Source organism: Thamnophis elegans, chromosome Z (assembly GCF_009769535.1).
Source record: "Thamnophis elegans isolate rThaEle1 chromosome Z, rThaEle1.pri, whole genome shotgun sequence".
Lineage (NCBI taxonomy): Eukaryota > Metazoa > Chordata > Lepidosauria > Squamata > Colubridae > Thamnophis > Thamnophis elegans.
This window is the reverse complement of record NC_045558.1, coordinates 51,110,206-51,398,563: the sequence shown is the minus strand read 5'-3', so window position 1 is coordinate 51,398,563 and position 288,358 is coordinate 51,110,206. Positions and strand designations below refer to the sequence as shown.

At 39.9% G+C, this 288,358-nt stretch overlaps 1 protein-coding gene across 2 annotated transcripts; it reads left to right on the top strand.

Moving 5' to 3' along the window:
- The first annotated feature begins 94,417 nt into the window (after positions 1–94,417).
- GADL1 (glutamate decarboxylase like 1) lies at positions 94,418–272,935 on the top strand. Of its 2 annotated transcripts, XM_032238101.1 has the most exons (15): positions 94,418–94,583; positions 130,884–131,056; positions 131,691–131,817; positions 135,185–135,275; positions 138,545–138,651; positions 140,150–140,265; positions 148,506–148,585; positions 148,696–148,750; positions 153,576–153,692; positions 164,770–164,834; positions 165,818–165,899; positions 189,763–189,962; positions 209,472–209,523; positions 222,066–222,155; positions 271,733–272,935. In XM_032238101.1, exons 1-15 carry the CDS (start codon positions 94,565–94,567, stop codon positions 271,904–271,906), a joined length of 1,548 nt encoding a protein of 515 aa, XP_032093992.1. In that variant the 5' UTR covers positions 94,418–94,564; the 3' UTR covers positions 271,907–272,935. The 2 variants fall into 2 exon arrangements, with proteins under 2 accessions (XP_032093992.1, XP_032093993.1); XM_032238102.1 differs by lacking the exon at positions 153,576–153,692.
- The last annotated feature ends 15,423 nt before the right edge of the window (positions 272,936–288,358 follow it).

The following is a 288,358-nucleotide window of genomic DNA, read 5'->3' as shown; positions in this document are numbered from 1 at the left end:
TTGCCGCTTTATGACTTCGTAAATTCTACTTTGTGGTAGTTGCTCTCTCACAGTCTGATAAACTGCAAGGCCAAAAACCTGAACAGTTTGATGCTTTGCGTGTCAGCTTAATCTCCACTGAAATAAACTGAATTGAATAAAACTGCATATCTTCAGGGATTTCTTTTATACAAAAACATGTTCCATATCAATTGCCCTCCTTCTGCATTAATTTTTAAGATCAAACCCATTTAAATATCCCTCCCTTACTGATGCTGTGCTCCTGGCAAACAGCTTTCTTTGCATAAAATCTTATAACCATTTTTTTTAAATCTGGCGCAAGTCTTTAATCCATCCCTCTCTTTGGCTCTTTAAGCCTTTTATTAGTCAATACAGTACACTGGATGATTTTCCTACTCTGAAAACTGCCAGCTTCTATTGATTGATCTGTCAATAACAGGCATTCTGAATTCCTTAAATTCTCAACTCCCCCAAACTGCCTCCTTCTCTTAACAACTGTACTGAGTGGAATTCCAGCTGGAGAATGTGCTGCAGGAAGCAACGCCTCCTTCTTTATCTTTTTTAACTTCTTGCTTACTACTTTGACTTAACCTTTTTATCTTAATCCCTCCATAGCTTGTGTCTTTCAAACCTAATCTTTCCTTTTTTTTTCCAGTCATACTTTCAGTCTAAACTTCTGCTCCTCTCTTTAATGATATGTGTGCTATTACTTTGGGGCTTACAGTTTCACAGCTTTTTAACCTTTTCCAGATGTCTGAACAGGCAGAGGAGGACACAGACAATTGGAAAGGAGGACAAATGGGAGGAAAAGGAAAACACTCTTTCTTGGCATCCATGACAACTATTACAGTGAAAAATGGCCAAAAAAACCCCAATACCAAACAAAAATGTTAGGCTACATGTATGAAATTATTTTTTCCAGCATCAGAAAGACTGGTTTATCCATTTCAGGGATGCGCCAGAGCTGAGAGATAAAGGCCTTCATCAGGTAACTGATTAAGCTTTGGCAATTTGGGCAGTAGATACTGTATTAATTAATTGTAGTAATCATCTAATTAAAGTCATAGACCAGAACTTGCTAACTTGGAAAAGCTGCTGGGGAAGAGATACCTTGTTAAATTCTCAAAAAGTTGGGCAGTATTTGATTAAGGTGACCAGATTTTCAGATTGGTAAATAGGGACACCTTTGACCGGGGGGGGGGGGGAGGCTTGATTAAAAATTTTATACAGAGCAACAAAATTTTTCATACAACGCAAAAATAATATTGTAATATTTTTTTTTCAACATAACTACAATTTACAAATATAAATTGTAAGTGTTGCCAAACATCAAAATTTCAATCACATGACCATGAGGATGTTGCAACGGTCGCTAAGTGTGAAAATGGTCGCTAAGTGTGAAAAATGGTCATCAGTCACTTTTTTCAATGCCATTGTAACTTTGGTCACTATACCACCTTTCTTGCCACAGTTCTTAAGTGAATAACTGCAGCTGGTATTTTGTATCTTGGATAGAATCTTTTTTTTTAAATAGTCTAAGACAATTTAAAAAAAGAATCCACACAGAATAAATTGAAGTAAAACATTTCAAACTATTCCACACAGAATAAATTGAAGTAAAACTATTTTTAAAAATTCTATGCACAATATATTTCAAAGTATTGTGCATAGAATTTTTAAAAAATGGTTTCACTTCAATTTATTTTGGATAGAATCTTTTTTTAAATAGTCTAAGACAATTTAAAAAAGGAATCCACACAGAATAAAACTATTTTAAAAAATCCTATGCACAATAAATAAAATATTATTTTAAAATACATTAAAAAAATAAAAGAAAAAAACCCAGTTCACTTACCAGCAGGCAGCCACTCCAAGTCAATCCAGAATGATGTAGATGTTAATACAAAGAACGGAGCAAATTAAAATGGTGAAATTAGTCCCACCATTTTTCCCACACGAGCTGACCTCCAACCTCCATGCCCCTCCCCTCCGGGAAATCCAGGAAGGAACACTCGCTACTTCTCTAGCCAAACTATTTCCTGGAGCTCTATGGTACTGGGTCATCTTTTACTTACTTAAAAGTAAGTAAAATGGGAGGGTCGTTTTCTTGCTTTAACGTTTTATCTTCAATGAAACTACTGAGACATAGAGAGAGGTTAGACAGAGTGTCTTTTGTCTTGCCCCGGTTAGGATTTCTTAAGCAAATCCACTGGGCTTTCAACATGAAGCCAGAAAATCAGGGCTTTTTAAAAACGCTCCGGGACACGGGACAAATTGTTATAAATTGTGACTGTCCCACCAAAATCGGGATGTCTGGTCACCTTATATTTGATTTTAAAGCTATGCCTGCTAAGCAGAGATTGTGCGGTTTTCTTTTGCCAGAAAATTGGTAACTCCATCTTTCCAAGACTCATCTGGATCCACACACACCCTCGCTTATTTTTTGGAACTGATTCCCTTCTAGAATGTCTAGCTTAGCAGGTCAGAGGATCCTACTGTTTGCATCCGGCAATTTTAGATATTTAACTTAATACCTTTAATCTTTTTTGGCTTATACCAACTACAGGGCAACTGCTGGGTTACAGAAAAAGAATGTTCAATTTATCTTCAACTTGAGAATCATGCAAGTGGGAAATGTGGCTACTATATTGTTCACCAGTTCATCTAAACATTATTATTACATTTGATTACTTCTTCTTTTCTCCTTTGGATGGTGAAAAAACTTCTTGGAAAAAGGTCTGTAATCTCTACCCATAGAGATACTGGCCCACTCCATTGTTGATGTAGATCAAAGCTGACTGATTGCATATGTAGCTTAAGGACTACATAACCAAACTTTAAAAAAGTCTTCCCCAGGCCAGAGTTCTCTGAGTTAATTCTTATCTTGGAATTTGAAACTGTGATCTGAGTTTATTTGGAAGCATACATTGTAGAAGGATATGTTAATATGAAGGTAATATATAGTATAGTATTTAATATGCTTTGGTATTCAACAAATTTTAATTTTTGCAATAAACTGTGATTTAGCAAAATATGGCTTAGATTATGCGTAAATCAGTCAATTAATAGCTAGTTATGCAGTGAAGACAGTAGTGACTTGAGGAAAGTTATTTTGGGATAAAAGCTATTTGCCAAATTGTGGAAGAAGAATTTGATGCCTTACCATATTTTCCATCACACTATTCATAATAGTGTTCATAATCTAGTTCCATTTTAGTGGACTGCAGTAGATATACTACTCATATATATCAGGGATCCCCAACTCCCAGTCCGCAGCACAGTGGGCTGGGGCCATTGGGAATCGGACTGCGCAAGTAGTGCAGGAGCACACACAACTACATTTTCACAAGTGAGGTATATGCATGTGAAACCATCCCCTCTTCCCCCTGCCACTGCTGCCAGTCTGTAAAAGCAGAATCGTTTGGGACTGCTGTTATAAAGTCTCCTAGATGGGAGGCCACCCTTCAGGCCCCTTTTAGTCTACACCTTAATTTCAAGGTTCATAAACTTAAGTAAACAAACTGCTTGTTTATCAATATATGACAAAACAAATCAGTAATTAGTGTCATATAAGTACCTCTTGAGTACAATAATTTCCTTGAGTTCTCATATTAGTCACAGTTTGGCCTTCTCAATTTTATTTGTTTGAAAGAATAATAAATCCAATTCTCTTATTAAACTTCCCATACTACTACTTCATTGCTTTAAAAACATCAACAACCCAGACATGCCCCCGTCCTCCCTATTTTTCTGCCTATAACTTGAAATCAGCTTCCCATCAATATTTGCTCTTGCAGTTGTTTATGAAACCAGCCTCTGTTTGGGAGAGAACTTGACAAGACAAACCAGACAGACCATCCCAATGGAGAAAAGCATCATTTGGATCAAATAATGCATTTTTTTAAAAAGGCAATAAACTGTTGGCACTGGAGGAAAGAAAAATAATCTCATTCTTTAAAGACTGGGTAGAAATGAAATTTTTCAAATTACTTATTGCCAAAGATCTGCCTAGCTATAACAAACTGAATGAATTACTCTCATTAGTAGACATTTCTTGGTTTCATTACGTCATTTAAAAATAATAATAACAGTACAGTTCTGCTTGCAAAGATAAGCATGGTGCTCATAAGGGCAGGGCTCAACATATGATTACAAACAGCCAGGCTAAATGAATGTGCATATTTCGATGGTTGGTCCTCTTCAAGTTGCTCACAGCACCTCTTTTGACCTTCTGCCCTGGAAAGCAAGGCCTCCTTTCTACACTGCTATGGCTATCTGATATTTTATTATACTGCCAAAATAGATTGATTAACAGTAGTAAATCAGGGGTCCCCAGCCCCCAGCCCCCAGTCCATGGACCAGCACCAGACCAGGGCATGCCAGAAACTAGGCCATGCAAACAAGCAAAGCCCCATCCGTGGGATGCAGGTAGCATAAGGTGACCAGACGTCCCGCTTTTGGCGGGACACACCCGCTTTCCAATGCATTTTCCCGCGTCCCGCCCGCCTTTTTAAAAGGCACGCTTTTTTTGGCGCTCGCAGCTCCCGCCCATCAGCTGCTAGCTTGCTGGGCTGGCTCATCGTTCTGTTCTCTATCCTACCAGATGAGCCAGCCCAGCAAGCTAGCAGCTGATGGGCGGGAGCGGCGAGCGCCAAAAAAGCGTGCTTTTAGCCTTTTACCTCCTACAAATTTAAGCCAGCCCAGCCTGCCGCTCACTGATTGGATTGGCCTGGACTCCAGCCAATCAGTGAGCTGGCTGGGATGGGAAATTTTCAGCACGCCTGCGCGAGTCTCCATTTCCTTTCGCCAAAAGACGAAAGAGGTTGCAGCTGCGCTGACTGGTGAGTAATCTAATTCTAATCGAATTTTCCGCTCGCCGCGGCAGGAGGAGAGGTTGGGGCGCTGCCAGCCGCCCGCAGACAATTTCCTCTCGCTTCCGGGGGTCCCGCCGCCCGGCAGAAGCCCCTGCCTGAACCGCATGGAAGTTATCTGCGGGCGGCGTCCGTTCGTGATTGGAATCGATCGCCGGGGCTTCTGCCGGGCGGCGGGATCGCAGCCTCTCACTTCCGGGGCTCCCGCCGCCCGGCAGAAGCCCCTGCCTGAACCGCATGGAAGTTATCTGCGGGCGGCGTCCGTTCGTGATTGGGATCGATCGCCGGGGCTTCTGCCGGGCGGCGGGATCGCAGCCTCTCACTTCCGGGGGTCCCGCCGCCCGGCAGAAGCCCCTGCCTGAACCGCATGGAAGTTATCTGCGGGCGGCGTCCGTTCGTGATTGGGATCGATCGCCGGGGCTTCTGCCGGGCGGCGGGATCGCAGCCTCTCACTTCCGGGGGTCCAGCCGCCCGGCAGAAGCCCCTGCCTGAACCGCATGGAAGTTATCTGCGGGCGGCGTCCGTTCGTGATTGGGATCGATCGCCGGGGCTTCTGCCGGGTGGCGGGATCGCAGCCTCTCACTTCCGGGGGTCCAGCCGCCCAGCAGAAGCCCCTGCCTGAACCGCATGGAAGTTATCTGCGGGCGGCGTCCGTTCGTGATTGGGATCGATCGCCGGGGCTTCTGCCGGGCGGCGGGATCGCAGCCTCTCACTTCCGGGGGTCCAGCCGCCCAGCAGAAGCCCCTGCCTGAACCGCATGGAAGTTATCTGCGGGCGGCGTCCGTTCGTGATTGGGATCGATCGCCGGGGCTTCTGCCAGGCGGCGGGATCGCAGCCTCTCACTTCCGGGGGTCCAGCCGCCCGGCAGAAGCCCCTGCCTGAACCGCATGGAAGTTATCTGCGGGCGGCGTCCGTTCGTGATTGGGATCGATCGCCGGGGCTTCTGCCGGGCGGCGGGATCACAGCCTCTCACTTCCGGGGGTCCAGCCGCCCGGCAGAAGCCCCTGCCTGAACCGCATGGAAGTTATCTGCGGGCGGCGTCCGTTCGTGATTGGGATCGATCGCCGGGGCTTCTGCCGGGCGGCGGGATCGCAGCCTCTCACTTCCGGGGGTCCCGCCGCCCGGCAGAAGCCCCTGCCTGAACCGCATGGAAGTTATCTGCGGGCGGCGTCCGTTCGTGATTGGGATCGATCGCCGGGGCTTCTGCCGGGCGGCGGGATCGCAGCCTCTCACTTCCGGGGGTCCAGCCGCCCGGCAGAAGCCCCTGCCTGAACCGCATGGAAGTTATCTGCGGGCGGCGTCCGTTCGTGATTGGGATCGATCGCCGGGGCTTCTGCCGGGCGGCGGGATCGCAGCCTCTCACTTCCGGGGGTCCAGCCGCCCGGCAGAAGCCCCTGCCTGAACGTGGAAGTTATCTGCGTGGAAGTTATCTGCGGGCGGCGTCCGTTCGTGATTGGGATCGCTCGCCGCCTCCGAGAGGGTATACAGAACACTATTTACCTAAATGTGCATATATACAGTTTAGTATTTTAGCATTTATTTTTGAAAAAAATCAAACTCCTAAATCATGGTGTATAGCTTATTGCTCCTATCTTGGACATATTTTTTCTGATCAAACATTTGTGTTTACTGGGGTGGTGCATAAAGCTGAAAAGAGTTATTGTTTGTAATTTTTCTACATTATTTTGCTGTGAAAGAAGAGTTTTCTTCTTGGGGATAGATATTGATGGAGATTTCTTGTGCCATTAGGAATTGTTGCAAAGAAAAGATAAAGAATCTTATGGTGTGATATTGGTGAATTTTTTTAAAAAAATAGTCTGTGTTGTCTTTCTGTCCCAAATAGTTAAATATAATTTCATTATGAACATCTGCAGGGCTTATGGGATTCCCATAATATGGGAGAGTCATGCCTTTCTAGATCATATTTGCCCATTTGTGGTTTTCTGTCTCATCTGTGAAATTCACAACCTTTTATTTGTTATGTTCTGAATTTTTCTCTTTTTAGAAAGTGATAAGAAATCTACCTGCAATTTAATCTTGACCAGGCATCCTGACTTTTAAGAAGTCACTGACATGCCAGTTTTAAAATTGTTTTTTTTCTTGATAGTTAAGGTCAAAAATTTAAACTTGCTGTCACAACTTTGAGCAGGGTGTGAGATTGTTGATGTCCATTTTACTGTCTTTCAATAACTTCTGTATAATGTTCCAATCAAGCCTCAAATTAAGATGTTACCAACTAGAAAGCCCTACCTTTGTCATGAATGGGATTACTAGCAGGGCCTCCCCAGAAGATATTTAAAGCTCTGGTAAGATAGCTTTGAGGGGGGTGGTCTTTAAATATTTGGACTTTAAGCTGATTTTGGAAAATCTGTAAATTTGAAAGCACAAAAAATGCTATTGGCTTGTTTCCAGATGAGTCATTTACTGTAAGGAGTATAGGCTCAATGTATTTTAAAATAATATTTTATTTATTGTGCATATGATTTTTTAAAATAGTGGTATTCTGTGTTGATTCTTTTTTTAAATTGTCTTAGACTATTTAAAAAAAGATTCTATCCAAAATAAATTGAAACAAGCCATTTTAAAAATTTCTATGCACAATACTTTGAAATGGACTCAGGAGTCATGATTGACACTGAGTGAATTTGCACTTTTAATAATCAGGAAGATACAATGGCATTGAAAAAAGTGACTGATGACCATTTTTCACACTTAGCGACCATTTTCACACTTAGCGACCGTTGTGGCATCCTCATGGTTACGCGATCAAAATGTTGATGTTTGGCAACAGATTCGTATTTCTGATGATAGTTTGAAATGGTGACAGTATAAATTATTGCTGGTGTAATACTTAACAATGGTTTTTAAGGATTTCTTTTATTTATAGAATACCTTTTTTATTATTTTGGGGGGATTTTTACTTTTAAATTGTTTATAAAATGTATTTACTACAAGAAATGTTCCTTTTTGCAAATGTGATCTTTGCAAATCTTTGTGATGCAATATGTTCAGACCAGGTTTATGTGTCTCAAAGTGGCTGCTATTCTATGGGCAGGCCAGGTTGGTGCAAGGCAGCTTTGCCAGATTTGGTGTGTTTCACCCTCATTGAATTTTATATTGTATAAAGAATGGAAGGAGGAAGGAAGAGAAAAAAGGAGGAAGGGAGTGAGTGAGGAAAGAAGAGGATGGAAGGAGGGAGGAAGGAAGGAAGAGAGGGAAAGAGCAGAAGACAGATAAGGTGAAGGTAGATCAGCAAGAGGAATGAAGGAAGAAGTGAGGAGTCTCGAGGAGGGGGAAAACATTTAGTGACCAAAGTTACAATGGCATTGAAAAAAGTGACTGATGACCATTTTTCACACTTAGCAACCGTTGCGACCATTTTTCACACTTAGCGACCGTTGCGACCATTTTTCACACTTAGCGACCGTTGCAGCATCCTCATGGTCACGTGATCAAAATTTTGTTTGGCAACAGATTCGTATTTATGCTGGTTTCAGTGTCCTGGGGTGACCTTTTGACAAAAAAAATTTTTTTAATCAAGCCCCCCCCCCCCCCCCCCCCCGGTCAAGGGTGTCCCTCTTTTCCAATCTGAAAATCTGGTCACCTTAAGGTAGCATGTGAAATCACACCCACTCTGGTATGTGGTAAACTCTCTCATTGATAAAACCAAAATTCATTTAATTTACAAAGATAAAACCATTAAATGAAATAACAACTAATAAAACAATAATAACATAAATAGTGTAAATCCAACTGCAATCTACATAGCACCAATAATTATACCTAAGAAACCCTTTGAAAATGTTCCATTTTCATGGACTTCAGAAATGATGCCAAGGGAATACCAAGTTGGTATTGTGAAAAGTCTGTTTCACAAGCAATGGCCACCAAATAAAAGCATTGCTAACTGCTCCCTTCTCTCACTTCATGCTCATGAGAATATCCCACTTGGGATTGATGAAAGAAATGTCCTTCTGGGTTTGGCTCCAAGTGGGGAAAAAGACACTGGAGACATGGAGGCTGCTTGGAAAGATGGTTTATTGTGGACAGGGCCACATGGCTTGAATCCTGAACAGAAAAGATGATCACATGCTTCAATGTTGGTGGAGAAGAAGAAAGGGGCTGAGAGAGGGGCTTGCTAGGCTATTTATAACCGGTTCAGTCCCACCTCTCTGTTTCCTGTTCATGTGTAAGAAATGTATTCTGATTGGTTGTCAGACTCCCATAGGGCCATGCAGGGGCAACTCTCTAGGCTGCATTTTGAATCCAGGTATGGATGAGTTCTCAGAAGCCATGTGGTCAGTTGAATAAAGGGCCAATATTATCATGCTTTAATCCCATCCCCCCATAGTTGAAGTGGAGAAGTCTTTATTATGTAAAGGGATTAGCTTGGCCTTCTTAATGGCCCATTGACAAAGTGGGGATGGGCAGGAAGCTACAGGCAGCTATTCTGTCTTTTAAAACATGTTTCTTCCTTTTCACATCCAGAGAAATAATATTTTCAATATTTCCTAGGATATTTCATTTTTCTGGGAGAGAGCTGGGTGATAACTTCCTACAGGATGAACATGCAGAATGGGCTGGGTCCATATGGAAGATGTACTTTGATAATAACTATAAATTATGGATGATGGATAAATACTAGAGAAGGTTATACTGTTGTGCTCACAACACAAGTTTGTAACTTGATGCATCATGCAAACTTACGAACTTAGAATAAGATGATAAACCATTGTTTGTGGAGGTAATGACATAGTTTCATTTAGCTATTCTTTAGTCTTATATTGGTTGTTCTACTCTCACAAATAATATGAGACTCATTAATGGCTGATATTGTGTCTGGTGAATAATGGTTTGATAGGCTGTGTAGCATCTTCATTTATACTTTTGATAGGCATCACACTTGGAAATGCTGCAAAAGCATAGGAACATATCTATAGTAATATGGGCCAGGCCCAGAATGCTTAGTCTACTAGAGTAAGCACAAGAAGTCAGCAATTCACTCTATGGTTATGCCTCACAGATGTTTAGCATCTGTGTATTTAAAGAGATTATAATTAAGGAGGCTGTTAAAACCTTAATGGTTCTCCTTTTTTGGTGGCTTGTTTGAGAGTGAACTAGATTCATAATGCTGGCCCAGAAGTAAAAGCTGTCTCAGTAATATTTCACACATGTACATGTACACACACACACAAAACACATATGTTGGGGTCAAAAGATTTTGCTATCTAAACTATGTCAATGATTTCTACAGAAATGCATGAACTATTCCACCCATATAGGGAGACAGGAGGGTGGGATAGAGGCAGAGGTGATGGTGGTGGTTGAAGGAAAAGATTGAATGGCAATAATCCAAATAGGATTTCTCTAGAAGGCACTCCTTGTTATCTTGATCTAACCTATTGATAGAAATAGAGAGATTCTGCTGGTGAGGGCCAAAGATAGAATTTGCAGTTATCATGAGCAAACAATACAAATCCATGAATCTATTAAAATAATATTTTGTCTTAATATCACCACTTTACATATTCTTATCCAGAGGTCTCCTGCCATCTAATGGAGATTGGTTTGGGTAAGTTTATGTGACACAATAAACTTATATTAATTTGTACTAATGTCAGCAATGGAATCCTGGAATTCAGTTCAGATTATGTATCAAACTTCATGTAGCTAAAATAATATACAAAAGAGAAGTGTCTAAGATTGAGATCACAATGTTGGAATTATCATCATCATCTGGATGAGGAAAGTACATCAAAGAGACAGTATTTCCTGACTGACAGTTAGGTTGAACAATGGGTTAGAGCAGGAGTGTCAAACTCGATTTCATTGAGGGCTGCATTAGGGTTGTGTTTGACCTTGGGGCTGGGGTGAGCGGGGCCAGGGTGGGCACGGCCATCTCAATTTCAATCCTGTTGAGGGCGCCTGTGGTGGCCTGAGCGCTCTGCCAGTGAAAACAGGCTCCCAAGCTCCATTTTCAGCTGCCACTGTCTCCTGCAACCCTTTGCCAGTGGAAACAGAGCTCAGGAGCCCATTTTCGCTGGCAGAAGCACCCTGGGGCGGTCCTTTGCTATTTTCAGGTGGCCCTATGGGCGAGATCTAAGTACCCCATAGCCCAATCTGTCCCCAGGGCCTTGAGTTTGACATCCCTGGGTTAGAGTGTATTGAAAGAGGGAACAAGGAAATATCAGAGATCTGCACTACAATAGCTGTAGATCATCTTCATGTTTGTTCATGATCCCTTGCTGAAAAGCATCAATGACATAATTTCAAGGCCTGCTTGTGGCTTTCTAAACAGTATCTGGTTGGTCTCTGTGAAAAAGAATGCCAGGTAAGAGAGATCTTTAGCCTGATACTTTTCTGGATCGGGAGGCCCTTCAGACAGTCACTCACGCCCTTGTGACCTCAAGACTGGATTACTGTAACACGCTCTACATGGGGCTGCCCTTGAAGAGTGTTCGAAGACTTCAGCTAGTCCAGAACGCAGCCGCGCGAGCGATCATGGGTGCACCCAGGTACACCCACGTTACACCTATCCTCCGTGAGCTGCACTGGCTACCCATTAGTGTCCGGACTCGCTTCAAGGTGCTAGTCGTTACTTATAAAGCCCTATATTGCATCGGACCTGGGTACCTGAGAGACCGTCTCCTGCCAATTACCTCCCATAGACCGATCAGATCGCACAGACTAGGCCTCCTCCGGATCCCATCTGCCAGCCAATGTGGGCTGGCGACCCCCCGGGGAGAGCCTTCTCTGTTGCAGCTCCAGCCCTCTGGAACGAGCTCCCCATGGAGATCCGGATCCTTACTACTCTCCTGGCCTTCCACAAAGCCACTAAGATCTGGCTGCTCCGGCAGGCTGGGGAGCTGTTGAAATAGCCAGCCCCACAGGAACTATGAACGTTGTGTATTTTAAATTGTTGTTTGTCTATTTGTCTATTTATCCCCTTCCTTTGTTTATTGTAAGCCGCCTGGAGTCCTTCGGGAGTGGGCGGCATACAAGACCAATAAAATACAAATAATACAAATCTTATTCTTACAATGGAATTGGCTCATCAAGTGGCTATAAACAGATGATGCTATCTCATTTTATATGATTTGCTCCTTCCCTTAATATAGCCATTCTTGTACATAGATTCAAAATCCACGGGGATATGTTTGTTTAGGTTTTTTTGTGTAGTGGGGCTTGTAACAGAAAATAATAATAGTGGTCCTTGTTTGAAATCAGAAACAATTTTTCCCTCCAACATTGAGAAAATATCTTTTTTCTCCTTCAAATTCTTGTCTTGATTTATATTCATTTCTGCACAAGGCATAATTTCTCAGAGGAAAATGCTGTACTACAAGTTCACCTTTAACATGTTAAATTTCTACCCTCATTCTGGGCTCAATGCCACACTGAACATTTTTATATTAAAAAAACTGCAAGTCCATTTATTTTACTGAGCATGTAGGGCATTCATTTAATCTACACATCTTGAAGCTGCCTATGGCCTCACAAGATTAGAGAGCTCTCATATATTACATGATTATGACATTTTGAAGCATTAAATAGATGTCTTAAAGATACCAATGTATGAATAATACATTGGATGTCATTCTTTAAATAGTAAACCAAACAGATCAAAGATGACCATTAGAGGGCATTTCATGCTAATTGGAGTCCCTCATTCATTCATCTCCCTCCATCTCCCAGCAAAGAGTAAATGCCTCCTCTTTAAGAATTCATGAAAACTTTGGAATAAATTATCCCAGATTTGATAGTTGGTATATTACAGTGTCCTTCTTTGCCACAAACTTTTTACTACAGCTTTCTAATATTGTTTTTGATTGATCAGAAAAGAAAAGTTGGTGAAAGTGAGCTGTAGAATAGGTCAACAGGGCTCTTGGATTGCAGGGTCACAAGGGCAACTGGGCCTGGGTAGCTGCAGCTCCTGGAGCAATAATGGGGCATGGCAAGGAACTCGAAAGCTGTTTGGTTTGGGGGCTGCTTACTGCATGCAAGACAGGATGCCGGGTAGCCAAAAAGGCAGGAATGGTGGATGGGGGGTGGGTGGAACTGGAGCTAGTCCATGAAGTTACTGAAGCTTATGGCTGGAGGGACCAAGCTGGAAATAGCTTGGATTGATGCAGGTTCTGAACCGTATCAGTAAAATTTGCTTAACAACAGCAAAGGGATTGCTAGGATTCCAGTTGCTAAATGATGTCATTTGCATTTCACCTGCATCACTTAGCAACTGAAATTCCAATCAAATTGTGGTCCTAAGTCTAGGACAACTTGTACTGCCAAAAACATTGCCCACGGAACAACTTGAGATTGTTGTTCACATGGAAAAATCTCCTGGGCTTGAGACACTGTTCTCCTTGTATAGAAATTCTCACTGAATGCTAGATGGTGGCAGCATTTTACTATCAGGAATTATTTCCAACTACTATAATCAATGTTGTAGGCTCTGTACATGTATGGGAGTGAGGAGTGGAGAGACTATTCACTTGATCCCAGAGCATCAATGACAAAATGTACATCATAATAATCATACGCTATGACATTTTTCTGCAAATACAGAAGAGCTGGAGATTGCATTGAAACATCACAATGCAAGTTTTATCATTTTGGTATCACTGTGGCTAGTGGCAGATGCTTTTGACCAAAAAGCTGGGTTTCAAGGTGAGATTTGAAGGGGTATAGATTCTTGTTTTCAATGTCAGCATTGTGAAATTGACTAAAAACTCTCCAGAAGGATTAAAATAAGATTTGTTGATAAGACTGCATATGAAACTTACAAGACACCCCCAAGCCCAGGATGTAGGAATAGGATTAAGCAAGAATCCCTGTAAATGAGAAAGTATCAAAGCTTCATCACAGACAACCAAGTCAACATTCTGTAATTTCAGCTGCAACTGAACCACAAATAATTGGTTTGCCTAAAGAGGATTGATATCACAGAAACACAGTGGTAGATTTGCATCAAATCTAAAGTTGCTTTGTGCCAGAGTGTGGTAGGACTTGAGATCCTACTTCTTATTTGCTTACATATTATTGTCATATGTTTTTTGTTGGAACTGTGGAAAGCATCCCACCCCTGGAAGAATGGAATATTAAAAAGGCAGAATATTATATTTCTCCACAGGGAGAAATATAACAAGCTTATTGAAAGAGAAAGACAAGAATCTAGATAGCTCTATTCATGAGCAAAGCAAATACTGCAGCAGAAATCCATTCAAAACAGGATATTTTGAAACTCTCTGCAGCAAATCTGAACAAAGGCAGATTGGTAGGATCACCCAAGATCCAAGACAGAATGAAAGCCATTAAGACACAATTGCCCAACATCCTTTCAGTACACAAGCCCCTTTAGACCCCTGCAGTCTAAACTTCAAAGTCATAGAAACCTGGGAGCTCAGATAAACAATAAGTCAGAGGTTGACCAGATTAGCTCAGACAAGCACTTAGGATTTGCATTTCCTCTTTTGCTTTTAGAACCATTTATGACCCCTACATAACTAAGGTGACCAGATTTTCAGATTGGTAAAGAGGGACACCATGGACCGGGGGGGGGGGGCTTGATTAAAAATTTTATATTTTGTCAAAAGGTCACACAAGGCGATTATATGACCCCAGGACACTGAAAGCATCATAAATATGAATCTGTTGCCAAACATCAAAATTTTGATCACGTGACCATGAGGATGCTTCAACGGTCGCTAAGTGTGAAAAATGGTCACTAAGTGTGAAAAATGGTCATCGTTGTAACTTTGGTCACTAAATGAACTGTTTGAAAGCTAAAGCTACCTTGCATTATGCTAGCTTACATTTTCAAGAGAGAGAAGCTAAACTCCTTATTAGAATTGAAATAGAAATGAGTAGAGTAGAGTAGAGTAGAGTACAATAGTTTATTACCCAAGTGTGATTGGACACACAAGGAATTTGTCTTCGGTGTACATAAATAAAATAAAATACAATACATTCATCAAGAATCGTAAGCTACAACACAGTGATAGTCTCTCTCTCTCTCTCTCTCTCTCTCTCTCTCTCTCACACACACACACACACACACACACACACAAATACACACACACTCCTCCTCTGGATTCAATGGGGTTTAGGAAATCCCCCCACCTCACAGACTCCCTCTTTCTTTCTCTCTTCCCTCCTCTGGATTCAATGGGGTTTAGGAAATCCCCACTCCTGTGCACACACTCCCTCTTTCTTTCTCTCTTCCCTCCTCTGGATTCAATGGGATTTTTAGAAAATCCCCACTCCTGTGCACACACTCCCCCTTTCTTTCTCTTTCCCCTCCTCTGGATTCAATGGGATTTTTAGAAAATCCCCACTCCTGTGCACACACTCCCTCTTAATGCACATTAAATGCGCATGTGCGAAGAATTGGAATGTCGGCCAGGGCTCCTTCGTCATAGACGATCTGATGAAAAAAGCGCTGTGAGCCCTTGGAACCAGCTTCTTACCGCCTTTGCCGGGGTCCTCCGGGATAACAGAGATTCGGGGGACGTGTGCGGGCCAGAAGTTGAGGGAGGCCGATGCCTTTTGTCGATCTGGGGCCTCGGATTCTCCGACGTGGCTGGGCGTTCTCGGCGGCGGGAGCAGCGGCTCTATAGTGGCGGTGGAAGCGGAGGCGATTGAGGGCGTTTTGCGGCGGCTTCAGCAGCGGTGGGGTTTTTCAACCCCTTCTTTACAAGTACTGAAGCTTGGTGAGCAGCTCGGTGAGCCTGGGGAGCTTATAGTGACTGTGTCTGTGTTAACTGGCTATTGCTATCTTTTGGAACCGGGAAATTCGAACGGGGGTTCTACTCGGACTAGGCGAAGCGGGCGGCTGACTGTGTGTGCCGTGGCTGGAGCCTTTTCCGGATGCCCCCCCCTCCATATGTAGCTCAGCTTTCTCAGCGATGCTACTGCCCTCAACAGCGCTGCTCCTTTCACCAATGCTGTCTCCTCTACCAACGCTGCCACTGGTATCACCTTTGCTCTTCTCAGCACATAGCCCCCTGCACCAGCACTGTTTCCTTCACCAACGCTGCCTTTCTCTCCAACGCTGCCTTTTCTACCAATGCTACCTTTTCTACCAACATTGGTTTCCTGCCACTCTGGACTTTGACTGCCTGACTTCCCTCACCCATATATTTAGGGCCTGTGATCCTGTTTTTCTTAGCCCTGACTGTTACCATCATTATTATCTCCTACGGCCCGTGGACTGCCAATATTGCCATCGTCATTGCTCTCCACTACGCCCCTTGGACTGCTATCTGTCCCTGGCATTCCAGGGACACCAGGGACATTATTCAATCTGCTCCCTACTTTCACAACCGTCATCTATTCCACCGGATTGGACTTTTTTGTACATTTACTTTTTTGTACGCCCGCCTACGAACTTCGCATGGTTGCGCAATTTTTAAATGGTATGATGAGTGTATGGGACTGCATGTGATTGAGTGAATGATCCCACTTTTATCATTCTATGATTGTTGTATTCTTATGTGTTTTTAACTATCACGTGGGGATTGCTTGAGTGAATAAATGAGTGTGCTTGATTCGGAGGGCCTGTCGGGGAATGCGGGAACTGTGGGGGTGGTTGAGGGGACCACGGCCACGGGAGCGGGTCGGAGCATTACGGTCGTAACAGGGAGGGGCAGATATGGCGGGGACTTTAGGGCTGGCCATTACCGGGGAAGGAGGGTTCGCTACGTTACAGAGATCCCTCCTTCCGGCCCTATGAGTCCCACTCCGAGGCCAGATGGCGCGAGTAATCAGGACCCTGGTCTCAGGCTGTTGTCGCTAAATGCCAGGTCTGTAGTTCACAAGGCTCCCCTCGTCCGGGACTTAATTTTAGACGAGAGGGCAGACCTGGCATGTATTACTGAAACCTGGCTGGGCCTGGAGGGAGGAGTTCCCCTTGTAGAGATGTGCCCAGAAGGATTTCAGGTGCTGCATCAGCCGAGAGCCCAGGGAAGGGGTGGGGGTGTGGCTATTGTTATCCGGGAGTCTCTAGTACCTCATAGGATCCCTACTCCGGAGCTTGTCGGGTGTGAGTCCCTGCTGGTAAAGTTGGACCTCAAGGGTCAAGTGGGTTTGCTGTTAACGTACCTGCCTCCCAACAGCGTTCCAGCAGCCCTCCCCTCGCTCCTCGAGTCGGTAGCCGAGCTAGCAATTGAGTTCCCCAGGCTTATGGTCTTGGGGGACTTCAATCTGCCTTCGCTCGGTGAACACTCTGATGGGGCGCAGGAGTTCATGGCTTCCATGACGGCCATGGGCTTGACCCAGGTAATCCGGGGTCCAACCCACTCAGCGGGTCACACGCTCAACCTCGTATTCCTCTCGGAGCAGTGGACTTGTGATCTTGGTTTGAGGGGTAATGAGATCATACCCCTGTCGTGGTCAGACCACTGCCTACTGAGGCTCGACTTTCGGAGACCAAACCCCCACTGTAGGGAGGAGGAACCGACCAAGTGGTTCCGCCCCAGGCGACTTATGGAACCTGTGAGGTTCCAGACGGAGCTTGGGGTTATTCCTGATACTCTCGCCCACAGTCCGGTGGAGACTCTGGTTGCTGCCTGGCACTCGGCAGCATCGGAGACCCTTGACTGGATTGCGCCACTACGGCCCCTCCGAGGCGGCGGATCCCAGAGGCCTCCTTGGTTCACCGAGGAGCTCTGGGAGAAGAAGCGCTGGAGGAGATGCCTAGAGCACCTATGGAGGTCCGATAAATCCGAATCGAACCGAGCACTCCTAACAACCAGCACCAAGGAGTACATCAGGGCACTTAGGGCAGCAAAAAGATCTCATATTGCCACCTTGGTTGCGTCCGCTGAGTCCCGCCCAGCCGCCCTGTTTAGGATAACCCACTCCCTCCTAAATAGGAGGGATACGGGGGAACCCTTGCAGGATAAGGCTGAGGATTTTGCCCAATTCTTAGCGGACAAAATTGCTCGGTTTCGGTCGGATTTGGACTCCATCCCTGCAGTTCCAGCCAAGGCACAAGAGGATGAATTGGTAGACCACCTCTGGGTTGAGTTTCAGGATGTTGCCCCTGGGGATGTGGACAAGGCCATGAGAGCTGTGAGTGCCTCCACCTGTGTACTGGACCCGTGCCCCTCATGGCTGGTTGCCAACAGCAGTGAGGTGACACGAGGCTGGATCCAGGCGGTTGTTACCGCCTCTCTTCGGGAGGGGCACTTCCCCGCCGCACTTAAAGCAGTGGTGGTGAGACCCCTCCTGAAGAAGCCATCTCTGGATCCAGCTGTCCTCAACAATTACCGTCCAGTCTCCAACCTCCCCTTTGTGGGGAAGGTTGTCGAGAAGGTGGTGGCCTTCCAGCTTCAACGGTCCTTGGAGGAAGCCAGTTATCTCGACCCCTTCCAGTCGGGCTTCAGACCCGGTTACAGCACAGAAACCGCTTTGGTCGCATTGACCGATGATCTCTGGAGAGCCAGAGACGGAGGCCATGCCTCCATCCTGGTTCTCCTTGACCTCTCGGCGGCTTTCAATACCATCGACCATGGTATCCTTCTGCGACGACTGCGGGAGGTGGGGGTGGGAGGCACTGTTTTGCAGTGGTTCTCCTCCTACCTCTCGGACAGGTCGCAGCCGGTGTTAGTGGGGGGGCAGAGATCGACCCCTAGGCCCCTAATATATGGGGTGCCGCAGGGTTCGGTCTTATCCCCCCTACTATTTAACATCTACATAAAACCGCTGGGTGAGATCATTCGGAGGCACGGGATAAGATACCATCAATACGCGGACGATACTCAGTTGTATCTGTCCGCCCCGTGCCAACTCAATGAAGCGGTGGACGTGATGAACCGGGGTCTTGAGGCCGTTAGGGACTGGATGAGGGCTAACAAACTTGTACTCAACCCGGAGAAGACCGAGTGGCTGTTGTGTTTTCCTCCCAATAATTCGATCAGTGTTCCATCGCTCAGGCTGGGGGGTCAAATTTTATACCCCTCAGAGAGGGTTCGCAACTTGGGAGTCCTCCTGGATCCACAGCTGACTTTCGACCACCATCTGACGGCTGTGACCAGGGGGGCATTTGCCCAGGTTCGCCTGGTACGCCAGTTGCGACCCTACCTGAACCGGGAGGCCCTCACAACAGTCACTCGGGCCCTTGTGACCTCTAGGCTGGAATACTGCAATGTGCTCTACATGGGGCTGCCCTTAAAGAGCATCCGGCGACTTCAGCTAGTCCAGAACATGGCCGCGCGAGTGATTGTGGGTGCACCTCGGTTCGCCCACATAACACCTATCCTCCGCGAGCTGCGCTGGCTACCTGTTGATCTCCGGGTGCGCTTCAAGGTGCTACTTGTCACTCATAAAGCCCTTCATGGTAGTGGATCTGCGTACTTGAGAGACCGCCTCCTGCCAATTACCTCCTTGCGACCAATTAGATCGCATAGATTAGGCCTCCTCCGAGTTCCATCTGCCAGTCAGTGTCGACTGGCAACCACACGGAGGAGAGCCTTTTCAGTAGTAGCTCCGACCCTTTGGAACGATCTCCCCGTGGAGATTCGTACCCTCACCACCGTCCAGACCTTCCGCACAGCCCTTAAGACCTGGCTAGCCCGTCAGGCCTGGGGATAAAGATAATCTGTCCTCACCCGAATGATGAATGAATGTTGTGTACTATTTTACTCTTATGTATTGTTTTGCGTTTATTGTCTTGTACCCTCCCTTCCCTATTTTATGTAAGCCGCCCTGAGTCCCCTCAGGGAAAAGGGCGGCCTATAAATATTAATAAAATCTCTAAAAATCTCTAAAAAAATCTCTCTTTCTTTCTCTCTTCCCTCCACTGGATTCAATGGGGTTTAGGAAATCTCCCACCCTCATACACTCCCTCTTTCTCTCTTCCCTCCCCTGGATTCAATGGGGTTTAGGAAATCCCCCCACCTCACACACTCCCTCTTTCTTTCTCTCTTCCCTCCTCTGGATTCAATGGGATTTTTAGAAAATCCCCACTCCTGTGCACACACTCCCTCTTTCTTTCTCTCTTCCCTCCCCTGGATTCAATGGGATTTTTAGAAAATCCCCACTCCTGTGCACACACTCCCTCTTTCTTTCTCTCTCCCCTCCTCTGGATTCAATGGGATTTTTAGAAAATCCCCACTCCTGTGCACACACTCCCTCTTTCTTTCTCTCTTCCCTCCTCTGGATTCAATGGGATTTTTAGAAAATCCCCACTCCTGTGCACACACTCCCTCTTTCTTTCTCTCTTCCCTCCACTGGATTCAATGGGGTTTAGGAAATCTCCCACCCTCATACACTCCCTCTTTCTTTCTCTCTTCCCTCCTCTGGATTCAATGGGGTTTAGGAAATCCCCCCACCTCACACACTCCCTCTTTCTTTCTCTCTTCCCTCCTCTGGATTCAATGGGATTTTTAGAAAATCCCCACTCCTGTGCACACACTCCCTCTTTCTTTCTCTCTTCCCTCCTCTGGATTCAATGGGGTTTAGGAAATCTCCCACCCTCATACACTCCCTCTTTCTTTCTCCCTTCTCTCTCCTCTTTGTCTCTTTCTGTCTCTCATCCTCTTTCTCTTTGTCTCTCTTCTCTTTCTCTCTCCTTCTTTTCCATTCTTCTGTCACTTTCTCTCTCCTTCTCCCTTCTCCCTTCTCTCTCCTCTTTGTCTCTTTCTCTCAGTCTCTCTTATCTTTCTCCTCCTTTTCCATTCTTCTATCACTTTTTCTCTCCTTCTCCCTTTTCTCTCCTCTTTGTCTCTTTCTCTCTCTCTCTTACCCTTTCTTTCTTTCTCTCTCCTTCTTTCCCACTCTTCTGTCACATTCTCTCTCCTTCTCTGTCTCTTTCTGTCTCTCTCCCCTAGCAGCATACAAGAAACCCCGCGATCTCCGGTCTCTCTTAACTTAGATACGGAAATGGCCAATAGGAACAGCTCGTGGTCACAGATCAAAAAAGGAGATCGCGACGGAGAAAGAACATCCATTAGCGCTGCCCTCCCTCCCTTCCCTACTTCTGCGCATCTCGAAACCACCGTGTAAACAGAATTTGCCCTGACGTTTTTCCCACGGACAATGAGCTCTCCCTCAGACCTTTTACGATACAGCCACGCGCTGCCAGACTCCAAATAAGTTCTAACTAGGTTACCCAGCCCAACGACCTAACAGCTGATGGGCAGGGGAACAAATGGGCGGCTCACTCGTTCCCCACTCATCCGCCCACTCACACGCTACAGTAGCCAGCCCAGTGAGCTAGCACACACACTTTGCATTGTTTGCATTTTTAAAACATAAAGACACATAGCTGTATATCTAGGATACAGTACTGTTTTCTCTCATCCCTGCACAAGTTTTCTATCCAGTTGCAGTATTCAGCTTGGATTTATCTCACTGCAGCCTATTTACTTATACCAGTATAGGCTTTTGCTTAATTGGGAAAACATTGTGCAGAACAGATATGCTCTATTGTAACTTGCACTTTCTTTAGCTTCTCACTTTTTTTTCCAGGACCCAAGAATCCTCATCAAATTGAATAGCTTTTGGGATTTCGTTTATTCAAAAGTTTTCTGCAAAAAGCTTAAAAGTATATAAAGAAATGAAGCTGAACAAAGTCATTCCATTTATTCCCTCTGGTTATGCCATGGAATGAAAGCTGAAAAAGTGATTCTCACCAGTGTGTATTTCTGGAAAAGTTTCCCCTTCCATTTTAAAATGTACATTCACTGAAGTTTAATTTAGAAATACAATGAAACATTCTTTTATACTTAGCAACTTCAAGTTTAAATTGAATCCTCCAAGTTTTGCAAAATTAAATTACAGTTATTATACTGGCGCAGTGGTTAAATGCAGCACTGCAGGCTACTGCTAGATCAGCAGTTCAGCGGTTCAAATCTCACCGGTTCAGGGTTGACTCAGCCTTCCATCCTTCCGAGGTGGGTAAAATGAGGACCCAGATTGTTGGGGGCAATATGCTGACTCTCTGTAAACCGCTTAGAGAGGGCTGAAAGCCCTATGAAGCGGTATATAAGTCTACGGCTATTGCTATACAGATAAATAACTTCAGGATGGTCAATCGGTTGTCGTTTCTGCCATATGAAGGGATGGCTAATCCTCCCTTTGAAGGACCTCCTGACGTGGTACCATTGCCCCCCCCCTGTGGGATCTATCCTTTTGGTGTCCCTGTTTGGGAGTAAATTGGCATTGGAAACAAGGAAAGATGCTCCCCTCTGCCCCATGAAAGGGTGACTTCCTATAGGAGGGAGGGGGACGGGCATCAGGCTTCTTGAACTGAGATGGTAGGACCTTCTTTTTCCCCTTGAATTCCACTAAGAATGACCCGGCCCCAGAAGAGAGCCCAAAGAAGGGGTAACCTCAATTGCATGACATGGGCTACCCCAAGGGGAATCAAGAGTCACCTCCCCCTCCTCCTGTTCTGAGAGGGATCCCTCATCTCCACTATCTGGGGACAGATCCTGGGACAACTGAAGGGTAGGGGCCAAGGACACCTCCTCAGGGGGCTGAGGATGGACCAGGGCTTGTACAGTTAATTCCAAGGCCCACTTGTTCACCTTCTTCTGTGCTCTGGCAAATTCACGGTCCAGGGCCCTCTGCCTCTGGGCTTCAGCCTTCTGGGCCATCTTGGAGGCCTTCCTGGAGTGCCCTGCAGCCCTAGATGGAGTGGCTGTCCATTTTCTGGTGGTTTACACCCCCAATAGCTCCGCAACAGACTCTTCTTAAGAAGGTGAGTGATAAATTGCCTCCCCCAATGACCCCACCAAATCTGCTATACTTATCTGCAGAATGTGAAGCAGCCCACCACTGGCTCTCCTGAGCTCAGGTGGTGGTGGCAAGTGGAAGCAGCTCCGCAGCAAGGTGAACCAGCTTATGCTAAACCTGTGTCTGCTGTGGTCGAGTCGCCCACTATGGATGCTGAGGGCTCACCTGGGCTGCACACATCAGCTGGGCGGAAAGGCACTGTGCGGTCAGGGATCACCTGGACCCTACTGCCACAGTAGGATCCGCTACAGCCTATAATGAGCCATTCTCTGTTCATGCCAAAACAAAATGGCGGTCGCACTTTGAGCATGATCAAAATGGTCATGCAGCTCCACCGTCAGTCAAAAAGGACGAACCACTAGGAGCAGAGAATGCTACGGTTGCCACCCAAATGGCGTTGGAGCTCTCCTGGACGATCCGATGCCGGTAACTTTCCCCCCTTTACGATGACTAAGGGGGGTGGGGAGAAGGCAGAGGTTTGCCTGGCTGATGGACCCAATTGGCTAATGCGGCGCCTAGACACCGCAGCTTCCTCTGCTGCTCCACCAAGAGACAAAGGAGCAAAAATTTATGGAAAAGCTTCAGTTATGAAAAAATATTTTTTAAGCTAGAATTAACACTGAGAGAAAAATAGCATGTCTTATCCCTAAGGAGACTGAGTCTTAAAGCTGGGAGAAGCTAGTAGAGGAGGCAGGATATTGAAATCTACAGACTCAGTCCCATTGGATGATGATGGAGTTAACCCATTCCTGGCTGCTGTCTCCACCAGCAATGGAGAATAACAGACTAATGGAGTTAGAAGGGACCTTGAAAGTCTTCTAATCCAACCTCCTACTCAAACAGGATATTCTATACTATTTCACATAAATGGTGTCCAATTTGTTCTTTAAAAATCTCCAGTTTTTAAATCCAATTTTTTCTTTAAAAATCTTGGAACACCCACAACTTCTGGAGACAAGCCTTCCACTGATTAATTGGTCAGGAAATTTTCCTTAGCTCTAGTTTTGTTCTCTCCGGTGGTGGGATTCAGCTGGTTTGCACCAATGCGGCAGAATTGATACCTATTTTTTTGTTCAGTTCGGTGAACCAGGTCTGAAATGGCTAGACTAGCATGCATTCCTCCAATCCCTTGCTTGTTGCAATCTGGCTTTGCAGATCTGGTTTCGGGATGGTTCACCCAAACTGGTAGTGAAAATGCTACCAGTTCGTCTGAACCGGTAGTAAAAAAAATGCTTTAAAAAAGTTTTTTAAAAGTTCCGACAATCACCTGTGCCGCATGATTGGAACTATTTTGATCCCCTCCTTATTTATTCCCATGCACTCAACCTTTTTTGCTAAGAAGGAATACCTCTTCCTCTAAGGTGCAGTGTAGTTGCAGTTTAGTTTACACGTTTTACATGCAATGCCTCTCTTCTTTGGCTTAATCTCTCCAGATTTCATTCCAAATCCCTCACTGCAATGTCTAAGTACAAGTACCAGAAACTGTCATTCATAATTTTTTAAAAATTTCATTTAGACTCAAAATAGTATAAACTAATTCAGGAGCAGGGGGAAAAAGTCCAGTTTTTTTAGATGCCAGTCTAGCGTGCATTCATGTGCCTCTAACCCTCTTGCCTGCTGCAAAGCCACATTGCAGAAAGCAGGGGATTGGAGGCACATGAATGCACACTAGTCTGCCCATTTTGGAATCGGTTCACCAACTCAATAAAAAATTATGTATCGATTCTGCTGAACCGGTTGTTAAATTATTTAAAACTCACTACTAGTTCTCTCTTTGATTAGTTTCCATCCATTACTTCTTGTCCTGTCTTCAGTACTTTAGGGAAAAGGTTGACTCTCCTCTTCTAAGCCCTTTAGATATTGGAACACTGCTATCCTGCCATTCCCTATTGTTTCTTTTCTTTAGACTAGACATATTCAGTTCCTGCAACCATTCTTCATATATTTTAGCCTCCAGCTCCCTAATCATCTTTATTGATCTTCTTTCACAGAACATAAATTATTATAAATTGAAGCTAAAAATTATCTTCAATCAATATTTCCACTTTTGTTTCTTGGAAATATGTATTTTTTTCTAGACATTTTCTCTTATTGTCTGAGTTCAGATATTTATTAGTTTAAATCTCTGAAGCATTTGCTGTAAGTTACTCATATTTAACTGACAAGCCTCATGATTGGAAGGGCTATCTAAATTTTGTTGTTGGTTCTAAAAAAGTTTTGTATTCAAGTACTGTATCAAGGTACTTGGAAATGCTTTGGAGTACTGCCTTGGAAAGCGCTAACTGTAAAACTAACCACAAGACCAGGTTTATCTAAGGTTTCCACTTTTTGAAATATAAGAGGAAATGAATTTTTCCTATCAACGTGCTTTTCCTATCAACATGTTTCTCCACAAGTTGTTTTGTGAGTGAAATGGCAGTCTCCAAATTTTATAATAAATAAAAAATCACATGCTTTGATTAAACAAACAGTGGATTAACATGAGTCAGAGTTCCATCAAATTCCTTCCTTCTTGCTGACAATTTTATTTGTCTTAATTTGGAAGAATGAACAAAAGTGTCTGCTGCCTTGAATTTAATCCTTTATCCAACAGGTAGGAATTGGTTGAAGCAGTGAAGGCGTTTGGAAACCCTGGAAACTCAAATCTCCAAGAACTGATGACATTACATTTTAGGATATTGAAGAAGCTGGTGAGGATGATTAGGGAAATGCCAACTTCTTGCAACCTTCAAGAATGATTGAAGAATGGGCAAGAGCACATATTATACCCATCTTTAAAAATGAATAAAGGCCTAAAAACCAGACCAGGAAACTAATTCTGCAAGTGAAACTTTCTTTTTTGACTATAATAACTAATAAGTCTGGTTATAAAACATCATCTCTTCGTCTACGTGTTATACTGCTCATCAGTGAATATGCCTGATACATTTCCGAATTGGTTATTTCTAAGGACTCAAAAATGTTTCAGTCCCTTATGTCTAGATAATTTTCTTGCATATGTCTGTCAAAATGATTTTTCCTGCTCTCTATGCATGTGTTGCCTTTACTATATCTTATTTTATTTGTCTGTCTTAGCCAAGGAATCTTGAATAATATCAGATTAGAACATGTAAGAATCTTTTGCCAGTCCTGGAATCAAGCCATATTTTCATCTGCAGCACGCTAGTGTTCTAGATTACATTCACAGAGACTTTTTCTTTTTTGAAAACAAAAATAATATCACAAAGGGAGTAGAATATTCCATTTCCACAACTGCTTTTGCATTGTGAGAAAGATGTTGTATAGCAATGCATACATCATTATTATAGACATTTGAGTGACTTAATGAAGACGGCTACAATGCAATCATTTCCTTGTTTTCTTTCAAATAAATCTTCTACCTTTAAGCTTGCCATTAGCAAAGAAAAGAAAAACCCATCATGCCCATTTCTGTATAGAATAATATACAATGTGGCAGCAACTTTTATGCAGTTTATTGATTTAATATTCCTCCTGAGTCTACACGGCCCATGGACAGCCTCATGGTTCATAAAGTTATTTTGGGAAGTTGGATTGGCAATCAACCACCATGTTCTTATTACATTGTTTTAATATAAATACAATTGTATTCTCCCCATCCATTCAATAAAGGTGTAGGATTTGACCATCTTTGGTATGCAGCATCCCCATGTTTATTGCAGCAATCCATTTCACTGTAAACTGAATTGAAAATCCACCTTAGTGGACTGTTGTCGTTTCTCATTTCAAAACAATACAGAAAAAAGAGAATAGGCTGCAGAATGAGGCAAAATGAATGGATCTTCAAGAGCTGCATAAATGTTAATCTTCCCAGATGGCCAGGGTTGAAAAAGTGGTAAGTAATTAATTAAGATTTACTTAAGATTCATTTAAAATTTCAAATAGACTGCTAAGGGACTGCTTTGGAGTGGTTAAGTGGGTCAGCTGCTTATCAACACCACATAAAATCTCACATAATTCAAAATGATTGTGGCAAATGCTTCCTGATTTCTTCCTACCCAAAACACAATTGAACAGCTTCATTTCCTGCTATGTCTCTTCATAGCAACTTTTTCATAGTACATCATACATACGCTAAATAATAAATTAATTACTAATTTATTAAATTTATCTGGGGTCTGACTCTTAGTGACCCTATATGGTTTAAAAATTGTTAAAAATACTTAAAAGAAGAAAACAGCTTTAAAATATGAAAACACAAAACAGGAACAAAGATGGCTGCGAAAAAACCCAGATGGAACAAAGAAAAAGAAAAGAAAAGATATGTTGATCATCCTTGTAAAAGACCTGGGTAAAGAGTCATATTCTGGTCCTTGAAATACTAGAAGCCTGGGATAGGTTCAGATTTGGTGCAAACCCAGTGGTGAGATTCAGATGATTCGTAGGTTCAGTAGAATCGATAGCTAACAGTTCAGTTCAGAGAATCAGCTGAAGCCTCGCCCTTTCTCTTTCCACCACTCCTTCCCTTGCCCGGCTTCCCCTTACCCAGCCTCCCCTCACTGGGCTGCTTGACTCATTCTTTGGGCAAGAGTAAAGGACTATTGACAGCCTGCTTTTCCTTCCCTTCTTATACTGCACCCAAGAGAGTCGCCTTCTCACACTTTTCCATCTGGCCAGACTGAAGCCATTTCAGCATCTCAGTGCTCTTCTAACCATCACCACCACTCTTCTGTCCCCCTCCAAGCAAGTGACTTCCGTGCAGGCAAAACCCCAAGGCAGCTCTAATGTGCTCGAGGGGAAGAAGTGTGTGGAAAGAGCATCTTGGCAATTGGACTGAGGGGAGCTCAGGACCTGGTCCTGAGAAGTTCTATGCTCCTGGGAAGACAGGGAAGAAGCTCTCTGGTTTACTGACCTCCCACTCTCACAGCAACATCAGGGGAGGAAGTATGTGGAGATAGTACCTTGACAACTAGACTGTTGCTTTCTGACCCGCTTTCCTGTTTTGTCTGCTGGATTGATGCAAGTGGAGGTCAACCCTAGAAAAAGGTTAAGGAAACAATTGGTCCATTGCTGGGAGAAAGTGGCAAGAAGGTGACAAGCAACAGGAAGAAAGCAAAACAATTTAACTCATTTTTTGCATCTGTCTTTACACAAAGGGATAAAACAGTCCAATCTATCAAAAACAGCACCACAAAAATCAGATTAGGAACACAAGTTGAAATAGGGAAGAAAATGGTAAGTGAGCACCCGTCTACCCTAGACGAATTCAAATCACCAGGACCAGATGGATTACACCCCAGGGTTCTGAAGGAACTGGCAGACGAGATCTCAGAACCACTGAACTATATCTGTCAGAGATCCTGGAGCACCAGGGAACTACCAGAGGACTGGACAAGAGCTGATGTGGTTCCCATCTTCAAAAAAGGAAAAAAATAGATCCAGGAAACTATAGATTTATCAGCCTGACCTCAATACCAGAAAGATTCTGGAAAAAATAATCAAGCAATGAATTAGCGAATACCTAGAAGTAAACGAAGTAATAGCCAAAAGCCAACATGGGTTTGTCAAAAACAGATCATGCCAGACTATTGAATTCTTTGACAAAGTGACAAAATTAGTGGAGCAGAGGAATGCCATCGATATAATTTACTTGGACTTCAGTAAGGCATTTGATAAAGTAGACCATAACCTCCTAGTAGATAAAGTAGAAAAATGTTGGTTAGATAGCATCACCAGCAGATGGATTCGTAAGTGGCTGACCAACCGCATTCAATATGTAGTCCTCAATGGAACTGCATCTATATGGAGGGAAGTATGCAGTGGAGTACCCCAAGGCTCTGTTTTAGGCCCTGTACTCTTCAAGATCTTCATCAATGATTTGGATGAGGGAATAAATGGGGAACTCATCAAATTTGCAGATGACACCAAGCTGGCAGGAATAGCCAACACTCCAGAAGATAGGCTTAAGATACAGAAGGATCTTGACAAACTTGAACATTGGGCACTATCTAATAAAATAAAATTAAATTGTGAAAAGAACAAGGTTCTACATTTAGGCAAGAAAAATGAAATGCACAGGTACAGTATAGGTGATACCTTGCTCAATAGTAGTAACTAGTAGTAAGGCATCTTGGAATCATAATGGACAACCATTTAAATATGAGCCAGCAGTGTGCAGCAGCTGCCAAAAAAGCCATCACAGTTCAAGGCTTCATAAACAGAGGGATAGAATCAAGATCACGTGAAGTGTTAATACCACTTTATAATGCCTTGGTAAGGCTACACTTGGAATACTGCATTCAGTTTTTGTCACCACGATGTAAAAGAGATGTGGAGACTCTAGAAAGAGTTCATAGAAGAGCAACAAAGATGATTAGGGTACTGGAGACTAAAACATAGGAAGAACGGTTGCAGGAACTGGGTATGTCTAGTTTAATAGAAAGAAGGACAAGGGGAGAGATGATAGCAGTGTTCCAATATCTCAGGGAGTCACAAAGAAGAGGGAGTCAAACTATTCTCCAAGGCACCTGAGGGTAGAACAAGAAGCAATGGGTGGAAACTAATCAAGGAGAGAAGCAACGTAGAACTGAGGAGAAGTTTCCTGACAGTTAGAACAATTAATCAGTGGAACAGTTTTGCCTCCAGAAGCTGTGAATGCCCCAATACTGGAAGTCTTCAAGAAGATGTTGGATAGCCATTTGTCTGAAACGGTATAGGGTTTCCTGCCTAGACATGGGGTTGGACTAGAAGACCTCCAAGGTCCCTTTTAACTCTGCTATTGTACTGTATTGTATTGTATTGTAAATAAAAGGGAACAAGATTGTTGTGATGTAGTGTACTTTATTACCCCAACTGTACAGAAACCACCACCCCTTCTTTCTTCTTTCTCCTTTTCATCTGGTCCTTTAGATGGCAGTTTACTTTCTGTTATGGCTAATGCATATGAGGGATTGAATGATAAATCATTCATGATATTAAGAGAGAGTTACAAAGTTCAGAGCAAGAAAAAACTTACTCTTGTATATGTATTTATTTATTTATCATTACATTAGCCAAGCTTCTCAGTAGGCTCCTTAAACTAAGGTACATTGTTTAGCCATGTGATAGTTTTATACAATAATATCAGAATGGAAGCAAAAAGAAAATATTGCTTGAAACAAACAAGAAGATTATTAACGTACATCAAATTCCAGTTCAATTGTGTGGAATTCACCAAACAAAACTGAGACATAGATTCAGACTGATCTTCCTGAGCACAAAAATAAATAGATATGAGAGGACATTACTGAAAAGACTCTTGTGTATTACACAATCTACCATCTCTAGAAAGCACAACAAAAATTAAAAAGCAACCATATTATAGTGTGCTATCCCACGCGCTCTCTCTCTCACAGACATGTAATGGTGGTTTAGTGGATTTATTAATATAAACAAAAATATCAACAAAAAATCAGAATTGTCCCAATTAACTCCAGCCAAAAGCAAACCAATGCTAGTCCACAGAGCAATGGCCAATGAGTCCATAAGGCACTTGAAAGTTTATCAAATGAGACAAGTACACCAGGCAAAATTAAATCCACAATACAAGAGGATTCACGAGGCAAGAAAAGTTCAGAGTTCACATGACATAATCCAAGTCAATGAATGGTGTCAAACTAAAGCACGGCTAAAATAAAAATGATAGGAAAACAAACAACTAGAACATCAACTTGTTCCCAGCATCTCCTCCATCTGTCTGCTGTGCTAAATAGCCAACTTCTGGTGCATCCCATCAAGAAGGACGAGGCTTTCTACTCACAAGTAATTGGGCTGGCGTTTGCTGCTCCTGCCTTTTCTCTGCCCTACATGTTCTTGGATCAAGCACAGAAGACAGTTCCTCTGCCTCATCACTGAAAGGTTGCAGATATATGCTTTCCCTACTTGAATCCTCATGGCTGTCCTGCTGCAACTGTGCTTCAGCCAAATCCCTCTCAGACAGCTGCTTGGAGCCATTGACCAACTTACCTCTACAATTGCCTGGAACTAGCTCATCTTCCTCCGAGCTGACATCTGGAGAGGTATCTGGAAAAGCTTCTGCGGAGTCATCACATGTAAAATAGAAAACCATAGAAAGTTTATTGATGGTCATTTGAGCATCAAAAATATAAAACTGATACTAAAATATAAATAGATGCAAAGAAAACTATATGGCATTTTCATAGTAAGTTGTCATCCCTACAATCAACCCCAATCTGATTTAAATATTCTGTCCTCTTCAAAATGGCCTCTGAAATAAAGAGTGCAGCCTTATCAGTGAACAAAGTAAGACAGTTGCTCTAGGTACCCCAATAGTTTTTAGTTTTTCGATAGGAATCTAAGTCAGCAACTCTTTCTGTACAGTACCGTTTGCAGTCAATAAGAATGTGTTCATTGTTTTCATTGTCTTCAAAGGCTGGTGAATCTTCATGAAACTTCCCATGTCTTACCATGGAGTCCAGCTGCTCAAAGCTAACCATAGAAAAAGCTCTTCTGAGATGCAAGTTGTTAAATATTTCTATTTGGGAGACTGATTTGAGCTACGCACGTCAAATACTTGATATATTTAAGTACAGTAATATCATATTGGGCAACCACATAAATAATTTTTTGTTTGAAAGCTTCCTTGGCCTTTATATCTTTTAGACTGGGAATCGGAAGGAAAATTTATTGTCTTCTCAGCAGCCTGATAAGGATCATGTGAAGGGATCTCAGAGAAGTAAAGCTCTATCGAGAGGGATACATAATAGCTAAACTGTAATTTATTGTACTAATGTGACCTCAGTGACTTCAGCCAATAAGATGATCAGGCGTATAGTTTGTTCCAAGAAAAATTTCATGTGCATTAAAATTCTGAGGTTTCATGTATGTACCATAAATGTTTTGTACCAGAATTTAGTGTTCCCTTTTAAAGATAAAATCAATTCTGAGGTGCACTGTATCCTCCCCCACAGGAATTCCTGGTGATAACAAAATGAGCAAGTAAGACAGAAATGCTTTATTCTTTACACTGACTCAAAAATGAGGAAAAAAAATAGATTGAGATATTTTGCAAATTTTCCTCAAACATTCAAAGGATAACACGCACATGAAATAATAAATACTTTCTAAAAATCAGAAGCCATGGCACGGTAGGAGGAATGTTCAAAGAAGACAATATGACAGAATTGGTAAAAGAGAGATACAGCTTCAGTCATGGCTGTTACCTTGACTTTTTCAGTCTAAAATGGCTTATATCAATCCCTGATCTAATTTGAAAATATATTTATAAAGGTATTTATTAAAGCCAACAGGATCAACCTGAAAAATAGATACATTTTCTTGGTAATTATAGCATCAATGGTGCAAGTTGACATAATATAAGACCAAATATTGATAAATCATGAAATCATATAAAGCATGAGGCATAATCCCTCTTTCCTTGTAGGAATTGTTTGCTTTGCAATTGAAGCAATCTGATTGAATTAAAAAGAGGAAGACTGGGAAATTGAAGGAAAAGGAATTCATCAAAACAAGGAGAATGCTAGGAGTACTTTATGATACATACAACACAATGTAGGTCACCACCTCTGAATACATAGTATTTCCCTTTTAAGCACTGTCCCTGCCTAATATATACTGGTTTTTCATCTTACTTTTTCTTAACTGTGAGTTATGCTATGTTCATGAGAGTGTGTTCTTCTGTTTTATCAATTCCTAGAGTGATTCATCTAATTTACAGTTTAAAAAGGATAGAGAAGTTTGTTAATTATTTAATTGCTAATTAATCTCATCTAATCCTGCTCAGATTTTTACTTTCAACTGTTTGCAAGAATGAAAGACACATTCTGTTCCTGTAATATGTAAAATCAAAGTGTCTGCCTGTTAGTCTTCTGTCCAAGAAATAATTGGGATAAGTTTTAAATTTGTTTATACCATAAATATTCACTCTCAGTAAAACATTTGATCTTCAGTAGCTGGAAATTATTTTTAAAATGTGCTGTTTTACATGAACATTTATTAATTGGCAATTACATTCATAATGCATGTTTGCTTTTGAGCCACAGCCAAAGGAACAATGTATATTAATTGCCGTATGAATTTAATTTATCTAGGTTGCTCCACAACAGAAGCAGTGTACCTGGACAGTGTGATCTAATTCTAGATTAAGTGTGTAGTTCTGTCATTAAATTAGTTCTCCTCTTTGGGTATGACCTTTTTATCTGCTCACCACACTGCAGAATTAACATAAATTTCATTAATAATATTAATAGGCTTTCTTGCTACTATCTTCCATCATCAGTCATTTCTTAACAGGAAAAGCTGGATTTTTAGAAATCCCATATTACTGACCCTTGTAATACTTACTCTCTGTAAGTCAGCAACAAAATGGCAGACTAAATTTAAAGTAATTTAAAATATATGAAAATTTATGGAGGCAAACATATATAGAAATGATCTCTCTCTCTCTCTCTCTCTCTCTCTCTCTCTCTCTATCTATCTATCTATCTCTATCTATCTCTATCTATCTATCTATCTATCTATCTATCTATCTATCTATCTATCTATATATATATATATATATATATATATATATATATATATATATATATATATTAGATTTTTACAACCCCTGGTAAGCCCCAATTATGGGAGGAAGCTAACTGCTTCCATCATCTGTCAATCGGCTCGTCACAAGAGTCCATCATGACAGAAACCCAATGTTTTTTACTGTTGCCTTTGTTATTTATCAGCACAAATAAACACACACACATACACACATATATATAAAATCACTGATGCAATTATAGACAGTGACTATAAACAGTGAGGAGTTTCTGAAGACTGGAGAGAGAACTGTTGAACTATGATCTTATGGATAATAAAGCTTGACTGACAGGTAATTCATAGCAGACTATAATAATTCTCCTTGCAGCACATAATTATTTTAAATATTTGGTACCATGAAAATGATTGCCACATAGATAGCTTTAAAAGAGATTTGATCATTTTTTAGAGAATCACAAAACTATCTGATCTCTTTAGCTACAATTTAAAGCTGGCTAGAATTTACCATATCAACTCCTTAGATGATTGAGATGAACCACACTGCTAGTGTTCTGCATTCTCTAGAGAGTTGTCAGTTGTCATCAAATAAAATTTTAGCATAAGGATCACATTGGTGGTGGGATTGAAAATAGGCTATTTTAGGGATGAAAATGATGCTGGCTTTAGACTTGTTTGTAAAAATTGCTTGGTAGTTTGATTTTGACAAGTAGAAACTTCTACTTAATTAAAATTATTGATTTAATTTTAATAGAGAAAATTTCTTACTTTGATCCTCTGCTACTCCAGTGACATCTCAAAGAATAACAAGTCTTTAGTCAGTCTTTTTCAGGCTTCTCCAGATAAGTTAGCAGTACAACTCCTAGCATTTGGTCAACTCAATGACTATGGGCAACACAAATAGACTGCCCACATTCTGGGTAGAACTGTCAGAGAAGAACAAGCAGAGTGGGCTGGGGTGGGCTGGGTGGGGGAGAGTTAAACAAGTCAGCATCCCAAAGTCTTTATGTTCCCACAATCTAAGTTTAACCACTCTTGAATTCCATTGACCCTTATTTGTGGTCAACTTAGCATTTAACTTTAGTCAATTAGATTCTTATATATAGGCTCTAGCAATAAATCTTCTGAACTGCAATTTAACATATAGTTTTGCCTGATATGAACCTAATCAATTTAGGTAGTTTTCAAAAAGTTAAGCACAGCTGAAATTAGTTGGTGCTTAGATGAGGAGAGTGATATTATAGCCCTATTATATTATAGACTGCTGGGATGGAATTTTGAAAACTTTATTTGCAAAAACAGTGACAAACACTAAACAAAAAGCCAGGTGGACCCATCTAGAAAGTTGAAATGAATTGATAATGAAAACCAATGAAGCCTTGATTTAATTTATGGACCAATTAAATTGGTACCCCTTGTTGATCACTAATCTTTCTAAATCTCAGTAAGCAAAAATAAAGATGGAATTAATGATTATCATGACTCAGGACCATGAAACTGAGCAGACTTAATTATCACCCTAAATGAAACAGCCTAGGGTTTCTGAATTGGTTCCCCCTCCCTCCTTTTTTTTTGTCTTTTGTGGATCCATGATTTAAGCACCAATATTTACAGAGCCTGCTTTTCTTTGATTTTTTAAAATATACCACAAGAAGAGGAAGAGGAGGAGGAGGAAGAAGAGGAAGAAGAGGAGGAGGAGAAGGAGAAGGAGAGGGAGAGGGAGAAGAAGAGGGAGGAGGAGGAGGAGGAGGAGGAGGAGGAGGAGGAGGAGGAGAAGGAGAAGGAGAGAAGCAGGAAAGTAGGACAGATAGCTCTGCATTGCTGTGGTAACTGGTGGGCATACTTTTCAGTGGCCATGTTTGCAAAGATGGAGTATGACCTGAAATTGAGTCTCAGAGAAATTTGTAATTGCTCCGATTTCAACAAGTGATGCTTGCTCTATAAAGCTACCGAACAAGTAATTACTGATGCTTTTTTCTCTACAGTGACGAAATCACATACTGCTTTCAAAAATATGACAACCACCAATAAGCACACTATCCGGGCAGATCATTGTACTACAATCACTGAAAGGGTTTAGGAATTACAGTTAAAAGAGAATGTTTGCAAAGGAAGGCATGTTAAGTTACATAGATAGTCCTTGACTTACAACAGTTCATTTAGTGACTGTTCAAAGTTACAATGGCACTGAAAAAGTAACTTTTGACCATTTTTCACACTTACAACTTTTGCAGTATCCCCATGGTTATTAAATTTGGACATTTGGCAACTGACTCATATGTATGATAGTTGCAGTGTCCCAAGGTCTTGTGATAACCTTTTGCAGCCATTTTACAAGCAATGGAAAACCAGATTTACTTAATAACCATTTTACTAATTTAACAATTGCAATGATTCATTTGACAGCTCTGACAAAAAAAGTGGTAAAATGGGGCAAAACTCACTTAACAAATGTTTCACTTAACAACAGAAATTTTGGACTCAATTGGGGCCTTAAATCAAGGACAATCTGTAATTAAGATTAGAGGACAAATTATAGCCTTATATCAGTGGTGGGTTAGCAACATGGCTGGGTGTCCACCACATTCATGAGCACAGCATGCGCACAGCACACGCATGCGAACTTACCACCGGCGATGCTCCAGCTGCTCGGTGGAGTGTTGCGCAGACGCTGTACGTTCTGTGCACGTAAGCCCTGATCAACTCAAATACAGGTAAGGAGGGCAGGCGGGCCCAGCAGACACTGGTACGCCCGTACCGGGGCATACCTGTCATATCCCACCATTGCCTATTATTCCCAAAATTTGGAATTCTGCAGCAGTATAGAAATAGATAGCAACAGTTTTGAAGTAAACGTAGTCAAACTGAACTAGATATGAATAACTTGAAAATAACATTTTGTTCTGCAATACATCTAGTACTTGTATCTAGGAATATTAACTTTTCCAATAATGTTTAAATATCTGCTTACTCTGTTTACCTAGTAGGAAAAAGTGCCCCCCCCCCCCTCAAAACCATTATTTATGAATGGGAGGAGAGAGTTGGGCTAGATTGCCTGAATAGAATCGGAGAAACTGTTGAAAACATATTACCTGGAGGTGCCAATGGCTGCATTTGTCCTGCTGCAAAGCATTGGTGCCTAAGTCTGAAGATTCATTATGCTTGGAGTGACTGCATATCTGGTCATTCACTCTTTGTAACATCTAAACAAAGCTTCTTTCTCTTTACTTTACTTTCCTGACCAGTTATCTCTTTCTAAGAATATCAGAACTGGGCTTCCAAAATCTAGAGATCAGCAGATGCAGAAAACTGTTCCCTTTGCACCAGTATGTGAATCTTCATATTTGCAGCTCTCTTCCAATAGGACAACTACTTCTTATAGATTCCATTCAGTTTTGTTCCCATATTCTCTTTGTTCTCTTTCTTTCCCCTCCCAATGGAGTCATTCATTCTATTCTACTTTTCTTCTATTTGGCTGTTTCTTTACAAATGTATGTATATTATATTGATTGAAATTTGACAGGATTAGGAATCTAGTTATAAATACTACCAGAGGTAAAAATTTTACTTACTGCATCAACATTAAATATTTCAATATTCCATGCAAAATATTTCCGCATATATGTGGAATCATAAGGGTTAATTTATACAAAACATTCTTTCTTGTTATGATATCAGGGGTTAGGAAAACTGCCTCAGTTATCATAGGCTCTCTGAATGTTGCTAAAGTGATTTCTAAAAACTAAATACTATTTTTCGATATGACTGAAGCAGGAAACATGCAAAAAAATGCTGATATAACTCTTTAAATAAAAAGATGAATCTGTATTATTTAAAGTACTGTGGCACTTAGCAGCCCCTCATCCTGACCAAATACAAAGTAATTCCAAATAATATTTGAGTGTGTGTGTGTGTGTGGGAGAGAGAGAGAGAGAGAGAGGGAGGGAGGGAGGGAGAGACCTTAAACCAAATATTGTCTCCCTCAGTGATTGATCAAAACAACGGCAGAATAAAAATTCACTCACTATAAATGTAAACATTCTCAAGGATATCCCACCCCTCAAAAATAACCATTTCTTCCCTCCTCAAAAGTTAAAGGTTTCCCATGTTTTTATTGGTTAATATATTTATATATAACAGCCACATGCAGTAGCTAAGAAATCAAGATTAGGATACTGTTTTATGCTATTGTGCCATGGATATCCTAATCTTTAGTTGGTGGAGGAATTTAGCATGGGCAGGATCACTTTATTTTATTTTCAGTGTGTGTAAAATATTGAACCAGAAACTAACAAAGGAACTGGGTTCAGTTATTAAACATTAATGTAGAAAAAATATAACGCATTAATATTAATCAATTTAGCATGTTGCATGAATGTAACTGCTAGATCATTAATTCGATTAATTGGATTGTGTTAAAACAGTGGTGTGTGTACAATATATTTGGTCCTGTAGCCAGTTAAGCAAAAATGAGTATTATATGAATGGAGCTTCTATTCAGATATGATAGTTTTAATAGTATACTGTGACTGTCATATCCAATTGAAGGGAAGAGCAAGCAGCATCTAGGTCCCCCTGCCCCGATAGTATATTCTCTTATGGATGCATTTCAACAGTAATCCGTTTAAATGCTTTAAAAATCAGAAATAGGGTCAGTAGACATAAAAATTGCAGTGATCATACATTTTGTCAAAAATATGACCATTTTAAAATTCATGATCTGTATTTCTCTTTATATCTGAATATTCAAATCTTGCCCTTGCAAAATTTTAAGTATTCAAGAATTGGGGATATTCCTGCCTGCCTCCTAAGAGAGACTTTGAATTTGAATGTGATCTGAATGTCTGAGTGTAACTGTGAGTGACTCAATGAATGTCAGCTTTTCCTTCACGTTGAACCACCATTTGAAGAATATTAGTTTAACCCATTGTTTCATGAACAAGCAATGCTTTTTCAATCTTGTTTCAACTATCTAGAATATTGTACATTCTCATCCTGGGAACAAATAGCACAGCTCTTTCTTGGCCAAATGAGATTCACCAGAGTGTGTGTGCATATGTGTGTACATGTCAAGGACAGCTCTCTATATTCCCCTGAAATCCACTGCTCACCAGCAACAACAGTAGAATAGAATAGCAAAATTGGAAGGGACCTTGGAGATCTTTTAGTCCAACCCCCTGCTCAGGCAGGAAATCCTATACCATATCAGACAAATGGTTGTCCATTTTCTTCTTAAAAACTTCCAGTGTTGGAGCATTTACAGCTTCTGGAGGCAAATTGTTCCACTGATTAATTGTTCTACCTAATTAGTTCTAGATTGCTTCTCTCATTGATTAGTTCCCATTCATTGCTTCTTGTCTTGCCTTCAGGTGCTTTGAAGAATATTTTGACTCCCTCTTCTTTGTGGCAACCCTTGAGATATTGAAAGTGTTTCTTTCCATGTCTGCTTCTCCTATAGTAAGTGAGAAGAGTTTGTGTGTATATGCGTAAAAAAGAATGGGTTTGGTTTTTCTTTTTCACTTACTTATTTATAATTCTTTTTAAGCCTGAGAATTAACCTAGGTATGGAAGATCAAGCTCATTCTAAGCAGATATGCTTAAGTATCTGTAAGATGGGCAGCCAATAAGTTTTATAAGTGAATAAATAAATTACCAATATTTGAATGAAGACAAGTAATGATATTAAGGTGTAGTTTAATTTCATTTCACCCCAGCTTTTTAAAAATTTAATTTGGCCCCATGCAGCCTCCTGCCCATACCCTTTTTGCCATTGCAAATGGTGTCACTCTTGCAAAAAAAAAATTGCACATTTCCACCCAAAAATCAGTTCAGGTTGATAGCACTGTGTAGTTTGTTTCATTATTTTAATTTAATTCGAGATCCAATGTCCTCTATTCACCCATTATTCCAGGCAGCTTACAATGAAAACAACTTATATCAAGAAAAGAATGCACTAACTAGATGACTAACTCCATAACACAAATAAAACCAAACCCCCAAAGGCTTGAATTAAAAAAGAGATTACCAGCCACAGCTTATCCTGAGAAAGAAACCACAAAACTATACCAATGCTTTTGACTCATCCCTCATGCTGTTTGGATTTCAGGTACTTATCAGGAGCTGCTAAGCTGATTTGTATCAAAAGAATTAAAGGCCTTCATAGTAGCAGAACAAGGGAAAAATGGTAGTTTTATCTATTGTTGGAGAATGCTTGGCTGTTTTGAGGGACTATTTGTAAGCTATAATTTTCTCAAATGACTACATACAAAACAATGCAGCAAGGTTAATAAAAGGCACAGAATCCCATGTGTGGAAAATGCAAGGATAAAGTCAACAAAAGGCAAGAAACTAACATATTCTCCAGTGGGATATTTGGGAGTAGCATTGTGTACATTGTAATATCTCCTGTGGTTCTTGTAAGGTTTCCTGCAACTCCTTATTTTTCTTTTATTAGTTTAAAAACAAATCTCATGGTTGTTGCACCAGAAATTAAAGCATGGGCCTCTACCACTAACTTTGTCTCAGTTCCTATGTTATGCAGTGCAACAAGATGATTAACAATTTATTACTTAGCATAGTTTTTGCAATTTCAGACCCTTTTGGGTGTTTTTCTGAAGATTCTCTGAAGAAAAATGCATAACCATTTTTGAACGTTCTAAAGGAGGAGGGTGCTCAGATTGAGGAAGGCTGGTTTAGTAATGTTTGTTTGATAAAAAATAAAGCAAACAAGTGATAAGGTAGTATGAACTCAGTGACGTGCGATGAGGTTTATGGCTGGTGAGGAAAGCGGGCAAAAGCCGCCCTGCTGCCCCGGCGCCATGTCTGACATAGAGGCGTCCCGCCTCTATGTTGGCCATAGCGCCGGGGCGGCAGGGCGGCTTTTGCCAGCTTTCAAGAGGCAAAAGCCATCCTGCCGCTAACTTTACTCCAGTCATGTAATGCGTTGATTGTGGTAAAACATTCAATTGCTGTTATTTTACAGTGGGTTAATGTTAACAGAAGTATCATCAGCTAAATAAGAAATGTGAGCTATATGTAGAAGAATCTATTGTAAAACACTTGAAGGAAGTGTTGAAGGAACTTCAACTGTTTGCTTAAACAAATTAACAAAAAACCATGTCTTCTTTGTGGGATATTGGAAAGATTCCTGACAGCAAGTTAATGTGTCTTAAAACTTCATGGCGACTTCCTCTTTTCCATATATCAAGTAGTGAAATAATCTTCCATTTGCCTAGGGCTGAATAAGATGTATGAACATGTACTAAGGCAAAGGGGTTTCATTTTGTTATAAAGTATAAATCAAGGGACATATTGGTTTGGCTCAATCAACTAATCTATGATTTGTTTTTGGCTTAACCTATTGTATGAACACAGCAATTGTGATCTATAAATCCATAGTTTAGAACTGATCACGATGTGTAAACAAGATGTGTTACATTAGTATATTAGGCTAAGTAACTTCACATATTTTTTCCATTTTTTTTATTCAAGGGATAAAATACAAACTCACAGAAAATAACCAAGAACAGAACAAAACTAAACAGGACAAAATTGTTTGGGAGAGGGGGCATGATTTTGTTCCTTGATTTGGCAGATATGCCATCTTAGCAAAACGTTTCAGAATCCAATCCTTAAACCTAAATCATAGTTTGCTGGTTGCCTGAAGAAATATCATCTGTTACTGAGATGGATTAGAACTAGTTAAACGCCAAGCCTTCCTTGAAAGGTAAGAAAACCAAGTTCCTTAAGTGTTTTGAAGCAAATATCATTTAAAGGTCTTACTTAACTCCAAGTGATCTTTTGCATATTGGGGAGGTAAGTAGGCTAAAAACAATTCAGCCTTTTATTTCCTATCAATTCTGGCGCAAGGCGATGGTTTAACCCCCCCCCCCCATACACACACATCAATAGTGCGGAGGCTGAAGAAAATGAGAGCGGAGAATAGAGCTGCTAATTTTTCTGCAACCTGGTGAGGCAGAGGAAATAAGGTGAGGCGGCCTCAGGTGACAGCCCTTAGGAGGCATCGTTTCTTGGGCCGAGCCCAGGTGCGTATGTAACAAAGCCCGTGGTAACATGGCCACCGCAGCACCGGCTGCCTGGTAACCGGGTCCTGCCCCTTTAAGCCGCCGGAGGGTGGGATGGAGATGAAGAAATCCTTTCCACCCCAACCTCCAGCCGGTTCCTCCGGCGCTCCCGTGGGTCACTGGGTCCTGGAGCCGTCACCCTTTCCTTTTCCTCCTTTCGTGTGCTCACTCCCCATCCCATGCAGGCGGCGGAGGGGAAGAAGTCTCTGGTGGCTGCAGCAGTAGCAGCAGCAGCAGCAGAAGCAGTGATGGTGGCTGGAGTGCAAATCCAGGCAGCCGGCTCTGTCTCTCCCTTCCCCGAGCATGTCCTATTGCTGCTGGTGCCGCTTTTGGTGAATCCGGCTGGGCGAAGTGGCTCTTACCATCACTGCTGCTGCTGCTGCTGCCACCACTGCTGACACTACTACCTCCAGAGAGCTCGCCGTTCAGAGCCGCACTCATGAGTATGGCCGGGCTCGGGGTGGCGGCATGTACTTTAAAGTGCGAGTGTGCCTCCTGGTCATAAACCAGGACATGTTTCGCTTTATGGCAGGCTGTTTATTTAAAAAATAAAAAATAAAAAATAAAAAAGTTCCAGCCCGCGCGCCAGCAGAAACGGGTAAAACACACACACACACAAACACACACAAAAATTACTTATAATAAAACAAATTACAATTACTAACAAATAATTTTGAATTCCTTAGATGGCATTCTGAAAGGCTATTAAGACCTGGCTATTCCGGCAGGCCCCAGGCTGTTGAACTCATGATTGAGTTCCAGCCCCAATTAGACTGGGTGTATTTTGTTGTCTTTTTTTAATCTATGTTTCTGTATTTTTAACTTTTTTTTATTTTTTAAATGCATTGTTGTAAGCCGCCCGGAGTCCTTCAGGATTGGGCGGCCTATAAATTTATTAAACATCAACATCAATTATTAATGTAAGGTAAGGTAAAGTTAAGGCTTACAATTGGCTATGTTAAAGAAGATGACAACTGAGAATGTAAGTGAAGCCAAAGCAATGGGATCTTAATGCCCTGCACAGCTGGTCTGATAATTTAATGAAAGGATCAAACTTTTGGCCAAGCACTGAAGTCAGTACCAAACAACCCATTATATTTCTATTTCCTCTTCAGCTTTCTCCATACTTAGAATTGAAATTGCAACATTGCATATAATCTGAAACAAAATCAGAGTGTGCAGAAAAAGCCTTCAATTCTGCAAAGCATTTTGAATTGCAATAAAGCCCTTTGAAGCCATTGGATTCAATTTGCCTCAATGGGATGGCTCAATCAAATAGAGGTATTACTTTATAGTTTTGCACAGCTGTTCATATGTTAGAATCTGGATGTTTTTCTTGTCTCCGGGCAGAATGCCAAGTTCAAATGAATGTTTGACCTTTAAAACTGTGTCTTCTTCCCAGAGATTTCCCTGGACCTCAGCTGCCAAGCAAATTTGTTTCCTCTTGTGTTCTTTTTTATTCCTGATGCTCTATCTTCATTCCCTCCAGCAGGGTTCAGCCATGGAGACTTTCATAAATCTTTGTCCTTTCTGGATTTGCCCTTGTTAGTCATCTTTCTTTTTTTTTCTTTTTGCATTTTTCAACTAGAAGCTCCCTATGTCTTTTATTAAGCTTGACATTTCTGGGAATTTACTCCTGTCGAGAAATTCACAAGTTCTTGATGATTTAATAAGCTTAGGGGTCTTCAAGCAGTTGCAATTTTATTTCTTTTCAAACAGAATGATGAATGTACAGTTAAAAAGATGTAGCTGCAATGTTGACAATGAGAAAAAAATGTAAAATCCATAGAGATTTTGACAAACTGAAGTTTTACAAAATTGTTATTCACTTTCAGGATTCAGTCATTAGGCAAGTTGAATAGGGGGGAAAATGGGAAAGTGAGGAACAACTGTGGTTGATTTTGGAGCCATAACTGTATATTTATTAGATGGGGTGTACAGAGCTCTTAAGCATATATAGTCTGGTTGTTATAAGGTTTCTCTTAAAACTATTTAGAAACTAGAAATGTTTCTAGCTTCTAACATAAACAAGCAAATGTTTATGGATTCCTGTTCTGACCTCCCACCCTGGCCTGTGAATAAACCAGAACACAGGCTTGGCTATTTGCCACTATTTAATTACTAAGATCCTTTGGCTGAGGGCCCAGACAACTCACATTCAATAGAATCGTTTGGCAGCAACCCAGATAGTTCAAAAGAAGCAACGCAGATACTCCCAACAAACAGACACGGCTAGAATACAGACAGATTTTCTTCACTACTAGTTCGAACAGTTGTTTCCTGCAAATGTCCCCTCCCAACGCCTCACTTATAAACTCTCTTGGGAGGGGCCAATCCACAACCACCTGTGCTTAATTATCTTCTATGAGACTGCCTACGGAGTTGCTTCTTCCGTTTCTCAGCCCGTCTCAATCGAGCATCAGGGACAAACTGCTTTTGATCATCCCTACTGCTCCATGCCTCAGGCACCTCCTGGTGGCCAACCAGCCTCTCTGGTCCCTGCTCTGAGTCTGAACTCTGCACAGGATCCTCCACATCGTCCATGGCAGACTCATATGGTTCCTCGCTATCCAAGTCCATCAGCAGCTCAACTTGATCCTGCTGGGCCACTACACTATCCCTCACTGCAGGGCCCTTCTCCTGGGTCCGACACTCAGGGTGCGGCCTCAAGGGATATTGTGCATGGTAGGCTCGCACTAAAGTGGGGGCGTGCATGTCCATCGCATCGGCCCAAGTCCTCCCATCCGGCCCATCGTCCGTCAGTCCACCAAGTACTGGAATCGTCCCTTTAGCCATCTCGAGCCCCGGATCCGGGCTACTTCATGCATAAGCTGCTTCTCTGCCTCACATGGTGATGGCTGGGGTGAAGAAGGTGGGTGGAGATGACAAGCCGACTGCTCAGGGACCAGGAGCGAGTGATGGAACACTGGGTGCACTTGCATTGAGCATAGCAGGGTCAGGCGATAGGTGACCGAGTTGATGATGGCCTCCACCGAGAACGACCCAAGGTACCGATGGTCCAACTTCTTAGCCGGCCGGTGGGAGAGAAGGTGCCGCGTGGACAGCCACACGCGATCTCCCACAGCCAACTCCAGCACTGCATGCAGAGACCTATCTGCCACTCTCTTGTAGACCTCTTTAGCTTGATTCAGATAGGGGCACACCAGCGGATTGCCTGGAGCTCCAAGAGGAAGTCCTGCACTGCGAAGACCGGGGAATTGACTGGCGTAAGAGGAAAGAAGCAAGGGTGATACCCCACGTTAGCCAGGAAGGGTGTCATCCGTGTGGAAGTGTACTGCGAGTTGTTAAATGCAAACTCTGCCATGGCCAGGTAGTCCGCCCAGTTGTTCTGCTGCTGATTCACGAAGCAGCGCAGCTACTGCTCCAAGATCCTGATCACCTTCTCCATTCCCCCGTCAGTTTCAGGATGGTGCGCCAAGAACAACAAATCTGGACGTCCAGAGTCTCCATCAGCCCTTTCCAGAATTGGGCCGTGAACTGCGTCCCACGGTCCGACACGACCCAATCAGGTAGGCCGTGCAGCTGGAAGACATGCTGGATGAACAAGCGGGCAGTGGCATGGGCTGTCGACAATCTCCGACATGGAATGAAATGCACCATGTCCATCACCATGAGGACCATGGTAAAACCCGAAGACGGAGGTAATTCTGTCAGAAAGTCCATGGACATGGCTCCCCAGGGTCTGTCCAGGGTCAGCAATGGCTGAAGCAGACCTGGAGGAACTTCCGTCACTGACTTGGCCTGCCAATCCAGTACACAAGAGATGATGTACGTCTGTATGTCGTGTCGTAAGTGGGCCACCAAAAGGTATGGGAAACCATGTTCAAAGTCTTGAAAAGGCCAAAATGTCCCGCCGCCGGATTGTCATGGCATTGGGAAAGAATAAGTCCCCGGAGGGGCCCCGCAGGCACATAGAGCCTGTCCCGATACCTCAAGAGGTCATCGTCGAAGGTCCACGGGGGGGCCAGCCCTACCACTGCCCTCCATTGCTCCACCCACTTGTCGTCCCGCTGCACGTCCCGTATCCGAGGCTGTAAGTCCACGGGCTCGTGAACTGCAGCGAAGGATTTGACGGGCAAAACTGTCCAGGGTGGAAACGGGTCTGCAGTGCAAGAGTACTCAGGTGCGGAAGGTCTGGAGGGTGGTGAGGGTACGAATCTCCACGGGGAGATCGTTCCATAGGGTCGGAGCTGCCACCGAGAAGGCTCTCCTCCGCGTGGTTGCCAGTCGACATTGACCGGCAGATGGGACTCGGAGGAGGCCTAATCTATGGGATCTAATAGGTCGAGTGGAGGTGATTGGCAGTAGGATATTTAATATCCTATGGAGGTGATTGGCAGTAGGATATTTAATAACAAACTTTTCTAATCCTCCTTTCCAAATCACTGTTTGCAATTTTCATCCAGTTTCCTTATGTTGTAACCATACATATATATAGGTTGTCATCATTATCCCTCCTTTATTTGACTATATCCTATATCATAACATTTCCCCCTATAATCAAAACTTAATTGTATATAACTTAGTTCTTTTTTATTAACCTTTGTATATAATCCAAGAGGATTTCTAATCTTCCTTTCATGGGTACCATTCAATATTCATATCCAATTATTACTTATCATAACACTACATATTGTATACATTATCATTATCAATCATTTATTTAACTCTGTCTATTATCACTAAATTTCACTAAGTTTAACTAGTTTTAAGTTATATTCTTTCATCTATCAACCTGTATCTTTCCAATAACAAAACAATCTCATATCTTCTGCCATTTGTGGTACCAATCCTCTAATCATGTTCTTGATCAGCTTTGTATGGACTTCTCTTAGCAACTCCTTGCTTATAAAATCTCTCATATAATCTTGATGCCCTCTTTCTGTTTCCTTATTCAGTTTGTCTTTGATTATCAGCAGTGTTATCAATGCTTTTGCTAATAGAATTTCTTTAAGTCCATAGATTCTTTAATTTTATCTGCTTCTATATCCTGACCTTTGGAATAGATTTCCTCTCCATTTAATTCCTCTTTCTGTATTCCATTCTTTCCATTTTCAGGAACAAACCAATTACCATAGATATCAGCAGGTTTAGTCTCTTTATATTCATTTTCCACTTCGGTTTTTTGAATTTCAAACACCCCGTTTTGCATTTGATGAACATTTTCAATTTTTTCATCATATTTTCTTGTTATGTGCTCTAGGTATTCCAGTTTTTTTCTACTATATTTGATAATTTCTGTAGTTCTGAAAATATATGTTGCAAAGTTAAGACCTCTATTTTCTCTTGAGGTTGTGTCATTCTAACAAACACAGCTGCTCTAGCTTGGAAGGTTAATAAAATTAAAGCATAGATTCACAAATAATGTTATTTTCACTTTTCTCTGGTTGAAAATATACTTCAAAGGGACATCTATGTGCTCTTATAACTCTGTAGCCAAACAGTAAAACTTTGTGGTGCCAAGTCAAAGCAATCCGTGAAAGAAAAAAAAAAGTTCCGTTTTGAATACACAAAGCTCCGATCAACAAAACCTGCTAGCCTCTGAGCGGAAACACTGTTAAAGAGTTTCTTTTTGTATCTTTTTTGTATTTAAAATTAGAAAAAGAGGTCCAATCTTTAAATGAATTAGAAAAAATACCTATAGCAATAAAATAGGAAAACTTTAGTCTATAAATTACAGAGTCACAAAGAGAAGGCAGAAGAAGAAAACTTAATCCATCCGTTTCAAAAGGTTTACATAGATTCGATCCATGAAAATAACATTTAAAAAGTAAGATAACCACTGTCCAAAACCATTCCAAATTTAATTCCGCTGCTTGATTCTTCTATTCTTCAATTTAAATTGATTTTTGAGTTTTTATAGGCAGTCTCTTTTTTAAAACAATAAAAATTCCTCACCAGCTAGAAATAGCAATAGCAATAGCAGTTAGACTTATATACCGCTTCATAGGGCTTTCAGCCTTCTCTAAGCAGTTTACAGAGTCAGCATATTGCCCCCAACAACAATCCGGGTTCTCATTTTACCCACCTCGGAAGGATGGAAGGCTGAGTCAACCCTGAGCCTGTGAGATTTGAACAGCTGAACTGCAGAATAGCAGTCAGCTGAAGTAGCCTGCAGTGCTGCATTTAACCACTGCACTACACTTTCTCTTTCTGTATCTTTCCATTTTGGAGCCGCCCCAACTTTGTCAGCTGGCTGGATTATTTGTCGCCGGCTTGAAGAACTTCTCTTGCTTCTTTCAGGGATTTTGCGATATCCCCGAGATCAGCAAGACGTATTCTTCCTGTTCACCGTCTCTTAAGGATGTTTTAGGTCCATTTGGACCACCCAGCGGCAAAAATGTTGGCTGTGGTCTCAGAGCATTGAGACCACACAACCATATCGTCATGACATTGGCTCCTCCTTTTCAATATAAGCACTTCTAATGCAACAAATACATATAACTGAGCATTATATGTCATTTTGATTTCTGAACTGCTCTAGAACATCAAATGTCATCTATTTCATACATTTTTGTAGCACTTAATAACTCTTTGTTTTCTGAAAACCTAGTAATCTATTAGTCCTGATTTATGGATTATGATTCATGTTTCCCACCATTTGAAACAATATCCCTTCAAGCCTCTTGTGAAAATATGTTTCCTCTTTCTGTTCTTATTTTTAAACCTCCTCTTGGTACTACTTATGTAAATTCTAGCCAATAGTTGTTTTATATATGTTAGCATATCTTAATTCTTTTCCTAATGAACACAGAATAACTGGTGACAGCAATGGCTCAAAATTTTTACTTGTGCTTTGACTGAAATCAAGTCCTATCTGATGCCCTCTGGATAAATTGGAATTTCATTGCCTTTCATTCAGTGGTGGGTTCCGGATCCTGTTGCAACTGGTACGCTGCAATGGGGCCCGGCATCCACCACGTGAACATGCGTAGCATGTGCATGCATACTTACTGCCTGTGATACTCCAGCTGCTCGGCAGAGCATTGTGCAGGCGCCGTGCACTCCGTACACATAAGCCCTGATCGGCTCAAATAGTGGTAAGGAGAGTGGGCAGGCAGGTGGAGCACCGTACTGGAACGGTACCTGGTACTCCCAACAGGCACCGGTACACCCATACCAGGGCATACCGGACGTATCCCACCACTGCTTTCATCCCAAGAAGCAATTCTGACGCTGACTATTCCCTCATTACCAATAAACCCAAACCACGTGGATTTAAGTATGAACTGCCAAGTGTTAACTATTGTAAGAAGCTAAAAGAAGGGGTTGCTATTTTCAGTGACTACTAAGCAGGAAACACCCAAAGTACGTGACCCGACAAATGCGCGCATGACAAAAGCACGCCGACAAAACCACGGTGCTAAAACCACGACATCATCAACGTGCCGACAACAGCGCGCTAACAACAGCGCACCAACAGAAGCGTGATTTAAGTTAAGGTAAGGGTTAGGGTCAGGGTCAGGGTCAGGGTTAGGGTTAGGTTTAGAGTTAGGTTTAGAGCGCTCTTCTGTTGGTGCGTGGTCGGTGCGCTTCAGCGCTCATTCGTTGGCGTGGTTTAGAACTTGCGGTTTTGTCACCGCGGTTTCGTCAGGCGTGCTTTTGTCAGTCGCCATTTTGTCGGTGAACCCCCAAAGTAAACCTGCAAGGAAGTAATGAAATACTGAAGAAATATATGGTGCATTAAAACAACATTGAGACAATGGCCATAATCTTTGTCAAGAAATAGATCTTCTGGAAGAGTTCATTGAAGTAAAGAACCAAATTAAATCACAATCATAATCCAATATCAAAAGTATTTGGGGAATCTAATTTACCCATGGCCATAGTACAATGCAGAAAGCAGCTGTATATTCCACCTGGATCAGTGTAAAGATACATGGGTACCTTTTGATGAGTGTAATAAAGCCCTTACATTTTTTCTTGATGTCACTAAAGTGATTCCCTAGAGGCTCTTGAGAGCAAAGAACAAGCATATCATGCTTGGTAGCTTATTAGTTTGAACAGTATTCAAATGGAACAGATGTTCCCTAGAAAGCATATGATGCTGGAACATATGATGAAATGAATTTAACATGAGGCCAACATTTCAAATGCTAAGCCTAACTGTATACTTCTTGGTGAGAAGGTGCCTAAAATAGATGGCATTTCTGTTCAAAACTTTAAATCTGAAATAATTAGCCCATACGCAGATCTGAATACTTGATACAAATGGAAGTGAATGGAAAATAACAGAAAGTAGTTTAAATGAGAGAAATGCAACATTCTCCAATTAAAAACAGAAATCAAATGCATGGATATACAATAGCAAATACTTAGAATGCCAGTGAAAAAGACAGCCAGTATTGGAATGGGACCTTCAGGATCCTACTCTTGGCCGTGTCTGCCTGTGTGACATCGAATGGGCAGTTGGTGTCAAGCAGTGGCAGGGAAATGGGGAAAAACTGTTTTAAAGTATGGGGCAGAGGACAGGAGGCCCATTGGTCAGGAAAAATGGCTGGGGAGGGGCAGCGGAGAAGGAAAGCTGACTGTAAATGGGTGGAGGCTGGAGAAGGAGGCACAGCCAAGAGTAGGAGGCTGAAGGTCCTAGACCCACGACTATTGCTTGATTACAATTTAAATTTCAGGGAAATATTACTGAAAGAAAAGGGTAAATGGAATTTTTAGAATATTAAAAATCTATAGTATCCAAATCTTGGGAAGACATACTTCCCATACTGTTCTCATCTGTGTTTCTAGTTGAGCAGCATATTTAGAAAAGAATTTAGGCAAATGAAGTTCAGCTGAATACATTTTCTATCACAATGAAGCCTAAGTGACTACAACACACTTGACTATATGATTGCAGTCAGCTCCTGGCAATTCCAGTTTTCTTGGCAAGATGTTTAGAAGTAGTTTGCTTCCTAGGGCTAAGAGACAATGACTAGCCCAAAGTGATCCAGCTTGTTTTATGCCTTAAGGCACAACTAAAACTCACAGTGTCCTGGTTTCTAGCCTTAAACCTCCACATCAATTTGGTGCTCAAGGCAGACTTTGATTATATCAAAATGATGATACCTGTCTAGGAATATGATACAAATCCTGCCTCATATTAAAATATGAATTATACTCCAATTTCTTTTTGCTTTATCACATGCCCACCATAGATAATATAAAGTCCCTTATTTACTTTTACACTTCCAATATTCATTTGACATACCTTTATACATCTTAGATAACATATCTGGTGTTAAATACCAACAATGCATCATTTTATAGAAATTTTCTTTTAAATTATAATTTAATGTAAACTTTAAACCCTTCATCCACATATTTGCCCATTGTTCAAACATCACATTATATCCAAACTTCCTTGCCCACTGAATCATGCAATGTTTTACATGTTCATTTTCCAAATTCAATTTCAATAACATTTTATAGATCTTAGCGATATGTTCATTGTTTCCACATAATAAAACTTTCAATCCATTTTTAACAAAGTCAAATCCATAGCACTTTTTATTCAGTTTAAATCTTTCTTTCAGTTGTTGATAAGTAAACCAACAGCAAAGATAATCTTCTGACTCAAGTTCTTTTCTTGGCTTTAATGTTGGGTCACCAGAGTTGAAAGATAAAATTTTACCATATGCCAATCAGTTTGGCTTTGCCACCATTTCTTTTCTAAAGAAAACTTCCTGGGGTGACAGCCAAAGCAGCAACTTCGTAGAGAGCCCTGTTTTATCTTTATTCCAAACTCTAAGTATGGCACATCTAACAAAACGATTATTAAATTCAATATTTACTTTACTCATACCATAATTAGCTATGCCATCCAAACTGTCAGCGGATCTCCAGCACAGGTTCTCCTTTTGATGCTTGCTTGCTACCAGCTGCAGTGGTGGAATTCTGCCGGTTTGGGCTTGTTTGCCCAAACCGGTAGCGGAAATCGCGAGTGGCCCTGCCCACCCACCCCAGCTCCTTGGCATCCCATTTAGGACCTTTTTTAGCCAAAACCACATGTGCAGAAGGCTGAGTGCATGTGCGGAGGTGGCATTGTGCTTACACTTGTGAACCGGTAGGGAAGGTAAATGAAAACCACCCCTGATCAGCTGCCATAGTAATGGGGAGGGGCATGGCATTGGGATTTGGAAAGTGTGCTGGTGTGATGAAGACCCTTGTGAACTAAAAGGGAGATTTGCTTTCAAGAATTACTGCACTGCTGAACGGAGTTGTTTACACCTAGCCAACCGTCCTAGAACGCCAGATGGATGAAAACACCTGAAAATATGCCACTCATGACACTACGTGGGATGTGGATTGGACATTCAACCTGGGTCCCTGGGAGGAGGGACTTGGGGAAACTTTCAGTATTTAACTTTTGTGCCTTTTGGCTCAGATCTTGCTTTTTTCCCGCAGCTATCATTTCAAACTCAGCAAAAGTACTTCTTCTCTACTTCAATGGAGTTGGAGGTTTTCTTTCTTGGGTTTTGAACGGAGGCAGGCCTGATACAAACCTTAATTCATGGCTCTCAAATTCAAGAAATCTCTTATTCTGGAGGCTCACCCATTTTTTTATCCAGATCAGACAGCATGCATCAAAATAGTTTCATATCTGATGGACCCAACCACCCCCCTCTTTCCTTACATCTTGGAGTAGCATATATCTAATTCTTGTTTTTTTCCCTTGCTATATGAACTTAGAAATATCCTTCTGCTATTGTTTAAATGGACTATCAGTATTCAGTAATGTCTGAAATAAAAAAAGCATCTTTGGTAAAATATTCATCTTGAATGTAGAGATTCTACCCAATAATGATAAGTGCAGTTTATTCCATCTTTTAAAGTCCTGTTTAATATCCCTCCAAAGAGAGATATAGTTGCTTTGAAACCATTTTACATTTGTATTTGTCAAAATAACCTTTAAATATTTCATCTTTTCTCAATACTTTTTGTTCAATATATCACTATCCTGAGAAGACATATTCTTGATCAGCATTGTTGTTTTCTGTTTATTTACTTTGAATCCTGCCAAAGCTTCAAACTTAATTTCCTCATCAAAGATTATCAGCAAATGCTCTCAATTTATAAACTTTTCTTAATATTTATACCCCTTATTTTACCATCTTACCAGCCTTATTCTAATTATATAAGCAGCGTGATGGCCTAGTCGTGAAGACTCTCGCCTCCCACTTGGAAGATTTAGAGTTTAATCATAGGCAGTGGCAGCTGCTTCCCTATCAGGGCACAAAGAGAAAACATCTGTTGCAAATTCCACATCACCCTCAGGAAGGGCATCCTGCCAGTAAATGTCAGCTCCATTCACTGGCCCCAACTCACTCTAAATGAAGGGATTAAAGAGTTGTAAAAAGAAGAAAAAATCACTACTAATTATAAAGTTTAAGTTTGGCTTTGCAGTTTATATCTCATTGGTGCCATTTGACTGGAAATTAAAGTCATCAGTATTGTTGAAATGGGATCAAAATAACTTCCTTTTCATTTGAGGCTCCTTTTAGAGATAGCCTTGTGAACTTGGATATGAATGTAAGATATGAAACACATGGAAGAACTATGTCCAGAATATCTGAAAACTGCATAAATCTGTTCTAGGCATACACAATATGCAAAAGTGTCAGCAGAGTCTTTGCTGTTAATGGCTGAAAATGCTGGCAAGTATTACAAACAACTAAAAGCACAGATGATGAGCTGGTGTATCACATATACTGCAATGATGAGAAATGGCTCCAATAATTCCAGAACAAATATGGCTGTTAGATGTTAAGGACTGGCAATGTTTCTAATGAAATTAGCCTTTTCTAACAAAATGAAATTTAATTCAAATGAATCAAAGTTATCTAAAGAGATATAAAATCCATAGTCTTATAGATATCTACAGTACAGGAAGGAAGACAATGAAGAATAGTTTGAGTACCATTGCAATAAACAATGAAGTATGACAAAGCACTGGCTTGACTGGTAATTTCTAATTACATCAAAGATATGAAGCTAAAATCTAGTTATTCATTTAAATTTCCCCCCAAAATTTTGAGTATGAGGTGCTAAGTTTGACATCTATAAGACTTTATGTGAGTTAACTACCCAACACACATTTTTACACAACACCTCCCCCCAGCTGCACATGTCGTATGGTATTATTTCCAATTACCTGTATTTATTAATAGATGCTTTCCCTTCTTCACCCAGGACTAATCATTTGAGTCTGGGCCAATGCAATTGAGCATAATGTATTTAATTGCACCAATCAAATGTATTTATACAAACTACAAAAGTGAAATAAAAAAAATGCTTTAATTAAGATATAAATGAAACCATTTGTTGTACTAAAAAAGACATTTTCACTTTGCTTTGGGCATAGAAATGTCTTTTAGAGCCCATATTGGTAGCATACATGACTCCTGCCTTTCAGTTATAAATGCCTTGAGTGACCAAGCAAGCAATAATTCCAGCTGCTTCCGACAAAAGATGACACTCCCAATACTGTGTTCTATTGCTCTGATGGATGCGTTTTTCAAATACACTACGCACCCTGCATATCAGTGGCTTCTGCAACAGAAAGGATTTTGAAATTAGGTCAGGTATATTGATGGACTGGCACATAAGATGGATGGAGTGGATTAAGAAATATGTAAATATGCATCAGAATATATAGGCTGTCACAGAAATGCGTATCTGACCACTTCAGAGCTGCAGCCATGTGGAACTGCTGCAGAAAACCCTCAAGTGCTATAAGTTTATATTTCTATGTTTAAAAAGACTTTATAAGTGATATTGGAACGTGAACTACCATACTTGAACTGGTGGTTATGAAAATGTCCAATGCATTCAAATGTGCAATGGCTTTTTATAAGTTTTATTTGTTTTTGTGTTTATTACAATTTTGAGAAACATTATACTGATAATACTGTTTTAGGCATTATTTTCTTTCACTCACTATTGTCATATATTACAGTAAAAAAAAATCCTTAAAGACGTGAATACCTACACAGTATACACACACCAAAACCCTTATGCCGAACAGAACAAAAAAATTCAAAACAGTTATTGCTTCTTTGTCGAATACTGGTAAGAATTTCAGCAACTCACTGTTTTAGCAAAATCAAATTAACAACCTTTTCTCAAAGTAGTCTATGCCTTTTCTTCTGATGTCATGCATTTTTATCAAGATGTACAACAGCAAGTATTCACTACTTGTTGTTGTACATCTTGGTCCAGTGGTGGGTTTCAATTTATTTTACTACCAGTTCGCTCATGCGTGCTCATGTACTTGCGTGGCACTTCTGCCTCCTGCCGCCGCCACTACTAGTTCACCTGATCCCGGACAAACCGGCAGAAGCCCACCTCTGCTGTGGTCACTCTTAAGGAAACCATTGGATTTCTAATTTTATATCTATATACATACATGCATATATGCACATATACACATATAAACACACACATTTTAATTAATTGTTGTATGCTGCCCAAAGTCACTGTGATAGTTCCCTTAGGCACCGTCTTTGACAGTGAGGAAGAGCAGGCGCCCGGAGTCCTCCGGGATTTGGCAGCCTATAAATTTAATAAATAGTAATAGTAATAGGCTCTGGGGACATTTGACAGGGACTCTGGGGAACACCAGGGAGACATGGAAGGCTTTGCGACAGGTTTGAATGTTCTAGATGGAGCTATGTTAGGAATGTCAGGAGAATCCCTGTGAGCGTCCAGATAAAGAGCCAGCTGCACAGGCAGGAGAGGCAATTAATGGAAATGATCATTGGCCATATGGACTAGAGAAGAGGCACAACTGCAGATGACCAATGGAGAAGAACAGAAGTTGCCATCCTTGTAAGGTCTTGCAGAGCTGAGTGGAGGGAGATACAACAGAGGTCAGTGATGCTACTTATGAGGAGGCAGTATTGCCCCTCCTAATGAGGCACGCTGGTTGGCACCTATTTACTTCGGTGTTTAGAGGCTGGAAGTTGTCAGAGACAACCATTCACAATCTATCCATCTGTGAACTCTCTTTATTTGCTGCCTTGAATCGATTGAGACATGTTGCCATAGTTGTGCCTTCGACCCACTGATACTAAGCTACCTTCATTAGGCCTTGAATGTGCAGAGTATCGTTTCTTGAATCTATTGAAGTCAAGTTGCCTTTCTTGTGCCTTGAATTCATTGAGACTGTGTTGCTTTCTTGTGCCTTGAACCAATTGACCCACACTGCCTTAATCATGCCTGGAGCCTGCTGGAGCCATGTGATTTTCAGTGAAAATTTACTTTGAACCGATAGAAACTGAATAGCACATACGCTGCAGAAAGTGAGATAGGGGAATGGAACTGCTCTTTTTTCTGCTTCTCAGCCCAAAACAAGACAAGGAAATAGTCTCTGGTGGCTGCAGCAGCAGCAGTAACAGTGGTGGCAGTTGAAGCACAATCCTGGGCAGTCAGTTCCAGCTCTCCCTTCCCCAAGCATGTCCCGTTACTACTGGCGCCACTTTTGGTGAATCCAGCTTGGCGGCAGAGCTCTTGCCAGAGACTCCTTCCTTGCCACCGCTTTGTTTCATGCCAAGAAGCAATGCTTCTGAGGGGCTGTTCCCAAATGGTACCTGAGACCACTTTGCCTCTTTCTCCCCTGTGGAAAAAAGAGCAGCTCCACTCTCACGCTCTTTCCGCTGACGCTGCTTGGCCTGAAACATGAGGATCGTGGAGGAAAGTGTTTTCAGGCCAATCAGCAGCAGCAGAGAGAGTGCAGACCCACTACTAGCCTGGGCGTGGTCATGTGATACATCCAGCCCATGGGCCAGGAGTTTAACAGCACTTATCTATGACATTCAGCCCCGGTAATGTTATCTGGTCCAACTCATGGGCTTTTAATGTGGTTGAATATAATTTATTACATAAAACAATTATTCAGTGTCAAGAAGATCTTAATACCATCTCATCAGCAATATGTAAAGTAAGAATTGGAGTGTAATATTACAAAAACAGGTGGTACAAGGCATCCAAATGAGGTCTTTTTTCATGTTTTTTAGATGTTTCTTTAAAAACTATTTCAGTTTCTCATTGTCATGACAACTGGAACATTACATTAAAATTCCTTAGAGTATTAGAATCATAAGTAATATTCTTAAATTGCATTGCATCAAGATGCCTAGAAAGAAATACATATTTTTACCACTAAACATTTTTTGTTTTACTATATTTTATTTTGAGAAACATACTGCTTGGTAAAATGTTTCAATTCTTATTGATTGAGATTTATTATTTAAAGTAGGCAGCCTTGATTCAATCTTGATTGAATCCATTAAATGGATGTACTCCTGATGAGTACATCCATATAATGCTTCCTCAGTAATGTTGTGGAAGTTATGTCCCATTGCCTTTTTCCAGGATATTTTTCTATTTCTTGGATTACTCAATAGCCCTGAAATCCCCAAATAGCCCCATTTGTCACCATAGCTCTAAAAGATTCCATTTTTCTCTACACTTTGTTCTACATCTATCTTGATGAATGATCAGCTGACTTTGCAGCTATTAATTTGTAACTTGTTTGATCCTAATTCAGAATATTAGTGCCATTCAAGCTGTTTTGTACCTTGTATATTCTTCCCATGTTTTGTTACATTGCAAAGGGCTGGTTCCCAAATTAAGGGCAGAGGCCATAGTCCTCTGCTTACAACCCCCACTCTTACATATCTGTCATTATTTCTTTCTACATTCTAAATCTGTCTTTCCTTACGATGTCTAGGCAGGGAGGATGTTCTTTCTATTCTTCAGGATCATTCTATCCCATATTAAAAAAAAAATATTTACAGGGAAGGAAAAGAATATTCCTAATTAACAATATTCTACAAGAATTAATTACTTATTTAATTAGATAAATATGGCCACTTATCTGTAATATAATGTTACAGCAGTGGTGGGATTCAATTTTTTTTTTGCTACTGGTTTTTGTGAGTGCTTTGGTGTACATGATGTGGATTGGGGATACGGATTGGTGGGTGGGCAGGGGAAGGATACTGTAAAATCTCTATTCCCACCTCACACCAGGGAAAGGATACTATAAAATCTCCATTCCCACCTTACTCCAGGGGAAGGATACTGCAATCCAATTAGCTGGAACTTGGGAGGCAGAGAATAGATGGGGGTATTTACCAGTTCTCCGAACTACTCAAAGTTTCTGCTACCGGTTCTCCAGAACTGGTCAGAACCTGCTAAATATCATCTCTGAGCTATAAGGGCTTACAATATTAAAATGTAAATAAACATTAAAAATACTCATAGCAGCTAGTAAATTAACATTTGACATAACCAGAAGAAGGGTTCCATCACACATTAGGGGCCCAGGCTGAAGCACAGAGCCAAATCTTTTCAAAGGGAACAGAGGGGGTGGGATTAGGTGCACAGGGAAAGGGTTAAAAATTTCCTCTTATTTTGCACCAATAATCTCCACAAAATCCTACTACTTATAAAGAAGAAGAAAATAGAATTATTTTACTATTTATAGGGATTCCATTTTCTTCCTCTTTCACTTAAGTTTACTTTTTGTAATAAAAAAAAAGATAGTAACAGCAAGATGGATTATTCCAATGACAACAAGTTATTTCAAACAATCAACATATCAATTAAAATTTGCTGTGTTGAAGACAAAGCAGTTATAATGTATTTGCTTTTTCAGGTTCACCATACAATTACCTTATTAAAAATATTAAAGTTCATTCTGCCAATGTTTATAATATTCTTGAATATCCTGAATTATCTTTAATTTCTGAATCATTGAAACATCACATACCCAAATAGACTGATGAGAATATTGTAGAACTGAAGCGACTTTTAATCAGCAGAAGAATTTCAATTTTTTTCTCTGGCACATTTTTTTAAAATTCTGAATAATTCATGTGAAACAATGGTGCCATTTCAAATCTAAATTATTAGCATGAAACTGTCTAATTTGCAGCTGAAAATAGTTCCTACTTGTTGTTTTATAGTAAAAGAAAGAAGCTAATTCTCAGAACTGACTATAAATGGAGCAAAATAAAAGCAGTGGAAAAGATTTTCATTAGTGGATATGCTTGGTCTAAGTAGAATAGTTATCTGGATCTTCAGGAAGTTGCTTTGTTTTGACAAAAGCTTGAGTGAAGTAGCACCTCCAAGCTGTTTTTCAAAATAGTGCAATTGTCATGAACTGCTGAAATAATTTTTATAAGAATAAAAGCAGGCCCTTTGTGAGGCATTTGGTAAATATTAGAATCCTTCATTTCTTCTCCATATTTGTTTAATGTAATCAATATCATGTTTATAGTTATCATTTCAAAGTAATAACCCGTTCTCCTTTCTCTGGGAGTATTCTTTTTTCTCATACTTCATAGCTTTTGTCAAACTCAGGTACCAGCTCCTCTATTGGCTCCATCCAATGTTGGTTCTTTGTAGCTTTCCATAGATTAGATTTACTTTATTGTCATTGTATGTATATATACAGTATACCCAGGGTGGGTTTCAACCGGTACGGACCGGTATGGCCGTACTGGATGGTGAAATTTAGCGTGCTTTCCCATACCCATTGGTCAGGAGGCCCTGTACCAGAATTCTTCCTCCCCTCTTTCGTTCTTTCACTCACCCCCTCCATCTGCACCATGCTGCCAAAAAGTCGTCGTCAGAAGTACCAGAAGAAAAAAGAACTGATGAGTGGCTGGGGGGGGGGGAGGATGTTGGGGAAGAGGGAAAAGGCAGAGGGGCTGCTGGAAGAGTGTGTGTGTGTGCACAGGCTGTGGGTTTTAAAAAAATGTTTGAGTGAATCCAGGAAGAGGGAGGAGGCAGAGGGGCTGGAAGATACTATAGGAACACACACTTCCAGCCCCTTTGCATTTTCCCTCTTCCTGGATTCACTCAGACGTTTTGAAAACTCACAGCCTGTGCACACACAAGATGTCTTAAAAACTCATAACCTGTGCACATGCACACACTCTTCTACTCTTTTAAAAATGTCTGAGTGAATCCAGGAAGAGGAAAGAGGCAGAGGGGCTGTAAGAGTGTATGCGTGTGCACAGGCTGTGAGTTTTAAAAATGAGTGAATCCAGGAAGAGGAAAGAGGCAGAGGGGCTGTAAGAGTGTATGCGTGTGCACAGGCTGTGAGTTTTTAAAACTTCAGTGAATCCAGGAAGAGGCAGAGGGACTGGAAGTGTGTGTGTAAGATGGTCAATAATGTTGAAGACCGGCAAGGACAGCCATATTTCCTCTGTAAGTAGCTGTTTAATTGTTTTGTGTACTTATTTTATTCTTATTTAAGTAGTAAGTGCACAAAATAATAATTTTCCTTTTTTTATATCTTCTTTGGGGCAAAGAATTCAGTGACATCAACTTGGCCACTCCCACCCAGTCATATGACTGCCAAGCTACTCCCACCCGGTCACATAACTGCCAAGCCACTCCCACTCAGTTACCTGACTGCCAAGCTACTCCCACCTGGTCACATGACCACCGAGCGACTCCCACAAAACAGGCCACACCTACAGAATAGGTTCTAAAAAAAATTGAAACCCAACACTGCAGTATACCTACACAACAAAATTATCATAACACCCAGAGACCAGATCCAACACACATGACAATCCCCCACTCCACTCTACTTCTATATTTTTCAGTCTTCTGAATTACTATTAACTTATTAAATGATTATAAGATGTTTCAAGAGGAAAAATAAATATTGTTTATAAAGAAATATTATTGATGTTTCAATGCATTCAGGAAGATATGACAAGGAATCATAGGGAGATGATGGAATTGATGCAGGATAAAGATGTAAGACTAGAAAACCCCCAGCAAATTATTATAAAAGATGTACAAAAAATTCAGAAAATAGAGGAAAAACCAGAAGGAGCTGAGGAAAGAACAGAGGAGATTAATTCAAAAATGGCACAAGTGGATAACGATATAGAAGAGACAATAATAATTCTTAAAATGGAACAGACAGATTATCTTCTAAGAATTCAAAATATAAAAGAGAATAAAGAGAAACTTCTCATTAAAACGATGAAAGAATACTCAACAAAAAGGTGTTGTGGCAGATGAAATACTTACATGTGATATAAGGAGCTACAAGATCTCAAGGGAGAAACATGAAAGATTTACCAAAAAGTCAATAAGAATTGAAATTCTAAAAAAGGCAAGAAAAGATGATAGATATAGAATACTTCTTAATAGGGTTGCTATTTTATTAAGAGTTACAAAAAAGAACTAGAAGTTAGAAATTGGGAAAATAGTATTATGTATAATGATATAGAATAGAATACATTATAACTACTATATATAACATATGTTAGAAGTAAAAGATTATGATTATGTATTAAACAATATTACTATTATTATTACTGTCTATAAAATATATTGATCCAGAGAACTTTGTCTACCAAGCACCTATGGATGTTAAAAAATCTGACTTCTGAAGGAGTAGTTCTAATATATTCCAAGAAAAAGCTGCCATAGGAGACTTGATTTATTAATTAGTTGCATCAATTACTTGAAATGTTTTAAATGTAGATTCCAATGTATTAATCTCCTTTTTTATATAAATTCAAAAAGACCTTTAAAGTGTATTTAATATAATATATAAATTAGTATAATATAAATTTAAGTATTAATTTCAGAAACATAAATAATTGTCATATTTCTTTCCTTATACAATCAAATAAGGATAAACATTTTCCCATCTTGTTGAATTTTATTATAGTGGCAGTTCCAGCCTCATTTGATTGACAGACCTGGACTCCAATTGCGCAGAGCCAGCCGAGGTCCCAGGGGAGGGACTTGAGCGACATCTCTGGATTGATTTTCAACTTGTTACTCCTGATGAAGTGGACAAGGCCATGGGAGTGGTGAGTGCCTCCACATGTGCACCCATGCCCCTCCTGGCTGGTTGCGAACAGCAAGGAGGTGACGCGGGGCTGGATCCAGGCGATAGTGAACGCCTCCCTTCGGGAGGGCTTCTTTCCCCTGCCACTGAAGGCAGCGGTGGTGAGACCCCCTCCTGAAGAAGCCATCTTTAGATCCAGCCATTTTGAATAACTATCATCTAGTCTCCAACCTTCCCTTCGTTGGGAAGGTTGTTGAGAAAGTGGTGGCCTTTCAGCTCTGACGGTCCTTGGATGAAGCCCATTATCTGGATCCCTTTCATCTGGATTCAGGCCTGGCTACAGCACGGAAACTGCTTTGGTCGTACTGACCAATGATCTCTGGAGAGCCAGGGATGGCCTCCGTCCTAGTGCTTCTTGACCTCTCAGCGGCCTTCGATACCATCGACCATGGTATCCTTCTGCGGCAGTTACGGGAGGTGGGGGTGGGAGGCACCGTCCTTCGGTGGTTCTCCTCCTACCTCTCGGACAGGTCGCAGTCGGTGTTGGTCGGGGAGCAGAGGTCGACCCCTAGGTCCCTGAAATATGGGGTTCCGCAGGGTTTGGTCCTGTTCCCCCTCCTGTTTAACATCTACCTGAAACCGTTGGGCGAGATCATTCGGCGGCACGGGATAAAATACCACCAGTATGCGGACGATACCCAGTTGTATCTGTCCACCCTGTGCCAACTCAGTGAAGCAGTTGACGTGATGTGCCAGTGCCTGGAGGCTGTCAGGACCTGGATGGGGGTAAACAAGCTTGCGCTCAATCCAGACAAGACCGAGTGGCTGCTGTGTTTCCCTCCCAAAAATTGGCTAAGCATTCCATCACTCAGGCTGGGGGGTGAAATTCTACGCCCCTCAGACAGGGTTCGCAATTTGGGAGTCCTCCTGGACCCACAGCTGACCTTAGAACATCATTTGTCAGCTGTGACCAGGGGGGCATTTGCCCAGGTTCGCCTGGTGCACCAATTGCGTCCCTACCTGAACCGGGAGGCACTCACAACAGTCTCTCATGCCCTCGTGACCTCAAGACTGGACTACTGCAATGCGCTCTACATGGGGCAGCCCTTGAAGAGCATTCGGAGACTTCAGCTCGTCCAGAATGCAGCCACGCGAGTGATTGTGGGTGCACCTTGGTACACCCACGTTACACCTATCCTCCGCGAGCTGCACTGGTTACCGATTGGTCTCCGGATACGCTTCAAGGTGCTAGTCGTCACTTATAAAGCTCTTCATGGTATTGGACCTGGGTACTTGAGAGACCGCCTGCTGCCAATTACCTCCCAAAGGCCCATTAGATCCCACAGATTAGGCCTCCTCCGGGTTCCATCTACTGGCCAATGTCATCTGGCTACTACCCGGGGGAGGGCCTTCTCTGTGGCTGCTCCAGCCCTTTGGAACGAACTCCCCGCAGAGATTTGGACCCTCACCTCTCCCCAGGCTTTCCGTAAAGCTGTTAAAACCTGGCTGTGTCGGCAGGCCTGGGGTTGATGAGTTCCCTTCCCCTCTCGAATCGTGTGACTGTTGATTGTCTTTTAAATTCCCCTGTATCTTTTTTGTTGTAGTTTCTTCGTGTCAACCCCCCCCCCCCTTGGGTTTGTGAGCTGTCCTGAGTCCCTCAGGGAATAGGGCGGCATATAAATAAAATAAACCTTCAAACCTTCAAAATGGAAGCATTGTCAGATTTTATTTTCTTGGACTCCAAGATCACTTTAGATGGTGACTCTAACCATGAAGGTCTTTCTCCTTCAGAGGAAAGCAGTGGCAAACCTAGAAAGCATATTAAAAAGCAGAAACATCACTTTGCCGAGAAAAAATGATGTTTTTAAATTGCGGTACTGGAGAAGACTCTTGAAAATCCCTTAGATGGAAGGAGATCAAATCAGTCAATGCTAAAGGAAATCAATCCTGACTATTCTTTGGAAGGACAGATATTGAAGCTGAAGCTCAAATACTTTGGCCCCTAATGAGGAGAGAGAACTCATTGGAAAGGACCCTGGTGTTGGGAAAGATACAAAGCAAAAGGAGAAGCAGAGTGCAGAGGTTGAGATGGTTAAACAGTGTCATCAATGAAAATGAATTTGGGAAAACCCCAGGAAACAGTGGAGGACAGGGGACCTGTATGCTATAGTCCATGGGGTGTGAAGAATCAGATATGCGAGGCTTCCGGGGCGGAACTTTGCCGTTGGCGGCGGCTTAATTGAGCTGCTCCCAGATTTCTGGCTCGTTATCTACTTAAACACCCAGTAGATATCTGATTCTTTAGGCAAGAAGATTGCAGAGAGAGGCCCAGCTGGTAAGAGCTTTCTTTGAAGTTTGCAGCTTTTTTTTTTTTGCTGCGAACAGAAGGGGGGAGACAACCAAAGCTGAGTCATACCTCCGGCCAAAAATCTCTGCTGTCTTCACAGCACAAGGCAAAGAAACCCCTCTTAGGACAATTTCTGAAACTATTTTATCTGAAACTAATACAAGCAGAGCCCGTACCTGAGAACTTTATTTGCTTTTTCTAGGAAAAATCCTAGCTTCAGTGTTATAAAACTTCCTTTGTGTAACTGTTTCCAAGATGGCGATTCTCTAGCCTTTGCATTTGCAATAATGGTATATCCCTAATTCCTTGGCAAAGAATCAAACGAATAGCCTCTCACGAACTAAGCTCCACTTCTTTGAAGATTCTTTCTTATCAAACTCTAAAAGTTTTCAAAGACTCTTTGCTAATATAGACATTCCAAACAGATTTTTTTTTTTTTTTGCTGAACTGTTTTGGTGTAATGCCAGTCTTTTGAAACTTTCCGTAAACTCTCTGCAAAAAGGGAGGAATTTTTCTTTCTTTTTTGCAAGTTGCACAGCGGGCTAGCAAAATTTGATTAAGTGCTTAAAGCAAAGACATAATGGCATCAAAATTAAATCCTGCGAAATTACCTCCTAGAGCCACGTCCCCCATACCTGCCACAAAGTTGCAGCCCCCACCCTCTATGCCCCCTAGTGGAGACGTACCAACGAAAGAATTCTTTTTGGAAATGTTCAGAGAATCTAGAGAACAGAATTTAGAAACTTTCAGAGAATTCAGAGATGAAATAAGGAATGAGATAAAAGTTTTATATGATAAGTTTGATACTAAGATCACCAAAATGAATGATGACATGATGGAAATTGTAAACGTACTGACAGAATATGTTTCTGGAATGGAAGATAACTTAAAGGTTCTTAATGAAGCTAAAACTAACTTGACATCTAAAACTGAAGTGGTGGAACAAAAAGTTGAAAATGCTGAAAAACAAATTATTATGATACAGTATAAACAGATGGAGCTTGCATTAAGAGTCAGGGGGCTGCGCGAAGAGAAACAGGAGAACTTAAAGCAGATGTTTTCAGAGGCGTTTGACTGTCTGATGGGAAGACCGGGATCCAATTTTGATTGGCAGATCGACAAACTTTATCGCGTTAATTCTTGGGCGGCAAAACAGAAGCAACTCCCCCGAGATGTGGTAATATACTTTGTTACAAGAGAGTTCAGAAACATGATACTACAAGAGTCCTATAATACCAGGCTTCAAATTGGCGGACAGGATTTGATTGTCTTGAGAGAAATACCACCTCAAATGCTAAGAGCCAGAAGAGATTATGCTTTTTTGGTGGAAGAGCTCAGAAAGCGTCAGATACAGTATAGATGGGATGTCCCATTCGGTATCATAGTTACATTTGACAAGCAAAGATATCGTCTCAACTCTGTATGGAAAGCTCGAGATTTCTATCATAAGATTCTGAAGGTGGGACACCCTGAATCATCGGGTTATGGAGAAAGACCATGAGAAGGACAAGATAAACAGCAAACCACACAACTACCAGACAAAACGTACCATCTCCCTCTCCCGGAAGGGCAAGGGGTCAGGGAACAAAGACCTAACCGTACAACTACCAGACAAATGGAAAAACAAGCTACAACGCAACAATCTCAACAATCACTGGCCATTGATCAAGGAGTCATAGCAACAAGCTCAGAAGCCATGGGAGGAGCCAGACCAAAGGTTAGACAGGCCATGCGGGAGGCTCTAAAAAAGCTTCAGGCAACCAAAAATGACAACTAAGATTTTGACATGGAATGTTAACGGACTGAACTCTCCACAGAAGAGAAAGAAAATATTTCATTATCTCAAACAGTTTAAGAATGATATAATTTGTTTGCAAGAAACTCATATCAAATCAACGGATCAAAAATATTTGTTTAACCCCAAACTTGGTCAACATTTTGTGACCTCTGCTACTGTTGAGATCCATTACCACTTCTGTGTATAGGACGGCTAAGGCTGTCTGGAAAACACAGGCCCAGAGATGGATGCTAACAAAAACATTCTTGTTAGCAATACGTAAGTCTTCCTATTAATTAGCGCGCCTTTCTGTACCAGCTTCTATCTAGCAGTTAGCATTTCAAAGGCAGGAATGCGAGCTGCTCACTTTCCTCCACTCCCCCCTCCCTATTCCTTATCTCTCTTCTCCTGCCCAGGGAAGAAGCAGCCCGCCTTTTCACTCATCTCTTCTTTTGCCCAGAGATGAAGCTTTTTGCCACGCAGCATTATTATTATTGGATCATTTAGTCATGTGCCTGTTGATGTAATTTTGTATACACCTTTCCTTTGTTTGGGACTAATAAAAAAGCCTCCCGGGCATTGCTCGGGGCCAAAGCTTATCACAAGAAGGATTTGTCCAGTGTTTTTCTTCTCATTCGGCTACAAGCATGAGCGGCCCATCAGAAGCGTGTAAAAGCCGCAACTGGTGACCCCGACGTGATTGCTGATCAAGCACGTCGCTGCATCCGTCCCAATTTGGAGTCCTCTTGCTCATCGGCGAAGGAACGCCTCTTGCATACCAGGACCGGCCGTCGCAGACGGAGCATCCTCCCAGACTCGTGAGTAATGGGGGCAGGATTCTCTAAGCCTCAGGTTGCACACCTTTTCGAACTTAGAGAATTGTCCAAATCCTCAATATTAATCTTAAAAAACAATGGGAACTCTCTCCCCATCCCTTCAAAAAAAGACCTTACTGACCTTCTCAAATACATCTATAAACATTGTCCCTCATACCCTGAAAAAGGCTCAATTCGAACAGCCATTTGGGAAAAATTAGGGAAGTATTTTCACCAGCCTCCAAGGGCACCAGCGAAAATACTCTCCACTTGGCAGATCGTCATGGAATGCTTAAAAGTTCATGAAAAGTCCATGATGGGGGGACCGGACGCCCCCCCGCCATATTTGGAAACCTCTTCACTAAATTCACACTCTGAATCCAAGGCCTCTTCCTCCCTTGTGTGCAAATCTCTGTCCCCCTCTGCCCCTGAAGCTCCTCAGCATTCAGGAATGCCACTGGTTTCTTCTGTGACACCCTTTTGTGAGGGTGGCATAGCTGCAGCTGTAAAGGAAGGTTTTCAAAAAGGGGAAGTCCCTTTAGAGGACGTTTCTGCCTGTTTTCCAATTGAAATGATCCCGGACCCAAACAATCCGGGCCAAATTATTCCAAATTATGTCCCCATCCCTTACAAGGTTCTCAGAGACCTTAAGTCTGCTGTCTCCTTGTATGGGATCACCTCTCCTTATGCACAAGGGATGTTTGAAACCACAGCTAATACTTACACTATGACTTTAGTAGACTGGAAACTGTTGTGTGGTATGTTGATGACCCCTTCCCAATTTTCTATTTGGTCATCTCAATATGCTTGTGAAATTCAAAAAGCCATTCACAGGGGTTTACCTGCTCTTGTGACCGATGCCCATTTGTATGGCACAGGTGCCTTTCTCACGGCTCAACAGCAGGCTACTTCTCCAGCAGCTGCTTTTACCATAATTTCTCAAGCAGCTCTGGCAGCCCTGAAAAAGGTGGATGATGTCACCTCCACCCCCCTTAAATCTTTTTCAAAAATTATGCAGGGCTCAAATCAGGCATATTCTGACTTTGTCGATGACCTGCAAAAGGCATTGGCACGTCAAATTGAAAATGTTGATGCTCAAAATGAATTGCTCATGAAATTGGCTTATGAACATGCTAATCCGGATTGTCAAAAAGTTTTGCACCCTCTCGTGAGTAAACCTGATGCCACCATTGCCGACTACCTGCAGGCTTGTCGGGTGGTTGGCACTAACGCCTATAACATGGAAACTTTGGCCATGGCCATCCAGGGAATTTCCCGCAATAATCCTAAATCAGACAATTGTTTTAATTGTGGGAAGCCTGGCCATTTTCGCTCTCAGTGCCGTGCACCAGGGGGTGGGGCTGCTGCTGCAAGCTCTCGCCCACCGAAGCCAAAAACAGTCTGTCCTCGTTGCAAAAGGGGATTTCACTGGGCAAATCAATGTCGCACAAACCCCATGCCCAAACCTGACCCCCCGTCGGGAAACTAATCTTGGGGCATTCAGCTAGCCCCACACAAAAGGCTGAGGCTGCTATGCATGTCTCCCATCTCCCTTCTTATTTCAATCTCTTGGCAAGTGAACCTATAGATGCTCCAATGCCTGGTTCTTCCTATTTCCTTCCAGTGATCCCGGCTACTTCTATTCCATTACCCCCTACAATGCCTCTTTTGGTCTTTCCTCATCGTGATTTCATGTCTCAGGGAGTCCTTGCCACTCCCTTTCTTACTGACTCTTCTGATTTCTTTTCTGTTGCTTTGATTTTTATTCCTAATGTCCCAATGCATGTTCCCGAGGGATCCCTGGTAGCCACAGCCATTCCGGTCCCCCTCGAGACAGACCCAAATGATTACAGCCATGAAGCCATGGCTATAGAAAAACCATGAAACATGCCCGTCCCTCAGCTAAATTTCAAATTAAGGGCCACTCCTTTCTTGGTATTTTAGATACCGGAGCGGACGTTTCGGTCATTCGTGAGGAGGAGTGGCCACCTGATTGGCCTACTGAAGCGTCTCCCGCAGTCCGCGGCGTAGGCGGCATCCAAACGGCAAAAATCAGTAAGCATTGGCTACCAGTTATTTCTACTGATTCTCTTGCTGTAGCTCACATCAAACCTGTCATTTTGCCCCTCCATATTAATTTGTGGGGCCGTGATCTTATGCACCAATTTAATGCCAAACTAATCTTGCAGTAACTGCTTTCTATTTTGCTTGTCATGTCTTCTTCTGCCTTGCTTTCTGATCCTTTGCGATTAACTTTAAAAACTGAAACCCCTGTCTGGGTTGATCAGTGGCCATTAACTCAGGAAAAGCTCAAGGCTTTAACAGAACTAGTGAAGGAACAATTACAAAAAGGACATATTGAACCCTCCCTGAGCCCCTATAACACTCCTGTGTTTGTCATAAAAAAGAAATCTGGTAAATGGCGTTTTTTGCATGATTTGCGGGCTGTTAATAAAATTCTCCAGCCCATGGGAGCGTTACAATGCGGTCTCCCCAATCCAAATTTGATTCCCCAAGGGTGGGATCTCATGATCATTGATTTAAAAGATGCCTTTTTTTCTATACCACTCCATGAAAAAGATCGCAAACTGTTTGCTTTTACTGTCCCAGAATTTAACAACTCCAAACCTGCTTCTCGCTTTCAATGGACAGTCCTGCCTCAGGGAATGCTCAACAGCCCCACCATGTGTCAATATTTTGTAGATAAAACTTTGCAGCCGTATCGGACGGCACATCCTCACTTTTTAATTTACCACTATATGGATGACATCTTGGTAGCAGCATGTGGGCCCCCAGGCACGGTTTTAGCAACATTACCTTTTTTGACTAATCTTCTCCATAAAAATGGCCTGCATATAGCTCCAGAAAAGGTTCAAACAGCACAACCTTTTTTGTATCTGGGTCATAAGCTTTTGGCCTCTCATGCTGCACCTGCAATGCCAAAATTGGACTTGCCACACACTCCCACATTAGTACAGTTACAGCAATATTTGGGCTCCATTAATTGGGCACGCCCATATATGGGGCTCACAACCCCTCAATTGGCTCCGTTGTTTTCTGCATTAACAATGGGCAAAAACCCTGCAGATGTTATTAAATTAGATGAAACACATCAGCAAGTTTTAAAAGAGGTAAATGAGGCCCTTTCACAAATTTGGGTGGATCGTTTTCAGGACGACACTCCCTTAGCTTTCATTATATGTAACACTCTTGGGCTCCCAACAGGAGCCGTGGTGCAAAAAACTTCAAAATTATTAATTATTGAATGGGTACATTTGACACACACCCCAAAATCCACAATTTCTCAGAAACCTGCACTTTTTGCAGCTCTAATTACAAAAGCCCGTGTCAGAACAAAGTTGTTGGCAGGAATTGAACCTTCCACGATTTTTGTCCCTTGTTCTTTATCAACTTGGGAGACCTTATTTGCTAATTCGGAAAACCTTCAATTTGCACTCGCTGACTGGCCAGGTGAGATTTCTTGCCATGCACCCCCTGACCCAAGATTGGCTCTTTTGAAAACTGTTCCCTTGCAATGGCACACTCCATATTCCCCCCTCCCGCTTCCTCAGGCCATGACTATTTTTGCTGATGGAAGCAAAACCTATGGTGCTTGTGCCTGGCAGGAGAATGGTCAGTGGTGCACAAAAATCACACACCCCCGCAGACTTCCGCTCAGCGTGCGGAGCTTGCTGCCTCTATTTTGGCTTTTTCAACTTTTCCAAATACACCCTTTAACTTGATTTTGGATAGCCTCTATGTAACTCAGATTGTGAAATCAATTTATGAGGCCTATCTTTCTCCCTCATTGGAACCACAATTACTCTCGCTCTTTTTATCTTTGCAGAAATTAATTTCTGCCCGCACCCACTTTTTTCATGTTTCCCACATTCGAAGCCATCAGCCCTTCCCTGGGCCTCTCCAGGAAGGCAATGATGTGGCCGACACTGCAGCAGCGGCTGCTGCCAACTCTTCTTCTCTTTTAACTTTGACAGCTCCCACGCCATGGGAGAGTCATTCTTACTTTCATCAGAACAAGAAAGCGCTCATGAAACAATTTGGCATTACTGCAAATGAGGCTTCTGCTATTATTCAGCAGTGCCCTTCTTGTAGCCAGCATGCAAACTCTCTCCCTATAGGGGTAAACCCCAGGGGGACAGAGTGTTGCCAGATTTGGCAAATGGATGTTACCCAATATCCTCCATTTGCCCCTTGGAAATATTTACATGTTTCCATTGACACGTATTCAGGCTACATTATGGCATCCCCCCAAAGGGGCGAAGCCACCAAACATGTTATTAATCATTGTATTCGGACCTTTGCATTGCTGGGACGCCCAAAAGAATTAAAAACAGACAATGGCCCTTCTTACACAAGTGCAGCCTTCGCTGCCTTTTGTAACCAATGGGGCATTGTACATAAATTTGGCATTCCTTATAACAGCCAGGGTCAGGCGTTGGCTGAGCGCGCCAACCAGACATTAAAACATGCCCTGGACAGATATATTGGCAATAGGGGAAAAATGCCCCCTGGCCTCCCAGCAGTGCAAGACACGCTTAACCTCTGCCTTTATACCATGAATTTCTTAAATCTTACCGGCAGCCCAGCATCCTCAGCAGCGACTCGTCATTTTGCAGCTCCACCTACTGCAGACACCCCCCGTCCACCTGTCTACTATCGCTGCCTGCCTGACCTGACGTGGCGAGGACCTGCTGACCTGATCACTTGGGGACGGGGCTACGCTGCCATTCAACTAAAAGACAAGGTGCTCTGGGTGCCAGGAAGACAAGTAAGACCTTTTCTTCCTAAATCACCACCACACACTTCCAGGGATGGCGATCGTCCGTCAGTCCCCAAATGAGGTACAGCTTGTGGAGGTTGCCTCCTGGCCTGACCTGGAAAACAGGCCTGGACACCCTCCACCATATGAGACCATAGAGGCTGTTTCCTGCCCCGACCAGGAAAACGGGGAAGGACACCCTCCACCGTATTCGCCACCAGAAGGATGTCCCTTATTTCGAAGAAGACCTCCAGGTTATCCCCTGTCGCGGTGGCAGGAGAGTATGAAACCCTTCAGTTTTAGAACTTTCTCATATCATTATGTTATTTTTTCACTGTGTGGCATAGTTTTAGTATTGCTTGCATTTTTAATACGCTGTGAAATTTCCCATCGTGCCTCTTACAAGTTACAGGAACCATTACATGTGCCTACTAGATCTCTCACACACAGGGTGAAAAGGTCAGCTGCTTCTCACGGTCTGCACACTCGAATGACATACAACCTGTGGATGCGTTTGGCAGAACAGGCAAACGTATCCAATTTTTGCCTAAGCGAAGCTGTGGACCTGAACATGTTATTAGGGAATTGTTTAATACCAGTTTGCACGCCTGTTTCTGTTATTTTAAAAGACACCCAGCTAGCAATGTTTAAAAAAAGAGAGGAAGTTAATTACGGTGACTCTATGGTATGGGGCCTTGTCACAAGACAGCTCCCAGCTGATGCCATGTCTCTCACCACACCCTTTGTAGCTAGTGGACCCAACGTTACATGTGCACGCATTCAAAATTGTACTGCTTCTCTCACACAATCCTGTATGCCCACGGGAATCTTTCCTGCCAACTGTTCCACCTACGAGAACATTTCCTACAATTGGGCTCACGTTCTGCTTCCTGCTGGTTGGTTTTTCACATGTGGTCAAAAAACTTTTAATTACATACCTGCTAATCTATCAGATACACGTTGCTGTCTGAGTCGCCTTACTGCGGTTCTACCAACCAAACAGGACCTCACTCCACGACCACAGAGGTCGGTAGTCCTTGATGAAACATGTGACAGCTCAATTAATCTTTTTAACGAGGCTGAATATCTTTCCCTTGCTATCTCTATAGTTGGTGTTCCGGCATTAGCAATGCATAACCACAGGACAGCCCATCGCATTGCCTGTTCCCTTGCAAAAACTATAAACATCACATCTGCAGCCATAGCTGCCTTGAATATGGAACAGGCAGAGATCAGACATGCTGTCTTAGACAACCGTGCTGCCATTGATTTTCTGTTACTGGTACATCATCTAGGCTGTGAATCTGTCAAAAACATGTGTTGTTTTAACCTGTCAGACACCTCTCAATTGGTTAAGCATCAGATCAGTTCCTTAAAGGAGTTGGCTTCCCAGATTCGAGAAGACGTCCTGCCAGCCTGGTGGGATGGTCTATGGTCCTGGCTACCGGATGGCTCCTGGTTAAGAAGCATGTTTTCCTCCATTATATGTATTATAGTAGTGCTTGTGTCACTTTGCTGCTGCATTCAATGCCTACCCTCCCTTTTTCAGCTATTCAAAGGCCTTTTTTCCTCAGCTAGGAAGAACGTGCTTATCCACGAAACTAAGTCCCTTCTGGACGCTGAGAACGACCATGAGTTGGACAACAATTTGTTTGTAAAGGTGTTTGCTATAACCAGTGATGATGAAGAATCTGCATTTTGATATGTTTGCTTTCCTCCTTCTCATTTTAAAACAAAAATGAGGAGATGTTGAGATCCATTACCACTTCTGTGTATAGGACGGCTAAGGCTGTCTGGAAAACACAGGCCCAGAGATGGATGCTAACAAAAACATTCTTGTTAGCAATACGTAAGTCTTCCTATTAATTAGCGCGCCTTTCTGTACCAGCTTCTATCTAGCAGTTAGCATTTCAAAGGCAGGAATGCGAGCTGCTCACTTTCCTCCACTCCCCCCTCCCTATTCCTTATCTCTCTTCTCCTGCCCAGGGAAGAAGCAGCCCCCCTTTTCACTCATCTCTTCTTTTGCCCAGAGATGAAGCTTTTTGCCACGCAGCATTATTATTATTGGATCATTTAGTCATGTGCCTGTTGATGTAATTTTGTATACACCTTTCCTTTGTTTGGGACTAATAAAAAAGCCTCCCGGGCATTGCTCGGGGCCAAAGCTTATCACAAGAAGGATTTGTCCGGTGTTTTTCTTCTCATTCGGCTACAAGCATGAGCGGCCCATCAGAAGCGTGTAAAAGCCGCATGCTACGGAAAAGAAAAATGGCATAGTTGTATACTTAAGAAAAGACATTAAAGCCGAGCTAATTGAAGCAGATCCCTTTGGAAGATATATCGCACTAGACTTAATCTTAGAAGGGAAAAAGATATTACTTTTGGGATTTTATGCTCCTAATCAACAACAAGATGGATTTTATAGAAATCTCCATGCTAAATTAGTACAGTGGGACTTTAAGTCTTGTATACTATTGGGTGACTGGAATGGCGTGACTGACACTAAAAGAGATAAGAAGACATCTCGCCCGAACACTAAATTCCGAGCTAAGTTACCCAAATCTTTTTTTGACATGATGGACGATTTCGAATTGCGAGATGTTTGGCACGAAAGGAATGCAGAGGAATATGACTTCACCTTTTTTTCTGATAGACATCAATCTCTTTCAAGGATTGATTTTATACTAATTACTAATGATTTACTTTCTAGGGTGAAGAAGACAAAGATTGCGGCGAGAGTTCTTTCGGATCATAACCCAGTTTGGATGGAACTGGGAAGGGTAGTGCAGGCAAGAAGGTCTTGGAGGTTGAATGAAAATTTATTTAGATATGAAAAGTACATTAATGATTGTAAAAAATTGTTATCTGAATACTTTGTTCTCAACATGAATAAGGGTACATCTATGGAATATGTATGGGATGCAAGCAAAGCGTATATGAGAGGAGTACTGATGAATATAAACAAAATACATAGACACAAACAAGGGCAAAAACGAAAAGAATTGGAAGAGGAAATTAAAGGGAAAGAGTTGGAATTAACACTGAATCCAGGCGATATAAAAGCTAAGGAAGCAATCTCCATATTAAAATCCCAATTTGATATGCTGATCTCTGACCAGGTAGCCACCAGTTTATTATATGCAAAACACAATACTTTCTGCAACGCAAACAAACCCAGCAGATGGTTGGCTTACCAAATTAGGAAAAAAAGAAAAACTCAAAATGTATCCAAATTACGCTATAGAGGGAAGGAGGTGTTTCAACAGGAAGAGATCCAAAAGGCATTTCGGGAATTTTTTACAGAACTGTACAAAGGGGACAAAATTAGGGGTTTAGACATAGATAAATACTTAGATAAAGAGAGAATCCCCCTAGTTAGAGAAGAATACAGGCAAAAGTTGAACCAACCAATAACCTCTGGGGAAATCCTGCAGGTAATCAAACAATTAAAGTTAGGGAAAGCACCAAGTACAGATGGCCTAACAGCGGTTTATTATAAAAACTTACAGTTAGAAATGGTAGAACCTCTTAGAGAATTATTTAATAAAATTCAATCGGAAGGTAAGACAGCGTTTATATTGTTGATACCCAAAGAAGATCAAGATATTACTCAGCCAAAAAATTATAGACCTATTTCATTACTTAATGTAGATTATAAAATTTTTACTAAAATATTAGCAAATAGGTTAATGGTGGTTATTCAACAATTGATACATACCGACCAAACAGGTTTTATACAGGGGAGACAGATGAAGAGCAATGTTAGATTAATCATTAATGCTTTAGAATATTTGGGAAAGAACAATCAAATCCCTGCCGCATTTATATTTCTGGATGCTGAGAAGGCCTTTGATCGAGTTAATTGGCAATTCCTGTTGAAGATATTGCAAAAAATGCAGATAGGAGATGGCTTTTTACGGTCAATTGGTGCAATATATCAGCAGCAAACAGCCCAAATCATAGTCAATGGAAGTTTAACAGACTCTTTTCAAATCGAAAAAGGTACAAGACAGGGCTGTCCTTTGTCCCCACTATTGTTCATTATAACTTTGGAAGTATTGTTGAATAAGATACGGGGCTTGGATGGTCTAAAAGGGATCAAGATTAGACAGCAAGAATATAGAGTCCGCGCCTTTGCGGATGATTTGGTCATAATATTGGAACAAACGCAGGAATCCAGTACGGTCTTAATGAATATGATTAATCAATATGGTCAAGTCTCTGGCTTTAAAATAAATTTAGGAAAAACTAAAATATTAGCTATAAATATGAATACTAAACAAAAGGAAGAATTAGGAGTGATGTTAGGATGTGAGGTAGTTAAAAAAGTCAAATATCTTGGAGTTAATATTTTAACTTCAAATGGGAAATTATATAAGCATAATTATGAACCACTTTGGCATAGTATACAGACGGAGATGAAAAGGTGGGAGAAACTGCATTTATCTTTGCTGGGTAGGATAGCGGCAGTGAAAATGAACATCTTACCAAAAATTTTATTTCTTTTTCAAATGTTACCAATACTTAAAAGAGATGCGAATCTTTTAGAATGGCAGAAGGGTATCAACAAATTTGTATGGGCAGGAAAGAAGCCGAGGGTAAAGATGAAAATAATGCAAGATGTACGTGAAAGAGGAGGATTGAAATTACCTAACTTAAAATTATATTATGATGCAGTGGCATTATCTGCAATTAGTGACTGGACCCATTTAACCAATGATAGAATATTGAATATCGAGGGACATGATTTGGTATATGGTTGGCATGCTTATTTGTTATTTAACAAAAAATTGGATAAGAATTTTAAAAATCATATTTTAAGAAATGCTTTATTGCGGGTCTGGAAAAAATATCAATACAAACTAAACGATAAGTTGCCCATGTGGGCAATTCCTAGACATGCAATTCAAAATATGAATATAGAACAAAAACACGATAGAACCACTTACAGACAACTTCTTACTTCAGAAAGGGGGGTGCTACAATTAAAATCTTTAGAGGTACTTAAAGAGGAGAAGGTAGTTCAAACGTGGTTTCAGTATGGCCAATTGCAGGCTAGGTGGAAAATAGATAAAAAAACTGGCTTTGTAAAAGCTGAGGATAATTTGTTTAAACAAATAAGAGATCAAAGCTTAATGCATATAAAGAGGATATATAATGTACTAATACAGATGGATTCCGAAACGGAACTGATTAAAGACTGTATGATAAAGTGGGCTCAGAATATTGAGGAACCAATAATGCTGGACACATGGGAAAGAATATGGGTAAGAAATGTGAAATTTACACAAGCACAAAACCTGAGAGAAAATTTTTATAAGATGTTTTATAGATGGCATTTAGATCCCAAAAAGCTTGCTTCTATGTATCCGAATGTACAGCCTAAATGTTGGAGATGTGGTTCTCTTGACGCTACATATTTTCATATATGGTGAACATGTCGTAAGGTTAAGGCATTTTGGATAAAAATATGGTGGATCCTGCAAAATATCTTCAAAAGAAGGATAAAATTCACCCCTCAGTTGTTTTTACTAGGTATATGTACTGACTTTACAGCGGTAGAGATTAACTTGGTTCTGTACTTAATAACGGCAGCAAGACTGTTGGTGGCGCAATACTGGAAGAAGAAAGACGTCCCTACAACTCAAGAATGGACTTTGAAAGTTATAAACTTAGCCGAAATGGCAAAAATTTCAGCATATCTTAAAGAACATTCAAACGAGAGATATAAACGAGACTGGAAAAAATGGATTGATTATACACAAAGCAAATATGGGACTAAGAAACTCCAGATAGCCTATGCTTAAGATTAGCAATAACTTAAACTGTTTAAAGTTTGAGTAACAGTAAGAAGCTGAGTTCAACGTAGAGATAATACCTTTTTTTTTTCTGCTTTGTTTTAAGACATTTTAGACTGTGTTTGCTAAAAAGTTATACTGTGTACGGGCTCTGGGAAGTCGGGGGAGGGAAGGGAGGTGGGGTTCTAGGGGGAGGGGGGGAGGGGGGAAATATAATATGTGTTAGATTTTAAAGCACATGATTGCACTTGTATACTGTGGCTTTTTAATGTTAGTGTAAAAATAGGACAAGCTGAACATATTGGTAGACAATAGAGGTACACCGAAGGGAGGAGTAGAGCGAAAGAAGAAGGAGGGGTGGAGAGGGTGTGAGAGAGGATTGGAGGCAGGAGGAGAAGGAAGGGAGGGGATGTATTGGGAGAGAGGAGTGATAGAGGGGGAGGGGAAGTAGGAAGTAGAGGGGTATGTTGCAAGGAAGAATGAAAGTTGGAGGGGGGTGAAAGAGGGTGTATGGTGGGTCAAGGTGGTATATTGGGTTTGTATTTTTGGGGGTATTGTCTATAAAAGCGAGGGCTGTGTTTATTATTCAATGTTATATGCCCCGGTTATGCACAGTATACATGTGATTGTATGGAATGAAATGGAAATGGAAATAAACGTATTTTCAAACAAAGAATCAGATATGCCTTAGATGCTGAACAAGATCCAATTTAAAAAGTGACTAACAGTAAGTAACTTTAACCACTGAATACCTGGCACATTGCCAATCTAGTTAATCTAGTCATTATTAATTTCTCAATAAAACAAATTCAACATCACTTATAATGAGCATTTATTTTCTCATGAATACACATTAAAAAAAATATGAATGGCTAAGATACCAACCTGATTTCAAAAATGTTACATGATGTAAACTAAGTTTTCCATAATATAAAGAACAGTAACCATAATTTAGCTCAGCAGCATAATTTGTTTTCTGGCAGTACAGAATTACTTGTCAGAGTAATACCCTGTTAAGTCTCTGTTCCATAGCTGATCTCATTATAGAGTATCATAGTTTCACTAACAGTAACTCAATATATTAATGAACAAGTTAAGGAAACTGAACATAAATATTTTAAATAGGTGCTTATTTACTAGTGTAATATTGCACTGTAGAATTAAAGTATCAGTTTCTTTCTTAAGATTCTTGGAGACTGTAGTTCTACTCTTTAAAGCTCATTTGTTCAATCTATTATCATTTGCAGCAATAAGACTTCTTTAAACATTTCTGATCAAAATGAAATTTAACCACCTTGTTCCTTTTTTAAAAGAAAAAAATACTGTGATTTTTTTTGTCATTGTTTTTTGGTTGTTTTTATATCCTACTTGATCTTTTATATTATTTTTAAAACATAGCCAGGTGGCACAATTTAAAATAAATCACTCAGTGAAACACAAATATGCAAAATTTCTTTTATAAGACATTTGTATATGTTATTTCATTATTTCTCCGAAAACTTCTAGGCGATCCCTGCCCCGTCCCCCCTTCACATTATTATTTCTAGTTTCCATGTGGAAAACTAGTATCAGTGTGATGTTATTGCCCAAGAGCATTTAGTAAATTCATGGCTGAATTCCAAGACAAAAGTATGTGATAGCATAATGGGGTTACTTCTAGTTGCCACTGTTATACTCAAATAAAGCTACATATAGTTTACACAAAGACTTTCAACCACTATTTAATGAGAACAGCGGGCAATAACAATGCAGATTTTTATACAGTTCATTGTAACATCTGCCTGTATCAGAAATTTGCAACAGCTATCCCCTGGGGGAAAGTTATCCTTGGATCTGAATAAGCCTAAGTTTTCTGAGATACTTAAAATCAGATGTGGGCAATCTGTGGCACTGCAGATCTTGTTGAATAATAATTCTAAACATTTATCATAATTACTTTCTAGGGATATGCTGAGCAAACTTTAAATGCCTATTTCTTGTTAAATACATTTGTTTGCTATGATTGGTGACTTTAATCAAGGAACTTGTACAGTATTGTAGGCAGTGTTATTTAAAAGAATTATGCATAAAGTAGGCTGAATCATATTAGATATAAATATTAGTCTTTTTCTTATTACTATTCCATGCTGAAGGAGTCATCTGTTTATAATTTTATCAGAAAGACAGCAATTGCTTAGAACAGTGGCACCTGCAGCCATCCACAATTACATTAAAATGACAATATGCTCAGGATGCAAATCTGTCTTATGTTATTAGCTGTCTTATGCACTTTGCGGTTTCCTTTTAAGAACAAAACTTAGTTCTTTCAATAGCCTTGGGAATCCCAGGGAAATAGGAAGTCTGCAATGTGGGATATTGATCTATTCCCCTATGATATGTATGTTTACATATTTTACTTTTTAAAAAAAATAATAGTTGAATTATGCTGTTGTTTTCTAATTGTTTACTTGTTTTATTGTATGCCATTTCAGTTATGCATATGAGATTATTATTATTATTAGATTTTTATTCTGCCCTCATTAATTATTATTTATTCTGCCCTTATTAAGAGCCGAGGTGGTACAGTGGTTAAATGCAGCACTACAGGCTACTTCAGCTGACTGCAGTTCTGCAGTTCGGCTGTTCAAATCTCACCGGCTCAGGGTTGACTCAGCCTTCCATCCTTCCGAGGTGGGTAAAATGAGGACCCGGATTTTTGTTGGGGGCAATATGCTGAGTCTGTAAACCACTTAGAGAGGGCTGAAAGCCCTATGAAACGGTATATAAGTCTAACTGCTATTGCTAATGTATAGATAACTCAAGGGCATCTATATAAATTTAATAAATAAATACATAAGACCCCAAGTTCCCTGTAGTTTTCTCATTAGTAAGAATATTACAACAATATCATTACATGATTTCCATTACCTGTGGCAGACAGTTCAGAAAAAGGGTTTCAGAAATGGTTAAGATGTCCCTAGTATAAACCCTCAATATTTATAATGTTGCATATACAGTATTTGTAAAATGTAAAATGTTTAATTATCTTCTGAAATAAATGATTCAATGTTTAGCAGAGATTTGGTATTTAGAGGATATGCTTAGAATGCTGTCTCTTAGAATATATTAAAACAGCTTTAAAATGATTTGACACTGGAATAAAAGCAATTAAACATAAAAACATCTACCGTATTTTCACCCATATAACCCGCGGGTTATATGCGGTTTTTACATGCACAGCGCCCCCCTGCGGGTTATATGCGTGGGCGGGGTATACAGAAAATATTTTACACGATCGGAGGCTTACACGATCGGAGGCTTGCTTCTTTCTCCGTTTCTTCCCCCACCCCGATCTCAGCTGTTTCCTTCTCCTCCGTTCCTTTCCTCTTCCCCAGCGTGCGCAGGGTTCTTTCTCCGTTTCTTCCCCCACCCCGATCTCAGCTGTTTCCTTCTCCTTCGTTCCTTTCCTCTTCCCCAGCGTGCGCAGGCTTCTTTCTCCGTTTCTTCCCCCACCCCGATCTCAGCTGTTTCCTTCTCCTTCGTTCCTTTCCTCTTCCCCAGCGTGCGCAGGCTTCTTTCTTTCTCCGTTTCTTCCCCCCCCATCTCAGCTGTTTCCCTTCTCTTTTACTCGCCGCGGGTTATATGCGTGTGCGGGTTATCTGCGTGTGCGGGTTATCTGCGTGTGCGGGTTATCTGCGTGGGCGGGGTATACGGGAAACATTTTACACGATCCAGAAAACCCGCGGGTTATATGCGTGTGCGGGTTATCTGCGTGGGCGGGTTATATGGGTGAAAATACGGTATATACATAGTAAAATGCTTCTATTGTTACATACCATTCTTGTATTTTTAGGATTTAAATAAATGATGCATGTTGATTAAGATTCTAGCAACAAAAATATTAAAATAAAAACTTGCAATACTAGCCTTGTATATCAGATACTTTACAGAACAAATGTCTCTGACTTTCTGAGCTAAGGTTACTTGATATCTGAACCGGCAAAGGATGACTGGGATTATTGAAAAGGAGGACAAATAGGAAAAATGAGGTTATACTGTTTAACTTTCTTGACACCTGTAACAAAAAATACAGTGAAAAACTGCAAAATACAAAATGTATATGAAGAATCTTTTTTCCCGACATCAGAAAAAACAGATATTTCAATATTTTTCAAGAAATCATTTTTGAAAGGGTATGTTACTGATAGCAAAACATAAATTATAATGTGCTTTTCAAATTTCACATAGAAACAGGATGAATCATATGTTCTATACTACAGTGAGCATATAGGTTTGTAGGGTCTGGATTGAATCAAGAAATAAATAACATAAATCTAGGCTGCCAAGTCTGCCTATGGACCTATCAACTCTGAGGCGAAGCTGGCTGAAGTCATCTTTTGCTGCTTCATAGTTGCCATGAACCCTGAGGCAGGAAGGGGGGAGGGCAGTAGGTAGACTGGCTAACAGTCAAAACAATGTTTTCCTATGTGAACCAAGATCATATTAACAGGTTGCTATAAAAAGAGGAGAGGAGTGACCAAGCAGCCTGCCAGCTACTTTCATTGGACAATGTGACCGGTGACATCTTGGAGGGGGAACGTTTGCTCTTTTAATTAGGTGAAAACCGTTAGAGTTGGTTTTCACTGGCTGTGCCAATATGATGTATCCAATAAACATGTTGAGGGATCTACCTGTCTTGTAGTTCTGCTTTCAATGGGTGCTTGGAATGCTGACAGGACCAGAGAAACAAAACAAAAAAAATCAATCTATACAGGGCCATGAAACTTTCAATAACTAATGTGAAAACAGTCCCCTCTCCCCAATATTCCGTGTAAAACAAAAAAGCACAATAATATTTAATTTCAAGGCTATGCCTGCTAGTGGAAAACATGAGGACACATCCTTCTTTTGCTGGACATCTGATAAACCTAAATTAGGTACATTTTATTTTCATGCTAAAATAGATCTGCAGGTCTCTCCTTTTTCAATTTGTAGCTTGCAAGAGAATGCAGTTTTGTTTTCTTTTGATCCAGATATAGGAATATAAAATTTCTATAAGCACCATGGCTTGTTGTACAATTAAGATTGTTTGCATAAAACATAATTTCTCATGTTTTATGGTATCTCATGTTATAATTTTATGAAGAACCTTTCAATGAAATTTCTGATCTTCCTTTGTTTCTATGCCTAAAACTTATAATAGCAAACCACAGCTTATTGTTGCATATTGAAACTCTAACAAACAAGAATCTACATATCACTATTAAAATAACACAATTTCACTTGAGTGAAGAGTCAACTGGAAAGTAGATAAATTAAGAAATAAATTGTTAAAAAAAGCTTATTAATGAATCAGTATGGCAACACTAATAAGAAACTATTAGCAAGGGGTACGGCATTATAGATCAGTTTGATTTTTTTCCCCTAGTGCTGGAAACCTTCAACTTCCTTCTCTGCTAAAAAGAGCAATATCCATAACCTAGAATCTTGTTTGGGGAGACAAACAGCAAATCAGTTATGCTGAAGAATGGTACACTTTCCTGAGGCAATTACAAGCTAACTCATTTGGCATCATCAGAGGATTTTTTTGATTTTGGCCTTAATGGCATTTGTGCGGATAGCTTGTTCTTGCGCAGCCAGGATTAGTGACTCTGTTTCTTTCTTTAATGTACCTGTTGTTAACCATAACCAACTTTGTTCACTGTCCACTTTATCTTTATTTTTTCCAGAAATTGGCCATGCAGCGCTTTGTTCTGCCAACTCTCCATTCTTGATTTTATCACATCTTTTCTGTATTCTTGTTTCGTCTGTTGGGCCTTCAGTAGTTTTTTGTTCTTTACTTCAATTAATAGATGTTCTTGACTTTCTTTTAAATAATCAGCCAGTGCATGTTTTTCTTCTTCAACTGTTTGCTTCACTTGTAATAATCCTCTGCCACCTGATTTTTGGGGCAGGTATAGTCTATCCAACTGCAGAATGCCTAAGTATTTGTAGGCTTCATTTTCTTTGCATTTAATTAGTTGGCCATTGGGTATTTCAATTCCCTCACATGCAGTGATTTTGCCTCTTTTTATGGATACAGTGGCACATTTTTCCATGCCAAACTGCATTGAATATCGGTGCTGAATACTCGGACTGTACTTGCCAATGATTGGATTTCTATTTCTGACTTTCCATAGAGTTTCAAATCATCCATATATAATAAATGCAAATTTTTTTCAGCTTCTTTGGCTGTTTGGTAGCCTAATTTCATTTTTTTAAGATTACTGATAGTGGGATCATTGCGATGATGAGGAGAAGAGGTGAAAGTGAATCACCCTGGAAAATTCCTCGCTTGATATTAACCATTCCGTAGATCTCATTCTCTACTGCCAACTCAGTTCTCCATTGTTTCATCAACTTTTCAGTAAAGGATGTAATATTTTTGCTAATGCCAGTTGTTTCTAAGCATTTTATGATCCAACTATGTGGCAGTGAGTCAAATGCCTTTTTGTAATCAATCCAGACCATATTCAAGTTCGTTTTTCTGTTCTTATAATTTTCTAATATCATTTTATCAATTAGGAGCTGATCTTTTGTGCCCCTGCTCCTTCTTTTGTTGCCTTTTTGCTCTACTGGCAAGATGTTGTTTGTTTCCAAATAATCCATCATGTTATCTGCAATAATGCCTGTGAGTAATTTGAAGGTTGTTGGCAAGCATGTTATTGGTCTGTAGTTTTCAGGTGTTGTTCCTTTAGTTGCATCTTTCTGAATCAAGTATGTTTTTCCAGTTGTCAACCATTCATCAATTTGGCCCTTTTGTAAAATTTCATTCAGTTGCCTGGCCAACATTGCATGTAAACTGGTCAGATATTTGAGCCAGAAACCATGTAATTGGTCCTTTCCAGGTGATGTCCAATTCTTTACCTTTTTTACTCGATTTTTGACCATCTCAGTTGTTATTTCTAATACTTGCATTTGTTTGTTGCCAATGGTTTTCTCAGTCATGTATCGACTTTGCTTCCTTATTGTAGTCCTTTGCATTTTCCCACAATTTTTTCCAGAATTCAACTGTGGCCTGCTTTTCTGGTTTTTCACTTTTGGTGTCACCATTCACATTAAGACTTTGATAAAAATGCCGTTGGTCTGATTGAAATTGCTGATTTTGTTTATATTGGATGATTCGTGCCTCGTATCTTTCAATTTTTCTAGCTGTTGCTGTTATCCGCTGTTTTACAATCTCTACAGCTTCATTGATGTTTCTTGTATCCAATCTATGTCTTCTGATTAGCCGATCTATGGTTTTGTTGTTTTTAAGCCGTTGCTCATGCATGTTCTTTAAGTTACTAGCATCTGCCCTTAATTTTTTGACTTTTTGTTCTAATCGGATTTTCCATTTTGGCTTTGATGCTTTTTCTGTTGTGTGACTAGGTACTTTGATTTTAATGCCTAGTTCATTAGTGACTATTACAGCTGTGCTGTACATTAACTGGTTCGTTTCCAAGATGGATCCCGATTCAATTGTTGAAAACACTGCATTAACCATTTTCATGATAGGGGCCAACATTTTCTTAGGCACAGTTTTTAGTGATGGTAAATGTTGCCTTTCCTCATTAAGCAGAAAATGCTTCATGATTTTATCCTTCAATTCTTTTTGTTTTTGAGTTAGTTCATCAGTTGGTTCAGTGATAACTGGTTCTAATGGTGGTGGTGTTATTTCCTCCCCGAGAGCTTCTTCTGGGAGTTCTACTATAATGTCTTTAGTTGTGTCTTGAATATCAGTTATTTTCGCTTGTGATATTGTTTTTTTGGTTTTGCAATTTGCCTGAATTTCCTCAAGTTCAACTTCACTAAACACTTTATTCCGTATAATAAATCGCCTTTGATCTGCTAGTCGTTGTTCACTAACATTTCAATCTGGGTATTGTTCTTTCCATAATTCATACATTTGCTTTAAATAACCTCTTTTTTCTGGCTCTGAGTTGTAGTAACAGGACATTATGGCACGGTTTTCATCTGCACTATATTTTTGTCGTTTTGTTGGCTGGTCCACTTGTAGCCCACTTGTCGACGGATGTCCAGGGACCCCAACATCCACCGTGGCCCTTGATAACCCGCGCGACGACCGATGCGGTATAAAATTTTTATTCGTTTCTTTCACCATATTGTATGGGTTGGCAAGGTTTTTTTATGGGGCCAGTTGCCAACCTGACCCCAACCCTCCTCCTTTCTCATCCGGGCTTGGGACCGGCAACGGCGGAGTTGTTGTTGTTGTTGTTATTATTATTATTATTTACACAATATGAAATCACAGCTGCCAGTTCTATAGCTGGTGTTGACTTTCATACATATCCACTTATTTCCAAGAATTTAGCATGTCATAATGTATCACCATAGTATATGTGTGGATCCAAGCAGTGCAATCTTTCATCTCTGACAGATGAAAATTTTGTCAATGCCCAAATTTTATAATTATTGTTGGAAATTTGTTAGTATGGCACTAATGTGGCAATAACTACTGTGATCACCCCAGCTGGTTTATGCCCTAATATTTCAGTTTCAATTTTCACATCTTAATACTTTGTGATCTTCTGTAATTCTTTATGTTCTGTTTTACTATCCCCTGGTATTGTCACATCAATTCATACTTTCTTCTTTTCAATCAGTTAATTCTGTTATAAGCCAGGATTTAATCATTTTGCATTTGAAAACTCGACGGTAGTTTTGGCCAATATTTCAACTGTATGTTCACACAACTGAAACATAATTTTTCAGATGTTTCAGTGAATCATTTTTCTGAATATATTATGTTGTTGTTTATAATGTTTCTTCTTGCATCGGCTGAGCTATGATCTACTGTCTGCACTTTGAGTCATTTGACAATTTTTCAAATCAGAGCTTTGAATCATTTGATGATTTTTCACTTCTGGCCTTGACTGTTTTAGTTTGAATAGCTTGCTCTTTAGCAACCAAAATTAAGTCGACAGTTTTTTAAAAATGGTCCTGTTGCTATGTTTTAACTTTACCCACTTTCCCCTTGATCTTTTGTAGAAATTGGCCATGTAGTGTTTTACCTTGTCAACATTCTGTTCATTCAGTAAGTTTCAATTTTTAATTTGTATCAATCCTGGCTCTCTTGGCTCTCTTCTACATAATCAGCCTATGCACGTTTTTAATTCTTCACCAATGTTATAGCTTTGCCAGATTACTGTTTGGAGGAAAGAGTTGGAACTGGGACTATCTTGATGGTGAAGCCCCCCCCCCCCCCGAACGAGCACAGAGTCCTAGGGTCTGAGGAGGAGGCAGTCCCATGGCTGTCTGGTGGAGGGGGGGGAGCTGACCAGATGGAGAGTAGCCTGCAGGTGTAATCAGCTGGTTAGCAGAGATGGCAGGTTCAAAACACCTCTGAGGAGGAACAACTGCCTGCCCAATCTGCAGACATGGAGAGTTGAATGGAGGGAGGTACAGAGGAGCTGAATGAGGTTGCTCGTGAGGAAGCAACCCTGTGTCTCTTTTAAAAACTAGAGTCTGAGATAAAATTAACTGAACTTTATTGTAGCAACTAACAGTCAACAGCAAAACACAAACAGAGCACGGAGCCCGCCTGACAGCTATTTATACTTGATAGCTGTCAGGCGGGTAGCCAATCAGCGGCGTATATTTCTCCAGCTGGTCGGCTGGCGCGCCAGAGCCAATCAGAAGCCTGAGGCTCTGGCCGCGGCTGCCAGCTGCATCGGAGGGATGCAACAGTCTCCTCAAAAGGAACAACTGGGGATAGGTGATTTAACTGGATGCTGGGGGAAGGTGTGTTTGTCAGATTTGCTTTGGGAGACACCTACTCAGCTTTCGTTGATTCTATTTCTTGAGCCTTGGACTGTATTTTTGGACTTTGAACCAAGGATTTTACTTGTGGACTTTAGACTTATCCTATTGTTTTTGAAATTTTGGACTGTGCTTTGGTTTTTGGAACCCTGGGCTTTAATTTGCAGATTTTATGAGTAGTTGTCCTGTCTTTGTGCTTCATGGGATGGCTTGACCCTAGTTTGTGGAACCAGGTATTCTGGACAAGGAAAGTGTAACAGCCCCATTGGTGAATTGTTGTACACTGAATGAGTAATAAACTGACTTTAACTAACATCTACCTCACTATATGACTTGAGTCAGCAAGTTAGTTAGTTTGGCTTGAAATAACTTGACAAGTATAATTTCTTAATATTACTACAGTAATATAATGCATAGTAAATAGTGACTAACTTTCTTGTTTTCATTCCATATTGTCCAGTTCAGCTGGTGTCCACTTAATAATTCCAGCAGTATATTGTATTACCTTTTGTTTGTTTGCTTTTGTTGGAGAGAATTAAAATGATTATTCCTAATCTGCAACTCACAGTGGCAGGAACCTTTTGAAAAAAATAATTAATAATAAATCTAAAGGGAGAACTGTAGAGGTATTAGACTGTTCTCTTGCAGGTCAGGTCAATGAATGTTCAAAATGAGACAAGATCCTCCCCTTGCATACTCTCTTGTGTTCCGAGATATAATGAATAAAAAAATGAATCAAAGGTTTAAATTGCTTCTTGTTAAAAAGAGATAGCATGCCAGATACATTCCCCAAGAGCCGTAACCATGGTTGCACTTTGCTGCAATAGTTAGAGTGGAGGAAGGGAGGAGTTTCTGACTACTATGCCTGTAGTTGGACACCAGGAACAGAATGATAAAGATAGCCTGAGGGTTGGAAAAAGAGAAAGAGACAGACAGACAGACAGACAGACAGAAGACAGACAGATATTGTTCTGGAGCAATAATATTATCTCACTAACAGCTATATACAAAAAAATAATAATCCCTGGGACAATTTCAGAAAGGCCTGGAGATTTTCATGGAAACTAAACTGCTTTTGAAAAGAAAGGGAAATAATCAAAATTCAATTTTATATTCCCTCTGACAAATTTGTATACAAAAATGTCAAAGTGATTGCTTTCAAAGCAACCCCATTACTTCTATCTGCATTTGAAAATGCAATATTGAAGCTGGTGTGTTTATCTTATCAGATCTAACAATCTGAATTAGTCCCTCTATACATCATCCTTAGTGAAACATGCAAATCAGCATCTGCATTTCCTGCATCAGATGAAAAAAGCACACCTTTCTCCTTCTGTCCTGGCTACTTTTTACAGAAGCATGATTGGGACCATTTTTACAAACTGCATCACTATTTGATTTGGTGGTAGCAATGCCTCAAATAGAAGGTGCATACAGAGAGTGGTAAAGATAGCTAAGGAAATTATAGGAAGCTCGCTTCCCATTATTCAGGATACTGCTTATAAGCTCTATGTGCTTAGTGTTCAAAGCATTGTTAGAGACCCCCACCCACCCACTTTATGGTCTGTTTCTGTTGCTCCCCTCCAGGAATAGCTTCAAAGCAGGACTAGCAGATTCTGTAACAGCTTTGTTCCCTATGCCATCGTCTGGTAAACTTGCAAGATTAATTTTTCTTTCCATGTACATGTTTACATCCATATTAGACTGTGTGGGTATATGCACATACACATATTTATTTATTTATCATGTTTATGTATATATATGGTGGTGACCCTTTGAGAGCTGTATGCAATAAAATTTCATGCTAATGTATGCCAATTAGTGTACATTTAAAGTGACAATAAAGTTATTCTAAGTCTAAGTCTATCTTGTCATGAGGGGGAAAATCTAGCTTATATGGGAAATTTGTTGAACTGTCAAGTCAACTCTGGCCTTTAAAGACCTAAAAGATAGGATGATGGATGAATCCCATGAAAAAATAGATGACCCACAGCTTTTATAGAGCCTCACCTATACAGTCTTGAAGGCTTGTTTCCCCCCTTAATTGAAAATAAAGCTTCCAACAGAAATGATGGTATTAGCCAGCACGCTGGACCAAGATTCAAACTGGAACAGAATCTTCTAAGTATGAATCCACTGGGTAGTTTGGTCATGAGAAACAGTGATGTTTGAGATCTAATTAACAAGTTACAAATCAGCATGTTATCAAATCTGAGCAGCTATACTGTATATCAATAGATCAGATTAGAAACTGCTGATCTTCTAACAAAAACAGGTTGTCTGTCCCTTAAATTTGGAACCCTCTTTTCTCTGAGATCTGAGATTATACTGCTAGACCCTAAAAAGCCCTGGAAATCTGATTGTAGCCACAAGTACTAGGGTAGAGCATAGCTGGATCCCAGTAAAGCCCCGGGCAGTTATTTGTGGAAATGAAGGACATGTGGACATGTTGCTTAGGAGTTGGGAATTTTTGTGTTACTTTTTATATATATATTTTACTGTTTTGATAATTTTCAAGTGTTCAGAATCATGCTCCATATGATGGGTGGCAATAAGAAATCTTTTGACTAAAATAAATAAATAAATAGATATCCATGTTATATATAGTAAACAAACTCCTTTTATTCTCCATCTTTCTCTTTTAAAAGTAAGGAAAACTGGTAAATCAATCCCGTAGATGTAACATTTCAACTGCAGTTGTGGAAAGCATTAAAGTATTATCAAATGTAGAAAAGCAATTGTCTTTATCAGAGACAACCAACCACTGGAAATTGCTTTCATTTTTGCCAAATATTCTCTTCTAGTCAAGCTGGGAAACTTCAGTCAGGTTGCCTTTTAAATGAAGCATAATAGCTACTTGTAGCTGCCCCAGAGGGAAATCTTACCAACTCTATGTTCAAACAAATACGTATATGAGCTGTAACTCTTTAAAGCAGCTGGATCTTTTAAGAAGCTATACACAATCCTAATAATATCCTCATGGGTTACAGTCCTAATTTAGATATTGGTTATGAACAAGGGAGTTTTCCATTGAATAGATATTGAGTTGCAGCATATTGCATACTATTTTATAATATTTCATTAACTCTGCCTTGAATTTTAAAAGTGAGATAAAATATATAATACTAAGAGTATTGTACTGTGGTAAATGAAGTGATCATAGCCACACATTTTTAAAAATACTTTCACTGACATCAATTAAAGTAACATTTCTTGTACCGGGTCATAGAGTGAACTAAATTTTCAAAAAAGAAATTGTGGACTGAAATGATGTAGAAAATAGTATATTTATCTTTGCATTGCCCATGTTGTACCTTCAACAACATTTGCTATATGGCAAAATATACTGTGGACAGATGAAATCAAAATTGAGTTGTTTGGGAAAAACACACAACACTATGTGTGGAGAAAAAAAGGCACAGCACACCAACATCAAAACCTCATCCCCACTGTAAAACATGGCGGAGGGAGCATCATGGTTTGGGGCTGCTTTGCTGCCTCAGGGCCTGGACGGATTGTTGTCATTGATGGGACAATGAATTCCAGGGTTTATCACGACATTTTGCAGGTAAATGTATGACCATCTGTCCGCCAACTGAAGCTCCACAGAGGATGGATGATGCAACAGGACAATGACTCAAAGCATACAAGTAATTCAACAAAAAATGGCTTCAACAGCACAGAATACGCCTTCTGGAGTGGCCCAGTGAGAGTCCTGACCTCAATCTGATTGAAATGCTATGGCATGACCTTAAGAGAGCGATTCACACCAGACATCCCAAGAATATTGCTACACTGAAAGAGTTTTGTGAAGAGGAGTGGTCCAAAAGTATTCCAGATCATTGTGCAGGTCTGATCTGCAACTACAGGAAATGTTTGGTTGAAGTTATTACTGCCAAAGGAGGGTCAACCAGTTATTAAGTCCAACGGTTCACATATTTTTTCCTCCCTGCACTGTGAATGTTTCCATGTTATGTTCCATGGAAACCATGGCAACATCTAATGTTTGTGTAGTATTATATTCAGCAGACTGTGTTTTTCTATTGTTGTGACTTAGATGAAGTTCAGAGTACATTTTATGACCAATTCGTGCAAAACTCCAAGTAATCCCAAGAGGTTCACATACTTTTTCTTGCAACTATAGATGGCCAGGTCTTGATATTTCAGGAATTTTTCTAGTTCTTTTTCTTCAACTCTGGCATCTCCAGGAATGGCAGTATCAATTAACTGTACACTTCAGCTCTCTACAACTGTGATATCTGGCATGTTGTGCTCCAAATGACGATCCGTTTGTATTCGAAAGTCACACAAGATCTTCACCTTCTCATTTTCGATAACTTTTTCCACTTTATGTTCCCATGACTTTCTGGATACAGGTAAATCATATTTTTACATAATGTCCAGTGGATTAATTTAGCAACTCAGTCATGTCTAGCTTTGTAATCAGTTTGTGCGATTTTGCTGCATTCACATATTAAATGTAAAACAGTTTTGACTTTGTTATTGCAAAGTCAGCAGTTTGGGTTGGATTTTTATATCTTCGCTTTCATGGCATTAGTTTGTAGTGCTTGTTCTTGTAGTGCAGCCAGTATTAAACCTTCCATTTCTTTCTTGATAGTTCCCATCTTAAGCCATGTCCATGTCGTCATCACATTTTCCTTCTATGTTTTTCAAGTGCTGTCCTTACAAAGCTTTGATTTTCCATCTATTTAATCTGTCATCCAGCTGTTTTTCCTTATATTCTGCCTTCGTTTCTGTTGTTTTTATGCTGTTCTCCATTTTCATAGCCTGCAGCAATTTTTCTGTACTTTGATTCACATAATCATTCAAGCTTTGTTTTTCTTCTTCTATAGTTTGATGGATTTGTAATAGCCCGCTGCCCCCTATTTTTCTTGGCAGGTATAACCTATCGATGTCACTTTGTGGATGTAAAGTGGTACATATTCAAAAGTTTGCGTGTTTTCCGGTCCAAGTTTTTCAGTTCAGCCAGAGTCCAGTTGATGATTCCAGCTGAGTAGCGTATCACTGGAACTGCCCATGTATTAATGGCTTTAATTATGTTTCCAGCATTCAGCTTTGATTTTAATATTTTGTGGACCCTCGTAATGTATTACTTTTGCATTGACTCTTTGACTTTTCCATTCAAGATGTTATCTGCTTCCAATATGCCTAGGTACTTGTAACTATCATCCTCTGCTAATGCTTTCACTATATTTCCATTTCCCAGTTCTATTCCTTCTGTTTTTTTCCATTTTTCCTCGCCATATGGATAATATAGCATATTTTTCAAGTCCAAAGTTCATTTTGATGTCACTGCTGAACAGTTGAACTGTGTTGAGTATTGATTTAAGTTCAGTGGGCTTTTCTCATACATTTTAAAGTCATCCATGTATAGTAGATGGCTTATCTTGCCATGTTGGCTTGAGATTTGGTATCCCAGCTTTGTGTTTTGTAGGATCATTGTTAATGGATGATGATGATGATGATGATGATTGTTATTATTCAAACCTGTTAGTGATCTCAACCAGAATCCATGCAGATCATCTAAATAGGAGTACTCCAGTTATTCATCATCATGTCAAGAACTGGAGTGCCCTTGTTTAAATGAACTGCATGGATTAGCAAACCAGATAAATCAGGTTTTGGAAACACCAGAAACTGGAACAACTTTTTTGATTCAGAAGAATGCAGAAAAGGGAAATAAGCCTGAAAATTCCTGAAGACTTCCATGAAACTATGGCAAACTAAGTTAATGGCCTATGGAGAAGAACTTGATGAAGTTGAAATCAAACGAAGAATATTCCAAGGCAATTTAAATAACCTCAGTTATTTGTTCTTTCAATGGCACCACTAAAAGCATTTTGAACAAAATAAACTGTGGCTATAAATTGACAAAAAAGGGTTGAAAATTTCTCATTTACTCTACTTGGATAATTTAAAACTATTTGGAAAAACAAAATCTGAATTGAGGTCACTGCTAAAAATCCCTGAGGAGTTTAGCAGAGACTTTGAAATGCAATTTGACATTGACAAATCAGTGGTGGGTTCCGGATCTCATTGCAAATGGTAAGGTGCAACAGGGCTAGGCATCCACCACATGAACATGCGCAGCGTGCACATGCATACTTCTTGCCCACGACAGTGCCCAATACCGCTGCGATGCTCCAGCTGCTTGGTGGAGCGTTGCACAGGTGCCGTACGCTCTGTGCGCATAAGCCCCGAACAGCTCAAATACAGGTAAGGAGCGCAGGAGGGCAGACCCTCTGGAGCACCATACCTGAACAGTACCTGGTGCTCCCAGCAGGCACCGGTATACCCATACCGGGATGTACCGGTCATATCCCACCACTGTGACAAATGTAAAATTGCTGTTAAGACAGGAAAAAATGTTGAAGATGATGGATTTGCACTTGACAATGAAGAGTTAAAAAAGCAATAATTCCAAAAGAAGAAGAATACAAGTATTTGGAAGGCTCTGACCTGTTGCACTAATCAAGTCAAGGAAGCTACTACAATAAAATACATAAAGCGGATCTGGAAAATTTTGAGATCAAAACTAAGTAGAGGGAATATCATAAAGACAATTAACACCTGAGCAGTGCCTGTAATATAATACTCAGCTGAAATAATTGATTGTACTCAGCTAGAACTTGATAACTTGGATCTAAAGACAAGAAAACTAATTATAATGCACCATTCTCTGCACCCAAAGAGTGATATTGATAAAATGTACTTGCCTAGATTTCAAGGTGGCAGAGGCCTCTTACAGGTGAAACAAACTGTGGAAGAGGAAAAACATGAATTAAATGACTGCATTACATATGTATGTATATATTTTTTGAGGGGCGTGATGGCTCAGGGTTAAAAATGCTGAGCTTGTCAGCTAGAACTGACCGCATGGGTTTGAGATCTGAATGGCGCCAGAGAGAGTGAGTGTGTATTCCGTGCCCCAGCTGCTGCCCACCTAGCAGATCAAAAACATTGAAATGTGAGTAGATTAATAGGTATGACTTTGGTGGGAAGATAATGACATTTCACACATACAGTAGTAGCCAAAATTGTGGTACCTTTTGGGAAAAGTGTATTTTTGAGGTTTGATGGCTAACACCGCTTTATTTTGGAGTTTTGAGATAATCATATTCCTCTGCTGGAATGGGCTGGGAATAGCCCAGACCTTAACCCAATTAAAAATCTATGGAGATGACTAAAGAAACTTATTAGTCAGAAGTGACCCAGCAAAAAAACCCAGTCAATAAAAGCAATCATTCAATCCTGGTTTCACATTATAACCGCTGCAAAACTAAAATACTTGGTTCACTCCATGGGACGATGTTGTAAAGCCATAATTCATGCTAAAGGTTACCCAACTAAGTATTAAATCATGTGATATTTTTTGTAGATCTCATTTTTTCTACGTGTTTTACTTTACTTCTTTATATTCTAATAGCAAATCCTTCATAAAAGTTATTGCATTAAGTTCTTGATCAAATTATCTTTCAATTGATATATAATTTATGGTACTACTTTAGAAAAAAGTAGTGTTATTAGCTAGCTTTAGAAAATACACTTTTTCCCAAAGGTTTCCACAAGTTTGGCCACTACTGTATTTCTGTCCATGGAAAATGTCTTCAATCTTGTTCCTTTGGCCAAGAAACAATAGAGATGAGCACTATGCCATAGAGTCGGACACAACTGGATAGGGAAACTTCTTCTTCTTCTTCTTTCTCCCTCTCTCTCTCTCTCTCTCTCTCCCTCCCTCTCTATAAATGTTTGCATAAGATATAGAGATGTACTTGTCCCACCACATTGAACATACGCCCTCTATCCTAACTTCAGTGTAATCAAGCACTGAAACTCAACACCATCACTAATTCTACGCGCAGCAACACCCGTTCCTCAGGGCCTCATTCCGGGCCCTCTGCATGACCCCTTATGTCAGCATCGTCTTTCAGATATTTCTAATCTGCTTTCCCCAGAAGATGCAACAGCAGCGGGGGGGCTCGCCAGCTTTCGCGTGCCACAAACTGAGTGGGCGGGGCTTACGATGAGCTTGTCTTTTGCATGGTTTTGCTCCCTAGAGCTCTCATCCTACCTGCGGCCATTTGTCGGAGAGAGTCAGCGCGGAGCTCCTGCACCAGCCATCAGCGTGGCGCGTCGTTTAGAAGCGTGGGAGACGCTCCCGTTGAATTGCAGCGCCAGCGGCGAAGGCGGGATGGAGGAGGAGGAGGAGGGTAAAAGCAAAGGCTCGGCGGCTTTTGTCGCTTAATCTTTTCTTACAGGATGCTTGAGTTTGGTTCTCGGAGAAGCTTCCCAGCCCTCCGCCCTCTTTTCGTGAATAGGGATAGCACATTTCTGATCTCCAACGAAGGAATCAGTGTCATGCCTAGGAATAAGCTTACGCAGGGTGTCTTTCTTTCTCAATGGCTTTGGTGGATTGCAACCCTGTCCCATCCCGCTTTTGAGGATTTGAGGAAAAAAAATTTCAGGGGTGGGGAAGGGTGTTTTCCTTGTCATGTTAATTCGTAGGTTCTTAAGCGTCTCTCTATCCGGCTCCCGCCGTCCTTCTGCAACCTAGTTCTGTGACGCGGATCCTCATTAAATTATTTTGAATTTGGATTCGGGGATCGCCTAGCTCTTCACCAACTTTCAAAGGAATAAAAGAAGTTTAAATAACTTATATTATCGCCGTGCATGGAGCACCTATGTTTTAAAGAAATCAACATCACACAATCCGCCCATTTACTATTACAAAACCTTAAGTCTTAAAAAACAAAATTAAAAATCATTAACTAACCCTCAGTTTACATTATCTACCATATTAGTCTGTGTGGATATAATAGAAAAGTAGCATGTGTAAGCACTATAAAAGGAAGGCAGGTTGTTTTTTATTATGAATATGGAATTTCTAATGCCATACAGAAATATGAATGTTTCAAAGGGAAAAAAAAGTTGCCTATCTAATACAAACAAAGGCACAAAGTATTTTTACTTTGGAAACATCTAAGAGTAAAACCAATGAAGATTCTAAATTAAAGATAAAATAGATAATAAAAAAGTGAAAAATAAAGAAAAAAAGAAAAGAAAAAAAGATAAGTGCCTTTTAATCCTAACAGTTGTAAGTAATTTATATTTTATTCTCTAAGATTACATTAAAATTTCCATATTACTATATTCTATCCTTTCTAATAAATCTATAAATCAACAGTCCCCCCCCCGTTTATTTTCAGAAAAAAGTCCATAAGTGATATTGTTTCTGTATCTTTTATAAAAAATATCTTCCCAGTTTTCTAGTCAGGTTATATCCAGAAGACAATATGGGCCGGAACTATCCAAGTTTTAAATTCCCTCAAACACAGCTCCATCCTTTCAGGTTAATGGCCTGGTAGTGGCTGGGTCTGGTCTTAAAGTATTGGAATTACACTCCAGTCTCCTTGTCAGCTTCTGCTTTGCTGTTGCTTCAGCTGCCATGAAACGGGAAGGGGGGGGGCGTGTATGTGGGAGGGATTTAATTGACGTGCTGGAGGAAGGTTCTAGGATGTACCAGTCGTTGGGAGTACGCATGCGTACGTGTTTCCCGCCTGCATCAACGGCCTACACATTCCATCTTCGGCCTGTCTGTTTGAAGTTATCTCACACCTGACATTTGAAGGACTTATGATTGGACTGGAGCTTTGATCCTAGGGGGGGGAACGGGTTTCCCTATATATCAATTGCTTTCGCGCCATATTATTCAGATCTTGCTTCACTACTGCTCGCTTACCATTTATAATTAGTAAAAGTACTTTGGATTTCCAACCCATGGAGTCTCTTAGTCTTCTTTCCTAATTATGGAGTGGAGTGGGCCCTGACAAGAAGCAAGATCTGAATAATATCCCTTTCCAGGAGATTTACGTCTACCGAGAAGGGAAAGAATGTCTTCTCCGACCAGAGAGGAGGAGGGCGTAACTGGAGGGGATTCCAGTGAACTAGGACCTCCCGACCTTTCTTTACACCAGCCCAGCCCGTCTGACCGACCTTTGCACGAAGATTTATTTCAACTGCAAATTTCCAGTCAGCCTGAACCTTCCCCCCCACCCCGTTGGTCAATTTCCGCGGGGCAAAGAGAGATAGAGACAAGCTGGAATGCTGGGCTCACCCAAAGACCACCTCCACAAACTTCGCTGGAGCCAGGTGCTGTGAGAAAACCTCAGGCGAGTGAAGTCCCTGACTATTGGAGCCAAAGGTACTGTGGGGAAAGCAGAGGGGGCGATGAAGGAGAATGGAGAGGCTATCAGCACCGGGGCCCGATGAGAAAACCCCAGCGGAGTGAATTACCTGATTATTGGGGTCAAACATTTTTGGAAGAGAGAAGGGGGGAGGAGGAAAGAGACTGGAGAAACTGGCAACGTTACCCACGCCAGGATTCTCCCCCCCCCCTCGGCCCGTGTCTCCCCCTGCGGCTAGAGGTTTCGCTGATCAAAGAGGACCTCCCCCCCAGCCTCCCCCCCGAAGACATCGAATGGCTAAAATCCCTCCCCTGCCTGTACGTTTTAAGGGGGATTCTACTAGCCTTCCCTCCTTTCTTATGCAAGTGTTTAACTACATGGAAATTTATGGCCGGGACTTTGAATCTGACACTTTAAGGGTCAGAATGATTCTTTTATCTTTGGATGGTGAAGCGGCTACATGGTCGACTGCTTTGCACATGTCTGGGTCTCCCCTCTTGGGGAATTTCAACCGTTTTATGGAGGCTTTCCGTCAACGTTTTGATGACCCATTAACTGAGAAGCGGAACAAATTGAAGTTTTTAACCTTCGACCAAGACGATAGACCTGTCGCCCAATACATCCAGGAATTTCAGTGTCTCTCACAATACATGAGAGGATGGGGGGAGGACGCCCTTCTGGACAGATTTGCCGAAGGGTTGAACGCAGACATTTATCAACAATGTGTCAATCGTAACCTGCCAAGACGCTTAATCACGTGGTTTGAGCATGCTGCAGACGCCGAGCTTGACTTAATCCGTCTGCGTTATGCCACTGAAGAAAGAAGGAAGCGGAAGGAGAGGGCTGCCAGGTCCCTCCCCCCTCCTACTACGCAATCGTTCTCCAAACGACGAGGCGACGCAAGAGGGCCCCCTTCTGGCTCCTCCAGACCGTTAACATGCTTTCGTTGTGGCAAGCTTGGGCACACCGCCCCCGAATGTCGGGCTAAACTGCCTCTCTCTGCCCAACCCCCTCCCAGACGTGATGACAAGCCTGCCAGAGGCTCTGACAAGAAGAAGAAGGAGACAGCGTTCGCTGGGGAAACCAACCCCCCTCCTTTTGCCCAGCCATTAAAGGGTGACGCAGATGCTAACTCCTCTTCTTCTGAGGACTCTGATGACGACACATTGCCTCGCTGGGTGAGTTCAAACAAGGGGCCCCTTCTCATCCCTATTGAATTAAAAGTTCCTCCTGAGGGGACCCCTGCCACCCTCCTAGCTTTACTTGATTCTGGCTGTTCCCGATCCATGATCAATCCCGCCATGGTTGAAAAATTGGGCATCAAATTGCGCACTTTGAAAACCCCGATTGTGTTTTGCCAAATAGATGGCTCGATTGCGGGGGGGGGGGCGCCCATTTTTTTTACTGAGCCTTTGGAAATGAAAATGGGTACCCATACTGAATTAATCTCTTTTGTGGTCGCGCCTGGCATGGACAGACCACTCATTTTGGGCATCCCATGGCTCCGGAAGTGGAACCCTCACATAAATTGGCGGACAGGCCGCTTGCGTGTTCGCTCGAAGGTGCCTCCAGTGGGGGAGGGCTCTCCGGACCAACCTGAAGTCACTGACGTTCCTGAAGTAGCCGCTAGAGGGCAGGAGAGGATTGCAGGAGAGGAAAAAATCCCGAAAGAATATTTGGATCTTAGGGACGTCTTCAGCGAGCAATCTTCGGACATTCTACCCCCCCACAGGCCTACTGATTGCTCCATTGACATTTTACCCGGGGTCAAACTCCCAAAACCCCGCATTTACTCCATGTCACCCAGGGAAATGGAGGAGATGCGTTCTTTCATTGACAAAAATTTGAAACGTGGGTTCATTGAACCGGCTCGACCCAAAGTGGCTGCCCCTGTCCTATTTCGTGAAAAGAAAGATGGGTCTCTTCGTTTGTGCTGTGACTTTCGCAACCTTAACGCAATCTGTACTCAAAACCTCTACCCACTACCATTGATGAAGGACTTGTTAGCGCAACTGGGGAAGGGCCGCATCTTCACAAAGTTGGACCTGCGGGAAGCTTACTATAGAGTACGCATTAAGGAAGGGGACGAATGGAAGACCGCATTCAACTGCCCTCTTGGTTGTTTCCAGTTCCGAGTTATGCCTTTTGGCCTACAGGGGGCTCCTGCTGTGTTCATGCAATTCATTAATGAGATCCTCCACGATCATCTCTATAAGGGCGTTATCGTCTATCTGGACGATATCCTCATTTATACTCGCTCTTACGACCACCACGTCAATCTGGTGCGCACTGTCTTGAAAAAACTCCGTGCTGCCAACCTATATGCCAAATTGTCTAAGTGCGAGTTTCACCAAACGACTATTGACTATCTGGGCTACCGTATCTCCTCGGATGGCGTTGAAATGGACCCTGAAAAAGTGAAGGCGGTTACTGAGTGGGACGCTCCCAAAACTCGTAAACAGTTGCAAAAATTTTTGGGTTTCGCTAATTTCTACCGTCAATTTATTCCCTCTTTTGCCAACATTGCTCTCCCTATCACTAATTTACTCAAGACTAAAGGCGACCCGAAGCCTAAACCCAATAAGCCTTTGGACTGGACCATGGAATGCCAGGCGGCATTCAAAAAACTTAAACGCCTTTTTGCCGCTGAACCAGTTCTTAAACATCCTGATCTCAACCAGCCTTTCGTCGTCCAGGCGGATGCCAGTGATGTCGCTGTTGGGGCCGTTCTGCTACAAGCCAATGACCAAGGTAACTTACAGCCTTGCGCGTACACCTCACGTAAACTCACTGACACAGAGCGGCGCTGGGCGGTTTGGGAGAAGGAGGCTTTTGCGGTCCGTTGGGCCCTCGCTACTTGGCGCCATTTCCTCGAAGGCTCTAAACACCCATTTGAAGTGTGGACTGACCACAAGAACTTGGAAGCGTTACGCACACCTCGTCGTCTCTCCCCCAAACAGATGCGGTGGGCCCAATATTTTAACCGTTTCAATTTCACTCTCAAGTATATCCCGGGCGGAAAGAACTTCATGGCCGATGCTTTGTCCCGATTACCTCAGTATAATTGTTCCAAACTGAGTATCGTCCAACCGCTCTTGGCAGCTCCGGTACTCACACGTCAACAGACCAAAGCTCGGGAGGTAGTGCCTCACGATCTACTTTCTGACCTCAAAGCAGCTCTTCATCAAGACGACTGGTTCCTGACCCATCGGGACGAGTGCACCATGAGGGACGATCTACCGTGGATTGGTGCTAAATTATACGTCCCCGCTTCCCTACGACTTGTCGTCCTTCGTCGCGCTCATGACTCCAGGATGGCGGGTCATTTTGGGTTCGTCAAGACTTTGCACCTCGTGAAGAGACAATTCTGGTGGCCTTCTTTAAAAAAGGACATTGAACTTTATGTGGCCAGTTGCCCAGTTTGCGCGGCCGCCAAAAAGCCGCCGGGGAAACCGCAGGGACTTTTGCAGTCTGTTGCCCGCCCAGTTGCACCTTGGAAGGAGATTTCTATGGACTTTATTGTTGAGCTCCCCGAGAGCCAGGGCCACACCGTCGTCTGGGTAGTCACTGATTTGTTTTCCAAGCAAGTTCATTTCGTCCCTTGCCACAAAATTCCTTCCGCCAAGGCGTTGGCTAAATTGTTTCTTTCCCACATCTACCGGTTGCATGGGGTTCCCGACCGTATTATCTCCGATCGTGGAGTCCAATTCACATCTAAATTTTGGAAGGAGTTCCTTGCACGCATTGGTTCCACCCAAGGCCTTAGCTCCGCCTACCATCCTCAGACTAATGGCGGCTGTGAACGTACTAATTCCGTCCTTGAACAGTATTTACGTTGTTTCATCAATTATCAACAGGACGATTGGGTTGACTTGTTACCACATGCTGAAGTGGCCTATAACAATTCGGTTCACTCCAGTACGGGCTTCACCCCTTTCCGGGTCGTTTACGGCCAGGATTTTGTTCCTATTCCCGAACTGCCTACGGCCCAACCTCAGGTTCCTTCCGTTGCAGACTGGAGCGAACGTCTCAGTCGCATTTGGCCCCTGACTCTTTCCACCTTGGACGCTGCCCATAAGGCTCATAAGCAGCAGGCTGATAAGAAACGCTCTCAGCCCTATGATTACCACGTTGGAGATTTAGTGTATTTGTCCACGAAATTCTTGCATACTACACAAAAATCGAAGAAATTGGGTCCCAAGTATGTTGGCCCTTTCCCAATTGTTAAAGTTATCAATCCTGTTTCGGTTCGTTTGCAATTGCCCAAGCATCTGAACCGTATCCACCCGGTGTTCCACATTAACCTCATCAAACCAGTTCGGGTATCCAACCTCAGGCACACGGAATGGGTTGATAAGTCCCACGTTCGTGCGCCCCGCTTACTCCAGAGATTTTATGCTTCTTATCCCGACAAGCCTTGACTTCCCTCCCCTCCCTTTTTCATTTGTTTTCTTATTTGTCTGTTTCGTTTGTTTTTTCTTCCAGGCCTGACAGCCTTTTTCCGGGGGACGGCCGGATGTCAGCTTCTGCTTTGCTGTTGCTTCAGCTGCCATGAAACGGGAAGGGGGGGGCGTGTATGTGGGAGGGATTTAATTGACGTGCTGGAGGAAGGTTCTAGGATGTACCAGTCGTTGGGAGTACGCATGCGTACGTGTTTCCCGCCTGCATCAACGGCCTACACATTCCATCTTCGGCCTGTCTGTTTGAAGTTATCTCACACCTGACATTTGAAGGACTTATGATTGGACTGGAGCTTTGATCCTAGGGGGGGGAACGGGTTTCCCTATATATCAATTGCTTTCGCGCCATATTATTCAGATCTTGCTTCACTACTGCTCGCTTACCATTTATAATTAGTAAAAGTACTTTGGATTTCCAACCCATGGAGTCTCTTAGTCTTCTTTCCTAATTATGGAGTGGAGTGGGCCCTGACACTCCTACAGAATTGGAACTGCCATTGGCTTGAGCCAGTTGGTTTGTACATACGTAATATAATTTAAAGTTATGCTCTACATATACTAAGATCAATAAATTAAGTTAGCAAGGAAAAGTACCACAATACACTTCATTGAATACAAATGCTCTTATTTTACTACTTATCTGTAGACATAAATTTTCAATATTAGAAAATATTAACATAGCAAGATGATATATATTACATTGTCCTTCCCTTTTTTTAACCATACTTCTGAAGACTTTCTTAAGTAGACTGCACTGCCTTGGGGAAGTGATAAATCCCAGCTGACCCCATGAACTCTGAGAGATCTCTCTGAAGCTTTTCTCCATGTATCTATAACCTTCACAGTAAGATAGTGTATTTTATTTCAGTGCTGTCACAGGGAATGTTTGGGCGCAGAGACTACCAATTTTAAAGCATTACATGAATAAAGAAGCTAGATAAATTTCCTTAGACAGTTGACAGAGCTACAGTCTGGGAAACTGCTCTTGTGTTAAGCGTGCACAGTGGTGAATCTATCCAAAGTTAAGGGCAATCCTAGAAGACAAATTGATCCTGGAATCTTCTGCTTACAAAGCTAGTATTTGGTCATTGATTTGTGATTCATTACTGATACGTTTCTTACAAACATCAAGGACTCTTGCTCAATAAATTTTACTATGACATTTTTACCAATTTGCTACATTTTCCCCATTTATTATAGCAAACTTTATAGTACATTTTGTGCATTGAGCATAATATATACTTTTCCTAAATCCTTTGATGTTTTTGCTCATACAAGGTAATGCTGCCAACTTTCCAGCAAGGTTTGTTCGTGTACATGTTGTTTATATGAAGAATGTATTTTGTTTACCATATTGTTACTTTATGCTGTATGAAAAAATAATTGTTCTGCATTATTTTTCTTTCATATGCTACTAACAAGGACATCTTGGTGAATCTGCAGTTTTGCAAGTTCATTTCTTAGTATCACATAGTTCTCAATAGAGCTGTAGATAGCATCCACTTACGGGTTAATCCTGTACGTTCTCCGATTGGACTGAGTTTGATTAATAATTAATTAGCCACCTATGTAACTCATCTCTGTGAGTGACTCCACCCAGCTTTTTGATTCAGTCCACTCTGGCCAGTCGTGTTATGAATCCTTCTTTAGTGAACTTGTTTAAAAGTGAGTAATCATGGGACGAAGAGTGGGCTGGAGATCAGTGACCAAGAGAGCCTTAGGCTATTGGAGAGAGGCTCATTGAGGTTTTCTACCAGCCTTGAGCCGCAGGTGCAAGGGGGGGGGGGAACTGATTGCACATGGAAAATCCAGCCTCTTCACTGCATGTTGCGATTCCTGAGACAGCAGCCCCCCTGCTGTGAGCAGCCGATTCTGCAGTGTACCTGTGTGGCTGCAGGGCTCCTTGCCGGCGTTTGCCTGACCTCTCCAGGCTAGGGAGGGCGGAACAGCCGCGCCTTCATAAAATGACATGCCGATGCCACAGGGAGTCAAACGGCCCTCATAAACTGCCTTCGTGCCCTGTGAGGCCCACAGACGGTGATTCAGGACGTGAGTGTCTGCACTGGCCTGAGGGAGCCATCAGAAGCCCAGAGAGAGCGCTGGCGGCCGTCTGGAGGAGGAGAAATTTGGCGCAAGCGCCATTTGAATAAGGAATTTAGCACGGCCGCCATTTTGAATACCAACAGTCCCTCTGATGGCAGACAGCACAGCGTCAGGCCAACCTGACATGGAAGGAAGCAGTCAGGGAGGTTTTCTGTCAGTGGCTGGAGGCCCCGATCTCCAAGCCTTCCCTGCCTCATCCCAAAGCGGCAGTGCAAATAAGCCACATGATAAGGGCTCTAAGGACTCTAAATCCTCCAGCAAGGTCTCCAAGTCTAAGAAGGCTTCCAAATCGGCAGACAAGGAGGCCAACCCCCAGACCAAGGTTGGGCCTCATTCCTATTCCCCCCCTACCATCTCAGGCCACAGCCCTCCCTCGAAGTTGGATTCTGGGCCTGGTCCATTTAGTCCAATGCTGTCTATTAATACCTTAGGGATCTGGGGGCAATCTGTGCTGCCCCCCCCCTATGGAATCTCGCCTACCTAGCAGGCATGTGGAAGCCACATTTACACCCACGGCTGTGGGCCTCCGTCACAAGTATCCGGTCCTGGCCATGCCTCTAGACTACCAGTCCTTCATTGCAGAGGCCATTAAACAGGGGATTGCAGCTGGGTTGCAGCAATGTGAACCAGCACCACCTCTACCAGCTACCCAGGTTCGTGCACACAATGACCTCGAGCCCAACATGGGAGCGGACCAATCACCTCAGGACCCAGAGTGCAGTCATTCTCCAGCCTCGAAGAGGGGGAGATCAGGGAGGATGGCTTATCTGAGGAAAACTACGTCTGGCGTGGAATACCCAGGCCTCCCTGGAGGAGATTTGCGACCCCCTTGCCCTTTGTTCAGAGTTATAAGCTGGACAAATTCGCTTCAGCAGACGCTGCCTTTGGCTGCAGGGTTCTGCAAGCAGTCCATACCGACAGGTAGCCTAACAGTCTCTTCCCTCCCTATGGGGACTAGCTTAGGTATGTCCCATAAGTGGATGCTATCTCCAGCTCTATTGAGAAAGGGTGTTGGTACTTACCTAATACGCCTCTTCTAATAGAGTGGAGATAGCATCCAGCCCCGCCCTGTATGGAGACTGTTTTTCCATGCTTACCTGGGAATAGGGTTGATGATGTTGTTGTTTGTTACCTTATTTGTGCTTGTGGACTTTCTTGTTGGTTTTGCACTACATTATTTACTAAAATTGAATGTTGGATAACACGTGGAGTCTGTGTCTTTGTTCTTCGTCGCAAAGCTGGGTAGAGTCACTCACAGAGATGGGTTATATAGGTGGCTAATTAATTATTAATCAGACTCAATCGGAGAACGGAGAGGGTTAACCCATAAGTGGATGCTATCTCCACTCTATTAGAAGAGGCTTATCAGGTAGGTACCAACACCCTTTTTCTAATACCTTATCTTGCCTTATTTTGAATGCAATATTTAATTAAGAGAATAAAAACATGATAAATCAAAACATTTAAGCCATGATCTAATAACTCCTTAGATTTCTTGAGTCTATACATCTAAGGCTAGTGGAATATCAGGAGTCCTTGAATTATAAATGTAATGGAGCTTCCCACCATGATGGTAATTATAAATGTAGGCCAGTTGCCAAGTACCCAATGTGCAGTCAAATGATAGGGGCTGACCTTTAGATCTTTAAATCCAAATCGTAAGTCTCCCCAGAGGTTTGTATGGTTGTAAATTGAGGACCTGTATAGGTAATAGTAGATTGGCTCTCACAGTACTCTCTAAATTAGAAACTAAGTTTACATAGAATAGCAAAATGAAATAAGTGCATAACACAACACTGGGCTTATGCTTGTGACATACCCAAATGTGCCAAAACTGACCAATGCAGTCTTTACCATTAGCATGTTGGGGCATGTATACAACTAAAGCTAGTAGTCTTGACTACAAGTCTCTATTTTATCTTTCTAAAAAGCATTGAAAGTCATAGTCAGGGGGGATTAGCATTTATAAAGCCATCTAGTGATGACCATATAGAATACTAAATCTTAGAATGTAAGAATACAAATGAAATGAAAGAAAGAAAATAGATATATGGTATAACTGTGAAATTAAAAGAAAGACAATATTAATGAAGGTGATTGATCTTGTGGAGTGAGTTGAGGGGATTACATATAGAAAAGAGATAATGATGGTTTAATTGTGAATGAAAGGCCTCCAATAGATGGATGTATAAATTGGTGTTGTTTAACTTGTGATGGACGTGTTTGAAAATAGCTTTTGAACACTCAGGAGGAAAACCATCCAGGACAGGAGATAGCATCAAGAACATATCTTTGAAAAAAAAAAGACATGTAAGAAAAAAAAGTAAGTTAAAAAAAAACCTCTAGAATGACTATAGAACATGCAAATCCTATATGAAAAAGGATAAAAAATAGATTTGGGTGCTTTGTGAGTTGACACTTTGGTAGAATGAAGGGGACATGGGCATAAGGAAAAGTATATGGAAGCTGCTTTGAATAGTATAAAAATATATCACAGTATGCCATTTCATGACTAAGATAAGGTGACCAGACATCCCGCTTTTGGTGGGACACACCCGCTTTCCAATGCATTTTCCCGCGTCCCGCCCGCTTTTTTAAAAAGCACGCTTTTTTTGGCGCTCGCAGCTCCCGCCCATCAGCTGCTAGCTTGCTGGGCTGGCTCATCGTTCTGTTCTCTATCCTACCTCCTACCTACAAATTTAAGCCAGCCCAGCCTGCCGCTCACAGATTGGATTGGCCTGGACTCCAGCCAATCAGTGAGCTGGCTGGGATGGAAAACGCGGCGTGCTTAAAGTTTTCCATCCCAGCCAGCTCACTGATTGGCTGGAGTCCGCTTAGCATGCCGCATGAGTCCCCCGCCCATCCGTTGCCGCTCGCATGGGCGGGGTAGCGTAGTGAGTGAGCGGGGAGCGAGCTCGCCTTTCCAGCTCCACTTCCGGACAAGCTGTGGAAAAACCTCTGCGAAAAGTGCCACCTGGGGCCGCCGCTTCTTCTCCGAACTCAGAGTAAGTGACGGGCGGGGTGAGTGAGGGGGGGGTGGCGGGATCGCCACCCGCTGCACTGCAGCTGACTCACCCCGGGCCGGGCGGGCTGGGAGGCTCTGGGCGTCCGGGCGGGAAGAGCACAGAGAAAGGCAGAGCGGCGCTCGATGCGACTCTGCTATTTCTGCTGGAGGAGTCCCTAGATAGGGAAGGCGGGTGGCGAGGCAGAGCAAGGGAGCGCAAATGGCGGATCCAGGGCTCATATGCAGAGGGAGCTCTCCAGGCACAGGAGCGCTGGAAAAGTGCTCCGCTCATGCACCCACCGGGACGGAGCACGGTCGCTCCAGCCCTGCCTGCTGGCACGACTTTGAAGTGTTGGCTTGCCGCTTGCCTTCCACTTCGGCCCGCGCGGAAGGCAATCCAGCCCTTTCAAAGTCATGCCGGCAGTTTAGAACTCGACCGCCATTCAGCGAAAGATGTTTCGCTGAATGGCGGCTGAGGGGCACGCTAAAGTGCCAGCATGAGTTTGAAGGGCTGGCTTGCCGCTTGCCTTCCACTTCGGCCCGCGCGGAAGGCAATCCAGCCCTTTCAAAGTCATGCCGGCAGTTTAGAACTTGCCCGTCATTCAGCGAAACATACTTCGCTGAATGGCGGCCAAGGGGCACGCTAAAGTGCCGGCATAGGTTTGAAGGGCTGGCTTGCCGCTTGCCTTCCACGTCGGCCCGCGCGGAAGGCAATCCAGCCCTTTCAAAGTCATGCCGGCAGTTTAGAACTTGCCCGTCATTCAGCGAAACATACTTCGCTGAATGGCGGCCAAGGGGCACGCTAAAGTGCCGGCATAAGTTTGAAGGGCTGGCTTGCCGCTTGCCTTCCACGTCGGCCCGCGCGGAAGGCAATCCAGCCCTTTCAAAGTCATGCCGGCAGTTTAGAACTTGCCCGTCATTCAGCGAAACATACTTCGCTGAATGGCGGCCAAGGGGCACGCTAAAGTGCCGGCATAAGTTTGAAGGGCTGGCTTGCCGCTTGCCTTCCACGTCGGCCCGCGCGGAAGGCAATCCAGCCCTTTCAAAGTCATGCCGGCAGTTTAGAACTTGCCCGTCATTCAGCGAGACATACTTCGCTGAATGGCGGCCAAGGGGCACTCTAAAGTGCCGGCATAGGTTTGAAGGGCTGGCTTGCCGCTTGCCTTCCACGTCGGCCCGCGCGGAAGGCAATCCAGCCCTTTCAAAGTCATGCCAGCAGTTTAGAACTTGCCCGTCATTCAGCGAAACATACTTCGCTGAATGGCGGCCAAGGGGCACGCTAAAGTGCCGGCATAAGTTTGAAGGGCTGGCTTTCCGCTTGCCTTCCACGTCGGCCCGCGCGGAAGGCAATCCAGCCCTTTCAAAGTCATGCCGGCAGTTTAGAACTTGCCCGTCATTCAGCGAAACATACTTCGCTGAATGGCGGCCAAGGGGCACGCTAAAGTGCCGGCATAGGTTTGAAGGGCTGGCTTGCCGCTTGCCTTCCACGTCGGCCCGCGCGGAAGGCAATCCAGCCCTTTCAAAGTCATGCCGGCAGTTTAGAACTTGCCCGTCATTCAGCGAAACATAACTTTGAAGTGCTGGCTTGCTTGCCGCGTTTCCCCGGAGCGCTCGGGCTCCTTCTCTGGGCAGAGTTGGAGCCTATCCTCCACCTCCTCCCAACGGAGGGGCGCCCTAAAAAAAAAAAAAAAGGAGCCAAGCCGTTCCAAAGATGTGAAGGGAAGCAACCAGATCGCAGCGAGGAGAAGGAGGAGGAAGTAAATACAAGTATAATAAATACAAGTATTTATTATACTTGTATTTATTATACTGTGGATTTGGTCTGCATCAACCTGCCGCCTCCCCTCACCAGGCAAATCGCGGTGAAAACTCTGGGTGAGTCTCCGCAGAGAGCTTGGCGGGCAGCTGGCTGGACTTCTAAGAGGTGGGGGGGAGGAGCGGCAGCTCCTTGAAATGGAAAAAGGCTTGCTTCCCCCTCCCCAATGAGACGCCTTCCACGATAATAGGAGAGGAGAGCTAAGAGAACAGGGCGGGGGTTGGGAGAAGGCATGGGACCGGGCTCGGATTTGCCATTTGAGAGAGAGAGAGAGAGGAAGGGGGAGAACACGAGTGTGTGTATCCCTCCTTCCTTCAGCCCAACACTCTAGCCCGGCTTGGCTCCCGCTTCGTCTCTCCTGCCTCTTCGCTTCTCTGTTCGATTGTTGAAAGTGGGAGCCAAACCGGGTCATTCCTTCCAAGAGGCAAGTTTCCGTTCTCTTAGCTACGTTCTGCCTTGTGATTGCTGTCTCCAGGCTCTCCTCTCCTATTATCATGGAAGGTGTCTCATTTGGGGGAGGGGGGGCAGGCCTTTCTCCATTCAACAGATCCAATATACAGAGTTTTATTTTTTGGCCCTAAAAATATTGTCACTGAGGATGACAGAAATTTCTTCATCATTGCTATTGGCCTCAAGTAGCAAATAATTAAACATGGTTTTTAGTGTACTTAGTTAGCTATCTGCTTTTTAACATTACATGGTATCAGTTTCAAGAATGCATGCAATCCTGAAAATTTGTAACAAACTTGTTGAAGGGCCTATGAAATATTTTCTAGTTTAGTGTAGAATAAGTATTCTTAATAAAAGAAAAAGTCATTTTTATTTAATCAATTGCATTCCTGTTTATAATGGCATTAATTAACTAAACTGGAAATAAATCTATGTTTTGCTAGAGTTTTAAAATTAAAAAACCTTACATTTTGTTGCTATTATTTTAATCAGAGTTTTGCCAAGTGAAATTATATAATGGTTCCTCATGTCTCTGTAATTTTCTAAATCTCATCCAGAAGTACCACAGAATCTGGCATTTTCAGCAGAATGATGCTGATGCTAATAAAACATCCTGATTTTTGGTGAAAGGATGGAAAGAGGAAGGAAGGAGGAAGAGAGATCTAAAGAGCAGAAAGACAGAAGGCAGATAGGCAAGAGGAAGGAAGGAAGGAGAAAGAATGGAAAGGAAGGAAGGCTAGAAGGAAGAAAGAGGGAGGGAGGGAGGGAGGGAGGGAGGGGGGGAAGGAAGGTGAAAGGAGGAAGGAAGGAAGGGTACTTCCACTTGTAGGCCTGGGACTGAATGCAGGAGGAGTCTCTCCATAGGATCAGCTGCTCCTCTGATCATGGTCTATGAAAATGTTACTGCCTGCCTGATGCAAATTTAGACAGATGGTGCTTTGGGCTGCCCCACAAATCCCCCCTTTACTCCTCCCCCTGTAGAATTCATCCCCCTGAGTTTTGCCTTTGAGGGGCATGTGTGGTTATGGCGGATGGCAGTCAGCTGGAGGTTGAGAGGGGATTGGGGCTTTTGTCTGCCTGTGGAGTTCTCCCCACGGACAGGATGGGATGTTGGCATGAAAGGGATCCGGGCACAATCTCACCTGTTCCAAGTAAAGTTGCCTTTTGCAATTGGCTACCGGTAATCCTCGACTTACGACCAGATTGATCCCCCAATTTCTGTTGCTAAGGGAGACGTTTGTTAAATGATTTTTGCCTCATTTTGCGACCTTTTATTGCCACGTTAAGTGAATCATGGTGGTTGTTAAGTCAGGAACATGGCTGTTTAGTGACCAAAATTACAATGGCATAGAAAAAAGTGACTGATGACCATTTTTCACACTTAGCGACCATTTTCACACTTAGCGACCGTTGTGGCATCCTCATGGTTACGCGATCAAAATGTTGATGTTTGGCAACAGATTCGTATTTCTGATGATAGTTTGAAATGGTGACAGTATAAATTATTGCTGGTGTAATACTTAACAATGGTTTTTAAGGATTTCTTTTATTTATAGAATACCTTTTTTTATTTTGGGGGGATTTTTACTTTTAAATTGTTTATAAAATGTATTTACTACAAGAAATGTTCCTTTTTGCAAATGTGATCTTTGCAAATCTTTGTGATGCAATATGTTCAGACCAGGTTTATGTGTCTCAAAGTGGCTGCTATTCTATGGGCAGGCCAGGTTGGTGCAAGGCAGCTTTGCCAGATTTGGTGTGTTTCACCCTCATTGAATTTTATATCGTATAAAGAATGGAAGGAGGAAGGAAGAGAAAAAAGGAGGAAGGGAGTGAGTGAGGAAAGAAGAGGATGGAAGGAGGGAGGAAGGAAGGAAGAGAGGGAAAGAGCAGAAGACAGATAAGGTGAAGGTAGATCAGCAAGAGGAATGAAGGAAGAAGTGAGGAGTCTCGAGGAGGGGGAAAACATTTAGTGACCAAAGTTACAATGGCATTGAAAAAAGTGACTGATGACCATTTTTCACACTTAGCAACCATTGCGACCATTTTTCACACTTAGCGACCGTTGCGACCATTTTTCACACTTAGCGACCATTGCAGCATCCTCATGGTCACGTGATCAAAATTTTGTTTGGCAACAGATTCGTATTTATGCTGGTTTCAGTGTCCTGGGGTGACCTTTTGACAAAAAAAATTTTTTTAATCAAGCCCCCCCCCGCCCCCCCCCGTCAAGGATGTCCCTCTTTTCCAATCTGAAAATCTGGTCACCTTAGACTAAGATTACACATTAATGGGAAAAATGAAAAAAATGCTTAATGGAATTAGGCAATAAGAGTGTGGATAAAAAAATACAAGTAAAAGAATATAGTTAAAAGTTAAGAGAAAGATATTGTATATTAGATATAGATTTTTTTTGCAAAGAATTAATCAAAATGGTCAAGGCATGATTCCTATTAAAAGAAAGAAAATAGTGATTTTGTTGGGAATTTTTAAAAATGTTGTGAATGTTGAAAATGGATGAAGCGGACTAAATAAGAGCCTGCAGCAGAGTGAATAGAATTAGAAATAAATACAGTGATATAATTTGCTATGAAACTGAAGTGAGAGAATGCTGGAATTAATATTTTTGAGAATGGTATGCATGGCAACGACAGCAACACATCAAAGTAGAATCAGAACAAATGTTATAAATGTTACCCTCCCAAGGAAAAAAGATGACAAGGAAGTCATAAATACTACCAGAATAATGAAAGATGGTACCCTGCAAGTATAGGTGGTACAGCAGGAGGAATGTTAAAATATAGTGTTGATTTACTTAGGGAATAGATATTTGTTTTATGTATACCAAGGCCTGATAATTAGAAAAATGTTGTCATTATTCTTTTGCAGAAAAAAAAATAAAAAAAATGAATGTACTGTACTGTACAGTATATTCTATAGGGAGATTAAGTGGAAAAACATTTGGTGGAGTTCTTATTGGATTAAATATTTGTTACTTAAAACAACATTAAAATGAGGTGCAAGAACCAAAACAAAAACAAAAAACAAACAAAACCAAAAAAAACAGTGTGTGGATAAACTAAAAGCAAGGGTACTTTAAACAATATAACATAATGGAGAGACATTATTATTTAGCTATACTTTATTTTATTCCATTTTATTAACTAATGTCTTTCTTTGAATAACTATTTCTTATACCCTATCTGTACTTTGCAAAACATTGCTTAAGGAAATGTGATGGGTATGCATGTGGGTGGGTATGTTTGTGTGTATGCACACATGCATATATATTTGAACTTCTACAGAGGGCTGAATTAAATTTGAGATTTGTGTATATCTTTATTACATAATTTCTAAGAAAGCTAAGGAAAAACAATAAAAATACATTTTAATACATTGTTAAAATAAAAGCTAAATATGTTGGAGATATATTTTGAGAGAAATGCTTGACTAAAATTAGTACCTACCATGGCTTGACAAACCTTACAAGAAAAGTAAATTCAAATCAAGTTTGTATTTGAATGAGAGACAGTCAAGAAACATGTTAGATTGTGGAGAAAAATTGTTAAGAAAAATGGTCAGCTGTGCCCATAATATCATGAGGGCACTTTACTTTGAATGAAATAAATGTATTAATGCTATATTATCTTCTTAAAAGGAATGTATAATCTTAAATAAAAAAATTGAAATTGAGCGCTATTAAAATGACTAAAATGTGTACTTTTACTAATATTTTTCAAAATAACATTAAACCTAATTGGCAGCCTCCCAACAGTATTTTTAAATAGCAGTGTGCTATAATTTGTAATAAATTGCCATGGAAACCAAGTTTACAGCTATCTTAGCATACAAATTAAACTAATTTTATGAATCTATGAATTTGATCCTTAATATTTTCATTTTAGTTTGCAAGTGGGTAATAAAAAAAATACCAAGATGAAAAATGATTGTTGTCCTTTTAAATCAATTTGTAGAACAGAATTGCATGAAATAATTTTAGCCATCATAGTCTGCTCTTCTTTAAAAAGTAAATACTATAAATATTATATATAATCAATACGATATATTTGTCTGAAGTGGTATAGGATTTCCTGCCTAAGTAGGGAGTTGGACTAGAAGACCTCCAAGGTCCCTTCCAATTCTGTTATTTTTTTTATTCTTTTTCTTTTATTCTGATAGAAGTCATAAGTCTTAATATATATAAAAATGAGTAGTAAAACATTTCCCTCTTTTATTTTTAATTTAGGGGAAGAATATTTACTAATCAAACAATAGTAATGCACAATTTAACATATGTAAACTAAAATGTAATTATCAGCTTGTAGTGGTACATCAGATCATGAAAGATTTAAAAATAGGACTTGGAATTTTATTTGTCACAGATTTGGAACTCCCTTTCAATACTACTATAAGGGAATAGATAATAACTTGGCTGTTTACTTAGATACATAAAGTCTGGTCCAAACTACAATTGTAAGTCCAGGACAACCTGTAGTTAAAAACTATTTATCTAAGCCTGTTGGTTTATTGTGCAGATGGGTTGTTTTTTGGTCTTGCCAAAAATGTTTTATAAACTAGCTCTTTAATTCCACCTTGAGTTCCATGTAAAACAAAATAGTGTAATTGCTGCATCATCTACTGAGAATTGCAATTGCTCAAGCGCCAGTAAAATTAATGAGATGCTTACAAAATCTTTTTATGAAAGTGTTTCTAAAAGTCTGAAGGATGTTTTATTTTAAATTTAGTGATTTGAACTAGGTATGCTAACACTTAATAGAGAATCAGGGTTTTTTTGTTTTCAAAGCTCAATTATATATTCCAAAAATGCCTAAAATTATTTTTACTATGACAGATTTAATCCAGGCCAGAGATCTTTTAGCAGATGGATTTAAAAAAAAGTTCATAATTTTCCTTACTATGAATGCAACTGTAGATTAGGTTATTAATTTGATTTTTCTTAGCAAGGCTACATTAAATTGACCAAATAATGCACATCATACAATAGTTCTCAATATTTGTGTATGTTGCCTAGAGTAGTCCCAGGGTAAGATAGGCTGCAAATAAATTTAGCAAACAAACAAAAATTTATTAGATGTTTTTTAAACCCATCTCTATTTTCATCCTATAAAAAGCTCAATCTTTTAAAGTGTACTTGTACATGTATTTCTGGGCCAACAGTTCAGAAATGATTTGCCATTTCTTCTTCTGAAATGTTTTTTAATTTATCTATGTTAGTATGGGATTTTCTGGTCTCATAAAATTCCAACTAATGAACCATATAATCCATAAGAAAGTTGATATTAAATCTACATAGTAAACAGAAGCAACACTGAAACATAAAGATGATAAATAATAAAATAAAAATGAAATATGTTTTTATTAATATAACTTGATATGAAGACATATCATGATATCACAATATCATGAAGATATCAAGGATCTTTTTCAAGATAAAAGTAATATATCCTTTGATTTCCCCAAGGATATAGTATTGATTAACAAAATGGGGTTAATATGGACAAATTAATACCCTATGTATCATTAAACAATTGTGTCAATTTAACTTCTAAAATTGCCATTAGATTAATGTATTGGTCAAAGTAATTTTAGGGTGGGGACTCTTCCAATAGCAATAGCAATATGAATAGCACTTAGACTTATATACTGCTTTACAGTGCTTTATAGCAGTGTTTTTCAACCACTGTGCCGCGGCACACTAGTGTGCCGTGACATAGTGTAAGGTGTGCCGTGGGAAAAACACCCGCCGGGTGTTTTTGCCTCGGGACATCTCTGTGTCCCGAAACTTGCTTTCGGGACACAGGGATGCCTCTATTAAGTCCCTGCGGCCCCGCGTTTACTTTAAAAACGCAGGGACCGCCGGGAGGTAGCGCACGCAGGGACGTCACTGACGTCCCATGCGTGCGCCCATAGCAACAATCGCGGAGGATTCAAGAGAATTACTTTATATATAGTCAATATGGGCACAGAGTTAAATTTTTTTAACATCATCTAATGGTGGTGTGCCTCGTGATTTTTTTCATGAAAAAAGTGTGCCTTTGCACAAAAAAGGTTGAAAAACACTGCTTTATAGCACTGTCTAAGCAGTTTACAGAGTCAGCATATTGCCCCCTACAATCTGGGTCCTTATTTTACCAACCTTGGAAAGCTGAACCAACTTTGAACTGGTGAGGATCCTGGCAGCAAGCTGAATCTAATCACAGCGTCACCACAGCTTCAAATTACTTCAGAATTAAATTAGAAGGGATGCAACCCGTTATTTAATTTTAAGAGATCATTTGCATATCAAGACCAGTTCCCAGATTAAAATGTCTTCAAATGTCATCATCAAATTAAAATGTATTTATTGTCTTAAGAGCAAACACAAGGAGACCAACCAAAAACTAAAAAGTAATTTAAAGAATTATTTAAAAATATTTAAAATAATTAATATCTAACAATTAATAACATGGAGAATAATCTTGAGGGCTTCTAAATGGTATAGTGTTAATAGAAAAATTAGGCTCATTTCTGAGTCTGGTTTGAAAGAGCACAGGGCACAGGCAATTGCTGGAAACAAGTTTATTTTTGAAAACAGAAAAAGCAAGTGTCAGATTATTTGCTTGGAAGTGGTGATGAGTCCAGTTTTTCTTTGTAGTATCTTTTATACTAAAGGTCTATCTTCCTTGGAAAGTGTGGAAAGAGCACCTACCCTCTAAGAATTTTTAAAAAGTTTAATTTACTAGAATTACAAAAGAGGGTGCTAAATTACTGAGCTGTATTTTTCCACTTATTTAGCATGATAGCCAGGCTAGCCAGGTATAGGGGTGGCAGTGCTGTGGAGCAAAGCTGCTGTTGTTCCTCCTCCTCCTCCTCCTCCTCCTCCTCCTCCTCCTCCTCCTCCTCCTTCTTCTTCCCTCCTCTCCCTTCTCTCCTTCTGCTTCCCCTTCTCCCCCCCCTCTTCTTTTTCTTCCTCCTCTTCTTCCCCTCCCCCCTCCTCTGTGGTATTTTGTTATTTGTCCTACGTGTTTCTCTTCAATTCGTGCATCACCTGGTATTGCAATATCAATGAACCAGACTTTTTTTCTTTTCCACAATAGTGATGTTAGGCGTGTTATGGGCCAGATGTTTGTTTGTTTAGATTTGAAAATCCCATAAGATCTTGTTCATTTTCAACAACTTTGTCAATTTAGTTCTCCCAGTAATTTTTCCTGCATTCGAACCCAAACTTCTGGCAAAGTTTCCAGTAAATCCTTTTGGTAACTCAATCATGACATTGTAGATACTCAGTTTATGAGATTTTGCTGCAGCCACTGATAAGATGTTCCACTGTTTCATCTTTCTCATTGCATAAGTGGCATTTGCTGTTGTTACTAACATGTTGAATTTTCATGGAATTGGTCTGCAGGATTTGTTCTTGGGCAGCCAAAATGAAGCCTTCAGTTTCTTTCTTCAACACCCTTGATCTCAACCATCTCCATGTTAGCTTCAATGTCTTTCAGGTATTGACCTTGCATAGGCTTCTTTTTCAGATAGAAATTTGATGCTCAGTTGTTTCTTTTTTATATTCAGCTTTCAATCTAGCTGTCTTCAAGAGATTCACTTCTTTCGGCAGAAGCTCTTACACTTTTTTATGTAGTCATTTAAGCTATGTTTTTCTTGTTTCACAGTTTGTTTCACTTGTAAGAGGTCTCTGCTACTCTGAGATCTAGACAAGTACAATCGATCAATATTACTTTCTGGGTGCAAAGCATGGTTCATTGTCATTAGTTTTCTTGTCTTTCGAACCAAGTTGTCAAGTTCTAGCTGAGTGCAATCAATTATTCCAAATGAGTTTCCTATTACAGTCACTGCCCAGGTGTTAATTGCCTTTATGATATTTCCTCCACTTAGCTTTGATCTCAAAGTTTTCCATACTCGCTTTATGTATATTGTTGAAGTAGCTTTCTTGATTTAATTAGTGCAACAGGTCAGAGGCTTCCAAGATTCCTAAGTACTTGTATCCTCCTTCTGGTATTATTGCTTTTATCAACTCTTCATTGTTAAGTTATAATCTATCATCTTCAACATTTTTTCCTGCCTTAACAGCGATGGTACATTTGTCAATGCCAAATGCCATCTCAATGTCTCTGTTAACTTCCTTGTTTTGAATTGGGCCTTCAGATCTGCCATAATTAAAAGTTGGAAACTTGGTGGGGAAATTGTATGGAGCCTGGTGGATGTATAGCCATAACCACATTCCTTTCCCAGAGAATCAAGGACAACTTGTCCCTGCACCTGCATGGGAGTGACTGGAAGACATCTCCCATTGGGACAGTACCTAATTAGACACTGAGTTATGGACATGTGGGTGTGGGGCAGGTCTTGAGCTTTCAACTGGGTGGGGAAAACCTGGAAGCTCGGATTTTCCAGATGTGCCAATATGACATCTCTAATAAAATATACTATATTTGTCTTACACTCTAAGACGCACCGGAGTATAAGACTCATCAAGATTTTGAAGAGGCAAATAAAAAAAGTTTTGGGACTTTGCAGGCCTCCCAAAAATGTCCCATTTTTCATGAAAATGCACCCGTTTTTTTTTCTTCAAAAAAGGGCATGAATAACCTTTTGGTGGCTTATAGAGTGCTCCTGGGAGCCAGGGGGGCAAAATTTAGCAAAAACAGGCCCATTTTTCACTCATTTCTGCCCTCCCCAGCCCCCAGGAGCACTCTGAAAGCCTCCTAAAGGATATGCCTGGTCATTTTGGTGAAGGGTGTGTGGTTAGGAAAGCAAAAAATGCTGTATTCAGTGTGCAAGACGCATCCAGATTTTCAGCCTCTTTTTTGAGGGAAAAAGATGCATCTTATATTCTGAAAAAAAGGGTAGCTTTGAGGAAACTCAAGTCTCGGAGTTGTTTTCGTTAGGGGTGTTACTCGGAATACTGACACACCTCAGTACTTTTTAGTAGTGAGCTCAAATCAGATTTTCTTTTTCCAAACAGTTTTAAATAATCCATGTAGACCAAATGGGAGAATTTCAACTCTTGTTTAGTCAATTTATAGGAACAGTTTATGTTGTTCAAAATGCTTGTTAATGGTGCCATTGAAAGTAAAAATAACAGAGGTGATAATGAGTCTCCTTGGAAGATTCCTTGTTTGATTTCAACTTCACCAAGTTCTTCTCCATAGGCCATTAACTTAGTTTGCCATAGCTTCATGGAAGTCTTCAGGAATTTCTGGATGTTGCTGCTAATTCCAAAAGTGTCTAATTATTTCTCAATCCAGCTGTGTGGAATAGAATCAGATAATAATTATAATTAATTCAATCCATAATGAAATTTGGACAAGAGTGGCAAATTGGGTCCTCCAAGCAGTGGCATTATCTTAATACAGAAGTGTGACAAAAGATTGCAATAAAACAAAAGAGGAATAGAAAGCCAAGTTTTGTTTTTATTAGATAGAAAATAAATAGCAAAAAAGATGTCTATTCAATAATTTAAATGTTTATTATTATTATTTTTAAAAAGCTTGGTTTGGCTCTGCTGCCTTTATTTGCCATTTTCAAATTGTTTGGCTTCTAGTTGTACTCAGCACTAAAAGTAATTATGCAGAGGCAGAGGCAAAGTACTTTACAATGTAATCCTTTACATATCTTTTCCCCACAGTGCTCAAGACACATTACACTCAAAGTGTAGATAAGATAATCACTGGCATTCATATAAAATTTAAAAATAGGTACTGAAAAGGCTAAATTCTAGGACTCCTGCATAGCGCAATTAAAACTCTACGAAGACAAATAATATTGAATAAATTTGGAATTAAGACTTCCTTTGCTCAGGTAGCCTCTCTCTCTTCCTCCCCCCCCCCCCCACTTCTGCCTTTTCCCTAACCATGGCACATACTTTCATTTGTCTGGAGTGATTTAAGTTTTTTTGATGGTACTAAAGCAACGTGTCTCATCCCCCCCCCCCCGCCAGCAATAGCCAAGAATAATTCCAACAATATGTTAAATCTGTTACGCTTTGTCATCTGTTGCACAGGAGAAAAATCAGTTGTCTACTTATGGCTTAGAACTGTAGAGAATATTAACTGTCAGTGGGGACAGTAAATTTTATGCTAGTATAGTTTTCTACCAATTCAATAATGGGTAGATATCATTTAAATCTAGTAGTAAAGAAAAGTCCTCTCCTGCAGTACATTGTAAAGCAACTCCTTTTAGTCTCAGAGCCTAATGGGACAATAAATGGCAGAGGGAACCAGATATTTGATGCCTTCTGTGTGTTTTGAACTTCTAATCCCATCATCTGAGGCTCACATGGACTATGTTAGGGATTGTGAAGCTGTCTCTTATGGTGGGTGGTAGATGGTAGGTAGGTTCCCATTCCTATTAGAGAACCTTCTATGTCTCCTTTGGTCCTGAACACATTCATGCAATAACAGATAATGATTTCCTATTTTAATGGGGTTGAAGTCTAAATCATTGTTTTTTTCTGATTAATTAAGTTTCTTGTGCTTATCAGAAAGAAAAGGGGGCACGGCTGCAAGGAAAAGCTGTTGGTTTGGCCAAAGAAATTGTGATTAACAGTGGGTAATGAATAAAATGAAAGTGGAGTAGTTTCAGCTCTGGTTTAATAAAAGAGTATTGTAGTAGGAAATAATCTGCTTGAACGGTTTATCTTCAAAGTATGGTATGTTATTTTTGTTTTATAAATAGCATACATTCTAATTCCCCTTTTCTCCTTAATATTATTTATTGGAGAAAATTCTTTATTTGAAAAGAAATAAAATAATTATGAGCTTTGAATTAAACTAGACACTAAGGTACCAAAAACTGCAATTCAAAATATATCATTCTTGTTCCAAAAACAGGAAGGGTAGAAAGAGATAACTAAGAAAATAAAATGCATCTGAAGGCCAGATATATGAGTGAGATTTTATGGATCCTTAGTAGGGAATTGCTGTTTTGGGGAGAATTATACTGCATACAAATGTAGCTATTCCTTTCATTTTTATTACATTCTTTAATTCCATAATTCGCATTTTAATAATAAAAAGATAAATGGCCTTGAGTCTTTAATTACTGAGTCTTTTTCAGTTCAGGCTATTATTCAAAATCTGCTTTTTAAGATACAATAAACTCAGACACTGCTTATTTTTAATATAAAATTAAACCATTGTTTAATATACTGTGAATGTGCATTGTCTTAAGACGATCTGGAACAGTTATTTCTGAAAGTACAGTAACAGTTTTTTTTATAACTGAAAGCATACTGTAAATAATTTAAAAATTATAATTTGATTAAGTAATCAGCAAGTTTTGTTAAACGTATTTAGCCACATTTTATCCTCACCCTATCCCACAATATTTAGACATATTAACAAACAGTAGATTAAAAAAAAGGCTTCTAAGTTTTTTCACGGTTGGCAAAACAAGTAAAGGAGATAAGCTTTGCTTTTGTTGATTTTATTCTTACATTTGGGATTGAACATATTTTGGAAGCAAGATTCCAAAAGATATGAGTAGTCTGTTTATTCTACAATCAGCAGCTCCCTTTATTCTGCATGAGTAAATACTATGACTTACTTTCGATACTGGCCATACTTTTTCAACGGAGTGATTTACTGGCTATACGACTTTGGCAGCATTTCCATACTGATATTTAAACCAGATTTGTTTCTAGAAAGTTGACAACCATTACATCTCTGCTACCTCAGGTTTTTTTTAAGTGGGCTGACTACTGTTCTTGATGCTGTCATAAAAAAGGAATATAACCTTGCATACAAATTCATAAACTGCATTGTTATTCAGATTTTTTTCAGCTGATACCCTTGTTTTCATGCCTCCCAGAATTCTCATCAACCAAAGCTGCCACAGATGTCAATAGTATAGTTTTCTGACATTTTCTGATGGCAACCTATGAAAATTGTAATTTTCTCCTTTAAATAAGCAAACCACAATTTTTTAAAAAAAATATATTTTCTTTTTACTAAAAAGAGAAAAATCTTGTTCTCCATGGTGGTGGAGGCAGGATCCAGGCTGGGTTAACCTTCATCCACTCATTGCGAGGACTGAGTCCGGTAAAGTTGTTAAGCCTCGCCTCTGTTGCTAGGCAACCCAGCTTTTTGACTCAGTCCCTCGATGAGGACAGCTACATCATCGTCTTTCTCCTGTCTTAAAATCGTTGGATTGTTAATTTAATAAGTTTGTCAAGTTGCCAAGAATTGTGCAAGACAGTGACCCCATTATTAGAAGTCCCTCGCAGGGACAGTGATTTGGGAAGGAGTCTGAGCCTCTAAGCCCTGTCAGGGCGCATAGGCTGTCGCTAGGGCTGGAGTGACTGTAACAGCTGCAAACGGCTTCCCTCGCCTCAAAATCAACACCGCTTGCTTTGGCTTCAAGTTTCTAACTGCCCTTTCATCCCATCAGAGGTGTTAATTACTCCCTCGGCTCTCTGCCGGTAACACGCTCTGCTGCTCCTGTCAGACAGTTGAGTGACGAACCACAGCAGCTCCGTGACTATTACAATCAAAATACACGCTGCCGCAGAGCGACCCAGAGGGAAAGTTAAAGGGAAGAAAATCACAAAAATTCCAATCGGAGCGCCGCTAAAGTGACTGTGAAAAACGTTAATATCGTTAATATCAATCTTATTGTTTTTAGCGCGGGTTCAGCGGCGGTTTAAAAAGGGCGTGAATTGCCATTTTGAGAGGTTCCTGTCAGTGGCGAGCATGGCGGCCGCTCTTAATGCTGAAACTTCCATGATGGCGCCAGAGTTTCCTGGGGAGGCACAACTAATTCAGTCACCTGAAGTGGCCTCGGTGCCTCATTCCTCCCCCAGCCCTCCACAGCTGACGGCAGGGAATCGGGCAAGACTAGCAAGAAAACTGTGCGAACCGCAGTTAAAGCAAAAAAATAAAAAAGTCATCTATGCCCAGTTTGTGCTATGAAAAGCAAAAGGAGAGAGAGCTAGAATGAATTTATAAGAGAGCGGCCAGTAAAAAGGCTTCTTCCACCTAGCTATCTGATCAGCCACCTCCAGCTCAAGGCCAATTATCATTGCTGCTTTCCCCAGGAGGCAGGCAGAATAGGGAGGCTCCTCTTAATCCCATCTTTCCTATTGATGTCTCAAATATCTGGGGGCCTGCTCAAGAGCCTCATGCCCCTCTGCCTGTCAGGGATGACATGCTTCCCCCAACTGTCCAGAGAATGGATGCGCTCCCATCCACCTCCAGCACAGCAATTCTGGGCTAGGCACATGCTATGTATTTGCCTAACTTCCAAGATATTATTGCCAGTGCCACATCACAGGGCATCACAGCAGGGTTGCAACAATGGGATGCCCTGGCACAATGACAGGCTACTGCCCCTGTAGCAACACCACCGGCTCCTCCAGTGGTGCCCCCTGCAGGGCAGGTGGTATCTGATCAGGATGATTCCTCTGAATCAGAGGAGGGTGAGCTCAAGGAAGCTGAGCTATCCGAGGATGAGGGCAGGGAGACGGAGCAAAAAGCCTTCTCAGACCTCTTCCCTCCGGCTCTTTTCCAATCCTTGCTATACAAAGCCAAAGTAGCCTCAAAAATTGGGTCCCAATCAGCGGCTTCCATCCCTCAACCAGCAACTGTTTGCACTGAATCCTTGTATTCTGAGCAGCATCTCCCAGCTGAAACAGTGCCAATGTCAAAGATATTTGTGGATTTAATTCAGCATCAATGGGCAGCTCCCACATCTGGGCCAAACCCCTCCACCTTAGATTAAAAGTTTTCAACGTTGCTAATGAATTGGTGCAGTTTCTGTCTATTCCTACTATAGATGCTCCAGTAATCGCTCTTTATATGCCAGCCCATATGCCAAGGGCTCCAGAGGACGTCCTGAAGCCAGAAGAAAAGAAGGTGGACCTCACACTGCAAAGAGATACCAGGCAGCTGCTTGGGCGGTCCTGGCCTCTACCACAACCTTTTTCACCCGACCCTGTCTTCTTTGGCTTCAGGATCTGCAACAGCGTATCCCCATCGTGGATATATGTGCACACCAGGACACCGCAAAGCTAGTGGCAGCTGTGCAATTTGCTTCAGATGCCACCCTGTCATCTGCCAGATTTGCAGCTAGGGCCATGGCTTCCTCGGTGGCGTCTCGCAAGCTCTTGTGGCTTCGGCAGTGGCAGGCTGATGTGTGCTACAAGTGGCGATTGGCTTCTGCTCCATTCAAAGGCAATTCTCTCTTTGGGGATGCCTGGGATCCCTGTCTGGTGGAGAATAAGGAGAAGAGGAAGGTCCTCCCTACTGCACCCAAGAAGGGCTTCAATCGTCAGGCTCCTTATTTTGAGGGCAAGACTTTGGTTCATCCTTTTGGAACCAGGACCATGGTTCTTCCTTTTGGGGGCGGACTATGGGAACCAGGGATATAGGCAGCAGGGAGGTTACTCTTCCAGGCAGAGAGCCCAACCTGTCCGCTATCAGCGGGGAAAGTCCTCCAGGCATCTCTTTCGGGAGGAGGGGGACGTTATTACCACTGAACCTAGCCCCTTGGGGGCCAGTTATCCCATCGGGGGTAAGTTAGCTTTCTTTGCTGATGTGTGGGATACAATCACCTCCAACTTTTGGGTTAGATCAACTGTTAGAGAAGGGCTTGCCCTTGAGTTCATCTCCAACCCCCCTAGACTCTTCAGGACCTGCCCAGTCTCATCCAACCCAGCTCGCAGATGTCTCATGCAGGAGGCGGTCCAACATCTCGACATATGGGCAATACAGCTGGTACCGGCGGACGTATGCAGGCTTGGGTTTTATTGAATCTTCTTTGTCATTCCTAAGGTCTCGGGGGTGTGTGTGTGAGTGGAGAGCCATCCTTGATCTTAAAAAAATTAAACAAGTTCATTTGTTATAAACATTTCAAGATGCATTCTTTGCATACCATTTTGGGTTCCATCAGATATGGTGATTTTTTAACTTCAATTGACTTAACGGAGGCCTACCTCCATATTCCGGTTTTGCCCCTCCATAGACAGTTTCTCTGTTTTTCTTATCTGGGGCAGCATTTCCACTATACTGCCCTTCCCTTTGGACTGTCCTCGGCACCTCGGGTATTTTCAAAGGTGCTAGCGGCACTATGGGAGGTGCCTATTAGAATACAGGCCTACCTTGATGACATTCTTATTCACATTCTTATTCAGTTGTCATCACCTAGGCAGGCAACCACCATTCAGGCCTTTCAGGATCATGGGTTCTCGATCAATGTACCCAAGAGCTACTTCCATCCATCCACCAGGTTGGTGCATTTGGGGGCGTTGATCGACACAGCCGAATGCAGGGTTTTCTTGTCCCACGATCGACAGGACTCTCTCAGAGCCTTGGCAGTTCAGACGTCCAGGGCACGCAGGTGTTCCTTGGCTTCCCTCTCTAAATTGCTAGGGACCATGGTGTTGGCCATTGGGATTGTTCTGTCGGCGCGTTTGCATTCAAGAGACCTCCAATGGTTCCTCTTGCCTTTTCAGAGGAGACTCTTAAGCTGTTCCTTGGCCAAGGTGGGCATCCTGGCAGAAGTCTCCTGTTCCCTCAGGTGGTGGACATCTCAGGCCATCATCAAGGGCTGACTTTTCAAAGACCAGGACTCTTTGACTGTCATGACAGATGCCAGCCTTTTCGGCTGGGGGGCTCACCTTCAGGCCCAGGTAACACAAGGCCAGTGGGACCAGGTGGACTGCACCTACCATATCAACTGGCTGGAGTTGAGGGCAGTTCACCTGGCTCTCCGCCATTTCCTTCCATCGGTGGCGGGCAAATATGTGCTTGTGTTAACGGACAATGTGTCTGCCAAGGTACACATAAACCACCAGGGGGGTACCAAATCATGCTCCCTCATGAACAAAGCCATGAAATTGGGACTTTGGGCCGAGAGGAACTTGCTCTCTCTCACCTCGGAGTATATTTCAGGAGTGGCGAATGTGCAGGCAGATTGGCTCAGTCGTGAAGTTCTGGACAATGCCAAATGGCACCTGCACCCCTCGATTTTCCAGGATATTGTGAACAGATTCGGCATGCCAGTGATAGATCTATTCGCCACTCCTAACAACACCCAGCTCCCGCGGTTCTTCGCTCGGTTCCAGCACAACGATCGGAGGGGGTGGACGCCTTGTGATGCAGCTGGCCGCACGGCCTTCTATACATACGCCTTTCCCCCATTGCCTCTTCTTCCCAGAGTAATCCAGAAGATCATTGCGGAGAAGGCTGAGGTCGTGTTGGTCACCCCCCACTGGCCACACAGGACTTGGTTTGCTGACCTGTGAACACTCTTGGACAGACCCTTGAGGATCCCTCGGGATAGGATCTCCCTCAGCCAGGGGTCACTGGAACACCTGGACCCTCAATGGTTTCAGTTGACTGCCTGGCGCTTGAGCAGAGCGTTCTAAGGGGGGACAATTTCTCCTCCAGGGTCATACCATCCACCAACAGAATATACAATGCCACCTGGAGATTTTTCTGATCCTGGTGTTTCGGTAAGACATTAGAACCTACTAAGGCCACAATCCCTCACATCCTTGAGTTTCTGCAGGATGGCTTGGATAAAGGGTTAGCCCCCAACACCATCCGGAGACAGATGGTGGCTATCTCATCTGTTTTGACATGTGGTGGTTCTCCTTCATTGTCTCAACTGCCTATGGTGCGCCGTTTCCTTAAGGGGGCATCCAATCTCAAGCCTCCTGCAGTGCACAGATATCCCTCCTGGGATTTACCTAAGGTCCTCGAAGCTTTGACTAGGGCTCCATTTGAATGTCTGAGGGATGTTCCTCTCTGGTTCCTGACCTTAAAGGTCTCTTTCCTGGTGGCCATTACCTCCGCTTGGAGGATTTCAGAATTGCAGGCACTTTCAGCCAGGGAGGACTTATGCGTTTTCCATCAAGACCGTGTGGTCTTACGACTGGACCCTTCCTTCGTTCCCAAGGTGTGTTCCTGTTTCCATCGAGCTCAGGAGCTCATTTTGCCAAATTTCTGCCCCCATCCGGTTCACCCATTGGAACACAAGTGGCACACTTTGGACGTAAGGAGGGCTCTCAAGATTTATTTGAAACGCATGTCTGAATTTCAAAAATCTGAAGGCAGCATCCAGTCCCTCCCTGCACATAACTGGTTCAAAAAGGGGCCGTTTTTGTCCTTAATTGATTATGCTGTTCATGTGATTGACTTATGTGACTGACCTCTACATTAGAAACCTCAGCAGGAATATTCATGTTGATGGCCGGATTATATGTACATAAGCATCTTAGGTAAGAACCAACGCCCTTTTCAGATTTCAAATGTGATGTAACTTTGCCCTCTTGACATCATTCTTCCTGCCTTAAAAATGCTAAGGCAGCCCCCGCTTTTGCCATTAATGTTCATCCCATTGGCATCATTGGAATATTCTAGATTATTCCCTCTGAAGCACATCAAACTCGTTTACTATGAATAAAATGTGCTTGTAGGTAACGTGTTTGCAAGTTATTAAACCACATTTGTTCATAGGAGAAAAATGGATTATAGTTATTGGACCTATATTTGTTACAAGTCTAAATTTATAAAGTACCAAGGAAATTATGAACAAAAAAAAAAGATAAAATAAGTTCATTAAATTACGTTTGTAAAAAAATGTTTACGTTTTAGTACTAAACACTAAAAAGAAAAGTTTATTATTTAAAAGAGATAAGATGCTAACCATAGTATATTAACAAAATGTGCTGGGCAGTGGACCCTCAAAGGCCCTGGCCTTTGGCTACTGCTGCTGAACACCAGGTCAGTCAAGAACATTTTCCTTCCTTATTTATGGAGGCAACCTGGTATGCATTAGCGAGACCTGACTGACCCAAGAGAGGTGAGTTCCTCTTGGACATATGTTCAGCCAGCTTTAGAGTCTGGCATCAGCCAAGGCCTAAGGCAGGGGCGCCAGCATAGTGGTTTGTCATCTGCAATCTTTTTGACCTTCAAGAACCATTCTCAAATTTCCAGGTGTAACACCTCATTCCTAAAAATTTGCTGGGAGTATGTAAAATATTAATAACCAGGTTGCTTTAAAACTCTTGGTAACTTTTTCAGAATTTTTCTAAAAGTCATTGAAAAGTCACAGCTTTCCCAAGGCTGGATTAGGTGAACGTCTATAATATTTTATACTGCTTTGTATGGCTTTTCTCTTTGTGGATCATCTGTTAATAAAAGGACATCATCTGTTACTTTATTTTCTGCCTTTTGTAATGTAATGTGCTCAGAGGCATAGAGAGACATTCTTTAAATCCATGGAAATAAATAAATGTGAGTGAAATATGCAAAAAGACTATCACTTCAGATACTAGTGAGAAATATTTTTGAAAACTACTGAACCTACAGATACTACTGCCTCTGCTGTGCTAGGATAATTTCAAATATTGCACTGCAATCACAAAAGTTTTCTTTAGTGGATTGGCAAGTACAGTAAAATACTTTGATCTCTAGAGTGACCATTGTTTCAGTTGTGTGCATGTAAAGAATCATGATGGCATAAAATCAGTATAAGTGATTTTCATATGAAAATCTGCAGAGATGAACTAAGGCAGAATGCTTTACTGATTAATAGAATGCACTATATAATGGCAAGATTTTATGTCATTAAAATAATGTTTGTATTTTATATTTATTGTCTATTTCTTTTGGTTGTTAGAAAAAATAATGAAGGACAAAGATTTTTAAATGTATTGATGTTCTACTTATGTATAAGATGAATGTCATTCTGGTTACAAGCCTGCTAACATTTTCTGATGTTTTTTAATGAGATTGCATTTATATCCTAATTTGGATAACTGTGTGGAATTAAAATAATAGGTTTTCCTTTATGGTTTTCACTTTAAATAGCAGATTCATATTTTGTTCCAAAACAAAAAAATGAAAAGAAAAACAAATCTGGTTTGCCTTTGTGCTTTCTTCCCAATTTATTTATTAGTGTTATTATTTTGTGCTATTATATTGTTTAATAATATAATCAGTAAAAGTTTAAAGTGCATTTTGTCTCTGTAATATGGCTAAAGGTAGTTTATTTTCTATGCAGTAGAACTGATTTAGAGTCCATTTATTTTCTATGCAGTAGAACTGATTTAGAATACTGTTGAATTTGCATACATACATTGTTAATTTTCAGTGTGGGAGAATTTTGTGATTGCTAGAAGATCAACTGACTCATACGTTATTTCTACCCTCTCTGCTATCATATTATGATGAGTCTCAGCAAATAATTCCACTAGAGATATGTGCTTTGTTTTTCAATAGAATCCTGAACAATGCTAATCAAGCAGTTTGACAAACAGAATAACAAATTCTTGGCTTTACCATCATAATTAGTATTCTACCTTTTCCTGGAAATACTTGATATAATTTGCTTCTGCTGAAAGAAAAATCAGGTCTAGTTCCAAGCTGGAAATAAAATGGAAGCTGAAAGTCTGTAGAGATTCTCATACATGCAAGTCATGGTTGTCCCAAAAGTGCTTTTTCAGGAGGCAACTGGACTTTCTTGTTTTTTTCTTTAAAGACGTTTCGCTTCTCATCCAAAAAGCTTCTTCAGCTCTGACAGGATAGTGGTGTGGTAGTAGGAATGGATTTCCAGAGAAAAAAATTGCAGACTACAGGTGACCTGATAAACCACCAAGTGCTTCAACAACCCTCTAAAAGGATGCAAATGACCAGCTGTCTGCAAAGAGTATAAATCCTTTCATTCCCCACTATTCTGTCAGAGCTGAAGAAGCTTCTTGATGAGAAGTGAAACGTCTTCAAAGAAAAAAACCAGTCCAATTGCCTCCTGAAAAAAAATCACCTTTGGGACAAAATGGAAGCAGCATAAGAAAGAAAGTTTATTGATGAGTAAAATCAATAACAGCATACAGTACTGGGACAGCTGACAAACTAGCTTGATGAGTGCAAAGATTTTTTATACAGTTTACAGTATTTTGTAATTTTGATATTTGCTTTGTGTGCTTTTTTTACTTGACTGGTTTAAATTCTTTGGCAAAGGGTCTTGATGGGTCTTAATTATCGACTCCCTTGGTCCTAATCCTTTCAGGCATATGTAATTGATTTTGTCCTGTTACTGTATGTATTGCCTCTAGCCTGTCAACAGGTATTGTTTTCCACTTTTCTCAATGAATGAGGTTCCTTAAGTTACCGATTGCAACATTGTTTGTCTTTCTAATTTCCAATTTTCATATAGGTTTTCCCCTTCTAGCTGTTCAGAGAAAGTTTAAAAATGTAATTTAAAATAAAAAATAGTTGGTAGTTGTTTACTCCAAAATTTGGAAATATAGAGCCTGAATCTTAATGTGTTACCATCATATTTTAACTATACCCAAGTATAGGAACATGTTTTCTACAACACATTTTGATGTTCTGCCATCTCATTTCCTAGATGGGAGATTTAATAATAATCCTTTTAATAGTACCCCCTTTTTTTCTTGTGTTTCTAGAATTGTTGAACTAGTTACCTCTCATTATCAAATCTTAGAGTTTCAGGTAATGACTTAATTTCATCTTTTTTATTTCTTTTTGTGATGTCAAATAATTTTTATGTTGCTTTTCTTTTATTAGATGAAAAGCTTACTCTACTTCTAAGGGGAAGTAATTAAACTCGGTGATCTAATAAATGAAGGTCACCAAAAAGTGGTAGTGGAGTCTAGTAATTTGGAAATAGATGATCTATTCTATGCTTCCAGTTTATGTACATATAAATTTACACAGTGTTCGGAGGGTGGGGACCAGGTTTTAAACGGTTGTGTAGGTTGTCATGTTATAGTGCAAAAACTGTGAATTATACTTATATTCTCTGAGAGCCAAAGTTATTTATTTCCAGTTCAGCTGCGAAATAAATGAAATCATTACAAGTTATTTTTTTTCCTATGGTAAGACTCCAATTTGTTATTGGAGAGAGTTTTGCATCACTTTTCTTTTGAACTCCTTTAGGTCCTTCAACTCTTCTCTAGATCTGCATGTATTCATAATTATATCAAGTTACTTTTTAAAATTTTATATATATATTGCTATGGTTGGTCATATAGCCAGATGTTTGGACTGGATTTAGCATTTTTGTCTACCTTGAGCCCTTTCTAAAAACCTAGGACAGGCAGATGTGTGAAATCACAGAATGTAAGTTGTTTCAAGTAAAGCTGCCTTTGCAATTGACTGGTGGCGATTTTGTCAATGTCGATAATATTCAAATGTTGTTCCATCAAATGTTTTGGAATTGCACCCAAGGAGCCTCTTACTATCAGTACTATCTTTGCTTTCTTTCAAGAATGAAGGCGAATATATATGTCCCAGGATAACGTTGCAGGATCCAATCTGGGCCGGTTATTGGAACCAGAGTCTTTTGAACTTTTGGATTCTTTATTGAGCCCATCTTCAGGGAACATCTCTCTTTGCTTTCCTTTGTCATAGTTGTCCAATTTCTATTTTCAGGTCTTCTGTATTTTGTGATTTTCTCCAGTTTTCTATTCCGTGGTGTCCACTATCTAGACTTTTTTGTCTTTCTTGTCAACAGAAAGTTAAGTCTGAAGTATTATGTGGCAGGTACTTGTCTGTTTAAATTCTAAAGTTCTAGAGCACTTTAGCTTTTTCATAGCAGACCACTCCAAAACATTCTGGGTACTTAACAGCATACAATATGTACAGCTAAAACAGTCAAAAACATATCAAAATATAACATAATAGCCCAGACAAGAAAACAGTCATAACAGTCAAAAGAACATTATAGCAGCTCTATAGAGATACTATTCTCTGACCTCACGAAAAGGTCAGGAAGATAAGGAATATCTGTATCTCTTGGAGGGAAGCTCTTCTACAGGTAGTCCTTCACTTATGAAACAATTGAGCCCAAAATTTCTGTTGCTAAATAAGTTGTTGAGTGAATTTTCTCCATTTTACGATCTTCCTTGCTACAGTTGTTAAGTGAACCATTGCAGTTGTTAAATTCATAATATATTTGTTAAGTGAATTTGGCTTTCCTGTTGATTTAGCTTGTCAGAAGGTTACAAAAGTGATAATGTGGCTCTGGGATGCTGCAATCATCATAAATATGGATCAGTTGCCAAGCATCTGAATTTTGATTATTTGACCAGGGGATGCCGTAACAGTCACAAATGTGAAAATCAGTCATGTCACTTTTTTCAGTGTCGTTGTATTTTATTCCAATTCCATTTTAAATTGTATTTTATCAAATTCCATTTTATATTGCTTTTATCAAATGTTAGTTATGATATGCTTCTGGAACTTTGCACTTTGATATGGCTCAAGGGCTAATTAATGAAGACTCAATGCCAGTGTTGTTGTAACTTTGAATAGTCACTAAATGAACAGTTGTAAGTTGAGGATTACTTTATAGTAGAGGAAGCATTTTCCTCAGTCCCACAAGATTACCATGTTCAGTTGAGGGTACCTAGAGCATATATATTTTACATGAACATATTGCTTGGAAAAAAACAATTGGAAACAGGCAGGATACATAATTATGTGTTCCTTTTGTTTTATCTTCATCAGCTGAAATGAATAACCAGCAGGAAGAATCACAGAGGAAAAATGCAATCTTAATTGATGGGGTTGTTTTAAATGGCCCAGCAGCAGACTCAAAATCAGGCGAGAAATTTGTGGAAGAGGTCAGTAAGATAATAATGGAAGAAGTGGTAAAGAAAGCATCTGATGCAACTGAAAAGGTAAAAATTGATGAAATTGGAGCAATGTCCTCTAAGTACATGATATAATTGAGATTAATTATCTAAATCATGTTTCTCACCCTGAGCAACTTTAAGAGATCTGGACTTCAAGTCCCAGAATTCGCCAGCCAGAGTTGAAGTCCAAACTTTTTAAAGTTGCTCAGGATGAGAAAAACTGGTCTAAATTTAAAAAAGCAAATTATTAACTCAGTAATCATATTAATACATTTGTTTTTATGTCAAAGTACATTGCTACTGATAAATGTAGAAACATTTTGATATAATACTCATAATTAAATGTACTGAATTTTTAATAACTAGAAATGTTTTCCATATCATGTCTTTACCTCTTAATTTCTTGGATTTAGTAGTAGAGGAACTTAAAATTCAAATATTGTTGTTTGTAATCTATGTTTGTGCTTAAATTATTTGTAAATCTAAAACATTTTGTAAAAACTATAAAAAAAAGTTTCTCAGATATATTGAAATTCTAGATTACTTAAACAACTAAACCAGATTTTTTTTTTAAAAAAAATTGAATTTACCAGAAGATTTTACAAATTATTTAGGACACAGCCTGATTAACTTTTAAATTCTCTCATCATCAACATTTCTTTCCAATGACTTTATGCAGGTCTGTGAATGGCAATCTCCTGAGAAACTGAGAACTCTTCTTGACCTGGAATTGAAAGACACAGGAGAGAATCATCCCAAACTCTTGCAGTTATGCCAGGATGTTATACAATTCAGCGTCAAAACCTGTATGAATCTCATATTTACAATTGTTTTTTGTCCTTCTAATTGCAATGCAAGACTGCTCTTGCTTTTATTTATTTAGAAAAATGTAGCAATTTGGCTTTTCTACTCAAATGCAGATGTTGGAATGAAAAGAAATGGTACGTCTACATAAAAGGCTACTTCAGATGTATTTTCATCATTTAATTTATATGATGTGGACCTTTATTAATATCTACCATTCCTTTTCTTACAATTCTGATTTAACATCCTGAAGACTGTTAAATCAGAATTTTATTTCAGATGTAACAATACTTGCTTTAAATGAAATAAAATCTTCATGTTGAAGTTTTTGTGCTGAGAGAGAAAGAAGGATAAAATAAAATCTAAATACTCTTTCCTATTTCCATAAATACTTATGAAACTTGGAGTTTACATCTGAAATGGACCACTGATCTGGTCTAAAATTATTCTACCTTCATGGTAATTGCTGATGGATTTTCAATCTCTGCACCTATTACAATAATATAAAGAATTATTCATTGCATGAATGGAAGGCCTACTGTGATGAGTTCCTCTGAAAAAATTAGTGGTTGGTGATCATCAGAAAGAGCCGAAGTGACGCAGTGGTTAGAGTGCAGTACTGCAGGCTACTACAGCTGACTGCTAGTTCGGCAGTTCGGCTGTTCAAATCTCACTGGCTCAAGGTTGACTCAGCCTTCCATCCTTCTGAGGTAGGTGAAATGAGGACCCAGACTGTGGGGGAGATATGCTAACTCTGTAAACCACTTAGAGAGGGCTGAAAGCCCTATGAAGCAGTATATAAGTCTAACTGCTATTGCTATCATGGTGACCCAAAACATGTTGAAAATTAATAAAAATAAAATAAATTCGTAAATGAATAGCAAAGTTAATAAATAAAATTAGATTATTAAAAGTGAACTTTTAAAACATAGTGTGAAATTCAGGGCATGATTGTGACAAAGTGTGAATGTCTCCCTGGGAGAGGAATGAATTGTCTATGGTAATTGAAAAAGATAATTTGGAACATACAGTGGCATTTGCAACTAAACATTTTACTGTTTATCTTCAAGCTCTGTTGAATAGCTATATGAGTGCATTTTTATTAGTTTCTTAAATTGAGTTTAGTGTCTACCTATGATTTGTTTTATTTGAAATTGTTTTCAACCTGTTCATTTTACACAATTCTAGACAGTTTATAGGAACAACAAATATATCCCAGATCATCTAAATATATGTGCTCAAAAATGTAATGATGTTAGAATGTTAGAAATTCTAAGTATGGAATTTAGGAAGCAAGAAGAAAAAGGGCCTCGAACCTAGTTGCAGACAGGTTAGCAGAGACAGATCAAAGATGTAATGTGATAGAAAGATGTTGAGAACATTGGATAACAAGTAATACTTTTTAGTATTCCTGCTAATTTTAACTATACTAGATTATCTCCTTTTTATGCTTTATATGTATACAGTAAACATGGATATAATTTAAAATGTGTTGGGGATCTACACAATATAAAATGTTTACAGAAGCCAATTATCCCCTTAAGATTTCTGATTGCAGTTATTAATCAGCCCATACAGACAATATTCAACATTTTTTCCATGTTTGTTTGACTTTGGCTTACTATCTTAGGGGGAACTCAAGTCACTGTGACTTGTAATCCACAAGCCTATGGTTTAGTGCAGTATGTGACTATCAGACATTGGTACCATATTCAATAATCTATGTTTGAATCATGGTTGAGTATAATGCTGATATCCTGCTATTATATAAATTGTAAATTGGGTTTCACTAATACATGTCGCTTTAATTGTCAGAACCTGTAAACATCTTAAAAGTTATAGTCTGTGGCCAGGAGATTTTAATACCTATGATTAGCACCTCATTAAACAAGAATCAAAGTACTATCTTCAAAACAATGTTTATTTTAGTAAATAATGGGAGTGATCAAAAGGTTAATTACCTTTTTGGAAAATATGGCTAGCTAATGAGAATTCACAGCAATTTTCTGAAGATAATAAGACTACTAAAGAAAGTTATTAGTCAATATTCATATAAAAGGAGCACTTAATTATATAGCTGTTTAGACCACTTTTATAAGAACATTGACTAATAATTATCACTTAGCTTAACATGTCTATAAATAAACTTTAAACAAGTTTTCTTTTTTATTGAAAAAAGATATCCAGCTAGAGCACCCATTAATATTACGCTATTTATTAATTTGTGAAAGATTCAGAGGTAACATTTCTAAATCTATATAGTATTTTTGTTGAGATGACCCCAAATAGGTAGTCTGTGATCTGTTTTATCTGAACAATTACATAAAGATTTTTGATGCTATTTTATTTATTGTGTAACGCCTTTAAGCCATCTCTGTGTAAAATAACCTATTTTAATTGCTTATTCTCTAAATGTTTTGAAAAAGACATAAAATAGAAATTATAGGAAAGTCAAATTCAAATCTTTTGTGATATTATTTATTAAATTATGGACCATTTATACATCTCTTAATATATTTCTGGAAGAGCTGACACTATTAATATTTTTTTATAATTTAACAAAGTTGGAAGGGACTTGGAAGCCTTCTAGTCCAACCACCTGCTTAGACAGGAAACCTATACTACTTCGACAAATAGTTATCCAACATCTTCTTTAAAATTTCCAGTGTTGGAGCATTCACAACTTCTGGAGGCAAGTTGTTCCCACTGATAAATTGTTCTGTCGGAAAATTTCTCCTCAGTTCCAAGTTCTCTCTTTGATTAGTTTCCATCCATTGCTTCTTGTCCTGCCCTCGGGTGCTTTGGAGAATTACTTGACTCCCTCTTCTTTGTGGCAACCCCTGAGATATTAGAGCAGTGCTATCATGTCACACCTAGTCCTTATATTCAATTAAATAAAATGAATTAAAACTGAAAGTTTTAAATAGGTAATTTGAGCACCATTCTTCTTGTACCAAATACATCTGGCTAAATTAAAATCTTACCAAGGAGTCATATACTTTATTGCATTATCAAATATAAAGTTGAAAAGAATAAAATCAGAAAATAAATACCTTAGGACACTTTCTTCCTTTAACAAGAGGAAGCTCAAATTGTAGTAGATACAGGAGGAATCAATCTCAAGTTCGAGTTTCTCTGTGCCTTTCACTCATTTCCTTTCCTTCTTTTGCTAACAAGAAAGTTTAGATTAGATAAAAAAATCTGACTGCAAATACCTATATTGGAGGCTGGGTTCATGCATCACATCTAAATTACTACATTTTTTATTGATTGCTATGCTATAACAGTATGTGTGACTCGGACTACTTTATCTTTTTCAATGACCACTAATGCTAATCAGATATATGTCTTTGTCATCATTATTTACAGATCACCCAAGATTTTTTAATCAGCTCTATGCTGGTATTGATTATTACTCTTTAGCAGCACGTTTCATTACAGAGGCATTAAACCCAAGTGTGTAAGTGTATTTTGTTTTAAATCATGGTGCTGAATTTGCAGTGCTGTTTAATGGTGGCAGATCCTATTTCTATTAATAACATTGATGGGGTACATATTGCAGATATTCGGTGAATTGGTCTTTCAACTTCCTAAAGAGCCTAAATTTAATTTATAGAAGATTCTATGAATCTGATTAATTAGTGGAGTTCTGATTAATTGGTTTATTTTTAGTTTTTAGTTTTCTTCCTTCCTTTATAAGATAAAATGTTCCTTTAAATACTTTTTCTCTCATCTTTCCTGAGTTTATCTTTTCATAACTGTATCAGGCACTCTATTTAACCAGAAATCATTTGTCAACGGGACATTTAAATACAAGTGACCTTTTAGTGGCCATAGTTTAGTGACCAGCAGTGTCATTAAACAAATTGGTAGCTAAGTGAAACTATGACTATGCTTATGATTTTACTTTAGCTTTTATTATTTTATAGACCAGTGTAAGGCTTGGTCACAAAGTTATTTTTCATCACTGTTGTAATAGCAAGTGGTTGCAAAATGAGTAAGTTGCTACATGAGGATTACCTGTACAACATATGTATGCAAGTCTAGACATTGTGTTCACGTTTCTTCCATATGGCATATATTGAGTATAAAATTTGACCCTATGCCTGCAGGCTTATTGAACTGTTAGATTTATTCAGACTTTCAGGCCAGTTGTTCCCTCCTACACACAGAGTGAGGATTCATTCTTTTATATGTATACCCATATAAAAAGATTGAAGAAAAAAATACTGCCCTATAGTTACCATTGTGTTTGGAAATTCAATTGAAAAGTGAAACCTTGACCTTCAGCTTTTAGTCCAGATCTCTGGATTCTCCAAAGAAAATACAAGAGAAACTCTCTTCCTGTGTAAATATATTATACTTGCTTATTTGTTTGTATCAGATACTTCATGAATATTTGTTTAAAGGCCTTTATTTCTCCTTTTGATTGGATTTTGATTCTTCAAATGAAAAAGTCCTTTGTCTCTTTATAATAATTAGAAGAAAATACAGTTTTTTTCAACTGAGATAGGACAAGGTCAATCTGGGAACATGTATCTCAACAGCTCTTAGAGCAATGTTTCTCAGCTATTGCAGTGTTAACATACCATGTATTTCAACTGCTGAGGTTCTCTAGCCAGCAAGTAGAAGTCAACACATTTAAATTGCCAAAATTGAGAAATAGTATCTTAGACAAAATGAACTTCTTTCCTAGGAAACTCTCCTTTATTCAAAACCACAGTTCTCACAACTTATCACAATTTATTTTTGTCCATGTGTCCTCTCACTTGAATACTATGATAAGCTTGAGATCAGAGATGTCAAACTCAATTTCATTGAGGGTCACATCACCATTATGGTTGCCCTCAAAGGGCCATTTATATGTAAGACTATAATGACTCACAGAGGCCAGGTGGGTGTGGCTGGGTAGGCATGTCTGGCTGGTCACAGCCAGGTCACCACAACAAGGTAGCTATGGCTAGGTGTGTGTGGATGGACACAACTGACTCATGAGAGTAGGGTCAGGATGGAACAAGTCTCACCGGCTAATTCGACATTGTGGACAATTCAGTGGTCCACAATCTACTTGCTTCCCCAAAGTGCTGGCAGAAACACACACACATACATGCACCGACAGCATTCTAAGTTTGGGAAGTTTTATCCACAAAGAAAGGAAAGAGTCTTCTCCCCAAACCCAGCCATTACTGGCAGTTTGCAAGCTCAGATGTGAATAAAAGTCTGCAAGCTTGGAATGGTGTGTGCACAGCATATCAAAGGAGAAGGTTATTCTCCCTATCTCAGACATTGTTGGTGTTTCCTTGTCCAGTGCCCCCTCACAGCAAAGTAGGAGGGGGAGGATAATGTTGCAGCATGTGGAAGCATAGAAGATAAAGTTTGTAGGAAACAGTTTCCTCCGAGTCTAACCTCTGCCCTGACAGAGCTCTGGAGAGCAAGAGGAGGCGGCAGGGGAGCAGCATTCCCTGGTCCTGCATAAGGGAGGCTAGCCCTTCTTGAAAGGGAATCCCCATTTCTAATCATGTGTGGTAAGGATGCTTGTTGGGGCAGCTTTCCCTCACGCAGCTCCCTCACCACCCCCTTCTCCTCTCCAGAGATCTGTCAAGGCAGAAGTTGGATTCGGACAAATCTGCTTCCTGCAAACTTTCTCCTCCAGGCTTCCACACATAGCAGTGTTGTCCTCTGCCTCCTGTGGGGTGGTGGGGGCATGCAAGGCCTTGAGAGAGGATCTGGAGTCTCCAGTAGAGGAAGGCAAGACCAGATTGAGCACCAAAGCCTCAGTCACCAGACCCTCACTGCTACCCCCAAGCCACACGGACAACCTCGGATGGTGGCACGGGATGCCCATACCTTGCTCTGTGGAGGGCAAGTGCCCAGCCTAGCCCTCAAGCTCCTGGGGCACTGGGACTCTGCAGCCAAACCCAGCTCTGCTTCCCTGAAGGGGCATCTGGCCACGCTTACCTCCTCAAGGCTGCTGTTGCTGCTGCTGTGCTCCTTGGCCAGGTTGCTCATGGTGGGTGTGGGAGGGCAAAGTGCATGGTTCAGAGGGAGGCTCACACCCCCTCCATGCAAAGAAACCCGCCTTTGTAAGCAAAGTATCCTCAGCAATAGTCTGTGAAGCCACCAGGGGAGGCTAGGAGGAGGGGCCAAGGGGATGGTGAAAGGGCAGCAGGGCTGCTGACTTCCCTCAGACCCCCCTCCCTCTCATTCCAATCTTCTTTTCTCCCTCCCTCTCTTCTTCCTTCCTCCCTTCCTTTCTTCATCTCTCCCTCCTTTTCTCCCTCCCACCCTCCCTCTCTCTGAGCCCAAGAAAGGATGAGGAGACAGGGAGAGGGTGGTAGTGCTGCTGGTGGTGGGTATTCTGTGGAGCATAAAAAATCAACAGGAATTAGATTCCAGATTCTAAAGGAATTGAAATAAAGGGCATACTTGATTAGAATGGGTGGAGAATCAGTTAATTACACCCAGCTTCTATTATGAATTTGGAAAATGAAGTGATAGGACTTGGTATTTAAAATTATCAAGATAGACTGGAGTGGTTTATATCTCAAGTTAAAATTTTATATCATCAATGTCTTTCAAATCTATTATAAAAATCTGGACTGCACTACAGAGTAGGAAAAAATCAATTATATACTCATTAATGCTATCTTCTAATTTTCATTTTCATTTCATACATTTAATAAAACAAAATTAAGTAAACAGTTTCATGTCACATTTTCCTTCGTTCAGATATACCTACGAAATTTCTCCAGTATTTTTACTAGTGGAAGAAGCAGTCCTAAAGAAAATGATTGAATATATTGGATGGGAAGGAGGAGATGGTATATTTAATCCAGGTATGATGTTCGTTAATGTAAGAAATATGGCATTATTTACATAACAACCATATAATTTATACAAGTATAGAAGCGTCGTGTATTGTTGCTTCTGGACCACCCTGTTGCTTATAGTTGGTGGCTTGTAGTTCACAAGTTAGGATCAGGTTACAATGGCAATTGGAACCAGAACTGCCATTGGTAAGCAGTGCAGTTGTAAAATGCAACATCACTTGCATTTAGTGATAGTAATCCCAGTTGTTTCAGTTGCCATTGTAATAGGTCATTAAGCAGGAAGGGATATAAATGCCAGGTAAAGAATATGGAGGTACCCAAGGGTGTAGGGATGGGAATGGGGATGGAAGGTTCCATCGGTGGTGATTGACCAGGGAAACTTCTGGGACAGTGATGGCAAACCTTTTTTGGCTCGCGTGGCATAAGCGGGGGGAGCACAGGGGGGCGTGTGTGGGCATGCCGGACCCATAATGCAATGTGCGACACACCCCCAACGCCCATGTGCACATGACAGGTACAACACCCTTTTTTTGCATGCGCAACAGTTTCCCCCGGAAGCCTTCCGGAGGCTTCAGGAGCTTCCCTCAAGCCTCCAGAGCACAAAAAACCAGCCCTAAGGGCAAACCAGAAGTTCAGGAACGGGCTTCCAGTTTGCTCGTAGGGCTGGTTTAAGCTCTCCAGAGCCTTCAGGGATCTTCAGGAGGCTTCCCTGAAGGTCTGAGAACTAAAAACAGCCCTACGAGCAAACTGGAAGTCCTGTTTGTCCGTTGGGTCATTTTTCATCCTTTGGAAGCCTCCGGAGGGCCTCCAGGGGTGGGGGGAGGATGTTTTCGCCCTCCCCAGCTCCTATAAAGCCTCTGGCGCCTGGGGTGGGCGAAAATGGCTTTAAAAAAGGCTGAACTCAGCTGGCCAGCACGCTGGCCAGTTGACAGGGCAACGCCTCGTGTGCCCTGACAAATGGCTCCCATGCAATAGGTTCTCCATCCTGGTTCTAGGAGGCCTGGCAGACTGCATGGGCAGTGAAGTGATGTGGTGGGAGCTACTTACTGGAGTGAATTTTGACTTTCCTGCTGACTTTCCTCCATTGACTTTGCTTGTGGGGAGCCAACAGGGAAAATCACAAATAGATCATGTGACCATGGCTCCTTGCAAAGTCATAATCATGAGCTGGCATCCAAGCACCTAGTGAGCATATAACCACGGGGTGCTAACACGGCTAGAACTACAGGAGCTAGTCATACATCCATTTTTTTCAGTACCAATATACAGTAACTTTGAACAGTTGCTGAATGAATGAATGTAAGTCAAGGAATTCCTCTATTACAAAGTCGATTCTATTCTTTGAGTATTATGCTGTCTGAGACATAAATATTATGTTTGTATTCAAATGTGTTTCTCAGTATGTAAGAAGCACTTACAGTTATACAGCATTTACAGCCGGATACTTGTAAATATACAATTTAGAATCTGAAATATTTATTAATATATGTAATGATTTTTTAAGGTGGCTCTGTTTCCAATATGTATGCAATGAACTTGGCAAGATATAAATATTTTCCTGATATAAAAGAAAAAGGCCTTTCAGGGATACCTCAGTTGGTTCTGTTTACATCAGAAGAGGTAATTAATTTTTCTTACAACTTTTCTAGTATAGCACTTTTGAAAAGAAAAATATGCGTAGAAGGTTGCAAAAAGAACCAGGATACATGTATGCAGACATAAAATCAAAACTAGGATATTAAAAATGTTATGGCACGCAATATATAGTCTGACATTATGAAGTACTGATAAGATTTGAAAAGTCTTAAAAAGCTTTATTGCAAATATTTGGGCTTACTGAACCTTAGTTTCCTGAAGATCTAAACCAAGCTTTCTCCTGTGCACTGCTTGGAGAATCCAAGCATGGGCTCAACTTCAGTTTGTCTGCCCGGTGACTGAGTTAATTTTAGAGTCTTTAGCAGTGGTGGGATATGACTGGTACACCCCGGTATGGGCGTACCAGTGCCTGCTGGAAGCACCAGGTACTGTCCCAGTACAGTGCTCTGGAGGGCCAACCTGCCCGCCGTCCTTACCTGTATTTGAGCCGATCGGGGCTTCCGTGTATGCGCACGGAACATACAGCACCTGTGATGCTTCCCCGAGCAGCTAGAGCATCGCAGAGCTGACATGGAGCATTGCAGGTGGTAAGTATGCATGCACGCATTGCGCATATGCTGCATGCATGTATGTGGTGAACGCCTGGCCCCGTTGCACCGTACTGGTTGCACCAGGATCCAGAATCCACCACTGGTCTTTAGCCATGCTTGATTGCCTCAGTTTTTCTCAACTCAGTCAAGCCCATAGTAGTGACTTAGACTCTCTCCTCAGTCAATGAGCAGAGAAATTAAAGTTATTACCTTGGATTCTTCAACCATTTCTTCATTACAGCAGAAGATTTGCTCTATAGCAGCAGAAGATTTAAAAAATTGAATTGGCAACTCTTTGACAGCTGTCAAAGGCCCTTCGGCTTGGGCAGCACCTCAGGCTCCCAGAAGCCTCATACGAGGCTCGGAGCCGACAGCACAGAGTTACCAAAGCTCCGTTTGAAGTTTAAAACCACTCCAGAGCAGCGCAATGGCACTGCAGCTAGCAAATGGATCGGGTGAGCATCGGCTCTGGGCAGCAAGGGAATGAGAATCCAACACTACAGAGAGCGCAGCCGCCATTTTGGACATTGTTTTGAATAGCAATTTTGAATAGCAAATTTGGCGCGCTCGCCATTTTGGCTGTCAGAGATTGCCTTGGCCTGTCATTTCAGTGGCGATTTTCATCTTGTCAGGGAGCGTGCCTCAGGGAAGGCACAGAGAGAACCGTGCCTGGACTTTGCTTCTCCCTATCCGGCAGCTTGATCTGGTTTCCTAGAAGCTGCATATAAGAGACTTTTGCAGCCTGAAGGCCCCAGTCTACCACAGCTCCAAAGACTTCAAGTCAGTTGCAACCCAAGAATCAGTGCCAGCGCCAGAGGCCTAGAACGAGACTGCTCGATCGCTCCAATCAACCCAACCCTGGGCTATTCCCTGTCCGAGTACTCAGTCAAAGGTCTGGTGAGGTTGTGGCAGAATTTCATATCTGGAGTTGATCGATCTGACCTGGTCCTGAGGTGGTAAGTGGGGTGTGGGCGGTTGCCATCCTAGCTAACCATAGGAATGGCTGACTCGTGTCACGGGAGGAAGAACCCTACCAGGCCCATCCTCCATCCTATAGCCAGCCCCAAGGAGAAAGGTGGCTAATCCAAGTCCTCCAGCAAGTCAGACAGGTTCAAAACTTCCTCTCATAAGTCTTCTACAACAGATAGAGATGCCAGCAGGTGCTTGAAGGCCTTTGAAAAACAATTTGCTAATGCGCAAAAGGCGCTGATGGTTAATCCATCTCCCCCAAGGCAGGCTGAATCCACTTAGGCCAGGGATGAGGTATAAGATGCCCTTCCAGATGATATTTCAATCTCACAAGATTTCCAGGCAGCTTGTTTCGAGGAGAATTTTGCTCCATTTGAATGTTTTCCTGAGATACCTGAGGACTCTCCTAACGACCCCAGGCAAGAGGGGGCCACAGCCAACTCTAGGCCTACCTCAGCATGTTTCTCTGTAGAACAGCAGGAATTTATTTCCCAGGCCATAGTGCAAGCCATGGACTTTGCCTTTCAGCATGGGGTCACCTCCAGTAAACAGACAATTCAGGCTCCAGTCCAGCAGGGTCAGAGTAAGGACAATCCTGTTCCCATTCAGGACCTTCCCTCACATAAACCTTCAGTGCGCAGTGAGGATTCACTAGCAGCAGGGGAGGTGACCACTGAGAAGATCCTCTCGGATGATGAGGATATGACCACTGACAAGCCGGCCTTTACTGGCTTCTTCAAGCCTGCACTCTTCAAATCACTTCTTCACAAGGCCAAGGTGATCCCTAGTTCAGACATGGCCAGTATCTTGGATGAGGCTACTAAGGAACAACCAGCCAAGAAGGCTAAGAGAAGCACCTTCTTTTCTGAAACACCTGCAGAACTCAAGGAGGTTCTCACCTCTCAGCTCTTGCCCCAATTTTCCAATTGGTGGCCGTCTACAAGCCCTCCTACCCCAGTGGAAGGAGATGACCACCGATGCCTGAGTTATCCAGATGGTGAGGCTGGGCCTCACCATAGAATTCCTTTCCCCTCCACCCCGCCACTTTCTGAGTTTCCCCACTCCCAGGAATCCTTTCAAGAGGGAATCAATGGAAACAGAGATTCGCTATCTCCTAGGCATCAAGGCGATAGAACCGGTTCAATTGGGTCAGGAAGGTCTAGGCTTCTATTCTATACTCTTCCTTATGCCCAAAAGCTCAGGGGTGGGGGTGGTTATGCAGAGCCATATTAGATCTCAAGAGGCTCAACTCCCATGTAGTGTACAAACGCTTCAAAATGCAGTCCCTAAATTCCATCTTGGGCAGCATTTGAGAGGGGGATTTACTTATGTCCATAGATTTCAGGGAGGCTTACCTACATGCACCCATCAGACCAGTATATCAAATTTCTTGCGGTTCCACTATGTGGGGCAGCACTTCCAGTATCATGCCATGCCATTCAGCCTGTCATCAGCCCCCAGGACTTTTACAAAACTGTTGGCAGTTGATCATGACCGGTGTGCATACACTATTATCTGGATGACATCCTCATTCAATCGTCGTCCATCAGACAGGCGCACCAGGATGTGTGTACCACGATGCTCGTCCTATGGAAACATGGGTTCTCCGTGAACATCAACAGACTATTACATTTAGGGGCTGTGATTGACACTTCCACCTGTGAGGTTTTCCTGCCTCCAGACCACCAAGCCAGCCTACGTCAGATGGTCTCGTCCATTTTAGCACAGCACCAGGTGCCACTGATACAGCTTTCCTACTTACTAGGGAAAATGATCTTGTGCTTGTCAGTTGTGCCCTGGGCAAGGTTGCATGCGTGACCATTGCAGTGGCTCCTACTTCTACATCAGTGAGCCAAAAGGAGCAACTCCAACATCAAGGTGCGCATCCCTCCATGAATCCGCAGTTTGCTCCGTTGGTGGGTCTCTCCAGCGATCAGGAAATGATCCCTCTTCAAGGAACCACATCGAGTGACATCAGATGCCAGCCTATTCGGATGGGGGTGCATCTCCAGTCACAACTGTCCCAGGGGTGCTACTCAGAGGAAAAGCTGGAAAATAGCATCAACTGGCTGGAGCTGAGGACCGTACTCCTAGACTTGCAACACTTTGAACATTGAGTGCAGACCAACATGTACTCCTGCTTACGGACAATGTGGCCACCAAGGCCGACACTCATTCCAAGACCCTGATGCAGGAGGCGGAGAAATTGTGTCTGTGGGCAGAGACCCACTTGTTATCACTCCGAGCCGAGCACATCTCAGAAATATCCAACACTCAGGCGGAGTGGCTCAGCAGGTCCACCATCGACCACACATAGTGGAGAGTCATCCTCAACTCTTTCTACAACTCTCAGACATCTTTGGTTGTCCACAGGTGGACCTGTTCACCCGACCGAAGAATGCCCACCTGCCGAGGTTTTTCTCCAGGTTTCCGACGAGAGGTGCAGAAGGAACAGATGCCATGAACAGCCCTTGGCCACCGGGCCTCATGTATGCCTTACCCCTGCTCGCTTTCATTCTGCCAGATTATATGACAATGACCAAATTGAAAAAGGCAGCTGGTTGTCATAGTCTTCGTATGGTTCACGTTTTCGTTAAGCAATCAAGCCAGGAACCATGGCTAAAGACTCTAAAATTAACTCAGTCACCTGGCAGACAAACTAAGTTGAACCCATGCTTGGATTCTCCCACAGCTCACAGAGAACTACCATTCAGGTAAGACAACGGTCCTTCTGATACTTATCAACTTTAAAATGTCTTCTACTTCAATTCCCAGAAATCCCTTGAAATATTCTGGGTAAGTAGTCCATGTTGCTGAGTTCTTCAAGTTGCTCTCTTACAATACAGTTTTAATGAAGAAACCAATTCATTTTTTTTACAGAATACCAAGTTGTTACCTTAAGTGAAGGCCAGCTAATTTCAACTCCTGTTACAAATTAAAAATAAAATAAAAGAAATAAATAGAGACCTAGGTTTTGCACAGCACTTTAACTCCCCTTTATATTCCTTTTATGATCTTGGCTGACTTTATTCAGGATCAGACATAATGATAAATAGTGTTGTGGGCTTACAAATGCCAGCATAAGACAGGATTAACTGTCCTCTCTTTTCTTCCCTCTCTCTCTTTCTCTCTTTTTTTTTTGCTTGCCTGTCTCATGCATATGCGATTAGAAGTGCCCATTTTCATTTTTCCCTAATTACATTTTCCCATTATATTTGGAGTAAGTGGTGCCTTTTTAAAGAAAAAAAAAGAATAAATTAGGTATTGAATCCTGAAAAGTTCAGTTCTCTTCCAAGCTTTATGATTCTGACTTTATGTCACTGTAGTTTTTGCTGATCTCTTATTATCTGAGTCTGAAGAAGTTTGGCATTTTACAGGAATAACTTCTTTCAGCTGAGCTTAATAGGTGAATGTTAGAGAACTAATAAAAAGCTATTTTGTAAAAATCACTTGCAATTCAAATGAAACTCTGATGCCAGAATCCAAATCACTGCTGAGTACACTTGGCCCTCTGCAGGCTTATTTCATTATTGATGTAATTCAGTAACAGAAGATTAATTATCTATCTATGTATGTTATTCACAAAACAGCACCAGTTAATGAATTCCACAGGCTTTCTGTCAAATTAGAAATGATTGGATGATGGTAGCTGATGGTATATTTATGCACTTCATTAAAAATAAGGGGGAAAAACTTCCTTGTCCAAAATGGAGGACCCACCATGAGTTGATTCATCTCATTAAAAAATGAGGCACTCTGAATAACTTTAATATATTCATAGGCACATATTGAAGTGCTGCAGATTTTTCATAATTACGTTCATTCGTAACTACATTTGTGTGAATTCTCTAGAAGAAAACTAAGTTAATTAACCACCTGGTTTCACTTACTGTATGCAAAGAAACAATTTAAGACTTTGTTCACCATTGTTGGCAAATATATTAACCCTTAAATAATACTAAATATTTGCTCTATTTTCTCCGCTTTTAAAGTGGCATATTTATTGTTCTATTGAAAGGACCTCAAGTCTCATAGACTTTGGGGATCATTTGAGTACTCTGTGAACCTCTGCAGACTTTTTGTGATTCATCACTGAGACAAAAATAACTATAAACATGCAACTTTTGTGCTCTCCTTTATTAATGTGAAAGTTGTAAATCCAGGGCATTTCAGATTATCTATTTTTCTAGTTGTTTTAAAATAGAACCCAGTTTCTCCAAGAAATGCAATATAGATTAACCTATTTTTTATATTTATATGCATTAAATATGAAAGCCAATGTAAAACATAGAATCATTTTGTTTGATAGTCATGATTGATGAAGCACATATTATGATTTAGTGATAGAGCATGAAGGCACAGAGATCAACAATATGATTAAGCTTCCGGACCATTTGGATGTTGCTGTTCCTTGCTTTTATTCTGAATGCCTTTGATGAAAAAAGTCCACTGATTTTGAATATTTCTACCTTTGAAATACTGTGCAAGTGGTAAATTACATATGCTCTTTGTTATTTACATGCTATTCTTTTTTCATATAAAATATGTCGGCATGTTTTCAGGACAAAAGGCAAATTTTATATCCCACTGATTGAAAAATGAAGAAAAAAAACATACAGTTTTTGGACAATATGTTCTTGTGGTCACATTTCAGAATCAGGAGCATCACCTTGAAATGATAAGAAAGGCTTTTGGGTCTGATAGAAGCTAAGCAGGAAGAAATAAAGATTATTTTGTTTTAAAGATTTGATTTGAAAAACATTCTAATATTTCATGATAAGCCTTTCAATGACTATTTAAAATAGTCTTAGCTTTCTCATGAGACTTACTACATCATGTTTTTTTTTTCATATGTCTGTGAACAGCATCCTTTGTCAGTTTTTTTATTGATTTGTAGAAAACCTACACATTCCTGGCTTTTTTCTTTTTTGAGGCATAGCTGGTTAATGTTTTTGTTCCCTCAGTTTCAGATATGGAGTACATATACTCCTTCATCAGAAAACATTTTCTCCAGAAAGAATACCATATTTTTCAGATTATAAGACGGATCGGAGTATAAGATGCACCAAGATTTTGAAGGGGCAAATTAAAAAAAAATGTTTTTGTACTCTGCAGACCTCCCAAAAATGGCCTGTTTTTTTGCCAAAAAAAAAGAACATTCATGGCCTTTAGGAGGCTTATAGAGTGCTCCTAGGGCCTTGAGGGGGGGGGAGGAAAATTTGGCCTGTTTTTCGCTCATTTTTCCCCTCCCCAGCCCCCAGGAGCTCTCTGGAAGCCTCCTAAAGGCTATGCACAGCCATTTTGGTGAAGGGGTGGGGTTTCAGGAGGCCAAAATTGCTGTATTCAGTGTAAAAGACGCGCCCAGAGTTTCAGCCTCTTTTTTGAGGTAAAAAGGTGTGTCTTACATTCTGAAAAATACGGTAATGTGCTGGCTGAAAAAAAAGGAAGAAATGATCAAGAGAGAGATTAAGTTATTTAAACCAAGTCCACACCAGAGGCACTATTCCAATGCTAGTGCAGAATTAGATCTGCTTAATATTGATTTTATTAATGACCAAAACATGGAATTCATTTCTTGTGTTTTCTAAAATTATTGACTTCAATATTTTAACTATTTCAGTCAACTTAGTATTAACTCAGCTGCTGCAGACTAGTTTGTCTTTTCAAATTATTTTGATTTTGATCGTTCTTTTTGAATAAGACTAAATAACTTCAAATAAAATCCAATGTGATATTTCTAATTGAAGATATTTCTACAAACATATTTAGAAAGTTTGTCATGAACCCAGAATATCAATGACAATGATATAATACTGTGTTATCCCGAAATTTGGCCTTGGGCTTATTATAGGGGGAGGGCTTATTGTTTTGGGGTTTCTGGGTGGCTGCTCCCTTGCGAGTGGGCTCCCGAAGAGCTGGGCACAGCCTCAGAGGCGAAGCAGCCATGAGGTGACCATGCTCATGAGCAGTCGCCCAGCAAACCCCCTCTCCAGCCGGGCAGAGTGCCATTCACTGATCTAGGGGGTATCCCTAGGCGCCAAGCCACATGGTGCTCTGCTCGCCCAGCAGCTCTCATGGCTTGGCACATTAGGATACCCCCTAGGTCAGTGCATGGAGCTCTGCCTGGCTGGAGAGGGGGGTTGTGCGAGTGCCTGTTCTGCCCCAAGCAAGCATACCTCCCAGCCTCACCATGCCCTGGCCCAGCTCTCCCTGCAGGGTCAGGGCGCTGTCGCCGCGCTCTGAGCATAACTTCTTCTCTGGCTTCCAAACTCCAAAACTCGGCTGCCGAGTCTTCCAGCAGCGGCCACTCTAGGAGTCTGCTCTATGATGGTGGACTGGCTGCTGGAAGATTTTCTGTCCAGAAGACTCTCTGTCCAGCCAGGCAGAACGCCATTCCCCATCTTAGCGATATCCCAAAGGCGGCAAGCAAGGGGGCTTATTTTCGGGGGTGGGCTTATATTTTTGCCCACACGAAAAATGTGGCAAGGCATTAGTTTCAGGACAGGTCATATTTTCGGGAGAAAATGATATATGTAGTCATTAGAAGACTTGACAAAGTCAGCAATGGTCTGCTTTAATATTTGTCACCTAATCAGATTAAATGTTAAGAAAGAGAAATAGAAGAAAACCATTAAAAGGTAATAATAATAAAGAGAATGTTCATTCAACATGACTATTTTTCATGTATCTTGCTTTTTTACATAGTGTCACTACTCAGTGAAGAAGGCAGCTTCCTTTTTAGGAATTGGCACACAAAATGTTTACTTTGTCAAAAGTGATGACAGGTAAGGACTCTAGCACATTGAAGTGATCCTATCCATTTTACAATGCAGTATTGCAGTAAACAATTAACTTGTTGGAAATAACTAAATAGTTTTACATCTGTGTCCCATAGAGGTAAAATGATTCCTGAGGAACTGGAGAAACAAGTCCAGCTGGCAAGGAATGAGGTGAGAAGGCGAGAGAGTGTAAGAGTCTATATGTGAATTTTGAGAATGGTAAACCTTTGGGTACTTTGCTTGAAGTTGGGTAGAAAAGGAGAGTAAATGGAAGTTAAAACAGTATAATACATATGAGACAATGTGTTCGGTCTACAGATTGGTCAGTGGGTAAAGCTTTGCTTTACTTTGAAGTATCCCTTCAAAATTGCAACATAATACAACCTCCTTCCCCCTTTTACTAGTCAAAATGCTTTACATTGTATCATTCAACACTTAATAGCTGAAAAGGTTGAAGAAGGAGGCTGTCTCAGCAGCTTATAATGCTTTAGTAATACAGCTTGAACTGTTATAGTATAGGTGAAGCATTTAACCTTGCACAGATCTGTTGCATTAAGTCACATTTTGAAGACTTTGATTTACAGAGGATCAAAATGCTGGGTATGTTTACAGTATGTTAGAGGCTTCAGAACTTTAAAGATCTTTATGTTCTACCCCTACAACTACTGTCCACCCTAGTTCATTTTTTGAATTCTTTTGATGTTAGGAAAACTATAGAAAGAAAGCATAGGTTCTTGCTTTAGCTTTATATTTTATTGTAATCCATAAGGATAGGGAAGAGCTGACTCTGAATTCTAGTTCATCTCTTTCAGCCTTGGTATTATTTTCTTATTTCAAAAGAGTCTCAAATTGGCATTGAAAATGGCCAATATTGCAGCTCTAAACTCTTCTTGTTGTTTATTTCATTGGCAGTGTCAAAGATAAGGAATATGTCGCTTTAAGATTGTTGAGAATGTCTTTAACGTTGTTCGTTATTTGATCAGAAATTTCATCCAATTTGAACAGATATTACAAATAAGAAATAAAAGTGCAACCTGCCTATTTTTGAAAAGCAAGTCAGTTTTTCTGTCTTGTATTAAATAACTATTCATTCTATTCATTGTGTAAAGAAAATGTCAATAAAACTTTTATTTCTTTAAATGAAAATATTTGCAGGAGTTTTCTATAATTTCTCCAAGGTAGCCATGTGAAGATGTCACAATAGAAACGTCTGGAAATCCCAAGATACTCTAAAAATGATATAATGTTTATACTAATAGCCAGATAGAAATATAAGCACAAGAAATATATTGTCTTTAAAGATCTCAGAGTTTTGTGGTGTGAAGAACTGAATATGATCACAGATCAGTTTCAAATTGCTTTAGGAAGCAAAAATACAAGGCTGTTTTCATGCTTTTTTAAATTTGTAAGAGGTTAGTTTGACCTAACATGAAGTGTGGAGACAAAGAAGGGAGTGGAATTTTCTAATACACAGAATGTCTATTTTCCCCATTGACATTATGTCGGTATCATTGAAGCATTTAAAAATATTCACCAGTGAAAACATATCTGACAATTTTTTCAGCTAGCTTCAGGATTGCAAGCCATTGGGAAAACACAATTTTTACAATACAAGCTTACTGCTCTCCCTATCTACTGCTAAAATTAAGCTTAAAAACCTATTTAAAGTTATATCAGAGTTGGAAGAATTCTGTTTAGTGGGATTTATGAAGCCATTTTTCTGGTTTCAGAATATATTATTTTGCATCTATGTTTAAATATGTCATATTTAAGTTTGTAAATCAAAAGTTATTCTAATCAATAATTCAGTGCAATGAAAACAGACATATTGTCTTGAGAGGATAATTTTCATTTATTTGATGTTTTTGCTTTAGGCTTTTGGAATGAGAATATTTTGTTATTTTATAGAAGTAACTGAGTGCAAATCCTGAATATTGCAGATGGCTGTGTCAAAAACAAACTAAATACTAAAAAAAGGAAGGATAACATATAAATGAGGATAACATTGAAGTTAGTTGAATAACACAAATTTAGAGTAATGTGGTAACAACCCCTAGAACATCAATTATAGGTATTCCTATCCTGAACTTGATATTTGGAAGGATTAAAAGTTTGCTTATGGTTTTATTCATTTCAGGTCAAGTTTTCAGAACCTGGTGAACATTCACATTGATTTCATAAACCACTGTTTCTTCCCCTAACTTTCTTTTTCAAGACCACTTATTGTGCCAGTAGCTGTTAATGAATTCCTTCTGAATATAGATATAACTGCAGAGTACACACATCATTTGGTTCCATATAATAATTCTAACATGTACAGTGGTTTGTAATGTGGGATTAAATTACCAATTACCTCTGATTCCTCTTTTGGATCCATTTCTTTCTTAAGAAACTCCTGTGGCATTATTTCGGGATTCAGTCAGGCTGCATCCAGGGTTAAATGTGAAGTTTGTGTACTTTCAGTAATTACATTCACTCATTGCTCATTCTACTGTCATTCTTCATCTACCCTTGTCCTTCCATATTGATAGGGATATACAGCAGTTGCTTGATTTGTTATTTATTTATAAATAACAATTTTTTATTCCTTTTAATAATTGAAAAGCTGTATGCAGTTCAATTATGCTAAAAATAAACCACTTGCTTTTAAAACTTTTATAATTAAAATTGGATAAGTCTACCAACTTCTCACACAAATAGAATCATATAATTGGAAAGAACTTCTTAGATCATCAAATCCAACTCCCTGATCAGCACAGGAATTCAAATTAAAGTGTTTCTTAACCTCCCTTGAACCTAATTAAGCATTTTTTCTCTCCTAATGTTTAGTTAGAATTTCCTGTAACTTAAACGTGTAATCCTATGCCACACATTCTGGAATGCTGGAAGGATATATGTGTGTATACATGTCAATCTGTGTGTCAAAAAAAGCATCATGATCTTGTCTGTTTTAACTTTTTTCTTCAATGGATTCTGCTGTTGACTGTCTTCTGTGATAGAAGAACAGATACGAAAGTATTTTCAGCCTCTTCAAAGATAAATATTTCCAATGTCTTTAATCTTCTTCTGGGGACTTATTTTCTGAGTCCTGATCATTCTCATTGCATGTCTCTAAATATGTTCCAATTTTTCTAAATCCTTTTTAATGCGGGATTCCCAGAACTAGGCACAATATTCAGAGTGAGCTTTGATCAATAGAGAATAAAAAGAAACTATAATTTCTTACTATCATTTACATTCCTAATTATATTCCCATAATTACATATTATCTTATTGTTTATACAGCCTAAAATTATATTGCTGTTTTAAAAGTAATTTGCCCTGGCAGATTCATATTCAGCTTGTAATAAACTACTATTTCAAGCTCTTTTTCAAGTTTTATTACCAAGCTAATTTGACTCAGTCTGCATTTGATTTTTGTTTCCTAAGACCACTTCTTTTTTCTATGAAGTTTAATTTGAATTTTATTTCTGTTCAGCTAATTTTTGTGTTGTGTATTATTATTAATATTATTAATATTGTTAATATTATTAATAATATTAATATTATTAATATTGTTATTAATAATATTGTTGTTGTTATTGTTGTACTATCAAGCAGATATTTACCAGTAGATTGAATTTGGCACTTTTGTCATTGAGTACTTCTCAAAGACCTGAAATAAGATGTTATTTTAATAATATTAAAAATATTATCACAAAATAAGATGTTATTTTAATAATATTAAAAATATTATCACAAGATGAAAACTGTTCCAAGTAAAGGTATTTTTTGCAATTGACTGATAGTGATTTTTCAGTGCTGACTTCTACTTTTACTCTATTCTTTCTGAGTACCATCCAAGATTATTCCTGTATGGCACCTAATGTACTGATAACCTGTGGGAAAATCGTGGGCAGTTTATGCCATAACCTTTCAAATTTAATTTTCAAATTGTGATACATTTTGATCTTCTCCAATTCTGTGTCTTCTATTCAACTAACTCCTGGTATTGCCACATCAATTATTCACAGTCTCTGATTTCCAACCACAGTCAAAACTGATGTGTTATGAGCCAAGTTTTTATCAGTTTCTATTTGGAAATACCAGAATACTTTAACTTGCTGTAGGTTGTATTGGTTCCAATCTATTTAAATTCCATTTATTAACAATGCGGGAACCAGAAATGTCATAGTTATTTAATGTAGCTTAGGATTTGTCTTTTACAAGTAAATAATATATCAATCCTTAAACCATAATTTTATTTTTATTTGATTATGTCCTCTTTGAAAAGGCATGGTATGTTCATGCTGCAATTGGATTTTTGTTTTGTTTTGTTTTGATTTGGGAACATGGTGATTTAGACTGATCTTGGCAGAGTGGAATTTTAACACAGTATGGGTTTCCTTAGCATCTATGTGGACATAAATACAAATTGATTTTCCATGCACTATTCTCACAGATTCTTTAGCAATATTCATTAAGAAAAAAAAGGATGAAGTTACAGGAATTCTGCCAACTAAAGGGTTTATCTTCTACAACTAATATATTCCAAAGTATATGAAAGCAGCCTTTGTCTTTTCCTTTTTTTAAAAACTCATGTTCTCTGGGTTGGTAAACAAAAAAAAAATCTTTATGGGTTACCAATGAGCTTGCAGATTGATTAGGAGGAAGAAAATATTATGTGTATTATTTTATAAATGTGTGTATCAATCTGGGATACATCTCCAATTAAAGAAAGAATTGGCTTGCTTTGGATTTAAGAACCAAGACATTATAGGTCTGTGAATGAGCACCAATAATTGGCAGTGGATTCTTTGACATCCCAGTATTTTAGTAATCTAGGCTTCAGATATGTAATTTTAAGGATCATTTCTTTGGAGAGAAGCTGGCTGTTAATATTATTTTTGCAAAAAATGTAAAATATAATATAAAATATAAAATAAGATTTCTAAATCTCACTATATTCTATGTAATATACTTTCTAGAGAATTGTAAACAACCTTTATTTCTCTAGGGTTCTGCACCATTTTTTGTCAGTGCTACAGCTGGTACCACCGTTTTGGGAGCATTTGATCCTTTGAATGAGATAGCTGACATATGTGAAAAACACAATCTTTGGCTGCATGTTGATGTAAGTTAATTTTAATAGCAATGGACTTTTTTCATTTATTCTCATACTTCTTTTTCTTGCAGAAGAATTTTCACAAATTAAAATGCTGAAAAAGTTGGGATAATATTTTCTGATTAATTAATGGAGTCCTGAAAACATAATTTTATTTGTTTGTTTGTTTTTTGTAAAAACTCTCTTCTCCCCAAGAATTAACAGCACTGGTGGAAAGATAATGTCTTTAGGCAAAGCTGCCCAATGTGTAAAATTTTCAGTCCCAATACTTAAGAATATAGCTGCTATACAGTATGCTTTGGTTTATCTATTTTGTTGCTATACAGTATGCTTTGGTTTATCTATTTTGTCAGATTCCTTACTTTAATTATATATATATATATTCCAGATTTTGTGAAAGATTATGTTGGCTTTGGCATTTTTTAAATACAGTCTTTCTAAAACAGACATCTATCAACTATGCTTGAATACAGCATTCCTTTTGGTAAGAAATTCGGGAGATGCAGTGCTAACTGGAAGATGCCAGTTTACATACAACTGCCTTTATTGCTTTACTTACTCTATTAAAATATTCATTCATTCATTTATTGTTAAGCAAGGGACTTCTTAGATCCCCTACAGATGCCTTTCCTAATCTGGGGGATCCCTCTTCCTCCCCTTCTTCTTTCAATATTTCTCTTTTCTTTCCAAAAGAAAATCATTCCAGAATTTTAGCAACTCCACATTTTCCCCAAGAGCCATAATCAAAGATGCAGTTTTTATGGTGATTGAAGTTGATCATTTTTTTATTTGTTACTTACGTTAATAAAAACAACTTGCCTTGTTTTTATACTGCTCTGGTAACAATGCAAGGTAAAATAAACATTAAACATAATTTATCCATAATAAAATTAATGTTATTATGTTCTTTTAAACAATGCTTATTTATAGGTACTAGGAATATAATATCCAAGGTTGCAAAGTGAAGTGGGAGGAAGAGATTGTCCTTGATCAGCACAGATCCTCTCATTATCCGATATACACAAATAGGAAGAAAAAGAAAAGAAATGACATCCACCAGATGTCTCGTCAAAACTAAAAAAATTCATAAAGGGATCTGCATAGGGATTTGCATGTAGAGCCTCTTCAGAATGGTCTCTTGCCAATGTCACCTGTTTCTCTTCTGCCTGTGTTGGTAGGATCTATTTCCAATTTGATTATTTGTTTCTTCCTCTTAGGAGAAGAATGCCTGCTGTTAAATGAAGTAATGAACATGGTCAAAATCCCCAAACTTTGCTCTTAAAAGTCAAACATGAAGCTGATTAATTGCATCACTGATCTTAGCCCACTTTAGCGTTATTAGAAATATCATTATCCTACTGTTTAATGCAGTGGTTCCCAAACTTTTTTAGTCCACCGCCCCCTTGGTGCTACAAACTGATCTTCAGTGCCCCCCACCCAGTGGTGAAATTCAAATTTTTTTATGACTGGTTCTATGGACGTGGCTTGGTGGGTGTGGCTGGGGGAGTCATGTGACTGGGCAGTTTGCACAACGGAAGGAAGATAGTAACAGTAAAATTCAAAACTGTAACAATTAATTGCACATTTATTCAAAATCCAATGTAAAAACGTTTGTAGTTAATGTTAATTCAACAAAATTGTTGAACGTGATCCAGTGATACCAGGTTTTCAAAGTCTGATAGTCATTTATCAAGAACCTTAATAACTAGTAACTTAGTAAACTTAGTAAAATTTAGTAACTACTTCACTGTTCAGTAAATTCTTAATGTGATGGATGGGCTTGATGAAGTGATACCAGTTTCCCAATATCTGGTTTTAAGTCACTTAGCAGGAGTCTTAAATCACCACGCTCAGTAATCTGGAGTTGATTTCTTTGTTGGGAGAGAGGTTGGATGACCACACTGAAGCCACATTCCACCAAATACAATGTTGGAAATGCAACAAGGAGCTTCTTAACCACTGTCCATAGTGCAGGATAGCGACCAGAAATTTCTTTCTGTAACCAAAACCCTTGGTACAATTTCTTGAACTTTCGCTTCAGCTCAATGTCACCAACATTTGCTTGAATTATTTGATGAGATTATTGCATGGTACCTAGAGATTCACAATATGGAAAGTGAGAATGGGAACATTTTAACAGATTTTATGTTCTTGGGTTATAATTTTCACTAAAGAACCATGGTATGGAAAGGGAAATATAGACAATGGATCCAATCTCCTTCCTCAACAGTTTGGAAGCAAAGAATAACTAGCAAAATGTAGCCTTTTACCTCTTTGGAGAATCATTTTCTTTTTTAATTATTATTATTATTTGCAACAACAGAATTGTATCACAGCGGCCAGTTGTTTCGCCGGATTTGGCATTGATTATTAGTCGGGCCCCACCCAGGGGCCTAGGACGTCGTAACGTATTTTCGTAATATACGTGCAGATCCAACCAGTGCGGCCTTTTTGCATTTGACTGATGGTGATTTTGTCAATTTTTAATTGTTTTAAATGTAATTCCAGTGCTTTTGGAATAGCACCTAGTGTGCCGATTACCACTGGAATAACCACTGCTGGTTTGTGCCATAGTCGTTGAATTTCGATTTTTAAGTTCTGGTATTTTGCGATTTTCTCATGTTCCTTCTCGGCGACCCTGCTATCACCTGGTATTGCGATGTCTATGATTGTGACCTTATTTTTCTCAACCGTGTGATGTCTGGTGTATTATGTGCCAGTATTTTGTCGGTTTGTATACGGAAATCCCACAAGATCTTGACCATCTGATTTTCGGTGACTTTTTCAGGCTGATGTTCCCACCGGTTTGTTGCTGTTTTAATATTATAATTTTTGCACAAATTCCAATGGATCATTTGTGCTACTGAATTGTGCCGCAATTTATAATCAGTCTGCGTGATTTTTTTACAGCAGCTGAGTATGTGATCAACAGTTTCATCAGCTTCTTTGCAAAGTCTGCATTTGGCATCATCAGAGGATTTTTCGATTTTGGCCTTAATGGCATTTGTGCGGATAGCTTGTTCTTGCGCAGCCAGGATTAGTGACTCTGTTTCTTTCTTTAATGTAGCTGTTGTTAACCATAACCAAGTTCCTTCACTGTCCACTGTATCTTTTATTTTTTCGAGAAATTGGCCATGCAGTGCTTTGTTCTGCCAACTCTCCATTCTTGATTTTATCACATCTTTACTGTATTCTTGTTTCATCTGTTGGGCCTTCAGTAGATTTTTGTTCTTTACTTCGATTAATAGATGTTCTTGACTTTCTTTTAAATAATCAGCCAGTGCACGTTTTTCTTCTTCAACTGTTTGCTTCACTTGTAATAATCCTCTGCCACCTGATTTTCGGGGCAGATATAGTCTATCAGTATAACCACGTGGATGTAAACTGTAGTGCATTGTCATTAGTTTCCTGGTTTTTCGGTCCAAAAGGTCCAAATCAGCTTGTGTCCAGTTAACTATACCAGCTGTGTATCTTATAACTGGTATTGCCCAGGTATTTATGGCCTTGATTGTATTTCCACCATTCAATTTAGATTTCAAAATTTTCCTAACTCTGTTGGTGTACTCTCGCCTGACAATAGTTTTTACTTCTCCATGCTTGATGTTATCCAACTGCAGAATGCCTAAGTATTTGTAGGCTTCATTTTCTTTGCATTTAATTAATTGGCCATTGGGCATTTCAATTCCCTCACATGAAGTGATTTTGCCCTTTTTTATGGATACAATGGCACATTTTTCCATGCCAAACTGCATTGAAATATCGGTGCTGAATACTTGGACTGTGTTTGTCAATGATTGGATTTCTATTTCTGACTTTCCATAGAGTTTCAAATCATCCATATATAGTAAATGCGAATTTTTTTCAGCTTCTTTGGCTGTTTGGTAGCCTAATTTCATTTTTTTTAAGATTACTGATAGTGGGATCATTGCGATGATGAAGAGAAGAGGTGAAAGTGAATCACCCTGGAAAATTCCTCGCTTGATATTAACCATTCCGTAGATCTCATTCCCTACTGCCAACTCAGTTCTCCATTGTTTCATCGCCTTTTCAGTAAAGGATGTAAAATTTTTGCTAATGCCAGTTGTTTCTAAGCATTTTATGATCCAACTATGTGGCAGTGAGTCAAATGCCTTTTTGTAATCAATCCAGACCATATTCAAGTTCGTTTTTCTGTTCTTACAATTTTCTAATATCATTTTATCAATTAGGAGCTGATCTTTTCTGCCACTACTCCTTCTTTTGTTGCCTTTTTGCTCTATTGGCAAGATGTTGTTTGTTTCCAAATAATCCATCATGTTATCTGCAATAATGCCTGTGAGTAATTTGAAGGTTGTTGGCAAGCATGTTATTGGTCTGTAGTTTTCAGGTGTTGTTCCTTTAGTTGCATCTTTCTGAATCAAGTATGTTTTTCCAGTTGTCAACCATTCATCAATTTGGCCCTTTTGTAAAATTTCAATCAGTTGCGTGGCCAATATTGCATGTAAACTGGTCAGATATTTGAGCCAGAAACCATGTAATTGGTCCTTTCCAGGTGATGTCCAATTCTTTACCTTTTTAACTCGATTTTTGACCATCTCAGTTGTTATTTCTAATACTTGCATTTGTTTGTTGCCAATGCTTTTCTCAAAGTCATGTATCCACTTTGCTTCCTTGTTATAGTCCTTTGCATTTTCCCACAATTCTTTCCAGAATTCAACTGTGACCTGTTTTTCAGGTTTTTCACTTTTGGTGTCACCATTCACATTAAGACTTTGATAAAAACGCCGTTGGTCTGATCGAAATTGCTGATTTTGTTTATATTGGATGATTCGTGCCTCATATCTTTCAATTTTTCTAGCTGTTGCTGTTATCTGCTGTTTTACAATCTCTACAGCTTCATTGATGTTTCTTGTATCCAATCTATATCGTCTGATTAGCCGATCTATGATTTTGTTGCTTTTAAGCCGTTGCTCATGCATGTTCTTTAAGTTACTAGCATCTGCCTTTAATTTTTTGATTTTTTGTTCTAAACGGATTTTCCACTTTGGCTTTGACGCTTTTTCTGTTGTGTGACTAGGTACTTTAATTTTAATGCCTAGTTCATTAGTGACTATTACAGCTGCGCTGTACATTAACTGGTTTGTTTCCAAGATGGATCCCGGTTCAATTGTTGAAAACACTGCATTAACCATTTTCATGATAGGGGCCAAAATTTTCTTAGGCACAGTTTTTAGTGATGGTAAACGTTGCCTTTCCTCATTAAGCAGAAAATGCTCCATGATCTTATCCTTCAATTCTTTTTGTTTTTGAGTTAGTTCATCAGTTGGTTCAGTGATAACTGGTTGTAGTGGTGGTGATGTTATTTCCTCCCCGAGAGCTTCTTCTGGGAGTTCTACAATAATGTCTTTAGTTGTGTCTTGAATATCAGTTATTTCCGCTTGTGATATTGTTTTTTGGGTTTTGCAATTTGCCTGAATTTCCTCATGTTCAACTTCACTAAACACTTTATTCCGTATAATAAATCGCCTTTGATCTGCTAGTCGTTGTTCACTAACATTTTAATCTGGATATTGTTGTTTCCATAATTCATACATTCGCTTTAAATAGCCTCTTTTTTCTGGCTCTGAGTTGTAGTAACAGGCCATTATGGCACGGTTTTCATCTGCACTATATTTTTGTCGTTTTGTTGGCTGGTCCACTTGTAGCCCACTTGTCGACGGATGTCCAGGGATCCCAACATCCGCCGTGGCCCTTGTTAACCTGAGCGACGACCGATGCGGTATGGAATTCTTATTTGTTTTTTTCACCATATTGTATGGGTTGGCGGGTTTTTTTTATGGGACCAGATGCCAACCTGACCCCAACCCTCCTCCTTTCTCATCCGGGCTTGGGACCGGCAACGGCGGAGTAGTTGTTGTTATTATTATACAATTGTATCAGAGCGGCCAGTTGTTTCGCCGGATTTGGCATTGGTTACTAGTCGGGCCCCACCCAGGGGCCTAGGACGTCGTAACGTATTTTCGTAATATGCGTGCAGATCCAAGCAGTGCGGCTTTTTGCATTTGACTGATGTTGATTTTGTCAATTTTTGTCAATTTTCAATTTTAAATGTAATTCCAGTGCTTTTGGAATAGCACCCAGTGTGCCAATTACCACTGGGATTATCACTGCTGGTTTGTGCCATAGTCGTTGAATTTCGATTTTTAAGTCCTGGTATCTTGCGATTTTTTCATGTTCCTTCTCGGCGACCCTGCTATCACCTGGTATTGCGATGTCTATGATTGTGACCTTATTTTCTGAACCAGTGTGATGTCTGGTGTATTATGCGCCAGTATTTTGTCGGTTTGTATACGGAAATCCCACAAGATCTTGACCATCTGATTTTCGGTGACTTTTTCAGGCTGATGTTCCCACCGGTTTGTTGCTGTTTTAATATTATAATTTTTGCACAAATTCCAATGGATCATTTGTGCTACTGAATTGTGCCGCAATTTATAATCAGTCTGCGTGATTTTTTTACAGCAGCTGAGTATGTGATCAACAGTTTCATCAGCTTCTTTGCAAAGTCTGCATTTGGCATCATCAGAGGATTTTTCGATTTTGGCCTTAATGGCATTTGTGCGGATAGCTTGTTCTTGCGCAGCCAGGATTAGTGACTCTGTTTCTTTCTTTAATGTAGCTGTTGTTAACCATAACCAAGTTTGTTCACTGTCCACTTTATCTTTTATTTTTTCCAGAAATTGGCCATGCAGTGCTTTGTTCTGCCAACTCTCCATTCTTGATTTTATCACATGTTTTCTGTATTCTTGTTTCGTCTGTTGGGCCTTCAGTAGATTTTTGTTCTTTACTTCGATTAATAGATGTTCTTGACTTTCTTTTAAATAATCAGCCAGTCCATGTTTTTCTTTCATGTTGTTGTTATTGTTGTTGTTGTTGTTGTTGTTGTTATTATTATTATTATTATTATTATTATCCCAATACAACTCATGCAAAGGGTCATCCACAACTACATTACATTTTTCACACTCATATGTGTGATTCCTTATAACTTCTTTAAGCTAAACATTTTTAGTACAAATCAACGCATTGACATATATCACTAATGCAGTTTCCTATCTCTTCCATTGATATAATTAACATCTTATGTATTGAATACAAATATATCAAGTATAGGTTAAAGATGAATTGAAAAACATCTAATTCCAATGTATAAGCTGTGAATTTATTATATAATCACAGGCAAACATTGCACTTATGCCTAAGTCCTCTTCCCACGCACATTATAAAACGGATAAAACTATCTTAGCTGGCTGTTGTAAATATTACTCTGCTAATTCAACAAGAAATGCTACTGCATGAATCCTTAATGCAGAACACAGCTAGTAGTGATTTTAGCAATTTTCTTCCCAAGTTAATTCAAAATTTGTATCCAAATGTTCCTTTATTTTTTCCCCAAGCACTAGGAAGGATTATATTCAAAACCAGACACTTTTGCTGTGTGTGTGTGTGTGTGTGTGTGTGTTTGCTTCTGATCTTAAGAAAGAATTTCACCTGTTTTTCAAATTTTGGTCCAATTCGCATCTCCCTTAGGATTCAGCAGCCTTGCAAGGATCCCTGGCTTGCTTATAGCACAGGGCTGCATGGCTGCCTGCAAGCATGGGGGTGGGGATGGCGGCGGGAGCTTACCTCCTAGGTGCTAGCCGCACCGTGCAAACTACCGCCTATCACCCCGGAGAGGGGAGGTCTGGCCGCCAGCAAAGGGCTTCCACCGAGACACCCCGTGCAGGCAAAATAGCAAGTGAGCAAAGGAGGATCAGGCAGGGCACTGAGGCCCCTTCACCTCCCTTTGCTCCCACTTTGTCTTGATTAGGTTGCTGCAGCTGCTGGGCACGGATGGACAGAGGTAGCCAGAGCGGCCCAGGCGGGCGAGTGGGCGAGCGATGGAGGATCAGGCAGCTCGCTCGCCCGCCTGCCCGGATTGCCCCGCCGCTTTGGCTGCCTCTGTCCATCTGCGCTTGGCAGTTGTGGCAACCTCATCAAGACAAAGTGGGAGTGAAGGCGAACGGGCTTCCCTTTGATCGCTCACTCCCCCTGCTCGTCTGCACTATGCTAGCCCTGCCCACCGCTCACTGATTCGCTAGCTCACCACTTGCCCCGCCCGCCTCTAAGAGCCCTATCTATAGAAAGCCAAGCAGAAAAAAGGGTATATGGGTTTAGATAGGGCTGTTAGAGGTGGGCAGGTCAATTGGTGAGCCAGCCAATCAGTGAGCGGTGGGCAGGGCTAGCATAGTGTAGATGGGTGGGGGGAGCGAGCAATTGAGCAGCTTCCAGATGGGCAGGGGTGAGTGAGAGAACTGGTTCTAAATGGCTCGCCAGAGGGGGCTAACTCCAGAACTCCTCTGCCGCCCCACTTGCCTATTAGCACCCCCCTAAGCCATCCCCCCCCAGGGGGCAGTACCGCCCACTTTGGGAACCACTGGTTTAATGGGTATTGAGTTATTTCAGATGATTATCTGGAATTACTCATAGATTTCAATAGCATCTATTTTTTATTTATGAGGACTCTGTGGAATTGTTTTGGTTAGTGTTTCCAGAATCTAAAATGGTTTGTGTACATATCCACTTACACAGGAGAATGAGTGAAAAAGATAGAATTCCCTGCATACTATTCATTAATTTTGGGAAATCAAGGTAAGCAAGATAAATATACAAAGTTTTTATGAGCTAGATACCATTATATCTGATATTCACTAATTTTCTGCTTTTCTTGTTGATGAATTATCAGGGGAGAAAAAAGAGGTTCATATTCAGAATTTATGATCCCTTAGTTACTTGATAATAATTATTTTGAAAATATCTTTGTTTCTTTTGATTTAATCATTCAGAGAAACTAAAAATTCCGAGTATTATATTTTAAGCTAGCCACTGAAAAAGCTGTGGTAGAGATAATATGTTATTATCAGTTAATAAGAAAGCAACTTTCTCCATTTCCTCCATTTCCTCCTCATGTCTTGTAAAGACATCCAAAGTTAAACATACAAAAATGTGGAAAATGCCTTACAGGTACAAGCTGTAAGCTACCTCCACTGTAATTTTTTTCCCCCATTCTAGCCTCCAGAGAAAAAGCTATATAAAATGTGCTAAATCTGTAATGGCTGGAGACAGATTCAGATCACCAATAAGATGTTATTTATTACCTTAGTCCATTTGAAACAAAATGTCAGCATAGCTTATTAACTGAGCAATATCATTTGAATGAACTCTGTATAACCCACACTAGATTCAATATAATTTTTTCTAGATATTATAGAATTGTAGAATAGTTTTTACTGAAACTTACCATGCATTTTAGATAGCAGGCAATTTAGGTAGAGATAAAAATTTATTAGACGTGTAGTTTTTCTCTTGGTACTCGACAGAGATACTAATATTGGAGAATGACATCATGTGAGACTATATCTTTAAGATATAGAAAACTCTGGCTTTCCAGATGTTGTTAAATCACAACTGTAATATCCTTTGCCGTTGGGTTCTGTGACTCAACAACTTCTGTAGGATCAAAATGTTACTTGTCCTATTTTAAGACTTTAATCAGAAAATATGATTGATCTTAGAAACCTATCCATAAAGATGTAACTTTCATTTTCAATTTCACTCAGAAATCTAAAATAGTTTCTCCTCTTCCAAAATGTTAGCATTTTTAATCCATCCTCCTGATCTATGTCCCTACAATTCTTAGATTTCCTTACCTTGGCCATTTTGCCAGTCTCGTTGTAGTTGTAGTTTAGCTCTTTTTATCATTAACCTTAACCTCTTCCTATTAATTTACATTATTTGTCATGTAAAGATTCCTTCCTTTTTTTCCTCTTTCCTAGTTTCTTGTTTACTCTACAAATTATTATCTTTCAGCACCTAGTTCCTATTTGATGATGATCATAATGCGTTGATGATGTAATGATGTTTCACTGAAAATGTTACCTAGTTTTCATTAATAACGAAATGTCTCAATATAGCAAACAAATTCAAGAGCACCAAGGCGCCTCCTTAATATAAATCTATCTATTTCTCTGTCTATCTACATATACTCTCCCCATCCCCACACATACAGTACATACAAATTATTATTCATTCTTTCTGCACCCGATGCTTGAGATCCCACTGCTAGAGGTTGTATTATGAGTTCTGCCTCATTCTCTTTCAATTCTTTACAACTTGTTTTGATTCAGTTTTCAGATTTTCTATTGTGTCCCATGAACTATTTTCTATCTAAACTCATATTTCTCTTCCTTTGCATATTCTCAATCTTTTTCTAATTCTGGCAACTGGAACTTGCATGCATATTCCATGACATCAAAGCCATTTCAATTTAAGTTTGTATAGGAAACTTGTAATCTTGTCTCAGGTGATTTTATTTCCTCAGTTTTTTAAAAAAAATCAGATTAAATAAAATAACCACAGAACTTTTTTCCATGTCTGAATTATGCCATCTGAAAAAGGATAAAACTTCCAGAATGCATTGGAAACATTATTTGTTATTACAGTGAAAATTGATTGTTAATTGGGATAACTTAGTGAGTGATCTTGCTGTCTAATATCATTACCATCTTATCTGACACCAAAACACGTGAATATATATATATATATATATATATATATATATATATATATATATATATATATATATATATATATATATATATATATATATATATATATATATATATATTTGAAGAATTTATAGGTCATGGAGGACTTAACAGCTTTTCTCTAACATTTCTTAGAATTGTGGATGAAAAAGACATAGAATTTTCTTCTGGGAGACATTTTGAAATCATGGCCTGCCCATCCATTCATGTGTTAAATAAATTTATCATTACCATTTATAAGAACAATAAATATGAATATAAAAAAATATCTAGCTTAAACTTTTGAATGTGCTGCAAGTGCAAAATTAAGTGATTCAAACCAGTATATTGTAGATGTTAATGTGGGGAACTTTTTTAAAGCTCACTCACTTCCATTCACTCAATGAAGCTCACTTTGTATCAGTTGCTATCTTTCAGCCCAGCTTACCTTATAACTTTTAATGGGTGATCTTTCTCTATAGGCATCATGGGGAGGCTCAGCTTTACTGTCAAGGAGGCATCGCAAGCTTCTTCGTGGCATCCACAGGTACATTCATTTTAATTGAAATTTTAATAGCTTATGAATCAAATTTTGTACATTTTGCTATTTTAAGTTGGAGCAACTTTGCAGTCTGTCCTATAATTTCAGGGTCTATAGCAGTGACCTCTGACATTACTGAAAAGAATGTGGCTTAAACTTATCCCCCTCCCTGTTTTATTTTTATTTATTATTTATTTAATAAATATGCCACTTGTCTCACAATTCAACGCAACTGAGTCGTTGATATTTAAGTTTGTAAAAAGAAAAAGGATTAATATATTTATTTGACTGCTTGTTTGTCAGAAACCCTACAGTCATATGATCAAATATTAATATTTTCTAACTGAATTTCAGTGCTGTGTTGGTGGATAGGTCTTTAGGCCACATATTATTCCTTAGTTGAATTAGAAATCAGCTGCTTCCTGTTTTGTCTGATCTGTGGACTTTTCCTTAGACATATGAATGGCATAAACATTCCTGCCATATCTTGATTACTTGGAAAGATTCTTTTCACCAGGAATGATTAAAGTTGTGGAACTCTTACATTGGCCTCTATCTCATATCCTGCTTATGAATCAGATAGGCCTAAATCCTCTTTGTATTGGGATTAAAAGGGTATTTCTTCCCTTATTACACTTCTAATGGCAGTCTCAGAACATATAAAAGCTATTAGGCTTTGTTATCCATTATATTGGAAGAAAGGTTGGTGATTTAGCAGCAACAGGGAAGGGAGGAAAAGTGTGAGGAGAAGGATTAGTAATGGGAATAGCAAATTTCAGTTTGTATTTTTTTCTCCCAATTCAGGGATGGATGGCATGCATTTCAACTCAGGAATGAAGAGAGATTTCTTTTTAAATTATCTATAAATATATTTATGCATATACTTTAAAATGAAGGCAGTATGAAATGGAATATGAATTTTATATTTATTAATTATTTTTTTAATTTTAATATTCTCATTAAAATTATTCCATTTCTCCCTTTTATAGGGCCACTTCTGTTGCATGGAATCCTCATAAGATGCTTATGGCGGGAATCCAGTGTTGTGCACTTCTGGTCAAAGATAGTTCTGTAAGTCCATTTTATTCTGCTACAATAAAAAAGAGAAAGAGCAAAAGCTCTTCCATTAACTTTCCAAGTACATAGTATAATACAGCAGGAGTATACAGAAAAATTATTTCTGCTGAAGCTTCTAAATTAAACATTCTGTTTTATAAATAGCTTATAAATGTAGCTTATGCATTACAAATACATATACAAAAATTGATTACAAATTGAAAGGTGAGTAAAATTATGATTAAACTATAAATACAACAGAGATGTATGTGAGTGCCTATATAAGGATTGTCACAAAACTATTTTTCATCAATGTCAAAACTACAAATGTTGCTATCTTTAGATTTATTATTTAGATTTAGATTTTATTTGGTTTGTATGCCGCCCTATTCCCGAGAGACTCAGGGCGGCTAACAATAAAAGGGGAGGGGATACAAAAATAAAATAAAAAACAGCAATTTAAATGTAATACGTAATATCTTACCTATTCCCCCAGTATGATCAAGCGGCTCATAATCAAGAGCAACATTTGCTCTTAGTTCAAATTAAATTTCATAAGTGAATACAGTATTTGACACTATATTTTCCTCAACAAAGAAGAAGACAGCTTTTGGAACTGCAGATATATTTCAAATTTTGACAGCATATAAGGTTCCTGGTTGAGAGATGTAACTGTTTTAAGTTGATTGAAATAGGAAAATATATGCACCACATAGATAGAGGAAAAAATGAAATTAGGAATGCCATTTTAAAGCACACAAAGAGAAGGTTGAACAACTGACTCTGTAGTGCAGTTGTAAATAATCTGGAGCTGAAGGAGCCCTTCTATTTTATCACCTCTTATTATATTCAACAGCTCAGTATCAGTAGTAGAATCCTTCAAGTTTTTAGGTTTTGTAATTTCCCAGGATTTGAAATGGTCACAACATTATAACCATCATTAAAAAGGCAGAATATAAGGAAAAACAGTTGGATGACAGATTAAATAGATGGAAAACCAAAGCTTTGCAGGGACAGCACTTGAAAAACATTGAAGGAAAATGTGATGACAACTTGACATGGACATGGCTTAACATGGGAACTATCAAGAAAGAAACGGAAGATTTAATACTGGCTGCACTAAGAAGCACTACAAACCAATGCCATGAAAGCAAAGATACAAAAATCCACTGACAACCCAAACTGCTGACTTTGCAATAACAAAGTCGAAACTGTTTCATTTAATATGTGAATGCAGCAAAATCACACAAACTGATTACAAAGCTATACACGACCGAGTTGCTAAATTAATCCACTGGTCATTATGTAAAAAATATGATTTACATATATCCAGAAAGTCATGGGAATATAAAGTGGAAAAAGTTATCGAAATGAGAATAACATTGGATCGTCATTTGGAGCATAACACGTCAGATATCACGGTTGTACTGCTGTTCCTGGAGATGCCAGAGTCGAAGAAAAAGAACTAGAAAAATAATGGAATATCACGACCTGGCCATCGAAACTACACGGCTATGGATGAAGCATGTACCAGTGATGCGCATTGTCATTGGGGCACTTGACATGTCCAAGAATTTTACAAGATACATCAACAAATTACAGCTTCCTGCAATAACACCAGCGGAACTGCAAAAAACTGCGCTACACGGAACATCTTATATTTTTAAAAGGTACTTGTTTGACACTTAGGACGCTGACAGCAACCCGTATCAACCATTAGCACCAGTCAATGGTATTTGTAATGCATTTTTGAATGTTCAGTTGGCTGAGTTTCATGTTTAATGAATAAAGTATATAATATGAAAAGATTAAACAATATGAAAATCAAATAATTCAGTTCAAGGAAAACTCACAGTTAAGAGCAAGTCAGCACCAGTTTTACAAGAGCTTAGAAAGTGGAGATGGAGCAACAACAAATGAAAAGCCTCATAAAGAAAAAGCTCTGAAATTCTGGAAGAACTTGTGAGAAAACAACAAGAAGCACAACAGAAATGCAAAAAGGATCAAACAGGTTAAGGATTCTGTTAAAGTGCATAAAATGGTGCAAAGGCAGTCAAGAAAAGTGAAGAATTGGAGTGCACCTGGACCAGATGAGCTACATGACTTCTGGCTAAAGGCACTTACAAGTGTGCATGAAAGATTGGCAGTCCAAATGAACCAGATCTTAAAAACATCCAAAAAAGATGACTGGATGACAACTGGAAGGACATTTTTGATCCAAAAAGATAAAGAAAGAGGAAAGGACCCTGGAAATTATAGGCCAATCTCCTGTTTGCCAACAACATACAAGCTCCTTACTGGCATCATTGCAAATCAAATTTAGGGATACTTGGAAAGAAATGACTTGCTTCCTGTAGAATAGAAAGGATGCTGCAAAAATTCAAAAGGAACAAGGGACCAATTGCTGATTGACAAGCTAATCCTAAAGAATTCAAAGAAAAGATGAACCAACCTGTTCATGGCTTGATAGACTATAAGAAAGTGTTTGATTCAGTTCCCCACAGCTGGATCAAGAAATGCCTGAAAATCTTTGGCATCAGCAGCAACATACAAAAATTCATGGAAACTTCAATGAACCTCTGCAAAACGAAGCTTATGCTAATGGAGAAGAACTGGGTGAAGTTGAAATTAAACAAGGCATTTTCCAGGGTGATTCCCTTGAATTTCCAAATAGTGAGGTAGCCCTTTAGGTATTGCTCCAAAGGCTCCAATTACAATTGGGACAATACTCGATTTCTTTTTCCACAGTCACTCAGCTTCAATTTGCAAGTCCCGATATTTTGTGATTTTTTTCTTGCTGCTTATCTTCAATTTGTGCATCACCAGGTATTGCAATGTCAATGAACCAAACTTTTTTCTTTTCAACTATTATTATGTCAGGTGTGTTGTGGGCCAAGTGCCTTACAGTCTGAATTCTGAAATCCCACAAGATCTTGACTTTTTTATTCTCTAGTACTTTCTCAATCTGATGTTCCCAGCGGTTTTTGCTATACTCAAATCCAAATTTCTGGCACAATTTCCAGTGAATGAACTTAGCAACGCAGTCATGGCGTTGCAGGTAGTCAGTTTGTGAAATTTTGCTGCACCCACTGATCAAGTGATCCACTGTCTTGTTTTTCTCATTACAGAGGCGACATTTGCTATTGGTGGTAACATGCTGAATTTTTGCCTTCATGCAATTTGTGGCTAAGGCTTGTTCTTGAGCTGCAAAATAAAGCCTTCTGTTTCTTTTTTCAGTGCTGATCTTAACCAGTTCCAAGTTAGCTTTTGGTCAGCTTTGCCTTCAATACTTTTCAAGTATTGGCTATGCATAGCTTTGCTTTTTCAATTTTCAGCTTGCCTCTCAATTACTTCTAAGCTTTTGACTTAGTTGTCTTTAAAAGGCCTCCTTTATTTACTTCCTTAATCATTGGTTCTTCACTTTTCTGGATGTAATCATTCAAGCTGTGTTTTTCTTCTTCCACAGTCTGTTTTACTTGTAGGTGTCCACCACCACCCTCTGCTCTTGGTAGATATAATCGGTCAATATCACTTTTAGGATGCAAAGCATGATTCATTGTCATAAGCTTCTTTGTTTTCTGTCCAAATTGTCCAACTCCATCTGGGTCCAGTCAATTATTCCTGCATAGTATCGAATCACAGGTATAACCCAGGTACTTATGGCTTTTATGATGTTTCCTTCATTCAATTTGGACTTTAATATCTTGCGAATTCGTCAAATGTACTTGGCTGAAGTTAATTCCTTGACTTTATTATGCATTAAGTCAGAGGCCTCTAAAATCTCCAAGTACTTGTAGCCTTCTTCTGGTTTTACTGCCTTTATCATTTCTTCATTCTCAAGTTCTATTCCATCATCTTTTGTGACCTTGCCCGCCTTTGTTGCCATTGTTGCACATTTGTCAATTCCAAACTGCATACCAATGTTTTGGCTAAATTCTTTTGTGCTTTCAAATAATAAATTCAGTTCAGCTTTTGTTTTACTAAACAGCTTCAAATCATCCATGTACACCGAGTGCAAAATTTTCAGTCCTTTCTTTGCAAGTTCGTATCCATAGTTCATCTTCTTCAAAATAATTGTCAGTGGTAGCATTGAAAGTATAAAAAGTAGGGGTGAAAGGAAATCTCCCTGGAAAATGCCTTGTTTAATTTCAACTTCACCCAGTACTTCTTCATTAGCTATAAGCTTCGTTTCCCAGAGGTTCATTGAAATTTCCATGAATTTTTGTATGTTGCTGCTGATGCCAAAGATTTTCTGGCATTTCTTGATCCAGCTGCTGCTGCTGCTTCTTCTTCTTCTTCTTCTTCTTCTTCTTCTTCTTCTTCTTCTTCTTCTTCTTCTTCTTCCTCTTCCTCTTCCTCTTCCTCCTCCTCCTCCTCTTCTTCTTCTTCTTCTTCTTCTTCTTCTTCTTCTTCTTCTTCTTCTTCTTCTTCTTCTTCTCCTCCTGCTTATTATTATTATACAATTGTATCACAGTGGCCAGTTGTTTCGCTGGATTTGGCATTGGTTACTAGTTGGGCCCCACCCAGGGGCCTAGGACATCATAACGTATTTTCGTAATATGCATGCAGATCCAACCAGTGCAGCTTTTTGCATTTGACTGATGGTGATTTTGTCAATTTTTAACTGTTTTAAATGTAATTCCAGTGCTTTTGGAATAGCACCCAGTGTGCCAATTACCACTGGAATAACCACTGCTGGTTTGTGCCATAGTTGTTGAATTTCGATTTTTAAGTCCCGGTATTTTGCGATTTTTTCATGTTCTTTCTCGGCGACCCTGCTATCACCTGGTATTGCAATGTCTATGCTTGTAACCTTGTTTTTCTGAACCAGTGTGATGTCTGGTGTATTATGCGCCAGTATTTTGTCCATTTGTATACGGAAATCCCACAAGATCTTGACCATCTGATTTTCGGTGACTTTTTCAGGCTGATGTTCCCACCAGTTTGTTGCTGTTTTAATATTATAATTTTTGCACAAATTCCAATGGATCATTTGTGCTACTGAATTGTGCCGCAATTTATAATCAGTCTGCGTGATTTTTTTACAGCAGCTGAGTATGTGATCAACAGTTTCATCAGCTTCTTTGCAAAGTCTGCATTTGGCATCATCAGAGGATTTTTCGATTTTGGCCTTAATGGCATTTGTGCGGATAGCTTGTTCTTGCGCAGCCAGGATTAGTGACTCTGTTTCTTTCTTTAATGTAGCTGTTGTTAACCATAACCAAGTTTGTTCACTGTCCACTTTATCTTTTATTTTTTCCAGAAATTGGCCATGCAGTGCTTTGTTCTGCCAACTCTCCATTCTTGATTTTATCACATGTTTTCTGTATTCTTGTTTCGTCTGTTGGGCCTTCAGTAGATTTTTGTTCTTTACTTCGATTAATAGATGTTCTTGACTTTCTTTTAAATAATCAGCCAGTGCATGTTTTTCTTCTTCAACTGTTTGCTTCACTTGTAATAATCCTCTGCCACCTGATTTTCGGGGCAGATGTAGTCTATCAGTATCACCACGTGGATGTAAACTGTAGTGCATTGTCATTAGTTTCCTGGTTTTTCGGTCCAAAAGGTTCAAATCAGCTTGTGTCCAGTTAACTATACCAGCTGTGTATCTTATAACTGGTATTGCCCAGGTATTTATGGCCTTGATTGTATTTCCACCATTCAATTTAGATTTCAAAATTTTCCTAACTCTGTTGGTGTACTCTCGCCTGACAATATTTTTTGCTTCTCCATGCTTGATGTTATCCAACTGCAGAATGCCTAAATATTTGTAGGCTTCATTTTGTTTGCATTTAATTAATTGGCCATTGGGCATTTCAATTCCCTCACATGCAGTGATTTTGCCCCTTTTTATGGATACAGTGGCACATTTTTCCATGCCAAACTGCATTGAAATATCGGTGCTGAATACTTGGACTGTGTTTGTCAATGATTGGATTTCTATTTCTGACTTTCCATAGAGTTTCAAATCACCCATATATAGTAAATGCAAACTTTTTTCAGTTTCTTTGGCTGTTTGATAGCCTAATTTCATTTTTTTAAGATTACTGATAGTGGGATCATTGCAATGATGAAGAGAAGATGTGAAAGTAAATCACCCTGGAAAATTCCTCGCTTGATATTAACCATTCCGTAGATCAATGTTCCCTCTAATTTTTTTTCAGTGTGAGCGGAAAAGTATAGTGTTTGAGCGGCATATTTTCATGCCTGAGCACCTGAATTTTTTTCACAGATGTCACCTAAGACAACAACGAAATCAGTATTATTTGAAACTCAAAGTTATGTTTATTCAAGGTACCCTTAAGATCCCCCCCACCTTAAGATTCCCCTTCTATTAAATCTATTTTGCATCATTTGTACTAACACCACATTTGTTTCCAACTTCCAAGTCCAGTTTAAGATACACTGCTAGCATTAGGCTTTAACATATAAACAGCTTGGGATCATGCTATCTGAAGGGCCTCTCCTTCAGATAGCTTGATAGATGGCTATAGATAGTCCACCAAATTTTAAGCTGAACAAGTGTAGGTCCTGATTTCTGATAGATCAGAGAGAGATGGGCAAGCAGGTGGCCTATAACTAAGTTTTTGTTAACTTTAAAAAGATGTTACATCAGACTACAATACAAGTAATTAAATGAAGACTAAAATAAGTGTTTTGGCATATTGAGCTTTTTATATTTCTTTCTTATATTTCTTCCTTAGTTGAGAACTTGCTCCTCAGCTTACTTATGCATTAACTGTTTGTTGCTTTTATGGTTTATTCATTCACTGCTCCATCTTCAGTTTTTTTCACAGGGGGCAGGGCTGCCCCTGCCTCCACTAGAATAACTGCTGCCTCCTCCTCCAACAGCAGATAGGCCGGTGATGGGAGTTAAAACACTCCTTTGGCCATAAGTGTAGGCAGGCTGCCAATCTGAACTTTGATCATGTGACTGGGGGACTGTAATGGTTTTAACTTATCTTTGTTGCTGGTGTTAAATAAATTCCACCAATTGTTAGCCAAGGAGCCACTCTAATCCAAGTGATTCTGTCCCTCTTATTGGGACTAGCGGAATTATCTACAGATCACTCCAGGTTTGCCTTTGTTCTGAGTCCACTGAAAGAAGAGGCTACTGAAAGGGATATGCTCCTTATTGAAGGCAAAAATCAATTGCTGAATTATTACCCATATTTCAAGCAAAGATTTGTGATGAACTGGAAAGAACAACAACAGTGATTTCGGAAATTCACAAACTAAAGAAAGGTCATTGCAGAGTTGGTATTTATATATTGGATTTCCAGACATTGTCAGGGATATGGAATGGAATAAACTTGCTTTGACCAATTTTGGAAGAGACTTGCTGACAAATTGAGAAATGAGTTATTGGGTAGTCCATTCAGCCTGATCCGGGAAAATCTTCTCGACAGGCCGAGGAGACGCCCATTAGTGGCCCAACCAAAGCTCCGAGAGCCGGAACAAGCAAGCACGGAGATAAACGGAAAACTTACAATGTATTCGATTGGGTAAAGAGCGTAATTTCTACCCCAAACTAAACTCACCAAAACAGCTTTGCCAAGAAAGGAGACGTCCAAAAGTAGGAGGGAGGGGATTATTACTCCTTTGGAAGCGGGGAGTGAAAGGTCGGAGCGGATTACACATCCGTTTGAAGTGAAAGTGAAACAGCCTCCCGCTTCCGGTTGCGCATGCAAGACGCTCATGGTGGGAAGAGGCTCGGTGGGGGTCAGAGGGGCGGCGAGCGCTTCGTGGCTCCCGGGGTTGGGGGAGCCTCACTGCTCGTAAAATCTTCGCCTGGGGGCATCGCCAACAGCTGCTTCCTGCGGCTCAGGAGGTCAACGCTCTCCCCGCTGCTGCTTGGCCTCAATGCGCCGAGCAGCCAGATAGAAAGGGCAAATAGAGGTGGCATCGCATGCCCGTTGCCAGCAGGCAAAAAGCGGCCACCGCGAGTGGGGAGACAGATCCCCATCAGCAACCTTGCCACCCAGGCTCAGCAGATAGGCGGTACGCGACGGGAATACGCTCCACACACGGGCCAAGGAAAAGAGCCACGAAGGGATAGAGATGACCAGCAGCAACCTACTCTCCAAACACAACCAAAAGACTAGAAGACCTCCAAGACCCCTTCCAAATCTGTTATTGTATAAGATTGTATAAGCAGGCGGGCTGATGGGCCAGTTCCAGCCGCCTGCAAAGGACTTCCCCACGTTTGCTTTGAAAGAAATCTCTGCGCGGGAGTTCAAAAGTCCTGCGCGGGGTTTTCTTGCCATGTGCGTGGCCGCGCAGCCGCGCACCTTAGAGGGAACAGTGCCGTAGATCTCATTCCCTATTGCCAACTCAGTTCTCCATTGTTTCATCGCCTTTTCCGTAAAGGATGTAATATTTTTGCTAATGCCAGTTGTTTCTAAGCATTTTATGATCCAACTATGTGGCAATGAGTCAAATGCCTTTTTGTAATCAATCCAGACCATTTTCAAGTTCATTTTTCTGTTCTTACAATTTTCTAATATCATTTTATCAATTAGAAGCTGATCTTTTGTGCCCCTGCTTCTTCTTTTGTTGCCTTTTTGCTCTACTGGCAAGATGTTGTTTGTTTCCAAATAATCCATCATGTTATCTGCAATAATGCCTGTGAGTAATTTGAAGGTTGTTGGCAAGCATGTTATTGGTCTGTAGTTTTCAGGTGTTGTTCCTTTAGTTGCATCTTTCTGAATCAAGTATGTTTTTCCAGTTGTCAACCATTCATCAATTTGGCCCTTTTGTAAAATTTCATTCAGTTGCCTGGCCAATATTGCATGTAAACTGGTCAGATATTTGAGCCAGAAACCATGTAATTGGTCCTTTCCAGGTGATGTCCAATTCTTTACCTTTTTAACTCGATTTTTGACCATCTCAGTTGTTATTTCTAATACTTGCATTTGTTTGTTGCCAATGCTTTTCTCAAAGTCATGTATCCACTTTGCTTCCTTGTTGTAGTCCTTTGCATTTTCCCACAATTCTTTCCAGAATTCAACTGTGGCCTGCTTTTCAGGTTTTTCACTTTTGGTGTCACCATTCACATTAAGACTTTGATAAAAACGCCGTTGGTCTGATCGAAATTGCTGATTTTGTTTATATTGGATGATTCGTGCCTCATATCTTTCAATTTTTCTAGCTGTTGCTGTTATCTGCTGTTTTACAATCTCTACAGCTTCATTGATGTTTCTTGTATCCAATCTATATCTTCTGATTAGCCGATCTATGATTTTGTTGTTTTTAAGCCGTTGCTCATGCATGTTCCTTAAGTTACTAGCATCTGCTCTTAATTTTTTGATTTTTTGTTCTAAACGGATTTTCCACTTTGGCTTTGATGCTTTTTCTGTTGTGTGACTAGGTACTTTAATTTTAATACCTAGTTCATTAGTGACTATTACAGCTGCGCTGTACATTAACTGGTTTGTTTCCAAGATGGATCCCGGTTCAATTGTTGAAAACACTGCTGTGAGAATGAGCTTGCATTGATGATACAAGTATTCTCACAATCCGATGGACCATTCCACGAATTTCTAATTCCTAGGCTGTTTGGCAATGAGACACACACGCACACTGCAGACTGGGTGAAAATGGTGGTTTCTGGCTAAACCAGAACACTTTTTATTAGGAAAGTTCAAAGAAAGCTAGTCAGCAGTTTAATACAAACAAAGGATCTCACAGTATGTTACAAATCACTTCTTGATTACACATCCTGGCAGAAAAGGCAGGGAGGAGGGACAAAAGGTACTCTTTGATAAGGGGAAATGAGGAGGTATGGAATTGTAAATCACATAAAGTGCTACATTTCAGCCTAGGCATATGGAGTCTTGTTACATGAGGCGGCTTTTAATTATCAGGCAAAAGGATGTTTAAACTTTGCAAGGCTAATTCATCTCTGTGTTGCTTATATCTCAGATAATAGAGGCCTCTCATCTCTGTGTGTATCTGTGTATTGCTATTCACATAGACACTCGAAATGAATTCGGCTTCCTTATCTAAAAGCTTTCCCAGGACTGTTTTTTCCATATGGCTCTTGGCAAATGTTCACTGGGATCCTTTGATCCAGATAGATATTCTATCCTATCCTATTGATCCCAGCTAATTTCACCCAGCCAATTATGGGGTAGTTTCCCACATCTCCTCCTTTTTTATTTTTTTAAATGGAGGCAATTGCCATGGGTTGTTTCTTTCTCACAAATCCCCCTTCCATTGGATATCCGGGAATTATTAATTCTGATGTGTTGACACTTATTAATAAAGCGTGATGCTTCTGGATAGCAGCGTCCGCAATACTTTGCATAGTGGATCTCAATAATGGTATTATGCATGGCAACATAGTTAATCCCAAAAATATCATTCCGATAAAAAATAAACCTTGCTTCCAATTGTTAAAAATACCTCCAAGCCAACCATCAGTGTCCAATATGCCTTTCCAAGTTTGTACAGGAACATGTGCAGTTTGTATCATAGTTCGAGTTATTTTTTCTATTACAATTCCAGAATCATCAATTTGTATACAACAATTACTAAGATTAAATTTACCACACACTCCGCCTTCGGCAGCGAGCAAATAGTCTAAGGCTAAACAATTTTGCATAATATAAGTTCTTGACAATACACTTTCTTTTGCAAGCTTAGTTAATGCCAATGCAGTTTCATTTGTAATTATTTCTAATACAGCTTGTAATCTAATAATGCGATTTATCATGTATATTGGCATTCTATATCCCCACGACCCGTCTTGTGCCCACGTCGCAGGATCATAATATGCAATAATTCTCTCAGGGAGCCACTCATCATCCTTCCAGTTACCTATTTTTATCCCTTTAGAAAGATCTATTGTACGTTTACGTCTTTCAAGAGTATCATATACAGGGACTCCCAATTTCTGTTTTTTTCTCTATAGGCATTAGGAAGAATGATGGTTGAATCGCCCCCAAGATGCATGACCCATACCACCCTGCGGGTAACATATTATAGGCAAAATTACCACATATCCAATATAACCCATCAGGTGAATTCCACACAATAGTATCATTCTCAGGGTCTGAAAGTCCTTTTAACTTAGTTACTTCCAGCAATGAGTTTTCAGGTTGGGTCATATTAGTTTGTGAAACCCAAGTGTTATTTTCCCACTCATTAGAACATTTTAAAAATCCCATAGGTTTATTTCTGTGTTTTTGATTATTTTTATTTCTGGTATAACATATGTGACCTATTATATGAGAGGTAACTTGCCAGGTTTCATTGAAGTTGTTATTAAAGGTGAAATTCCCTTTCCATTGAGCTATTTCAGTATAATTTGCTTCTTGTACATGCCATGGCCAGCGATCTCCCATAGTGGTTCCTCCACATACAAAACAATTTTTTAACATAAGTTCTGTAGCAACTTCTTGAGCCAAATTAATAAACATGTTTTTTGCTTTTGGAGGTGTAGGTAGATCGTTAAGTTTAGCAATCTCCTGCTCATAACTCCAAAAAAACTTTACAGGTTGATTTGTTAATTTTGTTGCTTCAGTCTTTACAATAATGTATCCATAAGGATCCTTTCCTGCTTTATCTATACCAATACCATAATGATAGTATCGGGTGCCTAAAGTACCTGCTACCTGCGCAGAAAGGCAGAGTGGTGTGCAGTGATGGGATTGACAATCAGTAGTGACTGGAGTAATAGAAAGATCAAAATTATTAGGTCCATAGCCACTTGTATACCAATATACACTTGGTTGGGTATAGCCTCCATGTGCTGAAAGTGTCGAGCGAGTGAATAAATATCTATGGTTTTGGATATATGATTGTTCCCATGACTGTCCTCCACAGGTTACCCCCGCGGATCCTGTTCCTTGCCCTATAGCAATTGCTAAACATGTATCAAAACAAACAATGATAGGTGCCATTCCCTTTGAAACATTATGGGCTATGTACCCTGATAATCTTTGTGCTGTAAGAAATTGATGTTTTAAACTAGATCCTCCTTTATAGCCATAAACATAGATGCTACTTGTTATAGGTCCTACCGCTTTTGGTTCATAACATTGTATCCCATTTGGTGTATAGCACTGATTGTATTGTGTATTATTATGTGTGCATGGTGGTATTAAAGTTCCATTGCATTCAGGTTTCATAGTATAATATATTAAGGTCATAGAAATTTTTGTGCCTTGTTTGGTTTTTTGTAAACAGGCTGTGCAAATGTCCTCTTTTATCTCTCTTTTTGTTAGGTGGCGAAAGCTGTCTCCTCCCATCTTTTGTTGGTAACTCAATAATGTTAAGAACCACTCACTAACTGGGGGAAACTTTATACTTGCCCTTGAAGTTACTTCTGCTTTTATCATTTTATTAGGTAACCCTTTTTGGTATTGTATGCATTGATACCAACCTATAGAATTCTCTGTAATTTTTACTTTAATGTGTGATAAACAGCCGTTCTCTTTCGGGTGTGAAATACCTCTCACATTTTGGATTGCCTTTTTGAATTTTGCAGGCAAAAATTGCCATGTAATTAAACACGCTGCAGCTGGATTTTTCAAATAACAAGTTAAGGTAACTTGTGTATTGGCTTCTCCGTATGTATTGTGAGGGTAGATGCATATCCCTTGAGAATTGCAGTTTTCCCCATTGGAGTATGGAATGATAGCTCTTTTTGAGCGGTTGTGTGTGAAAGGAATTTCTTGAATATCCCCCACTATCCCCTTCTTATTCTTGCGTTCATATTCACATGCCCCCCATACAATTAAAAGCACAATTCCCATCCCCAACATCATTAGCAAAAGGTGCAACAGAAAATGCTTACAAGACATCGGAAGAGCCCAAAGATCCCAAAATCCCATTTCCTGTCCATGTAACGGTCCTCTGAAAAATGGGCATCGGGGCTGACGTACTCTGGGAACATATGACCGGCCAATGACCTGTTCCGGACGGATTTTCATCTTGAGTACTAAATATCAAAAGAGGGGTCAAGAGATCCTTGGTGATAATGGTTATAAAAAGGATTGTCAATAGCTTGTTGTACTGTTGGTGTGATACGGAGTTCAGTGTGAGAAGGATTGGTATAGGAAAAATATTCCTCAAGATACTGTTCAATTATCACAATGTCACACGGGATCCTGTAATGAGTGCAAAGTTCACAGGAATAACAGTGGGAGCAGCAGCAATTCTAGTCGTCTGTTGTTTGAAACAAAAGGGATAGGCTTGCTTCGGGATCCTTTTTATCATCTGTTTTTACCGGTCTCTCATGAAACGGTCGTATGCATCTTCCAGGAACCCACAACACTCTGTCCGGGAGTTGCACAGCAGCGTATCCACGTCCCCAGGTAACGAGCTCCACTGGGCCCTTCCACTGAGGGTCTGGTAATTGTCTGTAATAAACAAGAGGGCGGGGAGAAACTACGCTATGCTGAAAATGTCTTTCCCCAGCTGTGGAGGCTATGGGTGAGCCTGTAAGATTTAAAAAATTCTGTGTGTATAAGGCTTTACTTAAACGGTTTTGGATTTCAGGCAGCCCTATCTTAAAGGGGCCTTGCTGCTTATCAAGCATCATTTTTAGTGTTAAATTTGCTCTTTCTACAATTCCTTGTCCTTGGGAATTGTATGGGATGCCAAATTTATGGATAATTTTCCATTGATCACAAAAGGTAGCGAATGCAGCGCTACTATATGCGGGTCCATTATCTGTTTTAATCTCCAGGGGGCTTCCTAAAACTGAAAAAGAGCGCATACAATGGTTGATCACTTGTTTGGTTGTCTCCCCCCGTTGTGGGCTTGCAAAAATAAAACCTGAAAAGGTATCCACTGTGACATGAATATATTTCCAGGGTGCAAAAGAAGAATATTGAGTGACATCCATTTGCCATATCTCACAACGCTTAATTCCTCGGGGGTTAACTCCCATAGGAATTGCGTTACCTTGCCTGCTACAGGTTGAGCACTGCTGGATAATCGCTACAGCCTCCGTTTTTGAAATTCCAAACATCTTCATTAAGGCTTTTGCATTTTGATGAAAATACTCATGGCTTTCCCATGGAGTTGCAAATCCAATAAAACTTTCCCTAGCGGCTTTGTCTGCATAATCATTTCCCTCTGTTAGCATACCAGGAAGTGACTGGTGACTCCTAATATGAGCCACAAAATATTGAAATTTTCTATCCACAATTAATTGCTGTAACTGTAAAAACATATCTAACAATTGCTTATCTAGGGCTGGTGAAAGATAGGCATCAAACAAATTATTAATCACTTGGTAAACATACAATGAATCCACAATTAAATTAAATGTTTGATCTTTTAATTTCTCAAATGCTAATATGGAGGCAGCCAACTCAGAACGCTGAGCTGAACTCTGAGGGTGTGTGTGGTAAGTCACCCACTGTCCTGAGATTTGATACACACATGCACCCCTGTTCTTAGTTCCGTCAGCGAAAACTGTAACTGCATTTTTAATTGGCAGTTTACTTTGTAAGGAAGTCAATTGTAAATGTTGTAGATTCAGTAACAAAAACCTATAATCTGTGGGATAGTGGTATTTAATTGTCCCCAAATAGTCACTTAAGGCCAATTGAAGTGCATCTGATATTTGAAAATATTTTTCCCACCAAGGTAGTGGATATGGAACGTAAATAGTTTCTGGATCCATTCCCAGTACAGCTCGAGCTCTCTCTCTTAACTTTATAATTATCTGGGATAACAATAGAGGTTTTGTTGAAACTGTTCTCCCCGGGCTGTTTGCTAAGTGTATCCATTCAATCACTAACACTTTGTTCTGTTGTGTTTGCAACAAACACCCTGTGGGCAAGTTTTTGGTATTGAAAATAGCAGCTGAAATAGGAACGTGTGAAATCATCCTGTCCACCCAGGTCTTTGCTAGGGCTGCTTCAATGAGCTGAATACACAGTTTTTCTTTGTCCCCTATGGTTAGCATAGCAGCAGGCTCCTTTCCTCCTGCCAGCAATGCAAATAAAGGTTGTAATTGACTCGTAGTTAATCCCATGTAAGGACGTGCCCAGTTAATTGAACCCAAATATTGTTGTAACTGCACCAAACTACATTTATCCATTTCAGGTAGTTTTGGAATTACTGGTGAGGCATGGGATGTCATGATTTTATGCCCCAAATATAAATATGGTGGCATGGTTTGAATTTTTTCTGAAGCAATTTTAAATCCTTTATCATTAAATCCCTGTATGATCTCTTTTATAACTTGTGAATGTGCATCCTGTGCATTCTTTTCTATTGCTAGCAAGATATCATCCATGTAGTGGTAAAATAGGATACCTCTATACTTGGCTCTAAAATGTTTTAAAATATTATTAATGTAATATTGACAAAGCGTTGGGCTATTTAGCATTCCCTGGGGTAAAACTTTCCACTGATACCTTACTGTTGGCTCACTATAATTTAGTACAGGAATTGTAAATGCAAATAATACTCTGTCCTTTTTATGCAAAGGTATTGAGAAGAAGGCATCTTTTAAATCAATAACTGTTAATTCATAATTCTGAGGAATGATGTTAGGATTTGGTAGACCGCATTGCAAGGGTCCCATGGGCTGAATTACTTCATTTATCTTTCTTAAATCTTGAAGCATTCTCCACTTTCCTGATTTTTTCTTAATTAAAAATACAGGAGTATTATAAGGGCTATTTGACAATTCTATTTTTTTATCTAATAACAACTGTTGCACAATTTCTTTTAAGGCTTCTAATTTAACAATAGGGAGGGGCCACTGATCAATCCAAATTGGATCATTGTTTTTTAATGTAAGCTTCATTAAAGGGTCCATTTCATTTATTCTTAATACAAAACATTCATTACCATCAGTTCAAAAAGCTATACGTAAGCCAATGAGCTCTATTTTCTTACTGTCTCTGTCCCTCTAGGTCTGAAAGCAGTTACACACACACACATCTCTCTCTCCCCCCTTCTCCTGTTTCCTTCCAAGGAGTGACTCAGGGGGAAAGGAAGGGGGGGAAATGGCTGGGTGCTAACCTCTCACAATCTCTCCTTTGTTCTCACTCTGCCTCCTCTTAACAAGCTTGGAAATGATAACACACAAGCATACACACATACCATTAAACAACTTTGCAACTTACTGTTTCTTTATATAAAGGAAATCAAAGTACGTGCATACCAACTTTTACCATATTAACACTGCAATCAAACTGCTTGTGTAAATTAACTTCACATGCAAAATCCTTTGTCATGCATTCTTCAAACAGCGAGGAATTTCAGAGAGCAGTTTAAATCCTAACTACTCTTCTCACCCTCACGGCTTCAAGCCAAAGCCCATTTACAAACTTCAAACATCAATTTAATTCAATTCTCCTCTTTCTCTTTACCTCTGTCTCACTCTTTTATCACTCTTTCTTTACCTTATTCCAAAGTTAAGGTTGCCCCAAACTGAGACAACAAATCTCTCCCCCACAAATTAACATGCAATTTTAAAACAACCGGTCGGATACGTGCCTTAATCACAGAACCTGGGATAGAAACCTCTAGCCATTCCGAGCTAGACTGGGCCAATTGGATTCCGCCGACTCCTTTAACGGCAGCAGCAGTTTGCAAAGGCCAAGAAGAGGGCCACTGTGTAGAACTTATCACTGAAACATCTGCGCCCGTATCTAAAATTCCAGTAAAAGGGACGCCATTAAGAGTTACAGTCAAAAATGGCTTTTGAGCTTTTACTCCTGTAGTAAGGTAATTTTCATGGGTAGTAATTAACTCTCCCAAAGGTACTTTTTCACAATGCCTAAGAGGATTATGTTGATAAGGATCGAGTTCTAAAGAAACAGGTATCACAATAGCAGCGTCCTCCCCCGCCCTGACTGTTAGCGGGCTGTTGCAAATACATGCTAAAGCTAAGGAGGAAATTTTTGTGTCCTCTAGCAGAAAAGGTGATGCCAAAACCTTACGGGATATAAGATCCCTGTGAGGGTACAAAATTAAGGGAGTTGCTGGTGGAAAATGAGTTGCTGACATATTTAATGGCAAAAAGTACACCAATCCTGGAGTAAACATTTCAATTGTTTCTGAGGCTTGAATTACCACCGATTGCACAACTGTTTCCTTTTCTGCAAAATCAACCGGTTTTCTGGGAGAGGCTACTATGGCTATGGGTTCTGGTTGATCAGATGGCAATGAAGGTATGGATTTATGATTTTTGGAAATGAAATCTGGACAATTTATGTTAAAAGTGGCTCCTTTAATTAGCGGGCTGGAACCTCGCCCGCTGCCTAGTTTCCCGAAAATTGTTGTCTATTCTCATTTTCCCTCTGATCACCTCTTCCTCTGCACTCTCTTGCCCAGTGGCCGTTTTTTCCACATTTGGGACAAGGGTTTTTTGGCCGGGCTCCTTCGTTCTTAGCGGGTGATCCTGCTCCCCCCCCCCCGGGGCTCTGCATTGATTTTTAAAATGTCCTGGTTTCCCACAATTAAAGCAATTTCCCACCTTTGGTCCTCTGGGTTTTTGATTGTTCTGATTTACTATGAATGCATCAGCCATTAATTGTGCCTGATACGCAGCGGACCCTACCACTGAAGCCTTGCGCAGATAATCTACCAAGGTCTTCGTGGGATCTCCCCTCAGAGGTTCCAAGACTTTTTTACAATCCTCATTAGCATTTTCAAAGGCTAGCTTTATCATCAGTTCTTTTTGAGCTACCTCATTATTAATTTCTCTATTTATTACAGTCTGCAATCTTTCCACAAAACTGCTATACGGTTCCCCATTTTCTTGTCTAATATTAGTGAAGCTAGAAGTGGCAGCAGATTTCATATCATCCAAATGTGCAAAGGCAAATACTGCAGCTTCCCCGGTTACCTTTAAACAGTCCTCGGGAATGGTCATTTGTCGTGCAAATGTGGCAAAATCTCCCCTTCCTTGTAACTGGTGAACAGTGAAATTAGCATGATTTCTCTGCAACACTTCACATTGTTCTCGGAATATGGCTTTCCATATCATTGTTTGCGTCATGCTAAGGACTGTTTTTGCTAGTGAATACCATTCAACCGGTAACAAGGCATAATTATCAGCTAAACTTTCAATTAAACCCTGAACATATGGAGACAATAATCCATAAGTTGTTATGGCTGATTTTAAATCTTTTAAAATATTATGTGACAAGGGGGTGAACACAGGATTTTGTCCTGCAAAATCAACAGGAAAGGTGGCTAACATTTTCAAGTCGTCCAACTTCACATCGTCCCCACTTCTCTTTTTTTGCATTCCTGCAGTGAGGGGACCGAGTGAGTACTCAGTACTTTTTAAAACTGGATAAATATTAGATTTTTCTTCCTGAGGAGCCTGTTGTTTGATCTCTTCTTTTATCTTTTCTACAATCTCTGATGTGATTTCCTCTTTTACCTTTTCTACAATCTCTGTTGTTACTTCTTCATATTTAGGAGGGATATCAGATTTTTCTGGGGTGTTAGATTTTTCTTCTTGAGGAGTTTGCTTCAAAATCTCTTTGCTTTCCCTTTTCTCTCCCCCTATAGCCTTTGTTGTTATTTCCTCATACTTGGGAGGGGCAGTGGGGTTTAGAGATGCTAATTCATCTGCCTGCTTTTTGGAAAGCGTGAATGTGTCTCCGTTATCCTTTAATATAATTTTATGAGCTCCAATAATCTGTCCAATTTCCTTAAGGTGAGCCTTCTGCTCTCTGGACAGGGGTCCTGTTCCCTTAAGGTGGGCCTTCTGCCCCTTAGACAAATCTGCCCCCATACTTACGGAAAGCGCGCTGGGTAAGAGATGGGGATATTGGGCACGCTGAAAGTCCGTCCGACCTGTCCGGGCCTCCCTGCGTCGCACCTCGACTGATTCCTGGCGTTGTGAAATGGATCACGTCGGGGGTCACCACTTGTGAGAATGAGCTTGCATTGATGATACAAGTATTCTCACAATCCGATGGACCATTCCACGAATTTCTAATTCCTAGGCTGCTTTGGCAATGAGACACACACGCACACTGCAGACTGGGTGAAAATGGTGGTTTCTGGCTAAACCAGAACACTTTTTATTAGGAAAGTTCAAAGAAAGCTAGTCAGCAGTTTAATACAAACAAAGGATCTCACAGTATGTTACAAATCACTTCTTGATTACACATCCTGGCAGAAAAGGCAGGGAGGAGGGACAAAAGGTACTCTTTGATAAGGGGAAATGAGGAGGTATGGAATTGTAAATCACATAAAGTGCTACATTTCAGCCTAGGCATATGGAGTCTTGTTACATGAGGCGGCTTTTAATTATCAGGCAAAAGGATGTTTAAACTTTGCAAGGCTAATTCATCTCTGTGTTGCTTATATCTCAGATAATAGAGGCCTCTCATCTCTGTGTGTATCTGTGTATTGCTATTCACATAGACACTCGAAATGAATTCGGCTTCCTTATCTAAAAGCTTTCCCAGGACTGTTTTTTCCATATGGCTCTTGGCAAATGTTCACTGGGATCCTTTGATCCAGATAGATATTCTATCCTATCCTATTGATCCCAGCTAATTTCACCCAGCCAATTATGGGGTAGTTTCCCACACACTGCATTAACCATTTTCATGATAGGGGCCAACATTTTCTTAGGCACAGTTTTTAGTGATGGTAAACGTTGCCTTTCCACATTAAGCAGAAAATGCTCCATGATCTTATCCTTCAATTCTTTTTGTTTTTGAGTTAGTTCATCAGTTGGTTCAGTGATAACTGGTTCTAGTGGTGGTGATGTTATTTCCTCCCCGAGAGCTTCTTCTGGGAGTTCTACTATAATGTCTTTAGTTGTGTCTTGAATATCAGTTATTTCCGCTTGTGATATTGTTTTTTGGGTTTTGCAATTTGCCTGAATTTCCTCATGTTCAACTTCACTAAACACTTTATTCCGTATAATAAATCGCCTTTGATCTGCTAGTCGTTGTTCACTAACATTTGAATCTGGATATTGTTGTTTCCATAATTCATGCATTCGCTTTAAATAGCCTCTTTTTTCTGGCTCTGAGTTGTAGTAACAGGCCATTATGGCACGGTTTTCATCTGCACTATATTTTTGTCGTTTTGTTGGCTGGTCCACTTGTAGCCCACTTGTCGACGGATGTCCAGGGACCCCAACTTACGCCGCTGCCCTTGTTAACCCGCGCGACGACCGATGCGGTATGGAATTCTTATTTGCTTTTTTCACCATATTGTATGGGTTGGCGGGTTTTTTTTTACGGGACCAGATGCCAACCTGACCCCAACCCTCCTCCTTTCTCATCTGGGCTTGGGACCGGCAACGGCGGAGTTGTTGTTGTTGTTGTTGTTATTATTATTATTATTAATTATTTTGCTTTTCACCTTCAAAATAATTGCTGGTTGATTCTTATGTGGATGAGAAATGCTCATCCACATAAGGTGTCTTCCTGTTTGCATGTATGTGTGTGCATGTGTGGATATGTATTTCATATATGTACTTCATGAAGTATGTCATTAACATGTTTGAGATTATGTATCCTATTAATTTTATTAGTACTTTTGGTTCCTTTTAACCAACATTTGGACATAAAGTCTTCCTATAAATTACATGAATAAATTAATAATACACCACCTTGATTTTCCTTTTGTTAATCAGCTTTTCACAATAAAATTGCTTAAATACACTTAAAAGTGTAGACCAGTATGACTTCATTTTTATTTCTGAAATCAACTATTCAACATAGCTACCATAATGGCTGCCTCACAATTGCTAGCTTCAGCTTTTCTCTTTTTTATGTTTTTTTTCTAATTAGTTCTTACTAGTTAGCTTATCACAATTATCAATTCTTAGCTATGCAATTTCAATCCCAATCAATGTATACTCTTCAATTTCTCACTATCTTATGAAAATCTTATTTTTTTAATGACTGAAAACTATAAAAAATAGTGTATATATTTTCATAATAAAAGGATTTGACTCTCCGGTTAGAGATTACAAAAAAAAAATCTTTTTCTCACCTGTTAAGTAGGGGTAGATAACCTGACAATCTCTATATTAAGAGTAGGACTATTGCATTTCTTCTCATTGCAGATGATAGTTTGGGTAGGTTGAAACTGTAGATCAAAACATTTGATCTTATCTATATTCCTACATCTATATATAGGCAGTACTCATTTAATGACCATTCATTCAATGAACATTCAAACTTACCATAGCACTTAATGAATGCTAGTGACAATTGGATACCTTAACAGTGTCACAGCATTCTTCCCCACTTGCTTCCATCAAGCAAAGTCAGCTTTCAGGAAGCCACCAGGAAGTTGCAAGTCGCAGTTGTGAGAGCTCCTTGCTTAATAACTGTGTGGCCCTTGCTTAACAATCGCAACTAAAACTTCCAGAAATGCCATTGATAAGTTATGACTCTCACTAATGACATAATTTCTGTTACCAATTTGTGTTGTTAAATGAGAAACAACTGCATTGTATACCAATCTATTCTGTATCATATGATTCGGAATTAAACAATTGTTTAATCATTTATACTAGTTTTTCAAGTAATGCCTCATTCCAAGGAACAACAAATACCAGGAAATTTCAATACTATCATGCCATGATTTCATGAAATTAAATATTATTTTCATAATCCCTGATTTTTGTTTATATCTTTCTCATATCCTGTTGTGTGAATTTGGCTGTGAGATTCACCCTGAATTCATTCACTTCTCAAAAGCCCAAACATTATTTACGTAAAAATGCTTGTATTTCCTATTTACACAAAATTTGCATACTCAGAATTCTAACATTGAGGTTCAGTTGTGAGGTAGTTCATTTCTGCTATAATCTCCCTAAGGAAGTTTCAGTAAGTCTTAAGAAGCTTCTTTCTTTCAGGTCCTAATCCCTTTTCACAATATGTGAAAAGCATTACTTATAACTTTGTTTCTAAAACTGCTGGGAAAATGCATGGAATGTTATTGTTGCTAACTTAGAAGACCTCAAGCTTGTAAACAGGTTGGAATACATAATTCAATCAATGTAATGATTCTATTTTTGGTCATATGGTTTTATTCAGTTCATATTTCACTGATGTCTTGTATTTAACATAGAGATTTGTATAGATTATTTTATAGATGACATTAGTTAATTAGAATGTAAACATTCCTATAAAAGCAAGCAATGTCCTTGGCATTCTTGATTTCTGAAATCTAACAAGCAGTAGGAAAGGGAATCCTTCTAGAATAAAAGCTTATCTTAAGTTTAACGAAGTTTTTCAACTATATGGAATAATATATTTTTATTTTCCAGAGGAAAAAGATTCAGAATTCTAGCATGGCTTAAAAGTAAGGCAACATTGTATAATGAGTATCTGAAGTATAGGAAGATTTCTTATTTTGGCTTGGTTCACATATCACACTAAGCGTTTTATAGACAATGATGACTAAATTCACACAATACTCTTAAGCTCATGCCAAATAAACCAAGTCTACATAAACTTTGTATGCTTGAGTATGTTTAGATTACTTATTTTTTTATTTTGATGCTTTCTTGAAGCCTTAGACCTTGCATCCCTTCATTATTGTCTTCATATATCTTTAACTGATGACTTTGATCTTCATGAAGTCATTTTCAAGGCATATTCAGAGTAGTTTAATATTTTGCATTCAATACTGGTGTTTTTGCAATGGTATTTTCCATAGAAATAATGTAAAGAGCGAAGACAGATCAATAACTAATAGAATATTTTTTTAAAAAATGTAGATTATTTTGTAATAAAAGAGGTTCTTTGCTATTAGGTTTAAACATAGCCTATTATAAAATTTTGAAAGAAGATGAAAGTTGATTTGTACTTGTATCTACTTTTTTGTGCAAAATCAACCAATTATATCATAAATTTTGAGGCATGATGATAAAGAAACATTTCAAGTCTAGTGGGCATTAGAACACTTTGTGGCTGTGAAAGTGGTTCCATTTGGCATTGAAGCCAATATGTCATTAGAAATTCTGGAAGGAATCTTGTGAAGCTCTTTAATAGCTTCAGTAAGAATTTATTTAAAACTCAATAGACTTTTCTTAACAGATAGTCTTCGACTTACAACCATTCCTTTAGAGGCCTTTCGAAGCACAATTGTATTTAAAAAGGTGACATAATCATTTTTCATACTTAGGACAGTTGCAATTTCTCTGTAATCACATGATCAAAATTCCATCACAGGAGAACTACATGTATTTATTATAGTTGCAGTGTCATCTTAAAGACAAAGTCATTCTCTTTGTTGCCCTTTACTATCTCTAGGTAACTAAGGGTCACAAAGCATTCAACTATAGATCCTACTAAGAGTAGATGTGGTTGTTTTGCTGCTATGAAATCTACCAGAAAAGAAACCTGAAGTAAAATGAAAATTGAATAGTATTTGTTTTTATTTTAGGGAAAAAAAGCAGTGGTTGCAAATGTGGAAATTTGAAAGGGCCATAAAAAGAATGAGGAGGAATTCCCGCTACTTTGTACAATAGTGTCTTGAATGGACTGCCTCTAGCTGTGAAGCAAAAAGAAGCAACTGAAGCAATTCTTTTAACTTAAAATAGAAATTTGGAATAAGAAAGGATTATTGAGTTTTAACTAGGTTCTTAAAGTAGTAAATGTTTATCTTTTAAAAAATCTATAATACTTAGACCAGTGCCATTAAAACTGTGTTTTTCCTAAAATAATAATTTGACTACATAATTCATCTTTAAATCCTGTCCCTTTCTTTTGAAGAATGTTGGTGCTGCTGAATTTGTGGTTCCATTATGTCTTTTTTAACCTATTTTAAAACAATTGCTTATGGCCCTTTTGTTTCTAAAGATGCTAAGTTGTGCAATATTGGCTGTTTTTGTTATATGCCAGAAATTAATGTGTTATCCTGAATACCGTAAAGATTTTTAATCCTGTTTGATTTTGTTTTACAGGACTTGCTTAAGAGGTGCTACTCTGCCAATGCCTCATATCTGTTCCAGCAAGACAAATTTTATGACATCAGCTATGACACAGGTGATAAATCCATTCAGTGTAGCAGAAGAGCAGATGCATTTAAATTCTGGATGACATGGAAAGCTCTGGGGACAACTGGCCTTGAGGAGAGAGTAAACAGAGCCCTTGCTCTAGTCAGGTATGAAATATGAAATATCATATTTGTTTGGGGTTGGGATAACTCCTATAAGGAGTTGGAAATTGGAAACATAGTTCAAATGTACTTAGAGCAAAATCTTAGTTTTCCAATTGGAAAACAAACATTATTCTCATGTTTCTTTCTGGTTTCTCTCATGTGTCTTAATGTAAATATATTCTAGGATGTGACGTTAAATTATGTTTCTCATTATCTTGCTTTTTTCTGCTTGTGATTAGAGATGTTGATTATTTTCAATGGATATTTTAATTTTTGATTTATTTTATCTATTTAGAACACCCATATTATAACGAACTTTAGCTAACTCTGACACCTTTTAACTAAGTCCTTTGTAGATGAAGGTGTTATATAAATAAGATTTTTTTTAAAAAAAATCCATTCCTATGTCTAGCAAAATTGCATTGTGCTGTGTTCAAATCAAGGAAACCTGTTATATAATTTTTCTCAAACTCCTTGAAGTAATTCAAAACATAGTTCTCATTTGTAATGAAAACATTTATATGTAATAGTAAAAACATAACTTCTAATCTCCCAATTCAGTACATTGTAACAAAATATTGCATTATGGCACAGAAAGTAAAGGCATGGGAGGGATTTTATTAGAAATAGATTAGTATGAACTAATACAGTTTTTTGATTCTGTTATATTTCTAATAATACGTTTGAAAAACCATAATATTTTTAAAAGCTTAACATGCATTTTATTATATCAACAAACTTTTTATTAAAATATTATTGAAAATGACAATATTCCTGGTATTCCATAATAGTATGCAAACTATGTGTTTTGATTTGTAATGGATTAAATATAAATAATAGTTTCATATAAATAAGCTAATTACTTCTAAAACAATATTAGTTGTATTTAATACTGGGATATTGTTTAAGTTATAATCTTTTATTAAAGTCCCAGTTACCAGTAGATTTAACTGATTTAATAGGCTTTTTAAAAAAAGAATAATATAGCATAATTTTCAAAAAGCATATGAGAGAGTTATTTTAGAAAAAGTGCCCACCTTTTTAAAATTTTTGCCTGAAAGCCACTTGCCAGTCTCTAGAGAAAACATTGTATATGGCCAATGGTATAATTGTTATAAGGAATTATATTCACTACATTCCCTCTAAACCTTAGCTTTTACAAAAGCTAATTTATAGGATTATTGTTAGTAATGTAGCAAGAGAATACTGTGCCTTATGCTTAAACATTCTCTAAAAGAAGTGTCGTAGAAACATGTAGCTAAGAATTGGAAATGTTATGACAAATTTTGTGCTAAATGACCTCCAGTTAAAATTATTGTTGTTATTACAATATCTGCCAATAATCAAAACTTGTTCATGTTGTGTGTAAGAAAAACAAGCAATCCGGGAAGAAGGCGGGGCTTAGCAGTGAGAAGACGGATTTTCAGGCTATTCCTGAAATTCCCCTATTCCGAAGCACTTGGACGGTTCCTTTTTGGAACCAAGCTGTCCCGGAGAGACAGTGAAAGGTAGGAGGAGATCCAGTGGCCCCAGAGACGTTCGCAAAGTTTCTGGGGGCTTGGAATTTAACCTCCTTTGCCAGTGACCTTTGGATTAGCCATAAGGCTAACTGAAACTGCAGATAGCTCCAAAGAATGGCGAAGTGTTTCCAGCTGGTAAGGTGATTTTATTACTCAGAGAAAGACAGTCCGCGTAAAAATTTAAACTAATTTAAATTAAAGAACAGAAGAATCTAGCGGCGATTTCGATCTCTTTATTGGTTTATGGACGGTGGTTACCCTATTTTCTAAATGTTTTAAATGCTATTTACATGGACAAAGGATAGATTACTCCAACATCTCTTCTGACCCTCCGCAAGTGGGCTGTAAACCAATTCACTATAATTTGGCTCCTTACAACTTGACACTTTTATTGCTTGGCTGGATTGGTCTAAGATCAGATAAGATTGTACAGTTCCCAGCTTGTTTTTACTTGCAAATACCTCAGAGTCCCCAAAGAAAAAATACTAACTGCGTACAAATATGGCGTCTATTCAAGCCTCTATTCAAATGATTTCTTCAGCACTACAAAAATTATCTGCCACACATGATAGAATTGAGAGAAAACTGGATTATCTGCTGTTTCTAGCAACAAAATATGAGGGAAAAAATGAGAATGTTGAACGTTTGAATGTTCTTCAAATACAAACTAAGGATGTCAGAGATAAAGATTTTCAATTTGCTGATATTTGGGGCAACTGGTTTACCTCTGAGGGAGAAAAAGAAGGAATGTCTGAAGGGGGAGCAGCCACACAGAAGATTTACTTCGAAAGACAGGGCGCATTAAAGAATTTATACTCTATGAAATACCATCTGCAAAACTTTTGATACCCCCACTGAGAATTAAAGACAAGCGGATAAAGGAAATAAACGGAGGACGTCAGCATTATATGAGAGGCACCATAAGCAAAAAGGTGCAAAGATTTTTTTGTATGGACTTGCTCATAAAGATGTTTGGAGAATTCGACCCATGAATGGCAACAGGATTAAGGAGGTTCTGTTACTGGAGAGACACAGGCTGATAGATGGAAAAGTACAATTTAAAACTAGCTAAACCTAGTTAAATTCATTTGTAATAGATATAGTTGAATAATAATTGATAATGATAGTAATGTATATAATGTTGAGTTGCTATGATAAATAATAATTGGATATGAGAAGGGAAGGTTAGAAATATTCTTGGACTATATATAAAGGTTATTAATCACAATAATTATTACTATAAAAAATAAAACAAAACTATATACAGTTAAATCTTAACTAATATGGGGGAAATGCTATGATATATGATATAATTAAATAAAGAAAGGAGAATGATAATAAACTATATACATGGAGGATGGAATTTTTGGTATTAAATATTATGGATGTTTAGCTAAAACAGGATATGAGGATTCATTTTATAAACAAGTAAATGAAATGCTAGCATGTGGTTATGGATTAAATCTTTGGCATAGTTAAGGATGAAGGATGTTTAAACAACTGTAGTCAACTAAAAGTGGAGGTATGATGATGTTAATATGGTAAACATTTGAGTTAAGATATTTGAATTAATATGAATTAATGGAAGAGATGCACAAAAACTTGTTGTAACCAGCTGATATACTTTTTTATAACATATACTTGTGGTTTTTTTTTCTCTGTCTTGTTTTTTGTTCTTTTTTGTTTTGATTTCCCCCCCCACTGTTGTGGGCATGTGTTGTTTATGTAACAAAAAAATAAAAAAAAATATTTAAAAAAAAACAAAAGCAAAGCAATCCATTTTAACAAATCCTATTGATCCATTTATTCTGTTTTAGAAACTAGATAAAGGAAAACATACAAAGAGAACTTGTATATGCCCATTTAATACATTGCTAACTTTAAAATGAAATGCTGTTGGTATATTATTTAATGTAAAATTGTAAACAGAAACATTATGATGCTTATTTCTTAAAAAATATATAAATCTTACTAGATTGTTATAGTTGCTACTTGTTGTTGGTATTCTTATTCTTTTGTGTTAGAGGTAACAGCTATGTTATTAGTTTCAGTAGTGTTTTGTTCCTTATTCAGAACGCCAAATAAATTCTAAGGCTGTGTTTCTCATACTTGACAGCTTTAATGGGTATGTTGACTAGGGAATTTTGGAGTTGAAGTCCACCTGTCCTAAAGTTGCAATGTTTGAGAAATACTATTCTAGAGCAAAACAAAAAGGATCATACAATGAAATGTAATCTCATAGAAATATTAGGTTCTTCCCTTCTGCCTTTTGGTGATAGAAGAAAAAAGTTAGTTTCTTATAAATATACATATCACTGTTTATATGTCATAGTGATGGGTTAGATCAACATGTTCTATTATAATTGTAAAATATAGTCTATTTTTCATGCTTTCTATTGTGTAAAGTTATAAAGAAGAGCCACTATTTCTATTAAAATTCCTACACACCCACATATGTTTATAAGAAATTATACTGTAGTTCAGTCCTCCCAAGCCCTGCAATTTCTTTTTCCTAATCATAGCAGCAACATCAACCCAATATTTCTAATACTTTATTGTCTTCCCTGACAATATATAAATGATTTGTTTGAAAAATTTTCAAGAATTATAATTTAATAACAGAGTTGGAAGGAATCTGGCAGGTCTTTCGTCCACTTCCCTTTTCAGGCAGGAAACACTACATCACTTCAGATATTAAGTAAAAGTACCAGCAAGTGACAAATAGCAATAGCAATGTGTATTATGTGCTAGTACATGGCATAAAATATTTAACAGCTGACATGATAAAACGCCTCATGAAATAAAGTAATTTGAATAACTATATTTAAGTAATAATGTCTCTCTTGTTATATTTAATTTCTGTGTGGGAAAACATAGTTTCCAGATTGTTTTACTGATGGCATTTTAGATTTTGGCAAATTCATTCTTTTATGACAGTAAAAATAATTAGGTCTATCTGGCTCAAAAATTGCATGTCTCTCAGAGACATCGTACACTACCTCAATGCAAATAGTTTGGGATCTACATAGCCTTAACAGTAACATTAAAATATAAATATTTTTAAAATATGCATTGATTGTAGATAAAAGCTGAGTTAGTTTCACTATTAGCTCTAAATCAAGAATATTTATCTAAAAGAAATATGTTGAAAATAAAGTCCAAGTATATTTTTAATAGTTGAATGTTCTTTAGACTTCTTAGGTAGTTAATAATATATTTGCATTATATTTTATTAAATCAGAGTATATTCAGATTTGGCAGCTGATTTTTCCCATAGGTTAAAAATAGTTCATCAAAGTCTTACTTCCAACTCCACTTGCTAAAAATACACACATTAATATAGTTTTCCTCTGATGGTCATGTCTTAACTAATAACATAGATAAGCGAAAGAGATTTTAGTTTTCCCAGAAAGAAAATTGCCCTTATTAGGGTGATTAGGCAATCACTAGGGTGATATCTTTACTGAATTTAGTATTAGGTACCAGGACTTTATCACTGAGATATTTATTTCTCTGGCTAAAAAGTCTAGTTTGCTAAATGTTGTGGCCAGCTATTTCTGATTATGTCACAGTAAACTTTACTGTAATGCTACAGAGATACTATTTCAACATAACACTTTTCTTCATTCTGGAGGTAGCCCATGGATCTTAAAAAAAATCAAGGGCAAGATTTCTCCTTTGCTAGTTGCCAGGCTGACAGATGTTTTTATATGGACAGAAGTATGGTTTGGTTTTTGAATTAGCTGTTGCACGTATTTACCATTTCCCCTTGCTTTCTGGAGAATATTGAATTCCATGTCTTCGAATTCTATAGAAGATCGGAGACTGGCAGAGCTGTTTTCCTTACAGGGATGCATAGTATTTCAAGATGATTGCAATAGAAGGCTCAGTTCATTCCATAGGAAATATTTGTGTGCTTTATAGATATATTGCCAAACTTCTATAGTCATCTGAGCTAGAGTAATATATTCTGAAGCAATGTTTGCCTCTGTTACAACGCTTCTGCTGTGCAATCTTTGTTGCCCTGGGGTAAAGCAGTACCTTTCATAATTTCTTTTTGTCTTTAAAAAGGTACTGTAACAACTGCCCTTTGGTGTTTTTTGATGTGAGTGGAATATGAGGCGCATAAAATATTCTTTAAAATGCATAATACCACATATATGTTGATGAATATAAATCAAAACAGTACTTTTAATTATTATTGTATACATTTAGATAGTATTAATGCTGGTGGCAACAGATCACCATGGCAATCTGGTTGCATGGATATGCACCGAAGAGGGAGGCACATATACTTGCTCATTAAAAACAAACATCTTGGCAATTGCCCTTGATTCAGTATAAATAATTTCTTTGTTGTTCTCTTTAATGAATCCCTGGACAATCTTTGCAAAACATTATGAAAATGCCAGATTGTTGTATAAGTTATGATATGAGTATTTAAAATCAGTACTTTTAGAAATCTATTCAATGTTGTGAATTTATTTGTGAGCATTTCTCCAAACAAGGTTTTGTCATATGCACAATTTTTTATCTAGGATTAAATTCTATATGCTTGCAATGATGACTAAATTTGGTTGTAATTCTGATCCATCTAACTGTTGTATTTTTCAGAGTATAAGAGTATACCGGAGTATAAGACGCACCAAGGTCTTGAAGAGACAACTTTTAAAAAAAGTTTTTGCACTCCACAAACCTCCCAAAAATGGCCTGGTTTTTAAAAAAAAAAAAAAAAAACAAAGGGCATGAATAGCCTTTAGGAGGCTTGTAGAGTGCTTCTGGTGGGTGCCCCCCTCCCCCCAAATGAGCAAAAAGCGGCCTGGTTTTTACAAAAACGGGCCCATTTTTTGTCAAAAAAAGAGCATTCATAACCTTTAGGAGGCTTATAAAGTGCACCTGGGGCTGGGGGGGGGGGCAAAATTGAGTAAAAACTGGCCTGTTGTTTGCTCATTTCTGCCTTCCCCAGCCCCCAGGAGCATTCTGAAAGCTTCCTAAAGGCTATGCATGGCCATTTTGGTAAAGGGGGCAGGGTTTCGGGAGGCAAAAAGTGCTGTATTCAGTGTATAAGAAGCACCCAGATTTTCAGCCTCTTTTTTGAGGGAAAAGGTGTGTCTTATACTCCGAAAAATACAGTAATTGACAGTCTTAAGCAATACATTATCTATTAAGTCCTAGTTCAAAATGTCAGCTGTCCACCTAGAAAACCCAAAACTAGAAAACACTTTCAGGAGAATTGAATTCGTAAAAGTAAAACTTTATTGGATATACCATATTGGTACTGAAGAAACAAAAACAACTCTGATTTTCCTGCACACATTCTTGCATAGTTAAACAATAACTTCTCCTTCTACCCACCCTGGGTGATCACATTGTCACCATTTTCTCTTGTCAAAAGCCTGGGTGAAGAGCCATGTCTTCAAGGCTTTTATAGACAAGAGGCCAGCTGAATCTTGGTGAGGAGGAGCCTGATTGCGGAAGGCAGGTATTGCTGCAGAATTATCTTTGTGCTTTGTTTCTTTTGGCTAATATTGCTGGCTGTAGAAGTCTGACCACACATCTTAAAGTTGCCAAGTTTGAAAAACATTGGTCTGTTGGCTTACCAAATTGTTAAGATTCCATCAAATCTTAATTTATTTGGGATTTTTTGGCAATATCGTAACAGTGGTTTTATAATTGCGTTCTTTAAGTATGTACTTTTGACTTCTTGGTCTAGTTTATAGTGCTGCAATTTCCTCTGATTTCTCATAAAAATATGATAATAGATCTAATCCTACTTAACTTTTTTGAAATCAGAAAATCTGCTTATAAACTGGATGTAATCTATGCTAGCCTTGGTGCTATTGTATTTGTTTTGATTGTTTCAAGTCCTTTAAAGGGGGAAGGAATAGATATGCCTATTCCTTTTCATTTCCAGAACATAAACCAGCAACATTGTAGGTTTTCCTGTGGTTTTCACATTGGAACCATTCTTGAACATGCTGCATTTTTCTGATTTTCTGCTCTTTTTTCCATTTCTCCCAATCTTTAATGATCTTTCTACCCTGCTCACCAGGGTTTTTAATTATCTCCTCTGCCTTTGCTTCTTTGCAAGCCCCTGATCATTCTTCCTGGCTTTCATACCTGCAACTGGTGAGGTAGGAACCAGTGGTTCCCAAGCTAGAGAGAGGTTTTTTTTTTTAAAATGTCAGCATAGATTACATCCCTTGCAAATTTATCAAGAGACTAACTAAATATCCACTGATTCAAAATGTGGGAGGAAAAAGGCACACATTGAAACTCTGGAGCGCACATGTTTGTAGGAATTTGGTTGTTGTGTATTGTAATGCAGAATTCTTTCTATATGTGGCTTCATTCTTAAATTATAAAATTATATAATTCCAAAAAAGCCAATACAATTCTTGGCTGCACTAACAAAGGGATAGAATCAAGTGGTTTTCCCTTATCCTGACAATCTGAAAATTTCTCATTAATTTTAAATTGATTATATCTATTCGTGATTTAGAAAGTGAGCTTTTTTTTACAGACTTCATGTCTATGACAGGCTGCATTGCAGCTGGGAGCATAATTGAAATGTCTCAGCTTCCAGCTGCTCGATATTGACCACACAAATCATGATTCCTCCAGTTGCCAGAGTAAGCTGAGAGACCCTATACTGATCAGAATTTGCTGTCTGGCCACAGATCTCTGCTGCAGTGCTATCCTCGCTCTTTCAGGGACCTTGAGTTCACGATTGAACCTCACTTGGAAACCCAGCAAGGGCATTAATCTTATTAAAGTTTGTCAATAAATCTTGTACTAATCAATTACTGAATTAGGGATTAAAAGTCATGAGTGTTTCTGTGTGAAACCCAGCACTTTTAATTCACTTGCTGCAATTTCTATATGTTTGTGTCTTAAAATGCATATTTGCTGCTTTAATTTGAAAAAAATGAAGGTTTAGAATAAACCTAAAGCTAAAAAACAAATAAACAAATAGTTGCAGATGTATATTTATCACTGTGCCATTCCATTGAAAAGACTCTGCAATTTAAAACAGTATCCCTTACATAATTTTTTTAAATAATTTTTTTATTTTTTATTTTCAAAACAAACACATAAAATCTTCCTTCTTTACAAAGTGTATCAGTTGGTTACAAATGGTTTTTGTGCATCTCTCACAGTCATCAAGCATAATTCATATTAACTCAAGTATTTTAATGCCGTGGCCCTTCCGGATGCCCCCTCCCCCCCTCTCTGTTTGGCTCGGCCTCCTTGTCAGCGCTGCCTCCTCTTTCCTCCGTTCTTTGCGTGATTGGACTTTTCTTCTTGGTAAATCTTTTCCTCTGCCTACCATCGCTGCTCTGGAGCCCCCTCCTGCTCCACCTGCCTGACATCTGGCTCTCCTCTATCTTGGCCTCTGAACATCTAGCCTCATCCAACCGCAACCTCAGGGCCCCTGGACTTGCCGCTTCAGCTCCATTTGCTTCGATCATTGCCACCCGCCACTGCCCCTGGAATACCATCTCGGATAGCGCCCGTTTAATTCATCTTATTACGGTGCCTTGGACTTTGGACAAGTAGGGGTACTCACAGCGAGTAGGGAGACCCTCTGGCATGTTGATGACACCCACTGTTTGCCCCCGTGGTGTATTTGTGGTGCATCTGTTCTGCGGAAGGAGTGATGGAAGATGGCGGAAATATGGGTGGGGACTTAATGTTTCTTTCAACTGATGCAACCCCCCTTTTTCTTCGATCCGCCTCAGCCACCCCTCAGCCACCCTGGACTTTGGACCTTTCCAGGCCTACAGGAGAGGGGGAAGATGAGACATTCTCCTGTATGCCACCTGTGGACCACTGCGGATTTTCAACCATTTCGAACTCTAAGAGTCATCTGCACAACTATTAAGACTTGCGCGAACTGTTCTTGTATGTGGAATGCTTGCTGTATGTATGTTAGTGAATGATCCCACTTTTTTAAAATTAATTTTTAACTTTACGCCCTGTTTTATTGTACCTATGTTTTTAGTGTTATAGTGGGGTATGCATGTTGGGAATGACTGTTTGGTATATATGAGGGGACCGAGAGTGCGGCCTGGAGCCCCCTCCACTAAGTGCAGAAGCAGAAGTGGATGGGGGCCCGGACCCGCCTCTTGTCCCGGAGTGCATGGGGTGAATGGCCTGCCGAGGAGAGCGGGGACCGTGGAAGGGGAGGAGGGGTCTACGGGAATTGGGATGGGCCAGAGCATCCCGGTTACGTTTGGGAGAGGCAGGTACGACGGGAGTTTCAGTACTGGCCATTACCAGGGAAGGAGGGCTCGCTATGTCACAGCGATCCTTCGTTCCGGCCCTGATAGCTCAACTCAAGGACCAGGTGGCAAGAGATGTCAGGGCCCTGGTCTCAGGTTGCTGCTGCTAAATGCCAGGTCTGTGATTCATAAAGCTCCCCTTGTCTGGGACTTAATATTAGATGAGGGGGCAGATCTGGCATGTATTACTGAAACCTGGCTAGGCCATGAGGGAGGAGTCCCCCTCTCAGAAATGTGCCCAGAAGGGTTTCAGGTGCTCCACCAACCACGACACCAGAGAAGGGGTGGGGGAGTGGCAGCTATCATCTGGGAATCATTAGTACCTCGTGGGATCCCTGCCCCGGAGACTGTCGGGTGTGAGTCCCTTCTGGTGAAGCTGGACCTAGGGGGTCAGTGGGCTTGTTCCTAATGTACCTACCTCCCAGCTGCGTTACAACAGCCCTGCCTGCGCTCCTAGAGTCAGTAGCCGGACTGGCGGTTGAATTCCTCAGACTGATAGTACTGGGGGACTTCAACCTGCCATCTCTTGGCGAACTCTCTGATGGGGCGCAGGAGTTCATGGCTTCCATGACAACCATGGACTTGACCCAGGTAATTCAGGGTCCGACTCATACAGCAGGACACACGCTCAACCTTGTGTTTCGGGGCAGTGAAGACGTGATCTGGAACTGAAAGGCATAGAGACCTCGCCCTTGTCATGGTCAGATTACTTCCTACTGAGGCTCAATTTTCAGAAACTACTCCCCAACTGCAGGGAGGTGGATCCGATTAAATGGTTCCGCCCCAGGCGCCTGATGGACCCAGTGGGATTTCAGATGGAGCTTGGTGAGATACCTGACTCCCTTGCCCACAATCTGACAGAGTCCTTGGTCACTGCTTTGAACAGAGCGACGGCTGGGGCTCTGGATCGGATTGCGCCTTTGCAGCCTCTCCGCGGCAGTGGATCCAGGAGGGCCCCTTGGTTTACTGAGGAACTCCGGTTTAGGGCCCTTTACTATTGAGGGAATTCATATTATGCGCCATGGGAATCTATTCTCGCTGGTGGATGAGTTCACCGATGTTTTCAACGGCTCTCTGGGCTCTTATACAGGTACTCCTATTTCCCTTAGCTTCAATCCCCAGGTAGCACCTATTTGCCTCAAGGCGAGGCATGTTCCATTGGCATTCTGGGGGAGGGTAGATGTGGAGCTGGACAAATTACTCTCCCAGGGCATATTGCAGCCAGTTGATCACTCCCCCTGGGAAACCCCTATTGTCACGGCAGTTAAGGCGGATGGTTTAGTCCCTATTTGTGGGGATTTTAAGTCAACTTTGAATAAAGCCTTACAGGGCAATTCTTACCCTGTCCCTGTGGTGCAGCATGTATTGCACTTATTGGGACAGGGAAAGTTCTTCGCTATGATTGATTTGGCACAAGCTTACCAACAGCTGCCGGTTGACGATGCCACCGCAGCTGCGCAGATCATTGTTAGGATTAGGATTAGGATTTATTTCATTTATATGCTGCCCTTTTCCCTGAAGGGGACTCAGGGGGCTCACAATTCGGTCAGGGAAGGTACAGACAGGGGATAAAAAGACGAAACATAACAATACACAATTTAAAAACATACAACAACCATACCATTCGAGGAGGGGGGCAAAAGTTCTTTAGCCCCAGGCCTGTCAGAACAGCCAAGTTTTAAGGGCCTTGCGGAAGGCCTGGAGGGTGGTGAGGGTTCGAATCTCCACGGGGAGTTCGTTCCAGAGGGTCGGAGCAGCCACAGAGAAGGCTGTCCTCCGGGTAGTCGCCAGTCGGCATTGGCCGGCGGATGGAATTCGGAGGAGGCCTAATCTGTGGGATCTGATCGGTCTATTGGAGGTAATTGGCAGCAGGCGGTCTCTCAAGTACCCAGGTCCAATACCATGAAGGGCTTTATAAGTGACGACTAGTGCCTTGAAGCGTATCTGAAGACCAATAGGCAGCCAGTGCAGCTCGCGGAGGATAGGTGTTACGTGGGTGAACCGAGGTACACCCACGATCACTAGCGCGGCTGCATTCTGGACAAGCTGAAGTCTCCGAATGCTCTTCAAGGGCTGCCCTATGTAGAGCACGTTGCAGTAGTCTAGTCTAGAGGTCACAAGGGCACGAGTGACTGTTGTGAGGGCCTCCCGGTTCAGGTAGGGGCGCAACTGGTGCACCAGGCAAACCTGGGCAAATGCCCCCCTGGTCACAGCCGACAGGTGGTGTTCGAAAGTCAGCTGTGGGTCCAGGAGGACTCCCAAATTGCGAACCCTGTCTGAGGGGCGTACTGTTTGACCCCCCTCAGCCTGAGAGATGGAAAACTTGGCCAATTAGTAGGAGGGAAACACACCAGCCACTCGGTTTTATCCGGATTGAGTACAAGCTTGTTAACCCCCATCCAGGCCCTAACAGCCTCGAGGCACTGGCACATCACGTCAACCGCTTCACTGAGTTGGCACGGGGCGGACAGATACAACTGTGTATCGTACGCATACTGATGGTATTTTATCCCGTGCCGTCGAATGATCTCACCCAGCGGCTTCATGTAGATATTAAACAGGAGGGGGGACAGGACCGAACCCTGCGGCACCCCATAATTCAGGGGCCTAGGGGTCGATCTCTGCCCTCTGACCAACACCGACTGCGACCTGTCCGAGAGGTAAGAGGAGAACCACCGTAGAACAGTGCCTCCCACCCCCACCTCCCGCAGTCGTCGCAGAAGGATACCATGGTCGATGGTATCGAAGGCCGCTGAGAGGTCAAGGAGCACTAGGACGCAGGCGTAACCTCCATCCCTGGCTCTCCAGAGATCATTAAATGATCTCTGCGGGGCATTTAAATGTAAGTGCCTCCAGTTCGGAGTCTGAGTGGCCCCCGGATTGTTCCAGAGTCTCATGGAGCGGTTGCTCCATGGGATCAACGGCGTCGTCCCGCATTTTGAAGATGTTCTTGTCACAGTGTCAGACAGCATTGCTCACAAGTTCTGCAGGTTTTTCTACGATTCCGACAGGCTGGTATGAAGCTTCAAAAATCGAAGTGTCGCCTTGGAGTGCCATTGGTTGAGTTCCTTGGTTTCTTTTATTTAAAAAAAATATATTTTTATTTTCAAAACAAACATACAAATCTTCCTTCGTTTCATACTGTAGAAAGTGTATTAGTTGGTTACACAAGGCTTTCGTGCATCTCTTCCACAGTCATCAAATATAATTCATATGAATTCTAATATCTTACCTTGGATATTTATTATATTACCATCATCATACCTCCACTTTTATTTGACTATGATTATTTAAACATCATTCATCATAAAATATACCAAGATTTAATACATAACCACATACTGGCATTTCATTTACTTGTTTATAAAATCCTCCATTAACATTAAATCCCATATCCTATTCTAGCTAAACATCCATAATATTTAATACCAAAATTTTCTAATCCTCCTTTCGAAATCCCTGTTTACCATTTACATCCAATTCCCTCATATTGTACTCATAGCATGTATATAATTTATTATCATTATCCTTTCTTTATTTGACTATATCCTATATCATAACATTTTCCCCTTAATAATTAAAACTTAGCTGTGTCTAATTGTGTTCTTTTTATTGTTATTGTTATTAATAACCTTTATATATAGATCAAAAGTATTTCTAACATTCCCTTCACAGGTAATATTCCATATTCGTATCCAATTATTACTTATCATAACAGCTTAACATTGTATACATTACTATCATTATCGGCAGAGACTCTGGTTGCTGCCTGGCACTTGGCAGCATCGGAGTCCCTTGACCGGATTGCGCCACTACGGCCCCTCCGGGTCGGCGGATCCCAGAGGCCTCCTTGGTTCACCGAGGAGCTCCGGGAGAAGAAGCGCCGGAGGAGACGCCTAGAGCACCTGTGGAGGTCCGATAAGTCCGAAACGAACCGAGCACTTTTAACAACTTGCACCAAGGAGTACATCAGGGCACTTAGGGCAGCAAAAAGATCTCATATTGCCACCTTGGTTGCGTCCGCTGAGTCTCGCCCAGCTGCCCTGTTTAGGATAACCCGTTCCCTCCTGAATAGGAGGGATACGGGGGAACCCTTGTAGGATAGAGCTGAGGATTATGCCCAATTCTTAACGGACAAAGTTGCTCAGTTTCGGTCGGATTTGGACTCCACCTCTGCAGTTCCAGCCGAGGCACAAGAGGATGAATTGGTAGATCGACCCTGGGTTGAGTTTCAGGATGTTGCCCCTGGGGACGTGGACAAGGCCATGAGAGCTGTGAGTGCCTCCACCTGTGTACTGGACCCGTGTCCCTCCTGGCTGGTTGCCAACAGCAGTGAGGTGACACGAGGCTGGATCCAGGTGGTTGTTACCGCCTCTCTTCGGGAGGGGCACTTCCCCGCCGCACTTAAAGCGGCGGTGGTGAGACCCCTCCTGAAGAAACCATCTTTGGATCCAGCCGTTCTCAACAATTACCGTCCAGTCTCCAACCTCCCCTTTGTTGGGAAGGTTGTTGAGAAGGTGGTGGCCTTCCAGCTTCAACGGTCCTTGGAGGAAGCCAGCTATCTTGACCCCTTCCAGTCGGGCTTCAGACCTGGTTGCAGCACAGAAACCGCTTTGGTTGCATTGACCGATGATCTCTGGAGAGCCAGAGATGGAGGCCACGCCTCCATCCTGGTTCTCCTTGACCTCTCGGCGGCTTTCGATACCATTGACCATGGTATCCTTCTGCGACGACTGCGAGAGATGGGGGTGGGAGGCACTGTTTTGCAGTGGTTCTCCTCCTACCTCTCGGACAGGTCGCAGTCGGTGTTAGTTGGGGGGCAGAGATCGACCCCTAGGCCCCTAACATACCGGGTGCCGCAGGGTTCGGTCTTATCCCCCCTACTATTTAACATCTACATGAAACCGCTGGGCGAGATCATTCGGAGGCACGGGTTAAGATACCATCAATACGCGGACGATACTCAGTTATATCTGTCCGCCCCGTGCCAACTCAATGAAGCGGTGGACGTGGTGAACCGGGGTCTTGAAGCCGTTAGGGACTGGATGAGGGCTAACAAGCTTGTACTCAACCCGGAGAAGACCGAGTGGCTGTTGTGTTTCCCTCCCAAAAATTCGACCAGTGTTCCATCGCTCAGGCTGGGGGGTCAAATTTTATACCCCTCAGAGAGGGTTCGCAACTTGGGAGTCCTCCTGGATCCACAGCTGACTTTCGACCACCATCTGACGGCTGTGACCAGGGGGGCATTTGCCCAGGTTCGCCTGGTACGCCAGTTGCGACCCTACCTGAACCGGGAGGCTCTCACAACAGTCACTTGGGCCCTTGTGACCTCTAGGCTGGAATACTGCAATGTGCTCTACATGGGGCTGCCCTTGAAGAGCATCTGGCGACTTCAGCTAGTCCAGAATGCGGCCGCGCGAGTGATTGTGGGCACACCTCGGTTCGCCCACATAACACCTATCCTCCGCGAGCTGTGCTGGCTACCTGTTGATCTCCGGGTGCGCTTCAAGGTGCTACTCACCACCTATAAAGCCCTCCATGGTAGTGGATCTGCGTACTTGAGAGACTGCCTCCTGCCAATTACCTCCCTGCGACCTATAAGATCACATAGATTGGGCCTCCTCCGAATACCATCCGCCAGTCAGTGTCGACTGGCAACTACACGGAGGAGGGCCTTTTCAGTAGCAGCTCCGACCCTTTGGAACGATCTCCCTGTGGAGATTCGTACCCTCACCACCATCCAGACCTTCCGCACAGCCCTCAAGACCTAGCTATCCCGTCAGGCCTGGGGATAAGATCACAATCTATCCCCACCCGAATGAAGAATGAATGTTGTGTACTATTTTACTCTTATGTATTGTTTTATGTTTATTGTTTATACCCCCCCTCCCTATTTTATGTAAGCCGCCCTGAGTCCCCGCGGGGAAAAGGGCAGCCTATAAATATTAATAAAATAAATAAAATAAAATAAAATAAATAAATAAATAAATAAATAATCAATTTTTATTTAACTATACCTATTGTTACTAAAGTTAACTAAGTTTAGCTAGTTTTAAATTATACTCTTCCATCTATCAACCTGTATCTCTCCAATAGCAAAACAATCTTACGTCTTCTGCCATTTGTGGATCCAGTCCTCCAAACATCCTCTTGATCAAATCTGTATGGACTCCTCTTAGCAGTTCCTTGCTTGTAATAACTCTCATGTAATCTTGACGCCCTCTTTCTGTTTCCTTGTTCAGCTTATCTTTAATTATCAGCAGTGATATCAAATATTTTGCAAGTAGTATTTCATAGTCAATAAATTCTTTAATGATTTCTTCTTCTATGTCCTGTCCTTTGAAATAAATTTTCTCTTCATTTAATTCCTTTTCCAGTATTCCATTCCTTCCTCCCTCAGAAATAAATCTATTACCACTATTACTGCACAGGTGAGGGCAAATTCACCATCAGCCTGCCTATCTGTCTGACTACGCTTGCGCGATCTGGGGGGAAGGAGTGTTAAGTCCTCGGACTTCTGACCTGGGCTAAGCCGAATTTCACTGATTGGTTCCAGCTTGGCTGGCTGCTCGATAGTGGTTTTACAAATAGCTGTCACACAGCCTCTTATTTTTCTGTCGTAGTTCTATGCCAGCTTGTTAATAAATGGTTCAACTGCAACTTGACATCTGGTGTTACCTCGGCTTGCGAACAAAGCATTGTAGATACATACATACATACATACATACATACATACATACATACATACATACGTTTGTGTATATGTGTGTGTGTGTGTGTGTGTGTGTGTGTTGTTATCCTTATTCCTCCTTTATTTAACTATATCCTGTATTATAACATTTCCCCCTAATAATCAAGACTTAACTGAATCTAATAGTTCTTTTTTATTAACCTTTATATATAATCCAAAAGGATTTCTAATCTTCCTTTCATGGGTACCATTCAATATTCATATCCAATTATTACTTATCATAACACTACACATTGTATACATTGTTTTCATTATCAATTATTTATTTAACTATATCTATCGTCACTGAATTTTCCTAAGTTTAACTAGTTTTAAATTATATACTTCCATCTATCAACCTGTATCTTGCCAATAGCAAAACAATCTCATGTCTTCTGCCATTTGTGGTGTCAGTCCTCTAATCATCTCCTTAATCAAATTTGTATGGACTCCTCTTAACAACTCCTTGCTTATAAAATCTCTCATGTAATTTTGATGCCCTTTTCTGTTTCCTTAATCAGCTTATCTTTGATTGTCAGTAGTGTTATCAATGATGTTGCTAATAAAATTTCTCTCTTTAAATCCATAAATTATTTTGTTTTTTCTTCTGTGACTTGCCATCTGGGGTAGAGTTCCCCTCCATTTAATTCCTCTTTCAGTATTCCACTCTTTCCATTTCCAGAAACAAACCAATCACCATAAATTTAATTTCTTTATGGTTATTTTCCTCTTCGGTTTTTAGGATTCTAACCTCCTCTTTTTCCACTTAATAAACATCTCCAACTTCTTCATCATATTTTACTGTTAGATGCTCTAAGTCTTCCAATTTCTTCTCTGTCTTCTCAAATGTGTTTGATAATTCCTGAATTTCTAAGAATATCTTTTGCAGACTTAAAGTTTCTTTCTCCTGTTGAAATTGTGCCAATTAAAAAACACTGCTGCTCTAGCTTGGAAGATTTTTACAAGATTAAGCATAGATTCACAATAAAGTTTTATTTTCACTTTTCTCTGGTTGAAGATATACTTCAAAGGGACATCTGTATGTTTTTCTTCTTATCACTCTCTATAAACAAGCAGTGAGACCTTGGAATGCCAAGCCAGGATAATCAGTAAGAAAAGTAAAAGTGTTTCGTTTCCAATACAGAAACCTCCAGCCCCTGAGTAGCAGTTATTGTTGCAATTTTCTTTGTTTCTTTTTGTTTCTTTTTTGTATTTCAAGTTTTAAAAAAAGCCAGATTCTTGAATGAGTTAGAAAAACACCCACAGTAATGAAAGAGGAGATTTTAGTCCATAGGCTACAAAGAATAATAAAAGAAAAAAAGTAGAAGAAGAAAACTTAATCCATTCATTTTAAAAGGCTTGCATAAATTCCTTCCATGAACATAGCATTTAAAAAGTAAGATAACCCACTGTCCAGAACCATTCCAAACTTAATTCCGCTGCTTATTTCTTCTGTCCTCCAATTTAAATTAATTTTAAGTTTTTTATAGGCAGTCTCTTTTAAACGGTAAAAATTCCTCACCAGCTGGAAACACTTTTTCTTTCCGTATCCTTCCGTTTTGGAGCCACCCCGACTTCATCAGCCTTGGCTGGATTTTTTGTCGCCAGCTTGAAGAACTTCTCTTGCATCGATCAGGGACTTTGCAATGTCCCTGAGATCAGCAAGACATATTCTTCCTGTTCACCGTCTCTGTGGGACAGTCTAGGTCCGATTGGCCACCCAGTGGCAAAAGCATCGGCTGCGGTCTCAGAGCATCGAGACCGCACATCCATATCATTGTGATGTTGGCTCCTCCTCCATCTCTTACATAATTTCTTGAAATGTTGTTAGTCTTTAAAAAAAAATACAAAAGTAATGATGCTTAATGCTATTACAGTTGGTGAAGAAGTAGCAATGCACACAGTTCTGGGGCCATTTAGGCACCTATAAAACCTGAGCTGTGCGAGCTTCATTATTTACCAATTTGCTATTCAGACCAATTCAAGATGTTGATTATTATCCTTTAAAGTGCATGGGTCCAGGAATCTAAGGAGCGTCTCACCATAATGGGGCTGGCTCATCCCACTCATGCTAGTTGAAGAGACTTATGGATTCCATCTGCTAAGGCAGAGATCCCCAACCTCCAGGCTATGGCCCGTTTAAAACTGGACCGTGCAAGTGTCAGGCGAGTGTTCCATTTGTGAGAGTGGCATGCGCCTGCCACTCATACAGAACCATTTCTCTCCCCCCCCCCTCAAGCCGGAAAGGTTGAGGAGCCTTTTCCTTTGTGGCCCTGATCCCAGGGGACATTGTATCACCAGAACTGAGAACTGCTCCTACCCTATTGGCCTTCGAAAAGGGTATAAAATTTAGCTCTTCCAGTTGTGTTGGGACCTTAAGGACAGCACTCACTACTGGAGGTGGCTGACAGGGTAAGAAGACCTCATTGTTGTAGCATCCATCTCTTGGTTCCTGTTTTCTTTTCTTCATAGTGTTAAAATTTAATTGTTTTTTATTCATCTTTTTATTTGTAAGCTGCTTAGAATTGCCTTTTCAGGAAAATGGGTGATATATATATTTAATAAATAATAATTTTAAGATATACAAGGACAAATATATATATATATATATATATAAATAAGTAAATAAATAAAGGGAGACTAGTATAGATCTATTTCAAGCTATTTAGCTCTCATCAGCTAGCCATACCCATGTTGGGAATCGAACCTGTGCTCTATTTCTGTCTGGATGGTCTCTTGTGACGAGCCGAAGACAGAGAGTGGAAGTGTGACCTTCCTCCCATATTTGGGCATACCAGGGGTTGTGACTTTATATATATTAGTGATCCCATCTACTAGACTTAGCCTCACCTAAATTTGGAGTGTTGTTTCTCAAGTTGAAAGAAGTTATACATGCATCTAGTAACCTGAAATAGAACATCTCCATCTATTTGTACATTCTTAAATTAACTCTAGACATTACTGTTCTGTTTTTCAGATACTTAGTGGATGAAATTAAGAAGAGAGAAGGATTTCAGTTGCTTCTGGAGGTAGGTTAAATGCACCACCATTTTGGAATTAATGATATCAGAAATGCTAAAAGGTATGAAGTATAGGCAGTATTTTAGATCATCACCTTGATTACATGCTATGCCTTATTTAGATGATAAACAATCATTCACCATGTAATTGAATTGAAACAAAATAGAAACAATTGAATTGAAACAAAATAAGGTATTTTACATAAGGATGTTTTCCGCCTTATTCTCTAGTGGTTAGAGAATCCAAGAAATGGGTTAATTTCGGTCTGCTTGCCTCGAGATTGAATTGAATGAAACTCAGCCAGGCCTCCTTTTGCACTCGGCTGATCAGTTTTTTCAATTCAGTCTGCCTAACGAGACATAATCACCTTCTCTCTTTAATTTTTCTATCATGAAAACCTGTTCTTTGATTCTCATTGCAGGTAATATGAATTTATTTGTTTGTTTGTGTTTTTTATTTTACAGGTTATTCTTGGCACACTCATTTCCCCAGTCCGCTGGTTAGAACCACCACTTGTTTCCCTTCCTACTGGAAGGCGCTGTTAAGTTTGGCCCAATTGCCCATTTTTCCGGGCTAGCCATTCTGGATATCTGGTGTAAGGGTTGTGAGACCAGTGCACTGTTCTCAGGTTCCCTCGTTGGCATGCTAGGAGGCTTGCTCTGCCATCCTCTTGCCGTTTGCATTTGAATTCCGTGGGCGGGGATTGAATGGAGGCTCAGCGAATCTCCCTATTAGCTGCCGCATCCAGACTGGCCGTTGCCTGTTGCCACCGAGCCAGACATTTTTTCTAGGAGCCTGTTGGCTGCTTGTTTGAATCCCGGCCATTTTTCCTCTGGCGCCAAATGAGCCGCTCCATTGCATCAGCAGTTTAGTAGCTTGTGCACTGCATTGTGAGTGAGTCAGCGAGCTAATTGGCAGCGTGATTGCGATCTCACTTTGAGCTTCGGATTGTTAACCCTTTGTGGCTAAAAGTCAGTGCTTCGATCAGCATTCTCTCGAGACCAGGATTGTGGGGGTCCCATTCAGGTTTGTGGTTAATTCCTGAGGGGCTATAAGACTTCCTATGGCCGAACGATCCACCCACCGTGCCTCTGGGGAAGGCATCTCCCGAGGGAGTTCCCCCTTGGCCGGCCCTCCTTTGCCTAGAGCAGGGAGGGCTTCCACCAGGGCCGCGACTAACAAGTCTAGGGCTAAATCCAAATTGGTGGCTGCCGATAGGGGTGCAAAAGAAAGTCTTGTGCTTCAGATAAACAGGCTTCTAAGAGTTCGGATGCCCCGGGGAAAACTCTCTGCTGCTGCAGTTGGAGGGCCTTCTGTCCCAGCCACATCGCAGCTCCCCCTTGTGGTCACCCAGGGACTGGTTCCCCCGACAACATTCAGGGCCTTTCAGCCGAAGAGGTGGGCCTAGGACTAGGCTCCACACCTGGTGCTTCGGATTTGAGCGGGGTCATCAGTCCCCAAGCCAGGCAAGCCACCCCAGAAGCCAGATATGCATCACCTGAGGTGACTTTCACCTCACAACCACTGGGCTCCAGGGGGGAGGATGAACTGATCATGAGCCTGCCCAGGGAATTTAGAGATATTATTTCTGCAGCCATTTCCCAGGGGGTGGATTTGGAATTGCGTAATAGATCCAAAGGCCTGAGGTCCTCTTCTAGACATTCTTCAGCGCCTACTAGGGATCCCCCCTCCCCATTACACACTCACAGTGAGGAGTCTCTGTTGGGTGATGATGAACAAGGGGATCTGGAATTTTCGGATGATGAGGGTGGGCCCCTCTTCCTGGAGGTCTCTGTGGACTGGCCTTATTTAAGTTCTTACTTTTTAAAGCCAGGACGACTGTTAAAATGGGTGATAAGGATACCCCAGTAGAACCTTCCTTGGGGCTTGACTCCACTGAGATGCTATTTTCTTAACCAGTTCAGGAACAGGAGCTCATTCCCTCACCCAAGCAATTCTTAGATGTTATCCAGAGGCAGGAGGCTCAGCCAGCTGCTGTTCCTCCTCCTAGTAATAATGACAAATGGCTGTTTGGACCAGGTCCGGATCTGGAGGGGATCCTCCAATTGCCAACTGTGGATGCCCCTGTCGCAGCCTTTTCTGCCTCTGAAGGCTGAAGACCGTAAGGTGGAGCAGACGTTCCGCAAGTCGCACCAGGCAGCTGCGTGGGCGATTAGGGCAGCCACGGCCATGTCCTTTTTCAATAGGATGTCTCTAGTTTGGCTCAGACAATTGCAAGCTAGGTTGGCACCTGAAAACATGCGTCTTCATCAGGATGCAAATAAACTAGTGGCGACATTGGAATATTCGGTGGATGCCATCCTGGCGGCAGCCAAATTTGCTTTTGGCTACTACCATCACTTCCCGCCGTTTGCTTTGGCTGCGCCATTGGCAAGCTGACATGCACTCTAAATGGCGTTTAGCATCCTCACCCTTTAAAGGGGGAAAGCCATTTGGCGAAGCCCTATATCCCATTCTCATTGAGAATAGGGATAAGAAAAAGGTCCTGCACTTGGTGCAACGTCAGATCGCAGGGCCCAGCCTTGCTCAGCCAGACCCCAATACCACAGACCCTACTACCAGTCCTCCGATAGAGCTCAGGACAGATCAGGGTTTAGAGACAGGTCTAAACAACAGCAGCAGCAGCAGTCCCACCAGGGAAGTCGCGGTGCTGGATATCAACCCTTCCGTCGATACCACTGACTCCCAGGTTGGTATTCCCATTGGTGGTCGACTCAAAAACTTTGTCCACTATTGGGAACAATCGACCTCGGACACTTGGGTTCTCAAGATGGATCGGCCTCACCCTAGAATTTCTCTCCACTCCCCCGAGAAGGTTCATCAGATGTTCCATCCTGAGGTGCGTGACCATGAGGGCCCTCATGGGCACCAAGATTCAGCACCTTCTAGAAATTCAGGCCATCAAACCAGTTCCAGCAGGCCAGGAATGGAGGGGTTTTTACTCCATCCTGTTTTTAGTGCCCAAAAACTCCGGGGGGTGGAGGGCGGTCCTAGATCTCAAGAGGCTGAACGTGTACCTGGCATACAAGCATTTCAAAATGCAGTCGCTGCAAACCATCTTGGGATACATTCACCAGGGAGATTACCTGACACCAGTAGATATCAAAGAGGCATACCTTCACATGCCGATTCTATACTTGCACTGGAAGTTTCTCTGCTTCTCATAAGCGGGGCGCCACTTCCAATACCGGGCACTGCCGTTTGTCCTTTCCTCAGCCCCACGGACATTTACAAAGATTCTGGCCATGGTGATGGCCCATCTCAGGTCACGCCCCATTAGACTTCAAGCCTATCTAGACAATGTCCTGATACAATCCTCATCTTCAGAGCAGGCCTGCCGGGACCTTCGCGCGACAATTCGATTGCTGCAACTCCATGACTTCATGGTAAATATGGACAAAAGTCAATTAATACCGGCCATGTCCTTGACTCACCTGGGGGTGGTAATAGACACTGTCCAATGTCAGGTGTTCTTATCACCCAAACGTTGTGCCAGCATTCGAACTCTGGTGAATCAAGTACTGTCACAGAGGACAGTTCACCTCTCTGTCATCTATACATTACTCGGGAAACTGATATGTTGCATAGGAATTGTTCCCTGGCCCGACTTCATGCACGTCACCTCCAATGGTTCCTCCTTCCACATCAGTGGAGGCACAAGGGTGTTCTGGACATTACGGCTGTCCTCCAAAGTGATCCGATCTCTTTATTGGTGGACCTCCTCCGCCTTGCAGAAAGGCTATCTGTTCAGAGAACCAGATCGACTCATGATCACGACTGACGCCAGCTTGTATGGTTGGGGCACTCACACCCATTCTCAAGTGGCTCAGGGATGCTGGAGCCCCCAGGACCTGATGAACAATATAAATTGGTTAGAACTTCAGGCCGTCCATCTAGCCCTTCGAGAATTCAGTGACCTGGTGATGGGGCGGCACATGTTGATCCTCATTGATAACCGGGCTGCCAAGGCGCACATCAGCTGCCAGGGGAGCATGCATTCCAAGAGGTTGATGCTGGAAGCGCAGGCACTTTGCCTGTGGATGGAGTCACACCTACCCGTCAGGGCGGATCACATCTCTGGCACCTCAAACCTACAGGTGGATTGGCTGAGTTGCGAGACTGTGGATCAGGCAGAGTGGCAGCTCCACCCGGATTTATTCCAGGAACTGATCCGCAGGTTCGGCATGCCGATGATGGACCTATTTGCATCTCCAACCAACACCCACCTGCTTCAATTCTTCAGCAGGTTCCAGGCTCGCAGGGTGAAGGGGGCCGATGCCCTCCATTGTCCATGGCCCCACGGTCTTCTGTATGCATTTCTGCCTCTACTGCTAATTCCGAGGGTGATTCGCAAGATTCTTTCAGAACAGGCAGAGGTGTTGATGGTCGCTCCCCACTGGTCCTGCAGGTCCTGGTTCGCCGACTTGACCAGCCTGGCCATTGCCCCCCCCCGGAGGATCCCGGACAACAGGATAATCCTCACCCAGGGGCACTGATACACCCGGACCCTCAGTGGTTCCAGTTGGCTGTTTGGCCATTTAGGGGGACATCTTGAGACAGGACCATTTCTTGGCGCGAGTCATTCGTACTATCCAATTAGCCAGATGCCCATCCACTACATGAATGTACAATGCAACCTGGTGAACCTTCTGCAGGTGGTGCCGTCTCTGGGAGTTATTCCAAAATCAGCTTCTCTTCCTCATGTCCTGGATTTCCTCCAGGACAGTTTGGACAGGGGCCTGGCCCCAAACACCTTGCGGAGACAGACTGCGGCCCTTTCCACGGTTTTACACGGAGACACTGGCCGTTCTCTGGCGCTCCATCCCAGGGTTGGTGCCTTTCTCAGGGGTGCTTCCAACCTTAGGCCCCCGATGGTGCATCATTACCCATTGTGGGAACTTCCCACCATACTCGAGGCCTTGATGTTTGCACCTTTTGAGCCCATCCGATCCATCAGTCTTCGTTTGTTGACACTGAAAGTGGCCTTTCTCGTGGCCATTACTTTGGCTCGCAGGATATCAGAGTTGGCGGCACTGTCAGTTCGGAGCGACCTCTGCATATTCCATTCTAACAGAGTGATCCTCCAGTTTGACCCGTCCTTCATTATGAAGGTCAACTCCTGGTTCCACAGAGCCCAAGAACTCGTGTTACCTGACTTCTGTCGTCAACCGCAACATCCTCGAGAATGGATGTGGCATCATCTCGACGTGTGATAAGCCCTGCGACTTTACATCAAATGTACTGCATCGTTCCAGTGGCCAGAGGCCCTGTTTGTCACCTTTCTTTCCAGCTCTATGGGTCAGAGGTCGCCACCACCATTGGAAGATGGCTGAAAGCCTTTATCGGCAAGGCGTATGAGGTACAGAGGCATCCGCCACCACATCACGTCATGGCTCACTCAACGTGCAGTGCGGCCACAACTACAGCCTGGGCCACACAAGCATCGATTGAGGAAATTTGTAGGGCAGCGACGTGGTCATCTCCGTTACCCTTCATCAAGCATTACAAATGAGACATCTATGCTTCAGGTGAAGCGGCCTTCGGACATCGGGTGCTGCAAGTGATTCACTCGGACTCAGGTTCCCTGGACCGGACTTCTACCCACCCTTAAGGTAGTATGCTTAGGCATATCTCATTCCTTGGATTCTCTAAACAGTGCACTGGAGAAAGACCGTTGTACTTACCTGAACAGTCGTTCTTGGTGAGCTGCGTGAGAATCCAACCCCGCACTTTGCGATTCGGTCCAGGGTCGTTGGGCCTTGGAGGTTTCGAGGTTAGTGGACTTTCAGGTGCTTTCTTCTCGAAACAGCCATTCCTTTCATTGAAAAAAACTGATCGGCCAAGTTCAAAAGGAGGCGTGGCTGAGTTTCATTTAATTCAGTCTTGAGGCAAGCAAGAAATTAACCCATTCCTTGGATTCTCATGCAGCTCACCCAGAACGACTGTTCAGGTAAGTACAACAGTCTTTTCTTAAAATAAAATCTTCCTCATTAGAATATTGGAAATAAATGTTAGTGTTGCATAGGCAAGATAAAACATGTAAAGTGTTAGATGTTCTCTTGCTAAACTGAGTAATTTAAAGGAAATGACTGCTGTGAATTCATTATGAATTTCACACCATCCTAAACTGTCATCTGTAAGGAGCCTAAAATATCATGTCCCAGTTATTTGTAAGACAATCTCTGTAGGAATTATTGAACTGACATGCGTCCCTAGTTCCCAATCTAATCTTTCCAAAATTGATGTACTTTCCACTTTGATTTCAGATTTATCAGAATTGCATCAGGGGTCAGATTGGTAAAGCTGCTATAATGTGAAGAGTGGGTAATGGGATATTAAAAAAAAATCCAGGAATGTAATCATGATAGTTCTGTTCTGAAACATGTAACAATAACATAATCACTTTATATTAAGTTCTATATCAGACTGCAGTTTTCTTAAACCGACTATAGCAGCTACAGCTCAAAATCTTAGCTAAGTATTTTAAAACCTCTTTTAATTGAAATAGTAAGCTTAGAATATATAATCTTCATGCTCTTCTGTAGCATATTTCTATGCCAAAAAAGGCTAATTCTACAATCTGTTCTATTTATTATGGACATTAAGTTGCTGTCATTTAACATCAGATCTTAGTTGTCTAGTAAATTAGATTTGGATTATGTTCAAGCCTGAAAATAACATTTCGGAACAATGCCAAAATAAAGGAAGTGTGGTTTATTTACAGAAGTTTGTGTTTCAGGCCATGAAAGAATTATATTATGATATTATGGAACAGATCTCTAATGCTGTCCCATTATTCCTGAAAAATTAATATCTTTATACTTAAGAGTATATATGTAAAGTACCCTAATGATGCCTGCTTCATAATAAGCTATTGTAATACAAATATTGTAATACAAAAAGCAGTGATTTATTAACAGCTTCATTAGGCATTCTTCATTAGACATTTCTTAGTCGTAGCCATCCTTTTTGCTTTCTTTATCTGCTTTTGAATTTTGCCCATGTTTCTGTCTTCCCTTCAGTCTTTGTCATAAATCACGTTATCCAATAGCTTCACTCATCTCAACCAAGCTATTGTAATCTGAGATCTGGCTCCGCCGATGCTCTGCATGGAATGTCAACACAGAGAGTTGACATCCAGCTCCCCTCACTTTTCAAAGGCAATCTGTGCAAACAAAAACAATTTGAGTAACAGTATGGGATTCAAGACTATGTCCTCCCCCCAGGCTTGTTTGGATTTTTTTCATGGAATCTCTCTATAAGGTGATCAGCCTGGATATTTCTACTCTTTACCCAAGATGCCTGTGACAAGGGATAGCCCTTCCACTTAATTAAGTACTGGAGTTGCCTCCTGTGCCACCTCGAATCAAGTATGTGTTGCACCTCATAATGGGTTTGGCCCCCTATGAGCACAGGGCCTGGGGGTTCCTGGGGCAGTGGTCTGAGAGTGGATCTGATCACGGGTTTTAAGAGGCTACTATGGAATACTGGATGTACCTTCACTAGCAGTCGGGGCAGTTTCTGTTGAACTGAGACTTGGTTGATGATCTTTACTATGGGGAATGGTCCCACAAACTTTGGTCCCAGTTTCTTGCTAGGGAGTCTTAACCTCAGATATTTTGTGGAGAGGTAAACCTTTTCTCCCACCAGGAAAGGTCATTGTGGAGTTCGGTGTTTATCTGCCTGTTTCTTATAGGTATTGTACTGTTTTAGCTAGCGCTTTTTTGACATTCTCCCAGGTTGATTTTAGCATTGACATCCAGTCGATCAAGCTGACTGAGGAAGGGGGATCCCTTGGATACTCAGGCATTGTGACAAAGTCCATGCCACTCACTACTTTGAACGGTGTTAGGCCTGTCCTGCTGTGAACAGCATTATTGTACGCAACTCAGTGAAGGTTAGAAGGTCTGCCCAATTGGACTGCTGATAGTTCACGTAGCATCTCAGGTACTGCTCTACCATAGCATTCAGTCTATCTGCCCCCCATTGGTACTCAGGTGAAAAGCCGAGCTAAGGCCCTGGGATGACCCAATGGACCGCAGGAACTCCCTCCAGAACTTAGCTGCGAACTGTACCCCTCTGTCTGAGATAATTCTTCGAGGTACTCCATGCAGGTGGTAGATATGCTTCAGGAAGAGTTTGGCCAGCTTGTGAGCTGAGGGTAGTCGCTGCAGGGTATGAAGTGCAACTGCTTGGAGAACAAGTCTATTACAGTCCAAATCACCGTGTTTCCCCCACTTTTCAGCAACTCTACTATAAAGTCCATTGCAATCTCTTCCCACGGCCTCGTTGGCTCTGCTACTGACTGCAGCAATCAAGGGGGGTTTCCTGGTTGCTTCTTCATTGTGGTGCAGATGGTGCAACTTTTCACATAACTGTCCACATCTTTCTTTATTTTGGGCCACCGGAACTGCCCCCAGTAACATCTTTAGGAATCCAAAGTGGCCTGCTAGTTTGGCGTGGCTCCTCTGGAGAATTAGTGTGCATAGGGGTTCTGGGACATAGAGTTTCATCCCCTTCCATGCAAGGTCATCTCTTTTTGTCAAGATGTGTTGGTTGTTTTGGAACCAAGCATCTGCTAGCAGTTCAGTTTTGAGTCTTGTGGTTAGGTCACCTGCTGGTTGGTCGGGTTGGTCATGCCATTGTCATCTGGTGGTCACTTGGGCAGCTATTTGGGTAGAGGGAATGATGGCATCCACCACCTGCTCCCGTTTGCATTTGTACTGGGGCATGCGGGTGGGGGCGTAGGCTAAAAAGTTCCTCTGCCCCGGAATGTGCTTTAGTACGAAGTCGAAGCGGTTGAAATATTGAGCCCATCGGACTTGTTTGGGTGATAGTTTCCATGGGGTACTAAGAGCCTCCAGATTCTTATGGTCAGTCCAGATTTTGAATGGTTTCTGGACTCCTTCCAACAGGTGTCTACAGGTTAGCAGTGCCCATCTCACTGCAAAAGCCTCCTTTTCCCATGCGGCCCATCGTCTCTCTGTGTCTGTGAGCTTGCCAGAGGTGTAGGCGCAGGGTTGTAGATTTCCTTGGTTGTTTCTTTGGAGTAGCACCACTCCCACTGCCATGTCGCTGGCATCTGCTTGGATCACGAAAGTTTGCTCGGGGTCAGGATGCTTCAGCACCGGTTCCTTTACAAACATTATTTCTAAGAAAAAAGAGGAAAGTGAGCTGATTGTATGAATTGGGGGTGGGGGGGAGAATCCAGCTAATTTGTAATAGTCACCCCCCATCTTTTTTAAATCTCACAAGAGCTAATACTAAATTTAATATTCTAGGATAAAGATTACATTTGTCTGGATGTGCTAAAGAAAAAAGTTTAACTTCATTTTATTTCATCACAGCCAATGACACACTTGGCCATCTCTTCCTTCTGACAATTGGATTCTCCTTGATGATTAAATGTATTTAATATATTCTTTGAAAGAAGGCAGAAATGATGTTATGAATAGAGTTACTGCCCTTTCATGAAATAATTCAGCACAGCTAGTAGTTTCTACCCATTTGGCAGGAAGAATAGACTGTAATTGAGACTGTTCACTTTAGAGTACACTCTAGTTAATTCCTTCTATCTCTTTCCTATTTTCACCCATCTCCATTCTGATTTAACCTCATAAATACTGACAGGAAGTTATGCATGTATAGCAAGAACATGTCATAAAGACTATTGTTTTAAGAAAATTGTTTTGGATAATCTCTTTCTTTCCAGTTTGCATCATTATATTTACCTGTAATTTCTTTTTCTTTTATTATATAAAATACAAAAAAAGAAAAGAAATTAAGAAATTAATGGTTGGAAAGGGAATGGGAAAAGTGGGGGTGTAATACAAGGGGGAAGACAAAAAGAAAGAAAAGGGGGCATTAACTTCCAACTCTTCCTAACTCAGTACAAGATAAACACACTCCAGCCTCAACTTTTTGCTTTTATACATTAATATATAACTAGCCATTTTTATAACACCAAATCTTTCTAATCAACAAAACCAAGATCAAAGTTTCATTTTTTTCTTTATAAGCACAAATTCCAGAATTGATATCCAAATAAGAACATATTTTCCTCTTTAAATAAAGTAATCAAATTAATAATTCCTGTTTTATCTTCATTCCAGGCATTTCTCTTTGCCCCTAGTAATCTTTATAAAACGTCACCATTTTTATTTACAAAGTTTAGTATATTCTTTCAAATTCTTTAGCCTAAAAAAGGGGGTGTCTTTCCTCCTCCTTTTTTCCTTCAAGTTGCTAAACCTTTTTTTAAAGAAAAAGGCACTTTTTTTCTTTTAAGTCAAAACTTTCTAATACATCTTATTCTTTAACTTTAACATACAAGCCTTAAACATCAATATTGCATTTAGCTCCCTCCCTCCAAACTATCATTATAGAATAATTATTATTTTCTTTTATAAACATCCTTTTTAACATACAGAAATTTTTCTTTAAAATGATACATTATTTTCTTTTACTTCTTCTTAATGCAGGTACTCTGAAATATATTTTCAATAACTTTTGCCTACTTTAAAAGTTGCTTAAACATTATATATATGTTTAAAAAATAGATTTGCAAATTTTGGGTTAAATCTTTCTTTCAGTTGCACATGTCAAGCAGAGATCCTGATTCCAGTTAACTCCTTAAGTTTAAATCACCCCCTCCGGCTTATCTTTATGGAGTAAAATCTTTTTCTTTTCTGCAAGTATCAAAAACTTCTAGTCCTTTCAACTTTATTAATGTCCTTAAAGAAAAAGTCCCAAATTTGTCTATTTTCTCAAAGCTCTTCTATCAATTGTGTTGAGAGGTTTACATTTGTACCAAAGCAGTGAGGGTAAAAATGAAAGTTAATATCCAGCTTTTCCAAAACTGCGATAAACTCTTCTGTGTTTTCATTTTCAACTTGTGAAGTTGGCTCTGCAATTTAGATGGATAGGGGCTCTTTTAAATTGACAAAATTAGGCAAAATTTGAACAAATTGGAAGAGTGAAGAGATCCCTTCAGATGAAAATGTTACTAAAAAAATATTAGAATATGCATAAATGAATAGATTAACACTTGCAATTAAAGGAAAGGAAGAATCGGATTATTATAATATATGGGAGTTATTTTATAATGTATCATAAATTTATATAAATTAAGAAGAAATGTTTTAACGATATGTTAAGTTTTAAGTATCACTACTAAAATAAGAATAAATACACATAATGTATATGGTGGTAAGCTTTAACTATTATGACACAAAATTTTACACTGTTTAATGAATGGCGCAGTGGTTAAATACAGCACTGCAGGCTACTTCAGCTGATTGCAGTTCTGCAGTTTGGCTGTTCAAATCTCACTGGCTCAGGGTTGACTCAGCCTTCCATCCTTCCGAGGTGGGTAAAATGAGGACCCAGATTGTTGTTGGGGGCAATATGCTGACTCTGTAAACCGCTTAGAGAGGGCTGAAAGCCCTATGAAGCGGTATATAAGTCTAACTGCTATTGCTATGATGAAATGTTATATTAAAAGAAAATTTTTTAAAAATGTAAAAAAAACCTGACAAGATAGAATAATAGTCTTTGAAGGTGAATAAGATAAGGAAGGCATAACTTACTGTCGATTTTGACTACTCTTCAGCCCCTGAACAGATTTTAGCTTCTCCCCTCCCAGCTCTTGGCATGCAGACAGCTTTGCAGTTCAAGTCCAAAAGCAATCTGCCAGCTTACAGCTGATTTGAAGGGTCCTGAGGAGAGGTTCTTTGATACACCCTGAGTGGGTGGGTCATAAAACTGATGGAATATCATTCCCTTCAGTTAAAAGGCAGAAGAGCCACACCTTTGAGAGAAATCCTTCAGAGATCTCCTGGTGCATGTGTTCAGTTAGTCATGTTACCAGGAAGTCCACCTGTCATTTATTAAAGTAAGTCATCATATAATGACATAGAATTACATTCATGCTAAAAATGCACCATACAAATTTAATAGATATAAGCTATCAGGGATTATCAAATGGTTAATTATCATCTTATGTAGAAATGTTGAATTAGATTAACAATCTTTAATGGGATTGATACCAAAACCTTTGTGTGCACTTGTCTGTGTGTGAATTGAGGTAAGATTGCTCTCTACCCATGTTCATAGACTGGAATAGGCATGGTAACAGGTCAGCCAATGGGGACTGTTTGGAAACTGAAACAATATTTGCTGTGTGATCAACAAGGAGACAGCAAGGAGCCTAGGCGTTGCTTAGCTCTGCAGTTCTGAGTCTGTGCTGAGTTCAAAACTAGTCTGCTGCTCTGAACTGAAACTTTCTCTCCTCTGTGTTTGCTTTTATTTGCTACCATGTTGGAAAACCTGTTTTTGGTATTATATATTTACTTTGTGTGTTATGTTATATATAAAGAGAACTTAATGAATTCTGCTGAATCAGATATCTGTGTGTGCTTTCTGGATATGATTGCTGTTGCAAACTTTGACAGACTCTTACATTTGTATTGATTTAGTAGTCTGGTCAATTTTATTTTTATATAATGAAGAATAATTTTCCTTACCTTTTCAGCCAGAATATGCAAATGTTTGTTTCTGGTATATTCCACCTGGCCTGAGAAAGATGGAGAAAGGACATGAATTCTGGGAAAAGCTCAGTGGTGTGAGTATTATTGTCTGCTAAGAAATGTCTTTTCAATAACCAGATTCCTGTTTTTTTTTAAAAATAGATACATAGCAAACAACATTTTTACCAATGGTTTGCATTAGCACATTAATTCAACTGTGTCTGATGAATATTTCCTAGTACCCATTTCTTTAAGACACAATAGAGAGACTTGTTAGGGAAGATGTTGGAAATGTGCATTGGTTTAGAGATTTATGCTCCTTTTATGGTTTGTGATAAAATTAAGCTCTGGTCTTGTAAATATTCACAGAATTAAGACCATCTGAGTCTTAATTTGAACTACAGATAAGAATTTATAGATTTTTTAAAAACTTTACCATGATTTCAGTTTAGGCAAGGCCAATTAAATTTATCTATTCATATAAAGGATGCAGACATTATGCCATGTTTTACTTGCTATCAAGGCTTGTAACAGATGGCAGAGCCAAGGGAAGATGAACGACATTGTCTGCATCCATTGTCTAAACACAGCATTCATTACCTGTTTTAGACATTTAACATTGTCCTTGGGACTTACTTAACATTATTGGTAGATATTATCCCCAGGAAAATGTTTAGAAATAATTTCCAATGTCAAATAGCTTGCATACAGTGCAGAGAATATAGTAGTTCATGCTGCTCGCAGAAGCCTGTTTAACTCTATATTTAATATTTGAAATATTAGGCAATAAAATTGGATTAGCATTAGGAACATCCTACATTCTACAATATTGATTTGTATTGATATATTCTTGTGGAGTAAATGTAACATTTCTGGAATGTGGAACAGAATCTGATAGCTGAAACTCACATACTTAGACTTACTATTCTTGTTTTAAAAACTGAAGTTACTCAAATAGAAATGTCTATCCAGGGAAAGATTCTGACTTAACAAATTAAAACAAGGATTGTTGCGTTGCTGTAATTGCAGGGGTGATACATTTATGCTATTGCACATTACTGATCATAGTAATCAGCAATCACATAATTTTTAACCAATCTGTTAATGACTAGAATATACAGCCATCTTTGGAATGTTAAGCTTCTTACCAAAAGGACCTTGAATGATATGCCAGTCAAAAATAACACTTTAGTAGAAGACAAAATGTTGAGGGTGCTTCCTATTACCTCTTCTGGGCACCTATAATGGGTTCTACCTGCCTTAACTTACTAATACATTTTTCCTTGGATTGGTGACCAGATTAGCTAATAAAATTAAGTAGAGTTGCTTTGAAATACAAGGTAGATGACAAATAAATAATAAAATATTAAGTTGCAGCTGCTTGTCATTCTCTAAGGATGCATTTGGAGCTTCTCGGGGAACCAGAGGTTTAACTTAAAAATAAAGATGGTGAATTTTTGTGTTTTATTTGTAACATGTTTTGTTCCCCGTGTTGGCAGAGGCAGCTCAGGTTTCAAAACGTGCACTAAAAGGTTTTTTTCCATTCACCTGAGCTGACTCCCACCGGAGAACAAGAGTTAAAATGGCAAGGCAGAGGGAGAGGGGAGGTCTCATTTGCTGAGAATTATAGCAGCTCAGGTTTAAAAAAAAGAGAGACCTGTTGTCCTTCATTTCTCCCACCTCCTAAGCTCTGCAGATGTTCACAAAGTAAGTGAGCCATTGGGAGGTGGCTATAGGGACCACAAGGGTGAGAAGTGGAATGTGGGGTATTTCAGGGATGGGGGCATGCTTTGGGAAGAAATTGGCAAGCATCTCTGATGCACCCCATGCAGTTTTCATTATTTAGCATATGCATTGGGGGACCAAGAGGTGAGCATGTTCACATCTTGAATTTTAACCAAAATGGACAGCCTCTATTACTGTCATAACTTGAGGATTACCTGTATTTATCAACTTAAAGAATAAATGAATGAATATAATCTTGACAGGGACTTTAATAAATCCTTGTTATTGATGCAATTACTTTAATTATATCCTTTAAAGTATTGAGTTGTTACATTTAATGGTTCTTTTCTGACTCAGCATGTTAATTATGACTATTACTTCATGTATGAAACTACCATGTTTTCCCCAAAATAAGACTCGGTCTTCAGCAGGAGCCCACGAGATCATTTCTTCCGGTGCCAATACAGTTTCGGAGCAGGAGGCCAAGCAACGTAGCCAGGCAAAAGACTCCATTCCCAAGCGACCCAAAGGCATCCAAATTCTTTTCGCCCGAATAGAGAAATGAGGAACACTCAAAGCTTTATCTGCTTGCAAATGGAACGCTTTGAAACAGAGCGCCTCATTTGCGAGCAGAGAAAGCTACATCTCCCTTTGGGCGAAAAATGCGCAGCAGAGCCAGGTGGAGGCAGAGACACAGGCCCGGATGGGGGGGGGGGAGACAGGCGATCCCAACACTCCACCCATTCTATCCCATTGTCTCTTGGCTTACCCTTGACTGTGCCCTGCAGGTGGCCGTGCAGGACATCGGGATCACTTACCTCTGTCTCCCTGCAGATGGCTTGGTGCACAAGCCTCCTGCAAAACCCCCATGAGCCAGGTAGACATGCAGTATGTCCAGCTAATATGTCACCCTCCCACCTCTGCCTCCATGCTTGGGCTTACAGGTATCTGTGCTGTGCCAAGGGGCCCGCAGGCCATGCCCATCCCATGGGCTAATTTTCGGGGTAGGACTTATATTAGGCCCACCCCAAAAAATTAAGCTAGGGTTTGTTTTCAAGGTGGGTCTTATTTTCAGGGAAACATGATAATAGGTAGGTTATGAGAAAGGTGAGATCTAATTCAGGCTTCATTCATAATATTACATCTCTCACAATTAGTTCTGAGCAGTTACATGTTTGTGAATTTCTTTAAACTACTGAATAATCATGATCTTGCAGGGATAATATTTATTTTATTACAAATTATAATCTGGTAAATCAATAGTGAATATTAAAATCATATATTGAAGGTATTAAAAAGGTTTTCATTAAACATATCACTAAAACTACTGCTGAATAGAAACAGGTCTGATTTCTTTAGAGAAATATTGTATCTTAAATGGCTTACGTTAGTTCTTCATGTGCCCCCTGGTGGCATTTTCATTTATAAGTTTTATGCAATTATGTTAAATTTAACAGAAAAACGTTGATACTTAAATATAAACTTAAAATGGTTTTTGGAGTTTTTTACATCTTAATTTTCTTCATTGAATTAGGTTTGGAAATGTTGCCATTCATACATAAGACAAATCTTACATTCATTAAAATAATACTGGCTAAATTATTCTATCTGGATATGACTGCAATCTCTGTGTTTCAGTAAGAAAATACTGATTAAGAAAAATGTTTGTAAATCAGGTTTGAAATGAGGGATTCTTTTTTAAAAAAACTTTTTTGCAACATATTACACTTCTTTTACATATCTGTTGTGATTCTTTTATCTGTACATATAAGTCTTGTATAACTATAACTTTATATCTGCATTTATATTATTTAATACATTTTTCTTCATTCTATATATAACATTCTATATATTCTATGTATTACAACCTTTATTACATTTGAGTCATTTTGCATCCATTTCCTATTATTTATTTGCTACAATCTATTTAATATTTCTATCTTTTAATCGTTTTCCTTTTTTGTAGTTGTTTTTTAATTTATTGATCTTCCTTCCTTTCTTTTTTTGCTTTCCTGCTCCCCCCTCTTTCCTCTAGCCAATTATACCATAAATCCCATATGGAGTAATATTCAGATTCTTCTTTCTCTTTTAATTCTTTCATGAGCCTATCCATCTCTGCACATTCCAATATATTTTTTAAATTATATTTTCTTCTGTTGGTGTATAATTATTTTTCCAGTTTTCTGCAAATGTAATTCTCACTGCTTTGATTATGTGTAGAATTAAGTATCTAATATTTTTTTCATAATTTCCTGTTATAATTCCTAACAGAAATAATTCCGGTTTTAGTTCAATTTGGTGTGTGGTAATCTCCTCCAGCCAATCTTTTATTTTTTGCCAATATTTTTTCATAGATGCGCACATCTACCATATGGTAGTATGTTCTGTGTTGTCGGTTGCATTTCCAACAGATAGGTGAACACTCCAGGAACATTTTCGCAATTCTCACTGGTGGAAATGCCATCTGTAGAACATCTTGTACATATTTTCTTTATATGCTGTTGCCATCATTAATTTGTAATTTATTTCCCTAATTTTTTCCCACTGCAATTCTATAGTATACCCAAACTTTGTCGCCCATGTTATCATTGTTTCTTTCACAGTTTCTTCTTCCATTTTAAATTTTAATAAATAATGATATATTTTTTAAATCATTTTTTCTTCAGTTCCCTGTAGAATTTTATCCAGTTCTTGTGGCTCCTTATAAAATCCATCCCTTTCTCTGTTTTTTTATACCTTGCCTGTATTTATAAATACAGCCACCAGCCCATGTCTTTTCACTCTTCTTTCAATTCTTGCCTTGTTTTTAGTCTTTCTTGGTTATCTAATATGTCGTCATATCTTATTATCTTGTTTATGTCCAATACGTTCTGGTATATTAGAGCTTCCATGGTGGATAGCCAGATTGGGATTTTGTTGTAATGTTTTGTTTTGATTTTTAACCATATTTGAAATAGAGCTTTTCTAATTAAATGTTTTGGGAAATAGCTATGGGTTTTGTCTTTCCCATCCCAGATAAAGGCATGCCAACCCAATTCCAAATTGTAACCTTCTATTGTTAGTAATCTTCTGTTTTTTAGATTGATCTAGTCCTTAATCCAGGTGAGAGCTGCTGCTTGATATTGAAGCTCCCAATTGGGAAGTCCAAATCCTCCCTTTTCTCTACTGTCCTGTAACAATTTTAATTTAATTTGTGATTTCTTTCCTGACCAAATAAATTGTGCGATTAATTTGTTTAAATCTATGAAAAAGTTTTTCTCTAGGCTAATCGGTACCACTTGAAATAAAAATACAAATTTTGGTAGGATATTCATTTTAACAATGGCAATTCTTCCCATTAGTGATATTTGTAGTTTCCTCCAATTTTCCAAATCTTTCTTAATTTTCTGAATCATTTTATCATAATTGTCTTCCTTAATTGTTGAGCATTTCCCTGTCAGCCAAATTCCTACATATTATCTGCATTCCCATGTTTTTCTCTAATTCTTGCTCTTGTTTTTTGGTGAAATTCTTCGTAATGATCTTTGTTGTTAATTTTAAATATTGCTACCCTACCGAATTCCTTTATTTTTTGGATTAATTTAATTCTGATTTTAATGCATCCTCTAATATGAATATCATATTGTCCACGCGTGCCTATGTGTCATATTCCTCTTTTTTGATCCCTTTAATCCCTTTATTTCTTGATTGTTTCTAATTTCTATTAATAGAACTTCCAGTGTTAATATAAATAATAAAGGTGATAATGGACATCCTTGTCTCACTCCTTTCCATATTTTGAATTCTTCTGTAGTGTCACTATTTGTTATTACTTTTGCTGTCTGGGCCAAATATATTGATTCTATCATCTTTATAAATTTTTCTCCAAATCTCATCATTTTTAACTGTGTGATAATGAAATGCTAATTCAAGTTATCAAAGGCTTTTTGGGCATCTAAAAAGGCCAGTGCAACTTGTTTCCCTGGATTCTCTTCATAATATTCTAATGTGTTTATAATTATCCTCATATTATTTTTAAACTGATGTTTTGGTAAGAAGCCGTTTTGATCTGTGTGAATGATTTCATTTATTTATTTTTATTCACTCTGCCATTAATGATATAAATATTTTATAGTTTGCGTTTACTAAAGAAATTGGTCTGTAATTTTTTATTTGTTGATGGTCCGAATCTTCTTTGGGTATCAATGTTGTATATGCTTCCCTCCATGATTTTGGTAGCTTCACCACATTATAGTCACATTGGTTTTTATTTGAGGCGTATATTGCTGTGAAGAAAATTTTTCTTTGTTCTGTTTCTATTTCTGTCATTCACATCCTCCCCTCTTCATCTGCATATATTTTTTGCATTTATCCATTCTTTAATGTATATTGCAATTCCTCTTTTTTGTGTGCTAGTATTGTAAATAATTTCCCTAATTTGGGGTTTTATAGTAGCTTGTTATATTGGCTTTTGATATGTACCTCTTAAAGGCACACTATGTCCATATTCATTTTTTGTAATCTAATCAAAATTTGCGTTCTCTTTTTTGGTGAGTTGCATCCATTTACATTTAGTGAGAGTAGCTTAATTTCTTTTCCATAGTGCTACTTGTGTGCTGCTCTTAGTTTCCTTGCGTTTCTTGTCTCTATTCCTATTCTACTACCCTCTTGTTCTATTTGTTCTCTTTCCTGTTTTCTTCTTCTCTTTCTTCTTCCCTGTTTTCAACTGACTGTTCTTCTTGGCTTCTACTCTTTGGTTCCTCTTTACTCTCTTGTTCATTGACGGTGAAGTGATGTTCAAAGAACTCATGTGCTTTCTCGATTGTGTCTATTTTATATCTTTTTTCTTGACAGGTAATCATCACTTCCTCTGGTTAAACCATCTAAACATTAAGTTGTACCTTATTATTTGTTGTGTAAAGAACTGATATTGCCTTCTCTGGTCTCTCACTATTTTCGGGATTTGTCTCAGAATTTGTATCTCTCTTCCTTTATATGTTATTTGTTCTTCCCTCACTTTCTTACATACTTCATCCCTTACCAATTTTCTAGTGAAGCATACATGGATTTCTTTTGGGAGCCTGTGTCTCCTGGCATAATTTGTGTAGATTCAGTACACCTCATCTATATCTCGTCTCATTTCTTGTTTACTTTTTTGTAATATATTCGCTACAATCTCTGTAATTGTTTCTCCTAAATCATCCTCCTCCTCCTATATTTTGAAAATGCAGAAAGAAGCCAGCTTTTTCCATTTCTAAGAAGACAATTTTTTGCCCTAATTTTCTGTTTAGTGTGGTCAGCTTCTCATCTATAATCTCCATTCTCTTCTCCATTTTTTCTACCTTTGTTTCTGCTTTTTGAATTTTTTGTTCATTTTTTGTTATTTCACTTTGTATTTTCCTTATTTTATCATCTATTGATCTAATCTCACTCTTCATTTATCCCATTTCTATTTTAATTTCTTCATGGTTTTTCCTAGTTTCTTCATGGTTTTTTGTAATTGTTTCTTGTGTTTTCAACATTGTTTCTTCTATCATTGCTAATACATCTTGCATACACTGAAGGTTCATTGTTGAGCTCTATCTCTCTAGACCCAATGTACTCTCAATTGTGCGCTGATTTGAGGGTGAGGACGTTGCTGATGCCGGGTTGGATGCTGCCTTCCTGTTCATTTTACTAATTGTTGTTGTTATACTTGTCATTTTTTATTTTAATTTCCTTACAATTTTTCCCACAATAACATATACTTCTCTCCACCCACTACTTATTTCCACCCTCTTACCAGCCCCTTCCATCCTTGGACTTTCCCTCTTCGGTGCACAGTTCAATTCAGTTCAAAAGAATTCAATCCTACAATCTAACAACTTAATTTCTATATATTCAAATTTGTATGCAAATCAACCTACACAATACTCACGCAATATTCAATATATTTAACTTAACATGTTCTTGATTTGATTCATATATAATCTTATATCATCTCTTTAATAGCTACAAACTATCACTCCCACCTAAACACTATATTACTATTTTTTTCCTTTATATTCTCAAAATATGCAATATGTTTAGACTAATAAATCCTTAATTTTAATTTTTATATAATATTATGTCATCTATTTATAATGTTAATAATTTCAAAGTATCACCAATAGTTCATATATCATCTACACTCTCTCTTTCAAATACAATATAGTTCAATACAATTCAATATTTCATCTCACCACAGTTCAGTTTACATTTATATTTCTTCTTTCAATGTTCTCCTTCAATTTTTTTAAATCCTATTTCAGCGACCACAAAATTACTCTTGTCAATTTTTCAGCAGATTGCATCAGCCAGTTTGTCCAGTTTTGCTACACAGTTCTTATTTTTCTCTCCACTAGATGGTGCTGTTACTCTTCTTTCGTATAGGCTTTTTTTCCCTTGTCAAAAGTCTGATCTTTGCTGTTCTACACCCAACCGTCTTCACTATTGTCACTGTCTCGGCTGGCTCCAATTTCTGCTTATTGTCCAAATCGCTCCAGCAGTCTTCTCCTCCTCTCCTTATTCCGTTCCGTTCTCAAGTCACTCCAAGCCCTTCTATTGCTACAGGAAATCGTGTGCTTTTTCTCTTTCCTTATAGCCACCGATTTTGAGCTGTATCCAGCTTGATTCAAAGCTTTGAAATTCTAGCTCAAAGAGTTTTTAGTAAAGTTTATACTGTTTTAGTTGTTTTAACTGTTCTCACCAATGCTGCCATGCTGCTATCTTCTCTCACTCATATGTGGCTGTCACCTCTCAGAATCGGCCATGGACGCCGATTTCTTCTCCGGTGATTCCAAGGGATTTCTCTCATCTGTTAGGGAAGTTGCTTGCCTCCTCTCCTTCACTCAAGCTCCCCCTCTCTCCTGTTGATCCCACTAGGTTCAACCTCTTCCTTTTTCAGGATCTTCACCACAGAAACTCGAGCAAAGCTAGTGGAGCCACCATTCCTTTGCCCACTCCAAAATGACATCACCGCAGGAAGTCAAAATGAGGGATTCTAGGTACTCTCTAAGTTTGGTTATTTCATTATTTTCTTGCAGACATTTCATTAACCAAACTAGGTAACATAATCAGTGTTGGCAAGGAGCGAGGCTTGTTCTCAGTTTACATTCTAGTGGTTTGCCCTGTCAGTGTTGGTGGCAATGGTCTTTGTGAGTTTTTCATCCTTTTTTGGCTTGTTGGTTATCTCTTTTGCACATTATAGTTGTTGTTTATGTTTGTGTGTCTACTTATGGCCATTTTTTTCAAAATGCCTGGCTTCTATGAATTCTCTAGTATTTTTAGACTTAAGCATAGTATCAACTGGAAAAATGCTACTATCCTAGACTTGTAATTTTCTGCTCCCCAAACTTTCACCTTTCCAAAAACCTGTAAGGAGTGTTTTTTTCCTCTTGCTCTGGGATAGACTGAGATGAAAGCTTAAGGAATGTATGATTTGGGGAATTGGTGATCCTAGGTTAGGTGCCTCATTTTCTGGTTTTTATTGTTTCTGGTTTTATTTTTATTGTGAACCACCTAGAATTGTGTTCTATAAGATGGACAAATATATAGATCTTATAAATAAACAAGTATGATAAAGTTGAGCTGGAGATAAATTTTGGCACTTCAGAAAGACCATTTGGGAGAGATTGGGAGTATAAATCTGGCAGATCTATACGTCATCTCTGTAGCTAAGATATATATTGTCAGAAACTAGTGCACATCTGAGGTGCCTTGATCACGTAGGAACACAAGTTTACATGTATAGAAAGTCCTTTGAAGTAGTTAGAAAAGCTTGTTCTATTCATAGTGGGCATGAATTTTCATTTTATTTATTATAAGCTTTCCTATGTCTTAAAGATTCTTCAACTACAGCTTAAATCATAACACCCTATTATACACACTTGAGGAAAATAATCAAAGTATGATTCACTATTTAAAATAACCAGAGTTATTTTAGTTACTCAGTTGCAGGAGCAAGGAAGATGCAAAGTGTTATATTGACTCCATGCCATTCATAGTGAAACAGAATTTACTATAACTGCTTTTATTTGTAAAATTCCTTCATTGTTTGTAATAGTCAAAATCACAATTTCATTATTGATGAAACAATGCCAATTCTATCTAGGCATTTTATTTAAAACTTTCATTGTAAACAGTTTGAGTGTGTTTTTTTCTCCTAGATCTGAACCATCAATTGTTCTTGTTATGCACATTTTATTGGACTAGAGCAGGGGTATGCAACCTTAAACACTCAAAGAGCCATTTGGACCCATTTGCCACAGAAAAGAAAACACCGGGAGCCAATAATTTAACAACCAGTGTGACTGGGTAGGCATGGCCAACTGATATTACTCACTCCCACCTAGTCACATGACACACCCGAAGCCACACCTATCAGGCCGGTCATTAGGGCAGAGAACAATTGTTACATTATTTTCCATGCCCAGCCCTGCCTCACCCCTCCCCTCTCAGCCATCTCTTGCCACACCCGGCCTCAGATGTATTATTCACCTTTCTCTGTGTGTGTTTCTCACTCTCACTCTATCTCTGTCTCTCTGTGTCTCTCTGATTCTCTGGTGCCTCATCTCTAGTTTGGTCTTGCTGCCTGACAGACTGCAGGAGGAAATGGCAGGTAGCTACTTCTGTCCTTTGGTTTTGATTTTTTTTGTTACCTGAATACATTAAGTTTCATACATGTGATTGAACAGAGGCCATATTTGAATTGTTTTGGGAAAAAATGAAGGATCAAGTAATCTCTCTTTGTGTTCTATCCCAGAAACACTTAAAGTTACTTTCAGCTTTCTAACTTAAAGAGTAGATTATTTCAAAGGCTGACAAGCCATGTTTTCCAGTCATTACAATTCCATTTGTGCTGTTTCAGAGTATGCTACAAGTACTAAATACTCCTAATTTCAGCATCTCATTTTAAAATATATGTAAACATTCGTTTAAAGATAAGTTACATAGAAGACTCCAAAACATAAATTATGAAAGTTCTCTATAAAGCTTCATGTTGAATACATGGTGAAAAATATTTGAATATTAAACTTTAATTATAATATATTGGATTGTCCTTTAATGTTTTGCCACTCAGAATTACACTATTATTGAATCAGTTCAGAACTGAATTGATTATTGCACAAAATCTTTAATGTATACACAACCTTTTTTTGCCTACTGGAAACAAAAATACTTGGCTAGCAAAGTAAGTATCTGCCATCAGGGGGCACCAGCATCATATAAATATATTTAAATCCTAATTAGTATATTTGCTAACTTCCTTTTGAAATAATCATAGAAATCTGCAACTACAAAAAAATATTGTGCGCTCCAGTTCTTTTTCTTGTCCTTAAAAAAAATCTCTATTTTTCTTTTCATTTATTTGCAGAATACTTTCTGTATTTCTTAGAATTTAAATTATATTCCCTTTCTACTTGACCAACCTTATACTGTTCAAGGGTCATAAATCTTCATCAGTAGAGAATTCCCACTGAAAATCTTATGTAATAGAATGTCTGGATTATTGAAGCTGTGAAAACTTTATATTATAAAGTTTATATTATAACGATATTGATTGTGGGATGCTTTTTATTCTATTTTATTCTGTTTTTGTTTTGTTTGTAATGCTTTTGAGTCAGTATTGACTCATAGTGGTTGCCTGGATCAAGTAACCTGCAGTTCTCTTGGCAATAGTTCCAGAAGTGTTTTGCTTTTTACTGAGGCTGAGAGAATTTACCCAGCTGCCTTTTTGGACTAGAATCAGATTATTCTGTTACGTCAACCACTACATCAAACTATCTCTCAAGATGTGAATTACTATTTAGAAGATAATTCCATATGGTGAACCCTAGCAGTGTAAAATATTCCTATCACCTGGTCAATACCCATTCAGAAAAAAATGTAAATGTTCTATTGGCAAAACAATAGGAAATAATAAAAGCAGTAGCAGTAGCAGCAAAGTAGTATTAATAATAGTAATTTCTATAGCATAAAAAGCTCCTTTCCTCCAAAAGCTATCTCTTGGATTTCCCATTTGGAAAATATGTTCATGTAAGACATATGCCATTATTTTGTGTTCATGTTTGTTTGATCAAAGATACAGTGTTTCTATAAAGCTCTGGTAACTCTTTATAGACTTTGTGCTGACACCAAGAGTGAAAAGTGATAATTTATGGATTTACATATGGATAATGATTCATGGAATCAATTATAAACCAATCCATCAACCTCCACTTAGAAACAAACAACCTGCTTTCTAACAGGTTGCCGAGTCTTCTGGCAGTTGTACGCTCTGGGAGTAGGCTCTGCCGGCAGCCAGCCCACAACCATAGAGAATACTCCCAGAATGGCATCTGCCGGGAGACTCAGCATTTCTACCTCCATGTTTTGGAAGCCGCAGAAAAAGCCATGTGGTGGGCGGCAGCAGCAGCGGAGATGTCCTGGCTCTGCAGGGAGAGTTAGGCAAGGGCATTGTGAGCCTGGGAGTCATGCGAGTGGGGAGCGGAAAAGCCGTTCATGCAACCCCCCTCTCCAGCCATGCAGAGCCCAATTCACTGACCTAGGGACATTCTGTGTATAAAATATTTTATTCAATTTTCACATTCCATTTGCAATCATTTATATACAGGGTATTTACTATAAGAAAAGGAAAAAAAAAGAAAAGGGGAATAAAACGAACAAATAAAAAGGAAACACAACTCATCATTCACAACCCCACCTAACCCTTGCATCCTCCATACACCCCATCTACCCCCTCCAACTTTCCTTTCTCCCTCTAACACTCCCCTCCTACTTCCCTTTCCCCTCAAACCTTCCTTCTCCCCTTACTCCCCAGACACCCTCCTTACATACTCCTTACATTCCCCTTACTCCTTCCTTACTCCTCCCTCTTCCTTCCCTCTACCTCCCTCCTTGGTGTATGCCTTTATTCGAGTGTTGTTTGATCTGATAAAAGTAAAGTGAACCAAGGAAAATAATAATAATAATAATAATAAAAAAAAAGAACCACCGTATATAAATACATTCTTGTTCTTATTAAAACTATATTAACACCCCCCACCCCACCCCCCACAATCCCCATCCCTAATCCTCCCGACTTCCCAGGGCCCACACCTGGCACTACCTTCTATCTAAAATATCTTGTATACATATGGATAAAAAAATAAAAGTAATATATCAAAAAAAAAAAAAAAAAAAAAAAACACAAAAAGAAAAAAAAAAAGGGAAAAAAAGAAAAGAGAAAAGAGAAAAAAGAAAAAAAGAGACCACTCTTTGTGTTGATCTCAGCCCCCCATCTTTATCTATGCTTAAATAGTATAAATCATTCTATCTATATTTTATTCTCATCTCTTACTTCTTTGCTATTTACCCCGACCTTCTGTAGGCTCTCCCGTTCCCTTCCTAAACCTTATGATCCCTTCCAATAAGATTTAAGCAACGTGGTTCATGCCATATATTCAAATATAACTTTACAGACAAGTAATCAAACTTTCCCTTCTAGTAAAATTTAAACAACGTAAGTGATCTTTCTTTACCCCTTTTTCAAACAGTAATTCAAAATAATCTAACCAGATTTCCCCTTCTTAGTAAAGTTAAGCAGCGTAGATCAGATATTACTTTACACAGGAATCAATTTCTATCTTAAGATAATTCCAACCGACTTCCCCTTCTAATAGAATTTAAATAACTTAGTTCATTCCACATGTATTTTACCCTCATCCCCCACTTGTCTGATATTTACCACTATCAAATTTATACTACCATTTGTTTAAAATATAACTCAGAGCGATTTGTAGCATAAATCATTCCACATATTCCAATAATACTTTCAGCAAGAATCAGTTAACCTTCTATTTTAAGGTAGTCGCTTCTAACAAAGTTTAAACAACATAAATCATTCCGCATTCTTTTTACAGTTATCTTAAAATAATCCCAAGCGGCTTCTTATTCTAATAAGCTTTAAACAACATAAATTTTGCCCTCTTCCCTTGCTTGTCTGGTATTTACCTCAAATAACGTAGTTCATTCCACATGCATTTTACCCTCATCTCTTGCTTGTCTAATATTTACCACTATCAAATTTATACTAGCGTTTATTTGAAATGTAACTCAAAACTATTACAACCAACTTTCCCTTCAAATAAAAGTTAAATAGCATGGATCATATTCAAATAATACTTTCAGCAGGAGTCAGTTAACCTTCTATTTTAAAATAGTCCCATCTAACAAAGTTTAAACAACATAAATCATTCCGCATTCTTTTAACCACTATCAAATTTATGCTAACGTTACTTTAGAATCTAGCTCAAAGTAGTTTCACCCAGCTTTCCCTTCTGATAAAAATTAGTCCACTTTTTCTACCGGAGAGAGGTCTCAAACCCCCATTCAGTCCTCAACTTTAGGAAGTCTTTTGAAGTATCTAAATTCTCGATCTGCGTTCTTCTGCTTCTCCGAGGGAGGAGGGGCTACCCCCTCCATCTTGCAGCCGCATGGCCAGCCGTTTGCTTTCTCCTTCCGCTTGTCTCTCCTCTCTTCCAAGCGCATCAGGAAGTCCCGCCTTCAGAATCCTACAATAGAAATCTTGAGCCTCTGAAACAGAATTAAGACGAAATCTTTGATTCTCAAATGTAACCGTGATGCCGGCAGGGGCCTCCCATCTGTATCGAATCTGTTGACTCCTAAGCTCTTTAGTTAAAAAGGTGTAGTCCCTTCTTGCTTTCAACATCTGGGAAGGTATATTTTTGAAGACAATCACGTCCTGGTCATCAACTCGGAGACTGTTATTATGAAACTTTTGCACAATCGCGTTTCTAGATTCTTTGGTAGAGAAATGTATAATTATATCCCTCGGGAGCTGTCGCTGTTCCGCTGTCAATGAGTTCTGGCGATAGATTTTCCGAATCTGCCAATCAAAGTTAAGTCCCGGGCTTCCCAGCGCATGGCTGAAGGCTTCAGCAAAGGTCTGTTTCAAATTCTCTTGCTCCTTTTCACGGAATCCTCTGACTCTTATTGAAAATGCCTTCCTATCAAAATTTAGCATCATAAGCTGTTCTTCGTTATTTCTAATTTTTTCTTGTAAAATTTGAATATTGGTAGTCAAATCAAAATTAGCCTTCTCCAGACTTTCCAATTTGTTCTCTATTTCAGCAGAGTAATCCGACAGGGCAGACACGGCTACAAACGTATTCGCCTTCATTTGATTAACTTTAGATTTTAGATCATCATAAAGTTGCAATACAAATTCCTTAAGTTCTTGCTTAAAGGCATCAAAAATTTTAAAGAGATATTCCTGTGTTAAAACTTCTCCAGTAGAGGGCGTAGGAGACAAAGGCTGTATTTCCAAAAAAGATTCTTTAAATTCTTTAGACACATTTGTAGCAAGACGCTTCTTTGATCTGGGTGCCATAATAAATAAACAAGTAAGCAGCGCTTCGCTCCCCTCTATTTCCAAAGAAAAAGAGTTTATTTTGTTAAGGAGCGGTCTGCAGGAAGATAAGCCCGGCTAAGTACATCCAGTAATCATCCACGGAGAGAAATCGCCATTTTGAAGTCTATTTAAACAAAGAAGTCTTTAAGACGAATGGTGCTGGTATTTAAGATAGTAATAAAAGCATAAATCTCACAGGGGTGGTACCCTCCCGTATCAAATCTAGCTTGAAAAAAACTTTGTTTTGTCCTGGGGGGGGCTAGCCTGTCTGGGGCTGCCAAAAAAAAAAAAAAAGGCAGCTGAGAAGAACTGGCCGGAGATAAAAGCTCCGCTTCGGCTGGATCTAATCTCTTCCACAGCCAAAAAAAGAAAAAGGCTGTGGCTTACGAATAGACCCTAGTCTACGGAGCTACCCTCCCTGCCCCTTTCTTAGCCAAAAAGGGGTGCTATCTATGATGTTATTTAGATATACAGACCAGATCTCTGAGGAGCTCGGTGGAGCCCTCCTCGGCAACAGGCCACGCCCCCAGCACCTAGGGACATTCTGAAGATGCCGATCCGTGGGGGCCGAAGGGCGGCGAACAGCTTGGCAATATCCCTAGGTCAGTGAATGGCACTGTGCCCAGCTGGAAAAGGGGGTTGTCGGGCAGCTGCTCATGAGTGGTCACCTCATGGCTGCTGTGTTGCTGCTGTGACAGCGCAACACACAGCCGTTCAACCCTAAGGCTGTGCCTGGCTCTTCAGGAGCCTGCTCACAAGAGAGCAGCTTCCCAGCAACCCAAAACAATAAGCCCTCCCCTGATAATAAGGCCCATGCTACATTTTGTGAGTCAAAAGAAAATATGACTCTGTCTTATTTTCAGGGAAACACAGTAGTCAAAATGGGGAAGGCCCTATCAAATCCGGCACCAGTTAACAGCTGTGTTCCCCAAGGCAGTGTTTTAAGACTCACATTCTTTCTGTTTTACATCAACAACCTATGCGATCATATTAAAAGCAGTTGTGTCCTCTTTGCCAATGACATAAAATTATTTAACACCACTGACAATGCTGCTGCCCTACAAAATGACCTTGACTATGTGTCAGAATGGTCACGCAATTGGCAACTCCAAATTTCAATTAATAAATGCTCTGTCCTACACATTGGCAATAAAAACCAGAACATCAAATATAAGTTCTGTGGAAACGATCTTGTAGATGACCCTCACTCTGTTGATGACCTAGGAGTACGCCTCTCAAATGGTCTAAGCCCCAGAGTTCACTGTAACAGCATTGCCAAAAAGGTGTTAACAGTTGTTAACCTAATTTTGCGAAGCTTGTTCTCTGGTAATATTATATTGCCAACTAGGGCATACAAAACCTTTGTTAGACCAATTCTTGAATACAACTTGTCCCCCTGGAACCCACACTGTATACTGGACTTTAACACAATTGAGGGGGTTCAGAGATATTTTATGAGAAGATTACTCCACTCCTCTACTCACAATATAATTCCTTATGCAACCAGGCTTGAAATTTTGAGCTTGGACAATCTGGAATTGTAGTCTGATCTAAGCATAGTACACAAAATTGTCTGCTACAACATATTGCCTGTCAATGACTTCTTCAACTTCAACCACAATAATACAGGGGTAAACAATTGATACAAACTCAAGGTAAACCAGTTCACACTCAATTGCAGAAAATACGACTTCAGCAACAGAGTGGTCAATGCCTGGAATGCTCTACCCGATTCTGTTGTTACTGCCTCAAACCCTCACATCTTCAATCTCAAATTGTCTACCGTAGACCTCACCCCATTCTTAAAAGTCCGTAAAGGGGCCGTGCATCAGCGCACCAGTGTGCCTACCATCCCTGTCTTACCATCCCTATTTATCTGTATTTACTTCCTTTGTTCATGTTTATGTTCATACTTATACTTGTTATCTTGTATGTTTGACAAACAAATTAAATAAATAAATAATGCATTATTGGAAGAAGTGATATTTGTCTCTAACCTTATAGGGATAAAGTAAAATTTATTTAAAACTAGAAATTTTTTTTTTAAAGTTATTTTTTTTTCATTAATATATTTTATTCTTTTTTTAATTTCACTTTTTCTGTTTAATATTAAAATTTGCTTTTAATACAGTAAAAATATTTAACATTTTTTAAAAAAAGAAGAGATGGCTAAATTCTGTAACGTATCAGGAAAGGGAGACTGAAAGCAAATTTTGATGGGGTAAAAACTTCAGAGCAAAAGGCTGCACAGGCCCAGAAAGTTAAACAAAAAATAAAAAATAAGAAAAAAAAATCATCTTTCGTTACATCTTGTTGAAAGCATATCGATTGGTTACAAATATATTCTGTGCGTTTCTTCCACAGTCCTTGCATATACTTCATTCAAATCATGTTGTACATTTTAAGTCAAAAAAGAAAAGTTATGTATTTTACTATCCCTATACCATAGTTCTCATTTGCTTACCATTGTTTAAACATATTTTATCTAGAATCATTTATATTAGAAAACACAACCACTTACTGGCGTTCATTTGCAATTTCAATAGATCTCCAATACCATTACACCTTTATGACATGTTCTAAAATTAATTTGGTTAAGTAAGATATCTAAGCATTTCGCGCCCCCCTCCCGAACACACCTGTATGTTTATTAAATATTGTCCATTAACATTTCATTGTTATTATTGTAGTTAACTAAAGGTTATTTACTGATTATCTCACCTCTCCTCTCCAGTATAAAGTATATAACTTTATAACCGTCTTTAAACAATGATTTATTAATAAGATTTATAGGACTTTTCCCTCAATCCCAAATTAGTTAATTATGTGCTAAGAAAATAAACATTAGACATCTAAGACAATCTAAGAAATATTAACATTTCTACTTGACAATCACCCAGAATGTACATTAGCATTTCTATGGCCTAGTTATTTATCCTAACTAGGGTTATTATTTCTCTATTAGTATCATAGTAAATTTATGTTAAATTTATGATAAACATTCAATGGTAATCGAAAACACTCTATAAGGTACTAAAATCTCTACTTAATAATCATCAAAAATTAACTAGCTTTTTTCTATCAATTGGCATTATTAACCAGTATCTTTTCAGTAACAAAATGGTCTTTCATCTCTCGCCAGTTGTTGTGTCAATTCTATATCCAGAACCTTTCCAGGGTTTAAGATTTCTCTCCGCACATTGAAGCTTAAATGATCTCTCATGCGGTTTTGTTGCCCTTGAGTTGTTATTAATCTAAGCTTAACTTTGGTTGTCAGGTTTGTTTCTGAATAGATTTGTCTTATTAACTTCATCTTCTTCGCTCTTTCTTTTTCTCCTACATCTTGGAGTTTGGGGTAGAACATCAAATTATCAAAGTCACTTTTCCAGCTTCCCTTCTTTCCACTTTCACTCATGTTTACTCCATTTATAAGTTCATCTGAGTTGTTATCTTTGTTTTCTATTTTTTCATTCACTTCTTTAAGTTCTGGGGCTATAAACCCATCATCTTTTTTTGTAATATCCCATAGTCTGTCCCATTTCTTGTCAAATCTCTCAAGTCCTTCTGGGATGTTTTGAAGTCCAGCCAAAATGTTTTGAATTAATACGTTTTTTTCATCTGAGTATTGCTCCATTTTTTAGATTAAGGAAAAATATAGAGAAAGAGCGAGAAGAAGAATTTGGTACTATCTGCCACTCTAGCCTGTCACAGATTTTGAAGAATATATCTATTTTTATTTTAGACAAATGTTCTTTTATAGTTTTCAAAGAAGAAGGGTTCTAAAGTTTTTCTTTCCTTTTCCAATTCTTGTCAAAATATTTTCCACATACCACGATTTGTGACCTTGGGTCTTTATCAGGTTTTAAAGAGACGTTCCAAACCCTTTTGTTGCCCAGTCAGTATAGTCAGATAAGAGTGAACAAAGAAAACATTGTTACAACAGCAAAGGAAAAAAAGACTTGGGCTTCCAAGTGGCAGATTCAATTCTTTTAAAATCTCTTTCTTTAAGTATCTCCAATATAATATTGCAACAAGTAGAAGAAGAAATTTATTAACGTAAGAAGAGTTTTAATTTAAGCCAAAAAAGTTAAAGTAGTAAAGGGAAATAGGGGAAAAAAGATCCCTTCACCTCAAGCAGAAAAAACGGAAGCGTTGCAATCACTCAATCCACAAAAGATTACAAGCAAGAGCAAAAAACTTTCGAAGGCAGTCCAATAGGGATTAAATATGCCATTTTGTTCTTGCTTAATGGACTAATTAAGCTTAAGAAAATAGTTTCTTAGGGCAATCTTCTAAAAGAAAAGGAAAAAAAACCTCACCGGGTAGAAACACTTTCATTTCTCTCTTCCTGAAGCCGTCTCCAACTATGTCAGCCGGGGGGGGGGCTATTTGCCGCCGGTTGGAAGCACTTCCCTTGGGTCAATCAGGGACTTTGCGATGTCCCTGCGACCAGCAAGGTCTTGTCTTCCCAGTCACTGTCTCTTTGGAACAGTTTAGGTCTTGCCGGACCATCCAGGGGCAAAAGTGTCATCAGTGGATTCAGAAGTTGAATCCGCACAATGTATCATTGCAACATTGGCTCCTCCTCCTGGCCCAGAAAGTTTTGAGAAAGACAAACTGAGAGTCTAACTATTTAGTCTAGCTATTTATCAAATCCACCTGCTACATTATTATTACTGTGTTTTATTAGGTATTGCAATTTAGGTTTATTTTGAGGAGAGAGAAACAGTTTGCACATGAGCAGAGTCGGGGGGTTCTGTTTTAAAATATAAAATTTTGATTAAGGTGTACGTACTTTTTGACAAATCTGATCTTTTGAAAAAAACATTTATTTTATATCTTCTTTGGCATTTTACAGCTAGAAATAGAACACCAGTTTATATCAAATGTGAAATTAAGTCTTCGCTCACCCATCCAAATAATCAGAATCAGGTGTTCCAATCACTTCCATGGCCACAGGTGTATAAAATCAAGTACCTAGGCATGCAGACTGTTTTTACAAACATTTGTGAAAGAATGGGTCGCTCTCAGGAGCTCAGTGAATTCCTGTGTGGAACTGTGATAGGATGCCCCCTGTGCAACAAATCCAGTTGTGAAATTTCCTCGCCCCTAAATATTCCACATCAACTGTCAGCTGTATTATAAGAATGTGGAAATGCGTGGGAACGACAGAAACTCAGCCACGTAGTGGTAGGCCATAATCTGAGGAGTGGGGTCAGCGGATGCTGAGGTGCATAGTGCGAAGAGGTTGCCAACTTTCTGCAGAGTCAATCCTACAGACCTCCAAACGTCATGTGGCCTTCAGATTAGCTCAAGAACAGTACACAGAGAGCTTCATGGAATGGGTTTCCATGGCTGAGCAGCTGCATCAAGCCATACATCAAGTGCAATGCAAAGTGTCAGATGCAGTGGTGTAAAGCACACCACAACTGGATTCTAGAGCAGTGGAGACGCGTTCTCTGGAGTGATGAATCGTACTTCTCCATCTGGCAATCTGATGGACGAGTCTGGGTTTGGCAGGAGAACGGTAACTGTCTGACTGCATTGTGCCAAATGTAAAGTTTGGTGGAGCGGGGATTATGGTATGGGGTTGGTTTTCAGGAGCTGGGCTTGGCCTCTTAGGTCAAATGAACTCTGAATGCTTCAGCATACCAAGACATTTTGGACAATTCCATGGTCCCAACTTTGTGGGAACAGTTTGAAGCTGGCCCCTTCCTCTTCCAACATGACTGTGCACCAGTGCACAAAGCAAGGTCCATAAAGACATGGATGACAGAGTCTGGTGTGGATGAACTTGACTGGCCTGCACAGAGTCCTGACCCCAACCCGATAGAACACCTTTGGGATGCAGAGACTGAGAGCCAGGCCTTCTTGTCCAACATCAGTGTGTGACCTCACAAATGTGCTTCTGGAAGAATGTTCAAAAATTCCCATAAACACTCCTGAACCTTGTGGACAGCCTTCCCAGAAGAGTTGAAGCTGTTATAGCTGCAATGGGTGGACCAATGTCATATTGAACCCTATGGATTAGGAATGGGAAGTCACTTACAGTGAGTTCATATGCGAGTAAAGGCAGGTGAGTGAATACTTTTGGCAGTATAGTGTATATGTAGTGAAACAAATGGACACAATGAAATACAATCCCCATGAGCAGGGGGTTGGACTAGAAGACCTCTGAGATCCCTTCCAACTCTGCTATTGTGTTATTTGTGTGTGAGAGAGAGAGGGGTGGGGAGAGAGAATAGAGATGAATTATTTGATTGATTATGATTAAGATAAGCACAACAATATATAAACAAAAGATTGGATGTTACCCACTAGTAATTTGTTCAGTAGTTTGAGCATTCTTTAGCAGTAATTCTTTTGGGTGTAGAAATATAAATTCAACTTTTCCAATATCATACTGCAAGCATTTAAACCATTGTATTCCATTCTTGCATCTCTAATTTAGCTGTAATTTTTTAATTTTTATTTTCTAGAATGTCTGCCTCTAATTAGCTATTAAAACCTCTGGTTAATTTTGTGATCTCATCATTGATGGAGACATTGTGCAGATGGAACAAACATACAGAAGAATTATACCACCCCCAAATCCCAAAGAACTGCACTTTAGAAAATTATAGTAATCAAAGAAAACAGTGCAAAGATGGGCACTATAAAGACAAAAGCAAAAAGTGTTATTTGTATCGCTCTTCTATGCTTCCACACTTTCTCTTATTTCCATTTGATTGTTACTCTAGGTTTCTCCACATGTTTCTTTAGGCATATCTCCTTATAAATTGTCCCTTATCTCTATTGCCTTTTGCTTTGTTAAGCTATTGTCAAGACAACAGAGGTAAGATATTTCACCTTCTGTTGCTTTGTGACTTTCAGAATATTTTTGTTGGGTTCATTTAATGGTGACATGGATTTAATGTCAGGATATTTTACACATACTTCTTATTAAATATGTGTTAAATATATTCTGATTCTTCATTGTATAATCATATTGAATTCTACCGAGGACATTTCTTGGTCTAATTATTATATCTGTTTTGTTTAAGTTGCCATTTTTTAAAACAGAATTAGAGGCATATCTTGGGTTTGCTAGCAAAGAACATTTTTCTATCTTTGATTATAGAGCATGAAATCTTTTTGATTTGGTGTCATCTTTTAGATTAAACTTTCTTTACTTAAACTCCATTAGCTTGTCTCCTGTTTCATTTTATTCCTGTTTTATATTGAGCCCATATATTTTCATTATTCTATGGGCTATTTTACTTACAATTTTAGCATCCAAGTGATGTTATATTAAGGTGTTGCAAATTGTCAGGAAATTGTTCATCTTCTACCTCACCATCTGTGGTTCAAGCACAGACTTTGATCATTTCTATATTAATTGAATTCATGCTGAAATTGTTCTGTCTTTTGTAGGATTGTAGCTTCTATAAACTTGACACCTTTTTGCTAATATCTGTGGTCACTATGTCTGTGATTTATTTTGTCGGAAGTAGAAAGAACTGGCTTCATATCAGTCTACTAATTTATAAAACATCAATATTCAATCTTGACATTTTTGCTCTGTCAGCATGAAGTTTGCTTTGATTCATGACTTTGGCATTCCAGAAACACTAATTATATATCTCATTGATGGGGTTACGCAGCATCATATTTCTGTATCAAATTAATATACTAATATTGTCTAATTAATATACTAATCTATATTGTTTGCCTTTAAGATAATTTTAGCTTGGACTTCTCTGTGGCTTTGTTTTAATTTATTTTTATTGGGGGAGGGTCCTGTGAGGCCCAAAATCCATTGGAGTTATGTGGCTATAACAATTTCAGTGAATGAATGAATAGTAAAGCAGATTGATTCTACTTACATTCTCCACCCAGACAATACATAGCAGGTACTTCCATCTATTGAGTCAAAATAAATACACCAATAACTTTATATTCTTCCATCTTTTCCAAATAAGATAAAAGGTTTTTTGGAAGTATCCTTCTCAAATGTGAGTTTTTAGTAGCGAATGAGAGAGGGTAACAGATTAATTGCTCTCCATCTTACCATGTGTTCTCCTTTGGATTCCAAGGAGTTCCTGCAGTGTTTATGTAGCTGATAAATGAGGTGCTGCATGAACACCTGTACAAAGGTGTTCTGGTATATCTTGATGACATATTAACCTATACTGAAACAAAGGCTGAGCATGTAAAGCTAGTATGGGAGGTCCTGAAAAAACTCAAGGCTGCCCAGTTCTATGCCAAACTTTCAAAGTGTGAATTTCACCAAGGCAAAATTGACTATCTGGGTTACTGAATCTCCACCAAGGGATAGAAATGGACTCCAAAAAGATATGAGCAAAGAAGATAATGAGAATGGGAATAGTTCAAAGAACAAGCAATGCACCATTGAAATACAAAGGAAGAGAAATAGTAGTTTTAAAGCAAATACAAAAAAGGGTAAGAGATACAAGAAGAGAGTATCAATTTTTGACAAGAAAATTAATAAAATATGAGATAAACTTTAGATGGCTTATACCTGAGGCAATATTCGTGATCTGGAGGGAAAAGAGATGCAAACTATACACAGTGGAGAAGGCACATCAATTCTACGATCAACACTTCATAATACATAGTACTGAACTCACCAATGAAACAATTTTTTTTCCCAATAAATTAGAGAAATCAAAATCAAATCTAATCTGCCTCCAAGAAGTGCACATTAAAAAACAAGACAGTAAGCTATTAGAGTATCCTAAAATTGGGAAATTATATTGTTCATTAGCACAACAAAAGAAAAGGGGTGTGGCTCTAGATGTTAAAGCAACAATAAAGGCCAGACAAATTTTTGCAGATGAAGAGGGAGAATATTGATGCTGGAGATAATAATAAATCAAAAACAGGAAGAAGGCGGGGCTTAGCAGTGAGAAGATGGAGTTTCAGGCTACTCCTGAAATTCCTCTATACCAAAGGATTTTTGGACGGGTTCTTTGAACCCTAGCTGTCCCGGAGACGACAGTGAAGGTGGGGAGGGACCCAGGACCCCAGAGATATCCGCAAATCTCTGGGGGGGGTATTAACTCCTCGTGCCAATTCCTTTTTGGATTAGCTGCGTGCTAACTGAAACTGCAGGTTGCCCCTAAGAATGGAAGAAGTGATGTCATCTGGTAAGCTGATTTTATTATCCAAGAGAGACTGTTCGTGTTAAAAAATTAAGCTAACTGAATCCAAAGAACAGGAAGATTTAGCGGCGAATTGGCTCTTTCTAATGGATTTATGACTGGTGGTTACTTTACTTCTTAAATGCTTCAAGAAACTCCGCGACATCCTCCCCCCTCTGAATCTCCCTAAGTGGATCGTAAAACTTATCTCCTACTAATTAGCCCGTCACGATTCGACATTTTTATTACTTTACTACCTAGTTCTGTTTACAACTAGATAAGATTGGCAGCCTGTAAGAGACTAAAAAAAAAAATGCTTTGAAGCTTGTGGGGAAAAAAAAAAGAGAGCTTCTAATTTTTAACTACGACACATCATGGCGTCCCAAAATATCTCTAAGACTTCATTTCAGACTCTTTTCTCTGCGTGTAGAGGACTCTTTGATTCTTACCAAAAACTGGAAAGAAAACTGGATCAACTGATTCTAAAATATGAAGTTAAAACTGAGATCGTTGAATGCTTAAATGTTCCTGAAACACAAATGGAAAATGTGAGAAATGGTGTCTGGTCTATCTCAGAGGAAGAAAGGAGGGGGGAAGCTATAAAGACGACTCATTTAAAGAGAGAGTGTGCAGGAGGAATGGAGAATCCACCCTTGAGAATTAAAGTTAATTTGGGAAATTTTATAAGCCTAGGACAACATTATTATTTCATCACCGACATTCAGAATCCAAAGGTGCCGAAATATTTGTGTTTGGATTTGCTTATGGAAACATTTGGTAAATTTATCCAACGAATGGCTATTGGACGGAGGAAATCTCATTGTTGGAGGGACACAGGCTGACAGATGGGACAATACAACCTAAAATTAGCTAGATCGGATTACTTCAATTTGTAATAGATATAGCTGAATAATGACTGATATGGATAGCAATATATATAATTTGGAACTGGCTGATAGATTGATGAATACAATTGAAAATTAGTTAAACCTAATTGCTTTTTCTTGTAACAGATATTGCTGAATAATAATTGATATTGATAGTAATGTATATAATGTGGAGTTGATATGATAACTAACAATTGGATATGAGAAAACACCTTTAGATTATACATAAAGAGTATTAACTATAATAATTAGCACTATTAAAAAACTAAATAAAATTCATACAATCAAATGTTAATCAATACTGGGAAAATGTTATGATATATGATATAATTGAATATTATGGATGTTTAGCTAAAATAGGATATGAGGATTTGATGATAATAGAGGATTTTACAAATAAGTAAATGAACTGCCAGCATGTGTTATGGACTAATTCCTTAGCATAGCTAAGGATGAAGGATGTTTAAATAACCATAATAATTAAAACTGGAGGTATAATGATGTTGATATGGTAAATATTCGAGTTAAGATATCTGAATTAATATGAACTAACGGAAGAGAAGCACCAAAACATGTTGTAACCAGTTGATATGCTTCTTTTTTTTTTCATAATAGACACCTGTGTTTTGTTTTGTTTTCCTGATTGTCGTTTTTGTCTTTTTTTGTATTATCTACTATCCTTTATTCTAATTTTTAATTTCTATTTGTCCTTTTTTCCTTTTTCTTTTTCTTTTTTATTTTTCTCCCTTCCCATCGGTGTGGGTAGGTATTGTTTAAGATTATTACTCCTACCAATATTTCTAAATAATAATTACAGTTAAATGAAAATGGATATATAATAATGCTTGAGTTAATATGAGTTATGTTGGTTGACTGTGGAGGAGATGTACCAAAACTTATCTGTAATTGATTGATATATTAAGAAAGATGCTGTACCCGTTTTAAACTAAAACTAAAAAACATTTAATAAAAAAAAATAATAATAAATCAAAAACAGATATTGTTGACAGAGATATATGCAATGGTGGGATTCAGCCAGTTTGGAGCGGTTCAGGTGAAAATTGTGAAAATTCTGCGCCATCACTCCACCCAGTGGGGATACATTGGGGACTCCACCCAGAGGGGACCCAGTCACTTCTCATCTTGTCTGCTCACACAATGGTGAGAAGCAATGGAAATCACAACAGAGGGGAAATCAGGTAGACAAAGAAATGCTTGAGGGATGCTGCGGCCTGGGTGGTTGTGGGTGGGTATGCTGTGCTGCAATGGCAAAACTGACAACGACCAGAGTGGCCTTCTCTTCTCCATGTTTCTCCTCCTGCTTGGGGAAAGTGAGGGCATCTGGGCAGCCAGGACAAGCTCCATGGCACTGCAGTGGTGAAAAGGACAAGAGAGCAGCCTTCTCTTCTCCTGCTCATCCTCCGCTTGCGGGAAGCAAAAGCTCCTTTTTTTTCTTTGCCTGCCGTTCCATTTCCGTCATGCTGGCAGTTCCCTTTCTCATTTCCCTATTGAGTGCGGCATCCAGGATCCTCTTTAATGGGGTGGGGAAATAGAACAGCCAGCATGAGGGAAGGAAGCCGCTCTTTTTCTTTGCCTGCTTGCAGTTCCCTTTCTCATTTCCCTATTGAGCACAGCGCCAAGGATTCTCTTTGATAATGTGTGCCTAATGTTTCCCCTCTTGCAGCCCAGCGCTGTGATGAAGGAGAGGAAAACATTGGGAGAGGCTTGGGGCTGAGAAAATCAAGCATTGGGGAAAAAAGAGTTTTCATTAGTTTGCACTTTGTAGCTTACCATCACAGAAGTTCGTTTGAGTCTGTGTGTGTGTATGTGTTGGGTTGAATAAACCGGATGGCAATGTCCAGTTTCATCCAAAAGAGTTTTTATTTGGTCCCCTAGCCTTAGAAGGAGAGAGAAAAGGTGGAAGGGAAGGGAGAGAAAGAAAAGAAAGAAAGAGAGAGGGGAGATAAGGAGACAAAGAAAGGAAGGAAGAAAAAGAAAGAGAGAAAGAAAAAGAAAAAAAAGAGGGGGGGGAAGTGAATTATATATAGTTGTATAGATGGATGGATAGGTACATGGAGGGAGGGAGGGAGGGGGGGAGAGAGAGAGAGAGAGAGAGAGAGAGAGAGAGAGAGAGAAAAGGAGAGGAAGAAAATACCACAAACCCTGCCACTAGATGTGACTAGTGGCTTCAGTAAACAGCACAGCAATAGCAATAGCAATAGCAGTTAGACTTATATACCACTTCATAGGGCTTTCAGCCCTCTCTAAGCGGTTTACAGAGTCAGCATATCGCCCCCACAGTCTGGGTCCTCATTTCACCCACCTCGGAAGGATGGAAGGCTGAGTCAACCTTGAGCCGGTGAGATTTGAACCGCTGAACTGCAGATAACAGTCAGCTGAAGTAGCCTGCAGTACTGCACTCTACCCACTGCGCCACCTTGGGCAATCTAGGGCTCGAAGAGATATCGGAGGTCATCTAATCTAACCCCCTGCTCCAGCTGGAGATCCTTACAGAATCATAGAATAGCAAAATTAGAAGGGACCTTGGAAGCCATCTAGTCAAACCCCTTGCTCCAGCAGAAAACGTTTTATTGTCTGGATTATTTTGGTGCCTCTAACAGAGAGGAAAATTCCCAGAAAGGCCAAGGAGTTTACTAGGACAAGGCTGCCATGCAGAAGAATGCAGAGATAGTCCTTGACTTATGGCCACAATTGAGCCCAATTTTGGGTTGCTAAGTAAGAGCATTGTTAAGTGAGTTTCACCACATTTTACGCAATCCATGATGTCTCCTGGCTCTAACAGTCATGTGCAGGCTAGAGAAGTAAATCTGAAGGTGTGTGTAATGTTTTAATGTACAGACATTATAGTTAAATTTGTGGCAGAAAGTGGACTCTGGATGTTTTTCCAAATGCAGTGTGAGGTTGAATATATATATGTTTTAGAATAGCTGTCTGTGTGGGTGTACACATACAGTATATATAGTAGATAATATATGTTTTTGTGTTCGTATACACACTCTGTGCCTGTAATGGCAAACCTATGGCACGCGTGCCACAGGTGGCACGCAGAGTTCTCTCTGCGGGCACACCAACTGTTGCCCCAGCCCAGCTCCACCATGCATGTGTGCATGCCTCCCAATGGCCAGCTGGTCTTCAGGTCTCTGCCCCCCATACATGGGGGGATACAAGTGCACATGGAAGGGTGCATGCATGGGAGGCACTTGGACTGCATTTTGGGGTGGGGCCTTGCACCTCTCCCCCCCCCCCAATGCCTGTTTTGGGCCTGGAAGGCCTCCTACACCAACTTGGAAGCCAAAAATTGGTGAGGGGGGCAGAATGCATGCACGGGGAAACATGGAGGTCACATGTGCATGCACAAGGGGGTGGGGTGCGCAGGGGGTTACCTTATGGGTGCAAGCACATAGGTGCGCTGTTGCACGTGCACTTGTTTTCAGTACATGAGAAAAAGGTTAGCCATCACTGCTCTATACTATGTAATATGTATGTGCACATATGGCATATATACATAGGATTAAATAGGATAATTTTGATGTTAGTGGTAGTAAATAAAGAGACATGAAAATTGTATCTTTTTGAGGCCAGGCAAAGCACCCCTTGATGTGAGTAATGTCAAGTTGGTCACGCCCACCCAATCACATGATTACCCTGGCCATGTCTATCTAGTCACTTGTCTATCTAGTCACTAAGCCACACCCCCAGAACTGATTAAAAAATTTGAATCCCACCACTGGATTTATGTGTCTAATAATAAACAAGATGAATTTTATGGAAAACTCCACACAAAAAATTATACAATTATAATATGAAAATATTTTGTGTGATAGGAGACTTTAATGCAACTGTAGATGCAGAAATTGACTGTATGAGTAGTAAAATAGATAGAAAAAGTGTGGAAAACACTTTTTTAAATGAAGGAAGAAATAGGAATGCAAGATATGTGGAGAGAAATCTACCCTAAAAAAAGTCAATATTCATTCTAGTCACAGAGGCACAAATCTTGGTCTAGAATAGACATAATATGGATGACAGCAGAATTTAAAGCATGTGTACAAGAGATAGAAATAAAATTTAATGTTTTGACAGACCACAATCCTATGAACGTCAAAAAAGGGGGAAAGGCAAAAAAGAAAATGGAGATGTTAAACCAAGCAATATTTCAAGAAAAAGAATTTATACAAAAGACGGAAACAGAATTGGACTTTTTTTCAAAGAAAATAGGAAGGAAAAGATGACCTTACAAATTGTATGGGATACTGTTAAAGCATACAGCCGGGGACTATCTATAACATAGGGGGGGGGGAGAAAAATAATAAGAAGAAATGAAATAAGACAATGTTAGAAGAGGAATGCAAAAGATTGGAACTAGAACTACAGTGAGATCTACAAAAGAAGGAATTGAAAAACTGAATAGATATAATAAAACACAAAATGAATTTACTAGAAAAAGAAGAACTGGCATACAAAATTAAAAGTGCAAAACAAAACTCTTTTGAAAATGCTAATAAGCCTAGAAGATTGTTGGCATATAAATTGAAAAAAGAGAGGGGGGAAATTTGGGCAATACCAGCCGAGATGCCGAGGGTAGGTCTAAGTCGGACTTCCTGGGATGAGTTCGAATTTGTCACCCCTGAGGAAGTGAACAAGGCCATGGGAGCGATGAGCGCCTCCACCTGCTTACTGGACCCATGCCCCTCCTGGCTGGTCTCAACTAGCAGGGAAGTGACACGAGGCTGGCTCCAGGCGATTACCAACACATCTTTGCAGGAGGGGTCTTTCCTGCAACCACTTAAGGAAGCGGTGGTGAGACCCCTCCTCAAGAAGCCTTCCCTGGATCCAGCCATCCTGAAAAACTACCGTCCTGTCTCCAACCTTCCTTTTCTGGGTAAGGTTGTTGAGAAGGTGGTGGCGCTTCAACTCTGACGGATCTTGAATGAAGCGGATTATCTGGATTCCTTTCAGTCTGGTTTCAGGCCTGGATACAGCACTAAAACAGCTTTGGTTGCACTGATCGATGATCTCTGGCGGGCCAGGGATAGAGGACATTCCTCTATCCTGGTGCTTCTTGACCTCTCAGCGGCTTTCGATACCATCAACCATGGTATCCTTCTGCGACGTCTGGAGGAGGTGTGAGAGGCACCATTCTACGGTGGTTCTCCTCTTACCTCTCTGGTAGGTTGCAGTCAGTGTTGGTCGGGGGGCAGAGGTCGACCTCCAGGCCCCTCAAATGTGGGATGTCGCAGGGCTCTGTCCTGTCCCCCCTCCTATTCAACATCTACATGAAGCTGCTGAGTGAGATCATACGATGGCATGAGATAAAGTACCATCAATAAGCAGATGATACTCAATTGTATCTATCTGCCCCGTGCCAGCTCAGTGTAGCGGCAGACGTGATGTGCCGATGCCTGGAAACTGTCAGGATCTGGATGGGGATGAACAAATTGGTACTCAATCCCAACAAGACCGAGTGGCTTTGGATGTTGCCCCCGAGGGACAGTTCAGACAGTCTGTCCTTGATCCTGGGGGGTGAAAATTTGGGGGTCCTCCTGGATTTGCAGCTGACACTTGAACACCATCTGTCGACTGTGACCAGGGGGGCCTTTGCCCAGGTTTGCCTAGTACACCAATTGTGGCCCTACTTGGACAGGGGGGCACTTCAGACGGTCACTCAGGCCCTTGTCACCTCAAGGCTCGATTATTGCAATGCACTCTACATGGGGGCTACCCTTGAAAAGCGTTCGGAGACTACAGCTAATCCAGAATGCAGCCGCGCGAGCAATATTGGGTGTACACCTGTCCTCCATGAGCTGCACTGGCTGCCAATTGGTCTCTGGACGCAATTCAAGGTGTTGGTTATTACCTTTAAAGCCCTACATGGCTTAGGACCAGCCTATCTGCGAGACTGCCTACTGCCATACACCTCCCAATGGCCGATAAGATTCCACAGATTGGGCTTCCTTCAGATGCTGTCAGCCGGACAGTGTGGCCTGGCGGGCCCCCGGAGGAGAGCCTTCTCTGTGGCTGCTCCGACCCTGTGAAATCAGCTACCCCCAGAGGTCCGGACCTTACCCACTCTCACGGCCTTCAGGAAAGCCGTTAAAACCTGGCTGTTCCGGCAGGCCTGGGGCTGCTGACCTTAGTGTTAAAGTCCAGCCCCGATTAGAACGTATGTGTGTTGTGAATTTTAAACTATTTTTTACTTATTTTGCTTTTCTTTTTTCTTCTTTCGTTGTAAGCTGCCCGGAGTCCTCCGGGATTGGGCGGCCTATAAATTTAATAAATGAAATAAATGAAATGAAATGATACATTGTTTAATTGATGAGAAAGGGACACTTCATTACCAGAACTAGGAGAAAAAAGTTATTATTAAAAAAGGGTACACTGAGAAATTATATGATAAGTTTGGAAAATAAAGTACAACAATACTTGGAACAATCTGAACTTCCCAAGGTACCAGATACAGTTAAGGACATGTTGAATGAATGGATAACCATGATGGAAATGACAGAAGCGATCAAGAAACAAAAAACAAACAATAAAACACCTGGACTAGATGGGCTACCAGCAGAATTCAATAAACAACTAGAAGAGGTATTAAGCCCAGTGATGGTGGAAGTTTACAATGAAGTATTATTAGAAGTAAAAATGCCAAACTCATGAATGGAAACAAATATTACTCTAATACCAAAAGATGATTCAGACTTAACACACATAAAGAATTGTAGGCCAATATCCCTCCCATACTCCTGAATGTTGATGAGCACATGCACTAGAAAGAATCCCAGCTGCTGGGGGTCTCCATCAAACCTGATGCCTGGGGGCTGCTTTTCATTCCATAGGGGGAAGCCTCCTCCCGCCAGTCCACAGTCTGTGACCGGGACATCTTCTTGATGAGTTCACTGGGATGACAGCTGCTTTCCCCCATGGTCCCCGCCACTGGTGACTCCCCTCATTCTTCTACAGCTTCTTCTTGTGCTGTGTTCTTGCCCACCGCAGGTGATGTTGCTTTGAACCTGCATGGTCTCTAGGGCTTCTTTCATGAGGTTCATGGCTTACTTCAAGAGATAGTTGGACTGAACTGGGGCTTCCTCCATTTCACAGTCATTGTAGTGGGTTTCCAGCTCACTTTTCCATCCATGTTACCTACTGCCCCAGGTGAAGGTGACTCTGTTGGCTCTGCCGTCCCAGTCTTCCTTTTTCCCCATGCCGATGGACCACTGCAGCTTGACGTAGCTGCTCAAGGTGATGTCCTTCTCGGCCCATGTGCTGAGGCTCTCCTTGTGTTGGCCTTTGGTGGAACTCCTCCCCCAGCACTCGGCTTCCTCATGGTCACTGCCCTGGGCAGACATCATATGCACAATCCCCAGGGTAGGGCTGGAGTATCTCTGGATTGACCAATTTGCAGATGGTTTATGGTTTATGGTTTATTATTTATAGGCCGCCCTTTTCCCTGAGGGGACTCAGGGCGGCTTACAATTTATGGGGAGGGGAATACAAGACAGTAAGACATAAAACAATACATAAGTAAAAATAGAACACAACATTCATTCATCATTTGGGTGGGGACGGATTACAATCTTTATCCCCAGGCCTGACGGGATAGCCAGGTCTTGAGGGCTGTGCGGAAGGTCTGGACGGTGGTGAGGGTACGAATCTCCATGGGGAGATCGTTCCAAAGGGTCGGAGCTACTACTGAAAAGGCTCTCCTCCGCGTAGTTGCCAGTCGATACTGACTGGCGGATGGAACTCGGAGGAGGCCTAATCTGTGTGATCTAATAGGTTGTAAGGAGGTGATTGGCAGGAGGCGGTCTCTCAAGTACTCAGATCCACTACCATGGAGGGCTTTATGGGTGGTAAGTAGCACCTTGAAGCACACCCGGAGATCAACAGGCAGCCAGCCCAGCTCGCGGAGGATAGGTGTTATGTGGGCGAACCATGGTGCACCCACAATCACTCGCGCGGCCGCATTCTGGACTAGCTGAAGTCGCCGGATGCTCTTCAAGGGCAGCCCCATGTAGAGCATGTTGCAGTATTCCAGCCTAGAGGTCACAAGGGTGCGAGTGACTGTTGTGAGAGCCTCCCGGTTCAGGTAGGGTCGCAACTGGTGCACCAGGCGAACCTGGGCAAATGCCCCCCTGGTCACAGCCGACAGGTGGTGGTCAAAGGTCAGCTGTGGGTCCAGGAGGACTCCCAAGTTGCGAACCCTGTCTGAGGGGTGTAAAATTTGGCCCCCCAGCCTGAGTGATGGAACACTAGCCAAATTATTGGGAGGGAAACACAACAGCCACTCGGTCTTATCCGGGTTGAGTACCAGTTTGCTAGCCCTCATCCAGTCCCTAACGGCTTCGAGACCCCGGTTCATCACGTCCACCGCTTCATTGAGTTGGCACGGGGCGGACAGATACAACTGGGTATCGTCCGCGTATTGGTGGTATCTTATCCCGTGCCTCCGAATGATCTCGCCCAGCGGTTTCATGTAGATGTTAAATAGTAGGGGGGATAAGACCGAACCCTGCGGCACCCCATATGTTAGGGGCCTAGGGGTCGATCTCTGCCCCCCAACCAACCCCGACTGCGACCTGTCCGAGAGGTAGGAGGAGAACCACTGCAAAACAGTGCCTCCCACCCCCACCTCCCGCAGTCGTCGCAGAAGGATACCATGGTCGATGGTATCGAAAGCCGCCGAGAGGTCAAGGAGAACCAGGATGGATGCATGGCCTCCATCCCTGGCTCTCCAGAGATCATTGGTCAATGCGACCAAAGCGGTTTCTGTGCTATAACCAGGTCTGAAGCCGGACTGGAAAGGGTCAAGGTAACTAGCTTCCTCCAAGGACCGTTGAAGCTGGAAGGCCACCACCTTCTCAACAACCTTCCCAACAAAGGGGAGGTTGGAGACTGGACGGTAATTGTTGAGAACGGCTGGATCCAAAGATGGTTTCTTCAGGAGGGGTCTCACCACCGCCGCTTTAAGTGCGGAGGGGAAGTGCCCCTCCCGAAGGGAGGCGGTAACGACCGCCTGGATCCAGCCTCGTGTCACCTCACTGCTGTTGGCAACCAGCCAGGAGGGACACGGGTCCAGTACACAAGTGGAGGCACTCACAGCTCTCATGGCCTTGTCCACATCCCCAGGGGCAACATCCTGAAACTCAACCTAGGGATGGTCTGCCAATTTATCCTCTTGTGCCTCGGCTGGATCTGCAAAGGTGGAGTCCAAATCCGACCGAAACCGAGCAACTTTGTCCGCTAAGAACTGGACATAATCCTCAGCCCTACCCTGCAAGGGGTCCCCCGTATCCCTCCTATTTAGGAGGGAGCGGGTTATCCTAAACAGGGCGGCTGGGCGGGACTCAGCGGACGCAACCAAGGTGGCAATATATGATCTTTTTGCTGTCCTCAGTGCCCTGATGTACTCCTTCGTGCAAGTTGTTAAGAGTGCTCGGTTCGATTCGGATTTATCGGACCTCCATAGGTGCTCTAGGCGTCTCCTCCGGCGCTTCCTCTCCCGGAGCTCCTCGGTAAACCAAGGAGGCCTCTGGGATCCGCCGACCTGGAGGGGCCGTAGTGGTGCAATCCGGTCAAGGGACTCCGATGCTGCCGAGTGCCAGGCAGCAACCAGAGTCTCCACCGGACTGTGGGCGAGAGTATCAGGAATAACCCCAAGCTCCGTCTGGAACCTCAAGGGGTCCATAAGTCGCCTGGGGCGGAACCACCTGATCAGTTCCTCCTCCCTACAGTGGGGGTTTGGCCTCCGAAAGTCAAGCCTCAGTAGGCAGTGGTCTGACCACGACGGGTATGATCTCATTACCCCTCAGACCAAGATCACAAGTCCACTGCTCCGAGAGGAATACAAGGTCGAGCATGTGACCCGTTGAATGGGTTGGGCCCCGAATTACCTGGGTCAAGCCCATGGCCGTCATGGAAGCCATGAACTCCTGCGCCCCATCAGAGTGTTCACCGAGCGAAGGCAGATTGAAGTCCCCCAGGACCATAAGTAATGCCTAATGTAAGGTTCTGCCCACCCAGTCTTCTCAAGAAAGCAGAACTCTTGAAACTATTATTGTTTCAAAAGAAACTTTTATTGAAAGACAGTAATAGCAGAGAAAGTGTAGGCAGGATCTGAAGTTTTGCACTCAAAGCGTTAGGTTAAACCACTACAAGCAAATATTCAGTTCAACATCAAGCCAATCCCAAGCCGCAAAGATGTTTTGAGAATCTCAGGCAGAGAAGGTGATATGTGTCAACTCCATGGCGCTTCAATTTCGCTTTCTCCGGTGGTGAGATAAAGCAGATTGCTCAAAGCTCATTCTTCTCCCCCTCCCTAACATGACCTGAGGCACATTCCTACCCCACTCCCTATTTCCCACAAGGTACAGCAAAGCAAGATAAATGAAAGCAAGGGAAATACCATGCAAAGAATCCCCCCAAACCTCCTCCCTCTCACCAGAATGACAGGGTTCCAATAGAGAACTATGGGACCTGACGGAATTTCTAGGAAAGCCATTTCAATAATGTCATGCTAAACAACTGTTTTAAATCTCTGTATATTTTAATATTTTCTTAGATCTTTCCAAAACAGAACAGCAATAATGTTGTAACTCTTTAATCCCAACTACTTTACAAATCTGGAGAGTACAATGCCATATGGTAGTTCAGGTAATAATAATCATAGTTTCAAATAACAGAGACTCATTCCAAATCTCACCGGGGCATTTATTTTTCTATCAAATAAATAGGTTTTGTCAGTTTTTTAAAATAGCTAGTCATCAAAAAATGACTAGCTATTTAAATCACTTCTAACTAAATGTACATTTTCCACATTGCACTATGATTTTTATTCCCCTGAGGAAAAGAACAAAAGTCATCCAGATACTATAAAGTATGAGAGAGATTTTTAAAACCTTTTTCTCTCGTATTATTTTTAATATGTCCGTGAGGTAAAAATCTGTTTTGGTCCGGGTGTATTAGTTCATTTGAAACCTGTTTAATTCTTATTGCCATAATTGCTGCTTATATTTTATAATCGGAGTTTAGTAATAAAATTGACAGGTAATTTTGAATTTCTTGTAGGTTGGTTTCTTCTTTTGGGATTAGCGATATTATTGCTTCTGTCCATGATTCAGGAATCTTGGCTTTTCCTAAAACTTCATTAAACATTTCCATTCTTAGCTCTTCCAATATTATTTTATTATATTTGTATAGCTCCACCGGTATTCCATCTGGTCCTGGGGTTTTATTATTTTTCTGGTTTTTCAGGACTGATTCCACTTCGGCTAATGTTATTGGCCTGTTTATCGCCTCCCTTTGTTCTTTTGAGATTAGTGTTATCTTTTCTGTCTTTAAATAATGTTTTATTTTTATTACTTCCATACTGTCTTGCATGTATAGTTTTGCCAAGTATTTATGAATAATATGCTTCTTTTCTTCTGCTTTGTATTGAATTCTTCCCTCATCATCTTTTAATTGGTATATCATCCTTTTTTCTCGTTCATTCTGTATGCCAGCCATTGTCCAGGTTTGTTGGCTTTTTCAAAGTTATTTTGTCTGGTTGCTTTAATTTTCTGTGTTAATTCCTTTTATTAAGTTGATCTTATGTTTTATCATCTCTCTTTTTTCTTTTTTAATTTTATTCTTTGGGTCTTTCTGTAGTTCAGCTTCGGCTTCCATAAGTTCTTTTTGCCTACATTCTTGTTACTCTTTTTGTTTTCTAGTTTTTCTCTCCATGTAGGCAATTGTAAGACCTCTTGTGTATGCTTTCATAGGGTCCCAGAGATTTTGAATTGAGGTGTCTTCTTTTTTATTTATTCTAAAAAATAGTTTTAATTCTTTCTCCAGCATTTGAGTGTATTCTATTTCATTTACAATATCTGAATTCATCATCCATCTTTTTCTTTTTCTTTGACCTTTCCATCTTAATTTTATTGGATTATGATCTGGCCACTCATTTGCTTCTATTTCAATTTCTTCTAATTGATTACATAGACCAGATGAAATCCAAGCCATGTCAATTCTTGATAGGGACTGGTGGGGGTTTGAATAAAAGGTATATTGCTTTCTTGTTTTGTGCCTTTCTCTCCAAATATCATGTAATTTATATTCCATTGCCATCTCAAAAAAGGATTTGGGTAAAGTTCTAATTCGTTTATTTTGTTGTGTAATTTCCTATAGAATTCCTCTTGTTTCTGATTTGGTGCATATGTGACTATTAATAATATTGGTTTTTCTGTTGTCTCTAATTCAATCATTAGCATCCTGCCTTCATCAGAGTAGACTGCTTTCGAGTGTATTTTTTCCTTTATATAGGTTGCTATCCCTCTTTTTTTATCTGCCAATGCTGTATATAATTTCCCTAGTTTTTTGTTTTCCAGTAAGTTCCTATGTTCCCTTTTAATATGGACTTCCTGTATACAGGTTATATTACCTTCAGTTTATTAAGTTTATTAAACATCTGCACTCTTTTTTTCTTTTTTGGTGAGTTCAGTCCATTCAAGTTTATAGAGATAATTTTTATTCCCTGGTCCATCTTTAGATGGGGTGTTTTTTGTTGCTTCTGGTTTGTATCTGACTTTCCCTCTCACACCTTCCTTTTCTGCTTTCTCTCTTTCTTGCCTCTGTTCTTCTTTCCTGTTTCTTTCCTTGTCTTCTGATGTTTCTTCCTCTTGACTTCAACTTTCTAGGTCCTTTTTACTTCCTTGCTCTTCTTCCCATGTGCAGTATTTTTCATAGAATTCTTGCGCTTCTTCTATTTTCTCTATCTTATATCTTTTTCCTTGCCAAGATATCAGTACCTCTTCTGGTACCAACCACCTGTACATTATTCTGTTTTTATTTAACTGTTTTGTTAAAAATTAGTATTGTCTACGTTGTTCACAAATTATCCATGGAATTTGTTTAAGCGTGATCAACTCTATTCCCTGGAATGTAATCATCCATTCTCTGGTTTTTTTGTACACTTCATCTCTAGTTGTTTTTTTGGCAAATCTCGGGAGCCTATGTCTTCTGGCATAATTAGTATGCACACGGAAAGCTTTATCAATGTCCCCTCTCAACTCTTGTTCTTTTCTCTGCAGAATTTCGATGAAGATTTTGATCATTTTTCCTTTCAGGTCTTCCTCCTTCTCTTCCGGTATGTTTTGGAATCTTAGATAGAATGAAGCTCTTTCATTTTCAAGTCGGATTATTGATAACTCTAATTCTTTAATAACTTGTCTATATTTCAGCTCCATTTTTTCCATCTTCTGATCTGTTTGTTCTATTTTTGTTTCGATGTTCTGGATTTTTTGTTCATTAATTGCTAAGGCATTCTGTATCCTTTCAATTTTGTCATCCATGTTTTTGATATTTACTTTCAATTCTCCCATTTCATTTTTCATTTCTTCAAGATTCCTCCTTGTCTTGTCATGATTTGTAACCGTCACTTCTTGGCTTTTCATCAATGTCTCTTGTATCATCTGGAGCATCAATTGCATACTCTGCATTGTTGGTGTTGGTCCCCATTCCTGCCATCGTTCCGCCTTTCTCCAGCCCCAATGCGCTCTCAATTGATCTTTGATTTGAGGAGGGGGTTGTTGCTGAAGTCAGATTCGGGTAGTTTTTTTCACTAACTTTGCTGAAGTTGCCATTCTTATCCCCCTATTTATCCTTGCCCACAATTGCATATAAATTGTACTTTATTTCTACTTTATCAGCGATATCAATGGTATCAATAATTATATATCTCAATATTTAACAATAATTAACCTTCCTTAATATCACATTTCAATATGTAAATATTCCTATGTATTATTCTATTCTGTTTTTGATCCGTAATTATTATATATCATAGAGTTATATATCACACTGTTATCTTATACAAATAGATGTCTCTCAGTTGTATCAGTTATAGAGGTATACAATTTTAGTAATTAGTGTATATGTGTGTGTGTGTGTGTGTGTGTGTGTGTACACACACACACACACACACACACACACATCAGCTTATGTCACTGTTGGTTTTCTTGCATCAGACTTCACGGTTCATTCAAATTTATAATCCACTAGGTGTCACCCTCTCTTCAGTATCACTGTTAGTATCAAATCAGTTAATACAACAAGTCCAGCAGCAAAGGCAAAATAAAGGGGGGTGGGTAAAGAAGCCTCAAATCATTCCAAAACAGTTCTCTCTCTACTGTCTCCGCTACTGTTCCAAGTTCCGAGGAGAATAAATACCGTATATTTGTAAGTTCAGCTATTTTTTGGAAAAACAAAACAATAGAAGGAAGAGCAAGAAGAAAAAAGTCAACAACCAACCCAACTGTTAAACAATCCTTTCTGTGCTTTCCAAGTCTTCTCAGCAGTTACTATGTTCCACTCCTGTTATCCACGCCGGGTTTTTGTTCTCACTGTGGCCACTTTCGTTCAAGTTATTCACGCTGTCAATTCCAACTCAGTGTCTCTGCTCTCACTACTTTTCAGCAAAAATCTGAACTGCAAAAACAGTCTCCTTCCCAGAGCCTCTTTCTTTCCAGCTCACTCTCTCTGCCAATTTCGTGTTATCTCCTTTTCTTTGGGTTGTCAATAATAATAACAGATGTCTCAATTTCAACTGCTTTCTCTCTCTGCTTCCTTCTTATGCGGTCGCCATCGCTCTGGTCCTGACCAAGTGGCAGGATAGATCCTTCTCCGTTTAGTGGGTTTCTCCTACCTGCTGGGGGATTTGCCTTATCACCCCAGTGTCTTCAGTGTTTCCCCCTTAATCTGCCGGACCCTTCAGGATCCACGGCGCTCAGAAATGAGCTCAAATGAAGAAGTTAGAGTTAGATGTTAAGAGAACTCGTGTTCCTCAGCTCCAAGCACGATGACATCACCACAGGAAGTCCCCACTCCCCCCCTTTTTAAAAACCTTTTTGAGATGACATGCTACCATTTAATTTGTCTCTTGAGGCTGGGAAATCACTCAGCAAGCGGTGAAAAAAACCTTTTTCACTCAACATTGTTTTAACCCCACACTGTACAAATGACACTTGAGTCAACAAAGCTCGTTGTGTGTGCTTATTGTTTTTCTTTTAATTTTTTTAAAAATATGACAGCATAAATTGATTATGCTGTTTGTTTTTTGGTTTGTTCTAAGGGATTGGAATATCCTTTACCACAACAATAAATATTACTGCTGATGATTACATGTAAAATTCTATCCACTTACAGTCTGCCTTAGATTGTTCTTTTTTATTTCTACAATCCTCTTTTAAGCTCAAACATTGATTTGAAGAGCCAACATATTGAAATATATAAAGCAGAGTTTGTCAGCATTGAAAATTTTAGAATGCATGGATTTCAGTTCCCAGAATACTCCAGCCATCATTCTGACTGTCACCAATAAAAAGAATATTTACAGTTCAAGGCTGAAATGAGAAGCTTCGTTTTCTTGCAGACATTCCATTACCCAAACTAGGTAACATTATCAGCGCTAGTAAGGAATGGGATTTGCTCTCAATTAATATTCTAGTGACTTACCCTGTCAGTGTTCATGGGAATGGGCTTGGACGGCTGTTTACTATTGGCTTGTTTGGCAGTTCCTTGATTGGGATATTATTTACTTCTTAATGGTAGTTTAATCTTGGGGTTAATCTATACTCATCTGGGTATTGATTGCTGGTGTGGAGATGTTTTGGCTTGTTGCTTATCACTTTTGCATAGTGTGTAGATGTTGTATATGTTCTGTGTCCATTGATAACCAATTTGTCAGAGTCTAGGCTACCAAAATTCTCTAGCATTTTTAGGCATAGCTTGGTCTAGAATGGTCACAGTTTCCTAGTTGAAACTATGATTAAGTCTGTCTGTAAGTTATTAAATTAAAGAATTTTCATCATGTCTTTTGACTTTGATGAGTTGATGTTTATGGATGCGTTCTGCTAGTCTTTTGCCTGCTTGTCCTATGTAGTGGCTGTTGTTGCTTTATGCTTATGTTGTAGATGACTCCTATTTTTTCTTCTAGAAGAATTAGAATTCTTCTAATTCTTTTGAATTACTTAGAAAGTTTGTTGGTTTGTATACTACACTGATTCCCATCATTTGACCTGCAAATTCTGGGAACTGAAGTTCACATGACTTAAAATTGCCCAAGGCTGAGAAACTGTAATATAGATAGGGCATCATTACTCAATTTTAGATCTGAGTTATTATAACTGCTTGGGATTTTAGCTATTATGATGGTTAGTAGTAGCCATTTTAATTTGGGAAGAGCTGATTAGAAGTTGAAATGGCATTAATCAGTAATAGTAACCTGTTTTTTTACTTCAGCAAGGAATTTCCTACAGTCTTTCCAGAGTCCAAACCTAATGTTAATATGAAACTGATACAATTATTTTTTATTCCTTTACTCACATACATCAATGGCTCAGTGGCCTTGAAAAGGAGATGACTAATGACTAATAATTGGTAATAACTAGCAGAGCAAAATCCGCCAGGACTCTTTACCTTTTACCTTTTATTCACATACATACATAGAAGGTCTTTTGTTGCAGCCTTAAATCCTTAGTTGCAAAACAAACAATTTAATCTTAAATACAATCTGCATTTCTTGCATTTCTATCAATGCCCCTTAGGCATTCTTAGAAAATATAATGACTCATTTAGTAGCCAAATATTTCCCCTATCAAGGAAAATGATATAGGCAAAGTGAGATTATGACAGCATTATAGCAGTGTAGAAGAAGTAGTGGTCAGTGCCCTAGTTTGTCTTCTAATAAAATAGCAAAAGAGGATTTGGGATTTGAGGCAGTGTTGTGCGGTGAAGCTTATGGCTGGTAAGGCAAAAAGAAAGAAAGTGGCTCCCCCCCGCAGCAGCTATGTCCAAAACAGAGGCATCCCACGCTCCGCAGCTATGTCCGACCCTGCAAGGCGCGGGGTGCCTCTATGTCAGACAGAAGTGGTGGGGCACTTTCTTTTGGCTTTTGCCCACCCCGCAGGGCAAACACTTCCATCTTGCAGGCGCTGGAGCCGCAGGACACCAGGCTCCCACCACTTCCTCCCAGAGCTCCGGCAGGCTCGCCAAGGAGGAGCCCGGATGAGGCTGGAGCGAGAGACGCGGAGGCGAAAGGCTGGCCACTCGGGGCTTGGAAGGGGGAGCGGAATGTGAGTCCTCCGCTCCTGGAAAGTCCAGGGAGGGAAGTGGGGCTGGCCTGTTTCTTCCCGGGGCTGCTTGGAGACGGAACCGGGGCTGCGGAGACTCGCCCACAGCCGGCTTCTCTGGAGCAGAGGCAGGGTGATAGAAGCAGAGCTGAGCCTCTTGCCGCTGCGGGCCTGGCTTGCAGAGTGCAAAAAGGGGAGGGGGCCTCTTGGAATACCCACCCTCACCCCTCTTCGCCTTTCGCCTCCGCGGCTCTCGTTCCAGCCTTGTCCGGGCTCATCATATGAAGAAGTCAGCTTCTTTTTACCACTTTAAATATTATTCAGGAACTATTTCTGTTTCAACTGGTGAACTAAATAATACATACATGTTGCAGTGAATTTTGGGAAGTGTTCAAGAATAACTATAATTTTCTATAGGAAACTGACCATTTCAAAATGATGTCCCATATTACTACACTTATATACTCGGTCAAACATCAAATATCACTTTATAGCTGCATATTATAGGGGATGGATGATTGGAATTTTGAATTCCTCCCCCCTGCCCCCTCCCTTGGACCCACTTTTTCCAGCTGTGTCAGAGGATCATTTCAACTCTCTTGTCCGCCATGATGAAAATGTAAAAAGAAAAAAGCAACTTAGGCAAGACCTGCTGCTCCTAGACAGGAGGCAGAGAACCACGTGCCTCCTTTGCATAAGGAATTTTTCACCTTTTAACCCTTACTTACTTAACTCTGAGCAAGGGTTAAAAGGCGAAAAATTCCTTATGCAAAGGAGGCCCATAGTTTTCTCGCCTCCCCCTGCAGTTAGCACTAAGCAGAGTCATTCTGGCAGCAACTACATTAGCCTTTTTCTTTTCTTTTCCTCATGATACTGGTGAGGCCCCGCATCCCCTGACTGCACATCCCTGATTTGAGGGGTAGATGGCTTCTGCAAAGACTTTATTTTATTATGTTACTATATTTTTTAAATTTAATTTATTTATTATATTTATTTTATTTTTATGTTATTTATATGGCACCCATTTAATTTGCATGATTCTGGGCAGCTAGCAATTTCCTTGTCTCCTGTCCTTTACTGATGTGTTCATATGCATCCAAGTAAGTTTTTATTCCCTAGCCTAATATATCTGACAGGGCAATTGAGGTTTGTGGGACTTTTCCATACCTTTCTGATTCCAAGCCCAATAGGTTATGTGTGTCTTTGCTGGTTCATAATAAAAATAGACTGATTGAATGTCTCTGTTATTTATTTATTTGAATGAATGCATGGATGCATTACTTCTTCAGTGAATTTTGTAACCATTTATTTGTATAAGTTTCAATTCTACAGGACCTAGAACAATCCATGATTCACCTGGCAGAGAATATGCTTTGTATATAGTGGAATCACTTTATATCCTTTTAAGGGGATTCAAACTTTGCAAGATGATGGATGCCGCATCACAAACCCAGCCCTGCCTTTATTGTGTGTACATTAACATTGCATGAGCCTACGATAAGGGTGGTATTTAGATAGTGATGCTATACCCATCACGTTGCTTCTCCATCCTTGACATTGCTAGTTGCAGAGCTGAGAAAGGCCCTTGGAAAAATATATCTAGGAAGAGTATATCCCACATGAATAGTTGTACTAAAAAAATGGTTCTATGCATACATATTCATATATTAATCATCCCCAAATATATAATGCACGCACTAAACTGCTTCTTTAGCTACATCAACAATGAAATTGTGACTTTACCTCTGTGGGACTGGATGGTCATCACAGAAAGACTAACTTCTGGAAGTTGTTTTGAAGTTTTGAACAATAGAATAATGTGTACAAGATGCATAAATGTAATAGTTAGCCAAACAAAAATGATTATCTTGCCTCTAAACAGGGTATAAACTAAATACTGCTTAAGCATTTGGGCTGTTTTCAAAAAACTGATTACTGAAATAATCCACAGAATTCATATTAGAGTTCTCATATCAACCTAAATTGAAAAAAGACCAGCCGTTGTAGCCATCTGTGACTATAGTAGCAACATTTGATCTAAGAGCTAATTATGTGCCTGATGCTTTAGAGACGATGCAGCCCTCTTTAAAATAGGAGAAGCACTAGGGATGTGCAATTGAAATTGAAAACTCTGTTACTTTGAATCAAAAGTTATTTTTTTACTAACGTTACTGTAAGTGTTTTTACACTGTTTCAAGTTGTTCCAACCATTCTGGAACATTTTATTTCAAAAGGCTCTGTTATGAATTCAGAACAGGGGCTTTAAGCTTGCAATGGACTATTGGAAAAGTATTGGAACATTTTCTGTAACTCAACTTTGGAACCAAATATTATGAATTCCAATGGACCATATTGAGCTTGAAACATTTTGAATTTGAAATGCTTTCACAACTCTAATAAACATCAAGAATTAAACTACTCATTACTATTTATTAACATTTGTTAAGTCTATTACTCACCCAGCCAGTGGGTTCACCCCTCATCCTCCGATAACCTCTTTATTAACTTCATAGTTTTTGAAAACATGAGAAATTCATCTCAATTCTGACCGGTGATGCTGAAAAATACTATGTTGATCCCCTTAGCAGGTGTTTTATCATAGCATGAAAGACTCCTTAGTAAACTTTGTTCTTTTGGGCCTTAAGCATCAGTCTCTAGACATTAAGGGGCTTGATTCTATTTAAATGTGTGCTCTATTCAATATATAATCCACAGTATGTATTCTAGTCTAAACTAAATTTCCTGAAAACTTTTACTGCAAAATATCTCCTCAAGAAAAAAAAATGCACCAGTGTCATCTGCATCAAATTGCAATGGAATCGCAATATGCATGCATGGAATAACATCATCATGCACAATAATGCTACCCTTAAACATTTGTTTCTTGATATCCAACACAAATAATGAAATAAGTTATAATTAAATCATTCTTGTCCACCACCACTTCCCACAGATGCCCATGAAAGGCACTTGGGGAATCTGGTATACTCTAGATTCCCCAAGTGATATGCCTGCTAAATCAAAGCTATTGTCAAGGAAACTATGATTGTAAGTTCCTAATGAGACCATACACGTACACTTTCTAAATAGCATTGTCTGGGCAAATACAGACATCAGTTTCTTCCTTAAGTAATATCCAATAGTTTTGAAAAGTGGAAGTAGTTAATTGCAATTTGACAACTACACTTAACCTTCCCTTTTGTTGTAAAATACAGCGCAAGGGAAATTCAGTTTGTAGTCATGGACAGCAGTAATTTATTAGTGGTTTAAGAATGTGGGACCAGAACAAATTCTAGACAAAAGAAAAACATGTTTGTGTTTTTACTGTCTGACTTGGCAAACAGACCAAAGCTGTGCTTGGGAATGCCAACATTTGATATTGCATTTGTTCTAGTCAGGGTGACAGCTAACAAATGAACCCAGTTTGGTTTTAATTAGTGTAGAAGAAGAAAGCCTATATATTCTTCTGCAATCAGCTTTGCAAAATAAGTATAAAAGCAAAATATTCATGGTATTTTACTTATCTGCATGATTTTTTAAGCAGATAAATAAAGGCCAACAATTCAAAATCAGAAAATAATGCCTTTGGTAGACATGATCAATTGTGATGATAGAAGCCAAGCTTTGGTATAATATTAACCTTCATTTCTTCTTCTTTTAATCTTCTCTGGTATATGAACTATTCATTTGAAATTTGGGGGTTTGGTTTTCAATTTTTAAAGAGGCATACTGACCTACATAACAATATTTATTAAATGAATGCATCCCAGTGAAGATTACTTAGTGGTTTAGTGAAACTCCCAGGAATAGCAAAGATAGATGAATCATCCAAAGTTTTCATTGTAGAGTATATATTTAAATTAATTAATTAAATATCTTGGGAACCTCCCAATATTTTCACAGAATTGGGTACTTAGTCCATTTCAGATATTTGTGAACTGTTCTTTATAATCTTACATAATACTAATGTTGTTTGCAATAGAAAGCTTAATGTGGTCACATTTTGTTATAAAATATTTGACATTCTATTTTAGCAATGGAAAGCTGAGCAATTCAAATAGGCCAATGGCATTTGCAGAAATAAGAGGTGGTACAATTAGAGCCCCCCCCCCCCCAGGTAGATTTTTTTTCTCAAGTATTGCAACCAGTATTGCACACATTTTTCAAATTAACATAAATTAATAAGCTGTGCATTTCATCTTGGAATATAACCAAGAAAGCTGAAGGAAGCTCTGCGGCATTTAATAGATATTTCTCTGGGATGAGAATTTTATGAATTTTCACTGTCTTGAAACAGAAGCATTCCTCAAAATCTTTCTTCTTTTGCTTGAATTATTGCCTGAATTAGAAATTTATTCATATAATTAATTTTATTATATATCCACCCATCTTAACATTTATTTAATGTAAGATCTCCCAATAAAACAACATAATATGTTTAAAACCCAGGAACAAAATTAAGCTTTCACATGTAAAGTTCCTCATTAAATCCTCTTATCCACCTCAACCTATCTCAGCACTTGAAGGAAAAACCAGGTCTGAACTGCTTTTTGGAAGGTAAGGAGGATAGAAGCCTGCTGAACTTCAAGAGGAAGGGAGTTCTGTAGGGCAGGACTGCCATGAAAAAGGCATTCCTGCAACATACTATAAAATAGCAATGTTTAAAGGAAGGAACTAGGAGCTTGGTACTTTATCTGATAATGTAGAATTGTTAGATGTCCTTAGGCTTAGGGAGAAGCAATCCTGCAGATAAACTGATCTTTGCCATATAGGCTTTAAAGATAATAACCAGCATCTAGAGGGAAACAGGGTTGAAACCTATGCAATAGAAGTGTTACATAGGTAAACATAAGGGCCTTCATCACTGTCCATGCCCCCCCCCCATTCTGGACCAGCTGTAGAACTTAAAGGGAAGTTTCATATAAAGCTCATTGCAGTAATCAAATAGGAACTGATTAAGACATGGGTGATCATGACAAAGGCTTCCTGTTCCTGGAAAGGTTACAAATGGCATGCCGGACAAATCTGGGGAAAGCTCCTCTTTCTCACAGCTATGGAGTCCGCAAAATCTGCATAGTTCAAGAGAATGCCACCCTATCCAGAGTCAAAGATGAAATATCACCTGGGTTTTGGTGCTTCAAAAAACAGAGTGATTCTGTGTTGCCATGAGTTGAGTTTCTTCCCATCAAGAGCCTTAAATTTCCAGGCCCTCGAACAGCATTCATGATTCAACTGGACAATTGTAAATGCACATCCAGTTTGATGATATGCTTGTGTTCTCCTGCGTTTTACCATTAATATCCATTCAGCCTAAAAAGAAGTCTAAATAAAAATCATGTTTACTGTAGATATAAATAGAAATAAGCAGACACAAATGAAAATGAAAATTATAGATGTCCTTTTTAAAGCAATTGCCTTATACATTTATGGAGTGTTATTAAACATATGGTTTAACTGAAAAATATATTGTAATTTTATATTATTTATATAAAATTAATATTTAAGTTTTATCAAGTGAAATTATCCTTACAAATGTTGCAAGAGACATATAACACTATTAAATCAAATTGGGCAGCACCCTACTTACACCAAAGATCATGAAGCAGACTGCTGCTGACTTTTTCAGGCCTTGAAAATGAATGCAAAATAGAGTCAGCAGTGTATTTGTTCTTTGCAAAGAAGCCCCCCAGAGCATGTTGAAGAGATAAAGCAAGTATTTATTTTCTAAATGCCTACTTATCAGGCTATGGTTTTCAGCAGAGGCTGCGAAGAGTTTGACTTTGCTTCTCTTGGGTGACATTTTTCCTGTAATTTTAATGGAGCTGCACTGCTGGCATTTATGAGCCTTAGGGTTTCCCCACATGCAGTTGAACTATGAGTTCTCCTTTCCTGTACTTAGGAAAGACGATATTGTTACATCCTGGAATGTGCCCAATATTTGAAGGAGTAAAATACATTTCTGAACAAGGGTGTGGAGATGTAGCTAGCAGGAGGAACATAGATTGTATTTGTATTTGTATTTGTTTATTATTTATAGGCCGCCCTTTTCCCTGAGGGGACTCAGGGCGGCTTACAATTTGTGGGGAGGGGAATACAAGACAAGACATGAGACAATACATAAGTAAAAAAATAGAACACAACATTCATTCATCATTCGGGTGGGGACGGATTAGAATCTTTATCCCCAGGCCTGACGGGATAGCCAGGTCTTGAGGGCTGTGCGGAAGGTCTGGACGGTGGTGAGGGTGCGAATCTCCACGGGGAGATCGTTCCAAAGGGTCGGAGCTACTACTGAAAAGGCTCTCCTCCGCGTAGTTGCCAGTCGACACTGACTGGCGGATGGAACTCGGAGGAGGCCTAATCTGTGTGATCTAATAGGTCGTAGGGAGGTAATTGGCAGGAGGCGGTCTCTCAAGATTGAACATAATATCTAATTCTGAATAAACTTATTACCTGCTGTTAGAAGATTACATGTATTCCCTTACTTACATCTACAATAGGAACTAGAAAATTCATTGTTAAGTAGTGTGGTTATTAAGTGAGGCATCACATGACTGTACCCAATTTTACAAACTTTTTTTGCTGCAATTAGTAAGACAAAATGTGAACATCACTTGCGACTTTCCTTGCTAGTTTTCCCATTAACCGTGCTAGTCAGAGACTGGCTCATAAGGTCACAAATGTTGATCCTGAATGATGTGACTATAGTAAAATGCATGACAATTGCTAAACACCCAAATCACAATCATATCATTGCAAGGAAACTGCAATGGTTGTAAGTATAAACATCAGTTGTAAGTCACTTTTTTCAGCCCCATAATAACTTTGAGCAGTCGCTAAATGAACGGTTGTAAGTCAAAGATTGCCTGTATGTTGGTAAAATGAAAGATGCCAGAGAGCAAAAAGTACAATATTTTTATCCAGCCTTTCAAACAAACCATTGCTCCATTGCTGGTGAGACACTATGCATATACACAATTATGATTTTTTCCCTCTTTTATTAACTGACTATTTTCGCTTTGTTGGGTTTGGAACTCCTATAATTCTTTTTCTTGTTATTATTCAAATGTTCCTATACGCACTACATTAACTGATTGGGGGATTTCCTAATATTATTCTGTTTACTTTTTACTTTAATGACAAAAATTGCAGCACAACGGAATATGTATTACTTATTATAGAATTATTCCTTCAAAATAACAAAGTCAGCCAAATGAATGTACTGGGGTAAGTTTGATAATATAAAGCTGTATATATTATGCACTAAGAGTATTTAAAGATGCATGTAAAGATCCCATTTTCTTTCTTTATTTGTGATTCTTATTCCATATGCTACTATTTCTTTGATAACTATTATTCTGATATTTCAATTCTATATTTCAGGTAGCACCCATCATTAAAGAAAGAATGATGAAAAAGGGTAGCATGATGCTGGGTTATCAACCTCATCGTGGAAAAGTTAATTTCTTCCGCCAGGTCATCATTAATCCCCAGGTGATCCGTGAAGACGTGGACTTCCTACTTGATGAGATTGATTCACTTGGAAAAGACTTGTAGCTGATACCCCCCAACAATAGCAGAAGCTTCTGTGTGTAGAGTTTGTAGATTAAATAAGTTAATGATATAATATTATTAGACCTTATGATCCATATAAAAATGCTCAGATATGTATGTAGACTTTTTATACCCAGTATATGTTTAAAATTTAAATTAAAGGAAATGTTATAATGATGGGGTGATATATAAATCACAACCCTTTAGAAAAAAATAAAGTGTTATATGAACAATAGTATATGTCAACCACATTTCCTGAATACATTCATGTTTTTGAATAAAGATTCAAATAGATCCATATTGTATATTATAAAATATCTATCTTTGGACAATTAATTTCATATAACAGACTTTTCCATTGATAAATTGGGATTACCACTTCTCTTATTCCAAGCAGTATGGCTAAAAGTTGGGATGGCTGGGAATTATCCTCCATCTGGAGAACATGGATGAGGTAAACTGATTTATAATGTCTGAATCATGTTTTCAATGCTAAAATATAAGCAGGCATTTTAGAAGCATATTTAAGTTTTAAAAAAGTTTGTGTGTATGTTTTTACATATAAATTTTAGTGTTTTTTTAATGTAGTATGGCTATTTAAAGTAAGGTTTTTGGCACTGATTCAGCATCACTTATGTGATGGTATAAAAGCCATCAGCATTCATCTATCTAACTATAAATTTGTTAAAGAATATACTAAAAGCAATATAATTATGCAGTCATTTGAAATATGCTGTAATATTCAAATACAGACATAGTTAAATGATATTGTGAAGATGGAAAGGCCTATAATATTTCCCACTATTTATTTGTGTATTGCATTACATATTAACAAAACTGATCTTATTTTTTTTTTATTAATATATGGATTCTACTATAGTTCTTAATTTAAATGTTAACATTACATTTGAAGCATAATATTTAATTTAGTAAAGCCCCGTGTTGTTTCTTTCTGCTTTTATGGTTACAAAAATCTGTAGATAAAACAGTGTAAGAGATACTCCTTGTAGTAGCATATTTAGTTTAGCAAGTAGACATTTCCTATATTTTTAGAAAATTAATATAAATGCTTTATAATAAATACTTTATCAAAAAGTCCCTGATTATTCGTCCTTCTACAGCACTACCAACAAAAGCTATGAACTATTAGAACCACAAGGCGTTACCATAGCACACCAACCAACTAAATCCATCGAAAATATAATACCATGTTTCTCAAAAAAATAAGCTCTACCCCAAAAATAATCCCTAGAAAAGATTGTCATCAGCCAGGGGCATGGCCAGCAGAGGAGTCAGCAAGCACACAGGGGCTGATGGTGTATGGCAGCAGTCTTGGGCAAGTAGGGAGATGGGACGAAGTCAGTGGTGGGTTTCAAAATTTTTTTGAACCTACTCTGTGGGTGTGGCCTCCTTTGTGGGAGTGGCTTGCCAGCCATGTGACCTGGTGGGAGTGGCTTGCCGGCCATGTGTTCTCTTTCTCTTTCTCTCTCTCTCTCTCTCCTTCCTTTTGTCTCTCTGTCCCTTTTTCCTTTTTTTCTTTCATCTCTCACTTTTTCTTTCTTTCATTCTTCCTTTCTTTCTCTTTCTCTCTGTGTGAATCTGTGTGTGTGTGTGTGTATCAGTGGTGGGTTTCAAAAATTTTTGGAACCTCTTCTGTAGGTGTGGCCTGCTTTCCGGGTCCGCTGGTGGAACCTCTTCTAACCGGTTCGGTAGATTTGACGAACCGGTTCTACCGAACTGGTGCGAACTGGTAGGAACCCACCTCTGGACGAAGTGGACAGGCACGACAGATGTGTAAATCACCCAAGGGCAGAAAATAAAACACTTCCAAAAACAAAAATAACTAAAGTGAGGGTGTTATACCTTCACCAGGCCCTCTGGGGTATGTGTTTGTGGTGTGGTGCATACCATGTTGTTCTGATAACTTCGCTAAAGAAACATTTGCAAAGGAAAAAATGGCAGCCTGAACTCATCCATGCTGCATAGAGTGGAAAAAAGTCTTGCTAGAAAGGAAAAGAAACCTCAGCAGAGAAACTCCACAAACATACATACACAAACATACACACATGCATGCACAAACACATTTCACAAGGCATCAGGACATTTTCATGCCCACAAAGTATGCTTTAAATTTTTTTTTTGTTAAAATCATAACATAACATAATCCTTTTGATCATACACTGCTACTCCTTTCTCCTACCTAAATGGTAGGTAATTGGGCAACTAAAGAAGACTTACGACCACAATTGAGCCCAAAATTTCTGTTGCTAAGCGAGACCTTTGTTAAATGAGTTTAGCCCCATGTTATGATTTTTTTCTTGCTATTTGTTAAGTGAATTGCTGCAGTTGTTACGTTAGCAAAGGGTTGTTAAGTGAATCTGGCTTTCCCCTTGACTTTGCTTGTCAGAAGGTCACAAAAGGAGATGACGTGAGCCCAGGACATTGCAACCCTCATAAATATGAGTTAGTTGCCAAGTGTCTGCATTTTGATCATATGACCGGGGGGGGGGGATACTGTAATGGTCATAAGTGTGAAAAATGGTCATAAGCCACTTTTTTCAGTACTGTTGTAACTTTGAACAGCCACTAAATGAACTGTTGAATGTTAGGACTACCTTTAATCCCTTTTCTAGGTTAACACAATATGTTGGGTAGAGGAAAAAAGTAGGGTTACATAAGAGATAAATTATATAAATGAATAGATGAACAAATCTAACCAGATTTAACCCTTGCTACATTTGCCTGATGTGCCCACACAACCAGTAACTTTGTTAATCCATTTTCTCGCTTCCCACAATACATCCAGTCATCCAATGACTAAAATGTGGCTTTACAAAACACTCTAAAACCAGTGGTGAAATTCAATTCCCCCCCCCACTGGTTCTGTGGGAGTGGCTTGGTGGACATGGCTTAGTGGGGGTCATGTGACTGAGTAGGTATGGCCAACTTGACATCACTCACAGCAACCCACCAAGCCATGCCCATCAAGCCATGCCCATAGAACCGACAGAAAAGTTCGGCCAGCCAAATCTTCTAGCATTCAACCTGGCTGCTTCTCGCTTCCTTCTCCTGTTTGCTCTGTATGTATGAGCCTGAGAAGGAGGAGAGAAACAGCCACATTGAATGCTGTGGCAGAGAGAAGCCGAACTTTTCTCCCTCCCTTCCCAGTGGAGCTGCTCAGAAGGCAGCCACCGGCAGCAGTCTGTCTTTTTATGGTTCCCCCCTCTCTCCCAGAATTGTACCTTAAAGACTGCACCCAGCAAGATTTGGAAGATTTTTTTTTGCAAGTTATTTAAGAAATTCCAATTGTCTTATCAAGTTAAAGTATTTGGCAGTGATGGTAAGCCTATTACATGTGTCAAAGATGACATGCCATGATGGATGACATACTGGCATTTATCAACACCTAACAACTATTGTTAAAACACCCCTCATATGACTTTCAACAAGGCTGCACAAGAATGGATTCTGGTGTCACATGGTATGGCCTTTACAAGCATGTTTCTTGGTTTTCAGAGGCTGCAAAGGCCACATAAAAGCATTATCCAAAGCTGTTTCAAAAACAAAAGCATTGTGTGACCCGAGTATATTGCTACCTGGCCTACCTGTATGAAAAAGAGATCACTGCCTAAAAATAAGTGATAGGAGGAGTCCTGGGCCATAAAACAACCATGCTGTTCCCCAAGCTTGCACTTCTTGTGAAATGGCATGAGGCAGCCTTTTGATTGGCGGGGACTGAAGTGCCACTATTCAGTGCGCTTTAGAGGGTGGAAGGGAGTGGTTTTTAAGAATTGTTTCTCTTTAGTTTGTGCGTGTGTGTGTGTGCATGAGACAATCCAACAGAGTTAAGTAAGGCATTTTCTGAATTTTTTACACACACCAAATAAAAAAAGTTCACCATCATTGGTATATAAACTTTGTGTGTTAAAGTTGTTTAAAACATTTCTCTTATAAAAATTATTCACAAAATGTACATTTCCCTCATCTCTTTTAAATGATAGACCAAGATGTTTCTAAATAGCCTTTCTAGATTGTAATTTAGAAACTCCCTCCCCCCCAAGGTTTACTCAACTCCCTCTGACCAAAATATTAAACATGTATTCTGTGTCTAAGCACTCTCGGTTTAAATGCCATTCAAAGTTTTTTTTTTAATCCATTACTTGATTTTATTGCCAAAGCAGCTGGCCAAAATAAATTTCTGTCAATAATGCAAAAGTCCTATAGATTCAGATACAAATTCTACAATCTTCAAAGAGTTCCCAGAGTGTAGCTCAAAGTTTACAATCATATGGAGTGATCCTAGTGAGCATTGCAAAGAGATCTGAAAGCCTGTTGGGTGAGCGGACTTCTGGGTGCACTTCTGGCACCTTCAGAAGCAAGAACCACGAGCTCAGTGGCCCTGCTTTGACCTCTTCTTGTTGGAGGACTCAAATTGAGCTATAGCCACTCTGGAGGAGTGGTGAAGTAAAGGGGGACCATCTGGCAAGTCGAGGAGAGCCGCATCTGATGGATTCAGAGACCAGTCATAGCAGGGTTCATCCAAAATGTCTGTCTGCCTTCGCAGAGTCTATTCTTTTTATACAGTTTTTACAAGCAAAGCATATAGCAACAGCATTATAATTAGCGTATTCTCCTTGTCAATCTTTTAAGAACATCCCAGCCAGGGTAGAGCCCCAGATATCTAGATTGTTCCCGGTATTGCCTGGTGCTGTTAATTAGGTGAGCTCATAGACATCTGAGGTAAACAGTTACTGAGGTCATGGCAGTTTGCTGCACATGCCTCTACGTAATCTTTCCTCTATCTCTACAGCATCTCTCCTCCCTGACTAGGAAAGTCCCCTCATCCGAAGACAAGGAGCAATGGTAGCAAACATAGGTGCCATGAAGCCCAGGAACAGCCTGAACACCTAAGACTGTACTGGAGTAGAGAAAGTGAGTGGTGTGTGAACTGGGTGAGAGAATACTTTTTATTGAAAAATGACCCCAAGGACTCTAAGGAGGAAGCATATTTAGAACCAATTGCCAGCGGCAAATAAACACATTAAAAAAATACCAGAGAAATTAAGAAGAGAAAATTAAAAATAAAATAAAATTGAACTCTCAAAGTAAAAAACGTGGTACCAAAAAGGCATTGCTAATGCTGGAATTAGATCCTGAGCTTTTTTTAAAATTAATTTTGCCCACTTATTGGATTTATAATTCAAAATAACCAAAATTGGAATTGTCAGCAATAATGCAGAGAGACTGTAACAAGTTTAAGCTAGAGTGCCATCTGCTGCTAAAAGGAGAACTGTGCAACCTTGGGAATAATCATTTATATTTGCTGGATTACAAGTATTTACTTTAAAACCACTGGAGATTTATATATCAAGTAAGAACTTTAGCCAAGAAACCCCTGAATGTTGTTGAGCAAATGCAAGTGATTGGAAGAGTCATGGATAATCCCTTGGTTTTCTTTTTAAATTGGATTGACTCCTTTTTTATTTGATATTTAAAATTGTGATTTTAATAATTTCTGAATTTATTCAAAAGGAGATTCGTTAAACAAAGATGTAACACAAGATGGAAGCAAGTGGAGACAATGGAATGGAACTGAGTGTAATTCTAGAAAGTGTAATTCTAGAGCAATTTGATTTTAACACATATATAGTTGAGCTAATTAAGTTTATCTGATAAAGATATTTATAAAAGTTGTCTTGCATCCAAGCTGAAATAGTGTTACATCATCTGCAAGTTTGTTTTTTAATAGAGAGAAGAGATCTTCAATTGACCTTGTGAGGTTTGAATGAAAAAAATGTCCTTATTTGTAAGTGTTTCATTTTTCCCGGGTTTATCTAAATTCTACCCATATTCTACTAATAGAACAGCACTAATAGAAACAGAAACCTTTCATATTGAGAAAAGGTTTAATGGTGTCAACTATTAAATTTAATTATATAGCTAGACAACCATCTTTCTTAAGGGGGACAATCTTCCAGATGTCAGTATGCACGAATTTCTAATATATAACTAGATTCAAGATATGAAATAATCCTGAAATAATTAATTTTGGCTGATCTGGCATTACATTTTTAAAATGCTGATTAAATTAACCTATTTTCTGGGTGGACAAAATTCATTGGACTAACTAAACAATTCATACAACATGGAAAGGAAGAAGGGAAAATGTTCCTTGTATTTTCTTTTTTCTTGTTTATTTAAATTGCTGCATTATTCTACTTTTCCTTTGTTTAAATATTTTTTTTATTTTTTATGGTTGTGAGCCACCTAGAAGAGCTCCATGGAGAAATAAGTGGAAAATAAATGTAATAATAATAGCATACTTATCAGGTTTAGCATTGTTATCTGAATGCATCTGCTAAGTCTTTATCTAATATGCGAGTGTGCTATGGGAATACTATCAACATTATAAACTTAATATTTCAATATTGTATTAAACACATAAAATAAACTACCTTTTGGTATATCTATTTTTATGCTTAAAGCAGTAATTAGGGCAAAGAAATTATGCCGAGTTGGCCATGCCTACCCAGTCACATGGTCACCTAGAGATGCCTACCGAACCATGTGTACTAGAAGGAAGGGAGCTTTTCTCTGTGTTTCTATATGTGTGTTTTGCTCTCTCAGTATTGATGGTCATTGTAACTAATGATGTTACCTAGTTGGGTCGTGAAATGTCTGAAAGAAAAAAACAAAGCTTAGAGAGAACCAAGGACTCCACAGTGTTTCTCTTCCTCCTTTCCATCTTCCTCTTTTTCTTTCTCCCCACTCATTTGTCTTCCTTCTCTTCTTCCTCCCCCCTTTCCCGTCTCCCTCTCCCTGTCTCCCTTTCTCTCTCCCCCCCTCTTCTCTTCCTCCTCCTCTTCCTCCTATCTGCAAACCTCACTCCCTCCTAGCACTGATGATGTTACCTAGCTGAGTAATGAAATGTCTGCAAGTTCAGAGAGCACTAAGAACCCCACCCATCTGGCATTATCTGATACCTTCACCAGGCCCAGCGGGTGTGTGTTTGGGGTGTATGATGCATACTGTTTTGTTCTGATAGCTTTGCTAAAGAAACTTTTGCAACGGAAAAAATGGCAAGCCGAACTCAGCTAAACTCAGCCATGCTGGGTAGAAAAAATTCTTGCTAGAAAGGAAAAGAAACCGCAGCAGAGAAAACTCAGCAGAGGTAAGTGAAAAATAAATGTAATAATAATAACATACTTATCAGGTTTAGCATTATCTGAATGCATCTGCTAAGTCTTTATCTAATATGTGCGTGTGCTACAGGAATACTATCAACATTATGAACTTAATATTCAATATTATATTAAATATTTAATATAATTTTATATTTAATATTATCGTTTATAAATCAGTGTTTCTCAAACTTGGCAACTTGAAGATGTCTGGACTTCAACTCCCAGAATTCCCCAGCCAGTCCGGACATCTTCAAGTTGCCAAGGTTGAGAAACACTGTTATAAATTATAGATTATTTTTACCCATCCATAATTTCTTATTTTTCATCCCACTGTGTGATTGTAATGGGTTGTGTATGAAAAAGAACACAAAAACTGAAGATCTACAGTAGATTGCTTTTGTACAGCCTCTTTAAGAATTTGTCTCAATTATGGAGTTTGGAAGGGATAGTAAATCCTCAGAAAACTAGTTGGAATGACAGGATAATTAGCTACTTGAGAAGTTACTGGAGCATTTGCGGCTGAAAAGCCTGGGTAGTTTGAGAGTTGAGGTTGGAGTTGCAATGGGTTGGGGACTTAATATTTTCCATTTCTGTAAGTCTTTTAATTCAGGTATGACTAAATTGGAGGAGACAATGGGAGATTTTAAATGATTATTAAAACTACTTGGAAACGGCTTCTATAATAAACATGCAATTTAAAGCATTAATCAAGGCTATTTTGACTCTTAAATGATTGGTCCACAAAACCCACTAAGATTTAGTGACAAATGTAATGAATTTCATCTCCACTGCTTACCATTTAGGGCAAAAATAGGCATGTTCTGAGAATGGAAATTAATCACTTGTATGTCTTCGAAATTTTGCTAAAGCATAATGACTATATATATCTCCATTTCAGTGATGGGATTCAATTTTTTTTACTACCAGTTCTGTGAGCATGGCATGCCTTGGTGGGCATGGCATAGTTTGGTGGGCGTGACAGGGGAAGGATACTGTAAAATCTCCATTCCTTCTCCACTTCAGGGGAAGGTTACTGCAAAAACCCCATTCCCTCCCGATCAACTGGGATTCAGGAGGCAGAGAAAAGTTGGGGTGGGGCTAGTTAGAGGTGGTATTTACCAGTTCTCTGAACTACTCAAAATTTCTGCTACTGGTTCTCCAGAACTGGTCAGAACCTGCTGAATACCATCTCTGCTTCATTTCTATGGTCTAACTAACTAACTAACAAAAAGATATCAGTAGTAAGAATTGGGAGACTAATAAACTGAATTACTTCTGTTCCTACTTGACTGCTGGGATAATAAGCTGATGCTACATACAGTTTTAATTTTTGAATTAGTACAGAATATATTGCTTTGTAATGATTCCAAGAAACCAATCACCTTACTTACGCCTCTTGATCTGAAATAATCCTATTCCATAATAATGTTAGCAGATCCAGGTAGTTATTAAATTCCTAGCAATCATCTATTCTCCAATTACTTTACTGCTGTATGACAGACAGTATATTTGAAGAAATATTGCAACTGCATGCTGTAGCATTGTAATTGCACAAATGATGTAATTACACAGAAATTCACTATGTCATGATTATATATGCTAATTGTAAGTTGGATGCACTCAAAATTACTCTGACAAAAAGATTGTGTAACTGGCATGTAGAGAAGATGAAGCATGATGGAAGATTTTTATTTTTTTATATGCAAATTAAATTAGGTACTTTTGTTCCAAGCATTACATTACCTGCAATTTTAATTTTGTAACTTGAAAATAATTAGGTAGGAATAGTATTGAAATCCAGTGGGAGTAGAAAGCACTCCAACCACAGTATGAAAAACCTTAACAAAAGGAAGATTTGGGACAATTCTGTATTTAATGATGTATTATGGAATTGTCAGTGAACATCTGTAAAGTCTACCTTGGTGAAGAGGTACCTAAATTATTATTGACATAGTTATTCATAAGCATTTTCTTTCTACTAATACAGCAAAATGGTATTGCTGATTTTCTAGTGAATTCAATAAAAAAGGAGAGCCAATTGCTAGAGTCACAGTGAAGGAAAATCTAGCAGAATCCATCCAACTAATCTTCCCAATAAAGTAGTTCATATTTACTTTTACTTAAATAAATTCCCTTATTTCATTTCCCTTTAAAGTATCTTCTAGAACCAACACCAAGCCATCTACAAAGTCTTTTTAAAACTTTATTTCGACAATCCTCTCTTCTTTTAGGTCCCTATTCTGTAATTCAAGAACCAAAATAAACAGAAGGAACAATGAACAGCCTTGTTTTGTTCCTTTTGTATTTTGCATGCTTTTGTTAGATCTCCAAAAACTTTCTCTGAACTATAAATTTTACCCATTTTATAAAATTGTCTTCAAAATTTATATCTCCCAAACTTTAAATAGGAGGATCAAAAGAAAAATGGCAATTGGATTAAAAGAAAGGAATTTTCAAGGCACTTGAAAGCACTGATGGGAAATAATTTCATTTTAAATGACTGACATGAGAAAGAACACCAAATTTCAAATTAATCAACATCAGTGCTCAAATCCAAAGAAAGACCTGACTGAGAAATATTCACTTTTTAAAATTTCAACTGAAGACTGTCTATAGTCCTTGCCCAAAAGAGGATCTTGAATGAAACTTTAACTTTTTTAAAATGGCAAAGTAGTGCCATTCTTATTTTTGTTTCTTGGTCTTTATTTCTAGTCCTTCATTTAGTGCTAAAACATTAGACTGAGCTATAGCTAAGGTGATCAGATTTTCAGATTGGTAAAGAGGGACACCTTTGACCGGGAGGGGGGGGGACTTGATGAAAATTTTTATACGGAGCAACAAAAATTTTCATACAACGCAAAAATAGTATTGTGATTTTTTTTTATTTCAACATAACTACAATTTACAAATATAAATTTTAACTGTTGCCAAACATCAAAATTTTGATCACGTGACCATGAAGATGTGCAACGGTCGCTAAGTGTAAAAATGGTCGCTAAGTGTGAAAAATGGTCATCAGTCACTTTTTTCAATACCATTGTAACTTTGGTCACTATACCACCTTTCTTGCCACAGTTCTTAAGCGAATAACTGCAGCTGATAAGTTAGTAACATAAGTGAATCTGGTTTCCCCATTTGACTTTGGCAAAAGGTGATTACATGACCCCAGGACACTGAAACCATCATAAATACGAAGCTGTTGCCAAACATCAAAATTTTGATCACATGACCATGAGGATGCTGCAATGGTCGCTAAGTGTGAAAATGGTCGCTAAGTGTGAAAAATGGTCATCAGTCACTTTTTTTAATGCCATTGTAACTTTGGTCACTATACCACCTTTCTTGCCATAGTTCTTAAGTGAATAACTGCAGCTGGTATTCTGTATTTTGGATAGAATCTTTTTTTAAATAGTCTATGACAATTTAAAAAAAGAATCCACACAGAATAAATTGAAGTAAAACATTTCAAAGTATTGTGCATAGAATTTTTAAAAATGGTTTCACTTCAATTTATTTTGGATAGAATCTTTTTTTAAATAGTCTAAGACAATTTTAAAATACATTAAAAAAATAAAAGAAAAAAAAACAGTTTACTTACCAGCAGGCAGGAACTCCAAGTCAATCCAGAATGATGTAGATGTTAATACAAAGAACTGAGCAAATTAAAATGTTGAAATTAGTCAGGGAAATATTTTTCAAAGAAACTTTGCCACCATTTTTTCCATAGGAGCTGACCTCCAACCTCTGGGCCCCTCCCCTCCAGAAAATCCAGGAAGGAACACTCGCGACTTCTCTAGCCAAGTATTTCCTGGAGCTCTATGGTACTGAGTCATCTTTTCTTATGAAAGGAGGTAAAAAAAGCGGGTGGGGGTTTCCGTTTTCTTGCTTTAACGTTTTAATATCTTCAATGAAAGTACTGAGACATAGAGAGGGTTTAGACAGACTGTCTTTTGTCTTGCCCCGGTTAGGATTTCTTAAGCAAATCCACTGGGCTTTCAACATAAAGCCAGAAAATCGGGACTTTTTAAAAACGCCCCAGGACATGGGACAAATTGTTATAAATCGTGACTGTCCCGCCAAAATTGGGACATCTGGTCACCTTAGCTATAGCAGTTCTCATCAATTGTGAATGCTAATAATTCAGAAACAAATAGATACAGGACGGGGAAGACAAAGATGACTTAAAATAGTTCGTATAAAGTTTCTCTATACAAAATAGTTTGTATAAAGTAACTTTATACAAAATAGTAGCCAACACGTTTGATGGTACACAGGGCATTTGTGGATATAGGTAGTCAGCCCCAACCTGTTGCCTTCTATATTAGGATTAAACATTCTCCAATTCTAATATAGCTGTGGATCATTGGAAGCCCACATTTTGGGGGCCACCATCTTGAGAAAAACTGGTTTCAGATTAGATCTATAATAGTCTGTCCATGATAGTATGGCATCTTTGAATCAAAACTGAGCATCTGCAAAGTTACTGCACAAATACTAGAGAATACTTAACCTTGGAATGCTAAACATGATAATGATTCAAAAATCTCAAGAAACAAATATTGTGATTTTAATACAATACTGCCTGGTATGCAGCTCACAGTGCATGTAATTTCTTTTTCATTTCTTCTGGCTGTTAATTAACCCAGTCATTAAAACAAAAATCATATTAATAACACAGAAAAATGGAACTACAAGTATATGCAGATTGTTTTGCATTGCTTTTAATGGATTGCAGAAATCTGAGGCTATGACTGGAGTTCTCTGATTATAAAATACAGCCCATAATTAATACAGCAATTAATTTACCAGGATTCATTTTTTTTAAAAAGGAACAGACTCCCATCTATTCTTGTTTAAATATTAGCTCAGTTTCAGTAGCTATACTGAATTTTATAATAGAAATTTGAGCAGTGCCTCTCAGATTTTCAAAACCACAGAATCAAGATTAGTTTTAGGTTGGCCCTGACCTGGGGTACCAAAACTTAGGGGGCATCAATTCTTCCCCCTTCCAAATCATTCAAATGGTTTTGGTTTTATTCAACCTGTATGTCACCCTATTCCCGAGGGACTCAGGGCGGCTAACAAAACCGAAAGGGAAGGGAAACATTACAAAGGAAAGAAAAACAAGACAAACAACAATACAAAACCAATTTAAAAGGACTCAACAAGTACGCCAGTTTGAGCGGGGATGGAACTCAGCAGCCCCAGGCCTGCTGGAACAGCCAGGTCTTAACGGCTTTACGGAAAGCCTGGAGGGTGGTGAGGGTCCGAATCTCCACAGGGAGATCATTCCAGAGGGCCGGAGCAGCTACAGAGAAGGCCCTCCCTCGGGGAGCCGCCAGCTGGCATTGTCCGGTCGACGGCACCCGGAGGAGGCCCAACCTGTGTGATCTTATTGGTCATTGGGAGGTAAATGGCAGGAGGCGGTCTCTCAGGTAGGCAGGTCCAATACCACGTAGGGCTTTAAAAGTAATGACTAGCACCTTGAAGCGGCTCCGGAGACCAATGGGAAGCCAGTGCAGCTCACGGAGGATAGGTGTAACATAGGGGGAGCCTAGGTACGCCCATTATTGCTCGCGCGGCTGCATTCTGGACCAGCTGTAGTCTTCAGACACTCTTCAGGGGCAGCCCCATGTAGAGTGCATTACAGTAATCCAGTCTTGAGGTGATGAGGGCGTGGGTGACCATTTGAAGTGCCTCCCGGTCCAGATAGGGCCACAACTGGTGCACCAGGTGAACCTGGGCAAAGACCCCCTGATCACAGCTGACAAATGGTGTTCTAATGTATGGATCCAGGAGGACACCCAGATTGCGGGCTCTCTCCGAGGGGTGAATAATTTCACACACACCCCCCAGGCTAAGAGGTGGAATGTCAGGACCATCCTTGGGAGGCAACATCATTAGCCACTCGGTCTTGTCTGGATTGAGTGCAAGCTTGTTCACTCCCATCCAGACCCTGACAGCCTCCAGGCACTGGCACATCACTTCAACTGCTTCACTGAGTTGGCACGGGGCAGACAGATATAATTGTGTATCATCCGCATATTGATGATATTTAATCCCGTGCCAGTGTATGATCTCACCCAGTAGCTTCATGTAGATATTGAACAGGAGGGGGGACAGGACCGAACCCTGCAGCACCTCGTATTTGAGGGGCCTAGGGGTTGATCTCTGTCCCCCAAACAACACCGACTGCGACCTGTCCGAGAGGTAGGAGGAGAACCACCTTAGGACGGTGCCTCCCACTCCCACCTCTCGTAACCATCGCAGAAGGATACCATGGTCGATGGTATCGAAGGCCGCTGAGAGGTCAAGAAGCACTAGGATAGAGGAATGACCTCTATCCCTGGCTCACCAGAGATCATTGGTCAGCGCGACCAAAGCAGTTTCAGTGCCATAACCAGGCCTGAAACCCGACTGAAAGGGATCCAGATAATCTGTTTCATCCAAGGTCCGTCGGAGTTGAAAGGCCACCACCTTCTCAACAACCTTCCCCACGAATGGGAGGTTGGAGACTGGGCGATAGTTGTTCAAAATGGCTGGATCTTGAGGAGCGGTGTCACCACCGCATCCTTTAGGGGGTGCGGGAAGGATCCCTCCCGAAGAGAGGTATTAATAATCCCCTGGAGCCAGCCACGCGTGACCTCCTTGCTGGCCAAGACCAGCCAGGAGGGACACGGATCCAGTAAACAGGTGGAGGCGCTCACAGCTCCCATGGCCTTATCCGCTTCATCAAGAGTGACAAGTTGAAATTTGCTCCATAAAATCCGATCAGGACCTTCCCCCGGCACCTCGGCTGGTACCGTCCAAGTGGAGTCCCGGTCCGTCTGAATCCGAGCAATTTTATCCAACAGAAACTGGGCAATTCCTCAGCTCTACCCTGTAGAGGTTCGTCCGTGTCCCTCCCTTTCAAGAGGGAGCGGGCTATCCTAAACAGGGCAGCTGGGCGCGATTCTGCAGATGCGATAAGAGTGGAAAAATGTGCACATTTTGCCACCCGTATCGCCACTAGATAAGTCCTAACAAAGGCTCTTAATTGTGTTCGGTCGGATTCAGAGTTACTAGCCCTCCATCATCACTCTAGGCCTCACTTTTGGCACTTCATCTCCCAGAGTTCCTCGGTAAACCAAGGAGCCCTCTTGGATCCACTGCCGCGGAGAGGCTGTAAAGGCGCAATCCAGTTTAGAGCCTCCGCCACCGCTATATTCCAAGCAGCGACCAAGGACTCCACCGGACTGCGGGCCAGAGAGTCAGGTATCTCCCCAAGTGCCGTCTGAAATCCCAACGGGTCCATCAGGTGCCTGGGACAGAACCACCTAATCGGTTCCACCTCCCTACAGTGGGGGATTGGTTTCCGAAAGTCAAGCCTCACCAGGAAGTGATCTGACCATGACAGGAGCAAGATCTTAATGCCCCTCAAACCAAGATCACATCTCCAATGCCCCGAAAGAAACACGAGGTCGAGTGTGTGACCCGCTGTATGAGTCCTATGAGAAACTACCTTTCTCAACTCAAGAACGTTAAGATATGTAAGTGTGCTAAGAAATCCTGCCAAATATCTAAGACAATCTAGAATTTTATACAAAAAATTATATGGTATGATCTACACTTCAAAAGTCATAAAGAAAAAAAAATGAGAAAAAAATAGCAGGAAAGCATTTTACCTGAAAAATATATGTGCACACAATAGGAATGAATTATATACACACTTAGTATGAATAATGACAGAAAGTTTTTCTAACAAATTAATCAGAAACTAAACAAATATTACTAGATGATGAAAAACTAGGTTAATGCAATTGCCTATCTCTGTTATTAGACTTTAAATAGTTATGTGATGGATTATTGGCTTTCCAGATGATTTATATTTGTAGCATAGATATATTACTTGCATTGCTTTATGTTGATTAATTGGTATATCTGATCTCAAAAGTGTTTTTGTACCATGTATATAATTTTATTTACTAATTTGACCGAATGGTATATTATATATTCATAATACAAATTATTTGGGAATGGCATTACTCCACATTATGACTTATTATACTTTCCTTCCTGTACTTCTCTGCCTACAACAAGAGATCCCTGAAAGTAGGAAGATAATTAAAGAAGAATTATAAGTTAATTTAAGATGACTTTAAATTCATTGCCAATTTAGAAATCTGCTTCAAATTATTCTCAAACTATGTTTGACACATCAATATTTAAAATAATGGTCCTGCAAAACCTCTATGTGTAAATTATTAATTGTCATAATGACCTAAAATATTTAATTAGAATTCCCATTTTACATACAGCATTTAGCTAGAATTAATCTTAAATCATATTATTGTTTTTATGGCTCAACACATTACTTGGAATCCTCCTACTTCAACAAGGTCTGTCTATTTATGTAGAAAGATGGTACTTGATTACTAAGGTAGAAGTTTATATATTTCTGGAAAACAGTGTAGAATACTGTATCTGGGTGACCCGTTCATTCAATAGAGGACTTGTCTAATCATAATACGAATACAGAGATATGGTAGCATGCAAAAGACAATTTGTATGATGGTTGAGGCATCAGACTGAGACATTGTGAGTTCTATTCCTGGCTCAGGCACAAAACCTGTATCAGATACTCTCAGCCCTTGGAAAAGTGAATAGCAAACCATTTCCAAATCTTGTCAAGAAAACTGCAGGGATTTGCCCACAGTTGCTGGGAATCCAGACTAACTCAAAGAGAGAAAAAGTTAACCTGTAGATTACACTCATATCTTTCACATGTAATTATTTCCAGTCCATCAATCTTGTATGTGTGTCTTTTTTTCTCCCTACTAACAGACATCTTGCATCTTGTCCAGTCTTCTGTTCAGATTAGTTTGCAATTTTGTTCTTTTTCTTGGGTGTTTACCAGATCTTCTAATTTTATATGTTGCATAACTTTGATAGGAAGTCCAGTAATTCTGTCATCCAAGTTATTCATAGCAATGATAATTTTGGCCCCAAGACTGATCCCAGCCGAATCTTACTAGTTACGACTCTCCAATTAAATGTAGAACAATCAATGCTGATACTTAGTCTTATTAATTTGTTATGAATAAACATACTAGTTGGCAAACTGTTGAATATATTCCCTATTATATTCTAAAAATACACCTGTTGCCCTGGATCAATATGTATAATTTCTATCTACTTTTGACTTTTCTACTGAGTTTCCAGAATATTTCCAAAAAAACAACCACTGTTCATTTTTATTATGTAAGAATATTTTGGAACCTATTTGGTAACC

Excerpts from the sequence above, each read along its gene's own strand:
- GADL1 (XM_032238101.1), top strand. Across the intron at positions 148,751-153,575 it reads TCCAGCTGGCAAGGAATGAG|GGTTCTGCACCATTTTTTGT; the intron begins GTGAGAAGGCGA and ends TTATTTCTCTAG. Across the intron at positions 209,524-222,065 it reads GATTTCAGTTGCTTCTGGAG|CCAGAATATGCAAATGTTTG; the intron begins GTAGGTTAAATG and ends TTACCTTTTCAG.